The 242,126-nt window shown below is 38.3% G+C and overlaps 29 protein-coding genes and 2 long non-coding RNA genes across 55 annotated transcripts in view; 19 read left to right on the plus strand and 12 right to left on the minus strand.

The window, feature by feature from the left end:
* Window positions 1–7,125: 7,125 nt before the first annotated feature.
* On the plus strand, window positions 7,126–13,910 carry LOC143459239 (sulfotransferase 1B1-like). Of its 2 annotated transcripts, XM_076956290.1 has the most exons (7): window positions 7,126–9,930; window positions 10,161–10,274; window positions 12,642–12,751; window positions 12,894–13,035; window positions 13,228–13,343; window positions 13,419–13,569; window positions 13,669–13,910. In XM_076956290.1, exons 1-7 carry the CDS (start codon window positions 9,675–9,677, stop codon window positions 13,776–13,778), a joined length of 999 nt encoding a protein of 332 aa, XP_076812405.1. In that variant the 5' UTR covers window positions 7,126–9,674; the 3' UTR covers window positions 13,779–13,910. The 2 variants fall into 2 exon arrangements, 1 of the variants encoding a protein (XP_076812405.1); XR_013117749.1 differs by lacking the exons at window positions 7,126–9,930; window positions 10,161–10,274; window positions 13,228–13,343; window positions 13,419–13,569; window positions 13,669–13,910 and having other exon boundaries at window positions 10,819–12,751; window positions 12,875–12,910.
* A 9,121-nt stretch (window positions 13,911–23,031) lies between these two features.
* LOC143458790 (uncharacterized) lies at window positions 23,032–23,565 on the minus strand. Its single transcript, XM_076955658.1, has one exon. The coding sequence runs from the start codon at window positions 23,563–23,565 to the stop codon at window positions 23,032–23,034; it is 534 nt and encodes a 177-aa protein (XP_076811773.1).
* A 5,584-nt stretch (window positions 23,566–29,149) lies between these two features.
* Window positions 29,150–29,724, minus strand: LOC143460288 (uncharacterized). The gene is made up of 2 exons (XR_013117858.1): window positions 29,449–29,724; window positions 29,150–29,372 (listed from the first exon to the last, which is right to left on the minus strand). It is a non-coding gene; the product is annotated as an uncharacterized LOC143460288 (long non-coding RNA).
* A 3,856-nt stretch (window positions 29,725–33,580) lies between these two features.
* On the plus strand, window positions 33,581–40,613 carry LOC143459167 (U2 snRNP-associated SURP motif-containing protein-like). Its single transcript, XM_076956190.1, has 21 exons — window positions 33,581–33,968; window positions 34,676–34,889; window positions 34,966–35,090; window positions 35,285–35,507; window positions 35,635–35,777; window positions 35,995–36,100; window positions 36,190–36,404; window positions 36,693–36,736; window positions 37,017–37,121; window positions 37,196–37,262; window positions 37,548–37,759; window positions 37,902–38,144; window positions 38,251–38,464; window positions 38,575–38,770; window positions 38,883–39,055; window positions 39,174–39,239; window positions 39,309–39,419; window positions 39,487–39,530; window positions 39,885–39,979; window positions 40,069–40,162; window positions 40,233–40,613. The coding sequence occupies exons 1-21, from the start codon at window positions 33,963–33,965 to the stop codon at window positions 40,357–40,359; spliced, it is 2,823 nt and encodes a 940-aa protein (XP_076812305.1). The 5' UTR covers window positions 33,581–33,962; the 3' UTR covers window positions 40,360–40,613.
* Window positions 40,614–40,645: 32 nt separating this feature from the next.
* Window positions 40,646–49,523, minus strand: LOC143459165 (uncharacterized). Of its 6 annotated transcripts, none has more exons than XM_076956189.1 (24): window positions 49,369–49,523; window positions 49,090–49,185; window positions 48,562–48,631; window positions 47,944–48,071; window positions 47,683–47,829; window positions 47,280–47,414; window positions 47,039–47,159; window positions 46,791–46,923; window positions 46,557–46,673; window positions 46,224–46,453; window positions 45,979–46,042; window positions 45,653–45,887; window positions 45,333–45,440; window positions 44,931–45,079; window positions 44,408–44,553; window positions 44,119–44,283; window positions 43,872–44,016; window positions 43,137–43,712; window positions 42,614–42,891; window positions 42,357–42,525; window positions 42,030–42,277; window positions 41,638–41,841; window positions 41,355–41,514; window positions 40,646–41,249 (listed from the first exon to the last, which is right to left on the minus strand). In XM_076956189.1, exons 2-24 carry the CDS (start codon window positions 49,105–49,107, stop codon window positions 41,003–41,005), a joined length of 3,993 nt encoding a protein of 1,330 aa, XP_076812304.1. In that variant the 5' UTR covers window positions 49,108–49,185; window positions 49,369–49,523; the 3' UTR covers window positions 40,646–41,002. The 6 variants fall into 6 exon arrangements, with proteins under 6 accessions (XP_076812304.1, XP_076812301.1, XP_076812302.1 ...); XM_076956186.1 differs by having other exon boundaries at window positions 40,647–41,249; window positions 41,638–41,844; window positions 49,432–49,450; XM_076956187.1 differs by having other exon boundaries at window positions 40,647–41,249; window positions 41,638–41,844; window positions 49,395–49,412.
* A 1,302-nt stretch (window positions 49,524–50,825) lies between these two features.
* Window positions 50,826–63,692, plus strand: LOC143460256 (serine/threonine-protein kinase Nek8-like). 2 transcript variants are annotated; one of them, XM_076957697.1, is made up of 28 exons: window positions 50,826–51,128; window positions 51,447–51,618; window positions 51,847–51,964; window positions 52,556–52,678; window positions 53,537–53,713; window positions 53,939–54,054; window positions 54,244–54,375; window positions 54,494–54,698; window positions 54,907–55,144; window positions 56,083–56,299; window positions 56,393–56,547; window positions 56,775–56,979; window positions 57,437–57,575; window positions 57,774–57,874; window positions 58,000–58,127; window positions 58,403–58,490; window positions 58,572–58,759; window positions 58,871–58,944; window positions 59,163–59,262; window positions 59,503–59,671; window positions 59,980–60,090; window positions 60,420–60,493; window positions 60,624–60,674; window positions 61,017–61,092; window positions 61,425–61,539; window positions 62,066–62,138; window positions 62,429–62,606; window positions 63,028–63,692. In XM_076957697.1, the coding sequence occupies exons 1-28, from the start codon at window positions 50,923–50,925 to the stop codon at window positions 63,088–63,090; spliced, it is 3,792 nt and encodes a 1,263-aa protein (XP_076813812.1). In that variant the 5' UTR covers window positions 50,826–50,922; the 3' UTR covers window positions 63,091–63,692. The 2 variants fall into 2 exon arrangements, with proteins under 2 accessions (XP_076813812.1, XP_076813813.1); XM_076957698.1 differs by lacking the exons at window positions 50,826–51,128; window positions 51,847–51,964 and having other exon boundaries at window positions 51,485–51,618.
* A 352-nt stretch (window positions 63,693–64,044) lies between these two features.
* On the minus strand, window positions 64,045–65,758 carry LOC143459509 (BET1 homolog). 2 transcript variants are annotated; one of them, XM_076956703.1, is made up of 4 exons: window positions 65,585–65,758; window positions 65,363–65,439; window positions 65,219–65,275; window positions 64,045–64,786 (listed from the first exon to the last, which is right to left on the minus strand). In XM_076956703.1, the coding sequence occupies exons 1-4, from the start codon at window positions 65,601–65,603 to the stop codon at window positions 64,631–64,633; spliced, it is 309 nt and encodes a 102-aa protein (XP_076812818.1). In that variant the 5' UTR covers window positions 65,604–65,758; the 3' UTR covers window positions 64,045–64,630. The 2 variants fall into 2 exon arrangements, with proteins under 2 accessions (XP_076812818.1, XP_076812816.1); XM_076956701.1 differs by having other exon boundaries at window positions 65,363–65,442.
* A 411-nt stretch (window positions 65,759–66,169) lies between these two features.
* LOC143460742 (cytoplasmic dynein 2 intermediate chain 1-like) lies at window positions 66,170–74,144 on the plus strand. The gene is made up of 31 exons (XM_076958355.1): window positions 66,170–66,290; window positions 66,409–66,508; window positions 66,605–66,666; window positions 66,883–66,932; window positions 67,003–67,231; window positions 67,416–67,453; window positions 67,813–67,843; window positions 67,932–67,978; window positions 68,071–68,095; window positions 68,260–68,300; window positions 68,498–68,528; window positions 68,618–68,661; window positions 68,757–68,781; window positions 69,063–69,106; window positions 69,303–69,330; window positions 69,592–69,660; window positions 69,830–69,955; window positions 70,276–70,385; window positions 70,677–70,803; window positions 70,960–71,071; window positions 71,320–71,541; window positions 71,717–71,855; window positions 72,219–72,294; window positions 72,361–72,472; window positions 72,578–72,687; window positions 72,781–72,887; window positions 73,013–73,088; window positions 73,289–73,445; window positions 73,511–73,679; window positions 73,807–73,855; window positions 73,953–74,144. Exons 1-31 carry the CDS (start codon window positions 66,282–66,284, stop codon window positions 74,067–74,069), a joined length of 2,682 nt encoding a protein of 893 aa, XP_076814470.1. The 5' UTR covers window positions 66,170–66,281; the 3' UTR covers window positions 74,070–74,144.
* Window positions 74,145–75,440: 1,296 nt separating this feature from the next.
* LOC143458793 (kelch repeat and BTB domain-containing protein 8-like) lies at window positions 75,441–77,158 on the plus strand. Its single transcript, XM_076955663.1, has one exon. The coding sequence runs from the start codon at window positions 75,473–75,475 to the stop codon at window positions 77,156–77,158; it is 1,686 nt and encodes a 561-aa protein (XP_076811778.1). The 5' UTR covers window positions 75,441–75,472.
* A 1,377-nt stretch (window positions 77,159–78,535) lies between these two features.
* Window positions 78,536–81,218, plus strand: LOC143459836 (uncharacterized). Its single transcript, XM_076957133.1, has 5 exons — window positions 78,536–78,670; window positions 79,346–79,546; window positions 80,176–80,329; window positions 80,540–80,724; window positions 80,964–81,218. Exons 1-5 carry the CDS (start codon window positions 78,610–78,612, stop codon window positions 81,056–81,058), a joined length of 696 nt encoding a protein of 231 aa, XP_076813248.1. The 5' UTR covers window positions 78,536–78,609; the 3' UTR covers window positions 81,059–81,218.
* A 2,759-nt stretch (window positions 81,219–83,977) lies between these two features.
* On the plus strand, window positions 83,978–85,931 carry LOC143459510 (nonsense-mediated mRNA decay factor SMG9-like). The gene has a single exon (XM_076956704.1). It carries the CDS (start codon window positions 84,049–84,051, stop codon window positions 85,606–85,608), a length of 1,560 nt encoding a protein of 519 aa, XP_076812819.1. The 5' UTR covers window positions 83,978–84,048; the 3' UTR covers window positions 85,609–85,931.
* Window positions 85,932–86,269: 338 nt separating this feature from the next.
* On the plus strand, window positions 86,270–88,619 carry LOC143459511 (GDP-fucose protein O-fucosyltransferase 1-like). The gene is made up of 2 exons (XM_076956705.1): window positions 86,270–86,401; window positions 86,999–88,619. Exon 2 carries the CDS (start codon window positions 87,084–87,086, stop codon window positions 88,224–88,226), a length of 1,143 nt encoding a protein of 380 aa, XP_076812820.1. The 5' UTR covers window positions 86,270–86,401; window positions 86,999–87,083; the 3' UTR covers window positions 88,227–88,619.
* LOC143459512 (germinal-center associated nuclear protein-like) lies at window positions 88,568–90,632 on the minus strand. Of its 2 annotated transcripts, none has more exons than XM_076956706.1 (3): window positions 89,886–90,632; window positions 89,606–89,800; window positions 88,568–89,345 (listed from the first exon to the last, which is right to left on the minus strand). In XM_076956706.1, the coding sequence occupies exons 1-3, from the start codon at window positions 90,011–90,013 to the stop codon at window positions 88,568–88,570; spliced, it is 1,101 nt and encodes a 366-aa protein (XP_076812821.1). In that variant the 5' UTR covers window positions 90,014–90,632. The 2 variants fall into 2 exon arrangements, with proteins under 2 accessions (XP_076812821.1, XP_076812822.1); XM_076956707.1 differs by having other exon boundaries at window positions 89,606–89,784; window positions 89,886–90,625.
* Window positions 90,633–92,934: 2,302 nt separating this feature from the next.
* Window positions 92,935–96,214, plus strand: LOC143460829 (serine/threonine-protein kinase RIO3-like). The gene is made up of 9 exons (XM_076958469.1): window positions 92,935–93,258; window positions 93,512–93,666; window positions 93,820–93,973; window positions 94,079–94,268; window positions 94,448–94,703; window positions 94,934–95,227; window positions 95,357–95,446; window positions 95,652–95,806; window positions 95,967–96,214. The coding sequence occupies exons 1-9, from the start codon at window positions 93,012–93,014 to the stop codon at window positions 96,094–96,096; spliced, it is 1,671 nt and encodes a 556-aa protein (XP_076814584.1). The 5' UTR covers window positions 92,935–93,011; the 3' UTR covers window positions 96,097–96,214.
* A 1,006-nt stretch (window positions 96,215–97,220) lies between these two features.
* LOC143460618 (protein FAM204A-like) lies at window positions 97,221–100,511 on the minus strand. Of its 4 annotated transcripts, none has more exons than XM_076958203.1 (5): window positions 100,267–100,511; window positions 99,805–99,878; window positions 99,091–99,160; window positions 98,789–98,985; window positions 98,460–98,637 (listed from the first exon to the last, which is right to left on the minus strand). In XM_076958203.1, the coding sequence occupies exons 1-5, from the start codon at window positions 100,447–100,449 to the stop codon at window positions 98,595–98,597; spliced, it is 567 nt and encodes a 188-aa protein (XP_076814318.1). In that variant the 5' UTR covers window positions 100,450–100,511; the 3' UTR covers window positions 98,460–98,594. The 4 variants fall into 4 exon arrangements, with proteins under 4 accessions (XP_076814316.1, XP_076814318.1, XP_076814319.1 ...); XM_076958204.1 differs by having other exon boundaries at window positions 98,789–98,982; window positions 99,805–99,881; XM_076958202.1 differs by having other exon boundaries at window positions 99,805–99,881.
* Window positions 100,512–103,846: 3,335 nt separating this feature from the next.
* On the minus strand, window positions 103,847–122,766 carry LOC143459517 (uncharacterized). 2 transcript variants are annotated; one of them, XM_076956717.1, is made up of 23 exons: window positions 122,528–122,766; window positions 117,623–117,715; window positions 116,997–117,133; window positions 116,563–116,703; window positions 116,370–116,445; window positions 116,000–116,134; window positions 115,581–115,768; window positions 115,054–115,246; window positions 113,833–113,973; window positions 113,140–113,417; window positions 112,324–112,890; window positions 112,109–112,208; window positions 111,648–111,803; window positions 111,203–111,427; window positions 110,563–110,904; window positions 110,078–110,286; window positions 109,212–109,486; window positions 108,669–108,800; window positions 107,778–108,428; window positions 107,358–107,576; window positions 105,627–107,037; window positions 105,198–105,368; window positions 103,847–104,635 (listed from the first exon to the last, which is right to left on the minus strand). In XM_076956717.1, the coding sequence occupies exons 1-23, from the start codon at window positions 122,609–122,611 to the stop codon at window positions 104,542–104,544; spliced, it is 6,018 nt and encodes a 2,005-aa protein (XP_076812832.1). In that variant the 5' UTR covers window positions 122,612–122,766; the 3' UTR covers window positions 103,847–104,541. The 2 variants fall into 2 exon arrangements, with proteins under 2 accessions (XP_076812832.1, XP_076812831.1); XM_076956716.1 differs by having other exon boundaries at window positions 109,068–109,486.
* A 2,372-nt stretch (window positions 122,767–125,138) lies between these two features.
* LOC143459518 (uncharacterized) lies at window positions 125,139–147,549 on the plus strand. Of its 4 annotated transcripts, none has more exons than XM_076956719.1 (10): window positions 125,139–125,490; window positions 138,297–139,033; window positions 139,229–139,847; window positions 141,443–141,545; window positions 142,519–142,605; window positions 143,723–143,885; window positions 144,085–144,199; window positions 144,434–144,514; window positions 145,517–145,609; window positions 146,368–147,549. In XM_076956719.1, exons 2-10 carry the CDS (start codon window positions 138,327–138,329, stop codon window positions 147,193–147,195), a joined length of 2,796 nt encoding a protein of 931 aa, XP_076812834.1. In that variant the 5' UTR covers window positions 125,139–125,490; window positions 138,297–138,326; the 3' UTR covers window positions 147,196–147,549. The 4 variants fall into 4 exon arrangements, with proteins under 4 accessions (XP_076812834.1, XP_076812833.1, XP_076812836.1 ...); XM_076956718.1 differs by lacking the exon at window positions 125,139–125,490 and adding an exon at window positions 128,862–128,927; XM_076956720.1 differs by lacking the exon at window positions 125,139–125,490 and adding an exon at window positions 137,059–138,227.
* On the minus strand, window positions 147,506–150,696 carry LOC143459519 (THO complex subunit 3-like). Its single transcript, XM_076956722.1, has 7 exons — window positions 150,520–150,696; window positions 150,192–150,348; window positions 149,719–149,846; window positions 149,284–149,360; window positions 149,024–149,185; window positions 148,022–148,139; window positions 147,506–147,841 (listed from the first exon to the last, which is right to left on the minus strand). The coding sequence occupies exons 1-7, from the start codon at window positions 150,694–150,696 to the stop codon at window positions 147,692–147,694; spliced, it is 969 nt and encodes a 322-aa protein (XP_076812837.1). The 3' UTR covers window positions 147,506–147,691.
* A 53-nt stretch (window positions 150,697–150,749) lies between these two features.
* LOC143459520 (tax1-binding protein 3-like) lies at window positions 150,750–152,040 on the minus strand. Its single transcript, XM_076956723.1, has one exon. It carries the CDS (start codon window positions 151,879–151,881, stop codon window positions 151,480–151,482), a length of 402 nt encoding a protein of 133 aa, XP_076812838.1. The 5' UTR covers window positions 151,882–152,040; the 3' UTR covers window positions 150,750–151,479.
* Window positions 152,041–152,661: 621 nt separating this feature from the next.
* Window positions 152,662–155,912, minus strand: LOC143459522 (sialate:O-sulfotransferase 2-like). 2 transcript variants are annotated; one of them, XM_076956724.1, is made up of 7 exons: window positions 155,318–155,912; window positions 154,982–155,117; window positions 154,633–154,814; window positions 154,356–154,563; window positions 153,940–154,187; window positions 153,535–153,726; window positions 152,662–153,338 (listed from the first exon to the last, which is right to left on the minus strand). In XM_076956724.1, exons 1-7 carry the CDS (start codon window positions 155,610–155,612, stop codon window positions 152,977–152,979), a joined length of 1,623 nt encoding a protein of 540 aa, XP_076812839.1. In that variant the 5' UTR covers window positions 155,613–155,912; the 3' UTR covers window positions 152,662–152,976. The 2 variants fall into 2 exon arrangements, with proteins under 2 accessions (XP_076812839.1, XP_076812840.1); XM_076956725.1 differs by having other exon boundaries at window positions 152,668–153,338; window positions 155,003–155,117; window positions 155,318–155,909.
* A 666-nt stretch (window positions 155,913–156,578) lies between these two features.
* On the plus strand, window positions 156,579–159,450 carry LOC143460094 (sulfotransferase 1C2-like). The gene is made up of 7 exons (XM_076957482.1): window positions 156,579–156,850; window positions 157,052–157,165; window positions 157,234–157,343; window positions 157,434–157,575; window positions 157,824–157,939; window positions 158,069–158,219; window positions 158,467–159,450. The coding sequence occupies exons 1-7, from the start codon at window positions 156,604–156,606 to the stop codon at window positions 158,574–158,576; spliced, it is 990 nt and encodes a 329-aa protein (XP_076813597.1). The 5' UTR covers window positions 156,579–156,603; the 3' UTR covers window positions 158,577–159,450.
* Window positions 159,451–162,825: 3,375 nt separating this feature from the next.
* Window positions 162,826–168,547, plus strand: LOC143460462 (sulfotransferase 1C2-like). The gene is made up of 7 exons (XM_076957957.1): window positions 162,826–163,899; window positions 166,354–166,470; window positions 166,561–166,670; window positions 167,118–167,259; window positions 167,364–167,479; window positions 167,621–167,771; window positions 168,013–168,547. Exons 1-7 carry the CDS (start codon window positions 163,662–163,664, stop codon window positions 168,123–168,125), a joined length of 987 nt encoding a protein of 328 aa, XP_076814072.1. The 5' UTR covers window positions 162,826–163,661; the 3' UTR covers window positions 168,126–168,547.
* LOC143460464 (uncharacterized) lies at window positions 164,522–165,765 on the minus strand. The gene is made up of 2 exons (XR_013117890.1): window positions 165,152–165,765; window positions 164,522–164,950 (listed from the first exon to the last, which is right to left on the minus strand). It is a non-coding gene; the product is annotated as an uncharacterized LOC143460464 (long non-coding RNA).
* A 5,502-nt stretch (window positions 168,548–174,049) lies between the features above and the next one.
* On the plus strand, window positions 174,050–178,628 carry LOC143461011 (cytochrome P450 2B1-like). Its single transcript, XM_076958743.1, has 9 exons — window positions 174,050–174,393; window positions 174,972–175,120; window positions 175,234–175,336; window positions 175,578–175,687; window positions 176,135–176,256; window positions 177,043–177,146; window positions 177,229–177,376; window positions 177,580–177,743; window positions 178,158–178,628. The coding sequence occupies exons 1-9, from the start codon at window positions 174,124–174,126 to the stop codon at window positions 178,470–178,472; spliced, it is 1,485 nt and encodes a 494-aa protein (XP_076814858.1). The 5' UTR covers window positions 174,050–174,123; the 3' UTR covers window positions 178,473–178,628.
* A 2,504-nt stretch (window positions 178,629–181,132) lies between these two features.
* On the plus strand, window positions 181,133–194,222 carry LOC143459706 (uncharacterized). 5 transcript variants are annotated; one of them, XM_076956948.1, is made up of 14 exons: window positions 181,134–181,597; window positions 189,735–189,778; window positions 189,855–189,918; window positions 189,995–191,098; window positions 191,212–191,517; window positions 191,659–191,950; window positions 192,049–192,112; window positions 192,206–192,382; window positions 192,468–192,581; window positions 192,660–192,743; window positions 192,849–193,118; window positions 193,258–193,405; window positions 193,532–193,656; window positions 193,787–194,222. In XM_076956948.1, exons 1-14 carry the CDS (start codon window positions 181,153–181,155, stop codon window positions 193,793–193,795), a joined length of 3,246 nt encoding a protein of 1,081 aa, XP_076813063.1. In that variant the 5' UTR covers window positions 181,134–181,152; the 3' UTR covers window positions 193,796–194,222. The 5 variants fall into 5 exon arrangements, with proteins under 5 accessions (XP_076813062.1, XP_076813063.1, XP_076813064.1 ...); XM_076956947.1 differs by having other exon boundaries at window positions 181,133–181,597; window positions 193,532–194,222; XM_076956949.1 differs by lacking the exon at window positions 181,134–181,597 and adding an exon at window positions 186,629–186,827 and having other exon boundaries at window positions 193,532–194,222.
* A 1,198-nt stretch (window positions 194,223–195,420) lies between these two features.
* Window positions 195,421–202,426, plus strand: LOC143460877 (solute carrier family 15 member 1-like). 2 transcript variants are annotated; one of them, XM_076958543.1, is made up of 15 exons: window positions 195,421–195,675; window positions 196,067–196,151; window positions 197,356–197,590; window positions 197,920–198,019; window positions 198,593–198,782; window positions 199,002–199,165; window positions 199,226–199,360; window positions 199,474–199,677; window positions 199,834–199,959; window positions 200,143–200,301; window positions 200,366–200,520; window positions 200,667–200,781; window positions 200,924–201,082; window positions 201,502–201,680; window positions 201,815–202,426. In XM_076958543.1, the coding sequence occupies exons 1-15, from the start codon at window positions 195,598–195,600 to the stop codon at window positions 201,897–201,899; spliced, it is 2,169 nt and encodes a 722-aa protein (XP_076814658.1). In that variant the 5' UTR covers window positions 195,421–195,597; the 3' UTR covers window positions 201,900–202,426. The 2 variants fall into 2 exon arrangements, with proteins under 2 accessions (XP_076814658.1, XP_076814659.1); XM_076958544.1 differs by lacking the exon at window positions 196,067–196,151.
* A 4,288-nt stretch (window positions 202,427–206,714) lies between these two features.
* LOC143459718 (somatostatin receptor type 2-like) lies at window positions 206,715–208,524 on the plus strand. The gene has a single exon (XM_076956966.1). The coding sequence runs from the start codon at window positions 206,759–206,761 to the stop codon at window positions 207,725–207,727; it is 969 nt and encodes a 322-aa protein (XP_076813081.1). The 5' UTR covers window positions 206,715–206,758; the 3' UTR covers window positions 207,728–208,524.
* A 3,565-nt stretch (window positions 208,525–212,089) lies between these two features.
* On the plus strand, window positions 212,090–213,525 carry LOC143459217 (tumor suppressor candidate 2-like). Its single transcript, XM_076956261.1, has 3 exons — window positions 212,090–212,555; window positions 212,971–213,088; window positions 213,211–213,525. Exons 1-3 carry the CDS (start codon window positions 212,407–212,409, stop codon window positions 213,274–213,276), a joined length of 333 nt encoding a protein of 110 aa, XP_076812376.1. The 5' UTR covers window positions 212,090–212,406; the 3' UTR covers window positions 213,277–213,525.
* Window positions 213,526–214,728: 1,203 nt separating this feature from the next.
* LOC143459215 (uncharacterized) lies at window positions 214,729–224,731 on the minus strand. Of its 2 annotated transcripts, none has more exons than XM_076956260.1 (13): window positions 224,486–224,731; window positions 223,211–223,279; window positions 221,487–221,591; window positions 220,445–221,380; window positions 220,141–220,257; window positions 219,727–219,846; window positions 219,150–219,297; window positions 218,765–218,879; window positions 217,911–218,633; window positions 217,551–217,658; window positions 217,421–217,477; window positions 217,070–217,256; window positions 214,729–216,046 (listed from the first exon to the last, which is right to left on the minus strand). In XM_076956260.1, the coding sequence occupies exons 1-13, from the start codon at window positions 224,580–224,582 to the stop codon at window positions 215,625–215,627; spliced, it is 3,204 nt and encodes a 1,067-aa protein (XP_076812375.1). In that variant the 5' UTR covers window positions 224,583–224,731; the 3' UTR covers window positions 214,729–215,624. The 2 variants fall into 2 exon arrangements, with proteins under 2 accessions (XP_076812375.1, XP_076812374.1); XM_076956259.1 differs by having other exon boundaries at window positions 217,415–217,477.
* A 3,654-nt stretch (window positions 224,732–228,385) lies between these two features.
* Window positions 228,386–231,548, plus strand: LOC143460960 (THO complex subunit 7 homolog). Of its 2 annotated transcripts, XM_076958664.1 has the most exons (7): window positions 228,386–228,595; window positions 228,999–229,203; window positions 229,439–229,553; window positions 229,970–230,084; window positions 230,373–230,527; window positions 230,758–230,894; window positions 231,222–231,548. In XM_076958664.1, exons 2-7 carry the CDS (start codon window positions 229,185–229,187, stop codon window positions 231,290–231,292), a joined length of 612 nt encoding a protein of 203 aa, XP_076814779.1. In that variant the 5' UTR covers window positions 228,386–228,595; window positions 228,999–229,184; the 3' UTR covers window positions 231,293–231,548. The 2 variants fall into 2 exon arrangements, with proteins under 2 accessions (XP_076814779.1, XP_076814778.1); XM_076958663.1 differs by having other exon boundaries at window positions 228,386–229,203.
* A 5,210-nt stretch (window positions 231,549–236,758) lies between these two features.
* Window positions 236,759–242,126, plus strand: part of LOC143460560 (uncharacterized) — an 8,605-nt gene continuing 3,237 nt past the window's right edge. The window contains exons 1-8 of the mRNA XM_076958130.1: window positions 236,759–237,391; window positions 237,625–238,230; window positions 238,964–239,047; window positions 239,583–239,860; window positions 239,946–240,112; window positions 240,544–240,780; window positions 241,126–241,362; window positions 241,667–241,933. Coding sequence (XP_076814245.1) covers window positions 237,058–237,391; window positions 237,625–238,230; window positions 238,964–239,047; window positions 239,583–239,860; window positions 239,946–240,112; window positions 240,544–240,780; window positions 241,126–241,362; window positions 241,667–241,933 — 2,210 coding nt within the window. The 5' untranslated portion in view covers window positions 236,759–237,057. The remainder of the gene's footprint in view (window positions 237,392–237,624; window positions 238,231–238,963; window positions 239,048–239,582; window positions 239,861–239,945; window positions 240,113–240,543; window positions 240,781–241,125; window positions 241,363–241,666; window positions 241,934–242,126) is intronic.

Here is a 242,126-nt window from a genome sequence, read left to right on the forward strand (position 1 = left end):
ATGTTGTAGCAAGAAACATGTATTCTCAGGAAACTTTCTTGTACTGTAATTCCATATTTTTTACCTGTTTTAAGAAACGTTGCTACCAGTACGTCGTTGTCAGTAGGATACCAGTACGTCGTTGTCAGTAGGATACCAGTTGCCGTATTGCCATTCAACAACCTCGGCGGAAAAGGTACAAACCCAGCATGGCTACTGACTAACAAGTTCTGGTGGAAAAGTATACAAAGATGGAAAATGACTTGCTGAAGTTTATTCCAGAAAACGAACGACCTGATGTTACTGAACTTATTCAGAAAAGACTTCCAAAACTCTTAAATTCAAAAATAACTGAATGCAAAGGTTACAGAATTATGCCGCCCTTTTCCAACTCAGATTGTAAAAAATGTCAATTACATCAGAGAAAATGATGGAACTCACTAAAGCTGTTACACCACATCATTCGTATTTGGAAATGGGAACTCGTACGTTGCGTTTTTTGTCAATTATTTTAATTTTACTTTTCATTTCTTAAGAAGCCCTGTAGCATGTTTTGTTATGAACTCGTTACTTCAGCAAAAAACTACGAGATCATGTTAAAGCTTCCATGGAAGAGGAAGATTTGGGGAACTCATCTTCCGGCTCCTCTCATCAACATGGAGCGACTTAAAAAGAACGGGTGCAAGGTGAGCTACCACGTTACATGTTACGCCGTGTTTGAACGTACAAAATATTATTATCGAATCTGTGTTTTTATTGTTGAGGTGACTGTAAACAATATAGTTCTTCGAATTAACCATTTTTGGGAAATATTAGGTTACCATTTTAACAATAGATCATCTACGTCATGAGAAACCCCAAGGATCAAGTTGTTTCTTGGTTTAACATGAACAAAAAAATGCCTTTCAACAAGACGGAGCAGATGGCTGAACACTTTCCAGCAGAATGGAACGCGTTTTTTGAAACCCTTGTAAACGGTAAATAAGACGCCCATACCGTGGGTAATGATGCAAATGTCTATCGGTTGATATTCACCGTACAGTAAAACTACAGCATAATACACAGGAAAGCAACCAACAAATTCAAAGGAACTCGTGAAGTTGCATTGCTATAAAGCAAGGACTTGTCGTTTAACTGCCTTAAACTACCAATGCATTGTTATAAACCAGGAAAGCAACCGGTGCATTCAAAAGAAGGCGAATGGTATCCAGATCACATCTTATCCTATTACCCTTACCGCAATGACGACAACGTTTTGTTTCTCATGTACGAAGAGATGAAGAAGGTGAGTTTGGAAATAATGTACATTATTTGTCGCGCCAGTACACATAAAATTTCCCTCATTTGTTGCATTTATTAGGATCCGGCAAAGGAGATTAAAAAAATCGCTAACTTTCTTGGAGTTAAGAGAAGTGATGAGGAGATTGATGAACTTGTGGAAGCAACTTCGTTTCAAAGCATGAAAAAAGAAGCCTCGAAACCCATGTCACAAATGTCATTTTTCCGGAAAGGTATATCTCTACACAATTGCAATCTAAGTGGGTTTATTATTGGATAAAATTGAACCATTTCTTTTGCACGATTGCAACGTGTCGCTTCACTCTGCAGGTAAAGTTGCAGATTGGAAGAATCAACTCACTGTTGCTCAGTCTGAGCTCATGGATGAAAAGTTTAACGAGAAGCTCTCCGGCATCGACATCAAATTTATATACGAATAACTGTTTAATACTTAATCGGTTTATTCCGACGCACAATATTATACAGAAACTTTGAGATTACTTTAAATGGATGCCATGATTATAGCCTAACAATCTGTCTTATTGTAATACAACAAATGATCACTAAAGTTACTTCTTGGGTTCTTCTTAGCATTTACTTTGCTTGGTTGGAAGTGATACGTCATAGCTTATCCATAAATGCTTATATACAATAAAGCTGAAACTCCATGAAAGGTTTATAAGTGCTCAAAACAGTTTTACGCGATAATTTCAGACGACAGTACAAGCCACAATGACTATAACTTCATAACAACTAAATTGTTGTGTTTTCTGCTGATGTAATTCTTACCTATTTACTTGGTTTGCCACTATATGAAGTACAGTATAATGAAACTGTAACTGATTACAAAAGATCATATTCTACGCCACAAGAAACCTGAAAGGTCAGTGTAACCGGAAAATTTGTAAATGCCGATTACCTAAGGGGTGTCCTTCGGACCAGCAACGCCCGAATTCAACCCTACCCTGGATATTAGAAATGCACACTGATTTCTTGAAAGTCTTATATTGAACGGGTAGAAAGATATGATCACTCGAACAGACGAACAGAACAGCTAATGAACAACGTGCGGTACATGGTGTGTGTGATTTCTATAAGTACAGAACCCAGGGCAATATTACTTATCATCTGAAAGTACAAGGCCAAAGTAAAGGAAATGAACACTACCCTGTGAGTCTGCACACAATAGTATTAATCGGCAATACTAGCAAATTTGATCTCAATAACGTGGCTAAACAATAGGCATTACAACAGGTTGAATGGCAACTAACTCATCATACTGCATGCAACACTCACTTAAACAAGTTAGGCTAACAACTGCAATACACTAAATTGGCTGGGATAAACTGATGCGCTAACACAAAGAACTGGGCGTTAACAAACAGGTCACAGCTCATCGGCTGTAATGAAAGCAATTCCAGACAAAGAAACACGAGGCTAGATTCGAAATTGGTTCATATAAATCATTATCACAAATCATATAATTTGAATATACAATACTGCTAATTTGGACGTTACAGTCAGCTTGCTTCTTAGTTTAAAATGAGCGAAAGTCATATTTCAACGAATGGAGTTAATGATAAATATTGCCCAACATAAAAGAGTGCATTTTTGAAGCATTTACATACGCAGTAAATCGAAATCGGGAACTTTAAAGTGAGGGCAAGTCCAAATATAAGTTGAGCTTAAACCAAAGAGTAGTTGTCAGCAAACATACTGGTGAAAGAATTTTTAATGATATTAAGTGGTTAAGCAGTAATTGCCAAAATTGTGTGACAAATTTGCCTCCTATTATGGCGATCGTGATAGTAAATTGTAATGGCATTGTCATTTTAATAAGCGATTGTGTGTTCTCCAGTTAGATGTAATGTAATATTTAGACCGGTCTATTATTCTTGGTTAATCACGTTATTCAAACAATTGTATTCCTAAACCGACATACTGACCTAGTATAGGAGTGTTTTTAAGTAGCGTCGCATTTCAGAGTGTATGAAGTTGATGGTGCTTGTGGTCAAAAGCTTCAGTGACGTATAATGATGTTACATATTACATATGTTACACGTAGCATGATGAAAGCAACCTATCTGTCGCTGATTGGCTCAGATATAGGATGTAAAAGCTTAGGTTTGGTTAAAATCGTTCTGGGGGGTCTTTCTTTTTTTGCCCTTCTGGCTTATTCATTATTCAATTGAAATGATAGCTCTAGTCTATTCGGATGTGAAATAGTGATGAAATTGTTTCTGATGTGACTACGACTATATTTTGGACAAGATAACAATTTAGACTTTATGAATGTTGTGCTGATTTAAAGAAACAAGCAGAGATAGCATACACAACGGAGTCAAAGACAAAGCAGTCAAGTAGTTCTAAAAGAAAGACTAAAAGCTTTTGGCTTTAGGCCAACTTTAAAAGATTCCACATCGCATTTTGTTTTTCAGAATTTTGTTATTTAATAATTTACTTTAGCAAGTTTTGGAATTTTCTGTTTTAAAGTTAGGCCTGCATTTGAGGATTTTACTTCACGTTTGTATTTTTACCTTCGTTCGACGTCACAAGAAAACGGTACGTAGGCCTACTGTTCACATATTTTTGTTTTACTTATGAATTTGTTCACGTAGCCTGAACAGTGAGCAACTTGACTATGACTTTAAGAACCAATATTGAATGCATAACCATAACCTATAATTCTATTCTAATTCTTTTTTTTTCAGGTATGGACACGAATGCTTACGAAGACCTCTGCCCGATCTGTGACAAGGAAATTCAAGCTTCTGAAGCCTCCAGTCTACTACGTCAAAAGGGTGCTGATGGGATTAATACTCCCAGTACTAATAGGGGGAACTACATTGTTGTGACAGCTGGTCGAAAAGTACACATAGACTGTCGTAAACGTTACACCAACCCCATCGATATACAGCTTAAGAAGAACAGAGAGGAAAGTGGGTCCTGCGTCACGAGGAAACGAAGTGTTCGAGTTCTTGATGGCAATTTCGACAGTAAGACTGATTGTTTGTTTTGTGGGACTCGAGTTCTAACGGACAGACCTGGCTTTAGTTTCGGTAAAACAGATCTTTTTGCAAGGACTATATTAGAGTGTTGTGAGAGATGTTCTGACGATTAGTCATTCGCCGTGAAAGGTCGTATTGAATATTACGGTGGCGATTTGCATGCTGCAGACTGTTTATACCATCATTCATGTAGTGTTAATTTTAGATCTGGATTTAACGTACCCTTGCAATATGGCAGAGTACCTGAGGCAAAACGTCGAAAATATGGGCGACCGAAGGATGGGGAACAGGACTAGGCATTTATAAAGATGTGTTCCCATCTTGAACAGAATGATGAAGAACAGTTAACGATATCAGACCTCAGATTTAAAATGAAGGAGTTTTTAGCAAATGATGATTGTCTTCCTTATGGATCACAATATCTGAAAATCCAATTACAGAAACAATACGGTGAATGTATTTATATAGCCGAAGGTCAGGGCCTTCATGACATTTTCACTATGAGAGAGTAAACATCCGAAATCCTCCGATCTCATTACTTGAAAACAAGGCATGAGGATGATGAAGAGTCACAAAAGAGAGAAATAATTAAAACTACGGCAAGGCTTATCAAAAGTTACATCAAAAATGATGTTCCATCTGTTAATGATCACTATCCAAGCACAGACGCACTCAATATCGGTCCTGCTTTAATGTACTTGCCTGAAACTTTGCGAACACTGTTGAGTTCCTTATTTGTAGGAAAAGACACAAAGCAAAAGGTTGCAAGTATTGGCCAAGCTGTTAGACCACGAGCGGTGATTGCACCATTGGAAATTGGTCTTGCTATTCAAGGACATCATTTGTACAGGTCGAGATTTCTTGTTGATACTTTACACATTATGGGATATTGTTCTTCTTACGCGGAAGTCCAGAGGTTTGAAAAGAATGCAGCTGATTGTGTAGCGTCAGAATCCATTGTTCCAGAGAACATAGACCTTGTGATGATATTATAAAATTGCTTGCAAATCGAATGCCGCATAGAATACTTGTTTACGGAAATCGGCAAAGCATTGCGTTACGTAATCGATTACTTCCCTGGTTATTGTGCGTGCAGTACGAGTTATAAACTTATAACTTATCAGTCTCTTCTTGCTATTACGTACAACGCCGCAACATGTCTTTATGCTGTTGCTGTGACAATGTTTTATCTTGATGTATTCGTTTGTGATAAATATATCACTTAATATAATATAAAATTGTGTACGACATAGAATTCTCATCTATCGAATCAGTGAAGCATAACACTGCGTGACGTAATCAACTGCTTACCCTGTGCGTGCATTTTGATTCATTCAGTCTTTTTGGTTTTTACGTTCAACGCCGCAACATGTCTTCGTGCTGTTGCTGTCACAATGTTCTATCTTGATGTATTCGTTCAAAGAAGCTTCAAATATAATCAGATTATACAGTAGTCATTCCTGTGTCATTATTGCTGAAGTCTATCAAAGTTCACTGTTAAGATATACACAAGTAAACAGACTTTGTAAGGAAGTGGGCAAACCTTACAGGCTAAGGTACCATTATACCACCTTTCATTACACGTTCAAAGAAGCTTCAATATAATCAGAATATACAGTTGTCGAGGTGTACAATTAATTTTAAGATTAAGAAAAGCAGAACAACGACCTTGAGACTCATTTACATCGAGGACATTAAACAATTCAACTAACAAGCATTGTAATTGAAGTGGTCGCCCTTACAGGATAAGGTACGACATACAACCATTTCATTACAACCTACTCGAAAGTACACTGTTATTTGCAGCTGACAATGTTGATCATAATGTTATCACCCTGGATGGGAAGGGGACTTTACACTGGATGGAAATGATTGCTGCCTTGACACCGGGTCAGAAAGCAAACCGTATGATTCCAAGGCACAACATATCACAACTCAACATCACAGAGAAGACTAGGATTGAAATCAAACAACTCTGCTCTGCCAATAAAGCGCGTCGTGACATCTTGTTGCAAGATCTCCCCAGATTTCTTGATTGTGATGATAGGATTGACATTTTTTGGGGGCTTTCATTCAATTTCAAGCAAACCCTGCCCACACTGGCTTTACTTCTTAAAGCACAAGCCGCAAGGTAATTAAACTAATTACTAATTAGATATCTAGTTATTATTAGGGCAACCAGTTTTTTGACCTAAAAAGTTTAAATTTTGACCTCATTTTGACCTAAAAAGTTTAAATTTTGACCTCATTTTGAAAAACGCTATACTGATAGTCTCTACACTGTCTACAGCAATTTTCTAATCTAAAGTTGCATTTAAAATTGACAAAATGCTTTTCTAGTGTTGACTTTTTTTCGTTTCTGCGTATTAAGATTGACAACTTGCAGTTTCAAATGCAATGCCGTCACATCGTGACGTCACCAAACGCGTTGAAAAGCCTTCCCTCTCTTTGTGGCTTAGGTTCTAAGTAAAATTTGCGGCACTGGAATTGTTTGCGGTACAAGAAAAGAGAAAAACGGAAGAATAATATTACAAAATGGTTACAAAATTACAAGTTTAATAGATTTTGACCTAAAAAAAAGACCTAAAGAAACAATTTGACCGTATTTTGACCTAACGTAACATTTTGACTTTATTTGACCTAATAACTTCTATACCACACGTCGTACAAAGCTGAAATTTGTTTTGTGCTTGTTTGATAACATTCTGGGCAGGTTAAAAAAAATTGACCATATTGACTTTTTGGTTGCCCTAGTTATTATATATAAGATATCTATGATAAAAGCACACTCAGTCACTCACAGCAATTTGGACAGAAGGGAGAAAAAGCGCAAGTTAGTAGGCTTAAACATTCTGGGAGTATGAAGGTAAATAGGCTAAGTGTTTATAGGTAAGATGTGACCACAGTGATTACAGAAAGCCGTAAAATAAAATGTTATACAATTGCTCATAAGTACAATTTGACTTCAGTGATTTAAAAATAAAGGTAAATTTAAAAGTGCATAAACATGAAAATAAAGACGAGTAGCTGCCAGTCGGAGTACATGTTCTTAGATTGTCTCTCTAGTAAATATGCTCTTAATTTGTTACTAAAAAAAGTAGTTGATGTAAGTTTCCTTATAGAGCCTGGTAAATTACTCCATTGTTTTGGTCTGTTAAGGAAAATGGGTCACCACCTGATGAACTTGAGAACCTGAACCCACTTCACTACAATAAGTGCTTGTCAAAATGTTTATTGCGAGTAATAATCTATGAGTCTCGTGAGGTTGTGTCTGCTTTTCTCACCCTTAGATTTAATTTTTAACCTTGATGGCTTTTTGTCTGAAGACTAGCTTCAATTAGCAGTGATCAATATTATAATGACTTGTTTTCCACTGCTATAATATATGACCAAAGTCCTTGACACCTTGTGAAGATGACAATATAGGCCTGGTTGTCTATCTTAACACTGAACTTCTTCAAATTGAATTCAACGATGGTTACACAGGAATGACAACTGTGCATACTGATTATATTGAAGTTTCTTTGAACAATTAGGCTACATTAAGACAAAAAATTGGCACAGAAACAGCATAAAGAGGTCCATGTTGCAGCGATGTTCGAAGTAGAAAATTGCATAGAAGAGCGGTGCATAACTCACGCAAGATAGGCAGGCACGACATTTATGTCACGACTTACAACGGCAAACAGGAAGTCATCGGCAAGCAATGCCATGCTTCGCAAAGCAGACGTCCAAAAACAAGAATTCTACACTGTATTCGGTCTGTATACTTTAGTATCTCCAATATCATCTATTAATTATTATCAATATTTTAAAGACTGTTGAGTAACCTGCTTGCTGAAAAAAGGTAAAGTGTAAGATTTAGAACTATTTCTAATATTTATAAATGGTTTTCTAGTAAAAAAGTCGTTATAACAGGAGGGTAAATTTTGTTGCCTAAATTTATGGATCAAAGTATACATGTTTAGGCTAAACAAATTCTCAATTGACAGCAGCGAACTTTTCTTCTTGCTTCCTTTTAATTATTATTTCTTCAAATTTATTACAGATTTTTTTGTAATTTGTTTATTAAAGATATCTGATCATGCTTCCACACAGGTAAGCAATATCGAGTGCAATTTTCCATTAATGAGTGGTAAAGGGTAGTTAGGTTGTCTTTATTTAAAAAGAGTTTTATTTTTCTGACTATGCTGAGTATTATTTGTAGTTTTTGCAGCAGGGTGGTCATGTGAATTTTCCCAGAAAGATTTTCTTGGAGATTCAGACCTAAAAATTTAGTACTTTTCATACGCTCAATCAGTTTTCCTTCTAAGTGGAAATTGACAGTGTTAGATTTATGGCTGGGTTTTGTATCAAAAATCAAGAAATTGGTTTTGGTCAAATTCAGAGTTAGCCTATTGCTAGTAAACCATTTTTGGGCAGTAACCAATTCCTCTTCGACATCTTTTGCTAACTTATTAATATTTTGCCTTCTTTAACTAATTTAGTGTCATCAGCAAACATAATGTTAGACAATTTTTAAAGTCATATACATAAATAAGGAAAAGTGTATGTCCAAGAATTGATCCTTGTGGAACTCCATGTTGCATTTTGCAGGTTGAGCTAGATAAGGTTCCAGTAAAATTTACTACTTGGTTACGATCAGAAAGATAGCTTTTGAACCAATTATTTGCGATTCCTCTAATGCCGCAGTGATAATTTAGCAAGCAAGGTGGTTAATTGTGTTAAATGCTTTGGAAAGGTCCGAGAACACTCCCACCACTGAGTTGCCGTTTTTGAAAGCATCTCTAATTCCATCAATTCCACAGCTTGGTTTTAGGGCCATTTTATTAATGATTTGTTTGATTTCTTGTGGGATGGTTGGATTTAAAAACATGCTGTTTTGTGCAGGTGTCTTAAGGAAGATTTTAAAGCTGTCAGTTGAGTGACTATCTTATTTACCAAGTCATGTGCAACAGAGAAATAATTATTAAAATGGTTGGCAATAGATGTTTTATTGGACTCAAGCTTCTCATTGACTTCAATTAGGCATTCCTTTTTTAGGAATTTGCTTACGGTACTAGTACAAACAAATCTGCATCGTACACCCGTGTACCATCATGATGATGCAAATATTAAAAAGTGATCTTTACTGTACATAACGCATAAGGATAAAAGCTGTTGTGAGGAAAGTCGAAGCAAGCCTGGTGCATTATCAGTCACCGTTGCCCAAGTTAAAGAGAGTTAATAACACAATAAACACCAATGTGATAACAAAAAGCAAGGCTTGGATTAAATCTATAAACCTTAATGAATAGATGAAGACACAGAGTATTTAGTATTAAGAAGGTTACATTGTGTGGTTAAGTGCCAATTCTTGAACCCGACATTGTCGTAGGATTTTGCTGCCCGTTAAAAGAAGAAAGCAATATGGCCGCAGACAAAAAAGTGCTTTTGGCAATGTCCATGAAAATGCAAAATTTGCTGAAGTTTATCCCGGAAAATGAACGACCTGATGTTACTGATCTGGTTGAGTTTGGAGGCCAACAGTTTCTAAATCCCAAAGTAACTGAATGCAAAGGCTACAGAATTCCATCTCCATTCTCTGCTGAAACAGCTAAATGGCAATACGACAATTGGAATCCTACTGACAACGACGTTTTGGTCGCTTCTTTTCCAAAAACAGGTAAAAATTTTGGGGAAGCCAAGTGCTGACAAAGACAACAGCTTTATGCCAGTAATTGTGCTTTTATGTTTGCTTTAGAGCACGAGCAAACATTAAACTAACAACTGCCAGCAATATCTAAATTTCTTTTCAACCAAGAAAGTCATATTGCTGATATAAACAAATGCACAATATCATAGTAACAGCATCATAAAAAGCATTGCAAAAACGAGTTGAAATAATGATTACAGGAACAACTTGGACGATTCAGATTGTGAAGAGTGTCATCTACAAAGACGATGAAAAGATGATGGATCTAATGAAAGTTATTAACGCAAATAATTCTCATCTTGAATCAGGGACCCGTAAGTTAAACTTCTGTTGAATTAGGTCTCTTAACCTCGATCATCGAGTTCTGTTATGCTGAATAAGTTTTGTGAAGTGTTTTTAACCCTAATCCTACCAAAGGGGGTCCAGTCGGACCCCAGCAGTGTATTAATGCATGCGAAAACAAATACGTGTGTGTTAAAAGTTTAGGGATACCAGGAGTTTGTTTGAGTATCTAAGCCATTTCTAACCCATGTCGTAGTTTTGCATTGAAAGTTGTTATAAAGCATTAGGATTTATTTTTGCTTTGGAGTCCGCTTGGACCCCAGCTAATATTGTGCATTTTTTATCTCCTTTATGTTTTATTTATTGTATTAGATTACTCTTAACCACAAAATGGCTAGTAGAGATAGACATGCTAAATGTGTTGCTTTACATGTACTAAATACTATCTTTCAAGCGGAAGATGACTCAGAATTCGAAGATTCTGACATTTCAAATGACGAGGAAGATTACATATCTGAATTTTCTGATTACAGTGACACTGATTCACTGGAACAAACCTCTTCAAATGAAGATGTAAACAGTGATCTTTCTACCCGTGATGATGAATGTCATGTACAAGACCGAGGCCAAGGTGAAATGGTATAAGTAGATGCAAGTGGAACTGACCGAACGCAAAACATATTTGTTGATAAAAATAGAACAATTTGGCAAAAGCAACCAACAGTTAGAGGGAGACGTTCAACCCCAGACATTTATTAGGCAGGCCCCAGTTATAACATCTGCCGTCAATTTCATTTCAACTAAGCAGGCATTTAGTTCTTTCATTGCAGAAGTAATGGTTGATCTTATTGTTCTAAACACAAATCAAGAAGCTCGTCGCAAAATAGATGTAGGGAACAGGTGCCACCCTGATGCTCACAGAACTTGGATACCTGTTGATGATACTGAAATGATAGCTTTCATTGGACTTAATTTATTGGCAGGCCTGCATAAATCTAACCATGGGCAATTTCATCACTATGGTCTGAAAAAGAAGGCAGACACTGCGACTATGTCAAGAAATAGATTCACAGACTGACAAGCTGGCGGCTTTTCGTGATTTCTGGACATTATTTCAGGCTTCGTAAGTTCTATATTCCAGGGACTAATCTTTGCAACTAGTGACTTTTCATGAAAGATGTCCTTTATGCCAGTATGTTCCTTCCAAACCTGCAAAGTATGGAATTAAGATATAGTGGTGCTCTGACGCAGAAACAAGTTATCCTCTCCAAGGCGAAGTGTACTTGGGAAAGCAACCTGATCAACCTCGGAAAGTTGGTCTATGCATTCGAGTTGTCAAAGAACTGGTGGCACCATGGTATAGGAGTGGAAGGAATGTTACAGCTGATAATTACAATTCCATCCAACAAAGCAGAAATACCCACAGAAATGAAGCCAAACAGCAATGGAGAAGTTTACAGTTCTATGTTTGGATTTAAGGACCAAGTAACCTTGGTTTCTTATGTGCCAAAAAAACAAATCTGTCAAGGCACTGTCAACATGATGCAACATGATACTGTTGTTGAAGGGGAAGACCAAAAGCCCGAAATCATGATGCACTACAATGCTACGAAAAGTGGGATTGACAACCTTGACCACTTGTGCACACTGTATACATGTAGAAGAAAGGTGAATCGTTGGCCTGTTGTAGTATTTGGAAATTGCAATGACGTCGGTGCTGTAGCTGCCTTTATAATCTGGATGTCAAAATATCCTGAGTGGAAGTCATCTGAGATAAAACGGAGAAGAGTCTTTCTACTTGAACTTGGCAAAGAACTGGTAATACCACATATCAAGCACAGAGATGAAAACCCAGGACTACGAAACTCTATACAAATGGCTATGCATATGGTTGGGGTTAGTCCAGCTGCAGCCCAGGAAGTTCAGATTCAAGAGGCAGTTGGCAAACCGACGTGTTTGCAAATCTTGCAACAAATAGTCATTGTTGAATATCAACAAAACTGACAGAATCAAAAGAATAATTTTCTTAAAGCAGTGTCTAATTATGCAAAAACATTTTAACTTGTTTGGGGTCGCGGAACAAAGTGCATGTTTGTAGAAAAAATGGTGTTATCATGCTTGCATTAGTTTGGAAACCATATTTTCTCGGACATTTTGTTGAGTATGGCTCCTATTCCGACCAACGCTGACTAATTCTTACGTTCTGTGCAGTTCTGATTCTGTTTCATTAAAATTACAAACTTTTGCAACAAAAGAAGCTCATATTTGTAATGATTAATGTGTATGTGATTACTATGTTTCCACTGGGGTCCGAACGGACCCCACTTGGCAAGATTATGGTGTAAAAAGTGTGCAACGGTACGAATAGTTAACTGATGAAAATCAAACTGGAATTTTAGCAAAGAACTACGAGATCATGCTAAAGCTTCCATGGAAGAGGAAGATTTGGGGAACTCATCTTCCGGCTCCTCTCATCAACATGGAGCGACTTAAAAAGAATGGGTGCAAGGTGAACTACCACGTTACATCGTGTTTGAACGTACAAAATATTATTATCGAATCTGTGTTTTTATTGTTGAGGTGACTGTAAACAATATAGTTCTTCGAATGATCCATTTATGTGAAATATTAGGTTACCATTGTAACAATAGATCATCTACGTCATGAGAAACCCCAAGGATCAAGTTGTTTCTTGGTTTAACATGAACAAAAACATGCCTTTCAACAAGACGGAGGAGATGGCTAAAAACTTTCCAGCAGAATGGAATGCATTTCTTGAAACACTTGTTAACGGTAAAGAGAACGCTCATACCGTGGGTAATGATGCAAATGTCTATCGGTTGATATTCACCGTACACTAAAACGACAGCATAATACACAGGAAAGCAACCAACAAATTCAAAGGAACTCGTGAAGTTGTATTGCTATAAAGCAAGGACTTGTCATTTAACTGCCTTAAACTAGCAATAAATTGTTATAAACCAGGAAAGCAACCGGTGTTTTCAAAAGAAGGCGAATGGTATCCAGATCACATCTTATCCTATTACCTTTACCGCAATAACGACAACGTCTTGTTTCTCATGTACGAAGAGATGAAGAAGGTGAGTTTGGAAATAATGTACAATATTTGTGGCGCCAGTACACATAAAATTTCCCTCATTTGTGGCATTTATTAGGATCCGGCAAAAGAGATTAAAAAAATTGCGGATTTTCTTGGAGTTAAAAGAAGTGATGATGAGATTGATGAACTTGTGGAAGCAACTTCGTTTCAAAGCATGAAAAAAGAAGCTTCGAAAACCATGTCACAAATGTCATTTTTCCGGAAAGGTAAATTTGTATATACAATTGCAATCTACGTGGGTTTATTATAGGATAAAATCGAACCATTTATTTTGCATAATTGCAATGTGTCGCTTCACTCTGTAGGTGAAGTTGCAGATTGGAAGAATCAATTCACTGTTGCTCAGTCTGAGCTCATGGATGAAAAGTTTAACGAGAAGCTCTCCGGCATCGACATCAAATTTATATACGAATAACTGTTTAATATTTAATCGGTTTATTCCGACGCACAGTACTATACAGAAACTTTGAGATTATTTTAAATGGATGCCATGATTATTGCCAAACTATCACACTTATTGTAATACAAAAAATTATCATTAAAGCTACTTCTTGGACTCTTCTTAGCATTTAGTTAGTTGAAAGTGATACATCATAACTTATCCATAATTGCCTATATACAATAAAGCTGAAACTCCATGAAAGGTTTACAAGTGCTCAAAACAGTTTTACGCGATAATTTCAGACGACAATAACTTCATAACAACTAAATTGTTGCGAACGAAATATGCTAATACAGTTGTGTTTTCTGCTGATGTAATTCTTATCTATTTACTTGGTTTGCCACTATATTAAGTATAATGAAACTGTCACTGATTACAAAAGATCATATTCTACGCCACAAGAAACCTGAAAGGTCAGCTTACTTGTTAGTTTAAAATGAGCAAAAGTCATATTTTACCGAATGGAGTCAATGAAAAATATTTTCCAAAATAAAAGAGTGCATTTTTGAAGCGTTTACATAAGTCGTAAATCGAAATCGGGAACTTTAAAGTGAGGGCAAGTCCAAATATAAGTTGGTCTTAAATCAAAGAGTAGTTGTCAGTAAACATACTGGTGAAAGAATTTTTAATGATATTCAGTGGTCAAGCAGTAATTGCCAAAATTGTATGACAAATTTGCCTCCTGTTATGACGAATAGGCGGTCCTTATGGCGTCACAATGTAAAAGTAATATTCCTGATAATAATTGGGGTTTGTATTAGGTTATGACAAATTAAACATTTCGTTTGTGTAGTACCTGTGTGAAGTATTACACAACAAACTCATCTGTCATAATGACCGCGTGAACTGGCGGCAGTAGCAAAATGAGCGAGGATGATTGATGGTTGATGACTTGTTTTACTTCTGCTTCGATGGTTTGAGTTCTCATTTCTCAAACGGCGTGATTATGCTGTTAGTTTCTTAATTCTGTCTATACCAGTGGTTGGCAAACTGCGGCTCTCCAGCATGTGTTTTGTGGCTCTTCTAGTCGAATCATAAAATTCCAAAAAAATTGTAAAGGCTACAAAGAGTACCGTTTATGAACGTTTCTCTCTTTTTCTTTTGATTATTTAAGCCAGCATTTCGTTTATGACGTAACAGGAGACATAGAATCCGAGGAGTTAACTGCGTTAATTTCAAGCCGGTTCCACTAGGCCTAGGCCTATTGCTACACCGTACCGGTATTATTCGTAGCCTGTACGATGATCTTGTGAATTGGGTCTAGCTAGACTTAAAACTTTGCATTGTAATATCCAGGTAAACACTTGCGGAGGCACTTGTTGGTTATACTATTCGGACTTAATTTACCTGCCGAATTAATGATCTGACTCCGTGGTTGCGTGCGGTTAGAAATCTCTAACCTTAACGTGTTACTACTGTTACTAGCCGAAAGCTATTACGATTAACAGATACAGTTTATCAGAAAACAATCCTTTATTGTAGGAACTGTACAGGTTCCGATTAATATGACACAAGCACAAACTTAGCATTCACCAATTAAAACAAGTCTAACGAATTACATTTTAACACGACTGACGTAATACGTTCGTACGATTCGATATCTCTCTGTCTGCGCGCTACACGCACAGAAGTTTAAGCTTATAACAGCGTGGAGCGGTGTGAACGGAAATATTCAACACAAAACACACGCATATTTCAGAATGTGTGAACGATAAAAGCAAAGCGTTGGCAGATGGGAATTACATTCAGTTAAAACTAGGATGTTATGAAATCACCTGGTAACGCACTAAACGGCGTTTTCACATAAAGTTATTTAGGGCAGTTTCCAAATATTAAACGACAATAATTGTGGTTTCGTCAAGTTGCAACTGCAGCCAGATTGCAGCTTGCAGAAATGCTAGTTGCAGTTTTATCATGAACAATGTTTCAGTAACTAAATGGCGCATGTTTCCACAATTCATATAATGGTATTGGATGTGGCTCCCAAGCCACTACACACTGATTCTTCTATTAGCTACGTAGCCTACTTCAATGGAAAAAAACTATTAACTTTTCAACCTAGCCTATGCTTCCTATGATCACAGGGGGAGCACGACATATGGCCGCGGGAAAGTGGCCGCGAACAAACTCACCGGGGTCAACTGAACGTGACGTAAATTGACCGCAGACAAACTGACTGTGACATAAACTGGCCGGCGATCAAATTAACCGTCGATAAATTGGCCGGCGATCAAATTAACCGGCGACAAATTGGCCGTCAAAAGGTCAAAATTTTAAACTCGGTAGTATATGATATGTAAAGTAAATATTTGTTTGTAACTATTTCCTTTGTTTTTAACAAAATTGTTTTTTATTTCAATACACATTGAAACGTTTATTGAAATAAACAGAAATATTTCCGGAAATACGAGAAATACGAGTAACAACATTAAAAGACGTTCACTGCAAAACACATATGACACTACATAATATGGGCACTAAAATTTACACAAGCTGTTATTTGACAAACAAGGAAGTTTATTGCGCAAATTGTAGGTTGTGGGCGATGCCTCTGAGAAAATCTAATATGTCACGGTTTGCAAAATCTTCAACGATGGTTTGAAGTCGCGCATCCAGATCCTTGTATTTTCTCCTTTTGGCAGGAGGCCCTTAGGCACAGAGCGCCTCAATCTTGTTTTTGTTTATGTTCTGCAATTTCCTTAAAGCTTCTATAAATTTCCAAATGGTTGGGTGTTGCATTGATAACATCCTGTTTATTAGACTGTGGTGACCTTCAACTTTGTTGTTGGTTCTGGCTTCGCCATTTAACACCCGAACATGGACGTTCCAGAAGTCATGTGAATATGGCGGGTCTCTTCGGAGCTGAGTTCGAAAGCGACGCCCGATGTAAGTACGCTCAAAGTAGTCGAGAAGCGGAAGCATTTCATCAGGCAAAAATTCCTCTAATGTTTCAAAAGCCTCAATCAGATGCTGTATTGGAACAAATGCCAAAGCAGGTATGTGACGCAGCAGTAGTGCAAATTCTTGATCATTTTGATACCTTCTTTGAAGTCCGATTTGCTGCATGTGCTTCCTGACATTTTGATTTAAATGAAAAAAGCAACCACTTACTGTGAGGTCATCATAGTCAAACACCATCCGAATTGCATTTATTGCAGACATTTCAAAATCAACCAAAAAACTTGTTGGATGTGCATTTGGTATCAGTTGCCACGCTGCGCGAAATAACCGCTCATATGTTTCTTGTGCTTTGTTCGGTAGTAAACAGTACAACGCTGGGACAAGGTCGCCATGTCATGAAGCATGGATAGAGTAAACCTGTGAAAATATTGGCGGGGTAACCTTGAACGTCCCATCAGCTTGCCAGTTTTCTGATAATTCTAGTACTCTTTTGCTCTCTTCGGTGCCAAAAATTAATATCCTATTTTCTTCAGCTCCTGAGTCATACTGCAAAAAAAGTTCAGACCCCATAGCATCATCTAAAAGAATATTTTTGTACGAGTCAGGTATTTCTAAATCTGTGCAGTTCAGTGGATTTGCAGGTGCTGCAACAGTCCTAAGTCGTGTTCGTTGTATTGATCTTTTCAGATTTTTTTCCACAATATGCGCTCTGACGGCACCTGGCAATCCCACTGTCGCGTCAGATATGATATTTGCTGGTGTGGACGTATCGTTAGCGTTGCCAGCGCGTTCCTTGACGACCGTAAGTAGTTTGGCCACTTGAACATGTCTCTCTTCTTGTAGGTGACTGTGTTCGTGCAACTCTTTCGTGACTAAGCCATCTACAGTATGGAGACGTGCCTTACAAAAACTCTTGTGGTAATTACTGCATCTCCAGAATGCAGTTTTCCCGTCTGAACTTTGTCCATCTCTCCAGAAAATGTAATGGTTGTAAACTAATTTTTTTTTACCTCTTTGTGAGATTACTTCTGCCATTTTCAGACCTTAAAAATCAGTTTTATTCTAAAAGTGTCGGCATCTAGTCTGCAAAAGTATCTCAATTTAGTATCTCAATCACGTGGCTATAGGCATTACACCGGGTTTACTGGCAACTCACTTAAACAACACAAAGTCGTAAATGTACAAAACAAGATCACTTGATTCCTGTCTGTTCAATCTGCTGATTCTGCTCATCTGCTGTCTCACTCTCCAGTCTCCACCTGCTGGGCTTCTCCAACTCTTTTTGCAATTTACAAATATTAGCATAACCATAACCAAGACTTAAAACTAGGGGAGTCCTGACGTACAGCTTCAATCTGACAATTTACTTAACTAAAGTGTCCATTGTTATTGCAATAAGTCCATTGTTACAACATGAGATAGGCTACAACGCATTGTTTCATAATCTCATCAAACAACTCGTCTAGACTGGGAAAATGTATGTAACAATAAGAAATCTATGAATATGGGTCACCGTACAAGGGGCCAAAAAACTCTACGAGTGGCAACCTTGACTGCAATACACATACTGGATAGTGACTAGATAGTGAATTAGAATTTTGACCTTTTGACGGCCAATTTGTCGTCGGTTAATTTGATCGCCGGCCAGTTTATGTCACAGTCAGTTTGTCTGCGGTCAATTTAAGTCACGTTCAGTTGACCCCGGTGAGTTTGTTCGCGGCCACTTTCCCGCGGCCATATGTCGTGGAACCTGATCACAGGTCAGATTTTCTGTAGAGTGCAGATGACCACGCTGTTCTTTCAACATTTCGTATACTTTACAAACACGTGACAAGCAAACTGCAATTCATTGGTTAATTCTCAAATTTTAGCTAGCGACGCCGTCCTTTGCTTAATATTATAACAGCAAATTAGGGTAAAATGCATTTACAATTAGGCATGTAAAAATTTTCTGGTATTTTCATGGTAAATATTACAAAGTTTTTTAACAGCGTGTAAAAAACAATAACGAGGCAGGATGAAGAAGGAATGATGATGATTATGAGGATCTTTACGTTTCTCCTGGCGTCCAACGAGGTCAGTTTCCTGCCACCTCTTGCAGACAATCTCCTCGTATTCATACAAAAAAATGTACCGTATTTGGCGATAAAAGTTGTTATTTACTGATTACTAGTACATAGCTATATTAGTACAAAATGGTCAAGGATGAATTTTATCTGAGATGGTTGCAGCAGGTCAATTCCAGCGTGACTGACGGGACAAAAGATAGAATTTTTAAAATTATAAATGCATTATTACTAGTTTTATATAAGGTAGGAAAAAAAGAATTTTGTTTTCAGTTAATGGAAGTTGCATGTTATGAAATGGCATTAAAAATTTTTGTAAAATAATATAGTAAAATGTTTGAAAACCAACCTTTGTTAGCGTGACTGACGGGACAGAAATTAACATGCATTTTTGGGACAGTGTAACTGATGACAAATTTCTATCTCATTATTTGATAAATCAAGGTGTTTCCTTGTAGATTTCATTGTTGACCCGAACTGTGCTTTAAACTAATTTCGAACTTTGGCTGCAATTGCTAAGTTTAAAATTATAGTGTATTGTGTACGTGACAGACGGGACATTTTGTATGTGACCGACGGGACAACATCTGAAGTAATAAAAGGTCACTCACAGTTTTTGGATCAAGTATTAAATAAAATCATCTACTCAATTTAACAACTGAAACTAAATAAATTTAATTACTTTTTTAATTTGAATAACAAATTTTTTGCATGACATGCAGTAAAATATTGAAAATACTAATTGACAATTCAAAAAACTAACAAAATAGCGAGCTGTAAAAATATGACAATAAACTTCTATAGCACTGAATAAAAATAACGTGTTATGACCTCGAAACTCAAACACTAATTCAAGTAACTTAGGTTTTATTAAAACAAAACCGAACAGTCCTAAAAACAAATAGAATCAGTTAGGCAAAAATTACTACTGGAATGACGTTCTATCGATGGTACCAGCACATATAAGGCGGAGAAGCAATTAAGGCAATTAAGGAGGCGTGATTAAGCGCAAAGCAAACTAGTATAAACGAAGGAATTTCACCGGCGGAATGTCACCACATTCTCCCCCGGTTAAATAATTATGAAGTAATTACAATGTTTAAAAAACTACAAAGTCCATTCGCCATATCTTTGTGGAGGTCTTCTCTCTCTCGTGGAGCGCCTGATACTCGGGGTTTGTGAATCAGCCTCCACGGAAGACGTTTCCTGGTGTCCATCGTTTCGAACGTCAGTTACTGTTCGCACATTGTCACCAGTGCCTGTAAGCAAACGTAATTCCGGTTGACGTAATGGTGAAGTCACATCCGAAGTCGCGGCTTCCTCAACGTCATCGTCAGCCGGGTTTACTTGTGGGTAAGGCGCAAGGTCGGAATTTGATACCGTACTCTCCCTTCCATTTGGATATTTAACTCGTGCGAAGGTGGAGTTCACCATCATTAATTCGACAGGATCGCAGACTGGATCGCCTTTGTTTCGCACGAATCGACGCAGCAGTACGGTTCCTTGATTTAGCAACCACGTAGGCATCGAGCTTCCCAAAGTTGCCCGTCTTGGAAAAGAAAACATTCTTTCATGTGGAGTTTCATTAGTGGCCGTACACAACAACGACCTAATTCCTTGTAGAGCTTGAGGGAGAACACGTTCCCAATGTTCTTCTGAGGTTTTGTAGTAGGATAAAAGCAGTTTTACGGTTCTCCAAATCGTTTTATTGGCTCTTTCGCATTGCGAGTTCCCTTGAGGATGATACGGAGTGGAATAACTCGTCGCAATTCCTCGAGCCATTAAGAAATCTTTAAGTTCCCCACTCATGAAGCTGGATCCTCGATCACTATGTATGTATGCCGGAAAACCAAACAAGCAGAAAAGGTCGCTGAGATAATCGATAACCGTGTCTGAAGACATCTTCTTGCAGGGATAAACAAAAGGATAACGACTAAATTCATCAAGAATGACTAATAGATATGGTTTTGTCCCTTTGACGGGTCCTTTGAAGTCCATAGTCAAACGTTCCCACGGGTGAGTAGCTTTGATCAGTGTCTCAGGCGGTCTTTTAAAAAAGCGGGGTTTAATCTCGGCGCGAACACGACAGGACTTACGGTTCTTGCTTCCTCGCTATTGTATGGAAGGTTTCGAACACGAATGAAATGATAGAGTCGAGCGTAGCCTGGATGTCCGAGGGAATCATGAAGCGATGACAAGTCTTTCAGGCAATCCACCGTGGCACAAACTCTTGAAAGGGCGTCGGGAACAACATTTTCCTTCCCTGGTTTGTGGCGAATTTCGTAGTGGAAAGGACTTAGTTCTAGACGCCACATCAGTATTTTGTTGTTTTTGATTTTTCCTTTGTTGGTTTTGCTGAACATAAAGGAAACCGATCGTTGGTCCGTTACTAATGTGAAAGTTCTCCCTTTTAGGTAATGGGCCCATTTACGGTCCGCTTCTATGATAGCAGTAGCTTCTTTCTCAATAGAAGGATAGCGTCGTTCACATTTACTGAGTGTCCGAGACATGAACGCCACTGGGCGCCCTCCTTGTGACAAAGTGGCCGCAACGGCGTAATCGGACGCATCGCACTCAACCTCGAATGGCAGATCTTCACAGATACTACTGAGACTAGCTTTAACAATTTCTTCTTTTAACTCGGCAAAAGCATTTGACGCCTTAGCGTTCAACCGGAAATCGGTAGCCTTAAAAAGGGGGCCAGCTTTTCCGGAAAAGTTCTCGATACATTTGGAATAGTATGCAAACATGCCACAAATTCTTTTAAGTTCCCGAAGAGATTTCGGCGGAGGCATGTCAAGTAGCGGGTGGAGTCTTTCGGGGTCCGGCTTCACTTGGTTGTGGGATATCTGGTACCCAAGCAGGTCTATGGTTTGCTGACGCAGTTTCAACTTATCTTCGTTAAAAGTTAAACCGGTAAGCAAAGCTTCTAAATTTTGGTCATGTTCTTCAATCATCGCGCCAGTAACTGTTACGTCGTCCAAGTATGAAAATACCTTTTTTAGATTATGGCTTCGGATGAAGTCATCCATCACTCTTTGGAAAGCGGCCACACCGTTTGTAACACCAAAGGGAAGTCTTTTGTATTGATACAGGCGACCCAAAGCTTCAAACGCAGTGAATGGGCGTTCCTCCGCTCGAATCGGTACTTGGTGGTAGGCCGACCGTAGATCGAGTGAGCTATAGTATTTGTCCTTTCCAACCTTGTTGACAATGTCCTCGATGCGTGGAAGCGGGTAAGCATCGAGCAGAGTGAAGCGATTGACAGTTTGCGAGTAGTCGACCACTAAACGACATTTTTCTCGGTTTCGCACCACTAGTAATTGAGCTCTCCACGGCGATTTCGACGGCTCAATGATGTCTTCGGAAAGTAATCTTTTAATTTAGGTTTTTATGAAGGCGGAGTCTTCCCTCGAGTAGGAACGAGTGCGAGAAGCGACCGGGTAGTAGTCCTTTTGCATAAATTCGAACAAGTTGGGTGGGTCAACATCGGCTGCCGCTACCGCGAAAACCTTTTCCGAAGCAGCAGACACAACAAGGGGATTTTCAGCTCCACCAAATTCGAAAGTAACCGCCTCATGTCTTTGTAGAAACTTCTGCCCCAAGATAATATCGGCACAAGAATTATGCATTACGTCCGGCACGACGTTAGAATAGCTCCGGCCAAGCAGTTGAATGGTTGTTTTAACATGACCTTGTGTTTCTAACTGCAGTTCAGTGGAAGCCATGGTCATATCACTCGCTTTTCCTTCCGGTTTTAAATCGATGTTTTCGGCTAAAGAGCTATCGATAAAATTTTCTGACGCGCCGGAATCTAACAAGGCTTTAACGAGTCGGCCTTTAATGACAGCGTTGACGACTGTACGCTGGAGGCAGCCGGGAGCACCTGCCAGAAATACGGTCCCAGATGTTTTAGCGGCAATGGCAGAATACCGTTCTGATAATTCACTCGATCCCTCAACATAGGCCGTTGAAGAAGTTTTTAGAAAAGAGCAATTACCGCGGGAGACATTTCAAAAATGGCCTCTTTTTCCACAATTGTGACATTCTCGATCACGGGCAGGACAATAATTACGACTATGTAGCGCACCGCCACAGTAGAAGCAAGTCTTCTGAGTCTTCAAATTACGCACCTTCGGAGCGACAGCTATTGATCCTCCAGTTTGTAGTGTATTTTCTTTAGGTGTCACAGCGGGCAACGTTGATTGGGCCGATGCCACCAGGCGAGGGCTGGTACTTCCAGAGCCCATTGAGTTCGATCACAATTGAGCTCGCTCTAAGTTATCGGCTAAATCGGCCGCTCGCTGTAGGTCGACATCATCTATCTCCAACAGGCGTTGACGTACGAGCGAAGAACTCAGCCCATTAATGAAAGAGTCCCGTATAAGTTCGTCGCGGTACTTACTCGCTGTGACCGCTTCAAAGGTACAATCCTTAGCGAGCATCTTAAGGGCACGAAGGAACTCCAGGACTTTTCCCCCGTGGTTTTGCTGCCTACTGACCAGTACGTGTCGTGCGTAGACATTATTTCTCGGTCGGACGTACAACTCTTTCAGGAGAGTTATAATACTTTCGTAGCTATCACCTTCTTCTACATAGGAGAAAACTTCGGGGGAAATACAGCTTCGAACAACTCTTGTTTTATTTATTGCGGGCGATTGCGTAGGGCGTAGCTCTTCCAGTGTAGCAATGAAGTCTTCGACCGTCTGTAACCAATACTTGAAAACTTTATGGGCGTCGACGGTATCCGGGCTAACCGTGAGTTCTTTCGGTCGAAGTAAGAGCTTGTCCATGACCGGTTCGTCTTATCTTGTTTTAATAAATTGTTATGACCTCGAAACTCAAACACTAATTCAAGTAACTTAGGTTTTATTAAAACAAAACCGAACAGTCCTAAAAACAAATAGAATCAGTTAGGCAAAAATATGAAAGATATGTAACACTTATATATCTGAACTGATACTATCGAACAGCCGACCCATCGACACTGCGCTTACTACTGGAATGACGTTCTATCGATGGGACCAGCACATATAAGGCGGATAAGCAATTAAGGAGGCGTGATTAAGTGCAAAGCAAACTAGTATAAACGAAGGAATTTCACCGGCGGAATGTCACCACACATTGTCGTCCATAAAATCATCTTAAATTGCAAATTGACTTACAAATAAACTGCAACTTTTGAAGAAATGCATCTGAACTAGTTAACATAAATAAAACACTAACAACAACCGTAAACAACTCAAATCTAGAAAACTTTAGAACTAAAATAACAATATATTTTAGCATCTGAGTATGTTCTAAACTATTTTATACATTCCTCGACTATTTATAAGAATTGGTACATCTTTCATCTGACTAAGAATGTTATCTTTGGTGTACCAAACAGTGTCATGATCCGGTTCTAGTTTATAACTTGAAGATGAACTATCTGATTTTTTTAGGCATTGTATTTTATATTCACCAGCTATTTTATTTATTACAAGCACATAAAAGTCTTCTGCTAAGTATTTTATTTTAACCCAAGATCCAATAGCAAAATCTTTATCATTTCCTCCTTTTGACTGAACTAACACTTCATTTGACCCAATAAATGAAAAACAGTCCATTTGTTCATGATTCACAAGCGAATGCACAGAATACCTAATTTCGTATGGCTTTATTGATTCAAAAAAGTGTGCATCCCTGGTATTGGGGATTCTTTCAATTTCAACACCCTTTGGGTGCCACATTTTATCCAGTTTTGGGATTTGGGATTTTATTTCTTTCTCTGAAACAAATAATACATTTATATTGGGACACACCTCCTGGGCAACTTGTGCAAACTCTTCTGAACTATTCATGTCAATATTTCCTGCAAGTACTTTTTCCATCACTCTTCTTTTTAAACATCCACCAATTCCATCAATGCAACCTTTTCCGTGTGATGTTGCCGAAAAATGCCATTTAACTGGTACATCCTGCAAAGTTATGTTACACAAACTATACTTCTGTTTAAAATGCTGTGCTGCCCCATCTGACTGGTATTCCAATGCACTGATCTGAACTGCAAGATGAGCTTTTTTGAAATGGTTTAAAATGCAACTATTAAACACTGCCACTGAATATTTATCATGACGCATGTAATTGGAAATAACCACGTACGCAGTAGAATCAACAGCATCAGCCTTGGCTGCTTTGTGTGACGTAGCTGCATTGAAATATACCATTGAAGTGTACAGTATTGATGATTTAGAATCCCAGTAAACAGACTGAATTTCATTTTGCCGTTTGTGAGTATAGTTTTCACTGAAATCAGTTTGAATTAAGAGAGACCCCAAAGGTAAATTCTCTTTGCGTTCTTTCAAATTCTTAGACTGCATCGTTTTAATGTAGGCCTAATGATGCTTAGGAAATTCTGGTAGCTTCGATTTTAACTTTGCAAGCATATTTTCTAGGCTTTCGTTAAAACTGGTTCTCAATAAACGGTTGTTTTCATTTTTAACCCACTGCTTGTAATCAATGAGCATCTTCAAGTTCTCGACCTCACCAAAAGCGGACACCACCAACCTTTCAAACATTTTGAGATTTCCACATTCTTGGCAATTTTGTAGCATGCAAGGTTCTTCTTGGCTACAAACGACCAATGCAAGAAATTCACTCACAACATTTGGGAGATGTGGGATAGCTCGTAAGAAGAGATGAATATTTTCATGGTAAATGCACAAGCAAATGTTTTCTGGTGTATCAGCCCGAAGACAAATGTGCTGTGGTCTCATCTCACAAAATTTGGTCAACTCAATTTTAACATTTTTATATTCAGCTTTAAAAGCTCGATAAACTTCTCTCAATGTGAGTTGTAAATATCTTTTGTGAACTTTGATTTTCTTTTTTTTTTGACGAATTATTTTAAAGTCTCTCGTACCTGGTGCTTGGCTAGATACTTTATCACGAGCATAGAACTTTTCAACAGCTTCTTTAAAAGCTTCTGATAATTTGTCAATTCTTTTAGTTTTTGCTTCTGATTTTGTGGATTCTGGAGTAAATTTCAAGGCCAATTTTCTAACAACTAATTTTCTTTTACGTGGACTTTGTGGCAAGCTTTTCTGCACTTTCTTCAAAGAACGATTAAGAGCTGACCTTTTCATGTACATGAAACTTGTATCTACCACCAAGTTCTTTTTTCTGGCTCTGTATTCTTGTTTTCGTTTTCTTTCGTACACTTTTTCACTAAGCTTTTCACTATCACTTAATAAATGCTTCTTTCGCTCTCTGGAATGTCTTTTAACCTGCTTTTGGTATTCTTTAAAAGCTTAATTCATATTTACCTTCTTGCTTCAACCTTTCTCTTCTTTGACGCTGTCTTTCTGCACAACTTTTCGCCATTACAAAAAACTATCAAGCTACAGGCTGCTCTATAACTTCAGCTTAACAAGACCACAGTGACTGAAATAATTTGTTCAGGTGTTACATTTAAATACATATCCTTTGTTTGACTGACAATTTAAAATCAAGAATTACCATTGTTATGTAACAAATGGTTTTTTCCAAACACAGAAAACTAAATTTAGTAAATTTAACCATGTTTGTTTAGAGTTAGACCAAAAATTGTACCGTCAGTCACGTGACTGACAATTTTAGTTCACCTGCAAATTTAAAGTTAAGATATATATGCCAAAAGCTTTTAGTTGTAAGAATGTCCTGCTTAATGTAGAAGATAGCTATGTGCAAAGAAAAGCAATAATATCAGTAATGCAAACTATATGTGCTATTTTTGTGACTGACGGGACAAATGCTTTTGTCTTTTTTTAACCTTAAATTTGTATCCAAGGAAAGGTGAGTAGAACTAAGCGGGTGTATTTTTGCAAACACTTACTTCCATAATACGTGCAAAAAGAGTTGTGATGATATTATAAAATTGCTTGCAAATCGAATGCCGCATAGAATACTTGTTTACGGAAATCGGCAAAGCAAAGCATTGCGTTACGTAATCGATTCCTCTCTGCTTATCGTATTAAGTCGTGACAAAAATGTCGTGCATGCCTGCTTTGCGTGTGTTGTTATTCATAGTTGTTCAATGCGTTACAGTCTACGAAGTTAACCCTAGAAAGTAGTCGACTTTATTATGTAGCTGTCACAATGTTTTACTTAATATAATCGTTTAAACAAGAAACAATATAACCAGTTTATACAGTTGTCATGGTATACAATTGATTCTAAGATTAAGAGAAGCGAAACAACGACCTGAGACTCATTTCACTTCGAGGACATTAAGCAATTCTACAGACAAACATTGTAATTGAAGTGATCGTCCTTACAGGATAAGGAACGATAAACAATCATTTCATTACAGAGTAATAATTATCCTATGTACTAAGCACTAGAAAAAAATTTATATTATAAGAAGAGATGAAATTTACATTTTTATAAGAAGACTTCATACCAGATATACAAATGCTTTTATATATATAATACCAAAAGGATAATAATTCAGAGTGTCTTTTTCAGAAAGGCATAGGCGTATACTGTAATATAAACATAAATTTATTTGTCATTTTTGTTGATAAAATTTTTGCTATATACTTTGCAACATTATCATGAGATTAACCAGCAGTAACGTGTTTGCGCATTTCCGCTAGAACTGTCGATGATTCATTCTACTTTCAAGCAAAAAGTGTGATAATAGTAGTAGTTAATTCGGTCTTATTAAAATGCAATCTGAGGCTTATGTGGTGTCTGTTTTTCCATAGAGAAAACCCGAGTAGCCTACAATATTATGATTCGCCATACCACCCCATTCACATATTTGTGTTAGTTGCTGAAACTTCAACGTCAAACTTGCGATCTAGTCGAACGGTTTTTCCTCGACACTGCAGCAAAGCAAATGGAAAACTCCATAAACACCGTTCAGCAAAACGTTTTGTGTTTAACTGGAAGCAAGAAACTATCATATTCGAGCCAAAAAGATTTTGAAGAAGTTTCAAAATATCTTTAGTTTAGAGAAGATTAAAAATATTCCATCATGAAATTTGCAATTCCTTTACACCTCTTTGCTTGTTACGTCATAATGACGTATTCGCTGCAATGACGACGGGGCGGCAAAGCCATAAGGAACGATTGAGGAGAAAGAAGTGTCTTGCGAATTTGGATGAGTCGGTGTAGACACAATGAGAAAACCGAACGCTGATTAACGCGCATTTACACGTCAATAAAATAATCTTAACATAGCAAAATGTAGTTATGGCAATGTTACGCTAATTTCAAAATAAGTATTGTACTTGAAAAGGGCAGTATGTGTTGAGTTTGATTGCGACATGCAAAAGCTTACTATAAAAAATTTTTACCTTTCTTTTTATTTTTTTATTTTTTACCGAATTAATTTCGGCTGGCGGCCTAAGTTTTGATGTAAATTCTATTTTCGACTGAACTAGAGACAATGGTCAACATTTAGCAGCAAGAATCACAACTGGTCCTACCATGGCTGTATGTGCTGCATCATCACAATGAAATTAAATTTGTCGCAATTTAAGCAAAAATTAAAAATAATGATACAAATATCCAAAAGACAGCAGCTGTCTATACGTGCCCCTATTATATATGCTTATTAGCCCCAGTGAGCCATGGAGTAGGGATGCTTTTTAGTCAATTAACATTTTTCGATCTCTGTAATTGTCAGTTATTAACAAGTTTATTTAGTTCAACTAACTGGCGACTGTTTAAACCAGGGATGTCCAACCTGCGGCCTGCCTGAGATTTTTGAGCGGCCCGCTAGTCATTTTCACTCCAAAAGTATGTACTTTATGTACCCATATTTCTTGAAATTTAATAGGTTCTGCGGCCCATTGAATTATTTCAACTGACAATGCGGCCCACTATAATAAAAGGTGGGACATCCCTGGTTTAAACGAACATTTATATACCAACTATCAGGGTTGTAACAAACTTATTTTTTGACTCGAGTCATTTTGAGTTGTGACTGGAGTTAAGTCAAGTCAATGCCTTAAACATAAAAACTATTGTGAAATCACATCATGAGTTGTATTAATTTGGTGAGATTGCAAGATTGTTTTATCATTACTTTTGCGTGGATGCATACTTAAAAGCAAAATTCAAGCGAAGCCCAAATACGTTATAAATGTTTAAATTTAAAAGTGGACGTTTAAGGGGTTTGAGCTCTATAAGCAAACGATTTTCTGTGCACTAAAGCACTGGGTAATTTCATATAGTGAAGAAACACATACAATAAACTATCGGGTTTGCCAGTTGTGTTTGCTGGTTCTGTGGAACAGGCTCCGTGTGCATCCTTCGGAAGAACTGGTTACAGAGGCTTTAGTAGGGTAGCACTATCTAAAATGTTTCTCTATCCCAAAGCTAGGCTTATTGCTCACGAAAAAAGGATGAGATAGGCCTACACTGTTTTAATCTTGGGGATCTTGGTAAAATCTACAACACAGCAATATTATTCACGAAATAGCGAGTAAAACAACAACGTTAAAAACAGCAAATCAGTTTAATTCCTTTTCGCTCCAGTGGCTTCCTTCGCTAAAAAAGCTAAATCGTCAGCATACAGAACGGTGTGTTGGTTAAAACATTTGTTTCTTGCAGGGATTTTCAATAGCTTCTGTAAAGTTCAAAACCATGCCATACAAGAGAAATAAAAATTACGCAATTTTAACACTAACTTGGCTGTAACTTACGTTCGCAATAGAAGTTTGGATTAGAGCATTGGCATCCTGTTCCATTTTCAAAGTTCAAGTGAGGGCAAGATTGTGGCGACACCACATAACAGAAAAAATGGAATACTCCTGGTGGGTCTAGGCAGGTGTATATGGCACCAAATGCGCTTAAAGTCATGAGAAACATGACGACAGAGGACAAGGGCTTCAAATTCATTTTCAACCACGGCAGGTATGTTTGTTTTGTCAACAAAAAAATAAATTATAATGCAACAGAAAGTAACTTAGTTCTTAAAAAAGCCTAAATTAAAGCATAACAAATAAAGATAAAGTTAAATAAAGTTTCACATTTTTCCTCCTGCAAATAGCAAAGGATAAGCAATTCAACAACAAACATTTGTAGCAGAGCAACATACTGTACGAAAAAAAAATAGCCTGGGCTATATTCAGATAGTACTTATACTCATGCAAGAGTTTTTTCACATGAACTGCTACAAGGTTGTCCATTGCTAACAGATATACACACCTGCATTTTGCTAGGCCTTTACTGAAAAGCGTCATCAGTCAAACAGTTTTTCAGTAAAAATGAAGTAAAACCCACATGGCAGCAACACTTAATCAGCCAATCAGCGTTTTATGCCAGAGGTGGAAAGTGTCGTGAAAATCCAAAAGGAAAAAAAGAAAAACACGTCACTCTTCGCTACCTCATTCCGACGCAATAATCAAACACAAACCATATTTATTAAAATTAACCATTAATGGTGACATATGGTTGCACTTTACGAACGATTGCTAAATATTGTCATTCATGAGGATAGACAGCGTCTATGTAACAATGCGAAGCGGAAGGCCTACCAATTAGACACCTATGTGTTTACAATCGTTTTGCACGCGATGCTTCATTATTTGAACTTCTAAAGTGTTATGGAAATGGATGAAACAAGTAGAAGTACTTTATATAAGTCATAGCCTATGTTCATCAACAAATATTGAATAACATGAGCTGCTGTTGCTTTTAAATGGTTGTAAGTGCATTTTAGTGCAAGAAGTATTATATCGCTTTAACCAGGCCACCTTCCGGTTTGTGAGCAGCTAAGAGATCGACAAGCCAAATGCTTTTCACAAACACACGACTTTTTGGGTCATTTTTATTGGAAACCATGCAAAGGCGAATCCTCAGTGATTTACAACTTACATTTACAAGCAATCCACACGGAAGTTTTGGAGACACGGAAGCTGGTTGCCTTGGATCAACAGCGGATATTGATCATTCGAAACTATTACGGTGATTTTTCCACCTCGATCGGGATGAATATGACACAGGAACCGGATTGAATGCTGAGCTTAAACTTCTTTTCTTAATTTTTATCGTTTAGAATAGGCATATTGTCATCCATCAGCGATTAACCAAAATAAGTTTTTCATATACAGTAGTTTGTGCAGTAGCCTAATTCTGTTATTGAATTTTTTAATAGGCCTATTATTCTTTTTTTGTTGAAGTTATTTGTGCATGTTTAAAGTTTTAACTCTTTCCTTATCTACATCGTGCTCGTTGTAGGCTATGTTTGGATAAAGTACTTACTTTATGTAATTTAGTTTCAATTTTATTGTTGGACCTGTCGGATATTTTCAAAAGCGTTAGTTTTTTAGGTTCTTTAAATATTAAAATGGAAAGGCCTGTGGTGAGGGCAAAGTAACGGAGCCCTGTTTAACACAGGTCGGTTGTAGAAGTGAAGATGTAGATGATTGTATTGATGATGATATTATATAACACTCAACGTACTGCCTGGTATAGTTTGATCAACTTACTAAAAGTTACATATCATCGATTGTGATGTATGTAGCAACTAGCAGGTAAAGTTGAAAACATTTTTGTCCTTTTAGACCTTGGTATAAATGTTCTTGACCACAAATCACGTACTTACTGGAGTGCAGATAAATGGACCTCGATTGAAGTAGGCTACTTCCCGCATGTAAACCTTGTTGTAGGATGGTCAAAGTAGAAGTACGTTCACAGCCTTACAAACAACCCCAGAACTTGAAAAACTGAAAAAATGATATTGTTAAGAACGGCTGTGGTCGGCTTGTAAATATGCGAGCTGGGAGCGGCACATGCACAACAACATGGTTTCCAGCAAAGGAAATAAGAAAGCCGTCAAGAAGTAAAGAAGTAAAGAATCTCGACAGAAAAGGTGAAAAATGGCCGAGACTCTCACCTATGCAGAGAGACTGAAAAGACAATGGAATAACGACGTGGCTGCTGACTACTGCAACCACCGAGAAGTAACAATCCAATTGGTCAATGACAGCAAAAGAGAAGATATCTACAGGCTGCTGAAAGAAATCAAGATACCGATTCAATACATCGAAGGCATAATACAGAAACCCCGGAACACGGTAAATATTACTGTAGATAAAAAGAACAATGCAATGAAACTTGCAGACCTAATACGAAAGAGACTGGAAGTAAAGTCTGCCATCGCACACGGAGATGAGAGAGTAGACCTCACGATCCGATGGGTACCTATCGACTACCCACAGAAACACATCGATGAAATCCTCGCAGAATTTGAGATTCAAGGCCCAGCACATTTGGGCGTCGATAAATACGGCATCAAAGATGGAAGAAGGATCTATAAAGTGAACAAGGAAACGATGGAACGACACCAACTCCCATCGTATCTGTACCTGGGCAAAATCAGATGTGCGGTAAGCTATAAAGGACAAATTCAAACATGCTCTTTCTGCACAGAACAAGGACATAAATTCAAGGAATGCCCAAAGAGAATGCTAGTAGGCAACAACAGTGCGGACGAACGAGATATCCCGATGACGACCGCTCAGACTGTAGAAGCGGACGGGGAGGGATCAGCACCACCCCCCAGCGAAAGTAAAAAAGTGTTTTCTGCCTTGGCAGGAACAATCGAACTACTACGAGGAAAGAGCAACAAGGATACGGAGAAAAGCCGAACGGGAGCGGAGCCCCCACTGGAAGAAAGCCCGACGCTGGACCCCGATGAGCGATCCTCGGAACGACCCTTGGAGCGAGACCAAAGTGAGAGCCGAGGAAACAAAAGAAAGAACATAAGCGGAGACTCAGACGAACAACAAGTAGACCCCGAAGCACGGGGATTTATGGACGGACAAATTCCATACGATGCTTCCCCTTTTCCAGCTAACCTAACACGCTTGATCCCCTGCTCATGCGGACAGCTCAACCGAATTCGGAGAAACAAGAGCTCATCAAGAACAATTCCGAATTTTAAAGAACCGAGCTACTGTAAAGGTTGTACGGCAGCCTTTATGCGATGTGCCTGTACCTCATTCTCCATAATACGAATCAACAACAGACTTAAGTCGTTCCAGTGCGAAGGATGTGAAATGACCTACGAACCTAATACCGAACACCTTAATGTCACTGTAAATTAAAGATTGTAACCTTTATGTGTTTCCTGTTCTAGAACGAATCCCAGTTCAAACTTACGAAATGCATTGCCTTATTATACTTTGCGTCTATTCCGAACATATGAAGTACTCGTATTTAGTTTTTTTGTTGTCCCCTGTTTATACGATCATTTTTTTTCTCTTTTATTAAACGTGCTTTAACAATGTTTTAAGAACTTTTAATAAACCAAATCACAACAACCCCAGAACTTGACAAAGCGCCGAAGCCCTGAGGGCTCAAAACGTGCAATATGTAAATTAGAGTAAATGGAAGTAAACAATAATTGAAAGTTAGCACGGCCACCAAACTCAAAAAGCGTTTATTCTGAAATTAAACGAAGCTAAAGCAAACCAGAAAACACACAATTATAGATATTTCCATGAAAAACAATACATTGTGGAAAAGTCGAGGGCATGATTAGGATTTGTTATAGTACACGTTGGATGGTAAGAATAAAAACCCACCTAATAAAACACTATCCCAGAGATCAAGATTCCGTTCCTGTGGCCAGGATGAGGACATGATATTGGAGCCTTCAGTTGCGCAAAAACATAAAAACGAATGAAACTACCGTATCTAAAACAATACTTACACCTCAACGTTCCTATGAACAGCCATAGCCCTTCTAGCGTTTATATATAAAAGATATCTATGCTTTTAGCGCATAACCGCACACGCAGCACTGAAAAAAAAAATGGAGTGGAGAGGCCGTCTAGATTTTGCTAGGCATAGGCTATTGTTCAGAACTTTGTGGTTTAAGCTAGATCTTTCATTGAAAGATAAATGAACTTTTTTTCTTTAATTAATTATTATTTTTAAAATATTTTATAAGTACGAGCTTGTTATTTTTTGTTGTTTAACGATTTACGCCTATAAGGTGCAACCGTGCAACAGTCAACCAGCGTTCTGTAGGTTCTTAACGGTCATCGCCCACCAATACTATCTTAGGCATTAGATTGACATTTGAAAGCAAAATCACATGCGATTACTTCCCGTACAAACTTATGCAGTTGAGAGACCATTGAAGTTGTTGTTGAATCAAGTTTTGTTGATAGCATTCATTCCTTGCGGAGAGTTTTGAGTTGCAGCAATGAAGGTTGGTTTTGTTTTTTGTATTACTAGAATATTATTAAGACCTTTCATTCCATTTTTGAGGCTAGAGCCCTACTGGATAATTTGCTTTCAGTACGCCAGATAAATACACCAAAAATTATTTGTGCCTCGCCAACATAATATTTATGGTATAGAACAGCCTGGTAGGGCAATTCTGTGCCAGGAAATTGGCACTTGGCGCACAGAACAAGACATTTAAAATTATTGCAGTAACTTATGTTAACATGTCGGCATGTATATAATGTTTTTGTAATACATAAAACAACTAAATAAACGTTTTAGAAAAGACTTAACTGTTAAAAGAGAAAAAGATTTTATAGCTAGTTTGAAACTCCAAAAAGGTCTACTAAATAAATTCGTGGTCTTTATGTACTGCTTGTATTATAACCTGTGGCACATGCAATCACAAATGTATGAGACCCAATAACGTGCGTGCCAAACTTTTCCGCATTCTTGTGATTTGTAATAAACAAATTTGTTTGTTTGAACGCCAGTTTAAAATAAATGAAGTGTCAGTGCATTTTTCAATCTAACTAAAGTGGTAAAACAAAATTTTTATACTAAGATGAATAAAATTATGGCTTTATTGTGATAATCCTAACGCTAAAAATTTTCCAACGTTTCTATGTAAAAGTGTAAAGTAAAAAAGTCTGTTTTTCCCTGGTTGATTTGATTCTTTTGCATTTATAGTCCATATCAGAGAGCAAGCTTAAAGCATTCAGCATCGGACGAATGAACTTAACCAAAAATGTTTTGACAAAACGTGATAAAGAAGATTTAAAGAAGAAACAAGAACAAGAGAAAACCGCAGAAGTTTACAAAGATTTTGTTGCAACTTTTGAAGGAGGAAAATCAAACGTTAAAACATTTGTTCGAGGAGATGTTATTAACCCAGATGTGAAAAGTAAATATTTCAAAATTCTGTCTGCATTAACACTCTGTATTTTTGAAAATAATAAACTTTTGTCTTTTTTTAACAGGTGATACAAAGAAAGGAAAACTTTACAAACCAAAATCACGTTTCAATGAACCCGAGACATCAAAACCAGCGATTAGTTCTCCATTTGCAGCTAAACCTTCCAAACCTGATAGACCAACCTTGAAAGTAAGTTTTTGTGCAATTCCTTCTGCTTGTTTAAAATTTGTTCAATTAAATGAAAAATTTCATGTTTTTTTTAATGTGTGCTGGTTGTGTTTTATTTGCATTTTTGTGCCCATTTGTAAGTAATTTTTAAAATAAACCAGAATTGTGAAGTAATTTACAGTTTAACTTTTCAGTTTTTATTTTTCATTTTGCAGAAAAAGGAAGACAAGAAGAAAAGCAACTTGGAGTTGTTTAAAGAAGAGTTAAAAGTGATGCAGTTAGAACGAGAGCAACGGCATTCCGACAAACATTCACGACCAGGTCTCCTGCCATCACCAGCGAGGACAGATGGAGGAGGAAGCTTAAGGTCTGGTCGAGCATCGAGATTTGAGGCTCCTGATGAGAGATTGATCGCCAAAGTAGCCGATGATATCTCATGTAAGCCAGTCTCTTTTTTCGTGACTTTGTTTTACGTTTCCCGCTGACTAGCACTGCAGTATTTTGTTGATGTTTTCAAGAATCGAAAATTATTAAATTTTATCGATCTCTGTTTTACCCAAAACAGTGCTAGACGACCTTGTTGCTAGATCCCACGAAAACGGCGACCCCATGACGACAAATTTGTTCTTAGGAAATGTTAACCCAAAAATGGATGAGCAGCAGCTTTGTGAGCTCTTTGGAAAGTACGGCCCCTTGGCCAGTGTAAAGGTGTCAACACTATCAATATTATTTTTAAAATGTTGGTTATTATTTGTGTTACGCTCGCAGAAAACAGTTTTTTGTTTAATGTGCTTGCTTTGTATCATTAATGCTAAATGTCTGAAATTACTTCTGCTGACTTTTGAAGCTGAAATTAATGCACTGGCATCCCATACTGTCATAGCCATGGGCATAACATTTGTTTCAAACTTCTTGTTACTTGCAGGTTATGTGGCCAAGGACAGAAGAGGAAAGAGCCCGAGAGAGGAATTGCGCTTTTGTCGCTTTCATGACACGAAAAGATGCCGATCGTGCACTTCGACATTTGCAAGGTGCTCATCTTCTTTGAAGCTTGTCATCTGCTTCTCTCGTATAACAGTTTCTCTCTTCCAAGGTTTTCACGACCGAATGTTTTGATCAGGTCGAGATGTTATGAGCTATGAGATGAAGCTAGGTTGGGGAAAAACGGTTCCAGTTCCTCCTCATCCAGTCTATGTTCCTCCATCTCTTCTCGAGCGGACAATGCCTCCCCCACCATCTGGACTTCCTTTTAATATGCAACCATTCGACCCGACTAAAAAACCAAAAGGTCCAGGGGTTCCACCTGACTTTATTGACCAGAAGGATTTTGAAGATGTAAGCCAATAATTGTCATTTGAAGCTTTAGTTATTAGCTAGCGATTGGTAGATTAAAGTATTAAACCATGATAATTTGTGCAATGATAGTCCAACAATGTGTGTAATATTATCTCTTAATAATGCTTTGAACACCATTCATAGATTTGTAAACGCCTGGCAATATAAGTAACATAATTTGGCATTTGTGTTGTTATTGCATCTTATCAACTGGCCTAATTTTAAATTATGTTTCAATCTACGTTTGATGTTGCCGTGCCAACCATCTATCGCCTGCACAACAAACAGACTATGAAAAATTCCATCATTCGGGTAGTTGTTCCAACCGAAAGGTATCACAAAGGGAGACAGTTGTCTTTATCTGTTATAGGCTCTCTACATGTATAAAACTATCTTGTAGAACAGGTTATTTTAGTTTACTGGCCCCGGTAAGTATTGCTAAAAGTCTCCTCCCTGCAAATAACACTCAGTGTGGGTCAGTTTTGGGAGTTTTAGTTACCGCCCCTTATAAATTCACCCCATCCTCAAAACAGCAAACTAATACTAAATGTCGTTAATCTGATGAGGTCCTAGCAGCCCCAGTTTTTCTGTTAACCCCGGCTTAACTTACAGGAACCTATTATGCTTGATACATCGAATGATTGAATTTGTGGTTCGTGAGGGGCCAATGTTCGAGGCTATGATAATGAACCGAGAATTAAATAACCCGATGTTCAGGTATTATTCTCAATTTTTTCCGTGAGTTGACTTTTTGATTTTTGCTTCTGTTTTATCGATTTTATTTTTTGTAGATTCCTGTTCGATAACAAGAGTCCAGCGCATGTCTATTACAGATGGCGATTGTATTCTACACTTCAGGTTCGGTGATGTTGCATGTTAGATTCTCACATCAGTTGCACTGTGATCTGAGATCATTTACAAAGAGTAAAAGCTCAGTATCTCAACTTCTCTTCACTTTGAATAGCTTAACAAAAGCACAGTGAACATTTAGTGATTGCAATTTTTTTGCCCCTTCATAGCTTTAAAGTCGTGTAATGAGTTCTTTCTCTTTTGAGTGAGCCAGCTTTTGCTCCATGTTGAAAGCCTTTGTTGGTTTTTTGTTTAGCCATCTGTGTTAAGTTATGATTAATTTTTTTTTTCCAGGGGGAGAATCCAACAAACTATCGGCAGAATGACTTTCGAATGTTTAAAAATGGTTCCCTATGGCGCCCACCAGTGATAAATCCCTACTCAGGAGGAATGGAAGAAACGGACTCCGAAGACGAACTGCCGATGGCAGAAACGTCAGCAAATGTGAAGCCAGAGTCAGACAAAATTGTCGATCCCGATAAGCCCAAGGGAGAAATGAAAGAAGAGTAAGTTTGTGGTGTGATGAATCAAGCTTCATGAAACCTTTATGTGAACATGAGATGTGTTAAAGTAGGTTATATAGTTTACACTTGGGTTATAACGTTTAGCCTGCTTTGTTTCACTTCTAAAAAATTTTGCCATCATCAGTGAACGAGACAGCCTTGAGGATATTCTACGAAGCCTTCTACCTCGTCAGTACGCCATTGGTGAAGCGATGGCCTTCTGCCTCGACCATGCTGACTGTGCCGAGGAAATAGTGGAATGCATTGCTGAGAGTTTGTCCATCCTTGAGACTCCGCTTTCAAAGAAAATTGCAAGACTTTATCTTATTTCCGATATTCTACACAACGCATCTGCCAAAGTTGCCAATGCTTCGTTTTTCAGGACTCAGTGAGTTCCTGTATAAATTTTGTTTAAAAACATGGCAGGTTTTTGTCAGTTTGAAAGGTTCGTTTTTGGTTGCCCCTTTTCTCACAAGATCTGATTCTTTTAACAGTTTTGAGTCAAGACTAGATCAAGTGATGCGCGATCTTCATGTTTGCCATCAGGCGATTAGCAGTCGTTTGCGAGCTGAGCAGTTTAAACAAAAAGTTCTGACTTGTTTCCGAGCGTGGGACGACTGGGCGATTTATCCTGACAAGTTGCTTATCCATTTACAAAATATTTTCCTCGGCCTGGTTGGAGGGAAAACGACAAATAAACAGGAAGAGGTGCAATATTACATCAAACATTGCTTTATTGTGCCGTCATAATGCTGACATTCCGACTGCTTTCATTTTACCTGAGTACATCTCTGTAACTCCTAAACTCCCATGAACAGATGGGATTGAACAAAGCAAGTGACTCTGCCACTTCTGTACTGGATGGTGAACCGTTGGAACCAGCTGGTGGTGGGCTTGAAGGTGTGCCAATAGACACCATGTCATCCAACGACAACGAATTAGATGGCGATCCACTAGATGGAGAACCAATAGATGGCATGCCACTCGATGGCGAACCACTAGATGGTGTGCCATGTAAGTAACCAAAGATACAAGATGTTGTTACGTTAAGACTTTAATACGAGTTACCAGTGTTCAATTTTGGTTGTATGGTTGTTGTATTTGGTAACTTTGTTGCGTTTTGAAGTGGAAGAGATAAAAGCTCCAGCGGCAGAACAGCCTCGTTTCGTGACATCAAAATGGGAGACGGTCGATCCCGAAGATGTGGAAGCACAAGCGATGACAACATCCAAGTGGGATCAGCTGGAGAAGGAAAATTTAGACGGTGAAGTTCTGGATGAAGACAGCATCAATGAATATGTAAGGACGAGGATAACTTTCTGATTAAGTGTTGAAAACTAATTTTAGAAGTTTAGTCAAAATTTTATCGTCTTTTAACTTGAATAATATACAGAAATATTTTCCTGAATCTCATCAGGGTTCCAGTAGCAAAGAAGACTTGAAATTGAACAAGGCAAAACGCACACGTCTCCGAGAAATTGAGGTGTGTATTAATTTAAAGCCGATACGAAGTTCACTCGTTACACTTCCAAACTTACCTCTTTTATTACAGTTGAAAGTGATGCGGTTTCAGGATGAGTTGGAGTCAGGACAGCGCGAGTACAAATCAGGTTCTTCGATTTCGAATCAGGTTGAGCAGTATCGTCAAAAACTCTTGGAAAGGGTAAGTGTATCTCCGTTTTTTGTGGAGTTTAATTTCTTGTTGGATGACAACTTTACTCATGATCAAGGAGCGGGAAAAGGAAGAGCGGGAGAGATCAGACAAGAAGAGGAGGTGAGATTTTATACTAGTTTTATGTAGTTTGCTCGGTTTAGTGAAATGTGTCGGGTTTCTAGAAGAAAGTTATGGGGTTAGGAATAATTTGGACCCTGTTTTCCATGGCATTGTGTGCCAGTTATTCCCCAGCCAAGTCTTTCAATTCAGCATTTAAGTTAATAAATTAAACTTCATCTACCGGTAAATTAAGAATGCCGGACTTTTGCTGTTGATTACTCAAATCATTTGTAAGTAAACTGAGATTTTTGGGTCCTGTCAACACACTGAGAGCCGCTTCAAATTCTGCCAAGACCAACAAGTCTACGATCTATGGATTCTATAAATCTAACTCTGCATTACTCTTGCTGGTAGCATTTACAGAGTGCAGGACACCAGCAGTGATCAATCAAGCTCAGGAGGGGAATCTTCTCGAAAGAAACGACGGAAGAAAGCTCGGGACAGTGGAGGTTTGGAACCTTGAAGCCTGGTTTGAAACCTGGTTCACAAGATATCGGCTATTACAATGCCGAGTTGTGGTAATCTCTCGCTTATTTAGGTTTAGTTGCTTATGAGTCCGATGATTCGAGTGATTCAACGAGAAGATACCGCGGACATTCATCAAAGAAGAAAAAGTCACGAGGAAGATCGAGGTAAACAAATCCTTCGCACTGGAAGAATCGATCTTTGCTAGATCTTGAGCGATTTTCTTTGATGTTGCAGATCGCGTTCGCGGGAAAGACACAGCCGTAGATCGCCTCACGAAAGGAAGCACTCCTCCAGGAGTCCGAAGCGTTCTAAACGTTCCCGATCGCGAGAACGAAAGAAGAAAAGGAAAAGCAGGCATTAATCTCTGGGCAATACCCGAACTCGAGAGTTGTTTATCGAATATAAGTTGATTGTCAAATAATGACAAGTACCCACGACCGGCTGTTGAAAAAGATAAAGACTATCTGAAAACGATCACTCCAACTCCAACGATGATTCGATATAATTGGAAGTGGTTAATATAGGCTATAATAATCAATGAGTTCTAATTGTTGCATGCACAGCGTATGCACTTTGGTCTGCCAACGATTTGTAAATAAAAGTCGCTCCTGTTAATTTTAGTTTTCATGATTATAAAATTTCTTTGTATTTATGACCTCTCATACAAGTAGCACAATCACCCATGATGAAACATTACAACACAGCACAAATGGAAACATTTTCGTTGAACACTTTGGCATCACAGTGGATGATAAATCACAGTATTGAAAGCAACCGCATGAGGAATGAACATGAAATGTAAAAAAGCAATACTTTGTATCAGGTCAAATTGTGCTGAAATTCGTAACACACCTGACGTGCTTAAACAAACAATATTAAGGTAAACAACAAAAACATGAGGAACTACTTTTGACTAAATCGCATCATGTCAAAGCTTAAATGTTTTGAGAGAAGAATAGGCTACAATAGTGCTAGATCTTATCTCGAAGCAATTTTGCAAAACGTTAGAGTCGTTTTGTTGACGGAGATTGGACGCCCTGACGCGAGTGGAGTTTCCCTGACAACTGTTTCACTTGATCAAGCGTTGAAAATCGTGGCCGATTCCACACCAGCGATCCTCCAAGGGAAGACGCCTGGACATTTTGCCCCGTCTCGTGGCTTCTCCTATAGCAAGTGTGTGGGAGGCGAGAAAATGGCTTCACTGGACGCGATGGCAAGTTATGAAGCGCCACAACACTGGCAGGAGTCACGCTAGGAGAGAGATAATGGCACGTCATACGTTTGGTTGTTATAGTTACTGTTTGGGTAACCTTTACACACCTGATCATCAACTCAAACAAAATGACCACAACTAACCTTTTCGGCGTTTGTGGCTTGCTCACTTTTTGTGGCAAGAGACTGACCCCTTCCAAGTAACCAGGCAACCTGGGGGAGGTAATTAATTGTCGGGACTCAAAATTTTCCTGGTGAATATTCCGTCCGTCAGCCAGCCAATTACTTGCAAGATGAGTACTTCCTATACATGCAAGACGCAATAATCAACAAACCATACGTCTTGCTAGACTGGATGATATGTTTGCTGGAGAAAGTTGATGTCATGTCAACCAGAAACACAGCCATTCTGGAAGTGGAGTTGTACCTTTCAAAACGCGACTCCTAGCTGTATCCGGAGACGTGACATTTTTCCGACTTGAGTTGATTTTATCCACATCGAGTTTCCTATTGGAAATCAGCGGAGAAGTTGGAAAAAGAGGCGACACAGAACGTTTAAGATCAATGGAAAGTTGGTCAGGTGAAGTGGGTCTCTGTGGTGGGGGCCGCCTCATACCCCGCCTAAACTTCACTGCTGAAAATTATTTTATTAAGTCTTCTGATCGTAGATAAAGTTTCTCCACCTTAAAGGTTTTCCATATTTATGTACAATGGTCCTTGAACTTTCCGGCTACTCGGACTCAGATAGATTTAATCTTGCCGGAACAGCGCGTTATGAGAAATGAAAATCACGCGTGGTATAAGATTTTTATGTTATACCTTTCATTTTACTTTTAGTTGTTTTCTTATCGACAACAAATCCTACATGAGGAGTCATTTCATCCGGATCATTGACGATGTCCACAAATCCAACTGATCCCGAAGAAGCGGATGACCTCCACGCTTCCGTTCTTCGAAGTTGGAAAGATGACGCACTCCCCGGCCGGGAATCGTCCCGCTCGTCCACACCTTCATGAAACATGACGTGTTTTTGCCTGCGCACAACCGCACTCAGTGGCCGCGATTTCCTTGAAAATATTTTAAATTGACAAAATGAAAAAGTTTTCCCCTTTCGCCTTGAAGAGTGCTGTTTAAAGACGTTCTTACTCTTCTTCGGGTTTAATATGCTTTGGTATTCGGGCACTTTGCACTCTGCGCCGAACGTTATGTTCAGCCTGCAAATTTTCTAAAGTCTTTCCATCACTTTCCTGACCATTTTCAACAGCACTGTCTACTATTTGCTTCTCTTCAGTTGATTCATGTTGATTTTGAAATTCTACATCACGAAAAAAAATTGATCGTGGTTAACTATAACAGCCTGAATATTTTTGCACAAATCTTTCTAGGACGGGGAAGTTGTAAACCTTTATGAAGATCATTGCCCATATCCAATGTGCTCTCATCTTCCTCATCAACTTCAACATCACGAGCTCCAGTTTCCACCTTAGTCTCATCCGATCCAGCATTCACCTGGAGACCAGGGTTAGATTCATCATCACAGTTGGTTCCTCCTCGATTGGGATCATTCTCATCGATGCTTGCCGTGTCAAGGCTCGGCATTGGGATGCTCACGAGAGGAGGAGAAGAATAAATCGCTTGAGCAACAGCTCTTTCATCTCGGTTTTGCTGATCCGGTGATAAACTAAAACAACATAGTTTTAGAACACACAAAGTTTATATCTTGGCGCATGCAGGAAATTTTCATGGGAAGGGTTCTGCAATGTCCTTTCACACATTTCATGATAGTTGCAGAACTTTTTTACAAAATGCCAACGAAAGGGAATGGTTTTAACGCCAAAATCCTCCCCTTGTTAACACCAATGGTCGATTTACATTTGTTTGACAAAAATCTATTTTATATCTTGCTATTTTTAAGGCATCTTTTACCTTTCAATGTCCGGTAACTGCTCGTCTGGTGGTTGATTTTTATCTTCCTCTCTTTTACTTTCTGTTGCCACTTCCATGTCTCTGGTTAAACTCTCCATATCTCCATCTAGTGAGTTAGGATGCAGCTTGTCCCACCTCTCACCCAAAACAGTGGCATTCTGGTAATGTTGATCATGAAACAGATGCGAAGGAATTCCGTGGTAAACACGATGTTGGAATCCCTCTCCGTAAGATGCATCCTCCCCAATGACCATGTCATCTCCGTGACGTAAGCTCTCGGTGAGAAAAGTTTGTTGTCCCGGCTCCTTCTCAGCTTCTCGCATGTCAAGTGATTCTGAAGAGAGCATTTCAGCTTGGAAAGCGGCTTTGGACAGAGAAAGGTCCATTTTCTCACAGAAGAGAGCGGATAGTGGTCTCTGAGGCTTCGATTCCGCTACCAGGTGAAGTTGATCTTGGGAAGTGAAAAGTTTATTGTTACTTGTGTCGTCCGTCATCAGCATGATTGATCCGGATGTTGGACAACCAGCTGTTCTTGGCGGAGAAACTTCCCGCTTCTTTCTTTCGCCATGAGGACTTCTAGGTGGAGACAAAACAAACACCATTTTATCTACACAGTTCCATGCCAATCACAACCACAAAGAAATGACACCGCAGAGTGCAAAACAAAGTGACTTTGCATAAAATGAAACGCTACTCTGAATGATCGAGATAGTCGACTGTGATCAAAGTTCCGACCTAAATGAACTTGCAGTGGATGGAATCGCCACCAGTGCCACGGCGCCATTTGGTTTTGAAATTCTGTCCGGAGTATAATCTATAGCCTGCCTTGCTGTTGAGTAATTTGAAGGTGTAGTTTGCAATGTTTCGTCTGAGGAAGAGTCTAAAACAGACAACATTTTTATCAAAGATGCAAACATAAAAACTTCTAAGAAAATTAGGGAAAAATTGGACGACTATCCTGAAACCAAGTTTTCAAACTGACCAGTAATGTCAATGGTGCTCTTTGAATGAAGAGTTATCCTGTCACCAACTGCTCCTTGTGGCTTCCAGCTGCCGATTCGTCGGTCGTATTCCAACTTACTGACATCAACATAACAATAATGCTTCTCTAGGTCTCTGACTTGGACAGTTATTGACCCATTAGCAGCTGAAGCAAATTTAACAGTTAATTTATATTTAATTCGTTTTGTGTGATAACTTGCCGCATTACAAGTCAATTTTAAAGACATCATCATATTCAGTTAAGTTTTGAGAACTCTTTCATTTCGAACCTGGAACTCCGTCCATTTGCACGAGAGCAACGTGTGGTTCAGGAAGGGCGATCACTTTGGCGCTGTTCTGCGCTCCGAGAAGAATTCTGCTGCCCAGCTCAATATGCTGAGTCTGCCGGCTCGTAGTTATTGCAGACATTTGACGACTGTTGTGATGAAAAAAGTTGTCATAAAAAAAACTAAGTCAGTGGCAGTTTGGATTAAATTTCAGGCAGAGAGGAAGTAGCCTACCAGGCAATGGCTAAACTGAGGACTTATGCAGAAAGGCTCGTCACATCACAAGTGAAACAAATTCTTTAAAAATAAATAAAAGAAAATAGAAAAATGTTTAAGTGTTTAAAAGTTCGTTACGTGTGAAATTGGGAAGAGCGATAATACATTGGGCTGCAATAAAATATTAGTCAAAACAATGTAACTTAATTAATTAAATTTCGATTTTCAATAATATTTTGATTGGTTGCGGCAATAGTGACGGAATAATGAATATTTCCGCAACCATGAGCATGTGTTTTGACAAAATCACCTTCGCCCTGAGGTCAAATGTTCCCCGGATCTGAGAATGGCCGATTTCGGTCTTCTCGGATATGCAGATGAAGTGTTGAGAATGAAGCGTGCTTGTGTCGTATTTGAGCTTATTCGGCCGACCTCCAGGGCCTGGTATTCAGAATCCGACTAAAAATATTAAAACAGATGTTTAAAAAAGTAATCAGAAACCAATTGGATGGAGAACTTTGTTTCTAAAGAAATTTCTAAAAATACATTTAATTTGTAATCATTGAAGTTCGATATGTGTCAATTACTGTAATTTCTTTAAATAAGCAAAAAACTTATTTAAATAACTATAAAATAAATATAAAAATATATTTTTTTAAATAACAAAATGTTGGGGTGCGATTGAAATCTATTTCGAAGAAAAATTTCTTACTTCCGCTCCCATGAAGGAGTCTCGCGTCTTTGATGAATTGATTGCTGCAAGTTCGATTCTGGTGATCACGCTTTTGCAGATTTCTCGATATAGTAAGTCAACATCACCCTGTTTAATCATATCTGTTTGTTTTTAATTACAAAAAATTACCATTAAAAGATACAAAGGTTAGTTTAGTTAATAGACGAAGTTAAAAATGTGCATGACAGGAGCAACTACTTGTTTTGATTTGATTGCTATTACAATAAGTCACAAAAATTTACCAACCTAACTACTTAAAAAGGAGAAAAAACTTTCCATAAAATAACACAAATACCAACCCCATGAAGAGCTAGTTCCATCGAGAGTTGGGCCAGTTTGGGCGCAAGTCTGTTGTCGCCGGTGGCAACCCTTAGGATGTCACAAACGCTGTTGTTACTCTGAGCGATTAGATGATAAAATGATGGGACTACACTCAGGAGAAGAACAAGTTCTGATGCCAGGAGACCTTGATGCGCCTTCCATTCCAGTTTGCTCCCTTTCGGTGAAAGATAAAATCTGCTTGCACTGGAATGTCTGAGAAAACAAATGATAACGATGTAATAAGAAACAAAGTAGGAATATTTTTATTGATAGTGATGTAATAATGAGAATTCAAAGGGCTTACCTGTAACTGGCTGGCGCTGTTTGTGGTCGTTTAAACTGATTTTTATCTGGAATTTTGTGCCAACCTGAAAAAAGTTACAAGCACTCAAGGTACAACCGCGGCCAAGAATGAATATATTGGTTGCAATTGTTTACCATCAGTAATTTTACTGGAAACACAACAAAAATGCAACAATTAATTGCAGATGAAGATTTTGATGACAATAATATCCCATAATAATATTTCTACATAGTAAGATATCTTACTTGAAAGTCTGTTCTTCTTCCTGTGGTCACGGCTAACTTTCCTCACTAGGTGCAGGACGGAGTGATAAAGGCAAAGATACAACCTGTCATAGAGGCCACCCGATGTGAAGTTACTGCTCGTCGGTTTTTCGACGTCACGCTCGAGTTTGCACGCGCTGACCAGCAGACTGACCACTTCTGTTCTTGAGGCAGGGTCAAGGGTAAACAGCTGTCGGGTGTCAACATTAAACCTAGAAAAGAAATGTTTTTAGATCTAAACAACAAGCTAAAACAAGTCATAAGCAAGAAGTCACGGATCACAAGAAGTTATGTTCTTTTAGAAACGTTTCCCACATGGGGTTGAAGCTGGCCACATCCAGCGTCTGTTCAATCAACATCTCTGGCAAGTTGAATTCAAGTGAGGCAACAAGAAGTAGCAGAAGCATGTTACACTTCTCTTTGTCTTCATGTCTTTAAAATAGTTACTTGTAAGTTTTAACCAGTGATTGCGGAATGTTGTTTGTAACATTGTAACGAATTTGACGAATTCTGTTTCATGTAAAATTATTGTGCAACTTCAAAACTGACCGTTGTTGTAAAATTTGCTTTAGAGCATTTTCACTCAGGCAGCGTCGAACTGCGCGCTTGAATGAGTGCTCTTTGATCTTGATGTCTTCCTGTAAATTCTCGGCAAGAAATTCTAATCGTCTTTTGTCTGTATCTGCAAATATAAACTTATCAAGATTTTCTAAAAGTTATTTCCAATTAGATCTTTTTGGAAGAAAAAAAACAACAGAAATTTAACATAAATAATTAGCACAGATAACTTTTCTTACTGCTGTTATGAGGTTCATTTATTGGAAAATTTGCAGTGAAGTGACATGTACGGATTCCATGAATGTGGCCACACTGCTCTGTCCTTGAGTTGAGAATTGATTTATCATTCAATTTGTGCCTCTGCGAAATTTAATAAAAATAATGAGGCTCAAAAGCAACCTCTTTTTTAAGCAGCAGTTGGAGTCAGTCAGCAAGAACGGTTCTTATCATACGTGATTGTTTAATTATGACATCACTTACAACTGGTCGATTTGAAAGTGCTGAGTCATGGTAGAATTGGCTGACTTGAAGTCGTTCTGCTGATGTAATCAGTCGTCCATCCAACATCCACACAAGAGGCAGGCAATCAATTACATGCAATCTGTAGTAGGTGTCCTGTAACAAAGCAAGGGCGACACATTTTACAAACACTGCATCAATGGCCAACATCCATTATATATTACAATTTTGTTTGAAGATAGGTCTACAAAATAAAATACTGCAATAAAAGCTACGGCAACTTTTTAATGCATACTATGGAATTTCCAACTAGAGAAAAAGGAAACAAGTATTTATCAAAACTATAACGAAAATTGTGCTCTTTTTCCAAGTAAGAATAACACAGGGAATTAAATGAATATTCAGAGATATTTTTGAAGTTTACTTTTTCAAGGTCCTCATTTGCGTGCAGGCGCAGATCAAGAATGTGAATGTGACGTAACCTTGCAAGTTCATTCCATGTTAAGAAGTTGTTTGATAAGTCCAAGGTACCAATGGCAAAGAATTGAGAAAATCCAGTGAGGCATCTCATCTACAAACACATGTGTTTTATCTTTTTGTGAACTACTATAGTTTTAAATATGTATACAGCAATCATTATTTCTTGTTATATTGCTGAATATTATGGAACGAAGCAGACAAGAACCTGATTGTTTGCCAAATTAATTCTCCATAAATTTTTACAACATTCGAAGTTCTCAAATTCTTCGAGACAGTTTCTGCTCATATCCAGGCTCTCTAGAATCGGACAACTTTCCAATCCTTCGACCGCGCCTTTTGTTGCAAATATTTGTATATATAATATTAAAAACATTTTTACTTTCGAAGATAATAAATAAAAGATATGAGTAATACTGGCTGCAATTTTTAGAATTTAAAAGTGGGTGTAACCCTGAAGAAACCCTTTGTAACCATTTGTAGAAAACTTCCGAGGTAATGATACAAAATACAGTATGAAAGAATTTGGACACCACCAAAAATCATTCACCAGTATATTATACTATATACCAGGAGCTACTAGCTTCCCTCGATCATCACCCATCATCACTTTGTGTGCAACTATCACAGTAACCTCAAGTGCCAAAGTTTTATTTTTTACGCAAAGACTTTGTCAAATTTGTTAACATTAAATCAGTAATTCTATTGGTTGAAATTTAATGTGAAACGTTGATGAGTTGATGTTTTTCTTAAAGAATGTATTGCAATACTGTATGGTAACATGGTATTGCTGGTGTGATATTGGATGCAGTAAAGTTGTGCATACCTATTCCTAAGCCACATATGTCCAGATACTTTGCCTTGGACAAGTTTCCACGAACTCTGTGACATAGAATCTAAAAAAAACAACTTGAGCATGAAAATGTCTCGCAACAAAAATATAGAGAAGGCAAAACACCAAGTGAAAATACCAAGACTAAATCACAGAATGTTAAAAAGTGATGCGATTACAAAATATCCGACTTTAACGTAATTACATTATAATGTTAAAAGTAAAACCAAGAATACATTGTGCTGACAAATATAAGCTACTTTAGGATATATAAAGCAATACATTTTAGCAGCTTTGTAAAATTTATTAAACTTCTTTTTTCAAAAATCAAAAACTTTTTTCTTTGTTTATGCTTCCACTAATATATGCCAAATATCGCATCAACATCATTCATAATGATAACCAATTTCATCGGCACCGTAATTTAATACATTCTGTAATTCCTCATTTTCCAATACTTAAGATATTAGCATCGGCCGAAATGAAATAGCCCACCGAGTTTCTGAAATCAGCCAAACCTACCTTGTTTGTAATCTTCATTCTGGTTTTTTCAAAATTAGTTCAGATCTTTCTTCAGCCAACAACAATCATCTTTATAGGATCTTCATCCAATGAAACCTGTACAGTGTTCACAGCATTAGGATGCGGTAAGTTTTCAGGCAATAGGCACAGTAAGTGACATAACAAATACTGCTAGAATAGAATGTAACGAGTTACCAGGTCTGGTAAGAAAGTTCTGAAAATGTCTTACAAAAATCACTGACCTAGTTGTATATTACAAACTATAGATATGCACCTTACCTGATTTTAGAAAGTATATTTATTACTCGGATAATATGCTAATTTAAGCATCTCCAAGCCTACTTGCAATATATTTCGATTTTCCCGTAGTTATTAGGCCTACATTCTGACTTTTGATAGACAAGTCTTATCCTCGAAAGCGTCCCCTGGTTAGCAACGCATTATCAGTCACTCCATCGATAAGAAAAATTAGAAAATTTTAGGGTTGACACAAATCATGCATGAAATGTCGGCATTTTGTGACCAAGTTTAATGCAAAAACTTTCAAATGGCAAAATTCTCTCAGGGAATTTTTGAAAACTATGCAGGAAATATGACTGTTGATTTATGAATGCTAAGCAATTAAGTAATCAGATATGCAAGTATTAATCGGTAGCAGCATTCTATGCTTTATTGTATATATGAAAAATAGGTTAAATAAAATGAATAGAGTAAAATAAATTCTTTAATAATTTAATTTCACATGATTTATACATATTTAAATTTGTTTTTTATTTATCATAAATTCAATTTTCAGCCATCTCATTTTGCCTTTAATTTTCACTCTATCCACTGAGGACACTGTGGGGTGGTATCTAAATAAACAAAAATGTTCAGATTGTTGGCGCAGGTCTGGTATTAGCAGCCGAAAGAATTGTCACGTCTTTTTGAAGTAATCTAAAACCTGTAACCTCGCATTGAAAACACGGAATTTGATTAAGAAAACGGTGTTTGATAATTTATTTGTATTGTTATCGTTTCTTTGCCTGTCGTCTGAAAATTGTACAATGGCACAGACGTAGTCAATGGCAAAATATAAGCAATAGCCTATGCCAAGTCCAATAACCAGGTCAAGTACACAATTGCACAACCAGATGACGCCACAATTGGAGTAGGTGGAGTCTAGTATATAAAGGCATCCTTAGGTTGTGCGCTTTAATACTAGACCCCAATAACCATAACAAAAATCAAGACCCAGCAGTAGCTTATGTTTTTTTGGTTTAAAAGCCGGAAGTATTTCTCGTCAACTTGTCCTTTCATGATGCCATCATGTGAGATTTTGATGAAGTTTTGTACAATGAAAGTTCAAGTCTCGGGATTTCGCAGGTCGCAAGATTTCGAAGATCTACAGGTGCCAAAAAAGTTGATACTGCGCTCTTCTTTTTCCTTGAAAGTAGACAAAGAAACACAATAAAGCAAAAGTAAATGTCTCTTTTTGTTTAAACATCGCACTTTCCCCTATAAGTTGTCATTTGGCTGTGGCTAGCACAGTATTGAAAAATTTTGAAAGTTCAGTTATCACGTTTTAAACTCACTTTGGAGTTTATTAATGTTCACTAGTTTTAAACATACTTTTACTGTAAAAATGAACCATCAATTAATGACGTATAAATGGCACAGTCTTTCCAATGATAGTGAGAAAAAATGTTTATTCTTTTCGGTTAGTTTTCTCTCATTAATTCATACAGAGTAGTTTTTCAAGGGACTAGGAAAATTCAAAATAAATTGTACACATGTTAAAAGTCAGTATTTCCGTTTTGGAAAATGCCTTTGTTGCTTGCTCAAGTTTAAGAAATGAATTCAAACAAACAAATAAAACCCAGCAGTAAGCTGCTTGTGCAGAAACCGACGCGATCAAGAAGTGTCTCCCCAAGACCACAAGTAAAAGTTAATTCAAACAGAAAAGTTTCAAGTTCTGTTAATCCTAAAGCAACTGCTCAAGATGAAAAACTCACACCTGTTTATGCAAAGGAACCGACGACCATCATCAATCAAACCAGGTTTGTGTCACCATTTACATTTCAGTTGATAAAAATGATATTATTTGATCTCAAATGTTTTTTTTTCCACTCTATTCATGCTTGTATGCCGTGAACAATTCTAAAATAGTATTTATATATCAGTGGTTCTGCGTGGTCTCCAAATTTTGGAACTCTCTTGAATTCATTTACATACGTCTATAAAACTATAAACATTTTGATGGTGAATTGTATCATAAATTTTGACAGTAAAAAAATTCATTGATATATTATACAAGGATTTCAGATGTTTTGTAATGTGACCAGTAGATATATATATAATTGTTTTCTGATTTACAGGAGAATAAATCTTCCACCTAAGCTCTTACTGGTGTCGAGTAGATGCAAGTATGCTGCTATTCTTGAAAAATCTGTCAATCCTGAAGTGGTCGTTGTACTTTATAATTATGACACGATTACTTTTGATTCTCTTCTGGCACTTGTCTGTGCATCCTTGGACCCGGGTCAAAGGGTAAATGAAGTGTTGTCGTCTTACAACATTGCAAATGATAATGGATCTTTGACTAAATTTAATATCCATACTGGATACTACGCTTTTGGCTGTTTTTGGATTTCCTTTTATAGTTACGTGTTGTTAAATGGTGATCTATCTGTCATAGAATACCACAAAAGCATGTTAACAAGTTTAGCAAATTTGTTTATTTATATTCATTGTTATTTGCATGCTTCAAAATGATAGATTTCGTCTGTGGCTTGCATGATGACTTGTAAACCGAATGGCATGTTCATGGTGCACCTCAACAACGGCATGGGTGTGCTTGGTACTGCTACACAGATCTCAGCAACACACGGCCCAGGTGAGATGTCTTCCCCAATTACACATTTGACGTCGGTATCTGTGTGTTTAACTTTGTTCAATATTGTAACACTTTATTCTGTCGCCTTATGGTCATGAACATTAATTGTGAAAAGCTCGGCAAATAGTGTGTGTGTAGACTTTGCTTTCATTGTCAACGGTCATAAATTTAATCTGTTTATCCTGCACACATAAGAGCCTCACATTTACATCAATTGTTAAGCGTTTTACTAACAGAAAATTTTACTTTTGTGTCCCATTTAGCATTTGACTGTTGACTTTTCGCAACTGGTGATTTCAGTGCAGTACGAATAAAAAATGTTAGCATTGTTTTATTTTGGCATAAAATTGAATGTGGATCATCAAAAATTTACATTTTACAGTTTTTTGTTAATTTGGTGAATTTTTTTTGGTAATGACAGTTTTTTTGTTGAACAATACATTTTTTGTTTGCAAGTTTTGCATAGCAGTTTTGTTTCTTGACACACTTTGTTGTAATTTAGTAGTTAGCGATAAAACGAACAAATAACATAAACTAATTTCGATGAATTATATGCCTACTAGTTTATGTGAAATTTCTTGTAAATTTCAGGTCAATTTTTTAAAATCTTATTCGAGAAGTTTGTTGACACGTCGGCCCCGCAGTGTAGATTGGACCTGCTTGCAGTTGGATGTCAACCAGGATCATATTTGCAGGACTTGCAGCTATTAATTGGTGAGAAGCAGTAATGCATGGTGGGCAGCTTGCGCTTGACTTGTTTTTAATGTGTCGGTGCAGTCCAGACCACATCACCTTCTACTTTTTATAACTTAGAAAAGAGAAACTTTCACACAAGCCTTGCTTAACCTTGATTCTATTATTATAAGTGTTTGTGGTAATATTATGTTCTCAGAATTGTTGGTAATGAAATTTAAATCAATCATAAATAAATTATTTGAATAGGTTGCCATTAAGCTGGTTAGTAAATTATTTAACGTACGTGCAAGCGCATAGGTTAACAGAACAAGCCCAAAATGTGTCAAATATTGTGTTTTAGTCCAAGGGTTGGCAAATAATGAGTTTTGACGGAAATTTTCGTAGCAAGAAATTTTTAGAATTTGAACAGCGTTATTATTATTATACAAGTTTGTGAACCTGAATACAACATTAACACATCGCCTGTAATTTGTACATTAACAACTGAGTTTGTGCATTACTTTGAGTACAGCTCATTTGCCAACCAATTTTAGGTCCTCAATTGCAATTAAATTACATTTTTTTTTAACAAAGAAAATTGTTTAGCTAAATGTGTCATTTATTTTTTAAGCTATATATGCAAGTAATTTTCCTTGCAGCCCGCATCTATTGTTCACATCAATTTCAGTTTCTTTTCAGTCAACTCAGTAATCGTGCCTGGTTGCCTGTAAACGAAGCATTTGAGTCATGACATTCTCGGACTATTATTTGTGTGTTACGTCAGAAAGTATTTTGCAACCTCTGGTTTTGTCTATTCAAGGTCTATCCCATCAGGCCATATCAATTTAATTATTGATCCGTAATATTTCAAACAATGTTATTACATATTTGTTCAAGATATACCAGTTCACATATCGAAGGAGATGTTTGGTTCCGACACCCATGTTGAGCTCCCCGATGGCACGAAGACAACAATTGGCGAAATTTACTTCAAGCCAGATAAATTAAGAAACTGGAACTCTGGTACTTACCAGACCATCGACCTCTTCGAGAAAATTAGGATGGTGGGCAAAGGTCACTGTTTGTTTTTTCTTGATGTTAATTCGATTCTTTATCAAGGTGTTTGCTTTTGTCAATTGCTCGAAGACGTCTTCTTTTCTTGTAATTTGGGTTCTTGTTCTGGGCAAATATTAAAATGATGAAACCAGGCTATTTGAGATAATGGTCTTTCTGTTTTATTTAATTAGTTTCTATTCACAAGTGCGCTTTATTTTCAACAAAACGATTTGCTTGTTACAGGAGCATTTGGAACCGCCGTGTTGTATCGAAAGAAGGACGACAATTCTCTCGTTGTTTTGAAGGAAATTAACATGACTGAACTAAATAGCCAGGAGAGGTTGATGGCAATCAACGAGGTAAGTTTTGAAGATTGTAACAAATAATTAAACATTATTGTTATCGTCAGTCTTTATTACACAAATTTTTGGTGAAAAATCAAAATATTATCAAGGAAATTCCATGCAACTAACAACAATTAAACATGCAAAGATGTGCACTTGAACTGAGCACGGCATTTAAACGTTAAAATCTACTTTTCACTCCAGACAAAGGTGCTTGCAATGCTCAATCATCCAAACATAATTTGCTACTACGACACGTTCGAAGACCACGGCGTGCTGATGATAGAGATGGAATACGCCGACGACGGAACGCTGGCACAGTATCTTGCAAAACAGGTAATTTAACCGATAACATGGTTTATATTCAATGTGAGGCAAAGTTTAGTTTTTTTCAACAAATAAAACTTAGGTACAATGTATGTTTTTTGATCATCGCTTCGTCTTATTGTGCCAGGACTCGCCACTTGAAGAAAAGACGGTTGTCTTGATGTTCAACCAGATTGTTTGCGGCATCGCATACATGCACAAGCAGAGCATACTACATAGAGATCTTAAAACTTCCAACATCTTCCTAACCACTGATGGAATCGTTAAAATAAGCGACTTTGGTCTTTCAAAAGTGATGACCTCAAAAACCAAAGTTGCCAATACAGTTCTAGGTCTAATATTTCACCTTTTCCTAATATTCCTGTTTTTAACATATTTAGTTATTTATCTTATGCTTGTTTTTCAGTTTTTCAAAGGTCTTAATTGATATAACATTTTACATTATAACGTATTTATAAGTACTAGTAATTTTAAATATTCCATCAAGAAATTCCCACATTGGATTGATCTCAAACTAAATGTAGAGCATTTATTTGACAGGCACCCCGTATTACATTTCACCGGAAATATGCGAAGGGAAACCTTATGGTGAAAAGTCCGACATCTGGGCACTCGGTTGTATATTGTATGAGCTTGCAATGCAGCAGAGGACATTCGAAGGGACCAACTTACCGGCTTTGGTCAATAAGATAATTAACGGACAGATCGCCCCAATTCGGGGTGGTTACTCGGCAGAGTTGCGTAAATTGGTGAAGGAAATGCTGAGCAAGGAGCCAGAGTAAGAGTTAAAGGTTCTGAGTAAAGTTTTCGATACATTACAAGCATGTATATATATGTGCTTATATATATTTATTATAAGCAGTGGCTATGCTCTTTTTACAACCTTTTTAGGCTTGCGGCACTCTACAGAAGAGATAATTAGTTTGCAGCATCCAGTGCTAGTATATAACAACGCATTGTGCCACGCTAACGTTCTCGCAATAGGGGAAATCCTCAATACTTAAATTATCTCCCTAGATTTTTTATTTTCTTTAAAAAAATTGACGCCAATGCAAGCAATTAAATTCTCCATTCTAAGCCTGAATGAAGGACACTCAGCTGATATAAATTTAAAGCAAGAAACTTGCGGCACCACTAAGTACTGGAAGTGGCAGCCTGGTTGGGAGCCACTGGGCTATAACATAAACCTGTGTGTAATACTTTATCTTAACAATCTATTGCCTATTGAAATTTGGAATATTTTTTCCATGGTATTGTTATCAACTCGCTTATTGGACTTATAGTTGTTGGTAAGTTATGGCATGTTATGGGTCTGGCGTCAATGTCAACTTTTCATGATCTTTGCGGTGTGAGAATATAATGAGGCTATCAGGAGGCATACAGTACATAAATTTAAAAAAAAATATTGGTGTTTGCCTGTGAACACAATATCCGTGCATAAGTAACATTCTTTGTTAACAGATCTTGTTCAGAAATCAAAATTTTACAAATACTTTAGTTTTCTTTGTTGAGGTTATTTTCTGTACCTTCTGAAAGAATAGACAAACTTTATCTCGAGATCAGTGTTTTTTCTATTCCAGGATGCTCTCGAATAATGTGACGATCTAGTTCAGAAATCAAAATTGTACAAATACTTTAATTTTCCTTCTTACAAAATCATTTTCTGTACCTTTGAAACGACAAGAAAAGTTCATCTGTAGACCATTTTTTTCTCAGACAAAGGCCGACTGCCGAGGCCATTCAAGCGGAACAAATGGTCAAACTTCTGGCCCCCTTCAGCCACGATGAGCGACCCCATTTTTCACCAGGGTCAAGGGGTTCTTCGGAGCGTAAGCAAAATGAAGGGACTCGGTCAGTGTTGTATTTGTACAACATCGCAGGCACCACCATCTCACCCATCGAAGGGTTTCCATCAAAAATAAAGATCAGACAGGTCGGGGGAATATATTTTGATTATAACTTTTATATTTATGGTTTGTAACTTTTTTATTGTCACGAGCAAAAACATTGTTTCTATCGTCGCCAGGTTGCTGTGGGGAAGAATCATGTTGTCGTGGTTGCCATGGAGAGGGTGGTTTATACGTGGGGGGACAACCATCACGGTCAGCTCGGTCACGGCCATTTTGAAACCATCGCAAAACCGAAACCAGTTGACGCACTGAAGGGAAAGTCAGTGATATCGTAAGTTGTGACAAAAGGTTTAATAATCATTTTAATTGGTTGCGTTTATCCAAAGCTTCGCTTCTGTTATGACAACTGACGTGGCAACAGCAACTGGAGTGATGTTGGAAATGTGTTAAAAATAGTCTCCTTCATTTAACAATTTGACTCTTACTTTTGCTTCCACCTGAGCACAGTTGTTTTTAGCAAAGTCTTTTTACATTTCCTTTTAATCCAAATCAAACCAGAGCGGGTTGTGGTGACAACTTCAGCGTCTTCCTCTCCGACAACGGGATAACGATGACGTGCGGAGACGGTAGCCAGGGTTGTCTCGGCCACGGAAACTGTGATGGATTGACTCGACCAAAACTAGTCGAGTCACTGCTCTCGATCGATGTGACGACAGTGGCGTGCGGGTCCAACCATGTCGTCGTCCTGGGGGATAATGGAGAGGTAAGACTGAGAAGTTGATAACTTTTGTGAGAAACGTTTTAGCTTTGCAAGCTGTTGTCTGGCACATAACATGTACTCATGATTGTGCGCATTCGTTATACCTTTGTATACGTACCTTTTTGTAACTTTGGAAGTATCTGTTTCTGCGATGTTTTTAATCTATACAAAACACATGTCCTCCTGGGTGTAACCAAACATTTTTGCTCCTTTTCTACTCTTTATTCTTGGGTCCTGCTTCACAATTCTTACATTTTATTTGGCAGCATATGTCATATTTGTTGCCTTTATTTATTTTACTCAATAACAAACACTCATTAGTATAGATATAGATCTCATTAGACGTATTGACTTTTTCACCAATCTCTTTACACAACAATGTACTAAAGTATCCTATGTTTGTTTTTTTGTCCATACTCGTGTGCATTTGCTGGTGTAAAAATTTCCTCCCACCAATCAGATGTATTCGTGGGGCTGCGGGGACCACGGCAGGCTGGGCATCGGTACGGAAGAAAATGCCGTTGAACCAATGCGTGTGAACGTAACGCAGCCGATACGAGACGTCAGATGTGGACACGACGCTACAATCTTTATTACTGGTATGGTGAATGTTTTTATGGCAACAAAGATCATGATCTCAGAATAGTTTTCTGTATAGAAGTTCGATGTAAGTTTTATCAACGTTAAGCTTACTCAGATCCATAATTGACAGTTTTAACTTCTTACTGTGCAAAGAAACAAGACTTTCGCATCCTAATTGATTATATTTTGCATATGTTGGTGTTTTTGTTTTTTAGCGGTGGGAACACTGCTCGCTTGTGGCAACAACAAGTACAACAAGCTCGGTCTGAACGAAAGAACTGGATTTCTCACCGTGTTCCAGAACAGACTAAAAAAGGTGAAATAATCTTCACTTTCAGCTCCCTTTTATTTATGCAACACACTCATTGCTTGTGTTGCTCTTTTGTCAGATTTGCTATTTCTAAGCTATCTCTTGATCGTGTGGCTCATATTTCTAAACAGACTGAGGTCGAATTTCGTAAAACTCCGACTGCAACAGTGAAGTCGATCAAGGGAGTTGTGGATGTCGCGATGGGGAGGAACCACACCGCTGTCTTGACCGACCACGACCACGTCTGTGTTCTGGGAAGGTACGACAGTGGCTCCAATGCTCTTTCATTTTTACCCGCTGCAGCAAATAAAAATAGTGCAGGGAGCAACATGTAACCACACAGCTAAAATAATCGTTTGATTGTTTATCATATAACAATATGTTCTTGGGGAAGTTTTTTTTTCTTAGAATTGAAACAGGGCTCAGAAAATACAACATTTTTTAAGTTTTGATCAATACAAATACGTCATATCAATCTGACTGGCAATCACCATCAAGTGTTAACAACCGTTTATCAATTTTTTGTTGTCATAGCAACAAGGAAGGTCAAATGGGTTCAGGAGGTAGCAAAGCACATCCCTCTCCCTTCCATGTCAAAAGCATAAAAGATCATCAAGTCCTGGTGAGGAGTTTGCTTCATTTCATTGCAACGCCGATAACGATATTCGAGTTCAAGACCGTTTTGACCTTGTTTCTATGTCAGGTGATTGCCTGCGGCGACACTTACACAGCTGCTGGTACTTCAAACGGGATCTTGCTTTACTGGGGGACCAGGTTCGGGAATTTCACCAGTTCAAGCTCGGGGGGTCTTTTGCAACCCCCAGGGTCAGATAAAGGTCACCGACGTACGATGAGTACGACGAGTACTCTTAGTGTGAGGAGTTGTTCCAGGTGGGTGGTTATCTGTTCGTTGAAGTTGTCGTTGTAAATTGTTCTTGGGCTGTGCTTAATTCTGGTTTCTTTAACGGTTTCACTTTTTATTTGTGATTAACTTCATCCCAGTTGCCAGCCCGACTCTGCGTATGCTTCCGAGTGCATCAGTCGCTCCTCCAGCTTCCAGGATATTTCAATGGAAGGTGAGCATGTGACGAGTTCACTTGCAGCTTGTTTAGTTTTTGTTTGCATTGAATCTACCAGACTACCACATACTTTTTTGCATAAAATTCAATGTTTTTGGCAACGTTTACACAAAAATTATTTATTATTCAACTTATGCTTTTCGTGCAGAATTTATTTTACTTGTCGTTCCATTTTTGGTGAAATAAATTTCACTTCATATTTTTTATTGCAATAGAAAATGACAGTGAAAATGGGCAACCGTTAAACCAATCACAGACGTCCGATTCCAGATTACCTGAGGTCATTTACGATCCGGTCCCTATCTTGGACATTCGGTGAGGATGTAGTGTCATTTGAGTTAGAGTCACTAAAGCATATGGACTCATTAACCCCCACAGCTTGGCACCATGCCAGAAAGTAATAGGACCTTCAGTAACCTTCAGCCACAAGGAACCATAACCACATTTTGTAAAATTAAAGACCGTCGTAGATCTTAGTAATGAGTCATATTCCATGACAAAGCATATCAACAACTTGGACCTTTCTATTAATCTTAATCTTATAACTCAATGAAGCTCACCAGAGTCCCAAGGAGACCTGACTGCTTACCTTGATAACCTGATCCCGTTTCGTGAAAACATCTTCATTGTTGTGGAAACGAACGCACCTATCTCGTCACAATCATCGATTAAGGAGAAGAAAGTGAGGGCGCTAAAGAACCGAGGAAGCATGCAGAGCCTAAAGGTGAAGTAGATCTGCAATTTTTCATTTCTCGGACATCTTTTATTTTCGTTAGAATTTGTCCACAGTGACAATTGAAGGAGAAAATAACTTGGAAATCAGTTTCTCAAAGCTCTGTTGTGTTTGTTTAATTGTTGATAACATTTGTGTGTGGTAGCACTTGAAACAGTAGCTAGAATAAGAAATGTTAAAATATGCAAAGTGGCAACTGAAATCTATCATTCTCGTTACCATTGTGTTAAGGTTTTCATGTAAATATTATCTGAAAATGTCTTTTTTAACTTTAGCTTTATTTAATTGTGACATCACAGGTGCCGTATGTCCACCAATCAGTGAGCAGCAATGATAGCTCGGAAGCCTCGGATCTCAGCAGCACCCCCAAGTGGTTGAAAGAAGAGCTGGAAGAAGCGAGAAAGGAACAGGTGAGAAACATGATTCCGACTAGCAATATTCTCGATTAGCACGACGGTCGGTCAATCAAACCCGCAGTTGTCAGTTGAACTGTTAGTGGCTAATTACTGGTATTGTTCACTTTTATGTTTTTGAAACTCTGGGGTTGATACTTTGTTAGAGTGTAGACCACAAATAATCCTACACTTTTTAACTACCCCTCTAAACTCTAAAGCTTTGTTTTCATAATCTGTTTGTATTTTTGTAAGTTTTGTTTTCTTTTTAAAGTAAAAATTGTTCTATAACACTGGTGTCTGTTAAAAGATGTTGACATTATAACAACTTTGTGTGTTAAATGCAGGTAAAAGACGAAAAAGTATTACCTAAAAAGTCACTGCCATCAAAATCAAGTCCAGTACCGTCAAGCAAGCACAAGTAAGATTTCTATTGAAACTCTCTTGTCATCATAAACGCTGATCATTCCGAGTTCAGCTGTCCCTACAGTTGCTCTGTGAATGTATAACAGCTAATGCTCCAAGCATGTGATATTATATTGCGGTTCTAGATGGAACAACTCGCAAAAGACATCACCCACAAGCACCACAAAATCATCCAGGTACTTGTTTGGCTCTAGTTTGTGTTTAAATGTTGTTTTTGGATACCTACTACATTGTCGTTTTACCTAAAGTGATGCAGTTTACCTTGACTTTCTATTTACCAATTCACTTTCGATTTCTGTTAATCTAATTTATGTAGGAGCTCTTGACTAGGCTTACCTATTTCGTACGTCACGTGTTAGTCCATGTGAATCATAGAATTTTTTTGTCTTTTTTTTGGAGTGCTCTGTATTTTGCCTTTTTTGACTTTTACATCAGACATGGATTACATATAAACGTAATGCAATACACTCGTGAATGCAGTGATGTCTGAGTCACTAATTGTTCATTTAAATCTCCAGATTGCCTCGAAAAATTTCCTCAGCAAAGTCGGACTCAAGCTCAGATTCAAGCACGCTGAATCATCTGACTGTCGAGGTGAGAAACTCTGGGTCAATATCGGGGATTAAAATTACTTTAAGAAATTGACATTTATTTTAAGCTGACATTACGAATGTAACAAAACAAAGACAGAAAGCGAAAATAGTATTTTTAAGAGCACAGAATGTACATAAAGAGGCTATAAAAGCAGGATCACTGTTGACTGGTAAATACAACACATAGAGAGCACATATTGATCTCACATGTCATACACGTGTAAGATTAATTACGTTAAGGTTCAGATTACGTCCACGAATTCACTCCAACAGATCCTTGATAGACGCCGTTTGGTTGCAATTTTTTATTTATTCCTTCCTAAATTTTCACAGTCCACTTCGAAGGGTGGCAGGCGCTCGAGCTTCGAAGCACCAAGGCGGGGAAGAAATCCATCACCACGCCGTTCTCCTCTGCCGAAAACGTCAAACCGATTGGAGGTTGGCAAAAGTGAGTTTAACTTTTCTTTCTTTTTTTCTATTTCTCTTTTCGGGTTTAACGTTTTATCTGATATCAGAATGAAACTCCCTGAAGTTTGCTGCTGGTGGGTACATTTAGGTTGGGGAGTATACAGCTGTCAGTCGGCTGGTACTTGCAGTCTACTAGCTACCAAATTATCTACCAATTAAGCTAAACTCACTTGCTAACCCTAAATGAAACCAAAGCTAAACTATTATTTAAAATTTGTAACACAATAAATATCCTCACACAAACTTAACCTAATTCTAAAGTGTCAAAATTTCCCATAGCCCTGGCCAGTGCCACGTTTTTGGGAAAGTTGTATTTGAAATTAGTTTGTGGCCATTTGGGTTTCGATTTACTTTCCTCGAGAAAAAAATCTTGAATCAAACAAACTTACTTATCAACCTATTGTGCCTAATATAGTCCGTTACGCCGACAAACCAGAATTTTCTGTTTGAAAAAGTATCCACAATTAATTATATTATCAATGACATGAGATTTTTTGTTTTTCTAGCTCCTGCTCGAAGAAATTCAGCCGGCAGGTCGCCGATAAGAAGTTCAGCTCAAATGAATGAAGAGATTGAAAGGTAAGTAGAAGATGTTTTTACGTTGCTTGCTAAAATTTAGAAAAGCCACAATGTATCTTGTTAATTGCATTGAAACTAGAGTAATATCATTTTTGCAATTTCAAAGCAGTCCAAAAGCATCTGAACTTTTCCATGAAAGGAAATCGTCCTCGTACATTTTTAGTTGTTAATTCGCTCTCCGGTTGACCTCGTCCTAATATTTGTGATATTGTTGATCATAAATCTTTGATAAAGTTACCAAATGTCTATCACAATTAACACGATTTCCCACAAATGATGAAATGTTCCAGGCTGGCAAAGGAAAAGAAAGAGAGCGACATGAAGTTTGCTCAACTGAAGAAGGAACACGAAGATCTTCTTAAAAGGATGCAAGAGAACCACGAGAAGGAGAAGTTCGAGCAGGAGCAGAAGCTCAAGGATGAAATTTCTCTTCTTCGGGAAGAACTCAACATCCTCGTTAAGAAAGAGGTGAGTGTGGTGATGGTCAGCAAAGGACTGGGAGTTTGTTCGAGAATTATTCAAATGAGCTACGTCTTAGATGTAGTTTTTTAACGTTTTTTTTAAATCAGATAAGGGTTTCAATGCAGTTTTATTTATAAAAAATTTCATCTATGCAAAATCTTTTTAAAGCTGATATTTCCAGCTTAGGCAACAGCGGTTAGAAATGCCAAGTTTCATTTTTAAGTGACTGCGTTTTGTGTGTAATCTGTTGTTTCTCCATTAGTTAATCTTCTCACGTTTTATTTCAACAGTGAAGCCATTTATGCACAATCTTCTTAAAACTGCTAATTCCGGTTTATGCAGCGGGGCTTAGAAAGCGTCAAATTTTCAGTTATAAGCATTTTTCGCTGCATTCATCACTCACCGAGTTCTTGTTGTTTCATTGCAGGTTGAGAGTGGAAGAAAAGTTGTTGACCGTTCTGTTCAGAGCAAGTTTTGCATTTTGCAGTAAAATTTTCTAAGTTTCATCTTTTTTAGAAAGTTCCTTTCGTGTCTGAGTTTCTTTTCCTGCGGCATTTTTAATACTTGAGGTTCTTCGAAACGATAATACTGAGCTGGGGTAATATGATGTAACATGTACACTCTACTAGCGATCATAAGATGGTTATATCATAGGGTCGCTAGGCTTCAAGCAGATACTGTGACTTGAGCACTGTTTGTGATATTTTTCGTGATCTTGGCCTTACAAATTACGCCTTCATTTTTATACTCATTTTTCTTCATTTTTTCAATAAAAGGTGCTTTATAGTCAACTCTTTACCGTGTAAGTCTGATATTCTTTTGTTCCTTCTCGTTCTTTTTCTTCAAAAATCATTTTTTATAAAGTTTGATTTTAACTACTTTCAGAAGTTTCGGAGTTTTACTTCAGTTTTGTGCTGAAATTTTGTCTCTTCATCTGGAAGTTCGTCATTTGTTTGTCGCAGTCAAACTGGAGGTTCTATTGCTCGTTGTGGCATTAATTTCTATGACATCACGGTGATGTCACTGTGAAACTTGCACATTTTTACCTCAGTATTAATTGTAGTTTAAATGCAATAAAATATGCAACTATCAGCAGATTGTTTCATCACCATCAGTCACAGTAGCATTCATCACATTGGGAAAATCCTAGGTACAGACTTCTATACTGATTTGAGACCATGGACCATATTGTACTGTAGGTTTCCCGTAAGATGCTCTGGCTGTGTAATAGACTACTGAAATATTTTAAAAGTGCTGTTTTATTTGTGCTTTGAAATTTAAGGTAACTTTCACAAAAACCAAATTTTAGACTTTTTCAATCCTCGCTTTTAAACACCCTTGCAGCCACAAGCGATTGTAAAGTCTATTATAGCACTCTGCCCTTCACATTAAAGTCTTTGTAACAATAATATAATTCTACATGAGCATTCACAGAAGTCACAAACACCAACTGTATTTTGTTTATTCACATCTCAATATTAAAATGGTTTCAACAAAATTAAAAAAATACTTTTAAAATGAAATTTTCCTGTTATTGTCCATCATATCAACAACGTCTGATGGAACCGTACCCAATTTTTTTACTACATTACCACAGTGCAGTTTGGCAGAATTCATAGATTTCATTTTTTGATATTTTATAGTAGCTGTATGCACAAAGCTCACAAACAAGCGCTTTGTTGAGTTTAATCGCTGTGATAAAGTTAAGGCGGTATGTTTTATAGCACATTACATTATTATTGCACAAATATAAACAAACAATCATGACCATTTGTGGCTGTGTGCTCTGCATGACACTGACAATACACTTCTTTGAAAAGAGCAAGACAAATTTTACAAAACAACACTAAGCAAGGTTGACTCTCATCAGCAATGTGCTGTAAGTGATAAAAATATATAACAGCGAGCAGTAAACCAATGTCACTAAACTGAACAAAATTCTTTGCAAAATTGTCAGAATTGCGCAAATTTTCAGAAGAGTTTTAGTGGAGTACAAAATTTATTACACTTTGACAAAAGTGTAATGATTTTTATGAAAGACGAATCAGAAAATACATGACAAAAAATACAGCAAACGTAAATAGTGCAAGATAGAGATACATCTTCCCATATCCGCCGCGTGATATTTGCTTTAGTTTGTTCATTGTGCTCCCGAGAAATCCTCCAACCTTGCTCATGTCGTCGTCCTGGCACAAGAAATAAATTTATTCAATTTACAACAAATAAAAACGTATTAAAAATTTTAAAAAAAACAGTTTACACAACTAATTTTAAATCCTTTTCATTAGATATGATTCAACAAAAATAATAAATTTATAAAAAAACAAATTTAATTCAATCATTCACCACCAAATTATTTATTGTTAGAAATGTTAGTTATATTATTAGACAAGATATTAGATATTTTCACTAAGGAGAAAAGAAATTATATCATTATTATCATATCATTAAATTTTTAGCAAATCATTAAATTTTTAAATTACAGTTAGTTCATGTTTGAGTGAGTAAAGTTACACCCAGGAGAGTAATGTGCCAACTTTTAGGCTAAATCAAATTTAATGCAAAAAAATCGGGGTATGCAGTTTGCTAAAGAAAACTTCTAAATAAATTTAACCAACCATATCTTTGAGCATTTTATTCTGCCCTCTCACTTCTTCGCCAATATTAATTGATATCTGAAACAGACCAAGACAATGTTTAAGAAAAACTAACTGGAACGTTATGCATTACTAGTCCAGACACAAAATTTTCAAATGCCATACTGCTTTTAATGCTGTAACTTTATGTCGTAATTCCTCCTCCATTTTTTGGTTCTCTTCCTCATACACCGACTGTTCTCCTGCTGAGGCATTCTTAGTTATATTTAATGATTCTTTTAATTGTCGTATTACACAAGAAATATTTCTATTCTTAAAACATTACGCCACAATTCAATGAAAAATATTTATTAGTTCTAAACCTTCCCTGCATGGCTGTTAACTTACCGGCGTGTGCGCGTCTCATGGTGAAATTTTAGGATGTTTTCGTCACGTTGAAATTATTGTAAGTGGCTAGCATATAACTGCAATTTGAGAAATAATCCAGTATTTATCTAAAATTTACACTTACAGAACACAATTAATCAGTTGCAGACGTGGCAAAATCTACTTCTGTCTTTCCATCGACAAAGATCTCAAGAAAGGGAAATTTCCCATTTTACCTTTGTCCGCATAAAGATCTTACTTTGTTTTGAATGTAAAAGAATAAATTTTGTAAGATTACATTGTCAGATAAAATAATAAAAATCTTCCACTTATTAAAATTAATTCAAACAACTTGATTGAAATACTTTAATTTAATCCTACTTAAATGAATAATTGGCAGTTTTTAAAACTTGCGTTTACAGATCTGAACTTAAGTGGGTGTAAAAGCGAATAAAACGCTTGATTTGATTACTTATTTTTTAGCAGAAAAACCTCCGGAAAAATAATTTTGATGAAACTTTTGACTATCTTCTTAAATGACTTCGGAAGTTGAGGAAATTTTTTAATAAAATGCGAAAACAGAATTAAAACCGCTTGATTTAGGTCGACGCACTGAAAATTTTATTGTATCAACAAAATGATTTCGATGTAAGGCTTATTTCTATTCTTGCCTTTTTGACTTTGACAACTGTGAATAAAAATTTTGAATATTGAAGCCATGAGCGAGGTAAGTTATGTTTCAATTTTTTTGTAGCTAGCTAAGCAAATATTTTGGATTGCTTATAAATATAATTAGGTCACCAATTTGTTAAGATTGCTTGCAAAGACATGGTTTTTATGCACAGAAACGACATCGTCGAAAAGATGAAACTTGGACCAGTAAAGAGCTGAGTGCTGCTTTACATGGGAGTAAAGATAAAAGAGACAAAACAAAGCGCTCTGAGAGTAGGTCTAGCTTATGTTCTGATGTTATTCCTTGTTGGTTACATCTAATCTTCATCCAAGTATTTGGTTAAAGTTTCACCTGCATTTTTTCACCAGATATTGATTTCTCCGACAATAGGAGGTCTGAAAGAAAATCATCTCGAAAATCCGACAGCAGGGTACGTAGGCTATGTACCGATGGTGTTTAAATTTTTTTCTTGTACACTGATAAAATTTAAGACTTTGTGGCACATTTTGAATTTAAAAAAAGGAGAACACAAAGTTTAAAATATTTCATCCTTCCAATGATGTGATTACTTCCGATTTACCAACAGTTTCATTTAACGTATTTTAACTTTAACAACTATTGTTATCTACTTTAGCATGTTTTGCAGGTCGAAGAAGAAACTGCGCGTGGGAATAGAAAAAGCAGCGGCACTGAACGGTAAGTTAAGAACTTTATTAAGTTTTGTCGTTTTGTTGCCAAGTTTTTTCTATAATTTTGATTAACTCAGGAAGTTTCATGATGAGAAGGGGGAGCATCACGAATCAAGGAGAGATGCAAAGTCAGAAAATCATCGAAGAAGAGACAGAGATGATGGAAGGGATGACGAAAGAAGGAGAGAGAAAAGAAAAGAAGGAAAAGAAATAAGAGAGGAGAGTGGGAGGGACGAGAAAAGGCATCACAGAAGAGAAGAAGGTCGTGACAGAAGACATGACGAAGATGACAAAAGAAGAGACAGGGTGAGTATAAAAAGAGGCTCTTTTACATGATTCAAATATCTTCACAAGAAATAAAACTGTATCTTAATTAGTAAAGAAAGCAAAATCTTACTAACTGTATTTTTTTAAGTTCTAGTTGGTGGTAAAATTTAAACAACTTGGTCTACTTGGTCGAATTTACAAATGTTGTGGTTATGTCTTACAGGGAAAAGATCATCGAGACAAAGAAGAGAGACGTTCAAGGTCCGTGATTTGCTCAATTTTGTTCAAAAAGTTCTTTACACATTATGCCAATGTATAAATATATCCAACTTAAGGTTTTAATGCATGTTGTGTTGCTAAATGACTATGAATGGTTAATATATGACTATATACAATGTGCAGAGTTTTTTTTTCTGACAAATTAGTTTGGGTTAAGCTTTTCAGAAAAAGGTTCTGTCTCAATTTGAGAAGTCCTGGTACAGATATGTACAAATGATGTCTTAAACAGCGTGTTAATATGTGTACAGTGTATATACAACAACATATGTACAGTTGTACTGTACGGTCATACATATATGTATATATTCCGTATGTAGTGAAAATGTTAATTCAAATTTTAGGCGTAAAACCGAGAATGAAGTTGATCATCGGGTAAGTGTGTGTTGTTCTTTAAAATTAACAAAATAGCATCTTAAAATGTAGATGTAAAAAGTATTAAAAGTAACGATCTAATTATTAGGAGAGAAAACATAAAGAACGTGTCCATGATGAGAAAAGGGACAGAAGGTAAAATTTTTCAGTCCAAATAAAATGTTCTATAAATACCATCCAGCCAGCACGCTTTTATCAATGAAATTTGACATAAAGTGTTTTTGTAGATCTGCAAGAAACGAAGAAGATTATGTGAGTTTGACAACCGGGCCAATCTTAATCTTGAATCCACAAAAATTAGTGCATCTTAACTTTAACTTAAAATATAATTGGCTGCTGTGGTGATTATGATGCTCTGTTGTCATTGTTTTCATGTTGTGAAATAGTTTGTAATGTTTAATGAATATATTTGACAGGACGTAGAAAGACAGCGAAAGAAAGAAGAAAAACGAAGAAGGTAAATCACACATCTCACGAATCTGTTGCTAATTTCTGCAAATTATTTTTTATAAAAGATATTATTTTGAACATGAAACTTCTACATAAATAAAGAGACAAATAAATTTCTTTTTTTTTAGTTGAGTTCCTTTAGGTTTTGTAGCAAAGTTCGATTTTTGACAATTTTTTTCGTACTTAAATAAATTGTTTTATCAGACGTGAAGAAGAAGAGAAAGTTGCAGAAAAGGTAAAAATTCTTTGAACTTATAAAGAAATATTTTTCATTCACTGATGAAACAATAATGTGAACAAACTCTTAATGTTTTGTTGCAACAGGAAAGACGTCATCACAAGAGAGACAGAGATGATAGAGATGGGAGGTGAGTTCCAATTTAATAAAATAAATTAAAAAATAATAAAATACTGTGCTATTGTTGTTGTATTTGGTTTTCAATCTTATTTTATTTGATTTCAGGCACAAAAAGCGATCCGAAAATGAAGTGAGTTTTAAGAAAAATGCAACGCTAGCACGATTGTTATGGATAAAGTCACTCAGATAATTTTAATCAATATATTAGATCACAAATATGACGGTTGTCATACCCTGACATAACTAGCATATTTTTAGTACTCGAAATTTGTGCTATTCCCCATTCTAGATGTGGGATGTTTGTTAAACAATATGTAAGCCATCCAACTCTGTACTGCTTTCAAACAGGCTTTCTCAAATGTTTGAGATCAATACTTCATTAATTTTTAAAATTCTAATATTCCTCCCCAGAAGGAGTCTTCAAGCAAAAGAAAGGACTCAGAACAAAAAAAAAGGTAAAAATCATTAAAGATGTCATTATTTCTAAAGGTTATGTATTTTTCATCATGTCGTACTGAATCATACGACTGCCGTTCACAGCATAAATAGTATTTATGGTTAGTGCAATGTGCATCAAGAAAATTTATTTAGCTATTGTGAAAGATTTAAGTGTTAAATTTAATTTTAAATTTAAGTGAAATTTTCTTTCAGACATCCCAAACCAGTACTCACGCCAGAGGTACGGATACTCAGATTTTTGACATGTACAGTATAATATTTTCGCAATCTTGTATTGCCACAATGGTTTATAATAAGTACCTGAAAGTTTTTTGTTTCACCGGTACTATACAACTACAGATCAAGATAGAATTTTTGTTTGTGATTTTATATACTATCATGAATTATTAATTGTTGTACCGATATTCTTAAAAAATCAACAACCTGTTGCATCTGCAATTAATTTCTGCTGCGTTTAAACTGATAAGCTTTTACAAAACAGGACGATTATAATTATGATGACGAGGAGTTTGAGGATTATGAAGATGATTTTGAAGATGATGCCAGTGAGGTGGGAGAAGTTGAATGACTTGATAGGTGTCGTAAGATTGTTGTTGCGTGATCATATCGTGATGTGATTAAGATATCATATCATATCGTGATATGATTAAGATATCATATCGTGATATGATTAAGATATCATATCGTGATGTGATTAAGATATCATATCGTGATCGCAGAAAGATTCCGCTGCTGGTGGAGGAAATCCGGAGGTGGACGATGTGATCCGAGCCATCCAACGTGAAAACGAGAGAATTTCATCGGCTCGCACTTTATCAGCCAAGAGTGACACGTACACATCGTCGGTATGTGTCTGGTGTTACTCGTGAGACTGCTTTTGTCAGGATGCTGATATTCTGTTGTAATTTTTCTTCTCTTCTTGGTATTAAATATCTAATAATATCGTCTCTTTATTTTTGTTTTTTATGCCTAAAGCACACAATGACGACACATTTGTGTTTAAAATTCTTGTCAAAACTTGTGCTTATGTACGAGACTTGTTTCCAGCCTTGTGTGCACTTGTGATTTCATCTTCTCAATCATCTGAATTAATTGTAATTAGCATCCCATTAACTGGGACACCAACCACTTAAAATTCTTTCCACTAAAGACGTTGACTTTTCAGACTCCTACTGAAGCTGACTCTGTGTCTTCTGCAAGAGTCATGTCAACAAACATCAACTTTTCAAGTTCCCGACAACATTCAACCAACTACAAAGCAAGGAAAAAGATGATGTGAGTCAAGTAGATACGTAAGGTTGAGTGAAAACTTTGCAACAACGCAGCGAGCAGAATATTTGTAATAACCAGATCGAACATGGAGTTTTTTATGAACAGGGACATGACTTTAATATTTCTTATATTCTATGTTTTCTACCGAGTTTCAATATTTCTTCGGTCATCGAAAATATTGATTGTCCTATGATATGGCATTGGCATTCATTCAATGTTAAGCTGTTTAGCTTCATTCCAAAGTTTTTAAGTTTAACGGTGCACTGTGATTGATCTGTGTAAAATACACTTTAGAACGCGACGCAATGACCTTTTAACCTTGATACAATTGGATGTCATGACCTTTGACCTGTTTGATCTTCCGCCAGTCACGGAATACAATTTTTATATCAAGAATTTTGGAGGCCAAAACGCAAGACAGGTACCATATCAAATATAATTTTTCAAACAAGTTCATGGACCAAATATTACGTACAATTTTTTGTTGCATTTCACTACGACATTGCTTTGTATTCTACGTGTTGGTTAAATTTACGAAGAATCATAAACAGTATTTCCATTTAATTTTTTCGAATAGGTATCGACTCAATGCAACGATGATGCCCTCGAAGTTGACACCCAAACAGATGAGACGGAGGTTGTTGAAAAATGGACACAGCACCCACAAGATGGCGCCAGCGCCACTGGAGGTAGACTGAATGTTATAAAATTCTTCACGAATCTTAATTATGATAATTCTCACTCCTTTAACATTCAGGTTGGTATTTTCTTTGTGGAAATATTCTGAACTGTTTTACATTTTTTAATTTTAACTTTGCACTCTGATTTTTAATAATATTTTTTTACAAATCCAGGTCCTTGCTAGTCCACATACATCGATTATGATATTTTCTTCCTTTCTTTGTACTTTTATTATCATATTTCTATGTTGACACAGGCTCATCACAGGACCAAGGGGCAAACAACGCCTTAAATTTTTTATCGATGATGCGCGACAGTTCTCTGCAGTTTGGAAAGTTTATGTCGTACGCGAGTAACGTCATCGAGTCGTCGTTCATGGAGGCGACGGTTTGGAGGGGCAATAAATCGGATGAGAGGAGCGTCTTATCGTGCTGTGATTCCTGCATCAAATTCAACACAAATTTCTCCTATCTGCAAGGTGCTGTTGCAACTTCTGTTTTTTGGTTCTTTATCAACAGTTTATGAATGTGTTGAACTAAAATTGTAAATTTCGAAAAAGTTTTCTTTTTAAAATACTTCTTTAAAATACTAAGAAAAAGCTAATTTAATTTTCTTTTCCGTACACCTGTATTTAAAAGATGTCTATGTCACAGGTCGTCATATCCTTCATGCAACGTTTGGTGATGGTTTGATGGCAATTTCGTTTTCACCATCCCAACTGGTTTCAACCAGAATAGACCAGAAAGGACTCATCACTGTGTGGAAGGCAAGCAACACTGAGCAACCTGATAAGTAAGGTTTTGGTTGTTTATAAAAGTTTGTTTAGTTTTGTTGAATAAAAATGGTCTGTTGCCATATGTGAGAGCAGAAGTGTTTTTTGTCTGTAGTTGACCCTCATTTAGGATATTTCTATGGATAAATTTCCAACCAAAATGGAAAAAAAGTCAATTAGTTTCTCGCATCAAGTATTCCAGCATGTGTCCATAATTTCAATTTTTATGTTTCATTGATTAAATATTATTTCACACCAACTGGAGTTGTTAATAAATCAGAAATAAAATTTTAATCATTCTTTTTTGATTTTTTAGCAATTTTTCCAGGGGCTGTTAGTAGATTAAAATTTATTTCTTTTTTGATTCTTTTAAATCTTCACAGAATCTTGGTTTGCGATGCACTTCCCATCACAACATGCTTCCTGCCAAAGAACAACCATCTTCTCTTCGCGGGCGCTGTGAGTTGACCAGAAAACAACTTTAACAATACATTCGTTGTATTAACCGCTTGTCATTGTCTGTAGAACGACGGTAGCGTGCTTGTGTATAACCTCATGGAAGCATCGAGCATGCACCAATGCATTGAGATTGAAAGGGGGAAAGTGACGGCGCTAAGAAGCCCGACTTACTCCACAGGTAGGTGTCGCGAATCTACGCTTAAGCTTCTCAACCATTCAAACTTGATTTTGCGATGTCCGTGATGACGTCAGATTCATCAGATAACCTTATTTTAACTCGCAGCAAACGTAAGCGACGTTCACGCCAGCCCGGTCATAAGCTTGCGCTCGGCTGGCAACCAGAATTCTAATCAAATCTTCTCTCTGGAAGAATCAGCGAAGTTATGCGTTTGGGTAAGTTGTTTATGTCGTCCTAAAGATGTTTATTATGTTTTACGTTTATTGTTTTAATGATGTAATAATGTCATAACGTTTGTTCTGCGTCAGATCGTCGTCGATATATCATCTGATGTCGATGACGACGTTAACCTCGTTCCACATGGCCGCGTGAAACTCGTCAAAAGTTTGAAGCTCGACGTGACGTCATCGCGAAGGTAAGTTGACGTCACTGTATTTCATAGCACTAACTTTTATTAACCGATTAATTCACAGCGAATAACGTTGTATTGTTATTAACGATGTAGCTCATATCAAGCATATTCAATTCTTCTTGTTCCAGTTCGTCAGAGCTGGGAAGCCGAGCCACCTGCGCCTTGTGCCCGGACTCAGATATCTTCTACGTCGGTTATGAGACGGTAATTTCTTGCGTTGGTTGAATGACACCGGCTTTATGCAACTTACAAATAGAACATGTTTTAAATAGCGCGTTTATGTTTTAAGTCATTGCTATGACAGATAGAATTAGCTGCTTTTGTGTTTTTACTTTCTTTAAAAATTGAACCAAATGACGTTACATGAGAAGTTGTTTTTACGTCACATCCTGTCATGTTTGCAGGGCCACGTGATAAGCTGGACACGTGATCGAAAGTTAAAGACGTATCGTTCTCACGGTGCCGGAGCGGCGACTTTCCTGTCAGTCAGCGCTTTAAATACTTCATTAATCTTGACGTCATACGCTGATGGGAGTTTAGCCTTATTTGATGTCAAACAAGGTTTGAAAATGAGTCCGTAATGTTATTCTGTGACGTCATGTGATTCTGAAACTTCCTGTTTCCAGAATATCCTGTGATGACGTGGTCGTTAGATGGCGGCAGTCTGCTCTTCTGTGATTGGTCAAATTGTCGATCGTCGGTGTTTTTCGCGCTCGATTCGACCAATCAGTTCCATGTTTGGGACCTGATGGCGTCCGACTCTGCCCCTGTAGTCTCCGATAAATTCCAGGAAAAGTAAGTGCTGTTATTTCAAGGGTATGGGTAACTGAATCAGTTTAAGTCTTGCGACGATTTATGTAAATCAAATTGTAATTTTTGTGGAAAATCTGTAAATTTGAAATTTTTCTAAATTACTTTTTAGAACTTCTCGTTTTTGTGTTGACGTCAGCACAGATCAATCTACGTCATTGGTAAGTCGCCAAACCCTTCATTTATACGTCATCAACCAGATTCTAAAGTTAGTCGTCATCATTGAAATCATTTTTTATATTTCTCAATCGACTTTAGATGGTGACGTATGACTCCTGCGCTTTTGAAGTTCATCGTTTATCGTCACACTTCACTGATTCTGTTTCGTCAAATGAAGCGGAACAGATGACATCATTAGTGACGTCATTTAGTTAATTCAGTTCGTGAGATTTCGTTGATATTTGTTATTTGCATTGCAATAGACATTTTCTAAATAAACTTAGCTTCAGATAGATCTCGTCAAATAAAAAAACTGTCATCGTGTGGCAACCAAAAAACACCATAGACATCAGATGTCCAAAAAACAGCAATCAATTCGGGCTTGGAAATATTGCATATCTTTGTCTTTGCATGTTACGTTAGGCCAAGATTCGAAGTGCTGGTTACTCACCTATCAGTTGATGATTTTTTATCGTAATTCCCGTCTTTTTCCTCGCATTTCCACGTTCGCATACCACAGGTAAAAACTCCCCCACGCTGCTGCAAATCACATGAGAGCGCGTTTAGGACATCCATTAGAAAAGCTTGTTTTTCAGGTGATCTTCACGAAACGCAAGTTTGGTCTGATGAAAAAAGCATTCACCTGTAGGTTACTTCTTTTTAAAACGTCCTATCAATGGTTTACTGATTCTAGTAACGCCATCAAACCCAGTTAGTTACTATTTAACGGGTTTAACACTTTGCAAACAGCTTCCATGATTCCGTAAATAGCATGTCAGCTACTTTGCCATGGAGTTTAAACAACAGTCACAGACAATAAGGCTTATCACTGCGTTTACAGGGTGTGCCTGTCCATGGAGCAGAACCTTCTCGGTGACAAGCTGTCGGTAACAGGAAGACGCATTTATCTTTGGCGTTTGATTTTGAGACGGTCTCATATTTGAAGCATTTTCAACAAATGATGATATAAGACAAGTGAAATATATTCTGAGCCTTAATAACAGTTTTAGAAAAACAAACTTTTACTGCGTTCGTGCTGTTAAAACAAAAGTTTTTATTAAAGACAGAAATGGTAAGAAAGGGACTAATTTGAATTTTTATATTAGCTTTTGGGTAAACGTAACGCTGGTGATTGACAGAAAATCTAAAAAACAATCTTTGATCAGTAAGACTAACCACAACCGGACTTATCAAAAATTACAGTAAAATCATTTTCATTTTAAAAGCCATTTTAAATACTTTGAATTCATCGCTATCTATCAGCATCTAATAGAGTAATCTAATAATAATAATAATCTTTACAGACCATGGTACAATTTCAGGCGTCACTGGACTGTCATGTAACCTAGCACTATTTTTTCTTTTCAAAGGGGTTTGTCAGCATTAACAAAGAACAATCAGAAAGATCGTTTACAAATATAACTAGATCCAAAAGCTTGGTACGTTGCTACTTGTAAATACCTCCTGTGAGGAAGGCAAGATATCTCAGAAACAACCAGTCTTTAAATGTGCAGGTGGGATTCTATTTTTGTTAAATGCCTAAAGCCCTAAACCATAGATAATTTTATTTTGTCAGGAATGTTTTAAAATTAATTTGTGTCATTACAAACCTTGGTGAAATGTATCCTTGTCTTGATGGAAGATATGAAGATAAAGAAAAATTCGACAGATCTCACGTCATAACAAAAGATCTTGATGATGATAGAACTAATGAAGAAAGCTTTTGTGACTTCACAGTCAAAGCAGATGATCAAGAGTTCAAAGTTCATAAAACTGTGCTTGGAGTTCTGTCTCCATATTTCAGGAAAATGTTTCTATCAGATATGGCTGAAAAACGTCAAAATGAAACCAATATGGACGGTATAAATGCAGAAGTGATGCGTGTTGTCATCGATTACATTTACACAGGCAAGTTCGAAGCTGATATGGATAATATATATGATGTCGTTGCTGCTGCCGACTACATGCAACTAGCTTTGGTACAAAATCGCTGTAGCGAGTACTTGATTGATCAGATTTCTGTGTCCAACGTAGTAGCAACCTGGCTTTGTTCAGTTCGATACAAGATAAAAACACTTCAATCACTTGCTGAGGTATTTATTGTTAAAAGTTTCAGCACATTAGTTGAAGGAGACAAATTCCTAGATCTTGATCATTCTCAAATTGACCAAATCATTTTAATGAACAACAAACAGTCACCCGGTGAAGTTGTTTGCAAATGCATCGCAGGTTGGGTTGATCATGATTCCACCAACAGACAGAAATACTTCCCACAGTTGTTTGGTCACATTGACTTGAGGTCTATCTCCACCAGGTTGTTAACTGATATGGTTAGCACTATTGAATATGTCGGCGGTTCTCTGACTTGCGTCCGCAAAGTTTTAGACGTTTGTTGTGTTCGTAGCCAGGTGTCACCTTGTCATCCTGTTGAGTGCATTGCGGCCAAAGGTAATTATGCGAAGATTTCGAAATTTAATGCTTGTGAAAAAAATTGGATCATTTTGTCAAATCGCGTACGTTTGACGTCAAGGACGATCGGACGTCGGAACCCAGGCATATTTGACTTTGCAAGAATAATTGTGTCAAATGACAAAGCGTACGCTTTGACAACGAGTTTGGATAAAATTTTTATTTTAAATCTACTGGAAAACTCAGCGTGGTCACCTCACGACATTAGTAAAGATGACAATAGTGCCGAAAACAAATCTTTCAGTTGTGCGTCATTTGATGGAAATATTTGCGTAGCTGGCGGTTTCAAAAACGAAAACGCAATAGCAACAGCTTACCGATTGCGGTTAGATCGCAAAGAATGGGAAAGTATGGGCAATATGGGAACGGGAAGAGCCGCTTGTGCCTTGGTACCTTACGGCAATAAGCTCTATGCATTGGGTGGATTTAGAGAAAACCAAGTATTGCTTAGTTCTGTGGAATATTTCCAAGACAACACCTGGCATCCATCCTCGCCCATGCTTCAAGGTCGTCATAGCTTTGCAGCAGTGGTGCTCTACGGTCAGATCTACGTCATAGGAGGTATCACTGACAACGAACAAACCGGAACTGCGTCATCTTCATCGTCATCATCGTCAACCGCCACTACGTCATCTTCAGAGAGATATGATCCGGTCACTGATCATTGGTGCCACGTTGCTCCGATGACCAAGCCAAGAAGTGGACATTCGGCTTGTGTCCATGATGGAAAGATATATGTTGTCGATGGAGAAGAAGTAGAAGTCTACGATTCTTTGAAATACAAAGGAGCGTTTTGGAAGCAGCAAAAGAGCATTTTATTTTCACATAGGAAGTAGTAGAAGAAGAAGAAAACAGCGGATAAAACATTTATGTGATTTAACATTTCAATGAAAAATTTTTTAGTGTCTCCAACTCACGAACACTCGTGTACTATTGTTGTTTAGTAGAATATGTTCATATAAGTTATGATCATGAGCTTATTCGAATCATAACAAACAGATCATTTTGAAAGTATATACTATATATGTATATCTCATGTTATATTTTTCGAATAGACGCAAAAAGTTTAACTTACCTTTTGATCTGTCTCGATAAAACAATTTTATACGCAAAAATTATGATTTAACACATTAGACCATTTTAAAGAAAATCAAACAATTGCATTATTACGTTGGTTATTCTAAACGAAAACTGTAATAATTTTTATCCAGTCGTCATATGCAAGCAGATAAATTTCTTACGACGAAATTACACAATAAGCCAATATACAAGATATAAAAACCTGATGCACTTAATAGAAGCGGACGAACATAATCAACGATAAAATATGAAAAAAGTAGATTCTAGAAGCTTTAAGTTGGCTTCCATCCATTTCCTGTGCCGTATCCATCCCAGCTCAATGCTGCAAAATTACCGCGATAGCGATATTCGACGTTTTCCGCTGTTGACCCATGTTCTATGTCTGCGTGATTTCCACGAGGTTTCTCAAATGGACAAAGTGTAAAAGCGCTTGTTCCCAATTAATTTCTCTAAACTAAAGATCGACTTGAAATAATTTTCCTGCAGTTTAACTGATTTTTTAATTGCTTGGTGCATAACGTCATCTGGTGTTTGCTGTTATCAGACATTTTTGCAGCAAAATAAATGATCATTCTGAAAAGTAAATAGTAAATGATAATACGCGTTCAACTAGTATCTCTATATGCAATATAAGTTCGTTTAATTGCAAGAGATTGTTAATTTATTTTAGGCCTTATCCTTCGCCGTCAGCATAAATTTAATTCGTCACAGATGTTGAAATCTTATTTGATGGGATATTCGTATTTCGTCGAAATTTTTCAAAATCCCAAGTCTGTTAACTCAAAACAGGGCCCATTTTATTTACAGACCATTTCAAATGAGACCATTTCACCTGAGTCATCGTGAACTCGTATCAAGGAAACGGAAGAGCCATTCAGTTCTATCTTCGATCTTTGGAATCGCGACGTGCAATGACGTGTGAAGTCAGTCACAACAGAAGCAATAACTTATGACTCATGTTTCCATTCATTAACCGCTCGGGTCGATTTGAATCGACTGCTAAGTTATCACTGTCATTTATGGTTCGGAAACAACTGACGGCCGTGAAATGGATCATGATTATTACGTAAGCGCTGATGAATGTGCGTCCAAACATAATAGCAAGACACATCGACAGTTTGCCTTTTAGTTCCAAAAAGAGCAGCTTTTCGTAAAGACCCATATCTTGTGCATGAAACCCTAGTGACGGAACGTACAAGAAAAGATTATGTTGATATCTGCAGCAATTGCCGTTGCTTTAGTTCTATTAGCAGAATCACAAGTTCAAGGTGCGTACTAGGATAGAAAGTCCCTTTGATAATGTTTAACTTCTGAAACTCTTACTAACATACAAAATTTTTACAATATTGTAAGTTTTATTCTTGAGATGCATCTGATGCGTTCTTAAAAGATGCAATGAAATTTAACCTCTTTGGACTTAAACATGTTTAATTTTGAACTTTCAATTCAAGTTTTTATTGGTAATTTCAAATGGTGTAGTACAAGTTTTATTGTTAAGTCTTAAACTTGACCAAATTAGGCAAAATCATGACATTTGTTTCAACTATATATTAGGCTAAGGAAAAAATTTAGGCCATTTAGTAGTTTGGTGTGATTTGTCAGTCTTGATAAATTGACAACCGTCGCACCAAGGTGAGACAAAAATTGATCAACAAATGTAAAGTGTATCGCATAAAATAAAACTTTTACCCAACTTACAAAATATGTTCCATGTCCAGGTATAAAAGCTTAATTTTTGACCGAATTCATTGATTTTTTTATACCGGTAACTGAGGTCCAGAAACTCGTTTTAACAATTTATTGCAGTTGGGTAGCCTAAGCTCAGTTAGAGAATGCACCTTCATTCCGGTTTTGTTGCATTTGAGATTCAATCCGTTTAGAAGATGTTTATTGAATATACCCCACATTATGTAACTTGATAATTAATAAATTTCTACTTTCAGCTCAAGTTGTATGTGAGCCACTGAGCGCGCCAAAAAACGGTGATATCGTTTGTACCGACGGAGCAGCCGACCGGAGCCGTTGTACCGTGTCCTGCGATGAAAGTTACGCCCTCCGTACCGGTACCAGGAAAAACCGTAGATGCCGGTGTCGATCGTCTGGAGTATGTCGTTGGAATGGGGTAGAAGCAGCTTGTGATTATGGTTTGTATTAAATTCAAAGTTATAATGGTCTTAGCATACGTTAGACTGGATGCGTATACTTTACATTTAGGCTAGGCCTACTTACGTAAGCTTGAGAACACGAAAGGAAAGCAGATGAATAGTCGTTAAAACCAAAATACGTTTTCAGGGCTATAATTTATAGCGGCCTATATATACCAGCCGTGTGTTTTATTGTCACACGCGCGGGTTACCTCTAAAATTCAGCGGAACATCGCGCATCATGAATACGATTGTTGATTGTGACGTGACAGCTTAATCGCCGGTGTGACCTGACGAATATGTATATTGGGAGCTTGGAATAACAAAGTTCCCTCATAAGTCTTTCAGATTGCTTGCGAAGTTAGCTAAAGAAAACAAACGCGATGACGACCTATCGTACCTTAGTTTGCTGAAATAAAAATAATGTTTTATAGGAGTGACTAACCTAAGGATAACGCATTGGACTAAACGATACTTTTTATTTGCCCTTATATTATCAATAAACGGTACAGCTGATATACTAAGCATATTCGCTACTTTAGAATTTAGACAACAATCACATAATGGCTTGTTTTTTTTCCAAATACTATCTTGATGAAAGAAATTTTAAAATATTGTTCCGTACACAGCTGCTGATACTCCGATCTCCTGCGACATCCCCGACATGATGAGAGCGTCGTTTGGTGTAGTCGATATTGCTCCCATGGCAGGAGTTGCCGCAGTTACGATCAAACCAACGCCACAAACAACCAGGGGATGGTCTTTCTCTCTTATGTTTGCCAAGTGAGTTCAACCGAGTTCATAAAGTTGCATAACCAGGTGAACTCAAAGCCATTTTTTATCGAGTCATGACATAGAATATAGTTGCTATTTTCTTCATGTTCCAATGTGCTGGATATGGAAGGCTGAATAAGAAGTTATAACTTAGATTATAATACTGAGTTGTAAAGCCGATTTTGGTTTCCTGGATCGTCCACTTTTTTCATTTCGTAGACCGCTCCCGGAAAAGCTTGAATTCGAGTCCGGTCACGTGTCGCTGGTTGCTAAAAGTGACGATCGACGGATCTTTACGTTCAACAGCCTGGACCACGTCAAAGACATCTCCAAGTTGGACAGCTACACTCTGTACATGTGCATGCAAAACGCTCCCACCGGTACTGAGCCTTCCGCATTTGCAGGCAAGTTATTAATTTTTGTCAGAGAAATATTGGCCAGCCGCCTTTTATTATTACGCAACGCAAAATAACCGATCAGAGCAGTGAAGTAGTTTGGTGTTGATTATACGGCCAACGCTGATCCTGCAATCTGTTTAGTCAGTAAGTGTGCCATAAAGTATCTGGGCTGGTCTTTCGTAGGTTGTGCGCTTGGATAGTTACAAAGATTGTGCGCTAGCTTAATCCTTTTAATCTTTTCTCAGCTCTGGTCGGATTTTACCCGATGTTGGTGAGAGACGCTTCCTGCATTCAGGACATAAGTCCTCTTCGTCCTCTGCCTAGCAAAACTACTTTGTAATTTGATTACTATTATTATATAAATCTATTCTATATTGTATGTGAACATTTTGGACACCAATGTTGAGATCATTAACAACAGCATCCACAGCGTTGTAAATACACCTCAGTCTATGAAGCAATTACGTTCTAAAAATAAAACAGACTAAAGCAATATCGAATTGCGTAGATAAGAGTAGGTGACTGAATAATAAGCTATATACGCAGAGGTGAAATAACTCAAGTCAGTGACTCGAATCGAGTCCGAGTCAAGCTCTTTTTTGTAAAGGCTTGAATCGATTCACTTTCTAGAAAATATCTTAAATAACTCGACCAGATTCGATTCAGTCCTTGTTGATTACGTTTCAGAATTAAGATAACAATTTTTGCTTTCTTATGTTCAAACCGTTAAAGTAGGCTATAATTTGAAATGAGGTTTGTTTATTTTCGAACGCATTCGGATTGACAAAACGAAGCAAACTTTCAAACAGTTTAAACGCTTCTTGTTGACAAAAAATGAGTTTTGCTTTTTGTATGGCTTGGTGTCATATGTAAATTGACTTAAATTGACTTGAGAGTTTTATTTGCCCAATGACTAGACTGGACTCTTCTCTTTAACGATAAAGGACTTGACTTGCGGCTCGAGTTTGACGACTTGACTACGTCACTAAGCTATAGTAAACAAAAGCTTTTTGTCACAATACTTTTTAATAAAAAGTTCTTTCCACTTTGAGAAGTGAGTCGTCCTGCGATACAGAATACACCTTTTGACGACACATGAAATAATTGTTGGTGCAAGTAATAAACGGTTCCAAAGCATCTGGCTTGTAATTTGGTTGGGCAAATTGCAAAACGAGTGACTTCCTAGTCCGTTGGAATTGCGCACACGCAAAATTTCATCTACAGTATAGGATATGAAATTTACATACATACTCGCTATAAATTTAATAATGAATCATAATCAGCTTTTTATGATAATTTTTACCTTTAAACTAGTTAAAACGACTTACCACACAACAATTTGTCCATCAGTGCAAAACCTGATTCTTTGTGAAAGTTACGACTATTACGTGCCCACGTGGTACGAATGACGTAATTCGGAAGTAATAACGTGTTGCGTATAGTAAACATGGCCAAAATATAGTACAGAGCTTATTGTTAAACACACGAAATAAAACACAAATAACATCGTAATATCATCAGATTTGTATGAGAATTCCGTAGGAATAAGGGTTAATTATGACAATCAGCAAACAGTAGCACGCTTTTTAATAGCGTAAAAGTAATTTAACGCTGAACCGGATAATTGTTTTATACACAGCAAAAGGCTACCAATGTCATACCATCTATATATTTGTGCAGTACGCGCAGTTTGGAATCGAGAATCTTGATAGAATAACCGCGGGCAATCCACGGAAAGCATCGTGTTCGGGATTTCTGTTGTTTTTTAACTTTTTTGTGAGCATCCCGCAAATTAATGTAATAAGCATTACTTGCTTGCTGTCTCATTGGTAGCCATCGTCTGCTTTCTTTCTCATTTTCATCCAAGGTTACTGGTACCAACGCTATGGGGTATCATCCGGACTATTCCGCTTTTAAATATACTTATACTTTTCCTCACCGGCGAAGTAGTGCACAAATGACTTCCGTTTTCGTGGGAATGGTAACTTAAATTCTTGGTTCCATTCCAAAGGTGATAAGATTTTGTGGTTTGTACTAGAAAAGACGGAGTAAAACCGTCGCTTTTGGAAGACCTTCCGTTAAGGTTATGACATCGTGTCTTGGAATTCTAGTGTGGTATCTGGTGACGGCGCAGATTCTACGCCGTAGAACTAAAGTCGCCGGTAACCCCGTTTCTGGTAATAAGTCTCAATCGTCTGTCGTAGAAGGTTGTGATAATTATTCCTTGACCAGGGTAATGGTAAATTTTGTGCGCTGAGGTAGGGCCCACTAGTGCAGCAATATCGTTCGCAGCTTGGCACTATTTTGCTGAAAATTTGCTAGCGGTTATTAGCAGGCGTAAAGAACACACACGTCTGCACTTTACCAAATATCACCAACATAATGGAAACGCTTTCATCAGACTTTGCTCTTAGCTAGTGTTAGTTTCCCTTCAGACTTACCGCCATTAGAACTGCGATTGCTTTGCCCTTGATATTTGGCAGGTTATAAAAAATCTGTCTGGTTACCGACTTCCATTCAAGCAATAGTGGAAAGTAAGGCAAATGCACGCTCGAAATTTGTCAACGTGAACACCGAACTTTATTATCTTTACGTCGATTTATGATAAGGAAACAAGAAAAGCTGGTTGTTTGAACGCCATTTCATAATAAATAAATAAAGATTTGAAGTTTTGATGCACGCCCGGTCTGTATTTCATGGCAGGGTTCGCTGAGATCTCGGGTGTGCAGACCCGGTGACAGTGTTCAATGGCTAGCCAAGTGTGCACCTAGGTCTATTCAACCTTTGTTCAGTTCAAACCCAGGCTAATAGGCCTACTTGTAATAGTAATTATCCTAACATGACACCTTATCAAATGGAAATTTTGCAACAAGTTAAAACGTAGCCATTATAGTGCAATTAATTTTAATTTCTTGCACACTTAGCAAACTTCCCAATCTAGCCAACAGGTGATACACACAATTTACTTTTGAGCATGTACAATAGGCCTAATGTATTGTATCATAAGAGTTAACTAAAACTGAGTATAGTACAATAATTATATTTCTGACTGGTTTAGCCTATGGATATTGTTAGGCTAAATAAAATATATAGCAAATTAATATTTAGGCAAAGTTGTTCCAGTGCATCTACTAAGCTGTTATGGTACAGTATATACGCACTACACAGCCTACACCAATATAATAAAAAGTTAATGGTATACAGGAAAAACATCTAATATTTTGTTTATGACAAAATTTGTATTTTATTTGTAGTTTTATAGGCTGGTTTTATATCCAGTTTGTGATAAAGATTATAAACATATTATTATAAGTAAGATACGTAAGAACAATGTCTGAAAGTGGTCAAAGTCAACCGTCCTACGGGAATAGCTATAGTCGCAAAAAGAAAAGGTTTCGTGATCGTGAGTTTGTTCGTGAGTCTGATTATAGAGGACGAGAAGGAAGGGCGGAGTCCGGCCGACCCTCATCTGCAAAAAATCCTGGTGAAGATCCAGAAAAATCTCAAGTTAGTCTGTCACAGCCAAGTGCAAAGACCCCAGTGATTTTAGCAAAGCCCGCGTCGGGTAAGTTACCAGGTACTTCAAATGAAAGCGGAAATTCTTGGAAGGAAGTTGCCGAAAGTCCAACTGTTGCGATTGCTCCAAAGTTGTCGATGACGTTCAATCGATCCCCGCAGTTATCTGGAGACAAGAAAGGACCCATTCTTCGTTCATCCTCAGATTCAAAGTTTCGAGCTGGTGCTTCTCCAAACATTGTTAAACAAAGTCTTGCCCAAGCCACAAGCTCTAGTGGAGCAAACCAGACACAGGGTGGCATGTCCACAAAAACAAAAGATAGCAGTTCTTCCCGGTGCGTGAAAATGCTGGACTCAACTTTGCATTGGGTAGAAGGGGGTATTGAATTTCTGCAGGACCAAAATGATTTCCTGGTGGTTGGAGTAATAGGCATGCAAGGTGTTGGAAAGTCCACTGTGCTCTCGCTTGCTGCAGGGAATAGACTGACAGAGCCACAGAAATCATTCCTGTTTCGTCCCCAGACGGCAGAAGCAAAAGAAAAAGCGAGTCACATGACTTCGGGAATAGACATGGCTGTGACCAATGATCGACTTATTTTACTTGACACCCAGCCAATTCTTAGTTCTTCAGTGCTCGAACAATCCATTCATTACGACCGAAAAGGATCATCAGATTATAGCAGTGCATCGAGTATTGAGATCCAATCATTGCAGATAACCGCATTCCTGCTTACCGTCTGTCACGTCGTGATAGTTGTCCAGGATTGGTTTACCGACAGCAACATCTACAACTTTCTCCAGAAAGCTGAAATGTTGAAACCAGTGTCAGCTCCTCCATCCCACGACAGCAGCTCTTCCTCTGAGCACAGTTCGAGTGATCTCAAGCCAGTTATTTTGTTTGTTCACAATAAAATGGACTCGGACATGTTTGGCGTTCGTCCCATCACCATGATGAATGAAGTGATGGACAATCTCGTTCGTTATTCCAACAGCCACTGCAAAGGATACTTTTCTCAAATTGAAACCAATTTATACCCCGGCTTATCCAGTATTCTGCCTGTTGCCAACGAGGTCAATGCTTTTGTTTTGCCGAATATAAATGACGCAGAAAATGAGGAGGAGAAATGTGATGTCACAAAGGTCGCGTTTGATGCGGCCGACAAGCAGTTTCTTTCAATTCCGCAATATGTTGGTCGGCCCAGTACTGCATTACTTGAAAACACTTTTCGTAAATTAATACTTTCTGTTCCTAGACACCCTCTCACCCATCTTCCACTGTCCGAAAAGAACTGGTTTCACTACGCTGCACGGACATGGGAAGCGTTACGCAAATCGCAGCTTGTAACCGAGTACAACAGGCTTCTGTCTTCTTAGTCGTATGTTTGTTGAGTGGTTAAACTGTTAAGTCAATTCATAGCGACAACAACAATTTGAGTAGATTTGCTTTACGGGGCATCATTAAATTTTAAATGCTGTTACTTTAGTTCATCTTTGGCTGCGTATATTATTATGTTACTTGGCATGTATATGTTTTGTCATTGACAGCATTTTGTATGATACGACCTGTTATACCTTTTGATTTGACTATGGAATAGTAATTTTTGGACTAGTATATTTGCCTTTTAGCACAGACTATTTGCTGGAATTTTTTTTTAAATTTTACTTTCAAAATGTTTTTTGCTTCATTTCAAACAGAATTACAGATTAGGTTAGATTAGAATTACTATGAAGACAGCATGGCAAATGGTAAGTTTCAGCTCATGCCTTTAGTGTGATTTTATTTCATAGATGCTGGATATATATACTAATGAAATTGGCACATAATTTCAATGGTTAACCCACCATTGAATAATGGTTAGAAATGTTAATCAAGCTTCATTGTACCAAGTTTTTGCTAATCAGACAACCAAAACAAAACTAGAAAGGTTTATACCATAATTGGTTGTCTTAATAGCAACTAATTGAATTTGAAGTCAATTTTTTATCTACTTAAACTTGCTCTACTACTACTTTATCTACTTTCATTGTGTTGCAGTTTACTCATTTGATGGCTTGTTGATATTCAGTCTTCTTTTGATTTGCACGTGTGCTTATTTGAAGCGAATTCCTCGTCTGAAGCAGTGGATGTTCTCAGAAAAGAAAGGATTTTTTGGCATTTTCTATAAAGGTTGTCTTGAATTAATGCAAATTGTACATAATGTTGAATAGTTTAATTCTGTTTTAGTTTTTATATAACTCTTAATATTGGTCAGTAATCAAAAAATTATTATAAACATGGAATAATTTTATAATATTGCTTTGTACTTGTACCCGAGTTTATCCAGTTTGTTTGTCCACGTGATGCCAGTCGCTCTGGTCATGCTACAGCGCATTTCTAAGACATAAATATTTTTCTGCCTGAGTGGTTTTGCTACCACTCATAGCAATTTCAAGGTAGTATCATTCAGAGCCTGACTGCTAAGCTGAGATGTTGATACTATGCTAGTATACCTAGTTACTGGCCAGCTTGAGTATATTAACTTATAAATACGTTTGTGGTATACATCCTTAGCCTTTTTCTGATAACTATTGTTAGTATTTGATTCTGTTTAAATGATACTGAAAGGCTATGAATGTTTTCATGTGAAAGAAATGCAGTTAATGAACACGTATAGTCCATCAATTTTTAAAACAACGCTTCATTGATTAAAAGTGAAAGTAGGTAGATGATATATTTGCTTATCAGCTTTTAAATAATTTACATTTTTTTGTTTTTAACTTACAGCTGCAATCATTGGGACACGTCTGCACATACCCGTTGCATCAATTTGTGTTTTAACGGCTCTCTACTTGATTTTGTTGAAGTGAAAATGTGGCGTTACCTTGCGCCAATCCTCCTGTTGGCAAACTTTTCAAATGCAAACAAGAGCATTGATAGTAATGGCTATGTTATGTACTGTCCTTGTATGGGGAGATTTGGCAATCAGGCAGATCACTTTTTAGGCTCGTTTTCTTTTTCAAAGAAACTGAATCGTACTCTCATTGTGCCGCCTTGGATTACCTTTAACTCTGGTGGGAGAAATGGATTTGTTCCTTACACAAAGTGGTTTAAAGCGGAACCTCTTTCGTCCTATCATCGTGTTATTATGATGGAAGATTTCATGAAAGATCTTTCCCCTTCTGTTTGGCCAGAAGGCGTTAAAAGCAGGAAGATCTATTGCCATAGGTTTGCAATGGATAGGAGTGAGGATAAATCCACATGCCCTGCAAAATTCGGGAATCCATTTAAGCCATTCTGGGATAACTTTAATATTGAGTTTGAGATGTCTATGGCTTTTACTAGCGGGTTGTCATACCAGTCAACCAAGGAGCAATGGGACGAAGCATTTCCCAGCAATGAAAACCCAGTTATTGCTTTGATGGGGGCCCCTGCGAGTTATCCCATCGCAGAAGCCGACAGATACTTGCAGAAATATGTCGAATGGTCAGATGAAATAAAAGCTTTCGCTTCCGATTTCATCGAAAAAGAACTGAAACGACCTTACCTTGGTATCCACTTACGAAATGGCATGGATTGGAAACGGGCTTGTCGTAATGTGAAAGGTTCTATTAAGTATCCGTATATGTCTTCCCCGCAATGTGTTGGTTTCTCACAAACAAAACCATTCACCCATGAAATGTGCTATCCACAAAAAGAAGCCGTAATCGAACAGGTGACTGGCATCATTAAAAAGTCAGGAGCAAAATCTCTATTTATTGCAACAGACGACCAATCTTTCGAGAAAGAATTCAAACAAAGTTTTTTAGATAATTTGCTGGATGTAGATATGGTAAAACTAGATCACGACTCCTTAGTGAAAGACATGGCCATTCTTATGGAAGCCGATGAGTTTATGGGAAGTTGTGCCTCTTCTGTTACTGCATTTGTAGTCAGAAAGCGAAATATTTTAAACAAACCAAACTCATTTGTAGGAATGCTTAATGATGATAAGCCAAATAAAACTGAGTTATAAAAGTATTAGTTCCGTAGATTAATGAAATGTATTTTTCTGTTCCGTGAACACGCATAATTTTTTCACGAAGCTATATATCATATATTTTATGTAGCGTTAGCTGTATCTCATAATGGTGCTTGTATTAATCTTATTTACACAATGATCAATAAGTTTGTGCAACAGTTTTGTTATGTTTTTCCAACTAAAAATTGTTTCATTAAAAAGCAAGTATAACATATATAAGTTTTGAAACTTTTATTGTGATGTCATAATAATATATTGTTTTTGTGCAGAGATCAGTCGTATTTTGTTTCAATCATCATCAGTGCAAAACGTTTTGACGGGGATTTGCTTTTGTTTCATTTCAATACCGTTAAATGACCATCTAATAAAAACTGAGACAAAAATTTACCGGAAATGTCTTTAAGTGCATTTACAATACAACAATCATCGGTAGAAAATGAAGAACGTTCAATGTAGTCAGCCTTACAAAACTTAATACAGTTGGTTTGCACAACTTTTAAGTTAAATTGTTGACAAAATTTAACAGATTCTTTTTCACTGGAAAGCAGCAGCCATTTTTTTAAATCAGCTGCAGGAAAACTGCACAATTTTGAGTTATGTGAATAACAAAGCAACTTGACTGTTCGCGTCCGTATCGTCTTCATGTTATGTATCAGTGCGTATAAGGCAGCGTATGCTTCTGCGTGGACCAGCTTTTGAAAGAGGAGAGATATTCGAATAAAGTTTCCTGTTTGGTAAGCAAAATATATGTCCATTGCGTGTTGCAGGATTTCAGTGTTTCTTGTTGATTTCGGAAGGCACAAAAGATTAGATATTGCCTCAGTTGTATCAGCGTTGAGAATAACATACGCTGCCAGAATGTGAAGGAATTCGTTTCGGTCGTTATCATCAAGCTCGCATAGATTGTAATAGCAAAGCTTCAAAAAACTTCTCATGCAGTCTTGTGTATGGCTCAAATTAATATGAGCATCAATCTGCAGTTTGGGATCTATGTTAAGTTTATACATGGCCAATAGATAAAACCTGATGCATTTTGCAAGAATTTTCATGGCTGAAATTGGTTCATTTTCTTGCAGCATTTGAATCACAGCATCTTGTCGGATACTCCGTAATCTAAACAACAAAATTATCAAAGCTGGTTTATAATAATTGGTATAGCAATATTGAAAACTAAAATATAAGCCTTGTTTAATACCAGAGTAGAAAGTTTGCTGTTTCTGGGTGAGAACCCCCCTGCGCAACAAGATGAAACAAAAGCCATTATACGTGCAATTAATTTTAACACCTCGCGCACTTATCAACCTTTCCAGTCTGGGTTTAATACATGTGCAGTTGAAGTGCTAAAACATATGTTGTAAACAGCAAAAAAGGACCTGTCAAATATGAAATTGTATGTAACTGCAAATGGGATTTCCTTTGCCAGAAGAACGTTAGAATATAAATAATCAATCGTCTTCAGAAGAACATGGCTTGGTCTGACCAGCTGCGGATCACAAATCACTTCCCCGGCAGCTGAACGATGGAACTCTTTGACGCAGTGATTTAAGTCAATCTTCAAACAACAAAATCTACTTTGTATTACTTTTTAAATTATATTAGTAAACTTGAATACCTGAGTTTTGAATCGTAAAGTAATAAATGTACTCTTGTCACCTCTGAAGTTTTCCCAAATAAAACCTCTGGACTTTCAAGCAGATGTAAGAGGTGATGTTTCTTACGGAAAATGAATTCCTTTTCTGGGCACATCGACATACACATCCCCACAATAGCCATGTCGACATGTACCTGTGGTTATCTTGGCTGCTGAGCTAGAGTACTGGCTTCTAGAAAATTTACAGCGAGTATGTAAGTAGTTTCAACCCTGGGGAATAACAACAACATTTTTTCCCCAGAGTTTGACCTGATAGACATCGGAAATATAAATATGTTTTTATTTTCGATGTCTACGTTTGACCCCTATTTCTTAACATCTTATACGTATGGTATTAGTCATTTTTTTGCCATTGAATGTGCTAATTTTCTTGTAGTACACTAAATTAAAGATAATACGCTGATAAGTAAGCAAAAACGGTAAAGTAGGCCTACTAGGGCGTAGAGCAGGGGTGGGCAACATACGGCCCGCGGGCCGGATCCGGCCCGCGACGGGATTTTGAGCGGCCCGCAGACAGTTTCCGGTCTTACATGATAATGTGGCCTGCGGCCACATTCTGCCGCAATCCCTGTATTGCGTCACTGAATAAGTCCAAGTTTGCCAACCTGAGAAAGATGGCCATAAATCTACTTGTTCTGTTCGGGTCTACATACATTTATGAGCAAATATTTTCGACCATGAACATTAATAAGACAAAGCTGCGTTTCAATCTATTCAGGAATCCGGCCCGCCAAGTACTTCATTTTCTCATATCAGGCCCGCCGACCGAAGAAGTTGCCCGCCCCTGGCGTAGAGTGTGCAAGGTGTTAACCTCAGTGGTGCAGTAGCGATAAGTGTTAGTACAGTCATCAAACTTAATGTGTACTTCATATTGTAGTACCTTTTAGTTAACATAACCAGTAATTTTATGAGTAATTATAATATCACATTTTTAGTTCTGTAAGTCTTCGTCCATTCTTAGTAGTACTTTTTGCACACTTTAAGGTTTATGCCTTTTTCTCTTCAGGAAATGTCGTTTTTGAATTTTCGAAATTATATGAATGCGTCATTGTACCAACACAAAGATGCTGACTCAGCAATGTCATATTCCCAAATGTTTTAGTGCATGACACTGCAACCTGAGTTTTCATATACTCTATTGCCTAAATAACCTAGAGCAGGGGTTTTTAAACTTTTTGGGACACACCCTCCTTAACGGTACCTAAAAAATCCGCGCCCCACCTCATTGCAAAATAAAAAAAAGCATTAAACAAAACAATAATTTATTTTCAATTAACTTTCATTAATGTGAAGGATGTAATTATTTTTGGGAAACCAAACGTTTAATTTGAGGCTTTGTAGAAGATAATGTACATCTTAGGTCGGCTTCACAGTCAAGTTTGTTCCTAGGTTTTATCTTTATATTGACGATGGTAGAATATCCACAATACCCACACTCTTATGTACTGTATGTGCCAATATTTTGCCTCTACGTCCTAGAGACTCTAAACTCTAAAGCCCAAAAGCATTTTGGATTTATACACAAAAATCTCTAAAAACGTAAATTGAACGTTTTTCAAAAGAAGTGGTTGCAAATTACACTTTTTGGCACCTTTTTTTTGGTACTAATGAATACGAAAAGACAAAATAAGTTTGATTCTCTGAAAATGCCATCCAGAAAAATCTTCCCACTTGGGGACGTTGGCATGATTAAGGTTACTATAAAATTTCGTCTTTGGAATGTTTTATCTTAAAATGTTTACTAAAAGTAACAAAACATACAAAGCGACATAAGAATTTGTTTGAAAAATTTGTATTAACAGTTAGTTTTTTGTAGTGGATTTAGTCATAATTTAATGAAATATTATATTTTATAACTTTATCTATGGTATTTTTTGGAAGCGTCATAGAAAAACATACCGTTACCGGTGGTTCCCCGTAAAGAATTTCAATGGGGTTGCTCAATCATTACGTGTTGCCTGGGCGGTTTTGAGCATAATCCCAATATCACACAAGTCGAGTCTGGTAGACAGAGGTCTGTATACGTGTAAGTCGTGCAATCCGATAGGTTACTATAGGCCATAGTGGAAAGTCTGGTCCCTGCATGCACGAGATTTTTCAACGTACACAGTTCCTACCCTCGACACAACGCAACCAGTCAGAAATTCCTTAATTTAAAAGCCGGTGACCATGCTTTTCAAAAGGGGTGAAGTTGTGTGGTGTCTCACTTGCTGCTACCACTTAGGTGACACAAACGCAAGGTTGGTTGAAAAGTTTGCTTAAAGTGCATTTGACATTTATCTTAGGTGTAGAGCTGCAAAAAAATGCGGTCTGGCGAACTGCTTGACTGTACAAACTCAATATACTGTTTTGGCAAGCTTTGTTTCACAGTTGTTTTTTTAATTTAACTTGAATCTTATAACATAATAACACCAACCTAAACTAAATCTGCCTTCTAATCTAACCCCAACAAAACCTTAAATAGCTGAAACCATCATTTTGCATAGCCATTCTCCTAACTTAACCACCTATTAAGCTATATCCTTAACAACAGACTCTGTGTCCTACGTACGGTAAAATAGTCGCTCTCTATTGTATTTTTATGACTGTATCAGATACTGAGGTGCAATTAGGTTAATTAGTTAATTGATTAGGTAATTAGGTGTAATTCCACACTTATTGACTTGGGCACAGAGCTTGTGCGCACCCAATTTTCAATTCATTTACAAAGTAAATTACGAACCTCAAATGAGGCCAAACCTTTTCGCCCGGCTGCACTTGTCATTTTTGATTGTATGGTGCATACAAGATCTATACATACAAGCATACAAGTTCCAAATTTGGACAATGCAATAAAAAATATCAAACAACCATATAAAAGATGTGTTTATTTGAAATTTCTCAAAGGTTAGCTCGGTAGCCAGGGCTCAAGCAATTAGGAATAACGCCTGTACATTTTATGTGAAGTAAACACCAATGAAAAGTGAGTCAAAGAGTTATTTTTTAACAGATTTGGTACTGTTGGTACCGTAACTGAATCGTTGCAAAGATTCAGAAAAAGTTGGATATTTTCATAAAAAGAATATATTTAATTTCTAGTTACATAATTTAAACAGATAAAGCCACCTGCTACATTAAACTTTTTTATAATGTCTTCTTCATCCACGCTGGTTGAGAGCTCAGCTGTACTGAACGACCAGCCTGAGAGTTCATCTCGTTCTTTTGACAACACAACTTCAGCGAGTCCTTGGTGTAAAAGTGCGAAAACAACTAGTCAGTCGAATCAAGCAGTGTCCTTCGAAGATGTGATGAGTGAACAACTTGCCAGTCAACTACAAGTTGAAGAAAACACTAAACTTGTTCAAGAAAATTATCAGCCAGACACCATTGAAACTGGTGAGAAGATTTTAACAATTTATTGCCGTTTTTCATGTTCATCCATTTCTGTTGCCCATGTAGTTTTTAAGGAGCTTTGAAATGAGGTGTGTAAGATGGTGCTTTGAACAGTTATTGACTTGTGTGGTTTGTTAAATTTATGTTTGCATAAGGTTTGGTTTGTATACTTCCGATTTCCTGGTTTATTTACATTTTATGCAAACTTATACAGTTATACATGCATTGGATCATTCTGTTTATATATCATTTGTAGAACCACCTGACCTCACTGAAGGGAATATTGCAAGTGGTTCATCGGAGGACACGTCAAACGATGCACTTCTGGCTCAAATGCTTCAAGCTGAAATGGACAAAGAATACAACAAGTACATTGCAAAGCAGGAGAGACAGGTCAACAAAAACTCAAAGGTGGGCAGCGTTGAGTTGATTGTGTCTGTTTTGAACTCTTGCTATTGATACAGGCGTCAGGATCAAAGGTTTCTTACCGTTTTGCTCAATATGTTAATGGTAGTTGGCCATCTGCACATAGCACATGCAAACGCTGTGTTATTAATTATTTAGGTCAAATTATCATTCACGAATTATCGAACGGATGAGATGTTTGTGTCAGAAGAAGATGATGATGAAGATCTCTATTCCTCATCTGACGAGGATATAGGAAGTGGACAGGGTGCAGACCCAAGTCAGAATATTCTTGAGATAAAGAACGACAAAGGTAAAACTGCTTTCTTGCTTGAATACCTCCAAGATAAATACTCCAAAGTTCTGTCTGCTGTTTTAGCGACTTTAAACTCTTTTTATTTGTCGGCACTGCACACAGGGTATGTGATATTTGGAAAGGAAGTTGTCACAAAACATGATAGTGAGTTATGCGGCCGCAGAAATACAGCGCGTTTGGAAGATGGCTTTCCACTTCAGTTTCGCACTGGAGATGCCACTGGCATGGATATTCAGCTCAACAATAAAATCTACAACAGTTTGAAGAAGCACGCTTTCTCAGAACAGAGAAGGTTGAATATTCTTTTATATTTTCGTTTGTGAACGTTTCGGTATTTTTGAATTACAACAAAACTTTGTAATTATGTGAAAAGAAGTTTGCTGTCAATCATTTTAATGTATGGGTATTGCTGGAACGAACTGTTGGTCGATCTGTTGGTTTGTGCCAGACTGGAACATGTTTGTGATGCAGGAGTCAACGACTTCATGAAGACAAGGAACATTACACCGCTGAGCATGCCGTGGATGAACGCACTCGGCTCATTTTGCATCGGTTGGTCGACCGCGGCATCATAGCCAGTGTTAACGGAGTGATAAGTATCGGAAAGGAAGCGGTCGTGATCCACGCGGATGGGGGAGACATCGCAGCATCCGATCTTCCTCCGGTGAAGAATCCAAGTGTGAGAAAAGTTTCTTGTCTGCACATCCCCAAGGAATGCGCTATCAAAGTGAGTTTGCATCCTTCTTTCAACATTAGACAAGCTTGTAATTTGCTATGCCGAAAAGCATGTTGCTTCATCATCGTTTTTATCATTCGTTCAGTGTTTTCCCTTATGCAAGGCACCCTAACTCTCTCCTCATTACACAAAACCCATTTGGATCGGTTGAACGCGTCAAAATGTTAAACATGTTTTAAAACTCTGCTGGTGATTACTTTTTCCACTCTGTGTTTTGTCAGATTTACAAAACAACACTAAATGAATTCAGAAGCAGGGACAAGTACATCAAAGATGATTACCGATTTAAAGATCGTTTCAAGAAGCTCAATCCTCGTAAAATAATTCATATGTGGGCTGAGAAAGAGATGCACAACTTACTGAGAATGCACGAGTGCGGTATCGATTGTCCTGAGGTTATCTTGCTACGAAAACATGTCCTTGTGATGTCATTCATTGGTCATAATCAGCAACCGGCTCCTAAACTAAAACAAGCAATTTTGTCTTCATCGCAAAAGAAGTTGGCCTATGAGCAGGTATCTTTTAGCTTTGCTTAAAGAAGTTTCTAAAACTTCTTTCGTGTCATTTGACAAGGGTTCAGAAATTACGTTAAGAACATCAGAGATGCACTTTCAAAAATAAACAGAAGTTTCGTTTTTTTGCAGGTTGTTAACATGATGAAGAAATTATACCACGAGTGTCGACTCGTTCATTCTGACCTGAGCGAATTTAACCTTTTGTGGCACGACGGGAAAGTGAGTGAAAAGCATAGCTTGTTTATCCGTTATGTTGTGCAGTGGTTCATTTTAACAGGATGTAGATGTTTACTCAGCCGCAACCTATAGTTCCATGTACCGCTTGTAATAGTTTTCCTCTTTGACACTCGCTATCTTTTTGATGTTGTCCATTTTTATTTGACTACGTAAATAAAAAGTTACAACATAATTTCGTTGCTCGCAGGTGTGGATGATTGATGTGAGTCAGTCTGTTGAACCATCTCATCCTCACGGACTCGAGTTTTTACTCAGAGACTGTACGAATATTTCAAAGTTCTTCAACAATCTTGGCGTGCCCGCTGTTCTCTCATCGATGGAATTATTTAACGAAGTATCAGGGTGAGCGACAAAGTTTATTTTTTTGTTTGTTTTTAATAATAATTCATGGGGTCCTATTCACTCCATAAGCTCCATGTAAATTAGAATAAAAATATTCTCAGGAATTAGACCGACGCTGTGTATTAGCTGCTGGTTCTAATAAAAGAAACTGTTACTTCAGGTTAAATATTGCAACTGAAAATGAAGCCGCGTTTTTATCAACGATCGAAACTTTGGAAAAATCCTCGGAAGAACATTCCCATCAAGGAAGAAACAAGTCCAGCCAAATACTGGAGCAATCCGCTCACTAAATTTTCTACTTTAATTTATAAACGATAGTAGTGAAATATCTTTAAATCCTATTCAACTTTGCATTTTACTGGTGCCCATAGATATAAATAAACCAACAGCTGTGATATTGCTCTAATACATATCCACGTGCATTATAACATTAAATAATTTCAAGTTCGTTTATCATTTCTGAAACAAATGCTTCCAAATTCAAACTAAAAAATACACTGTCTGCCACCAGGCAGAAAGGTCGTTCAAACGCCAGAGCAACATTCTGTGTTATTCAAAAGGTTGGGTCAGGTCAATCTGATGGAAATGTATTCGTGGGGCAGGTTTTACACTCATAGGCTTAATCTTAATTTCTTTACCGTTCTGGAAACATTTCTGACATCACTAACATATGACTAAATAGGGTTTTTGGAAACATTTTACACGAAACTCAAATTTAGAAAAAGCCTGTAGGTATTTGGCACTGTGTTCAGTCAACGACTAAAACCAAGGACTATTTAACACTGGGATGTTGGGTTGGGTTGTCCTGGGTTTAATAAACCTGAAGCCAATTTGTTCACTGGAACTTGTTGAATGTTCAAGGTAGTGGGACGATGCAAACCTGAACAGATTAACCGCATATCGCCTGTGCGGAAGATTTGATCGAAAACGAATGCTAACAATAGCCAACCTGATAAATTAAATTTATTTTAACTTTGGTAAGAAATATTGATCTACCTGTCTCGGTAAATTCAAGTAGGGTGAACATTTCTCATAATGAAGATAATTTGTCGAATGATTTTGCTTTCTCAATCGCCATTTACACATTAAATTTTGAAACAAAACAATTTATTTGCTACGAGATTTGGTAATGTTTGGATGAATTTTTATTGTTTACTGCTGATGCATTCTGGATTAGTTGGTGTCAGCCTACCGTCTACATGATATTTGGGTGCACAATAATTTTCTTCATAGTAGACCTGCTGCTATAATCCATCAGCAGACTGCAGACAGCAACTGTTCTGGTAGCAAAGGCAATTGTTATGAACTACTAATATATTTAACATGGTACTGATTATATTCAACTGTTTGTTACATTGGGACTCACAACTATGAACATACATTGCACTAGGGTGACCTCTTTCTGTTTTCAATCTATTGTACAAGATTGGATTTAATGCACAGGACAAACATCACAGAATATCAACAGCACCCAGAAACCAGAGCACACCATAAACAAACCATTTAAATGATTGTATCGTCCACTTTTATTTTCTTTGAAGGATTCTTCTCTTTTTTAAAATTTTTCTCTTTCTTTTTGTAGAAAACTTCATAGACATGACCTGGAATGGTGGCCTTGTACAACTGAGAGTAGAAATTCCACCGAATATCAAGATTCACATCCAGTTTATTCAGGAATGCGTTGATGGAACTCGGCAAATTACAATTTTCTAGTTTTGTGCATGAAGTTTCTGTGCAACTGAAAGACTGGACTTCCAAAGCAGACTCTGTTTTTATGAGGAGATTCAACACGGACGATGATTCATCTGGCTTTGTATCAAATGCAAGATCGACCAATGCATGTGTTAAATCTATTGGAATATTGCACACTTTCTTTAAAGGCGAAGTGAGGGAATTATGAAGTTGAAACATGTTTAAAGTGTTTGTGCCATTACCAGTGCACCCTACAATTACAATGCCAAGAGTCGAACAGTGGGCAATTAAAGAAGGAACCATGTTCTTTTCCACTGTCACATTGTCACAATTTCGATTCTTCATCTCAAAAATCTCCACAGTTTGAATACAGCTCCCTGTATTACTGTCCCACAACCTCATCGTTCCATCGCCAGATGTTGATAGAAGCTTCTCCGAACCAACTAGTAAAATCCTACAGACGAATTCCGTGTGTCCTAAACAGAAGTTCTCTATGACGTAAGGGTGCTGTCGATTGCTGATGCGTATTTTTTCATCTCTGTCGGCTGTTATGATAAGATTTGGTGTCACTGCAATATCCAACAGGATGGAAATGTGTCCAAGAACCGGATCTTGTTCATCTTCTTGAAAAACACCATCATCTAAGAACAATTATTTGTAATAAAGACAAAACTGTTCATTGAAATCTGACGTCCCAAAAAAGTAAATCAAGTCCTCACCATTCAATGTAAATCCATAAAGATCTCCTGATTTATCTGCAACATAAACCATTTTTTCATCAGGGCCAAATGCAAGCGATGTTGATCGCCGTTTTAAATCCACAACACCCAACTCTTTCCATTGTTCGCTGACTTTCCATAAATGTAAGGTTTTATCGGAAAATAACGCAGCAAAGTAGTTGTGCTGATGCGAGAATACTGCACAATCTATCTCTTGCCCTTGTTGCTCAGATTTAAAGACATGAGCGTGACTGAGTTGTTTGCCATTGCTTTTTGAAAAAACGTCAATGCCCAGTTTAGACCCAATTACAATCCACTGTGAACTGATTTGAAGAAATGCCATTGTCTTGTCGCCTGCTTAATCTGTCGCCACAATTTCACATGTTACTCTTAGTCTCCCAACGCTTCTTTGTTTCGAACCTGATGGTTAAATTACAATGAAGAGAGGAAAGAAACTAATTGATGGTACTAACAAATCTAGGCTTACTTATACATAAATATTACAAATTTAAACAAACCATTAAACAATAAATGTTTCCTAAAAAAAAACAATTTTCGCAAAGAGACTAACGTCCAGTTCAATTTCTTTCGTTTTCTTGCTACTTTTCTTTTTTCTTGTTCCAGTTTATTTTTTACAAAACCTTGAGCAACTTTAACTTCCTCAGCTTGCTTGGTCTTCTCGAGCTCTGCGAGTCGATCGCTCAACGCACTTGCTTTCTCAACTTTTCCAGCTTTTATCGCTTTTTCAATATCACTTTTGATTCCCTTCTGAAAATTATGCAATTGGTGAACAATGATAAAATGTAAATGAGGAACCGATGTCATTATAATTATAAAAATCTTAAAGATGAAAAATATTGCTCAAAATCTCACAATGCTGATTTCTTGTTTGTATTTCTTTTCGAAAGTGAAATTGTCTGTGGACTCTTCGTCTTTCAAAACACTATAAATGTAAAATATATTGTTAAAAAAGTGAAAATTAGAAGTTTAATTACGATATACTCTGATAAATAATTAATCTTTATCTTTTGACTAAGGAAAGTCTCAGTACGACTTAAACCTCGATGATTCCTCGTCACTCGAGCTTCAGTCACCCATTGTGTAATTTTCGAATTATAATAATCATAGAAGTAATTTTTGCACATTTTTTATAATGGTTTTACGTAGTAAGCCTGTTAGTTAAGCGAAATAAACATATGTTTGAAATGGTCTTAATTTCCATTTCCTAACAACTGCAAACAGTCCAACATGACCCTATCCCAAAGTGTGACACATACATACATGGTAGAGACTCATTGTTGTGCACGGTAAACTTTTTAATTTTCATGTCAATTTAAAAACAAACAAGCCAAATTTCGTCGTTTAAATGCTAATTCATAATAAAAAAATATAACTAAAAAATTGAATCTTCATTATATACTGTCAGTCCAAAATTTTTGTCTTTTAACGTAAGATTCCTCGTCAAAACATGCCGAGGCTGCCACACTTTCCAGTAGGGCTCCTATCAACATCGGCTTTGATGGACCTGTAGCCTATACTTTTAACTTTTTAAAAGTAGTTTAACTTGCAAAGTGAAAAGTTGCCCACCTGGTTGATGTTGTTGGAAACTTCCTTTTTCTGTTTAAATTAATATCAGCAGGAAATTTATCTCCAGAGAGAAACTTCTAAAAAAATATTTGTTGTTTTTCCAGTATCAGACTTTTGCAGTGTTCAATTTGATCAGACTACAGTCCAGCTGGAAAGTACGGCAGTTTTCAACGAGAATTAATGCGTACGAAGACGTAAATTTTGCTGTAAAGGCGTGCATTCAAACCTTGATTCTTTGTTTATTTATTATAAAAAGCTGTTCTAACAACCAGATTTTCTACGTTTATGTCTTATACGCGTGAAGATAAGAAAATTCGGCGTGCACGTAGATGAATCTCGTGTGTGCAGGCGCCACACTTTCCACTGTGGGCTACAGTCCACAGTTTTCCATTTAAGTAACAAAATAAACATAAAGCTTTAGCAATATTTATCACATCATGTTCAATGTCTACGACTACTCACGTTGGATTTGGTGCCTGGAGGCGCAGCAAGTTCACTTTCAGCTGATTGGATCTTTGAGCTGTCTAAATCTTGAACTGGTAATTTTAGAGAATTCTTCGGTAAAGTCGTCGGTTGTTCTTCCTCGCTGGTAATTTCAGAATCAGATGAAGCGTTTAACTCACCAGGAAGCAAGCCTTTAAACATTTATGAAAAAGAATTATCTGCAGAGCTTTCAACTTGACAACAGCAACAACAACTTCCGAAGTCAGCAGTCAGCACAGGTAAATTTGCAGTCCCATTTAGAAAAGCATGTCATATTAATAGACATCTTATAATGCTAATATTTGCGTGAAAATCGAAACGAACATCTCGAATCGAAAACAAAGCAAATATTGGCAATGTTAAAACTGTTTAACTACAATATTATCCAACAAATGACATTAATCTCATTTATTTTTTACTACTTTCGTAAATTCCCCATTTGGTGATGTTCTTTGCAGTACTGTGTTAGTGAAATCAGTTAGCTTCTAGCAACTAGCTTGGGTGGTCGGACGATTCAACCCACGGATGATTCAACCCCGGACAATTCAACCCACGGACGATTCAACCCAGGATGATTCAACCCCGGACGATTCAACCCACGGACGATTCAACCCGCGGACGATTCAACCAGCGGACCATTCAACCCGCGGACGATTCAACCCACGGACGATTCAACCCGCGGACGATTCAACCCACGGACCTTTCAACCCACGGACGATTCAACCCACGGACGATTCAACCCAGGACGATTCAACCCCGGACGATTCAACCCACGGACCTTTCAACCCACGGACGATTCAACCCAGGACGATTCAACCCCGGACGATTCAACCCACGGACCTTTCAACCCACGGACGATTCAACCCAGGACGATTCAACCCCGGACGATTCAACCCACGGACGATTCAACCCGCGGACGATTCAACCAGCGGACCATTCAACCCGCGGACGATTCAACCCACGGACGATTCAACCCGCGGACGATTCAACCCACGGACCTTTCAACCCACGGACGATTCAACCCACGGACGATTCAACCCAGGACGATTCAACCCCGGACGATTCAACCCACGGACCTTTCAACCCATGGACGATTCAACCCAGGACGATTCAACCCCGGACGATTCAACCCACGGACCTTTCAACCCACGGACGATTCAACCCAGGACGATTCAACCCCGGACTATTCAACCCACGGACGATTCAACCCACGGACGATTCAACCCACGGACGATTCAACCCACGGACGATTCAACCCGTTTATAAAAACGTCTACGCAGTCAATGTGTCAATTTGGTCAATCAATATGGTCAATTTTTTTTAACCTGCTCAGAATGCTATCACAAAACAAATTTCAGTCTTGTGCGACGTGTAGTACAGAAGTTATTAGGCCAATATAAAGTCAATTGTTTCGTTAGGTCAAGATACGGTCAATTGTGTCTTTTAGGTCAAAATCTATTAAACTTGTAATTTTGTAATATTATTCTTCCGTTTTTCTCTTTTCTTGTACCGCAAACAATTCCAGTGCCCCAAATTAGAGGCCTACATAGAACCAAAGCCACCAAGAGAGGGAAGGCCTTTCAGCGCGTCTGGTGACGTCACGATGTGAAGGCATTGCATTTGAAACTTTATATTAGCTTAGGCCTATATATTAGCTTTATTTAGCTTACATAATATTGGCTACAAAGTAACTTGGTGATAACCTAAGCCAATAGTACGTGAAAGGTCCGCGGGTTGAATCGTCCTGGGTTGAATCGTCCGTGGGTTGAAAGGTCCGTGGGTTGAATCGTCCTGGGTTGAATCGTCCTGGGTTGAATCGTCCATGGGTTGAAAGGTCCGTGGGTTGAATCGTCCGGGGTTGAATCGTCCGTGGGTTGAATCGTCCTGGGTTGAATCGTCCGGGGTTGAATCGTCCGTGGGTTGAATCGTCCGCGGGTTGAATAGTCCGGGGTTGAATCGTCCTGGGTTGAATCGTCCGTGGGTTGAAAGGTCCGTGGGTTGAATCGTCCGCGGGTTGAATCGTCCGCGGGTTGAATCGTCCGCGGGTTGAATCGTCCGCGGGTTGAATCGTCCGCGGGTTGAATCGTCCGTGGGTTGAATCGTCCGGGGTTGAATCGTCCTGGGTTGAATCGTCCGTGGGTTGAATCGGCCGGGGTTGAATCGTCCGTGGGTTGAATCGACCTGGAACCACTAGCTTGATTTCTTCGTCCCCGATGCACTTTTGACCCAAAATAAAAAGATTGGTTGATTGACTAACGAGCCCAAGTATGACACCGTACGAATACGATGCGTCGTTTTTGAAAACTTCTACTTTTGTAGTCAGATTTTTAGTCTTTCTTAGAAAACCATGTAGTTCAACTTCAAAACAATCCCTTTTTACCGCAAAACACAGTTGTCAACGTCCTGCGTATACGTGACTTGTCTCGAATTGGATTACTTTGTCTCCTGTCTCATATTGTTCGGGAAATCCGAATGTTTCATCTTCAAACTAAAGTCAGACAGAAAAGTAAGTGACTTAAGGTAAGTGTTTATCTGTATAATTGAAAGATTCGGAAAATAATAATGTCTAGTAGGGATGGGCCGATACGAACCCAAACCCGAATAAATTCGCCGAATATCGCCTTTATAGAAGATTCGGGCAAACACGAATACCAACAATGACGAACCCGAATACAAAATTACTTATAAGTTTACTGACTTTCGTAAAAAATGATGATCTAGTTTCCAGACAATGCTAAACTATAGTCAGCAGTACTTACAATGAAAGCCGTTCTCCTAACGATTTTGCTTTTTCAATCGTTTTTAAACACTATTTTTCGAAAGAAAGCGATTTGTTTATCGATTACGTCATTTTACAAGCAAGACTTGACAACTTTTGGATGAAATTTTATTGTTTGGTTCTAATACGAATAGATTCGGGATTCGTTCGTGTCGACCTTCATGATATTCGGGTTCGCACGAACCCGAATGCCCGTTTGTAACCGGATGAGTGCTTTCTCAATACTTTCTTGTACCAGGATCACAGTAGGCCTATTCTACTGAAAATGTATAATGCTTTATGAGCAACTGAAAGCTAATATAAAGACATTTGATGCGTTGTATCACATTAAACAAGCCACTTAGTATCTCGGTTTTACTATAATGCTCGCAATCCTTTCCGCTAGGGAGCACCACTTCCATATGCCAAAAAAGTCATTGTGATTTGTCCTTTTTCATAGTCCGTGATTCGTCATGTGAATCGTCGTCAATCACGTCCGTGATTTTTCATAGTCCGACAAGTCGTCTTTAGTAGGCAAGGAGACACCACAGAAGCCAGTTGTTGCATGCGTTAATGAACGGGGAGAAGTGGAAAAGACGAAAAGGTTGTTATTTTGCGGTTTGTTTGTCACAAGCTTGCAAGAAATCCATGAGACAAAACTCACTAACTTTATTACAGTGTTACCGTTCAACTTGGAAGAAAAGTTCACCTATACCTGCTTCCATATTCTCTATCTCTATACTGATACAGTGGCCAATTCTCTTAAAAATATCGTTTCCTAAACCGTCTGAACAAGAGACCTTTTCAACAGCAAAAACGTTTATTGCCGATGTTGTATAGCTCATATATTAATAGTATCATCACATCATCAATTTATTAACATTATAAACAGAAACAGAAGACCTTGTCAGCTAGAGCTATAATCCATGAGACCAGGAAACACCACAATGAAAAGGCTCCAATACGTCTATGTAGGTAGTCGAGGATACAGCGCCTAGACTGAACAAAGGTTCCACATGTTTTGTGCTTGTTTTGATCAACAGAATGCACAAATGTGAACAGCACATGCGGGGACTTTCCCCAAACAAAAATCTGCGCGTTCACAAAATGAAAACAAAAAAACACGAATAAAATTAATGGACCATTCCAATCAAGCTAGAAGTTAATACACAACACAATCTAAGATCTTTCTACACAACCTAAAGCAGTTGGGGTCATGCAAAAGGTTAAGACAAGTTTATAGGTCATAGGTCACAACTTCTTTATCCCAGAAAAAAAAACAGGTCGCAAAAGTTTTGAACCGTAACAACACTCTTTCGTTTCGCGATAAAGCCAGGATGACAACAGCGCTAAAACACTAAATAACTAGCAAGCCCACACAAAAAGCACCAATCAGGAAAGATCGGGCAAAGTGCCAAGAAATAGATGACAGCACACGCAAAGGAACAGTATGCCGCATGAGCGGTGAGAAATCAATTGAAATTAAAATGGATGATTCAGTGGGAGGAGTGATTTTTCTTGAAGGTGAAGTCCTTCCAATTGACTGTCATTTTCTTCGGTTTATTCAGGACACTGGAATCAAGGCAAAACCTAAGAAAAAAACAACTGTGTTAATACTGCCACAAATGACAGTAAAAATACAACCACGTCTAGTTATGCCAGTTTATTACGGGCAGAATAGTTGTGCACTATAAACTTAAAAAATGACCTTTGGAGGTGAGGTTCAGAGTTTTGATAAAATATAAGTTTGAGCTCAAAATGAAAGTGACCAGGAGGAAGTTTGACAGATAATGCGGCTTAAACCACTTTTCCGTATACTGTAATTTTTTTACAGCTTACATGTCTTGCAGAATTGCTGTGTAATGTCCTACACACATTTTACCTTCCAATCTGCTTGACTTGTTACTATAGAACCAGATAGTGATAAAAGACTACAACAGTGGTGGCCAGATTTACTAAGCGCTACAATTTTTGGAATTAACAGAGAGAATTAACAGAGACATCTCATACTCATGAGTAAATATTATTTTACGAAATATTATTATTTATTAAACATTTACTGAATAACAAAATTTGACAGATGCTAAATGCCTGTTGCATCGTCCAGTGCTTAAAATGAAAACAAGCGACATTATAAATCATCCCAACTCACTTCTTGAAGCTCTCAATTTCCTTTTCAGCATCATCCATCTCCCTGGCAACATCTTCTGGGACTTCACGTGGGAGAAACACATGATCCACGACTCCTCCACTCCCGTCTCCAAGCATTGACACAGTCTTATTTTTCTTTTTCTTCTTACTTTTGCTCTTTTTTACATCCACGCTGCCAAAAAAATGAGCATTTATCAAAACTAAATCGGCTACAGCTTTATCCTACCAAATTCAACTGAAATTGGCAGCTCTGATCCCGATGTAAATTTAAACGATGGGATGTAAAATGTTATGGTGTGCAAACTGTGTATGATACAGCAAGAATGAATATATTTACAACATGAGAAGTTAAACTCTTATCTTCAAACTATGGCTGAAGGAGCACGACGAGATAGCGAAGGAGCATTGTGATGTGACAAACACAACATACCTGTCCCCTTCATTAGACTTCTCTGGAGTAGTCGAGTCACTCTTGTTGGTAGTCACTGACTCCACGCTCTCTTCAGGAGATGTCTTCTTCTTCTGGCACAAATTGGATTGCTGACTCGGCTTCTGTGTCAAGTTGACGTTATTTTGAGAGTTGTTGTTTTTCGTGCTTGCGTCTGGTGCTAAGCGTTGTTGGGTTTTTCTCTCTGCTTCTTGCGTGGTCAGTGGTCGAGCAGCGGACTGTGGCTTTGACTTGTTGCTCGTCTCCTGTGACGCGGAAGACTTGCTGTTGGCAAGAGAAGACGCTTTTACAGCGGCCAGGTACAACTTGCGTTGATCCTCATCGTAGTTTCGAGGGAGATACCTTCGTCGACGAAGTTCTGACTTCTTGAAAGTACGAGGTAAGACCGGGACCAAACCATCGTCGCTTGACTCTTCATCTTGTTTCGGATTCTCGTCTGATGTTTGACTCGTTTTTCTTCCTTGCTCGGATCTTCTGGAAGGATTCTTCTGCGATTTGTTGGACTCGCTTGAGGTCTTCGCTTTTTCTGCTGTTGTCTTCGCAGCATCCTTTGCCGAGTCTGTCGATGTTTTTTGTGCAGATGTGGTCTTGCCAGATTGATTTGAGACTTGAGTTGAAGATGTTTTCGAACTCGAGTTGGACTTGGAGGAGCTTGGTTTTTGAGTCGGAGGAACGGATTTTTCAACAGTTCCATTTTTTAAAACACTTTTGGCTGCTTTTGCGTCCGACAACTGTGATGCTTTTGGCACATTGTCGTTTGGAGTGGTTTTCTCGTTCAACTTCCTGCTTTTATCCGCTCTGTTCTCCTCAGCACTCTTGCCCTTATCATTGGTAACTTCTTCGGCATTGGACTTAACTTGCATCTTATCCTGGGATGGAGTCGATGTTGGTTTCTCGTTGAGAGTTTGCTCCTCTGTTTTAGCGGATTTCTTCTTCTTCTTTTTCTTATTACCCTTGTCTGGTGTTGCTTCTTTGTCCTCAACAGCGGGAAGCTTTTCGTCCTCATCCTTCTCATCATCAGCTAGCTTTGGATAAATCAGCTTCCCATCCTTGTTATTGGGGCCATAGGTCATGACGTAGCGGATTTCTTTTCCATTTAGCATCGGGACCCCATCACTCGACATCTCAATATTTTGCTTCCCGATAATCGGGATTCCATCCTTAGAAATCTCCATGGGAGGAGGCTGTTTCACCGCATCTTTCTTCTGCTTCTGCCGCGATTTCTTTGATGATTTCTTGCCACGATCGTCGCCAGTGTTTCCTTCTATAAACGAAAGAAGCTCTTCGACTGAAGGCTGCGCTGTGTAAATTGGAAAGAAGTTGGGCTCCTGCGAGACTCTCGGCCGGGGATGTCGTTCCTGACTGGCGCTGTCCGACTCTCCCTTCGAGTCATCTGATGATGATAAAATTGATCTTTTACATTAGAGTATTTCACATTCTCCTCATCAATTGAACCACGAGAATATCGTTTAATAAAACATGTTATAAAAATGCATGTGGTACAGTTACTACCCAACAACATCACATTTATTTGTCGAGTTAAAACATACACACATAAATCAGTAACTTATCCCATATTGTGCACTAAATTGTTTTATTGCCATACAACTACCAACTATTGTACACAATCTATGACAAATGTTGTCAATCGCTATATAAATTCAAGCACATACAAATAAACTTGGATAAACAAGATAACAACGAACACCGTACCGTCGTGAGACTTGAGCTTGTTCGTGTGAAGCTTCTTTCTTAACCTGTCCCTCATCTCAGGATAATTCTTGCTCGTTGGGGCTGGAGGTGGCCCACCATTACCAAAGAACTCACAGTAGCAACAGTTGCAATACTTGCAGTTGTTTGAAGCACCGCCGTTTGAATTTGTGCCGTTTGACGAGTTTGCACCTGTGCCGTTTAATGACTCCTGCGCATTTCCTGTTACGAGAATGGATTGTTGATGAGTTTGATACTTACAAAAAGCCTATTTTGTCATAACAAGAGGAAAAGAAATGAGCTTATTGATCAGCAGTTTTAACAATAAACACTTTTTGATCAATGTTACTTTTATGATTAGGAATGAAAATCCTGAATGAAACGAGGTTTTGCAAAATAAGCTCAACAACAATATTGGCTTGCCTCCATGCTGGTGGTAACAGGTTTCTGATCCCTGGTGAGAGTTTTGTTCTGGAGGTGGATTGTTCTTCTTCTCGTTAGCGGGAGGTGGGGGAGCACTGGTCGAATCTTCCCTCTTAACAGCGGGAGGAGCGTTCCCAGGCTTGTTTGCTGCATCCTTAACCTCTTCCTTCTTGCACTGCATACTTGTCATCGTGTTGTCCGAAACTGGCTGCGTGGAACCTGTGATCTCGTGGAACCTGGCAACATGGGGAGCGTCAGCTTTCGTGTCGTTCACGTCAGGTTTTGTTGCGATGAATTGTTGTTGACTCATTGGTTGCTGTTGTTGTTGCTGCTGCTGCTGCTGTAGTTGTTGTTGAGGTGGTGATGGCGGACTTCCAAGCTGCATGTTAAGTTGTAACTGCATCGAGATCTTCTGAGATTGATTCTGCGCATTCTCCTGGTTGACAATCTGCTCAGGAGACTTCTGCTGCTGCGGCCGAGGTTGCTTCGACAACTTACTCTGGGCGACCAATTTCTTGCGTCGGAGAATTTGCTGCCGAATGTGCGCTGAGTTGGGTGTAGACGTGATGGCGTTGGATGCAGCGACCGCGCTGATATTGGTCGGACTTACACTGGTGGTCTGTGGCGTCATATTTTGGTAAGAAGCTGCACCTGTAACACAGAAGCAGTTCGTTAGAAATAACAAAAATCATTCGGCTTATTTAGTAGTCAGGATTGCCAGAAGTTGTTCGAGATTGCATTATCATCAGCACAAGCAGTTAGTGTTAATAATAATATTTCTGTTGAAACACTGAATCGAAACACGAGTCATGCTGTGCAAATGCACAATACACTAATAGACAAAGTGCAATCCTACTGATTTCACTGTAACGGCAATTCTATTGTTCTTACTTCCAGCCGGTGGAGAGATATGCTGTAGGAAAGGATTATGCTGCATGCATGTGTTCTGACTCTGTGTGGTGGTCATTGTGAAGGTGGCTTGCGAGCAAACGGTTGGACTCAGGCCGTTATCACACGCGGATGCTGGAAAAATAAGACAAAGATAACGATCATTCTTATCTTCGTTATAAAATCATTTCAATTAGCCGAGTACCAAATGAGTTTAAGTTGGATGTAACATTTATATTAAGCTTTACTAAATGGAAGTTATAAACCACTACTATGATCGTGACAGGCTGAATTCCAATCATTTGCATATGCCCATTAGAAAATGAACATCCCACGCTGAAACATCTTTTGCTTTTCATTAAGTTTAGGCGCTTTATATTTCACTGCTTCAGTCAGGCCTACCTGGCCCTAAAGAGGAGTTGAATAATAAGCCATTGTTGTTCGAAGTGGCATTAAACTGATTATCTTTGAGACTGACTGAGGTTCCGGGATGAAAACGAATGGGTTGTGAGGTCGTTGTGCCACCCATCAGATGAAGTGACTCACCACCGGATGCTGTGTGCGACTGCATCGAGAAAGGAGAGAGAGCTCCTCCAGCTAGATCCGGAGTGTAGACAGACGAAGAGAAGTAGTTCATAGATGAGGGTGTGTAAATAGAAGAAGGAACAGCAGCTGAGGAGATGTGATGCTGCGAAGACACATCGGTTGAGATGTCGATGGGAGGAGAGCAGGTGGAAAATGAAGAGTGCGCGTCCACCGCAGCATTAACGCATGATATTGTAGTCGTCGCCATATTTGTTGACGAGGCATCGAACAACCGGCTAAAAATAAACGTGAAAGGATCAATAACTGAAGTAACTTGATAATCTTGAAGCTAACGAGCATTGAAAGTGAGTAAATACATATTTTATCGCTGCTTTTGAATATATCACATTAACATAGTGAGGGGCAGTGGTAAGCTGACAGTGTTGACTAAAACGCAAAAGTTTGAAATATCTATTTCGATAAAACTACGCAGCAATTCTGTTCTGAATTTCACGTTTAGTTGTGCTGCTTTGTACGTAATGTGCTTTCGTTTTTCTGAATGGTAATATCCCAACTAGAACGGAACTTTCAACTGTAAGAATTGCATCAACTTGAAATTGTTGCAATTCTTACAGTTGTCAATTCATTATTTTCGCAATAGTATCATTTACAAGAATCGGTTTTGAGGAAGCTTCATTGACCCGTTACAGTCACCAGGGATTGACAATTCATACCGAAACATATTGAGTGAAGTCGTGGTTATTGTTTTCATTGCTGAGCAAAGAACACAATACAACTTGTTCTTTACAACATAATGCAAACAACCATTAAAACTTGTGTTGGGCAGACAATGTAAAAATACACTAAAGTCATCCACTACAAGTAACCTGTTGTCTTCGTTTTGATGATGGAGGAAAGAAGGCTGGATGCCAGAGTGTGCAAGCGGGACAGTCCCAGGGATAAATGGCTGCAAGAAACCTTGCGTGCCTGTGATGGCACTATTTGTGATGTATTGCTGAAATGCTGAAACCCCTCCAGGGGCCACGAGATGAGACGAAAGAATTCCGGAGACGCTGCCGGTGCTGTTTAACCACGCCTGCGTAAAATAATGTTTCCGGTAAGTGCAATGTTTTGAAAATAAAAGAAGCTAAATCCTTGAGCCTGATTAAGCTAAGCAATAATCTACTGCATTAACAGTTAACAAAAAAAATTCCCAAAGCTAGTTATCAAAAATTAGTGGTAAACTAGAAACAGACCAGCTTAAACACTTGTTACATGTTAGGCAAACAAAGGTACAACATTTTAAATGAACTGATAGAGGAGTTAGCATTTTATCCACTATCTCAACCAGTTTAAAACACAGCAACCATACCTGATGTCCTGGTATGGGCCACTCTGGAAGACTGGGTGCAACTCCTGCCTGATTGGTTGCATTTAGAACCAGTTTACCGCCGGCTGTTTTACCAAACATATCCCAATCAGCAGTCGAATTAAGTCCAGTGTTGTGAAAGAGTTGGTTTTCTGAAGTTGCCGATGTATCCTGTGTGAGACCGCCCTCTAGTGAAGGTGAAATCGAAGATTTTGAAAGAGCACCACTTGGTGTCATTGTTACAGAATTTGAATTAGCACTCTGTTCGATGGATGGTGTAATTGACGGTGTAGTTCCGATGGTAGACAGGCCGTACAAGTGGGGATGAATGATAGAATGAAGATCCTACACAAAACAAGAGTTCCACACTTGTGTTAAGCACCAGTTAGTCTCTCAGTGAAATATCATGCACACATATTTTTTTCAAGTCAGTAGTTTTGCAGGATCCAACCCGTAACCCAGAATTACACCTAGCAAAGCAAGATGAAAAAGCTTGTGTTTAATTTAACAGAAGTAAAACTTAAACTGAGCGGCAAGTGTTTCGACAAGCTGACCTCAAAACAAAGGTCAAAATAAATGTCTGCTTTTATTTTAATGTGTTCGTAACTCGACGAGGTTCTCAATAAACAACCAACAATTGCACCTGTATCGGGTTGTAGTAATGACTGGGCAAAGTTGACGAAGTGTTGAGAGTGGGGTTTGTCACATCGGTCTGTGTGAAGTTAGCTAGATTGCTCGAAGGTTGTCCGGACTGGGCGGCGAAGAAACTGACGGCCGCTAGACGAAGACAAGATGGACATTCACAAGAGGCTCCTCCTGTCGTGATGCCTGCATCCATACCCTGCATCATATAATGCTGCTTTGGCTCCTGGAACGAAGAGTTTTCTATGAAAGATTACCGGTGCACGTGATACAATTAATTTCTTCTTCAAAAGGGGGTTGACTAAACCAGTTTTTCTCTTCCAGAAAAATCAACTGTGAATACTTAACACTAGACTACTGGCTGCCTAATCGATATTACAAAATTACTTGCAAAACCAGCAGCACTGGCACTAACTAACTAAAGAAATCTAATACAAGAACCATACGTTTGTGTTGAGATTGTTGTACTCTCTCGTCGAATCCCTGCACAGGTTCATGGTGGCCAGACATCTTTCGCACTTGCACATCTCCTCCTCATCTCCGTCGTATTCATCGTCCGCATCCTCATCGCTATCCACCTCTTCCTCCTTGGGAGAATCACTCTGAGGTAACAAAGTGGTAATATGATTAAACAATTATTCTGCTAAAATTGTGCACTAAGTGAGGTAGTATTTGGATTCTTGACTACAGACTAATTATTATGAACCTAATCAAACTGCCTAAGCCCAGACTAACAACAAGGATGCTCTAAATTTAATATTTCTCCTGTTTCTTAAAAAATGTGAACTGTCCTACTAAAATTATATTCATCAATACATGTAAAAATCATTCTGTAATAGAGATAGAAGTTACAGAATCAGTTCCAAACGATGATGACCAAAAAAATAACTGGACACATTATTGTTACCGTGGTAGCATCATCTTCGTTTGACTCAGATTTTTCAGAACCTTTCTGTTGTCTTTTCATTTTTCTTGTCTTCTTCTTTTTAACTTTGGTTGGTTTGCGTCTGAGGAAGCAAGCAACAATGAACAAGAGAAGAGAAAGAAACAAAGAGATGAACAAAATGCAGCAGACACTAGAACCTGCCAGCCATCTACACGATATTATCCGGCATAACATACTCTGCTGTTTCTGAATTGTTGTTGTTTGAAAACGGAGTTGTTGAAGATGACAGGCAAGAGGACGAAGACTCTTCATCCTGTTGACAGAAAGTAGAATCCAACGATGGAGACGAACTGGAGATTCCCGGAATTGGAGGAAGAAGACAGTCGCGAATATCCAAAGAAGTGGATTCTCCCGCATCCATCGTTCCTTCATTTGAAGTGGGATCAACTCTATCAACAATGTGAGAAGTTGGGACTTGTATGGAATCATCAAGTGCTTCCAGTATTGGAGGAGAGACGTTGGGAGCAGGAAGAAGAACGTTGAGCTGATCGTTTTGATCTGGAAGATTTGTCGACTCTATTTTTGTTTTAACGTTTGGAGAAGGAGGTCGGACTCTAGAACTGGAGGAGATTGTATAATCATTGTGCATCTTGTGCAAGTGATGAAGAGATTGGTGATGACGGTACTGAGTCGTGTGCTGGAAAGCAGGAAGAATGAAAGACCTTGGAGCAGCTGAGTGGCACGGTAGGATTGTGGAACCTTCCAGTGGCATAAACGGGTTGCGACTGATTTCTTTTCTTGAACTGGAACAACATAAGCGTAGAATGGCAAACATGGCCGCTGAGAAATTAGTTGAAAAAAAACAATACAAGTCAGCACAGACGCTAACTACATTTTATACTGTAAGGTTTGTATTGAATTTTGAGAACAATGTTTAAAGGAAAATATTAGGAGGAATGCTTTTACCATAGATGTATAAAAAATGCTGTACAAGTCATTAAATAACAAATGGTAAAACGTTAAACAAATTAGCAGTTTGAACACTTTCTTACCAAGGTTGTGGCGAGATGGAACCGATGGAATCAATCTCACCGTCAAGATCAGACGGAACTATGAGGCTCGGATGTTCAATAATACGTGGAGGTTCGTTGTCGTCGTCATCGTTATCGCCACTCTCCTCCAGGTCATCAGATGAAACACTTGGTGGCCTGATATTCCGGATGTAGTCGGTGGAAAGAAATGAAACGATGTTGTTGTCGACATTTGGCGGAGGGAAAAATTTTCGATCATCGCTGTCCAGTTTTCCATCCACAGTGGTGTCACTTTCTATCTGGAATAGCAAGCAGCATTTCTATGCTTAATATCTCACGTATTTAGGTGAGATATTAAGTTAACCATGGGGCAGCAAAGCATGCCATAAAGTTACAATGCAAAAACCGTGAAGTGATTTTGAACCTCCCGCTATTGTAACTATATTTTTTGGAAAAACTATTTTTAAAATTAATTTGACTCGTTTGTATTAGGCGACTGAAAGATATTGTCAGTAAAATTTAGTCATCTAAATTAGGGGCCTAAAAAAAATTGTCAAAAAATAAACTGCGAGTTAAAGAAGGTAGAGAAACAATGTTCAACAACATACCATGCAGACATAAAACATTCTATTAAGTAATTAACTTTCAATGGAGCTCTGAAGTGAAATCGATACCAACGTATTTCTACAGCAATAAACTCAGCTGCAAAGTTACCGTTTTTGATGGGGGCGAGGATTTATCACAGTTTGCTTCTTGTGTGGTGCCCTCGAGTGGATTATTTAATGCCTGACGCAATGTTAACGATAACCGTGATTCTGTTCCTTGTTCGTTGTGAACGTTGCCACTGGTGAGTAGCTTAATAAATAAAACGCAAATGATAAATTTCTGCAACTCATTCTGTACACGTCAACTTGTGGGTAAGTTAATTAACTAGTTACACAACAGAGTTGAGACAAAGTTATGAGTGAACAGTCCACTATCCACAAACAGTATCAACCAGTACGCCATTTTATACATCAATCAAATATTAAATTCAAAAATGTCTTTACTGTACTAATTTAAATAGTAGTAAATGATAGTAATAAATAATAGTAATAATGGTAATAAATAGTAGGAAACAGTTTTTCCCCGAAAAAACAATTGATGCTATTTCTGAAAAAGGCCATTGGTCACAAACCTGTTGCAAACCTTTGGTACGTAAAGTGTAATTAAAATCCCTTTGGATAAAAAGCCCTGAGGAGTTTGCAACAATAACCCAAATATGTAAGCAACCAAACATCTAAGAAGAAAGAGTTTGCTGATGTGACCAAAATAACATGTCTAAACTCCAAAGGTTATAATCTGGGTCTATGACAGAATACAACAAACTTGATTGAACATAATTACTATTTAAGTGGAAGCTTACATGTTTACACTTACATTTAAGCTCTACATGTGGTTCAGTGAATACAACTGAATGCAGAAAATTTCTAAATAAGCGGATCACCAAAATTACCAATATTTATATTGCTAGAAATTTTCCCAATGGAGCAAATCATACGACAACGATGCTCAGCATTTCTCACCATGATTTTCTCAAGATCCAAAATTGTGTGTGATGATTGGACAAAATAAATTTAAGGCAACTCTATGGTGAATACACACCAGAATCATAACCAAGTGCAGTTTACTGTACCACTGTTGCATGGCTCCAATAGCAAATAATAATCACAGTTGTCTTATTAACTAGACTATTTAATCAAAAGCATATGCATGTTAATAACTCCCAATTAGGTTGTGAGTAGTAACCCAAAGCGTGAGAAATTCTGCATTAACCTTATCATTCTATGTAATCCGCATAACACTACATCTATTATAGCAATGCAATAAAATACAGGGCAATACAACACGTGGCGTGTATTTCTCAGTATTTGGAAATAATTTCTCCCCATCTACCTGTTTATAAGTTTCCTGCTGCACTTTGTAAAAATCCCAGTTTTCTTTCGTTTTTGGATCATTTTGAGCTGATTTATGTTTCTTTTGTTTTCGTTTTTTTTCCACTCTTTCGTCGTTAAAGTCATCGATCAACTTCTGTACGTCCCTCCACGCAATCATTATCTGTGTCATGTCTGTGTCGAACTGCAAGTATCTGCACGAAGACACTGCTTGTCACACGAGCATTCATCATCAACATTCTACCAAGTATCACCAAATATAATAACACAACACTAGCATTACCAGTTATCATATCATCAAACAAATTAATCTATTTAAACTAAATGAAACTAGCTTTTATTATAATTTTAGAAGCTGTCAATTGTGGCCAGGTTTATTAATAAATATATGAGACTTTTTGACTTAATCAAATGATGGCATTTCAGTGTCTTTCAGAAACCTTTGGATTAAAATTCACTGAGACATCTATTAGTCCGCAGCCAAGTTCCACAAATAATGCCCAGTAAGGGTGGTCAGTGCTTGCGTACCTGATAAGTGTGGCCCTGTACGTGTTGTCATGCTTCGAGTCGAATTGTGAATTTCCCTGCTGAAGTTGGTTCAAGATTTCCGAAAATGTTGCTTGTATGATGGGTTCGCTGTGCACCATGCTCTGAAACAGGTGTTTGTTGTGCTGCTCCCAGGTGGCACCGTTGAACCTGAACATGTGCTCCTCTTCCTGTGATATCAAAAAGGTGACATATTTTTTTTCAACCAAACAGAACTGGGTTCCTTCGACTAAGGTCAAGATACACAGAAATGTACAGAATCAAAGTATTGATCAAAAAATACCAGGAAATGTGTATAGAGCAACAACAAATAACAATATACATTTGATATTGGATAAACTAAGAATAGGGTAGTTGCCACGAAAGGGATTGCTTCAAAACAATAAGCAAAGAAAACATACCAGCTGTCTCAACAATGATGAGACTGTTCTTGCAGAGTTGAGGAGATGGGAGTATTCATCAAACATTGAATTGATGATGGAACAAGCAAGTGTTGGCGTGTTGAAGCCGTTAGTCAGTTGCTTCAATATTCGAGTCTGTTAGAGCGAAAGTCAACAACTTAAAACATTCATTATTCAAGTGATTAATGATGTTACAGGACTTGTGTCACAACACGTGGCCAATTACATAAAATGAAATGAAGTTGTTAAAAAGTAAATTCAATGAAGACAAACAATTGATATAAATCCACATATTTATCCACAGTTGGCGCCCAGACAATTCTATGGGTTATAACTGTTATCAAATTCACTAGTCACATACCACCCATACCTTTATATCATTCACATATTCTCGTGCTGTGTTTTCTATTCTGTAATAGAGCAGATGTGGATCACGTGAAACTAACCTGTTGAAAAAATAAGAACTCACCAATTCACAACATGATCGTCACATTCTAGTGAGAAGTAGATTTGCAAAATGTTTTTTTTAAGTCCTAACGTAATGACTGCAGCAGGTCACTTACAAGTTAACGTAGTTTTTAAACTCTTCAGAGTCAATGGCAGCGAGAACAAGAGGATCGTGATATGCGCAACGCACTAGATGGCGCACTTGAGTCCAAGCATGACGCAGCTGTGTATCAAGCAAGTGTTCTGCCTCCAGTGATCTGGATAGACAAAATTAGGTTGAAATGACAGAAAATAAAAAGCCAACTGTACCGTTATTGTTCAAAACCTGAAATAAATTTATACATAGGTGATATTTCAACTATTTGTTTTTAACATGCTGTTTAACTGAGTCAATTAAAGTTAAATAATAAAGTCACAAAAATGTCAACTCACAAAAAGACTTGGCTTAAACCAGAATTAATTAGCAAGTGACACAACCTCGCATTTAACTTTTAGTCTAATCGGCAGTGAATCAAATAACTTAAACAGTTGAAACAAAGTTCTATGTTACCTCCGTTCAGTGCATGAATTGCATTTGCAGACCTTGGCCATGTTATTCATCGAAGTCGTAGTTGGGGTGAGGTTGTTGCTGGCCAAACTGACCAACGTCTGTTGCTCAGATGACACAGGTGTCTGTGCAGGTGGTTGCTGAAAATATATCAATATCAACTTGAAATAACCAACTCAATGGAAACGATAATATCTTATAAAATGGATAACTAAAAGCCACATTGAACGAGGTGCAGTTAAATCATGGCCGCAATGCGATGAAAAAATAAATCCATCTTTCCTAAAAGATGAATCATAGATAGAATGCATTAAAATTACATCAATTAGTCATCAATAACGCAAACACATGGCAGACAAAACAAGCATATGAGAAGAAAGATATTAAGTGAGTAAAAAAATTTTTAAACCTAAATGCACAGCTAAGCGATTTAATGTGACTGTCTGTTGCCATCTGATTATCATCCTTGATTTGAAGAACGATATCATAATTTGTAATCAAACTAATCTGTCGGTTAAAACAGTGGATAATAAACCAGACAAAGGTTTTTGTATAAATGAGTCCTGCCTTTTTACCACTGCGCTTTCACTGGGTGACATAGACAAGATACAAAAGATAGGACTCTTTACCTTTTCTTTCAAGGCTCCATTGTTCTGGTGTCCCTTGTTACAGACATAGCACCTTTCCATATTTGTCAGCTGATGGGATGCACAGTTTAAGTTCTGAAACAAACCAAGTGCCAATGGTAAGAAACTACAATTTGCTGTTTTTTGACTGAAAAAATTATATGGAAAACGGCAACAACGGTTAACAACATTATCCTGATAACTACAACATCAGTTATTAGTTTATATTGACAATATATATATATATAAAATGTCAACCCATACGATTTGTATAAAAACACGTCTCTGTCTTAAGCAAAGAAAGGCAATTTGCCTTCAATCAATTATTGTATCAAAGGCAACCGTAAATCCATCATAAATAATTATCCCAACTCATACCACTAATAAACTAGTAAAATATTTGTCAGGTGGTCTATATAAAACATAGATGCACATGATGCAGTAAAAAGCAAGTCATTGAAAGAAAACACAATGAACAACTGACGTAAAAGAAATATATATAGGCCTAAAGACATAAGAAGCATCCCATTATTAAAATGGTGCCATTTATAAAAGAGCAATGTATGATGTGTATGCAACGATGTTTGTATTTAATTATGAAACGTTATAACAATGTACTGTATCATAAGTCCAATGTATCAACTCAGACCCAATCCAGAAATAACAAACAGGGAGAGTTAACGAAAATCACACAAGGACATTTGGACTTAAAAGGTATCAAGCTATGACCCAATTACCTGTGATCAAACAAGAACAGCTCAAAACAAGATAGTCAATGTTATGCTGGATACTATTAAATGCATTGGTCATATTCAAACAAACGGCACAATGTTCAGTATGATATTCTACAGAGAGTTAGAAGAACTAAAGTTTCGTGATAAGTAAACTTTTGCTATAACATTAGCATGCTATGATGCTGAAAAGAACAAAAATATAGAAACATAGAATTATTGCGCATCACCAGACTACAACTGGCAACATGTGGTACACATATAGACACATACTTCAGAAAATATCTTGAGGGGGTACATAAAATTTCATATAGTCAAGTTTAAAATACATTCTTGACAATTCAATTGTTTTGAACTGTCAACTCATACCCCATGCCATGCATAATCTAAGCATAATGCGTGACCATCTAGGCCTGAAGCGCATCCATTTGGCTGTGTAAGCCAGAGACAGGCTTGTAGTTATGCCCATCTTATTTTCTCTGAAATAGAAATTTATGACATCATAATTGGCATTGTTCATTCCCATTTGATTTGTGATAGACAATACTGTTTGTTAAAATTTTGCCTCGGCAAACTTTGATTAACCTCGAGCATTAAATTACAAATAAATACTCAAGACCAATCCAAAATTTTCCTCTAAACTTTCCTCTGGGAGACTTAAAATATCTTCACTGCTGCTAGTGGTGTGTGATTAACCACTTTAGGCTGTATGCAAGCATCTGTGTGTCATTTGCGATTCTAGGTAAAACTTCATCTTCATTGTACAGATCTTTAAAGTTTGCTTATCACGTCACAATGTGGCTATTTCTGTTCTCTAAGATGGAAGCAATCTTTTACATCAGCAGCAGAAACTTCCCATTCGAATGAGTTCTATTTGCAGATAAATTTCAAGCATCCCATCACTAACAAATGCTTGGTTGAACTGGTTTAATATTTTTTGAACTTTGCCGTACGTGGCAATGTCGTAAAATCTCCAAGTGGTACTCCACCAAAGAAAGAAAGAAAACCACAGACACAAAGGAACAGGAGCACCCAAATATATAAGAATATATACTGTCTTAAATATAAATATCATATCTTATATAAAAATCGCTCTTATATCTAATATATACTGTCTTCTTATATATTAATACACTGTCTTGTTGTGTTACTACCATGGTAAATATTACTGCTAGTTACGACTAGTTATCCCAGTATCCCACTAAAAATTACAAACTTTAAAAAAATGAAGTCAAGAAGTAATTAGGCTAAGCTATTCTCCATGTTAACAAAAAAAATGTGATTATAGACATAATTTGCAATATAGATTCCATGCAAGTGCATAGCCTGCCCTATTAGGTTCATGAAATAAGCACACTGTATTTTTAGATGGAACCAAGGTATGGTTCAGTTAAAATCTGCCATGAAAAGTGAGTTAGGTAATATAATATACATATTATCATCCGTGTTTACACCTTTACATGTAAGGTACAACACCAGTAAGACGAAGACACCACAAGTAGTGCTGTAGCACGTTGATCATTTTTATATCATGCTGCTTACCCTGTTATGTGGCATGCAACTTGTATATAAACACAAAACTGTAGTAGATATCGACAGAATATTTTCCAAAATAGATGTACAAAATAGGAAACTGAAATTCATTAATCTGTCAACGAGAATTCCTGTCCGAGACACCTCTTGCTATTTGTCTTCATCAAGAATTGGGATAACAAGTAAAAGAACAAGATTAATGGAAGCAACTCTGGTTTACTCCTGCCAGTAATCATCCTGACTGTATGGAGTGCATGGCTGCATGCAAAATAAGTTTCATGCTACTTGCTGGTTTCTCACGAGTGTTTCCAAATATAAGGAAACTCGGAAAGGAGGAGATAACTGATTTCATATCTTTAAGCTAAAATGTAGACTAGGAGAAGGAAAGTAGTAGAGAGGATAGATCACAACAAATAGCAACAATTTAATTATTAATTTTCACTGTCAAAGTCATTAATTAGTGTGTTAAATATAATGAAATAAGTGCCAGCTGTGGAGTAGATGGAGAATTTCTATTCGTGTGGCATGAGCAAAATTTAGCAGTCTTCGTACCAATTATACCCAACAGACCTGTAACGGCTTGTAGAATTTATAAGCCAGTGTCTTTGGCTGATATAACACTATGCCAAAAAGAAATTACCGGTAAGTCAATATATATATATATACATTTGAAAATCCTATGCATTCGATATATATGAAAACAGAACAATAACACTCTAGACAACTAACTATAGTATGTCTCATGGCTTGGCATATGACCAACATTCCAATGATGTAAAACTGTGTATGGAGCGTTTATGTGTCCACAGCGTGTTTGCATTTAAACATCATTAAAGATTTAGGAAACAGACCACAGCACAAAAAATAAATTTATCTACAATTGAGTACATAAATCTTAATTTACAACTAGAAGATATCTTGCAGCAGGATAACTTTAAGACAATTAATCTTTAAACGTTTGTGCAATTTCTCGAAGATGGAAAGACTCGAGTCAATCTGACTAGAGTCAAATTTTTGGAAAAACTTGACTTGTGTCTTAATGCTTGAAAGACGCGACTTGACTTGTGTTACCGTGGAAATTTAGGTTGACTTGACTCCAGTCCCAAAACAAACTATTTCAAATCGTTGTAAAATCAGTTTTTAAACTTGTGACAAAATTTATTCAAAAACCACCACGTTATACATTCTATTGAATGTGTGAAAGCATCAGAAATGGATGAACTCTGGAAAAATTGGCATTTGTATATTCACAAAGTAATAAATATTTACTTGGGCTGTGTCAAAGTTATAGCCTCCTTGAGTAAACTTAGAAAATTTCACATTTCTACTGGAAGTTTAAAGCCAGTTGCAGCACTGCAAACACATTCACCTTAACAATTCATCATAGAAAGAAATGGCAAAAAAAAGGCATTGTTTTTCACTTTTTAAAACCCTGATTAGGCAGAATGAAAACTTGATCATTTTCATTGATTTTTCTGAAAGTCAGTATTATCTTTGACAATTTCTCTCAGATTTTTTAAGGGAAGTCACTATTTAACAGAAAGTAGGTCACGTAGCCCTTTGTTCAAGACAAGGGGTTAAGTTGAGATAATGGGACATGCAAAAATTTTAGCTATTTAAAATTTAGTTAAAGTTAGATTCGGATTAGAGTCTACATTTAAGAACTAGGAGGTGCAGATGCAAAACTTTGGTGCAAAGAAGCAGCCGATGTCCACCGCGACTTGTGACCCAAACACGTCGGGTGTTTGTGGTAGGCAGGTGCGGCCTTACACAATAGAAAACAAGGAAAAAAGGAGTTTCTCCTTTTTCTAGAAAGATTGCTCTTGTTCTGGTGTGCAATATCATTTCTGCCAAAAAATCTCAGGTGTGCGCCAGTCATGCTTCGCAGTCTTGATTGGCATAATATAAAGAGTTCTAAATTGTCCACGTTATGCTGAGCAACCACCAAAAAATAGACAAAGAGCCAACTGAACATAACTGCAGTAAAAGTTATAAAAGAAATAAAAACTAAAATATGTACCAACATATAGACATTTACACATTCTGCCAGATTGAAAAATTGGGTCAAGTATACAAGTGCAAACCAGATGACATCACAATTTGAGTAGCTGAAATCTAGTATACAAAGGCATCCTGTGACTGTACACTAGTATACTAGACCCAGAAAATTTGCTGCTTTTAAGTGAGAAATCTACCACGCAACAACAAAAAACAATATCCCCGGAAACATAACAAACTATCCAAACTGGACATCTGTAACACAGCCCAAGCAACTCTAATCTAGAACTCTAACAACTTAGAACGTGGACTATAAGCCTAATTGGACATTCAATTGTTGTTGTATGCACATGCACACCTTTCCAGCTCAGTAGCAAGGCAGTTACAGCGAGCGCCGGGTTTGCCACAATATACGAACCTCTGTTTGACACAGACAGACTTGACACACGACACAGACTTGTACAGTAATGCATTACAGTAATGCCCTTGAAAACACACACCCTTTCACACAGACAAGCTCGGTAACAAAGTCTTGAGCGATGAGGAATCATTGCCAAGTTACATTAGCAGGCTAGCCTATAAAGCCAGTACTTAAGTTTGTTATACTCTACGGCCTACAGGCCCTAGATTAATGTTTTCAACTCACATCATTCTCACTGCTTGCATGACCATTCAGAACTGCTTCAGTAGGAAGTTTTACGTCTTCGTTTACATCAGGTTTAAGCTTCATAATTTTTTCATTAGCAGTGTTCGAGAAACCGACGTTATTTCCACCTTGTACAAGTTTAATTTTAGTCGTTTATTTCGTTTGTTTGAAGCAGTACCGGTACTCATACTATTTAAAACATGCTTATTGTTTAAAATAAACAACTCTACAAACATAGATTAAAAGCCGTTTTACAAATTAAGCTCATGGTTTTTGAAACCAAACATATTCTTAAACCTAACGGTAAGTACTGGAAAAACCGAACACAGAAACAAACCTCGCCCAGCTAGACCTAGGCTATTAACGTCACCCTCTCTACAAAACTATTCACAGACTAAAATTGTCAATCGGTGTGAATGTAAGGATTTATATAGCAACTGCTGATTTTCCATGCAAGGTTTATTTCTGATGGCTAATAAAAATAACTTTTGTAAAATAAACAAGAATGAACATAACTTTTGTATGTTTAAAAAATAGGAAGAAAACTTTTCATAGAATTTATTGGCAGTACTTTTAGTCAAACGGCAAAAAATGCGTTAACCTTTCACCAACAAAAGGTTTCATCGCTTTTAAAGATCTTTATGTACAATATTAAAATTTCAAGTGCTTTTAACTTGCTTTTGTATACCGAAATAGGAAATTAATTTATAGTTAACCTTGTAATTTATACTTTAATAAGAAACGTTTAAAATTTAGAAATATTTTTAAAATTAAAATAAAATGAAACAATACATAATTCATTTCATCAGCAAACGAAAATGCTGTTTGCCAGAAAAAAAGAAAATTGCCACCATTTTTAAACTGAGTAGCCTTGTTATTTTTGTATTTATGATTCTTCAAATATTTTGCTAAAAATTTTAATAGCTCAGGTTGCAACTGCAGAGGGTCATAATTGACCTAGTTTTGCAACCGTATTAAAAGCGTTTTGCAACCGTATTATTTTGATTATGCGTTTGATATGTAGGCCAAAGTTTTTTGATTTACAAGTTGAACGAAAATTAAAACTTTCACAAAAATGCTAATAGAATCATCCAGAATATTACGTGTAGACGATGCTGTGAATACAAAATGTAGCCTCTTTAGCGCCAAAATCAGTTAATATAAATAACGAAATGAATCATGTGGTGGCGCCCTTAAGCACATGCATATAGCAACAAATATCGGCAGAAGCTCTTTCCCTTAAAGTTTTAAAATGTTCCGTTTTAGCAGGAAATAGAACTCAGTTGACACAAGGTTTGTAAAGTAATAAAGCAGCTGGCAATTTCCTGCAGAAATATCTTTCAACCATCCGTCTCAAAAAGGTTAACTTTTTCTCAAAAAGTTAAGCAGACAACTGTGTTTTGTCGTTCTCATTTTGTTAGATTTTCTTCAAAGAACTCTTCGGCATAACATCCTCAAAAATGAAAACGTGCGGCGCGCAACCGACCTAGATTTACGGTTGAACAAAAATGAATTTTTGCGAAACATAAGCTCCACTTAAAAGGCATAGGACTACTTTGCGGAAATTCGTGACGTATTGCCGGTTGTGTAGTAACTAGTAACTGCGTGTCTGACAAAATTTTTATTTGACGTGAGAGCTTGTAAAACTAATCAACCTTCTTTTTCTTGTAAACTTTGTCCTGGACGTTGCAGTTACATCGTCCTGGGTGGGCTCTAAGGGGCCACTCGCTGTTGGTCAATGATGGCATTCTAAATTACTGGCCCTCATTATTATCGGTCAATTGGCAAATACGCAATAAGATAGAATTATTGAACGAATAAAACAAGAAAATTTTCTTGAAATTTATGTTTTCCACAACTTTATTTTGGTGTGAATGGCTGGATCAAGTGCTTTCTTCAAGAATTCAGTGTCCAATTTCTGTTAACCAAATTTTGCTGAAATAAGAACGGGGTTATGTTGTAGCAAATGTCGTTCATTTAAATGAAAACAGATGCCTTTATTGCTTCGGTGTGTGGGAAATATGCGAATTGTTTATAAAAGTAAGATTATTTTATAATCCCCCTTTCTCGCGCGACACTCAAACGTATTAAGTTCTTTTCATGATCATACCAGTCATTAATGTGATAACCCGATCGGCTTTGCTTCCATTCCTGGCAACTTCAATTTTTAAGGCGTTTCGATCAATCGAATCAATTAGAACTTCTCAGCAGATTTTTTGAAAGATTTGACGGCTATTTGAAGATGACATCACACTGCGCTTAGTATTATGTCACAATCGCCTCTTCGCTTGGCTGGTACTAAATGAGTCATGAGTGGAGGACGGCTTCGTTTTTGTTGCCGTCTATCCTGGTATGATCGCGCGTGAAATCGAAATCGCAAACTGTACCACCGCTCCCGTTGGTTCAGTGGTTTAGAATGAGTTGCTAACCTGATCCAGTGCCGAAGCCAACCTTAGCCAAGTGATTGACGCCAGACTCTCCCAGGCGTAACACTTTTTTCTTTTTTCTCGGAGACGACCAAAGGCGGCAGTTATTCGCTTGTCTAAGTGTGCTGAGTTGCTTAGAGTTCCCACTGGACATAGATCGAACAGTTGCTTAGGGAAATTTGTATTAACATTGGTGTATACTTGAACTAGATGTTGAGCCAGTTCTGAAGAAATTATTGTGAAAGATTATCTTTGTAATCTTTTGTGAGGCACTTCGTTACTTTTATAACAGCTGAGAGTTTTGTGTATGTCCACTTTTCCCCCATGTCTGTTATGGTAACAAGCCTGACTATTATTTTATTTTGTGTCATCCAAATGTGTATTTATCACGGCGACAATGCACAGGTTTAGACTTGTTCGTCTTAAAGCACCACGAGGTTAGACTGATATAGAAATAACTGGACCTTTCTTGTTAATTCTCAAGTTTGGTCGTTCTTCACTTTATATCATCGTCTAAAAGAAATAGCAACATGAAAGGTAAGCCTGTGTTATATTTATAATTTGTTCTACAATCTTACGACATTTATTTTGCTATGACACGCTATGTTAATTGTATATTGATTATATTATTTTATTCATTGTGTCGTGGGTTTAACGAAGCACTACTCTTGCTACATGCTTGAAAAGGTTGCACGATTGAAATTGAAAAGTGTTCGGTTGTCAATGGACGCGCTGTCTTTGGTAGCCTACTAATTAGTATTGATTGCTACACGTAAAACGCGAGCTAACATTGTCGGGCTTGTTGACGAAACGAAGCCATTTCTTTGGGCCCTTTATCAGTCAAGCCATTAACTGATTACCGGCTTGCCACTCCGTATCTTGTTTCGCAGAGGGGTTACAGTTAATTTATTGCGCTGTGTGTCCTGCATTTAAAATATCTTCATAAGTACCTATATGCTTCGTCATAACTAGCACTTAATGTTGCACGGCGAAAGACCCTACATTTCGAATGGCATTATCACGTCATTATTGGATAATTGTGATAGCGGCAAAGTTGCCTCTAAATTATGATCCTTACAGCTCTGTTTATAGGGTCATTCATTGCGGCGTTATATGTGTTAGTAATTCGAGACGGCTCTGCTTTGGGGTAATTTCCTCGACGATTTATGGCTGTTTTGCGGTACTTTGAAAGACTAACTGGATGGTCTCGCAATGGGTTCGCCTTTCTTTCAAGTTACGAAGGGCGTCCGGTTTACCGGCAGCTGCGAATGACGTATTTATAGCTTTGCGTGGTCTTATCACCACCACAAATCTTTTTGAAAATGCACAAAGAGTCGTTTCAAAGCTACGAGATTGTTGTGATCACTTTACCACTTTTTTCTCCGATACAACTTGTTGTTATACACAAAAAGGCAAAAGCCTATTTCTTGGGCCAAAATCTTAAATCAGCATCTCTTAGTTGACAAAACGTCTCGTTTTATTTGTCGGCTCCTTTTTATTACAGTCATAAAGCCCCCATCCGCACTTGTTACCGAGATTTGCCGGAATTTTCGTTAGTATTAATGCGAGCGATAGATTGAAAAATTTCTCAACCGATTGTGACGTTTCTGTGCCACACATTGTTACGTAGGTACTTGACTTTATGATAAAATTAATGAGATTAAATAATTTGGTTACTTTAGCTCGAACCTTAGTCGTCAAAAATTCGTTTAAACGCAGCTCGAAGCATTTAGCAGATTATTGTAACCTAATTGCAGTCTTTGGGTAATTTCTGCAACGGTTCGACATAAATGCCGACAGCAATGACGCATGTATACGTTTTAAGTTCAGAGTTGTGTCGAACGTCATTATACCGTTATCTTGCTTTTGTATTTTCGCTTGTATGCTATCTTTCTTCTGTATATTTAATTACGCTATGATCTACGGGCTTTAATGAATGGGTTTATGACGTCATGATATTTTAATACTGGGTTCTGATATTACTGTAGTACGCATATGCAAATTTTTTTCGCATGAATTATACAATATATGAAGCATTTGACATAAAAACAAACATTTTCACTTAAATTTGAAGCTAATTTGACTTGAAGCAAATAAGTCATTGGATTTCGATGTGGAGGTTTCCCATGAGAGCAAGCTGTGTAGGGTGTAACAAAGCCAAACGAAAAACCTGGATTTTTGCAAAGATTGTGGAGTGTCGTCATTTCTGGACACCCATCCATAGGCTAATTGTACATAAGTATGATGAGGATCTTAATCACAAACGTATATTCGAAAGTTAAAGTCGTTTTTTGTCAACTCCTTCGTTTACCTGGATTTTTGCAGCCCATTTATTTCAGTACATATAATGTCAATGCGTGCCTCCGTGAACTTTCCTTCATAAGGACTCGCTGCTTTTCTTTTCCCACTCACATTCACGTTCTGCATATTTTCTTGAAAAAGTTGCGCAATATAACATCGGCAATGCTGCTACATATCTTCTGTCCTATGAAATGTTGTTTTGAAAGGGCAACATGCTCACAAACAACTAATCAGCCATAGCATTGTTGGAGTGTTATCTATGAAAGGCGTGGGTATTAGAGTCCCTGAACACTGTATTCTAATATTTCTGTTATTACTTCGAATTTTATTTATAAAGGCGTTTAAATAAACGCAATTTTTACATAATAACATCTCGTAACTTCCTAGGCCAAGCCAATTGTACCATCTGCCCAGCCCGCTGTTCTGGCCTGCATGAGGCTTCAGTGACTTCATAATCGAAATTGATGACGACTTGAGCTCCATCCTTGATATGGTTTCTTTGCGTCAAGCGTTTTTGTTTGTTCCTTTTTAAGCGTTGGTGGCGCTGCGTTTTCGCGATCTGCAGTGATGTGCAAGTCTCGCCGACAGTTTGTATCATGCAATATAGTGTATATGAGTGCAATATAGAATATAAAGTCAGGATTTGCCGTTTGAAGTGAGGGGCAAGCCCGAAAACAAGTTGATCTTATATGAAAGAACACTATTAACTGAACATTCTGGTAAAATATGTTTGAAAAATAAATCGTGGTTCGGTAACTATCGGCAAAAGAAAATCGCAAAAAGTCTCAGTTTTTGTTCTTCATTGAGACGTAGATGAAGGCTCTTGTTATATGATACATTGGTAAAGTTGCTTGACAACATGTTGCTACTGTTGCTTTCCTTGCGTGGTGACCAACTGAAGCAATAAGTGTAGGTCATAGAAGTTTAGCGTATATGTCCAGTTAGGCGTCATCTGAAGAAATTAGCAACGTGGAGCATTGTAATTGAATAAATTATACGATTGTTTTAAACATAAAAAATCCGGAAGGTCAATCATTTGCGTCCGTGAAGTTACGGTATCCTTTGGACCGCACAGGCTAGCCGTCAAACCGGAACCGTATGCCTACTGGTCGCCGTGGTTAGGCTACAGGCTGTCACCTACCAAGCTGTTAACAGTTAGAGCAATTTATACCGCTGTAAGAGATACATACGTGATTTACAGTAGGTATTGCTAAATTTACGAATTTGCGAATGTTGTCTGTGAATACCTATGACATCACAAGAGCCTTGATATACGTCATAATTAAGACCAATTTTGCGATTTTCTTTTGCTTATAATTACCGAACCAAGAATTATTTTTCAAAACTATTTTACCAGAATATTCAGTGAGTAGTGTTCTTTCATATAAGATCACCTTGCTTTTGGACTTGCCCTTCAGTTTAATAAGAAATTCCGCGCGTTTGTTTTGGCGCCAACTTAACTGTGGTATAAAAAGATAACGACAGATCTCTGTGTTTGGAAAACATGACTTGCTTTTCGGTTACAGATAAGAACAACAACGTAAATTTCGTTTCGTCAGTCTGTTGATGGTCAAACATTTATATTGGTGGCAGTTTATGAATGGACATCGATAGATGAATGAATGTGTTTGGGCTTAAGTCTACTTTGTCGTCGGCGCCACAAACTTAACCGGGTAATAAACGACGGTAGAGTCAAAGTAAACAAAGTTCTTGTCGGTTTCGCTTGCTCGTTGGTTTGAAGTAGGCTAACTCGTAACATTTTCTAATAGTTTCGTATAAAGTTTATTAAGTATCTTCGAATTATTTATTTAAATTTCACTGCTGTGGAACCCATTTGAAAATCTTTGATCTCTTATTTGCTAACAGTCCACTTGCGGTGAAGTATAGCGGTAAAAGTGGGAGCGCATTTTCCGCTCTTTAAAGAAGGTCACACCGCCATTGACCTTTTCCAAATCTTCCCATAACTTTATTTATTAACTTGTCTTTTTCCCTATTACGACTTCATGCGACTTGAAATAAAAAAGCGTTGGAATTTTTCTTATGTTTCGGCAAATAATTGTCTGTTGGTTGTTCCGCAAAGCGGCAAAAACAATTTTTACGAAATCCCATCCCAGAATATGACGTAATATGACGCATAACACGTCACCGTGCATGGCATGTCATGCCGGGTGTAACAAAGCGATTTTGGGTGGGTTAAAAAAGTGGAGTAAACAACTTTGTCATGCGATGCACGCCCGTTAGTTGTTAAAGGTTGAACCACTTGACGCGTTCGGGAAAAACTTTAATCAAAAACCGATCAAAATCTTATTTATGGCCCCGAGCCTTAATTTGATTTGAAACGAATTTTCGTGCAACTTACTGCACTTCTTTTCACTTTATGTTCTCTGAGTCAACGATATAAGTCAATTAAGGCTTAATTAGGCTTCTAAAGTCTCCACTGAAAATACACATTTGCAGCCTATTTATATTACCGCTAGATGGCAGAAACGCGCTTGTTTTTATTTATTGCGTTTAGTTCCATTTCTGTTAGCGGTCATCTTGCCACGCAATGACGTTAGCATATATGGTCTTTGTTGCGTTTTATTCGCGAATAATTGGTACCATAAGGCATCATAATCCTGATAAACAAGTGGCTTTATGCGCGCAAAATCACGACCACGACCAGTTATCGGCGCTAATAACCACTTTTAGGAACGCATTAAACCCGCCTCCATTGCAAGCCACTTGTGCTTGTGCAAGCCAAGCCACCACATTTGCAAGCCACTCAATACGCTAAAACCGACAGCAAGCAATTGGGCACAATTTTTTGGCGAACGCTACTGTCATTCATTATTACGACATCATCTCTAAAGGAGGCTTCTGCAACTCCGATAAAGGTCTTGTTTATGAAATCTTCATTAAATAATTTATGGGCAAGGTAAGAAAGGTCAGAGGTCAAAGGTCAGAGTGCTGCTTTTGTCTTTTCATTTGTTTACAAATAATCTTATTAGGTCAATTTTTGACCTTTTTTATGTCGCATTTCCAAATATGGGCGTAATACGATCTGGTGACGTACGTTCCGGTGGCGGGAGAAGTTATGGTCACGTGATATTTGACAACTTTTGAAAAAATTGTTAGTTTTATCCCAATTTTACCCTTGCGTTATTAATTGCGGTGTTCAAAGTATTTGATGCATTAGCGTCACCATACTTCTAGCTGCCAATAATCGGTTCGTTGTATGACGTAATTAAGAGCATTATGTTTTCATAAAGAAAAAAAAGCAATTGGCATCCACGCCGCAAATATATAGCTGTTCAATGACCAGCAATAAAATATCCAACAACACCGATTTCAAATCCAGGCAGCGCGTAGAACAGCATAAGGGCGAAGGCTGCTGATATGGACGATATGAAATTCCTCGCCCGCTTGACTCCGTATCGGGCCTTTTCTGCCGTTCAGGGCGGCTTCACTACGAACTGAACTTCAGAGATTTGTGAGACTCGAACTATCAGAAGCGAGATTCCTTCAACTTCGTTGAAATGAGAACAAGCGTATGGGACTAAATTGGATTAGCCTAACTGACAGCTGTTTCAAACTTATTTAACGTGCAAGACAGACAGAAGGAATTAAGCGCTTGCAAGCTTGAAGAACATATTTCTCGTTCGCACTTAGTTTTTGTATTCTTCTGTATTTTGTAAGCTTACAAGTATTTCCGGCTTTTCGTAATAATCACAACAAAATTCCGCTATTTTTATTTCTGACGTCATTATAAATGATATTAAGACATGTGATATTAGAATGCAAATTGGGTAAATTTTTGGGAAATCCAAGTCGTGTTGCATGTAGCACTGTGTACCAGTAAATTAAAAATCGATTTTTCAAGTCAGGCAAAATCATGGTTTTCAAATTAATTTATCGTTTTTAACAGAAACCGTAAATGATTACGTCACGATGAAACTAATTGTGCCTCCTGTTTGTCCTTCAATTGTTTATTCTTCAACGATGAGAAATTATTTTAATTTGCTGCAGAACTAATCCACTAAATCTGTTCTTTGTTCTGCAACAAACATGTGTTGTGACGTAATAATAGCCTTTATGTCATGTGGTTTGTATGATGAGGAATGCAATTCCCATTTCCCATGCTAATGGACGGCAAGTAGTGTGATTGCCTGATTAGTGATTTACATCTTTGAACTTCAGTTAAGTGCAGACAAAATTGCATTCCCCTCTGCAAGAATTTGGGCAGTGTTTGTGTCTTTTAGGTTTACTGACAAACAAACAGAAATTGTGTTAAAATCGGAAAGGACAGTTTCTGCCGCAGAAGTGCCTGATACAGGAAATGCGTAGAAATTCCTACACCGGAATAATTTCATTAGGCAAGAGATAGCAGTGCAAATATAATTTCGACCTTTTTAGATGTTTCACAATTTGGGCTGAAAAGTTGAATAAATTTGAAAATAAATCCCAAAAATGTTTACTTAGAATTTGTATAACAGCGTTTTCATTATTCTGGCGTTGGGATTAAGACACTGAACTATCTGAAACACAGGTAGGAATGTGGCAAAGTTCACTCAGTCACTTTTGCAGTTCGTCATTTTCGACCGAATTTTTCGCTCCGTTTGCGCTCAGCTTTGCAAGCCTATTAGTCTAAGTTGCATCGTATTCAGTTACTGTGGTCACGGGAGTTCGAATTTCCTTTAAAATGTCAAACTTCTTGGTTTGCTTAAAAATTTAGACCGGTGCCCTGCACTCGGTCTACGTAGGTCTGTTTAGTATTATGACATCACACTGGACGCGTTCATTTGTATCACGCGTTGAAAATTAGGAGCAGAAGTTTAGATACAAGGCCAAAACAAAAAACATGGTCCAAAAAATCCTAGCTATGGCCAAAATAGTGGCGTAGCTTTGTTGTTATTTCGACGAGTGAATGTCAATTAGAGTGACGTCACCGCAACCTCATTGTTTTAGGCGAATCCCACCGATGTATGTCTGATATCAACATAACAGGTTGCTGAAGTTACAGCCACTTAGCATCTACCCAGGGTTTGTTTATTAATTCGGGCTATGTTTATCGAGCATTTTTGAAAAACGTGCACCATCTCGTCAGGGTAATCCTTGAGTGTTTACGGACCCGATTTTGGGGTGGTGTGTTTTTGTCTATTGTGACGTAATAATTCGTGAACCAGATACGCATCTTAGGTAACGAACCGCAAGGTCGCACACCAAGTGGTATATGACGTAAGAGTGTTTGCAAAAAGTGTATCCCAGAGATAACCTTTCTAATCCAGACTAGCTTCTTCGCTCGCGTAAGACCTTTCCTGTGTTATTCGTTGTCACTTCATTTGTCTTGCATCATAATACCTCTAACTGACAACACAGGCGACATTGTTTGCAAAGTAAACGGCAATCTTCATCTGAACTTGTTTTGAAAATCTACTTAATGTGAATCACCTTTAACCAACATCAATGTGTTTGTGATTTAACGATAAGCGCGAATGTACCACTAGTTCTGTGACGTAATAGTAAGGATGTTGATAAACTGTTTGCCGCCTTTTTGCACCTTCGATAAGTTTGTAGGAAGTTGGGATCCAAGTATAAATGCCCATTTCCGCTTCCATAACTCGATGTTATTCGGCCAAGCGCGCCAAAAAATATACGAAATAAATCCGTGCGAATTCCACGGCCTTAAAAGTACGTTTGCGTCACCACTAATCACGTGAGTTGAAAGTCAACAAACCTTGCGGCCGTCATTGCCAAACCTTTCGAGAGTAAGTGCGTCCGGTACTGGTAGCTGCTGGACATAGAAAGATCTTTACTGATCCGAAGTAAAACCTTCAGAGATATTTTGAACAAGGAAATATTTTGAAGGTTAGCCTGAGCACCATACAGAAAACTTTCATTGGATTTATCCATTATTCTTTGCATGGTCGTGAAATTGCTTGCTCTGTGTGGTCACGCACAGTTGATTTTCTGTTGAACGAAAGCAATCCCTGACTTGACGTCAACTAAGTCCGGAAAGGGTCAAAATCTTAAGTGTTTTTGATTTTTTGGGGGAAACAACTTTGTCATGTTAAACAAAGTTTCATGTAACTTCTTTTAATACAGAACTGGCCCGACAAAACCGTTTAAAATACTTTTAAAACGAAGCATTTTGTACTAGAATTTTTACTCAAAAACTATGACAAACTAGCTTTATAAGGGCCAGACTATACAGCCCATTGTTATGTCATAGAATGGTTTGTGCGCGTTGGAATGACTGCAATGAACGCTCACGCATGAATTGTTGTTCGTGTTTAAGGTATTGTGATAGCATAATCCTGTTAAAGTAAAGAGAATGTCGACTTGTTGGAAAGGCGACTTCAAGCCACATCCGTACGGTTTCAACGTAGTCAAGTGACCGGAAAAAATAACTTGTCGCGTTTTCATTCTTTAGGTCCAACTTTTTAGGAACTTGTCGAGTTTGCCGAACCAGGCCATTGGCTCTCTGGTATGCTTGTAATATGACATCATATTTGCTCTCCTTGTTGTAATAAGTAACGTCATAATATACTGACATGAATTCTAGTCTTTTATGGTCGTGAACAAAGAAATTTAATTGAAATGAAATCAGGCAGTCGACACTCTGCCAGTGAAACATAAGTTGAAATGAGAAATTGTTTTTACAACCTCTGGCAAGATAGCTTTTGTTTTACAACGTGCTGCTTACACAATTTATTTCCTAGAAACACGTCTACATGAGTTATTCTAGCGCCAAGAAGTTTCTTAACGAGGTGCAGTACAACAGCTATGCATGTTGTTTTAAAGCTTATTATTTCAAATGTCAAGTCACAAAGAATCCAACACCATTTAATTGTGACGTAATAAAAGGCAGAAAGTTGGCAGTCTTTAGCGAAGTGAGGGTACAGTGCAGTGGAGAATAGGTCTAAAAATTATCAGGTTAAGGTACCGGTTAAAGATAAGCCGAAGTACTTCCAATGTGTACGGTTCGTGATGCGGTTGCATGTAGCCACGACACGAACCAAGGATAAAAAACTAAAAAACAGAAAGTTCGTGTCGACAGCGCGTTCGTCAAAACAAAAAGTGACGAAATTCCTCTCCTAACTTTGGCCTCTTCTTTTGTCAAAAGCGCTCAGGCAAGCTCGTGAGCTCGTGTAACGCTCGAAGTCTTATCGCTATTCCGCGATAAGAAAGCAGGTGGTTAACGGTCAGCACAACCTTCTCGGGGATAACTTCACACCGTTAAATTCAGTTTTTTTTGTGGAAGTAAGATTTGCGTAGGCAGCTGTTTTAGGTGAAATTTGTCCGAAGCGTTTATTTGTTCATCCATAAAACCACGTGTTGTTGAAGTTTTTCAGCTTAGATTTAGGAATTTCATTCAGTTGGTCACCGACGTCTGGTCTTCGGTGATAGGGTAAAAATTTTCAAACAAGGAGAATGTAAAAAAGAGTATTTTGATGTGCTGGTGCAGTTTGATTCGTGTGAAGCAATGGACAGAGCTTTTTCGTCGAAAAAAAATTATTGCTCGGTCGCATTAGTCTTACATCAATGCTTTGCCGACGTCCTCACACCAGCGATCGGCGTTTGCTTACTTTTGAAGGATTTGCGCGATTCTGTAAACATCTAGTTATCGTCGTTTCTCGCGAGACAACCAAAGCGCGATTATTATCAAAGGCTTTCTTGCACCTACAGCAACTGCGCAATTGAGCTGCTATTACCGAACAAAAAAGCTTTTGCAGTCGGTTGTTAAACGAATTTATTTTTAATCAGCGACGTTAGCACGTTTAACAAGAAACAGTGGGAAACAGCTTAGTATCAAGCTGGTCGTTAGTCTTCAGCTGGGAGTTATTTGACGACAATATCGGTCGTGGACACTTCGTGTTGGCGTTGTGCTCTATTCTACACAGTCATTCAGAGTAGGTTATACAAATTAATGTTTGGTTATGTTAGTTGAAAGCGAGCGGTTTCTATTTAGACTACGCGCATCTTAGTGTGTTATTTCGTAGCAGACGTTGCCAAGAGCAAAATCTTTGCAAGCAGACTTTCCGTTTACGTGGAGATTTACGCCTGTTCGTTGTCGTTTCATTTCGTCATAATGCTACCAATATAGCATAATAAAGGTAATCGATGGCTTCGGGCAGTCGTTAGTGATGCTTTGCAGATAATTTTACAACTAGCAGAAATTGCTTAGTTCGTTGGCCAGTCGCAAGAAAGTACAGGGTTTGCCGAAACGACCATGGCTGAATCAATTACTATATCTATATGCAGGGTAGGAAACGGCTATTAGCTAGTTACGACCATTGAATAGATTTTTATTCCTATGAATGAATTGTTTGATAACGTACATGCTTTAGGCCATTTGTACTTAACTGGCAATGGTTGTGATATTTAGCAAACTACTTGAAATGTGTGGTTTATCGTTGTCTTTAATTAACGGTGCTACTTAGCTCGGTTTTGTCTAATTACGCCTGAAATTAGATCGGTAAAAGGAAATGTAACAGACGTGTAACAATGGTTTGCCATTCTCTTCCAAATAACGTAATAACCGAGGAATTTGCGCCAAGATAAATACAGCCAGCTCGTAACAACCCGATTTAACCCAGGCCGATCTATATGTCAGTTTTAGTATTGACTATTAACACGTTGTGCGCAGAAAACCTGTTAAATTCAGAAGTCTGCAGACTGCTACTGCAAACCTTAGTGAAGTTTCGATGTAAAACTTGCGCATGATTGTCATTGGAAGATACTTTGTTTAACCAATTTTCATCAGATACAAGGATCGTTGCGACGTGTAAATTGCTGGGAATAAAATCTATCAACGAAAACTTTTTAGCACGTAGTTGCCAGTAGGAGTTTGATAGCTTATTATTTTGTCTTTTGCTCAGACTAATTAGAAGCCGTAGAACTACATTAGTAGGCTACGCGTCGTGTTACTTATGACGATTTTTTGGCAAAAATATTGTTCTTAGAACGAGTAGTCTGCAGTACATCACTGAAATAACTGATTGCGACCAAACAATATGCTCTTAATTTTATACCGTGTGACGTCACAAAAACTAAATTCCTACGCGGCAACGCCAAATAACCCAAGCCACGTAACGCGAGTCACATAGCTGCACAATTTTTTTCAATTTCGTTTCATACTCCAGTGCCCAAAGTAACCTAAACTCTCAAAATTATTCTCAATTGTCAAAGTTTCGGTGTAGGAATTTACGCTTCCTTTTTTTATGACGGTAGATGACACAAACTAACAACATATAAGCAATACATATATATACATATAAGCTCGTTGATGGATTTGTATCGGAAATAAAGGGCAGTTTGTTTATATTCCTTTTAGCACAACTGCCCTCAAGCAAAGTGCTTGTCAAACGCGTGGCAACAGTAAGTGAAATCAATTCAATTATGTGCGTTTCTTATCAACATCTTGATATAAAAGCATTGATAAGTCCACGTACTGTAGAAAAGGCGTTGATGTATTAAGGTTTCGTTCCCACGTTAAAAGCATAGGTGTTCCCCTATGGCCGATGACAGATAAAATTTATATTTTGATTTACAGTAGGCTTCCACTTAGCCTTTAGGTAATCAATATCTTGATGCACTGCTGCTGTGACAAAGGCATGGGCATAATCTTTTTTGTACCCTATGCCTCGCTTTCAGTTAAGCCAAAGAGTAATTACATTACCTCGTGTCGTATTCGTCCGGGGAATTGAGTTAGGTTTGATGGAAATGAAGGTTGATTATATTTGGTTTTAATAATATCGGTAACCAAATATGGGATGTCGTTTATTTGATGCGCGGAAATTGATGTAGATAAAGTAGCGCGTTTAATTTAAGGAATTAAAGAGAAGAACGTTGTTCGGAATTAAAGAGTTTTGCGGAATTATCAAAAAACGCCGCCGTCTTGCCGCCCCCCAGTTACGCAAATTAGAAAATCCGCTGGGATTTGCCTACATGCGCAATATCTGCCTAATGTTACTGCGTATTCCGTCTTTTCTCCAACGCAACAGTCGCTCGCTTGATTAAAATAGATTAAACTAAAATCGACTTGTTTAATAATGTATAAGATGTCGGGGCTATGGCGCTAAATACACAGTGGTGCTGACGCCATGTTTTCGCAGCGAAGTCAAACAAATATGGTTTTATTATAGTGCTAGTTTATATCAAATAAATTCTGTTTACTCACCGGCTCGAAGAACGCGTACAAACTTAGAAAAAAATGTTTCTTGTTTGTTTAATGGATTTTAAAAACTTGACTGAAAAATTTAGACCAGGCATTTTATCATATTTTGAAACTCTGACTTTTTTTGATCTTCGTATCTGAACCGTTGCGAGGTCACAGAATGGTTACGTATAGATTAGACCCAGTACTTTTCCCAACTCGATTTAATGGATTACATCAGGGACGGTGGTTAAAAAGATTTTTTGATTAAGTCAACAGCGACTAGAAATTACTGCTTTAAGAATGCAGTGCGTTTCACACCTTACAGGTTTCACACCTTCCACATGTCGAGGTCTTACAGCAGCCTGCAGCTGCTGCTGCGCTTCGCCTTCAAACAGGGAGCAATTTATTGACTCGGAAATCGTTTACATTAACCTTAAAGCGTAGGCTTAGAGCGTAGAAGCATGGTTTAGGCCGCATCTGCCAACTCCAGCAAACCAAACTACAAGATCAATGGTTACCTCGCACCACTGCTTTTAAGAGAGGAGTTTTTATCGCGCTGGAATTTTGAGGACAATGTAGTAGGCGATGATGTTGTTTCTGCGGTTTGAATTGACGCTGGGATAGTTTATAGAGATCGACCCTGTAGCAAGGCAATTCAAATTATGGAAGTTGATTGTGGTTTAACTAAAACTGCCGTATTGAGGTGCGAGCTGACTAGAATGAGTTGGAAATATGTCAAGTCAAGTTCTCTGTTATGATTGCGTGGTCTCTGTAGGAAAGCAGGGTCTCGTTTTTACGAGCAGATATTATTATATTATTTTTATGACACCAGGTAACATGCACGTTGCTTACGTCTGCCAATAACTGTTAATAACCGTAGCGTTTTATTTGCATTTTTCAGCGCACATTTTCAGCAGAAGTTGCGAACGATATGGCTGCACTGGTGGGCGACACGTCAGCGCACAGAATTGATTATTACCCTGGTCAGGATAATTATCAGAGCTTGCACGAGCCGCAAACTGTTGAAGCCTATTACGAAGGCCAGTCTTATAACAGAGTGACCCCGCGAGTTCAGCCCTACGCCGTTGCCGGATACTACACCGGAAACGACGTCATAACTTTGCCCACCTTACCGGAAACGCCTTCCGAAAGCGACGACTTGTTTCCCCCTTTTCCACAAGGAGCTTTATACGAGGCGGAGCGATATTATACCACGGACGGAGTTTTATCGGCTCCATTGGAAGGGAAGCAAGTGTTTAAATACTATTCCCCGGAAAACGGAGATCAGGCCTTAGTGTACTACTCCGCCGGCGAGGAAGAGGATATTAAGCGGAATAGTCCTGGAGAAACGTCATACCGTTGCTACCACCAACCCGGGATAAAAATGGGGAGCGGAAGCAGCGTCATTCCTGAACCGAAACCTGCCCATAAGACGAAGAAACACAGGAGGGGCAGCAACAGCAGCAGTGACAATGGTGGCTTCGAACCGGCGACACCGAAACCTGCGTTGGGAGTAAAGGAAAAACTCCGTTCCTCCTTTGACAAGATTAGCCTCAAAACTCCGTTTCGTTGGAACAGCTCCGACAAACTTTCCCACCACGGAGTTACACCCAAAGGAAAGAACAAGAACAACAGAAGGTACTTAGGACGTGTGTGGCTGTTAGCTGTGTAAGAATCGTCGTTGTGTTCTTAATACTTGTATTTTGTTATCAATAACGTTGAAGTGACCTTTAGATGCTTATTATAGTGTGTAGAGTGAAGCTAAAAGCTGCCATGGGAGCCCAAGTTCAGTGTCTAGGATGCGGTGTTTTACTTTCAATTTTTGTCTTTTAGATACAGCGATTCCAGCGCCGCATTCTTCACTGTTAATCCTACAGAAGACAAGAAGAAACCTTCTCGGAGTAATGAAGCGGAGAAGAGGAGCCCTTGGGCGACGGCAGGTGTGTCGCGGATGGTTCGCGCATACACCGCTCGAAGTGGGAGCGCGAGCGATGAAGTCGATGGTCGCGTCGCGTCCGACAACAACGATTACGTCAACTTGGTATCGATCCAGGCGAAGTTCCCGAAGTCCCAGAGTCATCCCAACAAACGATTGGATGCTGCTCCTGATAACGTGTTCGAGAACAATTCCGCCCGCATCATGAACGATTATTACGTCATGCACAACACAACGATGCCGCGTCATCAAACAATAGAGAACAAAGACGCCGTGTCAAGGGCCAAGGGTACTTGGAAGATGTTGAAAGCGGCGAAAACGAAACAAATTCCCATCAAAGCTCCGCAGTCTTCCTACGCGTCCCTGGTCAGCGGGAGTTCGGATACCCTGCGCTCCTCCGAGACACTCCAGGACCCCTCCGACCCCCGCACTCCATCCCCCTTCAATGTGGACGAACCCCCTCATGATGAACCTCCGAAGTTGGCGCCGGTATCTGGGAAGCTTATTTTAGACAAAGTAAGTGACGGTTTTTGTATAATTCTAGTTTTTTCAAAAACCTCGCGGATCTTGATTTTCATGCAAACGTTTTACCAACTCAAAATCTCCACGAATTACATTCTTCCAGACTTAAATGTCCGTATTTTTCCCGTGTCGGTTTTTGATATTCCCTCCCATTATTATAGAACCCAATTAATAATAGAGGTCTTCCGGTTGGAAACAGATTTGTCGCCGCCGCCGTGTCGTCCACGCGACTGTTTTTTAATTTGCTTTGTCACGTGACGGGCACAGAGAATTTTAATTAGATTAGTTCGTTTTGTTGCAAGTAGAATTGATAGGATGTGGGTATGTCGAAGTTGGCGCCTTGTGACTAAGCTTGAAAATAATATACACGCAACCAGACACACATTGTGGCAACTTTTTCATTATGAGCTCATCTTTCAACCGTTTGATGTCACAAAGGACAAGATTTAAAAGCTTTCTCGCTCTCCTGTGTATCTGTGTTACAACGTGACATAACCTAGTTAACACGCCCACGAGAAGAAAACGTTCTTTGAAATCGCTCCATATAAGTACAGTACTTGAGGTGCTGATCGCGCAGTTAAAAGTATATGATGGCGTTGGTACAACCGCGTGCTATAAAAGTAAACGCAGAATAGATAGCACCGCGAAGCCTAACTGTAATTTATTCACACGAGCGTTCGCTAAGTCTAGCTTGTGTCTTCAGGTGTAACTACATATAAGATGGCCCAATAGCAATAAGGTTACATGATGGTAATGAATGTGTTTATCGGGCATTTCGCTCTATTGGGTTCTCGCATTTACCTGAGGTATCGAGTTGTTTTGTGATTAGCAGCAGACTTAGAATAGCTACTAATTTCGCCTCAAAAGTCTTTTTTACTTTGAGGGGTAACATTACCTGATGTGGGAAGTGCCAGGTGTAACAATAAGTCTGAATGTGACGTAACAATGGTTGGGAATTGAAGGTCTCGAATTGACGTTTTTACTTTTGTAAACTTTTTGCTGATCTTTTGATCTTAGATCGTAAATCGCTGTCTTTCAAATCAAAAACCGTTTTGATAACGGCCAATGACGTTACTGTCCGGTAATTGTGGACGAAGGGGGAACGATTGTTATGGTAACATTTATGACGTAGCTTGATAGGTGTAAAGGTTATCAAATTCCCGTCAACACTTGCGGACAGCGATGACGTCGTCTTAGTTAATTGGCTGACGATAAAAGCGAATTTTCTCATTGTTATTCAGTAAATTTGTTTACTGAAGCAATTATTTCCTCTCACGTAACTCAATACAGGAAAATCACTGCCCTGGTTTTCGTCGTCATTTTGTGTCGAATTTGATCCTGGAAATTTCCCATTAATTGATGCAACAGTTTCCGTGTTTGGGAACTCCTGATTCATACAGTTTAACAGGATTGATTGATCGATTAATTAGTTACCAGTTAACTGTATTCAGCGTTTCAACTAGTGATCGGTTAGTCAAAAGTGACTGATCACCGGTAGTAAGTTAATTATTAACTATGAGCGATTTCTATTATTGCCAAGATTTCCCAGGTTCAAGCATATCCTGACCAAGTTCTTGTTTCCTCAACAGAGCAGCGTAGGCACAATAGTTCGTCCAACTGCTTTCAAACTGACCGCACCAAGCGGTTCAAACGCATCACGTTCACCACAGGACACTTGGGAACATTTGAACGGTGAGACCATATACCACTATGTTATTTGTCGTCACTAACTTACATTTTATGAAAGAGTTTGTTATAAAGTCTACACGAAAGAGTTATGTATAAGAAGGGTCAATGCAGCCTTCAGGTTTAAGGTTCAGTGAATACGATTCCTCCTGCCAGTTGTCGCTTTTTCATCCGAATTATATTTACACTGTACAAGCTGAAACCCGAAGTGTTATAATTTTATATCTCTTAGTTCAAAATAAAACCACTTTAGAACGTACTAAACGACCTCAGACTATTAAATTTTTTAGCAAACAATCATGGAGGTTTGCAGACTATTGCGTTATCTGCCGACTTAACTATGCGTGCATGCTACAAAATATTTTCGTAGCGGTTGGTTTCTTACCATCGGTGGGCTTCCGTATCGACTTACCAGACGAATTGCAACGGCTGGCTCGCCATGAAAAGACCCCGTGTGGGTCTCTCTATATTTGTGAAGCAAACCGATCCTCAGCTGCAACCAACAGAGTCTTTGTAATCAATCTCATCGCAAACATAAAATGCAAAACACTTAATGGGACAAAAGCGCCACAACACAGCACTTTGTGGTGTTAAGTGAGCTTCTTGTTAGATGGTGTCCTCGTTTTATTTAGAAGTCGGCTTTGTCGCTTACGCATAAGTAGCCGCCAGTTGTTTGCAGTTTATTCTTAATCTCCGATATACTGCTCTGATTAGGGCCACCAAATGATTAAGTTCTTCTTCAAATGCGTCCGGACAGGTTAGTTTAATAACTAGTTGCTGCATGACGGAGGAAAATGCAAGGTAGCTGCTGTATGAGATTAATATCTTTTGAGATTGGACTTTAAATGTTTATCACTCACGTCGTGAGAACCTTGAGTCGAAAACCGGCCACAGAGCACCGAATCATTCGCTTGAACGTATGCGACGGTCATCTCCTTACACGTTATGTCAGCACGAATAACGATCTATTAATTTTCAGGACAAGAGCGGGATAACGAGGTGTACAGGGGATTGGATCGAAGCCGTAGTAGTATTGGCAGCGCTGAGACGAACAACTCTGACTCGGGTAAGTCGAAGGCGGTTCTAGTTTTTAATGATAGGAATTATGATTGAGAAGAGGCGCTTATGAAAGTCCGATTTTACTTGAAAACGAAAAGTTCAATCAGGCCGCCTGGCTCTTACAAGTTCGTTTGACTGATTAAAATTACCTGTAAAAGTTATACCGATTATGCTGTAACAACTTCTATTTTTTGATTTCCGTCGTTTTTTGATTTCAAACGTAGATTAACATGCCTTGCTGGAACAAATGTAAACACCTTGTAAATTTTCCGTATATCACCAATTCGTATGTTTCAATAAATTGCTTCTCCCATTCCCGTGCATTTGAGCCGAACGAGATTGCTGTGTTTGTGTGGGAGGCCACGCAAGTTTCTGTTCAAATTTGACAGGCCCTGCTACAGTTTATAGAGCTCGGTCGCTGTTAGCTCGGAAACAGTAGTCGCTTGTGCCCGTTTCAAAACCTTGTTTTCTTTGACATGCTGGGCTGGGTTTTCTTATCACGGACTGTTACGTCATTCCGATGTTAAAAACATGGCGAACTTTCTATAAATAAACATCGGGTTTGAAAATAGGATTCTGTGAGGCCGGGGTGGCACGAATGCGTGATAATTTATTACGCGCAGTGGGGTTAGTGATCAGTCGAATTACTCATTTTCACGGTCTGCGGTTTGCGGCTTCCGCGATTACTTTAAATTCCAGCGAGTTTGATCACATTTTTAGTCCAAACATTGGTTATAGTCGGAGCAAGTGACTTAAATTTAAATCCGGATGTTTTATACTCAGCTGTTTACTATGGTACCTGCAAAACAGTTCCACTGATCGTTCTCGTAAACACACTTCAGCATGCACTGGGATGGAATTGTAATTAGTAAACTTCATAACCCCCAAGCTATAAGCACGCCGACCATTTTGAACGTGCATAACTTTACGTCAGCGAAATTACCGTTTGAAACACAATTAGCTCGGCTCGCGCGATGCTTAATCGGATTTGGCGGCAACCTACAGCTGCAAGTCGCTGTTTTGCGCGTGTTATGTGTTTACACAAATAGAACTACCCATATAGCACGCAAACAACTCGTTTGTACAACTTGTGTATTTTTAAGTGCGTTTTTTTTTCTTCACAGGGCGCCATTCCGTCACCAGCATCCCAGCAGGAGGGGTTGTAGGAGGGGCTTTTAGCTGTTCGGGGTCGGAAGGTTACGAAAGTGCCCGGGTTTCTTCATCAACTACACACAGCGCCATCCAGGAACACGACCCCGTGTGCGTAGAAGCGGCTCCATCTCACAAGTATGTTAACTCTCGTGTTATTCCCTGAATTAACCCACAACAAATGACGTGTCGTCGTCCACTTTCCGGCTTTTTCTAGCCGCATATCTCACCAAGCGTTGTGCTTAGTATGAGCTCTGGCCTAAAACACTTCTATTAAAGTGCTGAGCTTATGTGGAAGGAGATGAATAATATGATTTCTATATTTTGCTACTCACAGTACTTTATCTGATGACGTCATGATACACGATTTGGAAAGCCGCGTCAAAGAGAAGCAAGGAGAAATCCATTTGTTACGTAGGAGCTTAGAAGACAATGAAAAAACCCTTCATAAGGTGGGGAAAGAATTGATCTTTTTTGGTCAATTTAAGTTTTTTATTTGCTGTCGACGCCGAATTCTAATTGAAAATTTGGACGAAACGTGAATTTGTGGCGTGGCATCATGTTCCAAGTATCAATAACGTCTCATGAAACTTTAAATTATTGAAACTGAGCCCCAGTGCTACCCGATATGGCTTGAATTCACCTGTGACGCCATACAGACAGTTAATTGCCTGTTTGCTTGCCAGGTTTATGAAGACCAACATCGAACCCGCGAGTCAGAAATGATGGAACTCAAACAAAAGTATTCCCAGCAGCTTAAGTCACAGGTGGGTCACTTATTACGTCACACATAACCCCGAAGCGTAATAATGCATGTTATTTGAATTAACCCTGTAATCATCGGATGTACCTTTGTAGTTATTAATGGGCAGCATTTCGGACTTGACCCACTGATAATATCTGACCAAATGTTATTTTCTGGACTACATCAAAGCTTTGATGTCTTGCCTAGGCTTGACCTGGTCAAGATTTGTCATTTTTTGCTTACCTTTCATGTCGTCACAATCAGGTCTGGGCATGTTTTCATAGTTATAAGATGACACGCCCACTATGGGTCTGGATATAAGGCTTTGCTGAATCCTGAAAGTAGAAAGCTTCTTGAAATTTCAGCCGGAACATTTTTCACGCCAAATCGCCCAGACTAGAGATTGTTTATTTTCTACGAGTAGGATCGAATTTTATGATTTGTTTGGTGGTGAATTTTTCAGCTATGTGCTAGTTGCATTTTTCTTTAAAACTTTTTTCTAAACGCTGCTGCTTTCGTTGCAAGGCTTGCAAGGCATAACTGGCAAATAGCTGTAGATATGTTCTTTTCAAGGTGATAACATCTTTTGCATGAACTTTTTCCAACTTAGTTTTTCAAAATCACGAGTGCTTGATGCTATCTAAGATAAGACGTTGATTGTTGTCGTGATCCTTGCAACATGCCCCCCAATCACCCTTGCATAGCTGAGAGAAATTCACTTTTTCAAAGGAAACTGAATATTCATGTTTTTTACCTTGTAATTTTCGTGGCATGATGTTTTTCGTGTTGTTGATTTGGACTTGCGTGTCGCAGTAGTAGGTTAGGTGAACCAAGGCCATGGGACATTAAAAAAAAAACAGGTTTCCAAAGCCGCCTATCTTTGTTGGTGCTGCCCATTTGTAACAGCATTTTCGAACGCTTTCCATTTGCTATGACATTCACTAATTGGTGTGGCTGCGGCGTACGTGACTTGACCTTTTTAACGAACTAACATTTTCTTGCCGCTAATTGGGTGGCGTTATAGACTCACAAGTCGCTACAAACCCAACACAGGCTCGAACGTCAATACCACCGAATGCAGGACGAACAAAACCGTCTTCTGCGCGCTAATAAAGAGGTAAGTGTGACGTCATATTATCAGCCATGCGTGTCAAACGGCAAACCTGCAGTTCCTTTTGGGGTAGGCTACGGAACTGGGTTCAAAAGAGGTTCATGGGAAACCTGAATGCATCACTTAAGGCTAATCTGCTGTCAATTAACGCTCGCACGAAACATACTAATTACAGGTCGTTGTATTGCCGGAATAGTTGGAAAACTGCTGGGTTTTGAACAGGCTGCTTACGTTGAGTGTGGTCCAACCGTACTGTTTAATGAAATGTTTTCATAATTGACCTCAAACTTGGAGTACTGTTAGAAGCGATGTCAAGTCGGGCGAGCGAAAGTTGTTTGCAGACTGAGAAATGTTGTAAATTATCCCAAACCAGTCCAAGTTCTTTGATAAATGGCCGTAAAATAAAGATGCTTTCCTCTAATGGAAAAAAGATTACATTTTCCAGAATAATTTATTATCCCCGCTACGAGTTGATTGACTGGTTTTAAGCCCTGTAGATTTAAGCGAGTTTCGCTTCAATTTCCGTCCGCGTCATTTCTAGCTTTATTAATGGATTCATTTGCTTCTATGGCTCTTATCAAAGGTTACGATTAATCGTTTTTAACCGCGTAGCCTTAACTCCTGCTTCGTGTGTGGTTTTGCTTCACTAATATGATGTGATTGATTAACGTGCTTTACCGTGCTATGATCGGTGATATGGCCTGCTGTTGTTGTCACCAAATCGTTGCATTCGCGATTACATTTACGATGTTATTTCTTTGCAGCTCGAAGAACGCATCAGGTCGATGACTGACGCGATCGACGCTCAGTCCAGGCAGTATGACGATATTGCTGAACTGAAAGCTCGGCTTGAAGAAGGCGAGATGGAGATGCAGCAGAAGCACGGTGAAATATCGCTGCTTAAACGACAACTGAAGGAAAAACAGCTTGAAATAACCCAGCGTACAGGCGACACAATCTCCTTGCGTTCGCAGAATCGCGAACTTTTCGCTCAGTTGGCTCAACGCGACAAGGAAGCGATAGTCATGAACGCACGACTCAACGATAGGAATCTTGAAATCGCCGAACTCGAACGACAGCTCTCTGTCGCGTCATCTCGCGGATCGTGGTCAACGGCCGGCAGCTTAACGTCGCCGCTACGTCACTATTTGGAGCCGCCTGTCTACAGTGAACTTGAGAAAAGATCACGTGACCCGTCCGTTTGTTCCGACCAATCGCGTGACGATAAAAACTACCTCTCGCCACCGTCACCGCCTCAGCATTCTGAATCTCCTGCAAATTTTTCTCCTGGGGAACGAGATGAACTCCTAAAGCGCCTCCATGCGGCCGAGAGCAGATGCGCGGCGCAGGAGAAAAACTTTGACCGCGAGAGGCGCCAGTGGGCCGATGACAAATGCAAAGTGATAAAGTATCAGAAGCAGTTGCAGGCGAATTACGTGCAGATGTACAAGCGGTCTCATGCGCTTGAACGAGAGGTCAAGGTGCTATCTACACGGCTACAATCATTCGGTGTCAGCGCGGTGGTCGGTACCAGCGGTGAGGAAGGCTTACCCGATGGCAAGCAACACATGTGCTACCCTATGGAGATTTGATTTCACTGACGGCGATAATTGATATCGAACAAGATGAAGCTTCATAGCAGCACAGCCATCTGCATTGCAGTTGTAGCAAAGCGTTATTGATTTCGAAAGCATTTTTCCGCATTACCTCGTTATATTAATACATTTCCTGCCTACATGGGCTACCAAATGCGTCTCTAATCCTCGCAACTTTCTATTCTTCTATTTGTAAATTTCCCTTTCAGCAGTCCACAATGCGCAACCTTGTGATATAATAACTCTCTTCTCTCAGCATAAAAGGTGTATGTGGACAACGTTGCCCTTCTAATCCACCAATCGAATATATCTTCATTGATGTTTTAATAAACGGTGTCAAAAATTATAAAATTGTTTTTCGTCGTATGGCAGTGTAGTAGTAGACTTAATTCCAACCAGCACTAAAAGATCTGGTATTTATGGGACACCTCCTTGGCATAGGAGTCATTCTCTGATGAACTTCATGTTTTAAGAGAACTTGATAGATGGCTGATTATGAAGATGACGAGCTCTCATTAGACAAACCAAATAGTTTCACATTCCCAGTGTCTCTGTTGTATTTGTCCTTGTCATCACACGCATACGCAAGCAGCCTGTGCTTGGGGTGCCAGGCCACTGTAAAGGTGGGGCTGTCACATGGAACCTATTAAAAACAAATGCGCAGAGTCAACTAATTTTCCAATTACTCATATGGAACAGCCCACTGTTTCTCTAACCACACCAAGCGTTCTGCACTGACATTTGCAATAGTTAATCAATCAAATTATCAGCGACATGCCGATGTTGTCTCGTGTACAATGTAAATGCATTCAACTCCTCATACTTCACATATATTTTCACCAGTCTCCACACAAGAAATATCGATGAAATGATCTTCCGATGCGGAGGCTAACATCAATCCATCGTGGCTAAAACTTAATGTCCTGACAGGCCAGTCTAATCTGAATGAATATAAAATAATACACTAGGGTTGCCATACGTCAGGATTTACCCTGACATGTCAGGGAATTTAGTGTTCAAATCTGCGTCAGGGAGAAATGCTAAAATGTACTTAAAAGTCCAGATTTTTTAAAATTGTATTTTAGTCCAAGTTTTTCTACGTTGCCACCTTTTTTCAAACTTTTTCTAGGTCGCAAACATTCTCAGCTCGTCAAAACTGCGTGCTTTAAATCCGTCTGCAACTCGTTTATGAGGTTGTTTACTACCTTTTAAGATAAGATTTAAGATTTTTAAGATAAGATGACCATTGAAAGAATGAAAGGAATTTTAACACTTCAGTACAAAGCATGTCTTGTGGAGAATTTTATGTTTTTTTGAAGTCCAGCAAGAGCTTGTTGAAAAAAATCAGATCTTCGGAAAAGGACGATTGGTATGAGGGAGAGTAGAGTATTATTCATAAACTGTTATACGTTCATTACTTGTAATTACTTTGGAGCGTATTTTGTAAAAATTTTGTGCTAATTTTCGTTTTCATTAATGTTACTTTATAGAAGAAAACTCGCATTCGTGTATTGCAGTGCAACATTTCTTTGCTGTCTTTGTATTGTTTTGTGTTTATCCTTCTTTCACAAAAAAGCAATGGCAGCAATGTACTTTGGTAATATTCCAAAGTTGGTCAACGCAACTGAGGTAAATTTGTCAGGGATTGTGCATTTATCAAATATGGTTACCCTATAATACAGAGCATCAGATCAATGCATCAAAATTGATGTGGTATCAGAATATATTTCATTGATTGATACTGAGCTTGTAAAGATTCATTTTCTGACGAATACAGTTTTTTAATCAACAGCCTACAACTGGGCTTTCTAAAATGTAAACTTACCTTGAAAACGTTCTCACGCAAACAAGTTCAGACAAATCCCATAAGTTTACGATAGCGTCAGCACTCCCAGTGGCAAAATATTTTCCCCGGTTCCCAAATTTGATGCAAATACAATTAGCAGTGTGGCCTTGTAAAGACTGGATGAGTTTTAGGTCAGGGTAACTAAAATAATGTAAGAAAATAATATCACACTTTATTATCGACATTCAATAACAGGCTTCTTATTTCCATCAAAACTGTACAACATGTACAAAGCTAACCTGTAAATCTGCACAGTCCCAAGCCCCGTGGTTAGGAAGAAAAGATCATTGGTGTTGTTCCATGTAATTTCGTTAACCTATTCATAAATCAGTTGTAATTTTAAACACAATGCATGAGTTTCCATTGCTTAATACGCACAGCTTCAAAATTTTGCTGAACAGTTTGAAAAATTTAATATGATCACAAAGCAGAGTTAAGATTAAAACCTTTACCTCACAGCCTTCTCATTTGCCCAAGAGTTTTATTACAATAGTACAGCAATAGTGGTTTTCAAACATAAGTCACTTACTCGTTAAGCCAACGCTCCAAGCTCTACACAACTGAGCTAACTGTTTTATAGTTTCAACAATCTTTACAATCGATAGTTTTCCTTTTCACCAATAAATTCAACAGCGCCCCAATTCACAGAGTGGCTAAAACTAGAAAGTACTCACCTCAACTTTGAACTGTTCGTGAGCACGTGGTTTAAATGTTTTTGTGTCTATGAAAGTGACGAGATCTTCTTTGTTGCCGACAGCGATACTCTGTCCATTTGGACTCCAACATATGTTGATGTTTTCACCTTTTACATGCATAATAACACATGTTACTTTAAGAGGTTGTGTACATACGGTATCAACAACATGATAATATCACCACTGTTGTAAGTTAAAAATGGTCCAGGCAATTCTACCATAAGAACAATTTGTTGTATATTTTCCATAGTTAGTAATTAACTCAGATGTATTCACTAATTACTAAAGATTACCTAAAAATTTGTTGGCCGATTCTAATATTTATATGATTTAATTCACAATTTACATAATGTTTTGTCAAAATTAATTGCCTGGCAGAATGAGAACGATTTGAAGCCAGGCTACTAAAATTTTCATGTCCAAGCCAGCAATTTTGTTAATTTAATAAAAACCTTTCGTATTAATTGTGGATGTGCAATTTCCACTCCTCCCATCCCACACTCGAACGGTTTTGTCGCCCGATGCGGTCGCAAAGACTTCAGAGTTTGTTGGGTTCCAGCAAAGTTGATCGACACTGTCAGTGTGGCCCTTGCAACTGAATTCTCTAGTCTGGCAAACGTGACAGAGAAATTACACTACTTATTACATTACATACTGGGTATGCAGGGATGCTGCAAAATCACGTAACTTATGAATAATGAAAAAAGACCATCTTATATCACGTAAAATTGGCAAAAACGAAACAAAAACAAACTGGCAAAACACTAAGAGTTAACTCACAAGCCTATCACGATCAAGTGTAAAAACGCTGGCGGTTTGATCATAAGATCCCGAGGCAAGTTTTTTTCCATCCTTGTTCCACGCCACGGAGTGAACTTTTGCAGTGTGCGCCGAATGCTCCTTTGTCTTGCTATTTTGTTTAAAATGCTGTTTCATTTGTTCGGCAAAGTTTGTCATTTTGTTGTATGTTTATTGTTATGTAACAATTAGATGATTTAACAATATAGTAATTCTGGAAAAAAGGAGCAGCACCATTAAAAAGAATACATTATATATAAAGAGTAAATAAAGTCGCACCTAATCAGAAAAAAATTTTTTTATCGAATCATTGATGTATAAAAGTGTATAAACTTGGCAGCCATTTTAACCACTGACATTCATACAAGGATAAATTTATACCTAGCAGTTAACACATGTCATTTTAATAAATCAAAATTATAAAATGCCAAAAATCCATTAGGACCAATTGAATATATGTTTCACATTAATAACACTCTTATACATAGCTATCAGCCTAAAGCTATATGGAGAGTAAAGCAAGTTAATGAAGACAACATTGTACCAGCATCAACAAACCATAAACATAACGTTTTTTGCTTAGTGTAATCACAAATAAGGCAACTTTTTACCAAAAAATCCTTCAGCTCACTATTCTTATTACTGAAGTTATGGTGAATTCACATTGAACGAACACTCACACAAATATGATGGACAATAATACTGACAGTAGTTAGAAAACTAAACTTAAGCAAGTCAATGCAAAGAAATTGAATCTCTCAACCAAGCCACAGCAATCGCTGACACTGGATTTCAGTTAATCGTACGTATTTCGTGTATAAAATAAATCACAGAAAAATCATGAAATTAAACGTTTGCAAGAGCATAAAAAAGGTTAAAGTTCAACAGTTAAAGTAAACTTTCCAGTAATTCACACAATTATAGTAAGTGGATTTAGGTATCTTAGATATATTCTTGCTGTCGGTACTGGTCATTGGGTTCATTTTCTTCCAAAAATTCAGCATTTATCAGACTTGGTCTGGTTACTTTTAAGCGAACAATTCGTTGATTTTTAATCAGTCTTTTCTTCGCTTGCTTCTGTGTAGCCATTGTTACATCATATCCGTTGACCTGGAGAATTTTGTCACCAACCTTAAGTCCAGCTCGTTCAGCGGGCCCGTCTTTAATTACTCGAGAGACAAAAATACCGGGGTCGTTTGGAACGAACGGATTCTTACTGGCGTCCTGGTCTATTCCACCGCCGATGGCAAATCCAAGAATTAAGCTTCCATCTTGTACGTCTTTTACAACCTCAATGCATTCACAAAGAACTTCACTTTCAAACGTATCAACATACTCCGCCATTTTTATTAAAAAACGAAACAGTTACTTCAGTACTTAACTCACAATTACTGTTACAACTAACAGTTTGTAAGGTATAATAGCAGAGCCGATAGATTGCCTCAACACTAGCAAACGACACCAGTTGCCCAAACGTTGTAAATAAAAGAAGACAGGTTTTAAGTGACGTGGCTCCTAGCGCACGTAAACTGACGATGTGGAGCCACAATTTTAGTTCAACAAATTTGATTTTAATGACTAATTAAGCTGACTAACTAGCCTATAATGGTTAAATATTAATTCTGACAAAAGTTTTATGATCTGTTTACGTGCTCCAAAGATGCCTTTGGCGTCGTTTACAATATGTCAACAGGTTTGACAATTTGTCAGTGGAAATATTCTCTTTAAACGTGCTTTCTTGCACTTACGAATGAAACTGCCTGACAGATAAATTCTCAATAAATAGCAAATGGCAACTTTCTCAGGGGAAAGTCTAGTAAATTGCTGATAAAAGTTGCCACCTTTCTTTGGTAAGCTTATAAAATAAGATAAGTTTATTGAATCCTTTTGCAAGGTGACTAACCAAAGATTGCTGAATTTGTCATCTACTTGCCGTAATTGACATTCATTTTCAGTTAAAATCTCTGTTGGTTTCTTTACTACACATTGTTTTTTCAAGCATTTGAAACTAAATCAGCTCATCGTAACTTAGTCTGTGTATTTTGCTGATAAGCCATAGTGACTATGGCATAGTCACTATGGCATAGTCAAACAATTAGAATTGGTGTAAATTATTTTATACTTTTTTGGTTTTTGATTTAATTGAGTTTTTATTTGATTAGTTTTGGGTTTTATATAATTGAGTTTTGGTTTAATTGGTTTAATTGGGTTCATGAAATAACCAAAAACTTTAACATATAAGTTACATTTTCTTAATAACGTCTAACAATAGTGCTTTCAATCTAAAAAGGGAGAAAAGTTGCAGACAATACACGAACATTTTGCGAAAAAAATTGAAAAACACTGTAAGTATCTCGCAAACGCTTGATAAATTTTCGCCTGGTGTTACTGGGTCCAAAACCAGTGCCGCCATCTTTGGTAAATTTTATTATTCTATTCTTAATAATGTCTTTCGTAGTTTGGAAGCGGAGTTCTGTCTTCTGTGTTGTCTTTTAAATAACTTCCCAACATTCTTATTTTTTCGTCGATTAATTTGGTTTGGTCGCTTGAATAAGGATTAACTGCTCTATTCCTGGATGGCCTCTTAAAAAGTCCACCCCCTTCCAGTTGCAAACACAGCAGGCGCTTTTCCAAGTTGTTTACTTTAAACCCGATAAAATCTACGACTCGACGCATCTCCTTGACTCTATCTCGTTTGAGGTCTTCGTAATAGACTATTATATGAGAGGAACTCTTTTTCAAGTAGGAAATATTTGCAGACAACCAGCTGTTGGCCATCTCTTTCACAGTTGAGTTCCAATCTACGTATAAACAAAACAAAACTTAAGTAAACACTGAAGTAAGGTATAGCCTACTGAATGACATGCGCATGTTGATAATGAACGCACGGGATATGTTATGAAAAATGTCATGCAAACATGAATGCCATCAGTCAAAAATGTAGTCTATAGGTTGTGGTTACAATAAGAAAATTTTAAATTATTTTCGTAGATAAACCTGATTTTTTAAATATATTGGTGTTTCCAAGGCCGACATGAGAATGAGATTGGGGCCTGGTAAATTCGGCGACAATGGCATCAAATGGATTTCGAATTAAAATTATATTTTTAGATGGCTCACTGCCAGCACTGTGCTCCTTAATCACCAACGTTCTTCCGCTTGAAACGTCATCAAATTCTCCGAGAAAACCTAAGTGACAACATTGTGATTTGCAGAACGTCAAAAATATCGAATTTCATTCAGTTTTGGAGGAAGTAAAGTTTTTATAAACACATGAGAATAAAAAAGCTTTAATAGAATTTAATCTACTCTGTTTTTAAAACAAACAAACAACGGTTTTTGTCAAAGGTAAGTTATCAGTTCAACCAGCGTTGATGTTAATGCAATTGTTCATTACCGTACCGCCAGTTGCCAAAAAAGCGTCATCGTAGGCACTTCCCGTAAACACGCCGGTTGTACTTTCTATCAAGTGTCTCATCCAGGTATTCCCAGAGCCAGGAATGCTACGGAGAAAGATTTTTTCCGATGTGTGAGAAGGTAAAAATATACGAAGATCACAGCGGTTATCCTGTACAGCCGTGCGCCAAACCGCGACTGTGTGGGATCCAACAGTGAGGGTCTGGTTCAGTCGGAGATTATTGAGACGGAACCTGATATTACATGCGGCGATTATATATGATAGCAGTCATAGTACGTGTGATTATGCTTTGTAAAGTGGATAAGGATATTCCATTTTATACTTTGGCCATAACGTACTCTAAAGAATTTGTATATTCAACATTAGAATAATAATTAATGTGTTGTCTATGTACACTCACCTGTCGGTTGTATGCCCGCAGTGACACTTAGCGGCTGCAGTTATCATAGACAACGTTTGCTCTTTTCCTTCACAATACAAATAACACCAAACCGACGCGTTGTGAGCAGAGGAAGTGATCGACGCAGAAATAGTTTCACTTTGAAAGTTAGGAGGTTGATTAAAAATCCCCAGAAAATAACTTGAAATATTTTCTTCGGTTAAGGATTCTGAAAAGCGTCGTCGTAATTAAAATGAACAACTAGAAGTAACAAAACACCCAAAACAATTAATCTTACCCTTCTCACAAAATTTTGTGATGAGATAGATATCTGCCGAAATGGAACCGACACTGCAGTTGACCTGCGGATAAGTCAAGGCCTTTCTCTCGCAACTGTTGCTTGGACTTAAGATTTTGTAGCGAACAAAGAGCTCTCCGCAGTGACATTCTGTGGACGTCCAGGCTGCAAGCTGCTTCTTTCTATGAAACAAGTTTGTCTTGTGTCGAAAATTAGCGAAGATTCAAAATAAAATGGTCGTAGGTGTTGAGTTTAACGCTGTGCGAGTCAGAATAGATAATATGCTAAGAAAAGACGTTGCTTTATTAGCAAATATAGCTGTAGACCGATATATACAATACTTTCAAACCGAAACTGTCTGCCAATGTACTTTTGCGAGCAAATTTCAAAGCAATCCTGTGGTCGTTCGCTACTTGTTAATTGTGTTGATTGTGACTGAAAAAATGTTCCAGGATTCCTGTCACAGAAACATCCGAGATATCGTACTAGAAAAAAGTTGAAATACCAATCAAAGACTAATTTATTTGCAGCATGCTTTCATTGAAAGTCATAGGTTCAAGTTGTTCCAAACGTAGCGCAATATCTAGACATATACAGTGTGCCATTACTTTTAGTTTATCAAAGGTTGATCGAGCGTTTTATTCTCGTAGTAGAAGTAATAAGATGTTTACAAGCAATGTCGTACCTTTACAACGCAATCCTATTTCTGGTTTTGTCATCTTAGCAAAAGAGTTGGAAGTCGGCGTGAATTCATTGAACCGTTTGTCATCTTCGGAAGAATAGGGGCTAATCATGTTGCTTGATGCCTTCGGTCGTCTTGTGAAAAGGGGTTTATCATGTGTAGGTGAGGTAACGCTTTGCTCTCTATATCCAACGGCTGCAAACTTGTTATTCTGACCAGGGTGGCCGGTTTCTCTTTCAAGCCGCAAAAGCACTAAAAATCCAACCAAAATGGCGACGATCTTCATCCAAAACTTCATAACACTTTGTAGCTGTTTTTGAATCGATAAAGAATTATTGTTTTAAGCATTTCTTGTGTTTTTATGACGTAAGCATACAAAAAGCGGTTTGTTCATTTAATTCCGCCTTCCATGATTTTAAATAAGCTTCAACTCCAGGTACAACTGAGGCAAATAATTTTCAAGTTTGTCGAATTCTCCAAATAAAAATCTGTTGAAGAAAATTTCAGTCATTGCTACTGATCTAGGCTAGTTGTCATTCTTCTAAAATGTATTTAGGTTAATTCTGAGTTTATTTTCACTTGGTTGCATAGTCACGTCTGCTGTTCCATATTCAAGCTACTGTAATATAAGATAAGAAACTTAAGCTTAGACCAAAAATTTGGACTTATGAATTGCAAATGTCTTTTCTTGTAGACCTATTTGTCATTGTTATGTCCATCATTGAGCGATTTCTTTAGACTGTCACTAATACACCGGAAAAATCTTATGTCTCAAGATGTTTTTTGCAATTTCTTGGTAGTCTTACTTTAACGTTATAACTACAGTATATAAACCCAACTTAAATCTATCTTTTAATCAAAGTTTAATTTTAATTACTTCAATGACTTCGTTTGTTAGCTGGGTGTTAAACTGTATCACATTTTTTGGGTATAGTTATTTCATTAAGATAAAACAGCACATTCTGTAAAATCAAGTTAGCTTCAAACGATTTAGACTCGTCTTGTGTTGGGCTTCACCCCATACTGAACTCCTATAATCTAATACTAAGCTGTTGTACAATGCCCGTATTACGGCTTCTACTCTGATAACAGTGAAGCGCACAGGGATAGCAAAGCAGATAGGTTAATGAGTGTGTGTATAGAGTACATGCAGTTAAAGTTTAACCAACTTAAGCAAATACCTTATCTATGTAAATTAAATGTAACGAAAGCGCTTCATAGCTCGCACATACATGCTTCCAAAGCTCAGTATGTTTCTATGACAGCCAGCAAGAGACGTAGACATCGTTATGGCAAATATGCTAGATGAAACAATTAGGCTACACCATGTTGTCGCTAGCTTCATTCCAGTTAAAGTCAGACCAAACGTCACAGAATTGGTAGAAAAAAGCACCAGTCATTTTAAAAGTCCTAAAATTACTGAATGGAGAGGCTACCGCATTGGTCCGCCGTTTTGCGCTAGCTCGGTACAATGGCAGTTCAATAACTGGAGGCCAACGGAAAAAGATGTTTTGGTTGCTAGTTACCCAAAAACCGGTAAATCATATACTTAATGTTAAATATGAGTTTGAATTAAATATTCCAAAAAAAGTTTGTTGTAATAAACGATAGGCCGCCAATATTATACCGGAAAATCGTTTGTTAGAAGCCATTTTTGCGTGGCCATTCCCCTAATCTTACCGCCCATCTTTAACAACGGGCCGCCAGTCTCTTTATAAACGAAGAGATCGGTTGCAGGTACCACATGGCTGACCAACATCGTGAGGAATATTATTTACTTTGACCACATAGAGATATTAGAAATGCTGAAGTCCGTTACGCCAATTCATACCTACATAGAAGGAGGAACACGTACGTAGCGCTCATGCGTTTTGTTAGCAGCCGCTGTATAAGGAATGAACATGTACCTCATATTTCAGCGGTGAATTTCGAATTAATGCAAAAGCTTCCTTGGAAAAGGAAAATTTGGGGAACTCACCTTCCGGCAAAACTTGTCAATATGAAGAGACTGAAAGAAAACGGATGCAAGGTACAATTTAATACAAAGTGTGGGCTAAACGTTTATGGAAACGAGATGCAAACCGAAAGATGCGATTGACTTTGTACGTATTTAATTCAGGTTCTTTACATCATAAGAAATCCGAACGATCAGCTTTTATCTTGGTTTAAAATGTCAAAAACCTTTTCTTTTAATCACAACAAAGTCACCGATCAGTTCTATCCGACAGAATGGAATTCTTTCTTTGAGACCTTCGTTAACGGTAAGTTCAGGAGTGCAGTCGGGTAGGAACCGCGCTTTCAAACCTTTTTCTTAAAAGAAGTGCTGCTGAAAATGGCTATTTTTGGGGGTTTCCCAAGACACTTGGCTATTATTTCAAAAATGTGCGTTCCAAAATTTATATTTTTTAGCACTAGGCTACACCTCTGGGTGAGTTCAACAGTTACCAGGGTTCTCGCAGTTGCAATTATATTTAAATTGTGTCCACTTTTTGTATCGTTTCTCACGCAGGAAAAAAACCGCTACTTAGCAAAGAAGGCGAATGGTATCCAGATCACATCTTATCCTATTATCCTTACCGCAATGACGACAATGTCTTATTTGTTGTCTTTGAGAACTTGAAAACGGTAACTTTGGTCACATCTGCTTACGTCATGTATTTCACCAAATATCTTTCCTCGGTACATGTTGTGGCTACTCAACGACACACACAATGATACATTCAGTATTTTTAATGCTATTCTGTTCTTTTTCAGAAAACGAAAGAGGAAATAGGGCGCATAGCTGAGTTTTTAGGAGTCCAACGCACCGAAGAAGAGATAAATCATATTGTCCAACTGTCCTCTTTTAAGTCCATGAAAGAAAGCGCGACAAGATTTTATGAAGAACTGAAGTTTTTTCGGAAAGGTCTGAAATAGCACCTGTAACAATAACTAATGTATGTTACTGTGCATCATTGTGATGAAAAATTGCAACACGTATTGTAAATCCAACTATGATTATTTTTTGGCTTCAATTGATTGAAAAAATAACATATTATGATTGTTTTGTCTTATTACGATAATAGCAGACAGCCTATAAACTTACCCGCTATAATCAGGCAGCCAAAGGCAACCAGCTGATACTATTTATCACTACAAATATGTTGTTTTAGGTGAAGTTGCAGATTGGAAAAACCACTTCACTGTGGCTCAGTCTGAGCTCATGGATGAAAAGTTTAACGAGAAGCTCTCCGGCATCGACATCAAATTTACATACGAATAGACACTGATATTTAACAGCTATCGTCGACTGAATTACAAACACAAATGATCATGATGGTGCAAAATCGACGCCTTTCACAGAGCCTGTGGAAAATATTTCAGTATCACAAAAAATTATGGTTATTCGGTAGATGTTATTGATGCCATTGCAGTTTGCAAAACTAAGACCGGTTTTAATGAGACTGGAAAACGTTATGTTGAGTAAATGATTGTCCAACATTGACAAATACTGTACGGGATCATCAATCCGGGACAGACATTAATTTCAAATAGCCTACGTCATATAGTTACAAGTTCCTTTCAAAGCGACGGCTTGAACTGATTGAAGTAAACGCGATATTTTTTGAGAATTTGCCAAACGACAAAGATTGATTTATCGTTTTTATATTTCTTTGTGCTTACTTGTGTGATTTTATTTTTTTTCATTAACCCAGCGATCTGTTTGTACCGTAAAGTTTGTTTATAGGCTATAGCTATAGTGGATTTTGTGTTGGGATGTTTTTTATCAACGATCTTCAGAGTTCATTACACGAAATACTGTATTGATCATGAAGACACACTCCAACGGTCGCCAGCACAGGTGAAGCGCGAAATATCGATCGACTCTCGACAAGAAAATATGGCTTAGTGCTCAACAGAGTCTTTACAAAATTTCTCGAAGTGAAACAGAGCCAAACGACAAATCAAACTAATAACGTATTTAGCGTTTAGATCCAAGTTTAAAATATATGGCAACGTAGGGCAGGTTGTTACATTTTCTGCGTCCATCGCCAATATTTTCTGCCAAATAATTAACAGTTACCTGCCCACCAACGCCATGTTAATCGAAGGTGTTTCGTCGGTTACCTAAGTTCAATTGTTGTAGATTTGTGATGACTTTCTTGCCATCAAACTTAACATCGATTACGACTGATTGCCTGCATGGAAGTGTTATTATACAGTAATGATAAATATTACATTACTTGTACGAACACATGCTCATTGATCATCGTGTATGCATGAAATGTTCCGCTTCTTCGGTGAAGTTTATACGGTAATTACAATTAATATATTTTTATCTTTGAAATTCCGCGTTTCTTGGCAGATGTTTGTTTGCTCGTCAGTCACTATATGCGTGTTGTCGGCATGTACTTTGAACCGCACTGGCTATATAGATACAGTGAGACCTCGTTAATCCGGACCCCGATGAACCGGAATCCCCGCTATCCGACACAAAACTGCCGGGAACGGATTTCTTCCTATGCATTTTACCCCTTTAATCCGGAAACCCCGCTGTCCGACTCCGACACAAAAGTTTTGGAACAAATGTGCTAAATCAATAGCAATAAAATCCGATAAACCGGATTATTAACAGTTAAGCGAAAATGATTCACGATTGTCCTAATATAGTATGTAGTTAGTTGACGAAACAATAGCCGATTATCTACGCATAATAACGTTGCGGTCTGCGTTGTTCATCAATGTTGTTCGTTGTTCATAATAACGTTGCGTTGTTCATCAACAGTAACAAACAACGCTTCCGCGGTCGCAAAAAAATACGTACAGTACATAGGTTGAGTGCGGCAATCTATTGAAGACATACTGCTGCAACTCAATCGTGCTATCAGCTTTTGATATCGCATTGCGCAAAGATTTGAAACAGGTCAAAGAAAGTTCAAGACTGCTGGTCCCGCCGGAATGCTTCGCCATGCAAGAGCGGTTGTCAAACCGATTTGCGGCCGCATGTTCGTCACTTCTGGCTTAGAGCATTCGTCTTTAATACGGTGGTTCTGGGGTTCGACACTGGGTCGGATCATACAAAAAATATAATTTTATTTTAGTTGCTGTCCAGCCAGAAACTCGGTACTTAGAATTGGAGTAAGGTGCATACTGCATTTTTAACACGGTACTGCATTTGCAAGATTGATTGATTTTTTACTTTCCGATAATCCGGATACCCCGCTAAACCGACATTTTTTGACGAAACGAAGTGGTCCGGATTAACGAGGTCTCACTGTATATAAGATAATAAGATATAAGATATAAAGCTATATAAGAAAATATATCGTTTCATATTTGATATGGATTTGAACCTCCTTAAAACTTTTGTTTTACCACTCATACCCGGTGGTCAGAATTGTGTGAATTTTACTTATTTTACTAATTCTATAATAATTAAAGTCTCGGGGAGTTTTAAGATGGTAGCATATTTCTACTCATAAAGATCCATCGAAACACGATGGCAGGTTATAATCATCAGTATTTATTTTGTACGTTTCGAGTGTGTTTCGCTGCAGACTGATATTTTTAAACTTAAGTCCGTTTTTTTTCTGTGAAATGAAGCTCAGCCGAATTATTGAGTCTTTCGTATTGATGGTGGTTTGCCTGAACCATCTTAGCGTCATGGCTTATGAGACTGGCAACGTTGTAGTGGAAATAAGCCTACCCGATAGCGCCGGTCAGGGTTTTATCGGAGACGGTGGCAGCATTACTGTTGCTGTTATTGGCGCCTCTGCCACTGCCATCGTCATCAGTGTTTCCCAAGATTTTTACAAAAATTTTAACCAAGGCGTCGACAATAGCTACAGTTACTTTTCACCAACTTTTATACCATCCTGGATGAAAGCTGCAAAGTTATTCTCCAAGGCAACTATTACGTCATACCGTATTGCCCCGCGCAATGTCCAACAGTGTATGGTGTATGTGATAGCCCTGTTTACACGTTTATCCATGGTTTCTTCTTTGTTTTCTTCTCCGAGGCTCCAGTGTCGTTGCCTGACTTCAACTCAGAGTCAACTCTCCTGACGTCAACCATCGAAGAATTGTTTCTGTCGTGTGACTCCATCATCGCTTAGAGTTGCAAATTTGGCATTGGATGGATGCCCAACCAATCCTGGGTTTGTTGTTAAAATGGCTGCTGGCTTGGGAACAATAGTTGTTCGGCGTGCATATTATTTCAGGTCCCACTGGTAGCTCATTGCAAATGGGTCTTCAGCCATATTCGTATCAAACTCTGCTGGGAAGCTCACATCGAGTTTTGCAGCCACAGCGCTTCTATAAAGCGATACCGTTTAGTGCAAAAATGATCTGTCGTGGAACGGGATGGCTCAGATGAACTTAGGAAAGCTAATGACCAGCTTTGCTCTTCGGAACACCAAGAGGGCACTACAAGCTCTACCACCTATCCCGCAGGTAGCGCTATTCAGTTTACAGCTAACGACACACAGGCAGTAGACGACAACAAAACGTTCGAGAGCGATGTTGCAACTTGCAAACGAAACGTGTTTTTTTTCTTGGATGCACTTATTTGCGGAGGTTCTGTTCACTGCGGTTATTATAACTTGCTCTGTTTTTAGCCAAAATGTTCGCGAAATTTGTTGCACGACACCTCATCACCATTGCAATCGTCATCATTTTTTCCACTATTTTGCTTGGCATGTTTTGCCTGCCTCGCCTAATTTTTGGGTATTTCAACAGGTCGTAACATTCCTTGGCTTTTAGTACGCCTGTGTCTGAACTGATTTACAAACAAAACTCCACATTTTTTGAAAAGCGATTGCAGACAAAGAGTGTTTTGAAAACGAGAAATATTTTTGTAGACTTAGAAGTATATCGTACGGTAAGCAGGTTATAAGCAGTAAGCTGCGTTTTCAAAGTTTCAAAGGTTGTTTTACTTAAATTTACTCTACTCGTCCGTATCAGATGTGTCTGGCATGTTTGGCTTTACTTTTATGAGTTACGTCACGACAACACGCCCTGTGCAAAAACAAGCTGTATCGGATGTCTATGTCTTGCTGTACAGGCGCGATGTTGCTTGTTTGTGATTCTCAGTCGGCGAGAACAACAATTGCATAATTGCTGGTTTCAACTAGGCCTAATGCTGGCGGAAGATCGTTCTGGGCATAGGCTACATCAGGATGTTTTGCCATAATTAAATTGACTGACACAACGCACGAACAATTTATAAAAATTTTAACATAATAATTTATTTTCAGACCGAGGCGAAATAATATCCAATGTCCATGCAATGTATAGCATCAAGCTTTTCTTCGATACCGAAAATAAGATCGTTTAAGTTAAGCGACAAGAAAGAAGCTTTAAAATCGTTATCTTATATACGCTTATGTGTAACATAGTGGACTACGCAGTGTTAATTGTTTAAGCTGTGACTAATTGCTTTAAAAAAAGCGTAACACACGCGCCCACGATTGTCATGTGTCGTTATAAGCGACGCAATTATTTTTACTTGCTTCTGGCGCTCTTTTAATGTTTGTTTGAAAATAGACCGGGAACTATTTAAAAGCCGTTTGCTTTTATTGCCTCGGTGCCAGCCTTCGTGGTCACCAAACGTCAAAGATAAAACCTAAACACTTTTTGAGAGAGTTGGAAAGACAGGAACAGAAACGTGCTTTAGCTTTTTGCGGTTGCTTATAGCATTTGTTAAAACGACCTACAGAGAAGTTCACTGTCAGCATCTCGAAAAGGCGTTACTAGCATCCTGTAGGCTATATAATTATAGCAACAGAAAGATGGAAGTTTAGAGTGTTGAGACAAATGTATTGAACAGTTTTTGCTGTGTCTTAGTTGCAGTGTTTTTGGCAGTGATTTGTAATTAGGCCTAGCTCATTTCCCTTTTCAGAATAGGCTAGGTCTGTGTTCAGATTTTTGACCTTCTTTACTATAATCAATTTTAACTTTTTGTACAATAATGCGTAATTTAACTACTTGAGTTCTTCATACGTCAAAATTTGTCAAAAAAAAGTTTTTAATGTCAAAATTTTCAATTTTTAGGTCAAAAACTTTCGTTTTTTAAGTCAAAAAATAATCGCCGTAGTGATAACATACAAGTATCACGCACTAATTATGTTTTAGGGATTTTTTGGCATAGCTTTAGGGATTTTCTGGTTTTCATTTGTGAGAGCCCTGCGTCAAAGATAAAACCTAAACACTTCTTGAGAGAGTTGGAAAGACAGGAACAGAAACGTGCTTTAGCTTTTTGCCGTTGCTTATAGCATTTGTTAAAACGACCTACAGAGAAGTACACTGTCAGCATCTCGAAAAGGCGTTACTAGCATCCTGTAGGCTATATAATTATAGCAACAGAAAGATGGAAGAGCAATCGATTAAATTACATTACGATCTAGTAAGCCTCATACCCGAGAGATTACGCCCAGACGTTACTGAACTTGTGGAAAAAACTATTTCCGAGTTCATAAGTCCAGCCATAACTGAGTGGAAGGGTTATCGCTTTCCGGTGCGCTTTGATGCAAGTATGGCTGAGTGGCAATACAGCAACTGGAGTCCAACTGAAGATGATGTATTGATTGCCGCATATCCAAAAACAGGTTGGGTGTTAGAGGTTATGTAAAACACTGCGCGTAAAAGTGTCACAATACTTCATTACAAATTCAAGGCAGACTTTATTAAGTCTGGGCATGCTCTGCCCGGCCATGTATGTATACCGCATAGCCTACTGTCACAGCATGCAAGTGGGCCTTTTCTCTTTGCTGAGAGAAAGGTCGCAGAGCTGTTGCTCCGCACAAAGCTTGATCTTCAAATTTATCCGCATATCCAGTGCAATGGATTAAGTCACGAAAGTACCCCGATACACGTTTCGTAATACAGCCCCGCTATAGCAGCAAAGTAATACAAGCTGCGTGGGTTGACTTGTGTTGTCGGCTGCCTCCATATCATCTCGTACGTCATAGATAGACATTGGATAGACAAATGCTTCCGCTACGTTGCTAAAAATTGTCTTGTCTGAATTTCGATCAATTAATTACACTACGTAACACAATTTTTGTTTGGCTACTTTTTTTAATGTCCCTTTATGTATTTTTGGTTGCTGAGTTCAAAAATCCAGTTAGTTTTTTCGTACCATCGTTACTTTTTGAGATATTCAAATTTTGATGTAGCTGTAACTACAGCAAATCGTGTTCTACTCTTGCAGTAGATTTTAGCTCCACATCAAGGTTCTGTTTGGTTTATTAAACGCAAAAACCAGTTTAAAAACGTTAATAAGGAAGGCTTGAAGATAAATGTAACATAGTTTTGTCAAACAGTAAGAGTCGTTCAAAAATGTACTTTTGAGCGAGTTTTTCTTTTATGACTACTCCTGTCTTGCCTTACTAAAGACCAAATGTAGTTTCCCATCATTACACTATCCCAGCGGCCTTTATATCGTTTTTCCATTGGCTCAATATCCTGATGAAGTCTCTCACCATGCTCCTCACTGAAGTCACCTAGATTTTCTTGAAAAAAATCCAGATGCGAACATAAAAATGAAGTTTGACAGACAGATGCGACAACCCATGTTTTGGTAACTTTTGATCAGTTTCTCCACCAACTCTTTGTAATTTCTGTCCCTTTTATTTCCCAAAAATCCATCAACCACACCTCGAAATGCTTGCCACGCTTCTTTTTTTGTTTCATTCATTTTTTCTTCCAAGCTTTTACACTTTAACATTGTGTTTATCTGAGGACCAACAAATATTCCTCCTTTTATTTTGGCAAGTGATGGTCTGAGAAACATTTAACGGATTTCTTGAAAAACTTGTCCTTGAAAATCCAAAGCTTTGACAAACTGTTTTACCAGACCTAATTTGATATGAAGTGGAGGCAGTAAAACTATTTCCCGGCTTACAAGAGGTTCCCTAATAACGTTGTACATTCCTGGGGTTAGTTTTTCCCGTGCCGGCCAATAAATTTTATCATAGTGCTCACCGTCAACTCTACTATTCCACAAGCACAGAAAGCAAGAGTATTTTGTGTAACCACCCTGCAGACCAAGCAAAATTCCCAACATTTTAAAGTCACCACAAACATACCACTTAAACTGAGTGTAATTGATTTTAATGAGCAGTTGCTAGACGTTTTCATAATCTTCTTTCATCTGTAAGGAATAAGCAAGTGGAATTGATGGGTATATGTTGCCATTGTGAAGTAACACCGCTTTAAGACTTTTGGTAGAACTGTCAATGAAACGCCGCCACTGAGTAGGATCATGAATTATTCCAACAGCACAAAACAGGCCTTCCACATCTTTGCAATAGCAAAGGTCTTCAAAAACGTCAAAGTAGACAGAAAACTCCAAGTGCCTATTCCTGTGGGGTAGGCAGTACTCTTACTTAAATTTTTGCCCTATCTACTAGACATTTTGATTTCTACTATTTGAAAGATGAACTGAATCTAAGATTTACATAAGACTTAACTCTACAGAATGTAATCCTATGGCATACTTCTCTCTGTAAACACTAAACATGACTTTCGAATGAGACTATATTGAACTTAACAGGCTGAGATAAAATGAAAACTGAGATAAGAAACAAAAGCACATTCGTCTGCATTTCAAACTCCCACTCCCATTCACTTTCTCAAGTAAATAGGACGCCCATTTACAACATGATAGTGCTGACAGACACAGATCATAACCGCATAAAATACCTACAGTTAATGGAAAATCACAAAAAACGGAAATTTTTGTATTTTGAAAACGATCGATGATAGAAAAAAACTGATAGCATTTTTGAAATCAGCGCTTGAAAATCATACAGATACACTTAATAAATGTAGCCAAACAAAAATTTTTTTGAAGTTTGTTACGTAGTGTTATTTATATTAATACGACCATTGTTTTCAGGCGACTCATCTTAACCTTTAAGTTTTGCATCTTTATTAAAACTTTGCTTGTCGTGTTGATGGAAAATAGATATTTTTCGTTTCAAAGTTATGCGTCATTTACCCAGTTTTAATGGCTAGGATTGTTAAATATGTATTGTTGTGTCACAATTCTTTTTCAGGCACAACTTGGATGAATCTGATTGTCAAAACTCTCATCTACTTTGATGATAAAGAATTGCTTGAAATGCTCAAAACATACCTGACAAGGGTCCATACTGTGCTGGAGCGAGGAACACGTAACTTGTCATTCTTGCAACTTATTTCTTTTCTCAACTTTCCTGTTGCTTATAAGGTTAAACTAGTGCGTCTGATATTGCTCTTTGCAGCCGTAAACTACGACATCTTGGATAAACTTCCATGGAAGAGGAAGATTTGGGGAACTCATCTTCCGGCTCCTCTCATCAACATGGAGCGACTTAAAAAGAACGGATGCAAGGTGAGAATCTGCGTATTTGGCGCGATCCAGCGGTAATTTTGTGATTGTAAATTAGGCCTAATCGAATTACAGATCAGATCAAAATCAAAAACAGATCATTAGCAAAGAAAGATTTGGGCGACTCATCTTCCGGCTACGCTCATTAACATGAATAAAATTTAAAAAAACGGGGTGCAAGATATAGTGTAGTCGACGTTGGTCGGTCAATTCAACCCACGGACAATTCAACCAACAGATGTTGGTTGGGTCGTCTTAGGATTTTGTCGTCCTAGGTTAAATCATCCTGCATCCATTTTAGTCACAAAGAGCTCGGACATAGCAAAGAAGTCAATAATAAAAGTCACTATGAATTTGGATACTATACAGCGGTTCATCTCGACAAGTGTGACTGACAAAGATTTACAGTAGAATGATACGGCTTCAGCCTCAAGTTGTCTTTGTACGCAGATAATCTGCACTATAAGAAATCCAAAAGATCAAGTAGTTTCTTGGTTCCACATGACCAGAAATATGTCGCATTATAACCTGGAACCGATGCGCCGCCATTTCCCTAAAGACTGGAACGCATTCTTTGAATCGTACATACACGGTAAAGTAAAACGTCATACAATGCTGTCATTGCAAAGTTTTCGCGTAGGCTTCATGTTTTGCCTTTGGTTACTATTTTTGTCAAGCTCTGTGTTTTAAATTCAGGAAAGCAGCCACTTGTGAGCAAGGAGGGCGAGTGGTACCTGGATTATGTTTTATCCTGGCACACTTACCGCAACGAAAGCAACGTCTTGTTCGTTGTTTTTGAAGATTTGTTAAAGGTACACTGCATTGGTGTGAAGTTTGCTTAAAACCAAGCTGTCTTGCTGTCGTCACTGAGTTGTTACTAGTTGCGTCACTAGTTGTGTTGTTATCGTCTGTTTTTTGCCAACCTGAAAAGAGTAACTTTGAAACTTTCGTAGAATCCAGCAAAGGAAATCCGGAAAATTGCGAACTTTCTCGGAGTGAGGAGAAGTGAAGAGGAGATTGAGGAAATAGTGGAAGCCACTTCGTTCCGAAAGGCAAAAGAAGAAGCTCCTGACGTAGATCGTGCAATAAACTTTTTTAGAAAAGGTAGAATGTAAAGAGGACAAAAACATTTTGCTTAGACTTGATTTTGCGCGCCTTGAGTCAGATTTGTGACATAAAGCTTTAAATTTTTCCTTCGAAAAAAAATCTTGAAAAAAACGAGGAAACGACCGAAAAAACTTGACTTGATTCTTAAGAAAATTTATCACTTTGCTTGACTGTGAATCCCGTTCATTTCTCACAGACATGGTCACAACTCTGAAGCACAAATAACCTCTTGTCTTAGGTGAAGTCGGCGACTGGAAGAACCATCTCACAGTTGCACAGTCTCAACTAATGGACGAGAAAATCAAACAAAAACTGGTAGGCACCGACATCAGGTTCATCTACGAATTGTAGGAAGATGGCTGAATGTTTTGACTGCTTCACTGATCCTCATCTCCATATCAATCCTCATATATCACCATCATTGATCAATCCTCATATCCTCACTAATCCAAATTTTAAGCCAAATATAATTAATGGTATTTGAACTGGATGGATTTGAACCTATATTAGTTGTTGTTGTTGTTAACTTCGCTTTATGTGATCTCACTTTAAACGTATAGAGTATCGTTGTTTTTCACAAAATTACAGCATCTTTGTGAAACCCATGAAATGATTATAATCATTTAAATTCTTCATGACCGTTAATGATTGGAACTAAACTGAGAGTTACGCCTCAAGTTGTTTCCAAGTTCAAGTTCAGATTGGAGTCTGCAAGTGCATGTTTTTCTCATATAACTGTCGACTTGATATCTTTCATTAAAAATAATCTGATGAATATGTAACTATGGAACATGTAACCAACATTCGTGGCAGAAGTGGCCGGTACCACGGTACTATAGCACCGAATTCATCGGTAACGACAACGGTACCATTATTCTTACACACAGTATTGACGCGGGAGACCCTGCACCGATACGCCAACACCCGAGAAGAATGTCAGAAGAAAACAAACGAAAGCTAGATGAGTTGCTAAAGGACATGTTAAATGATAACGTTATTAGTCACTCACAGTCGCCTTGGTCTAGCCCAGTTGTGTTGGTAAAAAAGAAGGACGGTAATACGAGGTTTTGCATTGACTACAGGGCTGTCAATGATTGCACTAAGAAGCACAGTTTTCTTTTGCCACGGATCGATGGCAGTTTGGATCAACTCTCGGGGTGTAAATATTTCACCACACTGGACCTTAAAGCTGGTTACTGGCAAATACCGATGAGTGAAGGCGACCGTGAAGTCGGTATCGCGACAAGCGGAGTTTCAAGTAGGAGACAAGGTCATGCTGCGAAACACTGTCATATCAAAAGATGAAAAGCGAAATTTTCACCTCCCTTATTCAGGCCCCTACGAAGTTGTTGAGACTTTTCCGCCCGTAAATGATCTCTTTCGCAATTATAAACGGACGTTAAGAGTACATTTTAACCGGCTAAAGCTAAGCAGAGGAGACCATTATACAGGGATGCCATCCTATAGTCAAGCTAGTCGCCCAGAAGATGTCCCCCAGCAATTGGACATGCCATTGACAGGAGCTTACTTTTTTAATAACCGATCAAATGCAAATCGTCACGAGAGTAACAATTTTAATAACGTTCGTAACTCCCGAAATAACGGTCGTCTTCGCCGAAGCCCACGTCGCCCATTATTCGTTACCCAGACGTCGAAACGTATTAATTGTTTATTTGTGTGATGCTTAATGTTATGTTGTTGAGTACTTTCTTATGATTTGCGTTTTATATACCACAGTTTCAAGTATGATGGCATTTTATTTCGGATCCGTTTATATACCGTCTATTTTAGCTATCAGTCTCACGTTTATATACCCTTTGTAATGTTATTGGCATGAAGCGTGATTTGTAACCTACCGATACTCTTTATTGTGTTTGTGCTATTGCAGGGGCGGGCAACATACGGCCCGCGGCTCGCAGACAGTTTCCGGTCTTACATGATAATGTGGCCTGCGGCCACATTCTGCCGCAATCCCTGTGTTGCGTCACTGAATAAGTCCAAGTTTGCCAACCTGAGAAAGATGGCCATGAATCTACTTGTTCTGTTCGGGTCTACATACATTTGTGAGCAAACATTTTCGACCATGAACATTAATAAGACAAAGCTGCGTTCCAATCTATTCAGGAATCCGGCCCGCCAAGTACTTCATTTTCTCATATCAGGCCCGCCGACCGAAGAAGTTGCCCGCCCCTGTGCTATTGTGTTGGTAAAGTCATGGTATGTTTAAATTTTTTTTATAACAAGTTATTTTAAATTTTGCTGTGGTTTGCAATGTAATGTTTGTGTTTAAATTATCTGCATAGAAATGCTGTACCTTGATTTTCGTTTGTTTTTATTGGTGTGATATCCATAGTTTTTGTCACAAGTCCACCATTTTGCTGTGTTTAAAAAATCGTTTTGTATGTACGTTTCGTTTTGTACCTTTTTTATGTGGCCCACTATAACATAGGTAGTCGAAAAATTTTCTTCAAAATTCACAAATTCATCTGGGTAACAAAAGTAATAGCGGTTGCTTCGTGATTGTATCGTAGTTTTTAGTTGTATTTACCATATACTTAGCTTATAGCCAGTTATGCTAATTGATGTTCAAACAATGTCGAAGCAAAATTTATTGGAGGGGGAGGAGTGTTACGTTGTTTTCTGTTTGGTTTGAGGTGCCTTTGTATTTTCTGCCTTCGGCCAGAAGCACTGATAATTGTGATTACGCCTTGCCCGTTGTCGAACGAGTGACATTCTACCGATGCCTGTACTGCTGTGTAGACGTGCCCACTTTTTACCGTTTTGAAATACAATCCTATAGTTAACTGTAGGTCTCTTCGAACCAGCACTAGAAAAAGGCCGGTAACATGTATAGTTGTATATTAAACAACTTTGGTTTCTCAGAAGTCGTGTGGAACATGGTGACATTTGTGAAATCGACGACAACCAACAAGCACCATCTCCAATTAACTCGCAGACTCTGGGGTTCAATAAAACAGATTGAAGACAGGAGATTCTTCGTAGCTTTCGTCGTTGGATTGAACAAAAAATCTCAGTTAGCAATAGACCTTGAATATGAAGACTATTACGACATTCTTCAGATTTCCCATTCCGATGACAACCAGTAAGTCCAGGTCGTACTTGCTTGCTATATGTGACATGTTGTAGCTTCCGTGTAAAAATATTTCACAACGACAGATACATCGGTGTAAAAACACTGGCTGTATGAAATGGGCTTCAGAAAATCTTCCTTACAACTTCTTCCACTCCACATCTGATGACGACACGTGGTGGAGGAACGTAATTGGCCGGAGTTTCCTGTCATTTGTACCTATAAGTTTCGAGAAGTTTCTTTTGAGCCCCTTCGAAAGCCAAAATACAAGAACTTGATTCCCGAAGAGAAGTATTTGTGGCCTTACTGGCCGGCGTTTTGTTTTGGTGGAATGTACACAACCAGTGTCAACATTTGCGAGCAACATTGGGAACTATCCCAAATATCTATGCCTTTTTTGAACGTTGATGACGTTTCGATCACGGGGTTATTAACGAGTAGCTGGATTGCAACATAGATTACTCCAAGCCAGTGGTTACCAACTTTTTTCCGGTCGCTCTACGCCCCAAACCAATTTATCAATTTAACATATGTACGGGTCATAAGCTATGCCGTAATACTGTGTAGTCGCAACCCCAGTAAATCTTCTGCCAAATTATTCTGGAAGTTGTTCACCGGTTTCTTTAATGCGCCACCTCTACACTAGAAAACCAGCCTTTGCGTTGTTCTGTAATAATTTGTGACCGTGATATGCACTATTACGTCATAATTATTACCTTAATTGACTACTATTTTACAAAGTTTTTATGTAAACTTCAAGTTAAATTACGACATAGAAACATTGTAAATCAAGGTTCACTCTATGAAGTCATAACTAATTGTTCACAGAATGTCATATCCACATCGTTCGATGTCATAATAAGCAAAGTTTCAACTAAATGGAATAAAAATTGAGGAAACTTCACTATAATATTGTAACGATTAATTCTGCGGATGTTGGTAACACTATGTTTGTGATGGGCGACGATGTATAGGGATTTCGTTATAAAGCTGCAGAGAGATTTCTAATTCCTTCGCTATTTTGGTAATTGGTTAATAATTACGAAGTGAATATTTCACCAAATGTAGGTCACGCAGCCTGATGCTGAAGATAGGCGGCCAGGTTAGGAGAAGGAATATGCAAAAGTTGATTTTAATTATTTATGGTTTTATTGTATTTAGATTTCGATTAGAAGGTACATTTAGGTCAGGTTAAGATAACTATGTTATAACATCAAAGTTAGGTTAACAAGAACTGTGAAAAATAGCTTCAAACGCAGATTTTTTCCAATAAAATAACGGCAGCCAAATTGTTATTGGCGACTTAAACTTTCTTTTTACTTCAGAAGGTGATTGCTACATTTTGCTTAGCTATTGGTTGCGACCAATAATTAATTGGTGCAATCGTTTCCGTACCAAATGCAAGCCGCATACTCTACTGTTTGTGTAACCTTGCGTCATTCATGCGTTGCTTTTATCGATTTTCTCTTTTCATAAAAACGGTTTAAAACAAAAGCAGGCTCAGTTTAGAACATGGCTGCACTAATACACGAATCGGTGGTTTTTTCTGCTGAGTATAGTTTCGAATAATTTTTCCAGAGGTTTGTCTCGAACAAATTTACAATAAAGTTGGATGGTGATCCCGAGAGATGCGCAAGTAGATCATAACGGTGGACGATTTTAGGCAGTAATGACGTCATACTATAAGGCAAACAACGCAGATTCTCGAACAAAGGCTATATCTTGACATCACTATAATGCAGAATTAACAATTTCCAGGTAAACGACAGGAAATTACCTGATTTATTGAAGCGAAAATACTGTAGCAGCAAAGTAGCAAAGCAGCAAAGCAGCAGGCCTAGGGTGCTAGAGTTAGTGGATCGTTGGATGGATTTAGTCGATTTTTTTAAAGAACAGAAAAATATCGCCAACGAAATAGGCTAAGTTACAAATAATTTGAATACTTCTATCAATGCAAAAAGTTCTCGTATTTCTACTCAACTAAATACATTCTTGGTATCATTTCAATATTTTTGATGTTGTTCCATGTATTGTTTGACGGAATTAACATATTACTGTAGCATATTACTGTAGCATGTACTGAATTAGCATATCACAACTGTACTGTGCGAGTATATAGGCCTACTGTATTTGGTATACCTGAATAAGGTCTACAGCTTATACCAGTAGATTCCAGGTTGTCTCGTCTATCATATCCCCAATAGATATAATTAAACCCGAACCATTGGGCAATTGTCAGCAATAATGAAATTCAAAAACATAATATTTGATAACACATGGGTACTGAAAAGCGAACGACGTGACGCATGACGAGAATCATGAGTTTTTTAGAAACCGAAAATGAATTGCACGGACATAATGCTGCAAAGTTATACGATCGTTCAATATGAGAGAAAATTGTTTCATACGCTCTGTCACTTTCACATTTCTCATATAGTGATTGCCAACTAATTGAAGGCCATATTGGGAGGTTACTCAAAATAAATCCCAAACAAATGCATAGTGTGAGAACATTTTTAAGACGCTCCGTTGACAGAAAATGGCAGAATAATTCATCAAACAATTTCAAGCCTTCAAATCCAATCATGTTCGTTTCTGAACAACATACTAAACTCGTACCCTCTTGAGAGGACGAAACAGCCTAAGCAAAAAAGGTTTCAAAGGCTGCTCATCAAACGCGAAGAGCGCACATAATGAGATACAGTACATAAAATGGCTTACAACTGCTCATCTGTGAAATAACGCCTTAAATCATAGGCCAGGATAATAATAAAAAAAACAACAGACTTCAATTGACGCAGGAAAACGGCAAACGAATTACAATCGTTGCGGCTTACACTGTAAGGCACACACACACAAACAATAACATCGCTGAGTAATGAGCAACAGACTAGTGATATCAGTGAGCATTTGATAGGGCAGAGCAGAGCCTTGCAGGTGTAGGCTACCAGCAGACTTCCTTGATGCTTAGTTCTTTTGCCTATAGCCAGAGTCTTTGGGGTTCTTTTAAGTTTTGGGCATCAGTGCATCACTTTTAGGAAATGCAAAAGGCTCTTGGTTAAACTCATTGTTTATAATTAAACATTTTGTTCAGGATTTTGCTTTTTCTTAGCCCTTGACCTGTTGACGTTCACCTGTTGACCCCGTTGACCTTGAAATGTTTGCGTATTATGACGTTAGCTATTCTCAGCAACGTCTGTTATGGTGTTTTGCAGATGCTCTGCATAGATTAGCAGTTAGAAATAGACAAAACAAGCTATGTTCGAGTTTCTTACTGGTAGCAACTTGTACGCCGCTATCGCTTTGCTGGTCACTTTGATTACATCACTCCTTCTTTGGTGGTACAAACGGCCGCCGAACTTTCCGTCTGGTCCGAGAGGTATTCCGCTTTTTGGAGTGATTCCTTTCCTTGGAAAAAATCCGCCTGAAACCCTGTGGCGGTGGAGTCGTATCTATGGCAACCCGATGTCGGTTCGATTCGGGAGGACGGAAGCGGTGGTTCTGTGCGGATATGACATCATAAATGAGGTGACCTTCGACTTATTGACTTTTGCGACATCGGGTTTTAGTTGAAGTAGAAGATCTTAGATCTTTTGTTCATCAATCTTCAACGAGTCTCTATTCAATGCTGCAAAGCGATCCTAATCTTAGCGACTGTTATAAGAAAACTGACTAAACAACACTTCAAACTAACGACACTCTATTCGCTATCTTAACAGGTCAACAAATCGATAAGTTTGTGATCTTAGGTTTTATCCACTCGGAGATTTGTCGCGACATATCTCCTTGTTAGTATAATCAATCTTAGTCAAGGGTGTTTACTGTTTAGTCTGGTCACTATTTCGTTGTTTGTCAAATTATTAATTATCAGATAATCCAAATTGAACTTACCTGCTGGTCAATACTGAATTGCAAGAGATCACATCTCCAATTGCAAAAATTAGCTTTTAAAGTTACGTTATGCATGCTTGTGAATTAACTTGTATGTATCTGTGACATAGGCGTATACCTACATTATGTTATGCGTATTTGAACGAGTGTGTTATGTTCCTCTTTGCTCATTCAGGCTTAATGTTTGAGTATTGATCATATTTTTTTCCTTTCAGGCGCTGGTGAAGCAATCTGCTTCTTTCTCTGGCCGTCCATGCAGCCCAACTATGTTCGACGCTTTCCACAGAGGCCGAGGAATCAGCTTCCTGGATTACGGCCAGCTATGGAAATCTCAACGCACATTTGGACTGCGCACTCTGAAAGGGTTTGTTCGCTGAAATGTTGCTTGAGTCTGAGTCGAACGAATAAAGTTGTACTAAATTTGATTTAAAAACTAGATCGAATTTAAAGATTTAAATTTTTGATTATCTGTTTCAGAGTTGGCGTGGGTAGAAAGACCATGGAAGAAAGAGTGACTGATGAGATGGAATATCTCACCGATCGCCTGCTCTCGAAACAGGGGATTCCCTTTAACATTGAGGTGTTTATGGATTGTGGTAGAAACGTGAAAAACAATGTTTGTGCGTATGATATCTTACATAACAATCACGTCATAACAGCAACGTTATTTGATGATTTTGATAATTCTTAACGGGTTGCATTTATTATGTAACATATACTGTAGGGTTAAAAGTTCAATTTATTCGCGGAAACGCTAGTCTATTCGTCAAATCACGCTATCCGTTGTCACACTACTGACGTCATCTGTTGTTGCATAACAGAGTGAACTTACCAACGCGGCAGCAAATATCATCTGCAATATCGTAATAGGTCGAAGGTTCGCGTATGACGATGACGAATTTCACAAAGTGGTCGAAATGTTTGCTGAAAGGTTGGTTGAAACTGCCTTGTCATTTGCTGCTGATGGCGGATTTTAACTGTTTGTAGAAACATTAAAAATTTGTTTCCTAAACTTGAACGCTTTTCTTTATAAAAACATGCCTCAGTTTACGGAATAGTTTATTGGTACTGCTTGATTTGGATTGTCACCTTTTGTGTGCATTAAGAGGTTGCGCACGGCGCGCAGCAAATGGGGGGTTTATGAATTTCGTTAATTTCATGTAGTGAGTATTTGCTGTATTATCGTAACCAATTTATTTTCAACTCAAAATATCTGGCAGCAACTTCGCTCCAGTCTTCAGCGCTTCAGCAGCTTTCCAGTCTTTTGATCTGTTCATTTGTCTCATTCAACACTCGGGTTATAACGAAAAAAAAACAAGATTTAGCACAAAAAGCTTCACAAGAATAAACTCGTTCTTTTTACATGACGTCGCAACAGCTTCAGTCGCGGTTCCACCGGGTTTCTTTTCTACATGACCATGTTTGAGGGTGATTTACGTCACGTCCCACCCTTCAAAGGGGCTTACCAGAGGGTGGCAGGATACTTGGACGACATTAGAGGTTGGCTTTAAACCCGACTCAAATTCATTTTTTGTGCTTTGAATTTTTACTGATCTTTACCAAAAACGAATTATTTTGATTATAGCAGTCGCTCTCCTCTACAGGGTTTGTACTTTGGCGACCGCTACGAAATTTTAAAAGACCGCGACTTTCAAAGACGAATTGCTGCTTTGGCTTAATTTTCTGCTGTAGTTGCAGTAGTTATAAATTTGAAAAAACCTTGAATAAATTTAAGAGGCGGTTTAAAAGCACCTTAAAAAACTCTGGTTCTCCACGTCTTTTGTATCTTTACCTTGTTAATCCAAAACGATTTCAAACCTCCACCTCCCCAAACTTAAATTTTCGGTAACACGTAATATTGAATATCTTGTGCGAATTCAATCGGATTTAAAATTTATGCGAATGGAGTTCTTTTCTTCACGAGCATAATACCTGCATTTAGCCTATTTAAGAGTGTAACCAGAGTTTGAGTAAATGTTTTAATTGACAAGTAACATTTATGAGCAATAATTAAATGGGCACAGAAACGGTAAATCCCATATTTTACCAGTTTCCTTCCATAGATTTAAATTTTTAGGTGAGCCAAACGGCTCCCGTTGAGAATCACTCGCCTCGAATGACTTTTGCTTCGAAATCTTGTTTAAAATGATCTAAAATCTAAAATCTAAAATGTTTCAGAAAATCTAAAATCTAAAATCTAAAATGTTTCGGACTCTCGATCCAGCAAAATGTTTCTCGGATTCCTTCATAACTCACTGTTTATCGTTGATCTAAAATACTTGACAGATTTCGTCAGAGGTCACGTGGTCGAACACAAGCTAACGTTCGACAAGAATTACATCCGGGACTTTTGTGACGCATTTTTGGAGTCGTTCGAAGATACTGATGAGGTAATAATTGCATGAATGATGTCACAATGTAGGTTTGATAAGGTCATAAAGTAAGTTATTGTTTATAATCATCTTAAGACAGAATACGGAGCAGTTGGTGCATTACATCCAAGATTTGCTGGTAGCTGGTATAGAGACGACTAGCAGTACGCTGAGGTGGGCCATCCTGTGTCTTCTTGTAGAGGAAGGAACTCAGGAAAAGATTTATCAAGAAATTAAATCGGTTGTCGGTAAGCTGAATGAGCGTAAAAGACTATAAATTGGTTGTCACTTTCATGGATGAGCGGAAGGATGTCTTCTATCGATCTATCTTGTCTCAGACTGTCTATTCAGAAGAATTTTATCTTAAGCAATAACCTTCTGTGCTTTCTCATTAATCTTTTGATATGCTTCGCCACCCCTGTAAATAATTTTGCGCATTGTGACGTCACAGGCGAACACCGAATGCCTTTGTTACGTCATAAACTTGAAATGGATTACACGAGATCTTTCATTGAGGAAACCATGAGGTTTAGAGCGGTGGTTCCCCTGTCTCCCTCGCACAAGACAACGGATGACGTCATTTTGAACGGGAAAACGATTCCGAAGAACACTGAGGTAAAATGTCACGTGACTATCCGAGACTAAGTGAAGCCTTCGACTTGAACCCAAGTAACCTCATTTCTCTGACCGTTCCCACTTTATCTATCTGACGGTAAACACACGAACCTGTCTTCACGGCCTAGATAAATGGCAAAACCTGTTTATAATAAAATATCGCACCAAGTACAGGCCCGTAACTTCAAACAGGGGTAGCGGTAGAAGCCAAGAATTTTGTGGAGGTACCGAACAGCAACTACTATAAATGCATTACATACAAACTACGCCAAACATGTTTTCTCCAGGAGGCAAATCTTTGTTTGGGAGTGGCCGAGATCCCTGGGTCCCAATTAGTTACGTGTCTGACCAATGCCATCATCACTATCACTAATATATCTTTTAAGTCTCCAAACCTGGGGTTTTGTGACGCAGATTATCGCCAACTTATGGTCGGTCAACAACGATCCAGAAACGTGGAATAACCCGAAGAAATTTGACCCTAGACGTCACCTTGACAACGAGGGGTGCTTCATCCAGTCCAAAAAAGTCCTCCCCTTTTCCTTGGGTCCACGCCACTGTCTGGGGCAGGATATAGCTAAGGCGGAGGTTTTCCTTTTTCTGGTCAACATCATCCGAAAATTCAAGTTATCAGTCGATCCTAGCGCTCCTCCGTCCGCGGATAACGGAAAACACGGATCCGCTTTTGTCCCGGCCCCATTTAACCTCATTGTGACGCCGCGGTTTTAATTCTAAGAACTTCTTAAGAGAATTTTTTGTGATTTTGTGCGCATACGAAGAATCGGAAAGTATTTCAATTACGTTTTTTAAGATTTTTTTTTTCTTGCAGTTACAGTATTAAAATTTAAGAAATTAAAACTTTTTGAAGCGCTTCAAAATCAGTGATCATATGTTTGTGTTGTTTAAACAGCATTTATTTCTTTCCTTATAGTTTCATGCACAGAATAGAGTTTATTATATTGTAATAAAGTATATGTAGTTTAATATCAATGTTATAGATATAGACTTGGGCAAAATCGTAATAAATTTGTGTCATAGCCAAATTGAATGACGCAATTAATTTGTTTAGAAAGTTAAAGAGTGTACGAGCACAAACACAGAAGAGAATGAGCAAAGTTTCGTTTTTCGTAACGCCTCGTTTATTCTCTGTGGATTATATTCCTCCGGCTTTTCGGATCTGCATCTAGCGCCATTGTACTACAAGTCTGATCAGTGATCACCGTATGGTGGCGCTAAAGGTCACAGTTAATAATCATAATTTTACCACACCAGAGATAGCAGATTAAATATAAAAACTTGTCGATATTTCAAAAGTCTTCGGATTAATGTAAAAGTATGGGTTAATCTTGGCAAAAACGTTGCACAAAATTGCTAAAAAGTTTTAGTAAAGACTCTAATTTCGAAATTTGAAGTATTCCAGCGTTGGAATTAGGATATTGATATTGCCTTTCAGATGTCACTAGCATTGTATAAGCCGCTACTATGCTTATGTTTGTGGCTTAAGAGTCAAAACATAACATCGCGTTCACCAAAAACTAAATCAGTATTCGCACAAAGTTGCGAAAATACTCTTGAAATTTACAAGGTGATTTGAAGCAACTGACATACGTGGTCCTGGAGTTTTGGTTTTGTTTTGCCATGTGCATATTTTTTGTACGAACGACAATGATTTCCTGGTAAATTACTTCCTTAAGTTAGAAGGCGGCAACCCTATCAAGTGTAGATAAACAAAAGCGACAGAAAAGATTTCAAATTTCTTGATTTATTTGAAGCGCGTTTCCTAAAACTACTCGCAGTATCAAATGTACGGAAGTATCTTCTCTCTATGGTTGTTGTGCCTTGTCCTGTAAACAATAAGCGACTATTGGTACGTAACAATTTTCTTCTTGGCCTTTGAAACAAAATCTTGTTTAAAATTAGCCTTTTTTTAGAAGTAACAAATTAAGATCATTATGACGGCACAATGGGTAGTATCAAAATCAATCATCACGCATGTGACGTCACAAAAGTGTCTAGCTGGCAGTTAATTATGTTCCATCCTCAATGTAGCGACAGGATTTTAAGCGCATTTGCGATAATCATGTTTTCTGATAGGTCGCTATATGACCGATGTGTTAAGAATAAACGCGATTTCAGTTAAACAATATTAAGACTTTAGCGCGAGAAATATTGGATGAATGGACAATCTTTTTCGAATATGCTCATGGAGGTCATTTAGGATATGTTTCCTATCTTAGCCATATAGGAAAGATAATGATAAATATTTAAAGTAAGATAAAACTTTACCTTTTGAATTCCATCGATATAATTGACACCGAACGATTGATTTTACGTCAGACAGCATTGTCATGTAAAAATGACGTAGCAAATAAAATCCCCTCAAAAATACTTTTTTACGGAGATCACCATAAAGTAAAAGGAATTAACATCAAACGAATAAACATAAGTTGATGCTGTAAATTCCAATCTATGCCAATTTCACATAATACGAGTGTATCAGATTCATTATATTTATATGGCGATTGGTCTAGTTCCCATTTTGACATTTTTGTAATCTTGATGTTTCAGTTTCGGCCATTGTTGTCGTTCTGTGATATCGACAGAGATGTCTGCAGTCTTCGAGTGATAAGAGAGCATTATTACGTAAACGGAGTAAAATGTTCTTTCAATTAAAATCATATTTAATTTAATTCCACAGAAAAAATGAGTCGCCTTCTAACCCGCAATAATAAAAATCTGTTTATTATAGCTTCGTTATTATTATTTGCATTGTTTTGCAATCATCCTTTTGTTCGTCTTATTATTGCGTCATAATACTCGAACAACAAAACTCCACAGAGCAACTGAATATGATTCATAGAGAACTGGTATATGAGCGCTGTGAAACGAAGTGTGACGAAAACAATGCGACAAACAAAGGGGTCCCAGCCGAGTCGAAAAACACGATCATTCGAAAATATTTTAACCGTCGCTCCGTTCCGCCGCGCGCATATATATCGTTCACGTAATACTTTGCTTAAATATTCCCCTGTACGGGTCATTTAACCCGCAAACCGCAAATCTTCCACAGAGCAAACACATACCGTCATAATTTATCATTGATACGTAATAAAACGGCAATATTTCTCACCAAATTCTTGCTTTCAGCAGCACTGGAATATCGCATTACTGCCCTTGCCTTGCCGTGACACGCAGGACTTGTATTGCGTAACTTTGCCATTGTAGTCGAACAAGTGCCATTATTACGTGAATGGTTATCAACATGCGCTTTTTACAAAAGTGTTGTGATTACAACTATGGTCGCGGTTTTCTCATCGCTTGAGATGTCGCAATTCTATACCTTGGGTGTATCCAAAGGAAAAAAAGGGGGCTGACTAATAGGGTAAATCGCCCATGGCTCCCTAGGGTGATGGGTTTAGAATACAGCAGCGTAATGTCGCGTAGAAAACAAGCAAAACCGCAGCACATGAACGAAAACCTGAACAAAAGTGAAGAATTTTGCAGCGAGAAGGCGAATTTCGGAAACTACGTTATGGTACCTGCTATGGGTTCACAAATAGGTCAAAGGTCAGCCGGTCAACAGTTCAAAGATCACGGGGAAATGGAAAGCTCGCCGCGGGGTGTTCCCCCTCCCACCTCGGCAGGATTCTCAGGGGAAAGCCGGTGTTCCATCTCTGATACTACGCTGAGCAGCAGTCCGAGCACTAGCTCGGCCTTCATGAATACAACGAGCTTTGTGACATCACACGGTCAAGCGATTGTTAGATCAACGAGAGCAAGCATGGTTACGTCACAAGACATTTTAGAAGAAAACAGAAAGGAAACAACGAAGTTTAAAGTAGCCAGAGATATCGGTAAGAGATTGCATATACAAGCATGCACACGTGATATGAGTAGAAAATGGATAACTTCCACGTGGTCACATTGGTATAATATAACGCGCGTTGTCAAGAATCATTGATTAGCGTGCTTGTACCGCTTGCTTACTCAAAGCAATTCTTGATTTCATTTACCAAGGAATATGCTGAAAATAATTTTTAAGTTTCTTAAATGTGCTCTGTAACTTGTAAGTTACAGTCTTCACTCGGCGGAGACGATTTTCTATTTATATGGTCCACAGTTCTCCGATTTTCTTATACAAAAAGCGTCACATGATGATGATGATGATGATGTCACAATATTTGTGATGTCGGCGTTGACGTGAATTTGGTAAACACGGAGTTAGTCGGACTAAGTTTGTTGGGGCCGAAGAAGCAAATAATAAAGCCGGTATCGATCTGGCCAGTCTGGCTGCAAACCATCTTTCGCTGAAAGAGACAAGATCGTGATAAAATATTCATAAACGAATTCATATCCGCACATCGTTTTAATATAACAGGACAATGAGTAGTATGACGTCATAGAGACTATCATTATTACGCGATTGAGAAGAGTGAATGATATTATACTCGTGATAACAAACTCGCCCAGTGTATAGAGCAGGCCATAGAAGACTGATGTTTGCAAGGTTGCAGAAAAACCTGGTTTTACTTGATCGTGAACTCCAGTTTTGCAGTTGAACTTGATAGGTTGTTGACCTTGAAATCAGATCATTGAACCTTGTCGGCCAAGGTGGTAAAAAGTTTGGTTTCTTAGACTCAACTATAGCAAATATTTTTGAACCGCTACACCGTGTTATAGCTGAAATGGCGTAAAGAGCACGAAATATTACGTTTAGTAACGGATAGGTACATGCAGTTGGTGCAGTGTCTGCACCCTCTCAATTGTGACGTAATAGTATCGTATGTTTTACGCTCAATCGAGTAAGATTTTGACAAACGAGAATTCAAGAAAGATTCTTCTTCATTCAAACCACGATGCTTTTATGCGTCATAAAGTAAAAACAAAAGAAATGTGATAGAGGACATTGTGAGGTCATAAAGCAGAGCCCATCATTGGTGCATATTCTACAGAACTTGGCAGGGCGCCAGTAAATGTGTCACCTCGTCGCGATCCAACAAACAATTACAAACGATGATTATGAGGTCATAATGCCAAAAATGATTCTCGATCCTCATCTTTAGGGCTAAGTTGTAAATGTCTGGGGATTTAATATCTCTCCGCCCAAAAGCTGCTTCTTATTCATCATTCATATTTTTCATTCAAATGCAATTGTGACGCGGTTGCTTCAAACGCAAAGCAACATTCAACAATCATTCATTCAGCAGAACGTTTTAAGTCGAACAGTTTTCACAAGTCACGTACTTGCTGTATGGAATATAGTTCGGGTAAAAACAAACAATAAGCGACAGGTATTATTTCGAAAATCGTTACTGGTCGCGCAAGAGTAAGTTGTCTTCTTCTTAAAAGATCTAATCAACTGGTTGCAATTTTCAGCGACTCCTGTAAAACAAAATGCAGAAAATTGAAATGAAAATTATAAAGAAATCATAAATGTAGATGTATGATTGTTGATATTTTGGGTCCCTGTCAAACTGTTTTAAAAACAATTTTGGGTCGTGAGAAGTTTTGGCCGAGAAATAATGCAACAGGCAAAAAAGTTGCTCCTCGACATAAGCAGTCTGCAGCCTTTTTGCAGCCCCGTGAACCACCTGGCTATTTTAATTAGCAGGCTGCCTTTATTAAAGCCGGCATGCCCGGATTGAAAGAACAAAAGTAACCGATAAAATGACCAGCCTCATAATGCAATTACTGTCAAACAATGGATGTTGATAATAACGGAATAAGCGCCGTTCTGCGTCCTCCATGACAAAACAATGCTCTGGTTGGAGACTTATGCTGTCACACGTGGCGTATTCTACAAACCTCATAATCGTAATAATGTCTGTGGACCATGGGGTGGATTACGGATGGGACGTTACATCCGGCCCGCGGGCCATAAATACGTTCCTGCGATGGTTTATATTTTGTGAAATATCGGGATGATTGAATGAATTGTCGAACACTGATGAGACATTGTTCCGTAAATTAATACTCGCGCAATATATGTTCTTGTGACTTTGTCAAACCGATCTCCTGTAAAACATCTCAGTGCTTCATAATTAATAAATCATGCTGGAATGAAAATAAACGTCTCTTATGGAGTAACTTCGAAAAACTTGTCTCCCGCGTAAATGTGCTGTGATTCTGGAATAGTTCTTCAAAGCAGTGGAATAATTTGTTAAGTGTAACAAATCGCCGCGTGTGTGTGACGCAACAAAAGAATGTCATTTTTTCCTTGCGATAATGTTTTAAAGGAACACGAAATAAAAGAATCCGGAGAACTAGGACAACATTAAACGGCGGATGTAATGAAATAGGTGAGACGGACAGCCATCCGTCAAGCATTAGTTGCCGCGTATAGGCAAAGTTATTGACATAAACACAGTATTGACATGAATGTCGTTTCTCAATGCTCATCCAGTGTAATACAACCCGAATGGGCACATGCTACTTTGACGGACGGTGTTTTGTAAAGCATTCGGCCCATTAAAATCATCTCGGTTTGATTATAATGCTATCGGTGATACATCCATTGATTTTCTTTGTCTGACATTCCAGAATATTGGGTTACAATTACTTGAAGATAACGAAACGTGTCGAACGATTTATTAAACACGAAAACGCTAACCTATTGCTAACTAACCAAACGATATATCGCTTGTTTTTTATTTCAAAGGACTTGTGTTTCGAACGACAAAGCGTCGATGAATAGATGTCGTTAGTTGTTGTGTAGATGCGATTCTTGTTGACGAATATTGCTCGCTCTTTCTCCCGATAACCGATTGATATAGTAGCGATCGATTAAGAACTTTGCAACCCAAGAGCGCTGCCTCCATTGAGGTATGAAACCCCATCCCCCTGGGAGCGTAGTGGTGGGAGCAATAGACGGCGATGTAACACACTTTTCCATCCCAACCATGAAGCGATATTGACCACTGACAAAAGGCCGAAGATGGAAAAGTTTTCAGCCATCAGCTCTGGTTAATTGATCGTTGATCGGTATTAACACGATACCATTGTGACGTAAAAAAGAGCCTGTGTTAGCGCACAAATGAAGACATGTAACTAGATAACACAGGCTTCAACCACTCGTCAATAAGTCGTTTCAAATGTTATAAAATTTCTAATAACGATTACACCACCATTCTCGACATGCTGTAGGATTACTTTTCTAAATTCTATACCTGTTGTGTGGCTTGTTTGGGACCAAAGAAAGCAAAGATGTAGTTACTTGATGCTGTTATACTCCTTAAGGACCGCATGGTTATATGGAAAATATCTTAAAGTTGAGTTTTCAGTGCCAACACAGATCGACCGAATTCAAGATTAAATAAAATTTTAAAATTTTTATTGGCTTACAACCGCTATTTTGCATGAAATAAGAAATTAATTTTAATTTGCGAACAAGGCGCCCTAATATTCTGTGCTTAAAAATAACAAAAAGTACGTTTTGGTTTCGTTTACGTTTTTATTTTGCTTTGTGACATCACAAGGACATAATACGCCTTGCGTGGTCTTTCGTTTGTTACAAACTGAGAAAGTCAATTTTGAAAACAAGCAAACAAACTTTTTCAAAATACTTTTTGTTGGAAACTGAACAAACTAGCGCCATCTAAATTTCACAGCGAAAATTGCGGAAAGTTTTCGAATCAAAAATTTTTACTTTTTCTTTATGAAAGTAACCGGATTTTGGACAGATTTCAATCGGCAAAAACCAGGTTTACGAAGGGGTAATGACGTCTGACACGTCGTGTTGCTAACAATGTGCAAAATATGTTCGCCCCTCGCTTCCCCATAAACATCCCACGAAGGTGCGAAGGCTCCGAAATCTTAAATTTGTTTTTCTCGGTCAACTGTCAGTTTTAATTTCCCGACCAACATCGCTTTTCGTTGCATTTCTCACCTTTCTACAAAACCGTCGTTTCTTTGAAATCCTATGAACAATGGAATGTCAATCATGACATCGAAATTCACCACTTTTGACAAGGTACATGTTATATGACGTCACGGGAGTTATGCATTGCCAGTGTCCAACTTACCGCGAGTTTCAGTGCAAAAAACTGGAAGTAGCAGAAATTTTTAAAGAAAATTTAAGCAGTCGGTGAGGAAACATATTTTCAGAATCCCTCGTACAAGGGCAGTTGCGTTGTTGTTGCGGCCCGAATGTAACCGACGATAATTGGCGTCAATTTTACTGATACGATGAGGCGTCACTGGCGATAAAATTGCTCCAAACTTAGAGCTGGTTTGTGTGGAACATGCCACGATAACTGATAGAGAATTTGGCGCAAATCATCGAAACGTCGCCGATACCTACCGATGCATATGCAATACAGTAGTTCAACGGGTTAATTTGTTAACATGCATGCAATACAAATGAATTGAGGACTTAATCGAGACAATACGTAACAATTAGTTTTTTGCACACCTTTGTTGCAGCATAAAAGATATGAAAGCAAAGTCGCAACAATAGCCAGTTGTAAACAGTTGTTTCATTCTGGTATCTAGGCCGCCATTGTTTGCTTGTCCTACATCACACCTCTACACAACATCAACGTCGCCAGAAACGCTTATTTAATCAGGGCCAACATATTTGAAACGTCCAAAGAGAAACGTTTCTAAAAGTCAAAGATAAACAAAGATAGTTAACTGCAAGCGACTAATTAAATTATGGCGCTCCGCTGTTCTTTTGTGCATTGTGACGTAACAAAGGTATTATCAGTAAAAAGGATTTGGATCTTTTCTTAGGCTTGCAATGATTCTAAATATCGTTATCAAACAAAGGCCCCATATCCCACAACTCTGGAGTCAGGGGCCAGCTGGCTAAAAAGAACAAACAAACATATCTATGCGCGCGCAAGGCGTATTGTGGAAAAAAGCGCCTCGCCGAGTACTTTTTTTCTGATTATTTTCGATACATGCTTCTCTGTGTTGGCTCGCAGCACGACATCACTTGTTAAGCTTCATATTCGCAGTGAGGAATGACTTGAAATTCATTTCAGATTTGTCACAGTAACGAATAGGTCGCGTAGTATTAGAAATATAGAGTTGACTGAGACATTTTAACCAGTACAGCCAGGTTTAAGAAACAAAAATTGCAAGGTAAGCAACGAAAATACTTACAAAGCAAATATAACTCTGTGTACAACGATATATTATATAGATATAGACATCCAACTTTAAATAGATGTGGCGATATATTACGTTTAACTTTAACAATATTAATTTCTGGGTTGATTTGAAACCTACTTCGGCTTCAAATACATTTGTAACGCCTAAGCAAGTCAAAGTTGGATAGTTTGCCGTTCAATTATGTTACGCTAGGGCGGAACGTTATTAATCAAAAACATATGACGCAAATAGCCGTAGTTAAAGGTGTAGGAATAATTGCAACCTTTTTGTTGGTCATAAAAGCAATAACAGAATGCGGTCACGTCTTCAAGTTCAAGTTATATTTATTTGTCATTCGTATGTTACAAGTGTTATATATAGTTATACCTGGCGAAGCAAGTTTGCAAAAGCATATCCATAAGTTTTGATGTGCTAGAGTATGCGGCAATGGTGTTGCTTTATGGTTTAAACTACCACCATAAAAAGTTCATAAATTGTCTTGTAATACCGCAAAGGGGTATTGACAAGAAATTGACTGTATTTGCCGCGTCTCGGTTTGTAATTGGAATGCATTGAAATTCGAGATCGCTGCAGCATAGCGCATAATGTCGCGATACGTTCAGGAAACTATTCCATATGTGCCACCCCTGCGCATAAGAAGCAATTTAATCGCAAAAACATAATAGAACGGCATACGCGGCACGACTACCCTATAGAAATGCCTATTTCCCGTATTAAATTGCGTTTCAATTTATTCGAAGAGTTGTTCACTCACTTTACATAGTTACGCCTTCGCTGTAACTCTGCATGTTATGTTTGCGCTTCATGGCTTCCATGTTGAGTATAAACTGGAACGCAACGAAAATTGCTTTTGCACCAGGTAATTTATTCGAATAGGTGAAGAAGAAATTACCGGAGCTTCTTTTAACGCGCTAAAGCAATTAATATAAGAGCCACCTAGATCTTTGTTTGCGCGGGGACTTAAGACAGTCGCCTTTGTTTACAACAATCAGTGTTGTTTGGCGTAAATCTAAAGACCGCTATCTTTAATCCGTATTATCGCCTATACGGGTGTACGGTCCCATAGTCGTACGCTGACAATCGCGACGGCTAGCTTCGCTTCGGATGTCCAGTTTTGAGTGACCTACAGATCCTTTATGACCAATTGGCGTGACCGACCAGCTCAGCGAAGTATATAGGGGTGTTTGAGCAGTTTGCTTTCTGGATTTAGGTTAGTTTGACGAAAGCGCGTCTTTTTGCTCGCAGCCACACGTGTTCGTGTTGAAACAGGATAAGTGTGCATTAAACAAATGCCCAATCGGTGTGTGTATGTTGCATTGTGACGTCATTAACATGGCCGCTTGTAATCATAGCTGAACCAATTACGTCCGGTTTTGTTGAGTTTGTCACGCAGCATCGCAAACACCTTGTCGAGAATAAATTGCAGGCAACCAACTGCACCAATTCGAATGCAAAATAACGTGCAGTTTAAACCCGGGATGAAACATTTCAACGCATTGTCGCGTTTCCGGCGTGGACTGTGAAGCATAAAAGAGTTATTGAATGTTTTGCGTAAATAAACCAATTGAACCAATTTTTAAAATCGCTTGAATTTGTCATCTTCGCTGAAAGCAGAAATTCTTTGTGATAAACTAGCGGTAATTTTTTTAAGTTGTCCTGTACTTTTGGTCGAAGATTGGTCGAACTCGTAGTCAATCTACAACCCTTGTCACTGTGTCTGTGTGGCGTGTAGAGCATTGTTCGTTGGAAATGTAGCCTCGTAATTTCACCCTTTTCCCCAGCTGGGGGCTAGACTTTTTTTTGCAAATTAACGATTTTTATTCAACTTGACGCGTCGTTGTTTTTTTTTCATAAAAATACCTTTTGTTTTGTTCGTGAATCACATTGTGACGTCATACTTAGCGCATTGTTTCGGCAAACGGTTATTACTGGCGCGATTAATTTACCCTGACGTTTTGAGACTTGATTTAAATCTTAGACTTCACCCAGAATTAGTAATACCGTATTCTGTTTCTGCCAAACGAGTCAAAGATCTTATTATCATGTTTATATGATCTCTATGTGACTGCAATCAGATCCGACCAACTTTAGATGTTCGTTGGAGCGACCATTCGAACAATGACCAGCAGTTTGCATACGTCTATTCTACGACTTTTGTGACGTTATAGACCGCGGGAATATATTGTTTCGAAGTGTTTGTGAGAACGAAAGAATTTCGTGTCAAATATCTACTTGAACTCTTTCCTTTGTCGAAATATTTTCATGTTGACTGGAATATTTAAAGTGGTAAACAGGCTTGGGCGGTGACACCGGCGACGGAATTCGCATCTTAATGACGATTCTGTAAAAGCGGTCGACGCGCGATGAATATGTTCACGAAAGAATTTAATATTTTCCATCTCAGATGTCAGAATCTTGAACTATGTTTATCAGAGCGTTCATGCCTGATGACGCGCGGCAATATGTTTAATGCTACCCGATATGTGTCGCCTACCTTGCAACGCCGACCGCTACCGATGCGATTCGCGATTCGGTTTTCGTCATAAATAGCGATTCGATTTTATTTACAGCGCTTTCGGTTGTTCTTTGGTAAATGAGGGCCTTGGATCAAAGGCGTTGATTATTATGGCTGGCATTTGTCCAAGACGCTGTGAAGCTGAAATACAGTTTGAAAAGACAAACTTAGTCTTTGAACGTTGGCTGCTCTTTTGCAAATGCCACGTTACATTGAGTCTTAGAGATTACGGTCAAAGGAACATAAGTACCCGTGTTATTATTGCCCAACGCTAAAATGTTGTTTGCCGCTTTACACCAGGTTGGCTTGCTAATGAGCCTCACCATGTTAATTTTAACTCATGGTGACGTTTTGTTTTTCAGATCACAAAGAGCGGACGGAGGAGACTTCCACGATGAAGGAAGAGGTATTAGATACACAGGGTTTGTCTTTTGACTTCGTTCAATATTTTGCCTTATGATATCTATGTGTATTCTTTGCAGAATTCAACTCCGGAAACTCTGTCTTCACCAGATGATGGGTCAGCCTCATCGACTTACCTTCCAGGTGAAAACTGACTTTATTTTTATAAGGTGGTTTTGCGTTTTTTTCCTTAGTTGATAAGATTTTTTTGCTTCGACAGATTCCAGAGATCAGTCGGGCATTGGTGAATTTAATGCTTCGCTGTCGCCACCTCTTGACGATGGGAAAATCTCGCATACGCCGCCCGATGTCGCTAACAAGCAAAGCGAGGACGGAAACCTGGAGGAGAGCGAAAATTCTCTTTATATCGCAGAAGACGAAGATCCTGATGTGGATGCTTCAGTGGATCAGAACAAGGAAATCCAGCTCCAGCATCCTTCTACAAGCCAGGAGGAGGTTGCTAAACACCAAGACATTGAAGAGCCTTATGAAATGGATGAGAGAAACGAACCAAAAGACCTCCGCGCCGAACTGGATGAGGTAAAGGAGCAAATGAAGCTGCTCCAGCAAAATTTTGCCTACCAGTTCCAGTTGATTCACCTCCTCCAGTGGCAAGTCAACATGCTCGCACAACAGCGCCAACAAAACAACGCCGCCGTCGCCAACATGCAACGTTCACCAAACGACACAAGCTTCAACCCACTTTCACAATTATTCGCCAACAATAACGCAAGAGCCAGCCCAGACCAAGCACAATTTTCTTCGGCGATGGCCCTGGCGATGAAGACTCGAAAAATACTTGACAGCGTTCCAACCAATGGAGAACCCGGAGGCCCATCGTCGTCATATCTCGTCCCCAACGGCGAGAAGATACAGGATAAATCGCCCGAGCTCCAGCGCGATCTGTTCGGATTCAACAAAGAGGTGATGATGAGAGCTCTTCAACAAAGACAACAACTTTACAACCCAGCCGTCTTCAACAACCCTCAGGCCGGGGGAAGTCCCAACCTATTCCTGCCTGAGCATTTGTCGGCCATGTTCCGTGTCCAGGATGGCAGTCAGGCCCCGGCGGACCAAGACACGCTGTATCGCGACGCCAAAGGCAACGAATCGAGTAAGAGCTTGCCATCCCGGAAGGAACTGCCAAAAGCGTTGAATGCCACAAACAGAAAAGCGGAGAAGAATGCGGCCAAGAATAACAAAAAAGATTCGGCCGGTGCGTCCAACGGAGATGGCGAGACTTTTGTAAAGAACCAATGCCACACTTGCCGGAGAATCTTAAGCTGTCCGAGCGCGTTAAAACTTCACTACAGAACGCACACAGGTGAGATCGCCTTCATTAACTTAGCAGCTTTTGTGGCACCTTGGTACTTTAGACCCGTTTCTTGAGATTGGTCCATGAGGTTTTGTACTTATCCGGCCTTTTTTGCTTTGCAGGTGAAAGACCGTATCAGTGCGATTTATGCTCCCGCGCCTTCACCACCAGAGGAAACCTTCGCACTCACTACAGCAGCGTCCACCGCCGGGAACTACCGCCCGCTTCCGCGTCCAGCGCCACCTCCATGGCCCGCCGAAACATGGCCCAGAAGTCGAACAGCTCCTTTGCGTGCACACTCTGCAACAGTAACTTTGAAAACCAGATGGCGCTCGCACAACATATGCAGATGCACGCGGTGTCGTCGAAGCAACAACACAATACAGCGCCACAGATGATGGCGATGAAGCAAAATGTGATGCAACCCGGTAAGCGGTCTAGCTGCAGGAAATGTTAATTACAGCACTAAACTGAATATAATTACAACCTAGTTCATCTACTGTTACTCAGCCGGCATTAATACTATTGCAAATAGCTGATAACTCAACTATATCTTGTTGATTTAACAGAGCAAACGGCTGCACTTTACTACCCTCAAAACCAAATGCACGCTCCAGAGAAAGTGTTTGGCTTGTCTGCCAGGGCTGACAACACTGGACATAACGTTGCTTTATGCAGCCCTACAGCGCCATCTAGCGCTGTTTCATTCAAGAAAGAAATGTCGGCGTTAGAACGCAAGAAAGCTCAGGATGCCTTAGATCTGACCACCGCTTCGTCTTCAAAAACAAGTGACGATGCTGGTAATTACGCAAGACAGGAAGCTGGATCGCCATCTAGCGAGAAGGAAAATTTTCATCGAGGGTCAGTCGACGAAAATAAAACTAACCATATTTACATTGATTACGTTGCTAATAATTCGTAACATGACAATTTACGATGGAAATTGTGTTTTATTGCAGTCCTGAGCATTCTCCAAATATGCGGCGAACCATACCATTTAAAGCATTAGACGATTCATACGAGGTATACATTGAGGCTTGTTTGTCAAGTGCAAGTTCAAATAAAACGTCACCATAACTGATAATAGAAAGCACGAGTCTGATATTTCCATTTCAGGATGATGATGACGATGACAAGCGGCCTCCCTACTACGCATGTGGGATTTGCCTCGGACACTTTGAAACAGAAACCGGCCTCCAAGAACACGCTCAGACACATGAGGGCGCTAGTGACAACCCCTCCTCCTCACAGCAAGAGCCCGGTACTTCCGATGAACAACGTCGTTCTGTTAAGGTTTGTTCAAATCGGAAATTTCAGGCAAGGTTGGCTGATTGCTTGCAGTCTGAAAAATTAAATTAAGTTTTGTTGCTGCTCGCAGCGTGCTCACAGCGACCAAGGATCAAGTGAAGGACCGGAACCGAAACGTTCTGGCAACCCACGTCACTGGTGCGACATCTGCCAGAAGCAATTCTCATCAGCCAGTTCACTCCAAGTAGGTTACTTAAAGTGCTCGGCAAAGGCTATTTTTGTATGTTTATACTGACTTGCGTTTGGCTTGTTTGGTCTTCAGATCCACACACGCACACATACAGGAGAGAAGCCGTATGGATGCATCATTTGCAAGCGTGCGTTCACCACCAAGGGCAATTTGAAGGTGAGATTGGGTGGCCACTATATGGGACAAAAACTTTTTAGAACCCTAAAATAGTTATTTATAATTCCAGCTTTCTCCGCTCTATTCACTTTGTTTCGTTTCTAGGTCCACATGGGTACACACGTTTGGGGAGTCGGGGGCTCAAGAAGGGGTCGCCGGGTGTCCATGGATAACCCCGTTATGTCAAGCTTAATGAGAAGTTCCACCAATGTCGAATCAGTCTCTTCCTCTGCTTCAAGACAATGCCTTCCGGAACAGGAAACTCCTACGCAAGCTGCAGCCACGCAAGCTGCTGCCACGCAAGCTGCAGCCACGCAAGCTGCAGCCACGCAAGCTGCAGTTAAGCAAGCTGCCGCTGCTGCATCAATATATCAGGTACTTGAACAAAATAAACCAGCCTTTGTTCCTTCACTTTCGTTTTGAGCAAGTCCCAAGCAACTTGAAGGCGCTAAGTCAGAGGCAGATTTTAAAATGTTTGCGTGAAAAAAAAAACATTTACGGTCGAATTTTTCAGCAATTGGTTGCCCAAGGCTTCTTGAATAGAAATCAAAACGAGGCAGGAACGACGTTTCCTAATAACCCTATGATGACGCTAGCGGCTTCTCAATACTTGCAACAACAAGCACCAAATGCGCAAGAGAGCAATTCTCACTCTACTGCTAGTAAGTAAAACTTCTTTTACTTGAGTATCTCCAACGATTACGAAACGAAACGTTTTTAATTTAAGGCATATGCATATATATGGTTCACACGAAACCGATGCAATTTGCAATATTTGCGTGATGCAGATTCGCCGGAAAACCGCACTGAGGCAAGCTCGTCGTCAGATGGCGAACCAGAGCAAAGCGAAATGCCTTCGGCTAACGCAGCCAACGAATGGTTATGGAATGCTTACCAAAGGACACAGGGACAGGTTGGTTTATATTTAATGTGTTCACGGAATTTTCGTCCTGATTCGTGACTCGACTAATACCAAGTCAGAGACGTCCTTCTACTGTTCATACGACTCCGCTTAATCTCGCCATTTTGCATTTTGTTATTAGGTAAACTAAACTTATACTTCATATAACCGACAAACAATGGACACCGAGGCACGCCCAAAGAACTGTAGACCCTTTTGTCTTTGTATATAACTCACAATGTTTGAAACGTGTTTGTGTGTGTGTGCTTGTTTGTGTTTGCAATTTTTTTTCTGATACACGTTTTTGTTCAGTCTGCTTTTTTTTGGAAGAAAGTGTTTTATGTTACGACTTGGTGCTGATGCGTTGCTCGATATTATTACTTTGCGCCTTTAGTGGCAATAATGTCATTTGCTGCTATGCAATGGTGGCTACTACTCGTGCGTTCAGTGTGCTTCTCCCCATGGCGCTGCTCTTAATTCCAATGCATTCATTTTCTGAATCTTGTGCCACTCCGTGATGTAATGAAGTCTGCTATTTGTCATGTGTATAATTGAGTAAATAATTTTGTTATTTTGAACTGATTTGAGTGTTTTCTTTCGCTGCAATCAGGTTAGATTATGAGAAAGTTCAATTACAAGTCAGTCTAAAATCGAAGAGGATTTGCTTGTACGGTTGCGGGCACTGTGCATCGTTGTCCCCATTACATGACACGTTCTTTGTCCGGGACAAGTTGAATATTAACAAAACCATTAACATACTGTAGAAACGCACGTCATAGATTTCCAGGTTAATACCTGTGTAATAAACGCTGATAATAACTCGTATTCAGCTTTTTCAAGAAAGGTGAAAGGATAACTTTGATGCTTCTTCAACATATAAAGAGATCTAATTAACAGATTTCGATAAACAAAATATACACATAAGGACTTCTAGGAAAAATTTGATCAAAACTGCGCACTGCAGCAGTTGTAAATAGCAGAATGACACCTCACAACATCCCAGAATTTGCACACCGGCCAGTAAACAGCTAGCCCTTGTGATGACGGCCAACAAACGTGCTTTGCAGTTTTGCTGTAGGTATCTGTAGTAGGCATTGCCGTAGGCATCTCATTACTGATGGAAAAGCGATACAAGATTCCAGGAAGCCCTCTGAGCTCATATTTATTCCAACACAAGCCCCTCAGTGTGTTATGTGACAGTGTAGGTTTATTCTGAGATACATTTTTGTGCAGTTCACACTTGTTTCCCCAAGTGTTAAAAACAGTCGCCAGAAAAAACAAATCTACCACTTTCAAGGGTCGAAATTCTACTTGTATTAACAAAAAGCGTGGTACCTATTATAAAGAACTTACCGGTCAGGTAAAACTAAAGTGCAAATTTCTATGTCTTTCGGTTTAAACAATTATGATAAATTATTATTTTTCAAAGTTGTTGGTTTCCGCTTAGAACGCCGACCCTTCGACAAAACGACTAGCCGCGAACTTGTCTGTGCGTTTTAAACTACGCGTTTCAAGCATTTTTAATTCTTTCTACCAACAACAACACCTAAGGCAAAACGCAAGTGGTATGCCACCGTACAAGCAGGTATTATCAGCATTGCGGGCAGCCGTGCAATGAATTTGCTTCACACAAATAAAATTTCACTTTTACCACAGCTGCAAGGTATGCAAGGTCTGAAGTTAGCAAGCAAGCAAATGATGGCATAAATTACAAACAAAAATCTTAGCACATAGCATGTTTCTGCAAGAATGCTATTTCCTAATTACTTAAATGAATTCATTCATTTAGAATAAATTTAAACTATGTTCAAGGGTCAAAGGTTAGAATTCAGGAAACCTGCTGGCATCGAAATAAATTAAGAAATCGTCGAAATTGCGTAATTTGGAACTCTTTTACAAAATTGGGGTTATTTCAGGGCTGCTGGGGTCAAGGTATAGGATCATCCTAACAACATGGAGCTTGAAAAGGTCGACGACGCTTCAGACACTCGCAAACTGAATGAGGACGCGCATAAGAACGGAGAAGTCAAGGTAAGCAAATATGTGGAGACCGGAATAAATGAGCCATCATCTCCTACAATAACTTTTATGTTGCGATAGCTTTAAAGCCCTTGCACTTGGCTGGGCTTTGCAACGGCTTTGCCCGAAGCAGTCAGCATCTTGGTGTTAAACAAAAATTAAGTAGAACTGAAACGCAGCCTTGTACCGAATGGCCTTAATGTCATTCTTGTGTCATCTTAATATTTACCGTCAGTTTTGAACCTGTCTGACGCGTTTAGTTTGTATATTTCTCATGTGTTGTTGTGCAAATTCGTATTACCTATACATTGAATAACACTCAATAAAATAAACTGAATGAAACCTATACTTCGAAGTAAAAAGCGATTTTTAATTGATTAGTGTCATTTGTTCTCGGTGGCAGGTCCACAAAAGCGGATATCCCAAACATGTTTTCTTCATCATCGGCAACGAATTCTGCGAAAGATTTTCCTTTTATGGAATGAGAAGTAAGAATAATAGAGATAGAAGCACCATCACAAAAGCTACGTCGTAGCGCTTATTTGCACTTTTTATTACGTGACTGTTGCAGTTGTTTAAGATTGTTGCAGGATATGACGTAAAAAATTATTTACTCAGTTAAGATGTTAACAAGTAGCCGCCACACGACAATTTCTAATTTAACTTTAAACCTAAAAAATCTTCCTTGGACGCCATGTAAGAAACACCCAACCTAGTTTGGAGAAGTGACTGAATTCTACGCCTTCGACGGGCACTGATCCGCTTATTCCTGTGAAAACACAAAGTAGCCCTCAGGACACGTCACCTTTTACAGTAGGGTTCTAGTGACGATTTGCGATACCGCTCTGGTTTTTTCTTTCCCGGTTGATGGCCACTGACGCATGTGACCAGTGGTGTATACGACAGCGTTGAAGCGGAAGGGCCAAAAAGTTTTAAAAAGTGGGTTTAAAATTCTGCGTTTGGCCACAACGTATACGTACCAAAAGTACAGGGTGCACAAAGGAGTTGTGTTTTTACCTTTTAAAACAAAACGCTTTGAAATGAAATGTATTCTCTTAATTATATGTACAACAACTGGCAATTTTGGCAACAAGGTGTACAATTTTGAAACGCCGTATACAACGGTTCTAAAATGTGATAACTTACCTGTTATATGTTTTCTTATCGTGTAGTCGACAGGTAGCCGAAAACAACAAAAAATGCGATTAACAGAGTACAGACGTAAAATGCTCTCTTATAGAATCTCTATTGGCTATCTCTTTATAGTATACACCAGAAGAAACAAGTTGATGCTTCCGAAAGCTCGTTTAGGAAAATTAAAAATAAAAGAAGAAAATAGACTATAGACTGTAGAGCAGGAGTGGGCAAACTGCGGCTCGCTGGTGTTTATAGTTTTCCGCAAGTGACTCTTTCATTGAACAAATTTGCCCACCCCTGCTATATGGTAATAAATCTTATAGAGTGCCACCTTATGTTCTGTTTTATATTTTTCTGGCTATTTGGTTATCACGATTCAGCCACCATCGGTTTTGTATATTTTGACTGTAAACACATCGCCCATGCCACTGTGAGATGCATCGAAGGTCGCAGTTTGCAATCTTTATATAGATTTTGTGATTTTGCTGTAACCCATTTTCCACTATGCGCCTACACGCGGTTATCATAAATTAATTTAACTTTATTTTCACGCAGCTGTTCTTGTTCTTTACGCGAGGAATTACTTGAGGTTCGACGACGATTCCGCGACGTCAATATTTCACGCCTTCACCATGTTGGCCTATTTCATGCCCATCTTTGGCGGGATAATAGCCGACTCATACTGGGGGAAATATAAAACAATCGCTCTTCTATCTATTTTCTATGTTATCGGTCACGGTGTGAAAACCCTCGCTGCCATTCCGTACATCCCTAGCCGTGGAGCTCACATGTAAGTTTCTCATGATGCTTGTAATGGATTGCTGACCTGCGTTATATTTGCATTGTGATGTTTTTGAATATTTTGTAAAATATATTTTTTAAACAGCTGTCGTCTGGGTGTTAAAATCGGTCCCAATAACTAAATTAGACCTATGCCGGTACATTGTGGTCGCTTAACTCATTATTACTTCTACCAACCAACTTAACACTCAATGCTAAAAATCCTTGATACGTACACTGTATAATTCGCAAAGCATGCACGTAGCGCGCAGAAACAGTGAATAGACATGTTTGATAAGTCTTATGAGTTCATGACCGTGTCATTCTCTCTTTTTGTAGAGGCTTGTCAATGCTTGGATTATTTCTGATTGCAGTTGGGACTGGTGGGATCAAACCCTGTGTATCCACGTTTGGCGGTGACCAATTTACTTTGGATCAGGTTTGATCAGTTGTTCTACGGACAATAATTGCAAAAAAATTATGCCCTAATCTCATTCAGATATGTATTGATAGCTTAAACCAGGAACGCTCAAAGTGCGATTCGCACAAGTAGGTTATGTAGACGTTGGATTGCCAACGTTGGATTTAGGAACCAATCAATTGAAACTCAATTAATTGAAACCCTTGACCCATTTTGCACTTGAATCTAATTGTGTGAAATGACTGGCGGTTAGTTCAATCAGGTTTCCCAGTTTTAAATATTAAAAATGGAGAAAATAAATAATACAGCCAAGGCGTTTAAACAGAAAATTTAAGGTATAAAGCTTAAGCCTAGTTGTTTGCGGCCCATCAAGTCACAAGAATATGTGAAATGTGGCCCATACAGTTCAAACTTTGGATACTACTGGAATAGATTAGAACCATATGCTCTAATTCTTGATACACCTGCTTGAAACGCGCTCATAAGTGCAGATATATAGCTTATATGCATTTGCTCTAATTTTGTCTGACTTGTAAATCCTTTCACTTGCTGATATGAACCGGTAAGTGTTGTTTTATTATTTTTTCATAGACACACTATAGAAGTCAGTTTTTTGCCATGTTCTACTTCTCCATCAATTGTGGTGCTTTAATCTCTAAATGGCTGACACCGATGTTCAGAGCCGATCTTGATTGCTATCCAGGCGAAGAAGGTCCAGAATTCCAAGAATGTTTCTCCGTTGCTTTCGGTGTTCCAGGAGCTCTTATGTTACTGGCTGTGGGTAAGTCTTGTAGCAAGTTTGTGGATCTGGAGACTAAGAAAGAAATAGCGCTATGGTAATTGAAGCAAAGTGTTGTAAGACCTGTCAAGCAAAATCGCGACTAAACCGACCAAGGATTCACGCCTTCAATGTACAGCACCAGATTGCGTAAATGATGCAGAGTTATGGGAAAGCATGACTTCGACTGTGTTCGCCTAAAACTCTATTACACTTGTTTAGTCTTATTTTTCGCCGGGTCCAAGTTCTATACCAGAGTACAACCGGAAGGCAGCGTCTTCTGGAAGTTTTGCAAATGCGTTTACTCCGCGTGCAAGAATCGCTGGCTTGCAAGGAAAGCGAATAGCGTCCAGAAAGAACACTGGATCGATTACGCCGATGCACCGGTAGGTTAAAACTTAGTTTTTCGAGATTTCTTTTGGTCAATTTTTCCGCTGCCCAAACAGAAACGACTGAAACGCGACACCAAGTACGTGCTGAGAGTCTTATATCTCTTTATCCCTCTTCCATTCTTCTGGGCGCTCTTCGACCAGCAGGGCTCCAGATGGACGCTCCAAGCTCTTCAATTGGACGGTTATTGGGTGAGTTGTTGTTGCGCATCGACATCGTATAATGCAGTGTCACCTTGTTAGTGGTGATGGACACACAAAGTATCGGAATTTATTTCTTATAGAAATTGTTATTTTATGCCCAGGGAAGTTACCAAGTGAAGCCGGATCAGATTGACGTCATAAATCCTCTTTTGATCGTGACCCTTATCCCACTGTTTGAAGCCACCCTGTACCCATTGTTACGTCATTGTAAGATAAATTTCTCCCCGATTCGTCGGATGGCCGTTGGACTCGTTCTGGCCGGGGTCTCTTTCATATGTGCCGCCATTTTGCAGTTTAACATCGACGTAAGTCACAAGGCTGCACGTGACGTCATATAAGACCAATGGTTTGCAATAGCCCAGCCCGCACTAACCTAGCACTTGACTCTCCCGGTACAACAGTGCAGTTGATTACTACGCTATATACCAGCCAGGCTCTATAATTACTGACGTCATTTGCAGGCCGGCATGACGTCTGTTCCTGCCCCGAATCAATTTGCAATTCGACTGATCAATGTTGGGCCTTGTGACGTCAACTTGGAATCATCGTCGGAAGTTTTTAATGGGCTCGTAATTGGATCGAATGACGTGAGTTGCATCGCAAGTGGAACAGCTTGAAAAATACTTTGCTGTTTCAATGCGTGTGTGTGCTTGGGATTTCTTCGTATTCTGCTGTGTGCTGACCATTCAGAAACAGCCTAGTGTTATGGCTTTATGTGCTTGCAATTCTCTTTTCTTTGTTGCAATTAAACCACCTTTATGCTTTTTCAGGTCAGCGACACCAAGTCCAATTTCTTTCCCGGGAACACAAGCGTGAGTCTCAATATCAGCTCTTGTGGTGGAAGCTTTTTGCATCAGTTGGACATCGCCAGAGATGACGGAGTTGTTGCTGATGTCATCATTGGCGGTAACGGGAGTTCCTTATACTCGGTAATTACAATTTACTGCCACGATTATTATATTTTATTCATGTTCAAATTATGTATTCGCACAGTCTATTATGCCAACAAGGAAACTCGAGAACGGAAAATCCATCTTTACTTTCATCAACGTGGATGCTAGCCGCGAGTTGGCGCTAAATAGCTCAATATTCATGTTCGATTTAAAACCCGGGCACCGATCAAGCGAAATTGAAATTGACAAAGGATTGTAAGCTTTGCTACTTAACACAATGCTTAGAGTGTAAGCGTTTGAAACAGTTTATTTTTATACCTTTGTTTAAAGTTTCGATATCTGAGAAAAAATTTACATTTATGTCAGCTTGTAAATATTTTTCTTTGTTTTAAAATTTTTAGTACGAGTTATGGAGTTTACATCAACGATTCTAGCCGAGGACAAAGATTAGTGTACAATGGGACCGTGGAGAGTTTGCCTGGTGGCGTATACTCAGTCATTCTGAATTCACAGTCTGTAAGTTTTAGCCTAGAACTCGCATAAATATGGAGCTGAAACGAACCTTTAAGTTTTACTTGGCTAAAAACCAGTTTATGCAACAATAATGTTAATGGTAATCCTGTGACAAAAAGCTGAATTCAAATATTGCAATTTTCAGAGCGGTCTTGGAGCTGTGGAATTTGCTCCAGGACGCAGACAACTGGATGACATTAATCCAAACACCATCAATATTGCTTGGATGATTCCTCAGTTCTTCGTCTTAACTGTGGGGGAGGTTTTTCTTTCTGTTACTGGATTGGAATTTTCCTACACGCAGGCACGAACAATATAAACTTTATTTGAAAATAGAGCATACACTGTATCTTTCACCAATACAGCTAGAGTGCTACCACTGCTGCTGGAGACACTTCCCGATTGAGGTTGTGAAAATTTATTGCAAGGATTCATCGCGTGAATGGTGTTTAGTCAATTAAAAGAGATCATCCTGATAAAGAAGGGCGCGCGAGATAAGATTTTTTAAAACCAAGGTTATTACGTCATACTACCACGTTAGTCTGCAGTCTCCCTGCAGGGACTGCGCGGCGAAAATTGCAAAGCATTGTTGCTGGCCTGCCGTTGAATATTTCTTTTTAACATTTATTTAACATTTATTTCTTTGCTGCTTGAACACATAGGCCTATACATCTGCCTCTAATACGATAAGAAGGCATAGATTTCACTGTTATTGTTCGTTAGGCTCCTCCGACTATGAAGTCCGTGGTTTCCAGCTTCTGGTTGCTCCTGGTATCACTTGGAAGTGTCATCGTGTTGCTGATCGCGAAGACGCACGCCATTGATCGGCAAGCTCACGAATTTCTTCTTTTTGCCGGATTGATCGGGGTAGCAGCTTTGATCTTTGTCTTCTTAGCCAGGGGGTGAGAGGTTGTCCAGTTTTCTTAAAAACAAGAGCTCACACAATAGGACCTGAGCCACTAACAGTACCTCGCACAAATCTTACGTTAAAATGCTGCCTGACGTTCAATGGGCACTTTCAATTCACCATTAACAGATACAAGATGGTGGATGAAAACGAATTCCGTTCTTCGGAAGATGAAGAAAAAGATACTGATGAAAGAACATCACTTGCGGCGTAACAGCTTGCGTCCACCGTCGAAGAGCATTCCTGAAACGGCTCCAGGATACAATTTTTGTGCGCCCGCGTATCAAAACTGAGGCTATTGTGGATTTCACGAACTAACTTCATATCGATATCTATTTATCTTTACTAGGTTAAAATAACCATGTTAACATGCATGGTAACAAGAGCATGTTTACAACCAACATGTTAACAACCAGCATGTTTACAACCAGCATGTTAACAACCAGCATGTTAACAACCAGCATGTTAACAAGAATAAATGAACGGTCTACACAAGCAAAAGTTGTTTTAAACGTTTACAGATGTTTTTTGCTTTTCATGAACTAAGTATTTTTTATGTGTTTGCTCCTTCCCCAGTTTTTAAGGTTTTGTTTTGAAATTTGCTGTTGTAATTTAAATTTGATGTTGCAAGAATATTGCTAACATATCCAGCGGGGTTAATTGTTAGACTCATAGATTGTTAGTCTTATAAATTAAAATTATAAAACAAATCGAATCTGTTTAAATTTTTCTAGAGAAACAGCCAAACAAGCGATTTTATTAGACATAGTTGTATAATTTAATGAAAAGGACAATAAACGCTAAAAATTGGCATCAAAGTTTAACTAAAATAAAATTTAGAAAAAATGCTTCTCAAAATTTTGAATTTATCGCTTTAAAAGTACCGGGACCAACTATAAGTTTTTGAATAGAATTATTCGGTAATTTTTCAAGCGTACCGACGGTTTTGCCAAAATCACGTTTAGACAGTGAAAAAGCAGCTTGCCCTCTTCGATTACAGCTTCCCTCTCAACATCTGACAAATTAAGATCATTTAGATGCAGTTGTTCAATGAGAGACGACACGTCATCATCGGTCGTTGGCTCGTCAACCTCTTCCGATATACAACATAATGAGTAGGCATTAATGTACGAAACATTTTCTCCAACAATTGATATTAAATCTGCAACAGTTGTCCCAGCCGGAAAGTATTTGCTCTTATTCGTAAAATTGGCAAGTATAACTGGCACCAAATTGTCCTTGGTTTTTGTTACGTAGTTTGCGCCTAAGATTTCGTATTTGTCTAGTAGGCTTGCAGATCTCTGTATAAAAACGTCGTTAGACTTCGACTTTGTCGGGCGTTTAACATTACACGGCAACACAACCTCAGTAAACGCGGGGATAAGCATTGACTCAATTAATGCAATAATGAACTGTGCAAAATACCTGGTTCTCTCAATAGCGGTAATGTTCCTCCACCAGCCTTTCGAGTGTCATCATGTCATAGTCAACGATGCAACTATGGTCTTGAAGAAAATCCAAACCCAGAATACAAGACTCCGACAAGTTCTCCGTAACAAAAACGTCGCGAGTGGCCTCTATTCCGGCAACGCTGAAATTTAGCTTTGATTTTCCTGCCATCGCGATAACGGTTCCGCTTGCGCCAAGAAATCGAACATTTGAAGGGCAGTCTTTTAAATCTTGAGCGGAACATTGTTGGAAAGCCAAATGTGATATGACGGTAATTGATACACCAGTGTCAACAAGCGCAAACAAGGGTTTACCATTAATGACGACGTTAACGTACCTATACTGTTCTGCAGAGACGGTCTGTATCTTGTAAGTAACCAATTCTCGTTTTGGTTGTGGTGATGGATTCAGGGGCGGACACCTGTGCCCGCCCCGTTGGCGTTTCCCTGGCGGTTGCGTTGAGGACAATATCGACTGATGTGTCCTCTTTCTCCGCATGCAAAACACGTGCGTGATTCCCGGGGGCGAAAGGGATGATTGTGGTTAAGACGAGACCTCCGCGATATCTCCGATAATGATTCACGCAAGGTGTCAACTTCCCACCGCAGATCCTGGATCATTTGTTTCATTTCCTCGCAAGCTGATGGGACTCGCTTTATTGGTTGTATTTTGGAAACGTGTTGTTTCACATGCGCAGGTTCCATCATTAATAACTTTTTGACAGCATCTAGAAACTTTGGACGCTGTACCTCCATGTTGCACGTGACCAGCCTTTCTGCTTCATGTTTGTTACGCAGTCCAGCTATCAAAGCGTTATACAAGACGTCATTCTTCGCACCTTCATTTTCCGGTTTCGGGTATGCAATTGCTCCCAAATTGACAAAGGCGTTGTAGTAACTTCGATTGGTTTCACCCAATGCTTGGGTTCTTTGTACAAGCTGTTGTTTGGCCTTGTTACATCGAAGTGAGCAACAAGCAACTTCCTTAGCTTTGGACTTAAGTTCTTCATAGTTCATGGCGCCTAACTTTGCACCATTGCATTTCATTTCCAACTTAACCTCTTCTGGTAAATTCAGCATAAAAGCATGTTTTCGAGCAGCTGCTGTTGCGTCCACACTGTCGCAGAAACTTTCAAACGTGGATAAAAACGATCTAAAACTTTTTCCAAGTTAAAAATTCGGGGGAGGATAAAAAAATTCATCGCGGATAAAACTCGGTCCAGATCACTTCTTTATACACGTTTTGAAACTGCAGGTCCTGCCGTGCTCGCCAAATGTTACCGGCCTTTTTCTAGTTCTGGTTCGAAGAGACCTGCAGTTAACTATAGGATTGTATATTTCAAAATGGTAAAAGCTAAACACGTCTACACAGCAGTACAGGCATCGCGGTTGAATGTTCTCTTAACATTTAAGTAAACGTTGTTGATAACTAAAATTTCAGTTCATCTCACTTCAATGACAACAATCACGTCAAGTTTAATTCACTAAATCCCTTTCGTGGTGTTCATATTTACTTTCAGTGACATCACAATCATCGTTCTCATTTTTCTTTCCAAGGTATTGGGAGAAAATGTTTGACTCTTTCAAAAACTCGATGTTGAAGATTGTAACTTGAAGCATTGTCAACGCCATAACAATCCATGATAATTCTCTTATACAATTTGGACACATTAACTTAGCTAATAGGTTGTCCACATGAATTCACGTCTTCCGTATAGCGTATTATTTATGTCCCATTAGGAGTAGAAATGTACGGTTTGCCGTTAACTTACAGGACAAACCTGCTCTTTTACTAACTCTTTTGCTAACTGTTTTATTAACTGCCTTTTTTCCGGTAAAGATATCCAATTTAATCCATCTTTTTTTAGGATCACTTACCCAGTTTTTATCTCGCTAGAGGTCCTGTAACCCTAATTTTGAATGGACAATCTTTTACTGGTATAGTAGAATTGGGTTAGTTGTCTACACAGGAGAGTTGTCTCGCGGTGAATATCTGATCGAGCCTATGTTCAGGATCAGAGTGACTGCCCAATTATTTGTCACAATGCATCAGAGCAGCCATGTTAGTTAGAACTCCTAGAATGGACGACTTTTAAGTGTCATGTCAGAAAATGTAATTTTGAACGGTCCGAAGAGTAAACTTAATAAAGTTGGTTATTAACGTTGCAGCTTTTATAATAAAAGTTAATTTGCCGTAAAATTTTGACAGACACTGAGGTGAAGTTTGAAGCGTTGGAGCTTGAAGCTTTCAATCTCATAAAATTCGGAAACTTTAACTTAAATTGAAAAGTCCAGAGTCGTAATGATTCGAGCCATTTTTTGTTAAGACTTGACCTAGCTCCAGTCAATATTTGATGCTCGACTTAGCTCGAGTCGGTCCTAGCTGTTTAGGTTTCAGTGTTAAGGTAAAACGAATCTTTCTTTAGTCCAAACCATTAAGCAGGCGGGGTTCTCAATCTTTTTTAACCCAAAACAATTTTTCTTCATTTTGGGTGCTCGAGACCCAAAAGTTACACCACATCACAAATCAATGGATTGTAATTAACCGCGAGTCCTCAGACACTCAGAAAATATCACTTAGTCTTCAGTACTAAGTCTCGCAAAATCACAATACACGACACTACGGTATGTAGCAAATTAAACATCGAACGATATCCTACCAGTTCACTGAGGCTAAACTTTTTGAATGCATCATCTCAAAGGACGGATGCATCGTGTCTTTGTTGTTTCGTCATAAAGCGTTTAATAAGACACAACATACGCTTTTATTAGAATTGTCAAGAATGGTTGGCTTTACTGGTTAATGTCCAAAAAGCGTTTATGAGCAGTTTCAAGCACGCTAAAAACTAAAAACAAAACCTGGTAGTCATGTAAGAAATTCTTAGCGACCCAACAGATAATGCACGGTGACCCAACGTTGGGACGCGACCCATAGCTTGAGAACCCATGGGTTAACTTGCCTCTTTCCATTGAAGGTTAGAACCACCTCTGCCGTTTTCCACCAAGACGTTCGTGCATGTAACACGTCACATCAGCTTAAGGAGAAAGTAGCAGATTTTCCAAAATTTTCGGTGAGCTAATCCATCTGTGTCTGAGTCAACTTCCGTTCTGAAGCATCGCCAGAGATTTAGAAGCCATGCTGCAATAGAAAATGGTTTTTGCAACACTATTGGCTAAACATAATAGGAAGTTGAGGTCCGCACTACCAACATGTAACCTGGTTTGACGCGATGAAGCTACTTGGTTAGTTTTGAACTGACCCAACATTGCATCTGAGCACATAACCGTCAATAATGCGCGAACTATAAGGCTACATTTTAGGAATGGCAGTATGCCAAATACAGTAAAAACAGTCAATTTAATTAGAACTAATATTTCAGTTTTGTACATAATCCAGCAGGCAAAAGTCTAAGAGCGTTAGAACGTTAAACGAACTTATAACTTGTTCATGCAACCGGTAACTATCTGCTATCTATCTACTATCCTATCTGCTCGAGTAACGTGAGGGGTTTTAGAAGACTTAGTGCGTATACAAAAGAGAAGGGTATTCTGTTTTTAGTATAAGGTTAAAAAACATCCGCTTTCTTCAGCATAGGCGTCACGTTTTAAAGATAATTCATTAAGTATGATTAGTCCCATCTATCCTGCGGGCGTCTTGCTTTATCTGATCATGGCAATTGGACTCATTGGAAATTCCATCGTCTTATTCGTGTTGATTCGTTTGACCAAGAGCTGGTGCACGTCGACGATTTACCTCGTCAATTTGGCGGCAGCGGACACCTTGTTTCTTCTTTCCACACCATTCATAGCTCAGACAATCTTAAACGATAATAAATGGATTTTCGGATCATCGATGTGCTCATTTACTTACTATTGGGCGACGTTCACCATGTACGCTGGGGTATATTTCGTTACAGGAATGGGAATCGAACGTTGGATGGCGGTTGTACATCCCTTTAGTCTCGCCAAATACCGAACTTGCAGAAAGACAGTCATCGTTTGCGCTAGTATATGGTGTTCGGCTGCGCTTCTTGCTTTACCTGACCATTTTTATATCCAAATTCTTCCTGAAAGTTATCACAACTATACGTCAAACGATACTGTTTACATTATGTCGTGTGATTTCTATGTACCGGAAAGTAATCCGAATGGGTTGCAAATCTTAGGCGCGATCAATTTCGTGAAATTCGTTATGGGATTTTTGCTTCCACTTACTACACTCTGTGTCTTGTACCATGAAATCGTGAAAGCCGTGCGGAAAAATCTTATCAGTGGAAAAGTGAGTAAAAGCAAGGTGACATATATGGCGTCTTGCATTGTAATCTCCTTCTTTGTCCTATGGTTGCCTGAGAAAGCTTGCTGCTTCGTTTTCGCAATCCTTTTTTGGTCTGGCAATACATCCATCCTCTTCGGCGATGAAATCAAGATAATTTACTCCTACGCCTTCTGTCTAGCCTGGATTCACAGCTGCTTCAACCCAATGGCGTATGGATTCCTTACCACCCGGTTTAGAGAGAAGGCAACTGTGGCGTTTGCCAGAAGAAGTTCAAATGCCGCCTCCTTGCACATTTCTTCTAAATATCCCACAAATTGATCAAGCGAAAAGCGAAAAGCGAAAAGCGAAATGAACTCGGTGCTTGAAATTCTCTAAGCCTCAGTTTGCGAGAGTCGACGTTTGACGACACCTTCACATTAGTGTACGGTTGTTTGTTTTTATTATCATTTCCTTAATCACAACTCACTTTGCCCTTTTCGGGAAACCTTACAAATGTCTTTTAATGGCCATTTGAACTGTGCTGCATGTATATAGGCCTGCTTGCGATTAATTGATGGTGATTCCTAAAGAAATTTCTTTTATTTTTTAAGTAACTTGAGTTGTTGGAGGCCAATTAAATGTAAAAAGTAATAATTGTAATTAGCAATGGTTTGGTCTGATCTTCGCTCGTTTGCATCATCGTTTTACGCTTAAGCTATTATTCAGTTGTTTCCGTATCATCGTCAAGCACAAATCAAAGCCTGTGTCGTTGTGAAACATACTAACGCTCTTTAGTGCAGCTGCATAGTGATTCCGTATCCTCGGCAAATTCATTTCAGTGATGGGATTGAGATTTTAATAATCGCATCGAGCTACTGATATCTTCTGTTTAACTCAACCGAGTTTAACAACAGGGTTGGTACAACCGGAAAAACTGGTTAGTAATAAGGATCAGGTTACTCATAGCTTTGGAAGGTTTTATTGGAAATTGTTACGGTCATGCCAAAAACAGGCATATGGTTTTATTCAGAATAAAATAATATCATCACTAAGATAAGTTGAAAAAGACCTGAAAACTTCAATCAAAGTATTAGGTTCTCGACTATTGGACTATTCTCTACTAAATAGAGTTTCATATTCATTCCACCCAATGACGATCTTATTCCAATCTTGTGGTCGTCATTGACTATTTTTGCAATGAAATTATTATTTATAAAATGAAATTGACATTATATCATATGAATTAATAATATTAATTGATATTATATTAAATTATAACTAAATTAAGTTGTGAGTTTGATGGTTATGTTGACCTGAAAAGGTTGTTGAGGCACAAATGGTTTCTCTTCACTAGATTAACCTGCTAAAAGAACCTAAGTCTACAGCCCTTGCGTGCTGTTAAAATACTCTAACACTGTTGCTGTCAGTTGAAACGTATATGCTTGTACTTGTGAAGGCGTTTATTTGAAATTATGTGCACGTTTTAACGCAAGATTATTAAGTGAGTCGCATCTTGAAAATTGCAGTTCTGCAAGTTTTACGAGAGTTCGTGTTCACCGAGTCCGACCGATATTCAGTCAGTGATCTCTCTCTTCTCATCTGGTCACTGATAAAAGTGCAAGCCTTTAAAAGTGTATATAATGTATAAGGTGCATGGGGAATTGAAATAAGCTTTTTCCAAACAAAACATATTCATAATTTAATCACAAGCTAGAAAACACATTGCAAGAGATTGCGCAATATTGTTAGCAAAGATCACCCAAGCCGCTGCAAAGCTACCATCATATAGCATATTTGTGTTATTACTATCCTGCATGTTCTAAGCCCGTGCACTTGCGGCTTTGCTACTTCGCTTCTGCTCATCAATTGTTGGTGAGCCTGTTCAATGTTGGGCTATAACGGTTGACATTGTAATTTTCGCCCTGTACAGTTAATGGAGAAAAATGTAAGATGCGATGCGATGTTGAGTATTAAACACACCATACACAATTTTGGAAAGATTTTCAAAGAAACCTCTTTGCACCAGCTCGAAATAGAAGTAATAGTTAAAAAATGTTATATTTACTTGGCAACAAATCACGTTAAAGCTGGCTTGAAACCCAAGCGGTTATCGTGCCTGGCTCGTAAATATGCGAGCCATTGTTAATAACCTTGTGGCGTATCCATAGATATCTTATATATATATTTATTGTTTACGTCTAAGATATCTATTGGCGCATCTCGGGTTGTGATATGCTGTTCCCATCATTGATCCATCTCGGTTGTGCGGTAGATCTCCGTCGCCATCTGACTTCTAGCAAGGGACTGTTCCCCAGCATCACAGGCGGGGTTAACAGATAAAGTTTTATTTCATTCCAAACGCCTTTAAAAAGGAAGGTGTGGTAACTCAGTTTTAACTAAAACAACAATCAAAGTAAAACTAAAACTGAGTGCGCGTGCACTTTTGAAGAGAAGATTTGACCAAATGAATGAACGTTTTAGAAAAAGCTGTCACAACAGAAAAAAATGAAATCGTTGTAGCGACAAATATCAAACATCAGACAATAAAAATATAAAAGCTATGTGAAGCGTAGCCGCCAAACCCTTGAGCGAGGTATGAAAGAGACCTGCTCTTGTTCTAATGAACAGTTCTAAATTTGGGCGATACGATATAACTGATTTAAAAATTCAAATAAAATATGTTTGTGTCTTAGCGAAAGATGGTTTGGTACCTGGTGCTCGAGCGATGAGCAGAAGACTTTTCTCAGCCTGAAGATAAAGATTTCCAACCATATTAGTCCATTAAAAATATATCACCTTATTCAGACAACAATCAACTAATCGAGTCAAGTCAACATCAACAGTTGACCGTACCCTAACTATTTACTAAAAAACGTTTGCTGCCTGCACCAACGCACAAGCGTCGATCAAAATGGCAGCAAATTTTGGTTGGCGGTTATTCAAAATTTTCATTACATCATTAACTAAATGTTCTTCAAGGTAATTCTGTGTTTTGCATACTTTGATTTTTGTTTCCTTTTATTTTGACAACATTTATTTAACACAAATACTTTTTCAAGAGTCCGAAGCATCACATATTTAAAAGAATGATTTTAAGCAATTTATATTACAACCGTGATGATATACCATTTTCATTTGCCATGTATGTTTGTAAACTGAGTATAAGTGTTAACAAGATAATACAGAAGTACGATAGTACGATGTTAGTAAGGCATGGAAAAAATAACCTACACTGCTTGTCATACATGTCTTAGCGCAACCATTGCAATTTTCAACAGTAAGTTCACTGTGATCTTCCGTTTTTGTCATATTCAAACAAAAAAGACCTTTTTTTAGAAATCGAAGTTAGCTTAACATTTTTGGTATATTAGGCTTATTTGCACTGCTTGCCATATTGACCTTCGGTGAATCGGGTATAGGCTAATGTATCCAGACTGCACAATTTGGCATACCGCATAGGCGCACGCAAAACTGCTTTTTATGAGCTTCAGTGTTAAACTTAAGGGGCGTTATTTTGCACTTAATGATTTTGACAGAACCTCTGTGCACTCAATTTTTATTTAAAGATTGAATAAGTCAAATTGTGTACAGTGCTGTGTAATTGCATATCTAAGTGCGTTCGTTTGGCCTGTACTATGTTTGTAATCTGAGTTTGAGTGTAAATAAGACATTTATAAATAGCAGACATAAGATGTTTTTGGATTCTTTGTTTGATTTCTATAGATGAATCAGCTGGCCAGAAATTAAGAATTCTAGAAAATTTGGACTTGGTTTGTCTCTTTGTATTGCTTGTTGGCCCATCTTTTTTCATTGGAGCCTGAACCACATGGGCCTTGCCTAGTTCTGGGCCTGATTTTTCATGACGGGTTTTTCATTTATTCTCGCACTCCCTATCAAGATCGAGTATTGACTATTGAGGAGTTATTGCGTTAAAACCGTTAAACTTTAGAACTTGATTGAACCTTATTCAGCCGCCAGTTCATGTAGCGTATAGGCCTAGGCCGAAATGTATTTTTAATTTGTTATTTTATGTAGTTTGCCCCAGAGTGCATACCACATGAGTTACGTTGAAGAGTTTTCTAATGCATCCAGACCGCACAGATGAGCATAAGCGCACGCAAAACCGCTTTTTATGAACTTCAGTGTCAAACTTAAGGTGCGTTGTTTTGCACTTAATGACTTTGACATAACCTCTGTGCACTCAATTTTGATTTAAAGATTGAATAAGTCAAATTGTGTACAGTGCTGTGTAATTGCATATCTAAGTGCGCACTTTCAGTGCTCAGTTTGTGTCAATTTTGGTTTTTAAGTGCACCCAAAATCTTGCTGAAAACAGCCATAGTTTGCAAGTCGGCTATTCAGTGCAATCTGCAGTCTTCGCTCAGAATCAAGAGACTACAGTTTTCGATAAGATCTTGGGGGTGCATAAGAAAATTTTCGGCGTGCAAAGAAGCAACCAGTTTGCTATAGTGGAAAGCACGGTAACGGCACCCTCAAGATTGTTCAAGACCATGCTTCAGTGCTTGGTGCACTCAAATGTTTCTTTTTTTATTCACCAAAACAGGGGGCTTACAAGCATTGTGTTAAGGCTAGTGTTCAGTACAGACTGAAAAATTCATCTAATGCACCATTTTGCACTTGGTCGTCTAGCACCACGAGATCTCGTCGATAAGTGCCATGTATGTATGTTTCCAACCTGGCCAGTATGCGCCGCAACTCGTGGCCCGAGCATTTGTGGAAATTGTAGTTGGCAACGTGCATTCTTTCATAATAGAAAACAGAGAAAAAATGTAACTTCTTTTATTATTGAAATTGCTCTTTTCCCAGTGTACAACACCGTTTCGACCAAAAAATCTCGGGTGTTCTCCTGTCATACTCCACAGTCTGGCCCTTGATCGCTCAAGGAGCACAATATAAATTTTGATAATTTTACAGCAGTTTAAGTTGCCTACATGAAAAGTTCTTTGTATTATGCTCGTGTTGGAATCAAGGCCTAGCTGCCAACAGATATTTATTTGATGGGATCTCAAACTGGAAAACTGTTAAAAAAAGGTGTTGATTATTTTACTGGCACATCCAATGACAACGCTGAAGGCTCGGGTTCCATAGACAAACAATCAGCACTTGCTGCGTTCAAGGGAGCCCCCTTTGTGTATACACACTCAAGGTAATTGTGTTTGTTTGAATATGAATTTTGGGCAAACTGGCCTGTAGCTTGCTATTTCGAGAAGAAAAAATCCCCAATTATTGGGGATCATAAGATTGTTACAATGTTGATCATAAGTTTCCTGCTTAGTGTTCGAAATTTTCGTTCTGGCCCTGTGTAGTTTTAGTGACAATTTCATTTTGATGAAGTTAATAATATTTCTTAGTTTTTATGTAAAAGTCAGCTAAAGATAATGCAAATGTGAGCCAGAAGATCTACGCTGAATAGAAATTGTAAAGCTTGCCTCAATTTTATTTACAGTACAACATCACATTATTTACGTACCTGATGTTGTTCTTCATATGACATACAAGTAATAAATTACAGCAATTCCGTTGTCACCAAAATCTTAAGATGTTAATTTGTTGTGTTTCAGTTCTCTTTATTTTGATGAAGATGGACATCTAGCTCATGAATTTTATCGCGAAACAGTGGTGAAAGGAACAAATGGCAAAGTGAAGTTTAAGCGAATCACGAAAGGGCTAAAGAAACAGGTTGGTAGTTTGTGCTTGGTTATATTGTTCATTTTCTAACACCAAAAAAAAATTGTTAAGTTTATACTTCTGGGTTAAATTTTAATGAACTTTGACGGTAATTTTAATCTCTGTTGGTGCAGGGAGAGGTTAAGCTGAACATACCTCGGCTTAATGTTGATTTTCCTGTCGTGATGTACGAGGGTTGAAGATATTGATTATTTAGACGTCGTAAATATTTTTCTCGGTCCGAGGTTCTATGTTGATATTTTTACCAGCGATGTTTTTAACACTGTGTGCGACATGTCATCGTTTAATGTTCGCATCGTGTATTTTTTGTTATCTTATGACTTTGTAATTGTAAAGCGAAATCAAAACTGTCATGTTTTAAATCATGTCATGCTTTAGTTACTTTCTTGTTGTACTTGTTGTCAAAAACTACATCAGTTTAAGAGAAATGTTCTGTGTTTATAACATTTGCACGCTGTTGATCAAGGCATATTTAGGCTGAAGCTTTAAGACACTAAATTTGGAAAGTATAAATTAGGTTTTATTTACATTTCTTCAAATGACACGATAGAAAAGTGAAAAAGCACAAACAAAATATTTCATGTCAATGATGCCAGAAAGTAACAAAATGCAGTGCACTAATACAATGATTTGCACGACGCATGAAACGTCTACAGGCAGTAACACATTCGGCCCATCGCGTGCAACCACGCATGGCGTAAATACTTAGACACCGTTATAGAGTTGGAGCGATGAACACGAGGGCACTAGGCCATTTTTGCAAGGATTTCTTGAGCTACCGCCAACTGTAGAAAAGAGTCACAAAAACATGAAAAAAGAAACTTTTTATGCACACAGAGCAAGTGTACGTACAGAAACACTGCAAATTTGGAGTAATTCAGAGCTCGTACACTGAAAAGTACGATTGGAATACTTAAAAGATTGTGCAACGGTCTCCCTTGACCAGGGACTCCGTAAAAAAGCATTGTGATGGGTGAGAATTATTCGGCGATTGTGAGCAGTTTAAAAATGCCGAGTCGCGATCACTAGTTGACAACCTCTTCAAAAATGTAACACTCATGGGCAAGATCTAGTTATAAAAAAGACTTATCCAACCTTATGTTTTTTCAAAACGAACAAAAGTATACAATAAATAGAGCAATGCGCCATAAAAAATCTTAGTCTTGCGGTTGCGGAACGGTGCAGCAAATCAACAGAAATCAATTCGCTTCATAAACAATAAAAATAAGACCAATGATTTCATCAAAATTTCATAGGAACATTGCACCATTTGCTTTCGACAAAACCCAGCTAATAATAAAATTTAACATAAACGTTAATTTGTTTTAAAGCAAATTATAACCTATCGTTAATTGAGTATTCTGGAACTAAAGCATCATTATGCTTCAACAAAGAAAGGAACTTTCAAGCTATTATTCCCAATTAACACGGAAGAACCTACTGTTTTCAGGGTTGTCTTTCGCAAGCATCATGTACTGGTACAGTTAAAAATACGTTATACTCCTATGCAACAATCGAAATTTAAAAGAGTTGATTTATAAAAGCAATCTGATGTGGATGAATTTGAAGCCATATGGCCTTATCCAATATCTGGCATGTTAGCATTTATCTTTAGAATTTCAAATACTATGTCTAAAATAATTTCTTTATAAAAATATCAACTTTTTTCAAGTGTTCAAGGCATCGTGTCTACTCGCTACAATTGCTTACATAACGCAACTGCATAGAACACTCACTGAATAGAAGACAAAGTGCGAGAGCAAGAAGAAAATTATAAAGCAAAATACACAGAATCAAGCTGTATGAGATGTAACAACGGCAACTGGCTGAGCTTACCACAGCCTCATATGCTACTGCAGTGATATGATAAAACACTTCAGAATATTTTGTAAGTTAGTTAAATTTCATCAAAGCACCTGGCCTGAATGTCATGCTCTAAACTGGATTTAAGTGCTTAGCAATATCACAACCAAACTTGCAACATACCAAATTTTTCTCAAAAAACCCGGAAAAGATATACTTGATGTCATGACTAGTCTAAAATGTATTTCCTAATGTTTTAGATTATCCCAGACTTGGTTCTCCTGCTTCATACAGACCCAGGTTATTTGGGTATTTTAATTCTTTCTAAGGCGTGCTTTAACTTTGCATAGGTTTCATTCTGAAATTTTACGTGGAGAACAGCTCTACTGCAATGGTAGGTTGCAAATGACTTACACCAATAAACAGGATATTTAAACCGTAAATTAGGTGATAATTACTAGGAAAGTGAATGGATGAAATTGGAAAATTTGTTTAAATTATTGTCTTTAATCTTATGTTTGGTGGACGCTACGCTATGTTTTACATGAGGAAAAGTGTTAGTATGACAACTTTGCACACCAGCGTACAGGAAAAAATTCTGCTACTAGTTTGAAGTTACATAGGTTGGCCTTGAAAACGACGATTTGTTCAACTTAAGAATTTGGCTTTCACAGTGTTCTTGCTTGCTTTGTCCTAAACTGAATGTCTTGTGTAGATTTTACGTTTAAAAGTCATACGAGCTCTGATCCGCGAAGAAGAGCATTTGTTCCGGACGATGGGAGAATGTGGAAGATGATGAAGATCCCGCATCTTTGGAGCCACCACCTGGGTTGAGTAAGGATAAAAGTTCACTTGGATAAAAATCGATTTCGACGTTGTCTCGATCATTTTTGATAGAAGCCGGTGCCTGAAAATGTTCACCAATATCAACACCGACGATGCCGGTATTTGTCATAGATTCCATCGACATCTGAACATTACGTGAAGAAAGTTCATGTCCTGGCTGTAGTAGAGGTTGGGACACATCTACGTTCAATCCATTTATTTCCACTGACTTAGGTACGCCCAAGGCAGCTTGCTTTGAACCATCACAGTTGTTGGAATTGTTTAAATTTTGAAACGCATGCTTGGCATGGGACGCTGGGCCTACACAATGAATTAGTTTAGAAAATGTTACCAAATACCAAATCTTACTTGTCCGGTTTGATAACTATAGCCACAGTTGTCTGCACCAATGATACAAAGCAACCACTTCATCACACACACAATAAATTTCCAAACAGTGACCTTATGTTGCTCCCCACAATGCTCATCTCACGGGAAATGAAAACACAGTTTATGCAAATAAACAGTTTATGCAAATAAAATACAGTGAGATTTGTTAGCTAGAAGAGGCCCATTAAACTACAGTAGTTTGAATTATCTGAAGTTAGTACAATTAATATTACTGTATGAGCCTTTTGCTCAGACCTACTAAGTCACTGTGATTTGACCAAAGTTGGATTAAAAGCTTCCACTAGGCCATATACAGTATATGAAGAGGTCCATGTAATCACATTTTACCTCTTCATATACTGTATAAGGCCTAGTGCAGTGCTTCTCAACCATTTTTTGCGGTGACCCAAATATTAAACGTAAATTAATAGCGATGCTGAGGCGATGTATTTACAAATATTTAGCCTTGACTCGAACGTAGCTAATCTAAAGTCTCACAGCAAATAATCATCACCATGCTTCTTCACTTGTGTTTCCGCAACAATGCACTATGACGTCAACAAACAGTCAATATGCAATGAATAGAGTAAGGTACTCAGTTATCGAATGGCTTTGTGGACTAGTTTAATTGCCGACAAACCAACCAAATGGCGACCCACTTTTGGGTTGCGACCCAGGGGTTGAGAAGCACGGCACTAGGCCATATACAGTATATGAAGAGGTCCATGTCTGAAAACAACTTTCAAATTTTTGGGCATTTCTTTAAAAATTATTACATGTCAAACTTTTTCCTTTAAATTTCATCTGAAATTGAAGAAAATGGCCACAAAAACTCCGGTTGATAATTAATTAATTATCAGATCGCTCAAATTCAGTACAAATCTTAACTTCAGCCCATAACTGTCAATGCTAAGAATAATTGCTTTCATATTTCAATAAGACAATTTTATTCACCTCCTTGGACGGTTAGCTGGTTGAGCTGCAAGGCTTTCAGATTCTGGACGTCGTTACTTGATGAGTTGGTGTGCATGAGAGCACCAATCGTGCCCGACAACGTGACACTCTGTGGCCACGAACTGATCGTGGAGGAAAGACCATTCATGGGATGAGATTCTTCTTTAACTCCCACATCGACAAACTTCTGTTTAACAAAGAGCAACCTCATTTAACGTAACTAAAAACTCAATTGAAACAATGTTAGCGGCAGTGGCAATAAAGCAATGTCAATCGCTGCTATAAATTGAGAAACAAGTAAATTGCACGCATTGCAAAGTGACAAGAAGCTGAACAATTGCTCACAATTCCCTTTGATTTGTTATCGTCAGATGACGTCGAAAGCCTGGATTGTACGGTACGTGATCCCTGTTTAATGGATTTTTGTAAGTAAAAGGACTTAGCTTGGTTGCCAGTCTGTTACAAATTGAACTGCACTTACCGGGTCAACGTGTGAAGTGAATTTATTATGAAGAACACTGTTGGGTAATAGGTGGTTGCTTGTGACTGCATTGCGCTTGCCCAAGTTGTTCTGAGGCAATGGCCGTGTCTGTGCAAAAAAAATTGAAATTTGCAACAAAAGTTTAGATTACGAGATTCCATGCTTTTAAACTACACATAGTAGGTTGTTAAAATATTTTACAATTATATTTATTGTTCTCCACGCTATCTTTTAAAGACTGCCTATTCTCGATTTACATCTCATGGAAGTTGGAAGAAATGAAATAATGGATAAAGCAGTGCGAAAAGCTTTCAACCTAAAATCTACAATTATCTACTTTCATCAAATTTAATTCCTTACCAGGGAATTCTTTCTTACTGCTTTTCCTTTCTTCCCTTTCAAAGACCAACTCTGGAGTTGTCCAGAATTTTGAGATAGCTTAGCCGTTGCGAATTTTGAACCAGTTTGCTTGTCAGTTTGTGTAAGATATGAACTAAGGTCTATGGTGGTGGCATTTGAGGTAGGCTGTTTGCTTTGAGATGAGAGTTGAACAAACTTCCCGCTAATAGGTTTTGGCTTCAATTCGTTTGTCACTTTGTTTTCTACCGGCAAAGAAGGTCTTAACAATTTCGGATGAGGTGGACCAGAGTCGATCGTGTATCGATCGGATCGTTGGGGTCTGCCCAACGTTGCCGTGCTAGTCCTCGCACCACCGCCACTATCAAGACTCATTGATTTTGTTAACGGCTTGTGCTTAAGCTGAGGTGGTTTTGTTCGTTTCGCAAGTGCAATCGGGTTTGCAAAGCTCTCCACGGCTTTACTGTAATCGAATTCTTGATCTATGGCATTCGAGTTTGTATCGGAAACCTTCGTCCTTAAACGCTCCAGAGCTTGATCAGACAGGGACAAAATTGCCGTGAACTCCTGAGTCGTGTAACAAGTAGGGTCTTTACTTATGTAGCTGCAAGATTGATTCACGCCATCATCTTGTAAAATGGAAGACACTTTCCTCTGCAAATGATCTACACAGCGACTGAAGGACACTTGACGGCGGCCTAACATCCTTGCTCCAAAATCGCAAACCTACATCAATTGTAAGGTGACGAGTAAAACATAGAAACTTATTCGCTCTCTAATGTCCCAAAACATTCTACTACCATGACAATTTCATGACGTTTGAAGATTATTCTATAGAAATATAAAAAATCTCCCACCGCTAAGGGAGTAGGATGTGTTGAAATAAAAGTTTGATTGGGTTCTGCATTTGACTCAGCAGCAACATCAAGTGGCGGATCCTGCCAGCAATCAACATAACGTGGAGGTACTGGTCTAAAAATTAGAAGACATCATAAATCAATGCACGAGAAAGAAGAAATCAGCTTTAAAAGCAAGAACATTGTTAACACAGACCAAAATTAACAGACTTATACTGATGTAAACAATTAGCTTATGAGTAAACTCAACTACTTGGAGCGGGAAAAGACAAAGCACACCACTTCCATTCAATGATTATATCGTCGTGTAAAATGAAGCAGCAAATAATTTTCATCATTATTCAAATAATAGCACAAACATAAAGTATCACATCCGGGGAATTACCTGGGGAAAAGATGGATCGAACTTTTGGGCTTTGATGGGATCTTTGCAGCAGCCTTATTCTGATTGGTTGGTGAGCTGATAGAGCTCTTCACGACAGATGGAGATGGTGCACTCACCCACGAGATGCTGTCACTTGATTCCGGAGTGACTTTGAAGAATAATAAAGTCCGAGTTATAGCACGAGTCACGTTTATAAGAAATGATCGAGGATAAATGGTTAGATGGTTATAATATTGGATGGTGGATGGTTATAATAATGGTTAATTTTATACAATAATAATGGTTATTATTAAATGGTTATAATAATGGATGGTTAAATGGCTTAATGGTTATAAATGAATGTTAATAAATGGTTAGACTGCAACATCCGCTTCTTTATTAGTACAATCTTATTAATTTAGGTTTCTACTCCAATTTATCACAAGAACAACAACATAATATGTCATTTCGATGCCTAACAACTTGACAAACTTTAAGTACACTTAATGCAAATTGACGAAAAATGAAACGGCCAACCACCTTTCTAAAACAATTTCAAAGACAAAAGAGACATAGCATAGATCTAGTTATGAGTCACCTGCTCCGCTGACAGGCTGAGGGGAAGACAGAGATGAGGGCAATGGTGCGGAACGCTCCTTCAATAGCTGTTTTGCTCTCGCGTGATCCAGAACCAGCTCATCGAACGGCTTGCGTCGTCCTGCCACAGTTCAATTATTTAAAGTGGTTGATTTGTTGATTTGATTTCTGTTGCTATCGTCCATTTATACAATTGTGCATTCATTTGCAACATGACCAGAAAATTTTGCAAATTTTTAATGCAAATGGATACAACTAACTTCAAACTAAAAATAGCAATGAAATTATCTGAACTTTGTGCAGGAAACTGTTCTTCCACATTGGCATTTCGCCAAGACTAGAAAAGTTGCTGTTTAATTGGGAATTAAGTTAAACGAAGGTTCCACCATATTTTATAAATATCAATTCATTTCACCTTGAACTTTTCGTTTTAAACTTCTCGCATGAGTCTTGCAAGTCAATGAACGAGTGCAAGGCGAATTGTCTGACATGACCCACACACCACAGTGTTTGTTTGGGTCATACTCACGAGCTACACAACATAGTGCAATAGTTAGTTAAAATTAAAAACATTTCACGAAATACAAATCAAAAAATCAGGCATTATGGTTACGCTGATTGCTCATGACTGATCATAAATATAGGCGTGGCTGTCAACTAGGTTCGGAGATGGCAAATTTCGGTTGAATTAATGACCTCACATTGTTTTCAAGACCAACCTTTCAGAGGTATGTTTTTCTTCGATTTTGGCTTTACAGTAGCGAGGGAAGCACTTTTAACTGATGTTGAGTTGGCGGACGCAACTCCTCTGTCCGGAGCTTTAACAATCTCCTGCTGTGGATTATGGTGATGTTTATACTGGCGTTGTGAAGTGGGCGGTGTCAGTTTTGAATTTGGCGAATAATTTGTAAGTTTTGTTGAGGTTTCGTTTGACGAGGAAAGGTGATTCAACATTGACAGAGATTTTTCAACAGATGGAGATTTGTCCAACAGCACAACTGGTCCGTTGGTAACACTTTGCTTGCCAGTGTAATGCACCGTATGTCCTGATGATGTTGACGCAGACTTTGTGACTTTATGAGGATCGCGAGGAGCTTGAGGGTTGCTTTTAGTAGGATACTGAAGTCGCTCACTGTCACTTTTCTCACTAAAGTTTTTTACGTTTTCTGGTCGAATTTTGTGATGAGGTTTCAGTGGTAATTGGACAGTGCTTTTAGAAGTTTTATTTGAGTAACGTTCCGATTTTGATGAATTTTTACTTTTCTTTAGCTGAGAACCCACTGGCAGAGACTTGGATGCTGCCACACCATGGTCCAACGCAACTCCGAAGAACGAGGTGGACTGTGATGATAACTGATTTTTGCTTCCACTGCCGCTCCGCCCACCAAACACAGGAGATTTGCATCTTGTTGGGCTCCCGACTTTGCCTAAGGCATGTTTTATCGCATTGCATAGTAAGTTTTTATCGGGCCGTTTTATCGTCGAGTTGGAAGATGCAATTACGCTCAACCCATCGCTTGAAGCAGAAGACTTGCTGTGAAAACTTCGATCACTGGAGGAGCTTTTGCTTACAGATGACGAGCCTCTGACATGGGATGAATTTTCACGACCAACGGGAGCAGATTTTACTTTCACTTTTCCTTTGTGATATTTTTCTGTCAAAATATTTCCATTGTTAAAAAAAGTACTAAATAACTGATGAGACAGAGTTGGTATGTTTTAATAAGCTTGTTTATGTATGTTGTGATGAGATGATATTACCTATGTGATGGTGGAAAGCTTGAGGTTTGAATGGGCGACCACACTGTTCACAAATAACCACGTAAAAACAATCTTTCGCTGGACAGTGACCAAACAGAACAAAATCTAAAAAGCAGAATTGTTATTAAAAGCAGAGAAGCAGAGTCAATGTAAACCTTCTTAACAGTAGAGACAAGTAAATGTACACAAGGAGCCATTGAAGATTTCTCATCATTCAAGAATTGCTTAGACTTCACAGGCAATAAATGATGATTGTGGATCCTAAGCATAAAACTAATTCACCTACCAAGCTGTGACCAGTAGTCCTATTGAACTTTATTAATTTAAATTATTTTCAATTGAATTTAAATTTAGTTTTACATTTCAACTGTTGGAGGAACATGTGATGTTTGTACAGGAGTGTTCATAAACATATATACAATGACAAGTAAGAATCTGTTTACTTAATTAGTCAAAATGTAACCTACGCTCTGGTTAGCATACTTGCTTGGTCATATTTACATTATTAACGGCCTAAGAGGTTATGCACCAAGTTTGCAGAAGCCAGTGCAGTAACCTATAGATAATTATGAAAACGACAAGTTTAAACAGTCAGCGGTTGTACTCAATTTAAGTAAACATCACGGTGATGAACTACACCAGCCATGAGATGAGCCATTTAAGATGACAACAACAGCACAAAGGCTGGGAATTGTGGCCTAATTTGGGCAACTGATCATTTAAGTTTATTGTTTATTATTAAGACGTTTCTTTAATAAGAATTTCCCAATTGAAGAACAAATATATCAGAGCCAAGTAATAAAAAGACACTAAAATAAAATTATTATTAAATTTTTGGCTCTAGTATTTATATGCCTTTTGAATAAACATCATTTCCCAACATTTTGCTCCTAAATTTTCAGTTTAATTTTGAGTAAACAAAGATAACTTTTACGTGTATACCCAATAAAAATGCGTCAAACATGAAATTACGAAAACAATTACATCGAAAAACTTTAACACATTTGCAGATTAGACCGAAAGATGCTATGGAATAAATGCTGACCAAAGTACTTCCTAAACTGCATAATTATTATAACTTTCATACAATGTCCAACATGTCAACAACAAACCACTGCAATAGGCAAAAATGATAAGAAAACAAAATTGGCCAACTTGTGAAACAAAAACTATCAAAGATAGCAAGTAGTAAATAGTTGGAATCACTTTCATAACACAATTGCCAGTTAAACAAATATTTCAAATTAATGTACAGTACTCCAAATACTTTGAAACAAATATTACTTTCCGCCATACTACTTATAAATCAATCCTATGGTGATTAAGTTTGCTATAGTATAGCAGTACTTTACTTAAATTTTAAAAATCTCAGTATATGTTAACCCAAGAAGAAGAATATCTTTCTTCAACTATTTCTCTTCCATGAAAGAGGTTGAAGCCACATAAGCTTTGAAGATAACAGCTAATAGAGTTGACATTTTTTCTACTTGTATGCTTGTCAGATCATGGTTAAAACTTAAAACGTGGCAGGTGACGAGTAAACTGCATCACATTATCTATATACATGCAAAACGATTCTCATTATTAGATCAATAAGCAGTACGTAAACAATTTCCTGCTGACTGAACAAAATGATTAACTCAAAGCAATTCCTCATGCACTGTAAAACAAAATTAGCAACCGACATGAGCTTAGACAATATAAATACAAAGATCTCAACTGACCCTTTCTTTTTAGTCTGGCAACTTCTTTGTTAACTCGTGAAGATGGTGTTTCTGTTCCGCTGCTTTCACCTGAAATACAAACCATAACTTTATAAAATAAAAGTATAAAGAAAAACAGATCAATAAATTTTATAATGAGAAATAATAGACTGCACTAAGAAACACTGTAATATTTATCAATACAACTTTAACTGTATGAATCAACACTATTATAACACTCTGACAGTGGACTGTTTGACGGAAACAAAATCCAGGTAAAACATCAGGTACCTTACTTCTTAAGAACCTAACCTTGCAATAAGACTTGGCTTAGGACATTGATGATTAAGTGCAACAAAACAGTAAAAGCCATTTTAATTAGAAGTTTCTTAAATAAATGCGATCATTAATCTTGGTGTAGAAGAGACAAATCAAAACCAACCAAAAAGTAGATGTGAGCTTTCACCAAACAACAGCACAACAAATATCAATAACTTAATGGTTATCAAATCAGAGCAGCATTGGTTGGTTTTAACAACAAGCTTATAACGATGTCACGATAATTCTTTTCAGTTGAACCAAAATTATAAGGTGATTGCAAAGCGAAAAAACTTTGAACTGGACATGGAAAATATAGAGTTGATGCCTGAATATCAGACAAGAAAAACTAAACACGTACAGGGTTCAAAATAAAATTTTGTGTGCAGAGACAAAAAGTTTAGCATGACTGCATGCACTGAAACTTCAATTATTTGCACATTTGCACAGTAAACCAGGATTCAAACAATGAAATTTGCTTTGTTTGTTTATTACTAAGTAGCGTGAGCGAGAAAAAGTTTGGCTTGCATGTTGACAGATTCAAACATGTGCCACACTTTTGACTCTGGCTACACGAAACATTTTTCAATTAATGGCAAGGAAATGTCCTACGTACCAAGCAACAAAAGCAATGACAATATGCCTACATTATTTTTCCCTTCCAAAAGAGGTCGACAATCTAGCTTGTCCAAACAAGTAAAAGTACTTCCTTTTTTTGAAGATGACCAAAAAGTAACCATCACATTTACTTAAAGTGCACCTTGCACAGTGAAACAGCTTTTACACGACAAAACGTTTCAACAAATTTTCGGTATATAAAGAATATAAACCATAAAATAACACGAATCTATACTGAAGCTACTATTAAACCAGGTAAGGTTCAAAGGTTGGTAGTGTTCAACACATACCACAGGCTAGCCTATAAAATATAGAAGAATTACCTACTACATTACTGCAATAATTCGCAGCAAATCTTACCAGTACTTTCTGATTCAACAGCATCTTGCCAGTCCGACCATCCTCGACCGACAAATGAGTCCAAATCCGGTCCAGAGACGTCTTCAAATGCAGCCATATTGTGCTTTTGTTACAAGCTGCGGCTTCTCATAAAGCGATGTTTAGCCATGGGTACTATGAGCAGTACCTAAAACATTTTTCAAACGCTATATTTCCTATGCGAATCAACGTCCTATGTTTGCTAACAAAAACAACACAGTTACTACCAATACGATAATAAACCATATCAACATCTGATGGAACCAAGCTTTCCGGAGTACAGCATCCACTGGGTGCGCTACTACTGAAAACTCGTGTTGTGTTTTCTGTGGATGTCACTTTGCTGAATAACTCAGGAATCAAGATGTTTGTAATAAAATCAAACATTAAAACCGCGTTTTACTGAAAATTGCGTTTCTAGCAACTAAGGTAAACTTAATGTATTGCAGACGTTTCCAAAATGTTTTGATGGCAGCATTAAAATTTACAGTGTCAAAATTAGTGACTTGCTTTGGAGCTAACTGATAGCCTACTATGGTTATAAAATTGTAATGTTGTTTTAGTACCACATTTAAAAAATCTTTTCATAAAGTATAAGTTTTCTAAATCTTAGTAAAATTCTAAAGTAATTTTGAAAACTTTTGTTTTCTATGATTGGAGATGGTCATGAAAAAACTTAGTAAAACACTGATGCACCTTCTATAGATTTTCGGAAACCTGGTATTAGAGTAAGTTATACCTCCGAATTATAGCACACTCATACTTTCAAGATAAAATAAAATCCGCAACTTTAAACCGGCGCTGAATATGTAAACGTAAAAGTCTTTCTCCCTTTACTCATTCAATAGGCTACGTTATTTTGACTCCAGTTTTTGGCCTTAGTTTAGTCCCCGGCACTCGGTACTTTGAAACTACCATCAGTAACGGTACCGGTACTTGGCAAAAAATGTAACGATACTTTTTGTACTGCGGATCCTGTTGCAAGTGCAATTTTTGCCGATATTATGATCACGCTAAAGGTTACTTTAGGTCAAAAATATGTGATCACTCACTTTTGCGATTTTATTAGACATTTTTAGATTAAAAAAGAACAACAAACGCAAAATTGGTATTAAAGTTTAATTAAAAAAAATAATAAAAAACATACTTCTCAAAACCTTGAAGTAGTCATTTTGAAAGTACCGAGTACCGGAACCGCCTTGTATTTGTTGAAAAAAGTAATTCGGTATAAGGATTTGGTACTTTTAGAAAAAAGTACTGACGGTACCGGTATTAGTACGGAAAAAGTACCGCGGTACAGTAATTTAGTACTATTTAATAGTACTTCGGTACTTTAGTACCGCGGTACTGCCCACCTCTGATAGTTACCGTTCTTTCAATCTCTTTTCTGTCTCTTATTTGCTGTTCTAGTCTGCGTCGTAGTGTTGCTCTATTCGCATTAAAAAAGATAGCAAATATAAATGAAACGTCTGTCTAACGAGCATGTTTTTCAACGTTGTGGCCGTGCTATTTGTTCTACGTATGAGGCCTATAGGCCTACACAACTCCTACATACATTTTGCTTTTACGTCTTTTTTCTTGCTTGAAATTATGCAAGTTTGCCATAAGGTATTGTTCAGACGAGAATGGATTGTTGGCAGCGGTAATGATCCCGATGAGCGTATGACTGGTAAAAAATTTGCAAAGTTTAAATCAATCATGTCAACGAAATAAGCAGGCAGCCTACTATAGCTCCAATTTATAAAATTATCGTATACGATCATAGTGGAACATAAAATGAAAACTAACTTCATAAAATTATTTGCGCAAAATACATGAGGAAAAGAAAATTAAGAACATAGTTTAAGTAGTTCATGTTTTCAAGCAACCGAAAAATGGAGAAACTCCACAAAATCAAAACGCAACCTTAAACATTAGCTCTGCCTTTCCAAATTACAACGTGTAGGATAAGCAATAAGCATTGGAAATATACTTTTGTATCAACTTGATAGGCTATAGCCTGCATTTCAGTAGCTAGCCTATAACTTCCTACGAGTGAATCTGCTCACCAGATGACGACAGTTCTCGTTGCTGCAGTAAAATCTTAAAATAAGTCCAAATATGAAAAAAGAGTTTCATATATTATATATATAAATGCATAACAGCAGTTCCAAAAGGATTTTGTTTGTTTTGACCAAAAAACGCTTAACGTTCAATCCTTGTAACATGGTCAAAAGCTTATGCACGCTTTTAGGGTATAGGTGAGAAATGTGTAGCCTACATAGGCCTAAAAGCTAGGCTATATACCAAATAAAGTGGCTTAATTAGGCTACCTTCCCAAACTACGAGCTTCTTCAATGAAAGCTGGGTTTCCACAAAGATTTCAAAATGCGAAAGTTAGACTTTGCTAACTTATTAATGTTTAGCGCTTTAACTTCGGCATGCACGGCCAGACAGAAAAACTAATTTTTTTAACTTAATTGTTATAAATCTGTAGCCTGTAAAAGAGCATAATAATAACTTCAATAATTTTCTTTTTCTGTTAAGGAAACGGATAAAATTTTTAGGCAAATCGAAAATTAGCGTGTTTGAGGCGTCAGCAAAGTATTTTCGTTATAACCACCTAAAAATTAATAAGCAAGTTTATTTGTTTATTATCACTTCATATTAATTAAGACGTAATTCAGTTAAAACATAGTCACTGAAGCCTTCAAACCACCCGAAGCACACGTTAAGAATTTTGTTACAAACTTACGTTATTGCGTTTGTTTAATTTTTTATAGTTTATTTGTTATGTTATTTTAAAATTACAGTGTGTTATGGCCAGGGACACTCAGGTGGAAAAACTGCAATGCGTAAGCAAGCATACAATTTCACTTACACTATGTTGAAATAAAACCATCCTTTAACGCGGCGTTGTTTGTAAAAATGATTTCGCAAAAATGCGTGCGACTTTCTGACAAATTTGGTTTACCCTTTATTAAAGTTTGCGGATGTAGCCAAGACCACACAATGTAACTAAATTGTCAAAATTCAATTTGTTTACTAAAGCAAATTAAGCGATTTGGTAAAATGGTCAGCTTAGCCTTGCACATTTCTGTATTGAGCTAAATTTAACGGTATAGGTAAATCGTTAAATCTTTTACCTCAGTGGGTTGATTTAAAAAGGAGTGATTTAGTTATTTGTAATGCTGTGATTTAACTGAGCCTGTTTGAGTTTGACTTTTGGGTTAAGTGCTCTGTGTTGTTAATTTGTTAATCTGCTCTGACTCCTGGTAAGCGGTGATTGTTTAATACTTTAATAGGTAATCACCAATCTCGCCCAACGTCATATGATATTTTAATGCCGGCCTTGCTCTACCAAATATCTGCTTTTCTTTTCCACTTTTTTTGTTTCCTTTTCGAATAGAGATTATTTTTTATAGTTCTTTTGTTTATAGAATTCATTTAAAAAGCGCCCAAGCAGTTTTTACTAAACATAATTCATTTTTTACCTTAAACGTTTTAAAAACGGAGTAAACTTGCTCGGTGGGCAGCGGAGATAGCTTGTTGTTGTTTGCAAATTGGGTTTAGTGGCTGTGCTAACCATTATTCGTCTTTATCTTGTGTTAACATCATTCTTGCACGTTTTAAACCCTTGGGCTTTAGTAGTTTTTTTTCCGTCATTGTCTGCTGGCTGAATTTTGATTTTTCTACGTTATAATGGTTACCATTTTATTTTTCGTTTCCCCACTGACGATGACGAAAAATAAACTATACGATTCGAATTACCAAAATCTCTCTACTACTCTAGTTTGATTGTGATTTCTGTGATTTTGGACCGGCAAGCGGTTAAATCACAGCATTATAAAGAACTGAACCACTTTTACCCAAACGCGCCGAGTGTGAAATCTAAATAAAGATTTGCTGATTTGGCTCAAGTTTATCCGTTTTAGCTGAATGCAGTAATGTGCAATGCAATTTATGCAAATGTGGCTACATACGGTGACACTAAGCTAAGTGAGGCCTAGGGAGAGTGCACAATGAAATAGCGTTACAGCTTAAATTGCAGGGGTGTAGGACTGTAGGCTAGTATAGTAGAAATACATCACGTTGTTTTGCACTATAGCAGGGGTGGGCAAATTTGTTCAATGAAAGAGTCACTTGCGGAAAAATATAAACACCAGCGAGCCGCAAAATCAGTAATGATTGTCAATTTGGTTATTATACTATTAGTAGTCATTTTTGGATATTACTTTTTAACTAAAAGACCCATAAAAACATGTTGGTGAGGTGCATTTTGACAACCTTTGCCATAGAGTATAGAATCTATACCTGAAAACAATGTCGGAATCGATGTCTAGTGTTACGTCATAAACGAAATGCTGGCCTAAATAAAGAAAAACTACACAGAAACTTTCATAAACGGTACTCTTGGTAGCCTTTACATTTTTTGGAATTTTACGATTCGACTAGAAGAGCCACAAAAAACATGCCGGAGAGCCGCAGTTTGCCCACGTCATGCACTATAGCATAGTCAGTTAGTAGCTAGTATAGGCTCATTCTCAACATCTGGTAGTTTGTGGTTTTAAAATAATTAAACATTACATCTGCTGAGTGCAATAAAATTTTGCTTTGCCTAGATTCAATATCTGCTTCAGAAAGCCAAGACAACAAGTAACGGTATCAGCAGCACAGGAAAGGTTACCTCAGTACCCAGACTATGGCTGCGGCAAGTGACGGTAAGCTTTTCTGTGTAATGTTTGATAAAAACATTTATTTTATTTTACTCTAGTGTCATATTTCACGCTTTAAAAGATGGAAAACTTGATACCAGCCAGTTTGCAGTCTTAGGGTTTGTCGGTAAAACCCATGAACCATTTTCAACCATTTTCACATTTCATATGACTTGCTTTTCGTTGAATATTGGTTGTAAATATCAGAACATTGCAAACAAAGTATCCGCTTAATTTTCAGATGAAGTGATTCGGAAGCGACTTCTGATCGACGGAGATGGTGGTGGAGATGAAAGAAGATTAAATGCTCTGATGAAACTCTTTATCAAATGGTGCAATGCTCCAGACTCTGACAGGTGATATCTTCAATTTGAAGCACTTCACAAGGCAATTTTAGTTGGTTTGTCAGCCGCCTCCAGCCAGCATACTTGCAGACAAACATTCCTCTTTTTCGGCCTGGTTTATTGGATAGGCTGTGACTGCTGTTTATGCATCACTAAGAGATGAATTTGGTCAAATTAGTGCTGACAATGAACAATTTAGTGTAATAATTTTTGAATGAAAAATAAGATACCATGGATAGTAGTAAGGTCGTCACTATTTCACCAGAAAGAAATACACAATCTGAGCTTTTCTCCCTGTTAACATAATGTAACCTAAATAGTCAATCCCATTTTGTAATAGTGATAACTATAAGAACCAATATAAAGAAAAACTGGCCCACAATTTAATTTATAACACTCGTTATAATTTTTATCTATCACTCATACAGTTCTACGCATCAAAGGATGTTATCGTTCTTGGCTCAGAGCGAGCTTGCGATGACAAAAACCTCATTTGTGTACGAGATGAATAAACGGCAGATGGAAAAATACACTCAGCTGCAAGTATGTAAAACTGTCATGGATGTATTTAAACATCAAGATGATGCGTGGAAATGTGATTTTCACTTCGTTTCATTTATTTTTCACCATAGACTGTGCAGTAAAAATATCATGCTTACTTTGTTATGATATATACCTCAATAAAACAAAAAAATGCTTCCAGGGAATCAATAAACGGGGGTAAATAGCAAAGCCCGAAAAGCGTAAAATGTGCAAGGCGTTAGTCACAATGGTGCTATGGTGTTGGAGATTTAGCACGACCACCAAACCCAACATTTGCTTTTTGTTCAGCAAGAAATTGACAAGCAAGTTGAACTCGCCCATGTTGAGATTGAAAAGTGTAAAGAAGAGCTGGAGGAGGCAAAATTGGTTCGAAGGAATCGACAAGAGTATGACGCTTTGGCAGGAGTTGTTTTGCAACAACCGGATCGTCAGCAAACCGACAGGTAAAACACTGCTATTACTGAATTTATATCTATTAGAAGATTGATTCCTGCCTTTGGTTTATTAGCACGGTTGGCTTGTATGTGAATATTGTACCGATTTCTGCTGCACATGTAGCTATTTACCGATAATCTAGTTGTGGTTTTGTTTTCTTTAAACGCCTGGCCATATTCCAGTATACAAACAAGCATAAACAGTTGCTTTAACCAACGTACCCCTACTCAATTCACAGTGAAATAGGGGATTTAAACAAGGAACTGGAAGAGCTTCGATCAACCGAAGAGCAACTTATGATGAAGTTGGACCTCCGCAAGAAACAGTTTCACGCTTTACTCACCTCAATCTACCAGCTGCAGGAAACTTTGAAAGGTAAGACCTGTTCTGTGTATAGCAACGATTCGTCTTTGCTTGTTGAGTTCAGAAATTTGTAATCTATGGATCATGACCCATGATATGTGTCACAGAACACTAATCTCTATCATTTTTTAAGATTAGTGTAAATTTACAAGATTGTGTCTATTCGTTGGTTGCGATGTAGTTGTTGTTTGCATGTTGGTAGTTATTTTTGTTAAAATTTTTACACGGACATTTATTTTGGTGAAATGTCCAATGATATATTGACGTTGTTTGAGACTCACTTGGTTGAAACAAAGCTGTTTAAAGAGAAATAACAAAAATTCTCTTCACAATTTTTAGAAGAAGAGGAGGAAGAGAGAAGAGAAGAGGAGAAAGTCGAGGAGTCACTGATGGACACCTCTCCACCATAATCGCACTGACTCCTGAACAGTTTAATGATTCCTCCAGCAATTCACCGTGCTCTAACATCTACTTCCCCAGATGAACAGAAGACTCGATAACGAGATGTGACACATCTGGTGAAGACTTGGCCTGGAGAAGAAGACCTTTTCTTTGATGACGGAATCACTTTTGGATTTTCAGAATTAAGGACATTTTTCCCACATTCCCTGAAATCATATTGTTTCATTTTCAATATATTTTTCAAGTTCGTCGTTTTCTTTTCAACTCACAGTCTCTTGTTGTTTGAAAGAAAGCAACTATTTCACCAAAGGTAGCTCACCCAGCCCGGTGCTAAAGATAGGCGGTTAGGTTAGATGAATGGGTATGTAAAAAGATGGTTTTAACTAGTTATGGTCATGTTGAAGTAAGATTAGATGGTAGATTTGGGTTACTATGTTAGGTTACCTAGAAAATTTAAGTAGGGCTTACAAAAGACTGAGAAAAATAGCTTCGAACGTACGATTTTTTCCAATGAAATAGTGACAGCCTATCATGGAGTAGAGACCGCGGGCATCGCGTTTGCTGAATATTGTGTTGCTTAATTTTCACCATTGGCTGTGGGGAGCGAAAAGTACGGTGCTAACTGCTAACCTCGTTTTTGTGGTAGACTGATCAAACAAGAAATACGCTCATAAACAATCAACGACCGTGAAAAAGCGGCGAAGCTCTGAGGGCTTAAAACGTGCAATATGTAAATTACAGTGGTGCTGCAACGATGAAAGTTAGTACGGCCACCATTCCACCAAACCCAGGTTCTATAGCAAAAGTCCCAGGTTAAGACGGAAACTTTACGTGGCAAAACCCCGACAGAAATATGCAGAGCAGTAATTTTACGTTTGTGGTGAGTCGACTCAAAACTTGTCGCAAATGCTCTTAAAGAGGTTCGTCGTATTGCGCTGGTGACTCCCCCAAGCAACATCAGTATGATAAAGAATGACTTGAAAAATAGGAAAATTTCTGTGCGGTGGACTCTCGCGTTCTAACTGCGGCTGAGAAACAAGAAAAAGATAGAAAAACATTTCACACTTAACGCTTTTCACTTTGTCTAGTATGGCGTGTCATAGGTATTCTTCATGGCTATGCACTCGCCCGCACATCGAAAATGCTGTAACGGGAAAGCTGATTTCGAGAACTCCGATTTCTGGTTAGCAAGTGCTTCCTCATTCTCCCTATGCAGCTGACGTATCTTTCCACCAGGCTTTGACTCATTCCTGAGAGTAAAAAATACTTCGACGCAGTTTTCTTCCTCTAAGAAATCTTTCAGCCGCCAGTTTCGGTTCCTTCGACAGACGAAGAGAGATCGTGTTTTTGGTGGAATAAAGTAAAGCTTTTAAAAGATTGAGATTCGGTCTTTAAGAAGCTTGATGGTCATATTGAAGAATGGTGATCACTAATTGCTAAATTTAGTGTGAAAATAAATGAACACGCGTAAAAATATACAGTGCTCATAAAGTTTTTAGACAATTAAACAATTATTGTAAGGTACCTGTACCAATTAAGACCCACCTAACACTTTTTTGAAAATAACTCAAGAACCACAAATGAGAATAGACTGAAAAATCGTATTGTATTAGTGAGGGTATATGACTACAATATATCAAAACCACAATACCTGACAACCCCCCAAAAAAATTTTATAAAAAAATTAAAAATTCCAAAAAATGGGCCTTATTAGGAGCATAGGCTCCTAATAAGGCCCACCAATTTTGTGAGTATTTTGATTCAAAACATAGCTGAAAAAACGTATCAAGCAAATAAAACAAGCCAACAACCACCAATTTGTGTAAGACAAAGACCAACAAACGTGGGTTGAAAACTTAAAGGAATGTGACCCATCAGCATAGGTGCAGCAGTTGGGGGTCACCGGCCCCCCTAACCGTCATTAAATAGGCAATTTTTGGGCAGTTCAAAATTATTTGAGCAATTTTTGGTACTTTTACTGGCATATTTTGTAGCAAAGACCTTTTATCTTTTTTGGGGGGGATCAACCATCTTCAACCATCAAGCATCTTGCATGGGCCTTATTAGGCGCATGTGGCATCCACGAAAAAAATGTCACATTTTTATTATCAGAAAAATTTTTGCAAAAAAAAGTGCATTATCCTTTTCAATACTAAGTTGGTTGTTACATGAAAACTTCAGCCGACTGACAACAGTTCATTTAACCGGCCAAATTCTCACTTCCTTTTTTTCTAAATTAACAAAACCACCTTAACTGCAGATATCAAATTTTTGTTGTGCTCTAGCGAATCGGTTGATCACGTGAAAAGGATGAAATCTGGTAAACCATCATGAATTTATATTAGTTTTTATATAGGGATAAAAATTTTCATTTATTTGCACGGGTTTGCGAAATATGAGCAATGGGCCTTATTAGGGACCGGGCCTTGTTAGGCACAGGTACCTTATTAAATTGTTGAAATAATATCTAAAAACGTTCCGACATCCTGAGTGTTATTTATGATACATTGATTAAGTTATTTATATGTTGATTGAATCTTGCACAAAAAAATATATAAAACGAAACCTGGGCAAAAAAGCAATTTTGGATGTTAACTGCGACTCAATGCATGGTTCAACGAGGCATCCACCACAAATAACTACGAAACAATGTCGTCATTTCATAATATTGGCATTTAAAGAATTTTAAATCTAAGTAAGGCAAGACAGGTCAAAATGGGAACAGCGCGAATCTAACAAAGCTCGTTCTGTTACGCGACACGAGAATGTTCGCTTTCAATTTGAAACAATGCCTGTACGCTATAATTACAAACCTTATAATAGAAGTCGACAATGGTGATTCATCTTCCATTTACATTCAAAGAAAAATTACAAAGCCGTCACTTTGTGTAATGGACAGTCCAGCGCTATACTTGTTTCCAAGGCTGCAGTTATAGTTGGGGATATTGGATATTAGAGATATTAAGATATTAGATATTATATACGTTAGATATTTGTTTATCTTTTAAATAAAAAAAGCAGTGAAATATGTTGCAAGGCAGACTTAAACTTAATATGTTACCGAAAGTGACCATCATTCTAATCTAGAAAAACGCCATGTTGCAATGCGACTGTAAAGGGGCTAAAATCTGGAGAAATCTTAGGCTTTTAGTCTAATAAACAGCCTACGATATTAAAAATTGTTATTCGCATAAAATTTTAAAAGTAAACGGGAACTATCAACGAACCCCGTTTACAGTAGCGAAGTATAAATCAAAAGTTTTGGAAACGGGATAATCTCAGCAACAGAAGTGCAAGTCGAACATCAAGCATTTCATTCCATCACGAGAATTAGATGAACACGGGAACAAAAATCCAAAATAGTGAAATAAAGATCATCGAGAGACAGAATAAGACCAAGTTAAGCAAAATATTTGACAATTTATTGCTTTCATGGAACTACTGAGGCCATTTTGACTTTATACCGATAATCACTTTGTATGTATTGTTTTTCGTTGAATTAAATTTTATTAAAATTCGTTTCCTTCAAATTTTGAAAAGATTTTTGGCCTAAAACGACAAACTGTGCCATTGTTTGGCCTAGACTCTCTAAAGGGTATTACCCATTTGTCAAATTTTTACAGCTTACACAAAGATAAAACCATTGCGCTTTTTATGCCAAGCGTAATGGTTTCTCTTCCACAAATCAACAAACAAACGCACCACATAGATGCAGTGACGTAACAAGTAAGTGATTTGTTTCATCGTGACCCGACACCTTATCGAAAGACACTTTATCGAACGACACTTAATCGAACGACACTTTATCGAAAGACACTTAATCGAACGACACCTGATCGAAACGACACCTGATCGAAACGACAGTTGATCGAAAGACACTTTATCGAACCGAAAGTTGATCAAACGACACTTTATCGAACCGACAGTTAATCAAAACGACAGTTGATCGAACGACACTTTATCGAACCGACAGTTCAAGCAAGATTTTTGCGTGTTTCTCAAACATTGAAACAATGGGTCATTGTGATGTTCAGCTATCTGTCCATGTTTGTTTGATAAAGTTAGATTTTGTAATTTTTGAGATATTGTGATATTTATATAATTTTGCTCTCTCTCCGCATTGAAACGTATTACTCATTTACGCACCAATAACTTGACTAACTATTCTTTTTCGTTCTCTTTTCACAGCGGGGGCGCGGCGTAACAAGAAGAATTTATAGAAATGTGTCACTTTTAGAAATACCTAATTTACACTAAATTCACTTTCTTTAGTTTTACAATTATGATGTATACAGGAAGCCAGATGATGTTTCTACTAACCTGTAATAATCTCATCGTCTACGACGCATAGGTTTCTAGTAATTAACGATTGCAAATGTGTGTGCGGGGTTGGCCACACCTAGTTTTTTTAGTAAACTCGCGAGCCTGGTTAGGATAGGGTTAAAAGATCCACAATTTATTGAAACAACTGACGATATGCACTGTTAAAAGAACGACAATTTATTAAAAGAACTGACAACATGCACTGTTAAAAGCACGACAACTGACGAAGTGCACATTTCAATCGCATTCATTTAATCACAAGTTGTGTGCAATTGCTCGAAGATAACTTTTTATGTCCATATTTGTTGAGTCATAATTTTCAACTATGCTCTTCAGCCGTTGGTTGACAGCGTCGTAGCGCTTCTTCCGTGGTGGGCCATCGATTCCAGCACTCAATTGTTCAATTAACAATTCGTTGGAACCTTGTTCCTGCTTAATTTTTTTGACGAGTCTGCGAAGCGTCGGATGGGATATTGAGACACGCTTGCTGAACGCATTGTGCCATCCTTCAATGCTATTATTCGTTCGTGGAAGGTCATCTTGAACCCGGTGGAAGACATTCCAATATCATTATTAATATCATATTCCATTCCAATTCCAAATAGGCGCCGGAAATGCGTGATCTTAGCTTGCTTTTCGTGAATTTCATTGTTGAAAATATTTGTTCACATGTGTACGTGCTACCAAGCATCGAAGCCATTTATTTTGCGCTGTCGGTCAAGCTGGGATAAAGACCACTTTCAAGAAGCTACTTTGTGTAAAAGTCAGGCAGCGACATGCCCCTTGCTATAAAATTTTGCCTTCAATTCCTTACTCTTTGTATCTATAATGACTAGTCTAGTCTACTGTACAGACAATCTCGTACTTAGTAATTCTCGTGCGTATTCTTGTGATATCTTATTAATATGTGGGCGGGCCGGCCGCCATGCGAAATCGAACACTTTATGATACAAATATAAAATATAGATATAAAATATAAATCGTCAACTTTATGATATATACATCACAATTCATTAATGCACACCATTACAAAGACCGCACATCACAATGGCTCATTGTTCCAATGTTTGAGAAACACGCTAAAATCTTGCTTGAACTGTCGGTTCGATAAAGTGTCGTTCGATCAACTGTCGTCTTGATTAACTGTCGGTTCGATAAAATGTCGTTCGATCAGCTGTCGTTTCGATAAAGTGTCTTTCGATCAACTGTCGGCTCGATTAACTGTCGTTCGATAAAGTGTCTTTCGATCAGCTGTCGTTTCGATCAGGTGTCGTTCGATAAAGTGTCTTTCGATAAAGTGTCTTTCGATAAGGTGTCGTAGTACCTTGTTTCATACAGATTAAGATCATTTGAGATTGTCAAAAACACGGCCAATGTGATAGCAACAACTGTTGTTGTTTAAAATGGAATTACACCAGCCTTCCACGAACAGTAAAGAGAAACAGGTACAATGTTAACTCGGCGGTCCGGGACTCAGATCCGTTCGTTTGTTTCGGATAAGCATCCGTACTTATCGGAAAGGTTATGGGCGGAGCCGGTGCGGAGAAATGTAAAACGTTTCACCAATTTTCATCTCTTCGGGTTCTTCTGCATCGTGGTGGCAGTCGCCATCGTGGTCGTTGTTGCTTTTACGCAGAGTTTTGAGAGAAATGTTTCTGCTCGAAAACGCGTCGAAACCTTGTCGACGAGTAACGAACAAACGGAAAAGTCTTTTTCTAACTTCCCTGAAAAGCAGAAACACCGAGCGAAGCCTCTGAAGCTCGTCCTTTCAAGACACAAAAGAGGTAATGCATTGGATGCATTAGTTTGTAATCTCATTGAACGTAGGAGTTGCGCAACAACAGCAAGTCTTAAAGGTGGCTTGGCTCTGTTCAACAAAATGAAGCATTGATGGTCACGTTGAGCTTGCCCTTGTTCAACTCACGTAAATGTTAAATAAAAAAATGATATGAGAATATGTCTTTCATAGCATATAGTGAACGATTCAAATTTATTAGATTTTTTTTATTTCTGTCAGACACAAACGGCACCGATGTTACAACCGCGATGACAGCGACTGATGTTAACGCTACCGATGTTACAACCGCGATCACAGCGACTGATGTTAACGCCACCACGGCCGCATCAGCAGAAGACGTCGACACAACATCGGCGGTGGAGTCGAACGCCACTACAGATGTCATGGATTTTACTGATACTGCAACTACGATGGATTCGAACACGACCACAACGGCAATGGATGTGAATACAACCGCTGTTACCGCAACTATGGCAATTGATACAACTGTTACTGCCACAGCCATGTCTGCTGACACAACGACACCCGATAACTCTACCGCAGATGAAACTACAATGACCGACATAAACACAACTTCAATCACCACTGTGGAGCAAGATACAACTAGCACTGCAAGCGAAACTACAGAATTAGCTAATAGCACTGCGGGTGTAGAGGCAACGACTTCCTCTTCCCAAGGTGACGTCACAATGACTGCCGCGTTTCAAGACAATGAAACGACAACCTCGGAGATGACTACGTCAACTATAAACCAAGGGACCACAAATGCCGCAGCAACTACCAGTTTGGCAGCAGAAAATACGACGGCAGACTTCAATGATACAGGTAGAACTATAGTTGATCAATTTGCGGAAGCGGATGTAATGGGAAAAAATCTACAATAAATTCCCCAAAACTAGCATTTCCAGCTCAGCTCAGCGGATCAGTTCGACCCAAGCTAAGCTTTGTTCTCCGATAGCGTATACCGTGTAAGGTGATATCCTGATGGATTATTGTGCGAGTAATACTCGGGCTATTACCATCAAGGTTGTCCACGCGACACTTTTTTTCTGTCCCATTTCAATCCCAGTTTTTGACCGCCCCATCCTAATCCTACCCCATGAAATAACTGATTTTATCAATAGAAGGTACATTATATCACGTCCACTGCCCAACCTGCAAGTCTGACACTAATATGGATGCCCGTAGATGGGTTTAAAGTTCAGAATGTTCCTATTTTCTAACGTTAGAGCTATGCGGTTTCAGTTACATGTCAATAATATTGAACATCCCCACATGTGCAGGAAAAAGAACAAAGATAAAGAAATAATCATAATGAAACTTCCTAGCCAAAATGGTTTGTTCAATCTCAGTGTGTTAAAAACCACTGTTCGTGGCACCTAGAATAAATTTCATACCCATCGTCCTATGTAATTTCATGCTACCCCATTGGACGAATCCCATGGCCACTTGATGGCAGACTTGATGGTTATCATCTTTGGCGTTTATCGGTTTTTATTCTTGACAAAAGTTAAGTTAATCACAACACGTATAGACACAAGTCCTATAATTTTGATAGAAACAACAGCCATGACGACGGACGATACAACCCAGCCAGATGCTACAACGGAAGAGACCACTCCAGCTACCTCAACTACAGATGGTAATGACTGCTTTATTATGACGTAGAGTCCATTGTGACGGTGAAAGACGGAAAATGTTCTGAAATTGCTGGCAGTAGCAACAGTCCGCCGCAAATAAAGAATGAAAAATAATGAATAATGATTTAGCAAGAATACCAAAACATGTGAAACAACTTGAATTTGCAAAAAAAATGAACTATGGAAGGCGTTTGACGTTAGAGCCCCGAAGCAGCTTTCAAAAATTCTTCTTCTTTAAAAAATTTTTATGAAATAAAATTAAAATAATCAAAGTGATCTCAGCTAATTCCGACCGGTGAAATCTTGAATATGTCTATTCAGGAACAACAGAAACTATACCGGATATAACCACTAGCGAAACAACCGGTAACTGACCGATCTTATATCACGCTTATAGCTATCTACGTGGCTGCCTGGTCCAGTAATTATAGCTAGCTTAAGTCTACCTAGTTATCTACTTCGCTTATAGCTGGCTACGTTGGTTGCCGTTTGTTCACAAAAACCTTTTGCCAACCAACTAACGTTGAATTTGTGCAGAGACAACTGATGACACCACGCCGACGCCTACAACAGCAGTAGATACCACAACAACCACTACTGGCGCTGGCGGGGCGGTGGCTGCCGCAGGGACAGACATACTGCTCTTCGTACTTGCAGCGATCTTGGGAATCTTGCTGCTAGCTCTGATTATAGTCATCATTCTTTGGTGTCGGAAGCCTAACTTGTGGAAGAAGTGTTGCGGTAGATCCCCAGCTTCGTATGACGTAGAACGCGTCGACGCTGGCACGTCATTTTCCTCGTCTCCAAACAACGAGGTGACAAAAATTACAGTTTTGATCTCGACGTCAAAACAAAAATCTCCCGACGTGCTTTAACTTTTGGTTTCTCTCCGTTGCTAAGGAAACAATCACCTTGGAAACCTGGAAGATGACGATGGAGAGAGAGGGAACGCTGAAGGATGCGATGTTGATGGGCAATATAAGCGTCCTAGAATTCGCAATCAAGCAAGCTCGTTCGTCGGGAATTTTTGCTGTGGAAGAGAGTTTGATTGCTCAGGCAGAAACTAAGTGAGAGGGTCATGAGATGATTCTTAAGTTATTATTCTGTCATGAACGGCATTATCACAACTACAGTATTAGGGGTTTGTAATACTTGTTGTATACAACAAAGTGAGGCAAATAATTACAGCAACATTACTGTCTTATTAATCTGCTTCCATGTTTCTGCTATGTCGGAAGCTTGCAGCTGCCAACCTACCAGGTTAAAAAATACATTCGTTTAAAATTTAGAGGTTCGTCCATTTTACGTCGTTACATCGAGTCCTCTGTAATAACTCTGCTATAGCCAATGAATTCTTGACATTATTTGGGCATTCTCTCATTCTGTGTCTAAAATCACTGCGGGTTTTGACAATAAGAAAACACTGAATGGAGAAACCTTGCCGACCTTTTGCCTTGCACCTAGAGCCGAAAATTAACGCAGTTTTTCTGTTCATCAGATTAAACGTCTGGAAAAGGACCTTGTCCGGTCTACAGGACGCTCTGCAACAAAAAGATCTAAACTCAATGGAGGAGTTTATGTCGAGATACGATGAGATAGGTATCAAAGATGAAACTGGGACCTACAGGAAGAGTGAAGAGCTTCTTCGAGAGGTTTCGGATGTGAAGGACGATCTCCGGGAGGCAGCTATCGACGGGAAAGAAATGACGCTCTCCAGCGCTGTCGAAAAATTCAAGTTGGTTGACATTTTAACTTATGTCTTCATCACAGAAACTGTCCATCATTGTTCTTCATAACAGAATTCATCACTTAAATTACTGCGCGTTTAAGTCGAGCTAAGGCTTTCCTCCGTTCGTAGATAAAGATTACCATACCATCATGCCATATAGCAATAACTCTTCAATTAATTCATAACTTTAGAATTTATTAAGTACAACTGACCTCCTGAAGGCAAGCTGTGTCAACTGCTCCATAGTTGTTTTCATTGGTGGTCAGACTTTAGCGAAATTCCCTTAAACTTTCCACTTATACAAAGAATTTTAGCAAAGCTTACAAATGCATTGTATGATTTCTATTCAAGTAACCTTGCTCTTCCTGCCAACTACGCCACCGAGATAGGAGAATACGCTACAGCGAAAAGCATGCTCGATGAGCTCAGGCGCGACACCTTGCTGAAAGGAAGGACGGAAGTCGAACTGAGGAAAAGTCTAGGTGACGCAATAATGAGAAAGGACGTCCCGAGCATCAAAACAGCGATGTTACAAATGACAAATGCAGGAATTGCAAAGGACGACTTGGACATGGTCAAAGGGCAAAGGTAAAAACTATATTTAATATAAAAGAACCAAGAGTTTTTTTGAAAACGAGAAGAAAACAAAAGTGACAATCCAGCACTAGCAAGTAATGAACTAACAATTATGACTTATGAGTATTATGAACTAACAACTATTAACAGAGTGAAGTAGTTTTTACAAACAAAGTAAAATAATTGTTTCACAACTATCGTTTTTAAAATAAATATTTGCTTGGTATCTTTTGTTTTCTTTTAACAAATATCTTAGCTACACGGAATATTTCTTTAAGAATCCAGTCCCAGCTCTTACCGCTCCCAACTTTCACAGAACTCTGCAGGAGATAGAGGAGAAACTGTCGAAAAATCGCGACGTCGCGTCGCACAAGCTTCTCGACGCTTCTCAAGAGCGGAATGCCGCGGATTTGAAAGATGCGCTTCGGGAATGTTCCCAGTACGGCGTCGACGAGAAAGAGATTCGGGATGGAGAGAAGCTTTTGAAGCTGGTGGAGCGAGAGGATCAACTTCTGCGCCAGATGAGGGAGCTCATGGTACTTCGGGATTCAACAAAACTTCTCGAAGCAATTGCCATCTTCAGGTTTGTCTTCTTTTGCTTTTGATGCCGTGATCGACTTCTTAAAACATCTATTTTTATCGTCTTCAAAATTGACGTGTTTGTGACATGATCATGACGTGATACTTCGTATTACGTAGTCACGAACCTCCATTCCTTTATAACCTTCTAAATAATTTAATAATAAGACTACAACCAAATGATGAAGTGACCGAGT

Source organism: Clavelina lepadiformis, chromosome 5, assembly GCF_947623445.1.
Source record: "Clavelina lepadiformis chromosome 5, kaClaLepa1.1, whole genome shotgun sequence".
NCBI classification, from domain to species: domain Eukaryota; kingdom Metazoa; phylum Chordata; class Ascidiacea; order Aplousobranchia; family Clavelinidae; genus Clavelina; species Clavelina lepadiformis.

Coding starts and splice junctions, on each gene's coding strand:
- LOC143459511 (XM_076956705.1), top strand. CDS start 87,084: ATGTGGCGTTACCTTGCGCCAATCCTCCTGTTGGCAAACTTTTCAAAT.
- LOC143459217 (XM_076956261.1), top strand. CDS start 212,407: ATGGGATCTCAAACTGGAAAACTGTTAAAAAAAGGTGTTGATTATTTT. Junction 212,556..212,970: donor TTTGTGTATACACACTCAAG/GTAATTGTGTTT, acceptor GTTGTGTTTCAG/TTCTCTTTATTTTGATGAAG. Junction 213,089..213,210: donor CGAAAGGGCTAAAGAAACAG/GTTGGTAGTTTG, acceptor CTGTTGGTGCAG/GGAGAGGTTAAGCTGAACAT.
- LOC143460877 (XM_076958543.1), top strand. CDS start 195,598: ATGGAGCTTGAAAAGGTCGACGACGCTTCAGACACTCGCAAACTGAAT. Junction 198,783..199,001: donor TCTTATGTTACTGGCTGTGG/GTAAGTCTTGTA, acceptor ACACTTGTTTAG/TCTTATTTTTCGCCGGGTCC. Junction 199,361..199,473: donor TTCAATTGGACGGTTATTGG/GTGAGTTGTTGT, acceptor TTTTATGCCCAG/GGAAGTTACCAAGTGAAGCC.
- LOC143459512 (XM_076956706.1), bottom strand. CDS start 90,013: ATGTCGACATGGCTATTGTGGGGATGTGTATGTCGATGTGCCCAGAAA. Junction 89,801..89,885: donor TATTTGGGAAAACTTCAGAG/GTGACAAGAGTA, acceptor AATACAAAGTAG/ATTTTGTTGTTTGAAGATTG. Junction 89,346..89,605: donor TACAATTTCATATTTGACAG/GTCCTTTTTTGC, acceptor TTTGTTGTTTAG/ATTACGGAGTATCCGACAAG.
- LOC143459522 (XM_076956724.1), bottom strand. CDS start 155,612: ATGAAGTTTTGGATGAAGATCGTCGCCATTTTGGTTGGATTTTTAGTG. Junction 154,815..154,981: donor TACATTGGCAGACAGTTTCG/GTTTGAAAGTAT, acceptor CTTGTTTCATAG/AAAGAAGCAGCTTGCAGCCT. Junction 153,727..153,939: donor CGCTTTTTTGGCAACTGGCG/GTACGGTAATGA, acceptor GTTGTCACTTAG/GTTTTCTCGGAGAATTTGAT.
- LOC143459239 (XM_076956290.1), top strand. CDS start 9,675: ATGGCCGCAGACAAAAAAGTGCTTTTGGCAATGTCCATGAAAATGCAA. Junction 13,344..13,418: donor TGTACGAAGAGATGAAGAAG/GTGAGTTTGGAA, acceptor GGCATTTATTAG/GATCCGGCAAAAGAGATTAA. Junction 13,570..13,668: donor AATGTCATTTTTCCGGAAAG/GTAAATTTGTAT, acceptor TTCACTCTGTAG/GTGAAGTTGCAGATTGGAAG.
- LOC143460960 (XM_076958663.1), top strand. Junction 230,528..230,757: donor GATCGTCAGCAAACCGACAG/GTAAAACACTGC, acceptor CTCAATTCACAG/TGAAATAGGGGATTTAAACA. Junction 230,895..231,221: donor GCTGCAGGAAACTTTGAAAG/GTAAGACCTGTT, acceptor CACAATTTTTAG/AAGAAGAGGAGGAAGAGAGA.
- LOC143460742 (XM_076958355.1), top strand. Junction 68,096..68,259: donor CAAGAAACGAAGAAGATTAT/GTGAGTTTGACA, acceptor TATATTTGACAG/GACGTAGAAAGACAGCGAAA. Junction 71,072..71,319: donor TGGCGCCAGCGCCACTGGAG/GTAGACTGAATG, acceptor ATGTTGACACAG/GCTCATCACAGGACCAAGGG.
- LOC143459836 (XM_076957133.1), top strand. CDS start 78,610: ATGTTGATATCTGCAGCAATTGCCGTTGCTTTAGTTCTATTAGCAGAA. Junction 78,671..79,345: donor AGCAGAATCACAAGTTCAAG/GTGCGTACTAGG, acceptor TTCTACTTTCAG/CTCAAGTTGTATGTGAGCCA. Junction 79,547..80,175: donor AGAAGCAGCTTGTGATTATG/GTTTGTATTAAA, acceptor TTCCGTACACAG/CTGCTGATACTCCGATCTCC.
- LOC143459509 (XM_076956701.1), bottom strand. Junction 65,276..65,362: donor AAGTTACAGCATTAAAAGCA/GTATGGCATTTG, acceptor GGTCTGTTTCAG/ATATCAATTAATATTGGCGA. Junction 64,787..65,218: donor ATAAAATGCTCAAAGATATG/GTTGGTTAAATT, acceptor TTCTTGTGCCAG/GACGACGACATGAGCAAGGT.
- LOC143460618 (XM_076958201.1), bottom strand. CDS start 98,560: ATGGCATTTCTTCAAATCAGTTCACAGTGGATTGTAATTGGGTCTAAA. Junction 98,140..98,217: donor TTATGGATTTACATTGAATG/GTGAGGACTTGA, acceptor AATTGTTCTTAG/ATGATGGTGTTTTTCAAGAA.
- LOC143460462 (XM_076957957.1), top strand. CDS start 163,662: ATGGAAGAGCAATCGATTAAATTACATTACGATCTAGTAAGCCTCATA. Junction 167,260..167,363: donor CTTTGAATCGTACATACACG/GTAAAGTAAAAC, acceptor TTTTAAATTCAG/GAAAGCAGCCACTTGTGAGC. Junction 167,772..168,012: donor AATAAACTTTTTTAGAAAAG/GTAGAATGTAAA, acceptor CTCTTGTCTTAG/GTGAAGTCGGCGACTGGAAG.
- LOC143460094 (XM_076957482.1), top strand. CDS start 156,604: ATGGCAAATATGCTAGATGAAACAATTAGGCTACACCATGTTGTCGCT. Junction 157,344..157,433: donor TGAAAGAAAACGGATGCAAG/GTACAATTTAAT, acceptor TATTTAATTCAG/GTTCTTTACATCATAAGAAA. Junction 157,576..157,823: donor CTTTGAGACCTTCGTTAACG/GTAAGTTCAGGA, acceptor TTTCTCACGCAG/GAAAAAAACCGCTACTTAGC.
- LOC143459517 (XM_076956716.1), bottom strand. CDS start 122,611: ATGAAGCTTAAACCTGATGTAAACGAAGACGTAAAACTTCCTACTGAA. Junction 108,429..108,668: donor TATCTCTCCACCGGCTGGAA/GTAAGAACAATA, acceptor TCTGTGTTACAG/GTGCAGCTTCTTACCAAAAT. Junction 107,038..107,357: donor CAAGCTCAAGTCTCACGACG/GTACGGTGTTCG, acceptor TATCATCATCAG/ATGACTCGAAGGGAGAGTCG.
- LOC143459215 (XM_076956259.1), bottom strand. CDS start 224,582: ATGGCTGCATTTGAAGACGTCTCTGGACCGGATTTGGACTCATTTGTC. Junction 221,381..221,486: donor AGCTTTCCACCATCACATAG/GTAATATCATCT, acceptor ATATTTTGACAG/AAAAATATCACAAAGGAAAA. Junction 217,478..217,550: donor TCACTTCACACGTTGACCCG/GTAAGTGCAGTT, acceptor TCCATTAAACAG/GGATCACGTACCGTACAATC.
- LOC143459165 (XM_076956186.1), bottom strand. Junction 48,072..48,561: donor CATATGTGGCTTAGGAATAG/GTATGCACAACT, acceptor TTGCAACAAAAG/GCGCGGTCGAAGGATTGGAA. Junction 46,454..46,556: donor GTGGCCAGCTTCAACCCCAT/GTGGGAAACGTT, acceptor TTTCTTTTCTAG/GTTTAATGTTGACACCCGAC.
- LOC143459520 (XM_076956723.1), bottom strand. CDS start 151,881: ATGGCGGAGTATGTTGATACGTTTGAAAGTGAAGTTCTTTGTGAATGC.
- LOC143459718 (XM_076956966.1), top strand. CDS start 206,759: ATGATTAGTCCCATCTATCCTGCGGGCGTCTTGCTTTATCTGATCATG.
- LOC143458793 (XM_076955663.1), top strand. CDS start 75,473: ATGTATCCTTGTCTTGATGGAAGATATGAAGATAAAGAAAAATTCGAC.
- LOC143459510 (XM_076956704.1), top strand. CDS start 84,049: ATGTCTGAAAGTGGTCAAAGTCAACCGTCCTACGGGAATAGCTATAGT.
- LOC143460829 (XM_076958469.1), top strand. CDS start 93,012: ATGTCTTCTTCATCCACGCTGGTTGAGAGCTCAGCTGTACTGAACGAC. Junction 93,259..93,511: donor GCCAGACACCATTGAAACTG/GTGAGAAGATTT, acceptor TATCATTTGTAG/AACCACCTGACCTCACTGAA. Junction 94,704..94,933: donor CCAAGGAATGCGCTATCAAA/GTGAGTTTGCAT, acceptor GTGTTTTGTCAG/ATTTACAAAACAACACTAAA.
- LOC143461011 (XM_076958743.1), top strand. CDS start 174,124: ATGTTCGAGTTTCTTACTGGTAGCAACTTGTACGCCGCTATCGCTTTG. Junction 176,257..177,042: donor ATACTTGGACGACATTAGAG/GTTGGCTTTAAA, acceptor AATACTTGACAG/ATTTCGTCAGAGGTCACGTG. Junction 177,377..177,579: donor AGAAATTAAATCGGTTGTCG/GTAAGCTGAATG, acceptor GTGACGTCACAG/GCGAACACCGAATGCCTTTG.
- LOC143459167 (XM_076956190.1), top strand. Junction 35,091..35,284: donor CTGATAGACCAACCTTGAAA/GTAAGTTTTTGT, acceptor TTCATTTTGCAG/AAAAAGGAAGACAAGAAGAA. Junction 37,263..37,547: donor GATTGTATTCTACACTTCAG/GTTCGGTGATGT, acceptor TTTTTTTTCCAG/GGGGAGAATCCAACAAACTA.
- LOC143460256 (XM_076957697.1), top strand. CDS start 50,923: ATGAATTCAAACAAACAAATAAAACCCAGCAGTAAGCTGCTTGTGCAG. Junction 51,619..51,846: donor CCTTGGACCCGGGTCAAAGG/GTAAATGAAGTG, acceptor TCAAAATGATAG/ATTTCGTCTGTGGCTTGCAT. Junction 62,607..63,027: donor ACATCCTCGTTAAGAAAGAG/GTGAGTGTGGTG, acceptor GTTTCATTGCAG/GTTGAGAGTGGAAGAAAAGT.
- LOC143459706 (XM_076956947.1), top strand. CDS start 181,153: ATGGGTTTAGAATACAGCAGCGTAATGTCGCGTAGAAAACAAGCAAAA. Junction 192,383..192,467: donor AACAACGTCGTTCTGTTAAG/GTTTGTTCAAAT, acceptor TGCTGCTCGCAG/CGTGCTCACAGCGACCAAGG. Junction 192,582..192,659: donor CATCAGCCAGTTCACTCCAA/GTAGGTTACTTA, acceptor TTTGGTCTTCAG/ATCCACACACGCACACATAC.
- LOC143459519 (XM_076956722.1), bottom strand. CDS start 150,696: ATGACAAACTTTGCCGAACAAATGAAACAGCATTTTAAACAAAATAGC. Junction 149,361..149,718: donor ACGAACAGTTCAAAGTTGAG/GTGAGTACTTTC, acceptor ATTTATGAATAG/GTTAACGAAATTACATGGAA. Junction 148,140..149,023: donor TGCGTGAGAACGTTTTCAAG/GTAAGTTTACAT, acceptor ATATTCATTCAG/ATTAGACTGGCCTGTCAGGA.
- LOC143459518 (XM_076956718.1), top strand. CDS start 128,877: ATGTGTTTGGGCTTAAGTCTACTTTGTCGTCGGCGCCACAAACTTAAC. Junction 139,848..141,442: donor GGAAGCTTATTTTAGACAAA/GTAAGTGACGGT, acceptor TTTCCTCAACAG/AGCAGCGTAGGCACAATAGT. Junction 142,606..143,722: donor GACGAACAACTCTGACTCGG/GTAAGTCGAAGG, acceptor TTTTCTTCACAG/GGCGCCATTCCGTCACCAGC.
- LOC143458790 (XM_076955658.1), bottom strand. CDS start 23,565: ATGGACAAGCTCTTACTTCGACCGAAAGAACTCACGGTTAGCCCGGAT.